This window comes from Ovis canadensis, chromosome 3, assembly GCF_042477335.2.
Source record: "Ovis canadensis isolate MfBH-ARS-UI-01 breed Bighorn chromosome 3, ARS-UI_OviCan_v2, whole genome shotgun sequence".
In the NCBI taxonomy this organism is placed as follows: Eukaryota; Metazoa; Chordata; class Mammalia; order Artiodactyla; family Bovidae; genus Ovis; species Ovis canadensis.
In genome coordinates, this window is record NC_091247.1 from 191492781 (window position 1) to 191781138 (window position 288358).

Here is a 288358-nt window from a genome sequence, read left to right on the forward strand (position 1 = left end):
CCCGATGACCACCACACCACTGACCCTTGGCTGAATCACTTCCCTAATCGTCCCTCATTGACAGTTACTTATGGGGTGTGCCCACTGAGGCACTGACCAATAACTGAGCAGGACAACTAGTGGTTGCTCACTAACAGCTTGCTGCTTGTGGGTGGGGCCCACTGAGGGACTGACCAATGGCTGAGCAGGACAACTAGTGGTTGCTCACTAACAGCTTGCTGCTTGTGGGTGGGGCCCACTGAGGGACTGACCAATGGCTGAGCAGGACAACTAGTGGTTGCTCACTAACAGCTTGCTGCTTGTGGGTGGGGCCCACTGAGGGACTGACCAATAACTGAGCAGGACAACTAGTGGTTGCTCACTAACAGCTTGTTGCTTGTGGGTGGGGCCCACTGAGGGACTGACCAATGGCTGAGCAGGACAACTAGTGGTTGCTCACTAACAGCTTGCTGCTTGTGGGTGGGGCCCACTGAGGGACTGACCAATGGCTGAGCAAGACCTGTTCCCTAATAACGGTGCAGAGTAATGAGGCACAGCAATGGCTACCTTGTGTAAGGGCTGTGCTCATCCTGCTCTGTACCCTATTAATGGTGTCTGAAAAACAAAGCATTATGGGTATGTGTTAATTCATATTCATCTGGTAGTTTCTTTTTATTTTCCTAAGGATGAGGGAGAGGATCTATTGCAGTAGTCAGCAGTTAAAGATACAATACTAGAAGAGAGGAAATCAGTCTTTAATTCAAATTTTCATTTAATCAAGTCAAAACTGAATGATCAGTGGAATTTATTGAATTGGTGAAACAAAATAACCAAAAGATAGTAAATTCTTAGAACTATTATGTTTTGTCCAATTTCACTGAATTATATCTTGATTTCTTTTTTATCATCTATAGTTTTTATCTTAATCAACTCAAACATATCACACAGAAATCTCAAACTGAAGATAACAGGTGCTTTCTTTCAGAGCTGGGTTTTCTGCCCTGGAAAGTAGTTTGCACAACTTAGATGGGATTGAGAAAGACATTGCCCAGAAGAGTCTCCCTGCCCCGACCCCAAATGTGCTTTATGGGGTTCATAAAAATTTCAAATAGTACTGAGCTAGAAGTTGCCCTCACAGCTCTAGTATACTTCTACCACATGAATGTGCCTTTCTGAGTATTAACCAATTATCCCAGGAAGTGAGCGATATGTATAACTACCATTGAGTGTTTTATGCTCATATAATTTTCTAGTAGGTATGATTATTTTTAGTTACTTAGGCCCCAGGTACTGTTATTTGAATCATATCCCACGTGTTTAACATGAAGTGCTGCAATCTAAAATGCACTCATCTCTCAAATATGAGGAAAGTTGGGATAACAGTTGTATTATTATGGGAATTTGATAACAGATTTTTACTAATTCATTTGCATTATACGTAAACTATTTTTAAAACAACACCTGTTCTCTGAACTTCCAGTCACTTAATGAAGTCTGTCCTTTTCTGCTGCACATTGTACAGGTAACATTCTGCAACTGGAGTGATCAAGATACTAGCAAGTCCTGGTGAAAGAGTGAACTTCCCCACAGAAAATATGACTAGCATTTACATTTTTTTATTTGCAATTTTGCTTTTCTCAGTGGCAAAGATCAGGAAAATGGGTTTTTACGTGATTTTAGCCTAGGGCCTTCCTCTGACATTATTCACTCTAATCGAAGGCCTGGGCAATATAAGCTTAAATGTAAGGGATTTGGCCACTTTAATGAACAAGAGGAAAACTCCTAAAAGGAGGTAATCAGGAAAATTGATGATTCAAATGATTTAGAAACAATAGTTGTCAAATTCAAATTATGAGAACCAATTTTTACTTAAAAGCATAATAATCAGCCATAATTAAAATATGCTTGAGCCCTCACTCTATATACATTATTTACACTTCTTGGTTCTCTTCAGGTTTCAGATGTGGGTTAGTGAAGGAAAATGTTAGATGTAAACCCACTTTTCCAATTCCCCAGCCCTCAGCCAGGACTCCATAGTATAGCACAAAACGAAAGCAGAAACCTCCATGGAGAATTGTTTCTCTTAAGCATTTATGATGATGTTGAGCCCTTTGTCTACTTATCTTGATTTTCAGCTTTTATGCTAAGTACACTAAGTATACTAAGCACACTGTACTAAATGGTTCCAATGACAACTGCCTTTCTTTAGCATATCTCAACGTCTGTCGTGTGTCCTTCCATGTTTAGTTGACATTAGTCCTCTCAAGGAGAACAAAGCTAAATAAGGGAAGATGGGTGTCCTTTGGTGTTTTATATTCAAGAGCACAGAATAGTGTTAAAGAAACAATCTGGAAACAATTTTTTTCCTAAAATGTGTATAATTGGCTAGGATATGACTTTTATTCTCTTACTGAAATGAAATGAAAATGTATAGTTTGGAAATAAGGATGAATACATGGCAGCACATTTGACAGGTAATGATGGGCATGTTTGTTACCTAATCTTGAGAACCACAGTTGCCGTTTTAGAGGTATCTGAGAGGTTCCAGACAAAGGGGGATCACCAAATGTCCTCAGGCATTAAGTGTGCTAGACGCCCTAAAATAGGAGAGGAATTTGTAGCAGAAGCTCACGATGAAGAACCACACATTCCGAGCCACCTGAGATCTTGCAATGAGGAGACGCCAGGCGATGAGGAAGAGAGCAGTATTGAAGAGGTAGTGAATATTTCGGAGCCTGGAAACAGACATATATAGTCAAAGTCAACACAGTATCAAATACACAACTATGTTACCTAAGGCATAAATGTATCGTTTCCAGGCTATGACCAGCAAATAATTAAGCGTCCTCAGGTATATGGCACTATCTGATAGTCTTTTGATTTTGATATCTTTCATTTCCACCACATTCCTTCTGAGTAATCATATTTCTACAATATTCCCCTGACTAGTTTCCCTTTCTCATACCTCTCTGCTTTAACCTGTATTATAAACACGGCTAATATAAGCTTTCTTAAATACACTTTGATCATGTTACTGTATATCACAAATCACTGATTCTCGTTTGCTGCTGCTGCTAAGTTGCATCAGTCATGTCTGACTCTGTGCGACCCCATAGACAGCAGCCCACCAGGCTGCTCTGTCCCTGGGATTCTCCAGGCAAGAACACTGGAGTGGGTTGCCATTTCCTTCTCCAATACATGAAAGTGAAAGTGAAGTCGTTCAGTCGTGTCCGACTCTTAGCGACCCCATGAACTGCAGCCTACCAGGCTCCTCCGTCCATGGGGTTCTCTAGGCAAGAGTACTGGAGTGGGTTGCCATTGCCTTCTCCAGATTCGCGTTTACTAGAGGGTAAATTCTAAAGTCTCACCTTGCTTTTCAAGGTTCCTGTCTGTTTGCAATCAACTTTTCCCATCCTGGTCATCTCTGCATTAAAAACCCTTTGCTTCTACCAGAATTATGAAAGACTGCTACAATTCTATGTTCCTTAGGGATTAATTAATTATTGAAAAAAATTTCAGGCAGTCAAAGCTATTGAAGAACAGTTAATTGATTTGCCCATGTTAAATAGTATCCATCAGGTTTCCTGCCTGTTGGGTATTCTTTATATCACATTATGACAGGATATGATAGAAGAAACAAACTTAGATACAAATCTGGCTACTCCGCTTACCATGTACAGCTTGCCCACTCCCTCCTTTGAGCCTAAATAGTTCTTTGATGGAAATGGGATAACAAAAATACTACCTGCCTCATAGAAGTGTGGTGAAGTCTAAATAAACAGTGTATACTAGGATATATAGTATAAAGGCTGGAAAAATATTAACTGCTCTCCTCAAAGTTCATGCCTGGTATAAAATGAGATACACATGCTAAGTACTCAATAAATGCTAACTGTTATACTTACCTTTTTAAGTGTTGCTTTGCTTCTGGGATCCCAGCCATATCCTCTTTCAATAAGTACTTCTTAACTCCTAAAACATAATTTTCAATGTATTCTAACCAGTTCAACTGACGTACATCAAAGTTGAACACCTGAAAGGCAAGAAGAGATTATGGACTGTCAGAATTGCTGAATGATCACTTTGCACATTTGATGAAGTTTCTTTTATATAAATAAGTGACATTCGGTTTGGAAGACTTAGGTGATACCCCTCCAAATGAGATTATTTGAGCTGTTATTTTAAAGGCAGTGATAATATGGATTGCCATGTATAAGAAATATTTAAACATTCAGTTCAATGCAATTGCTCAGTCATGTCCAACTCTTTGCAATCCCATGAACCGTAGCACGCCAGGCCTCCCTGAACATCACCAACTCCCGGAGTTTACCCCAACTCATGTCCATTGAGTCAGTGATGCCAACTAACCATCTCATCCTTTGTTGTTCCCTTCTCCTGCCCTCAATTTCCCAACATCAGGGTCCTTCCAAAAGAGTCAGCTCTTTGCATCAGGTGGCCAAAATATTGGAGTTTCAGCTTCAACATCAGTCCTTCCAATGAAAACCCCGGACTGATTTCCTTTAGGATGGACTGGTTGGATCTCCTTGTAGTCCAAGGGTCTCTCAAGAGTCTTTTCCAACACCACAGCTCAAAAGCATCAATTCTTCAGCACCCAGCTTTCTTTATAGTCCAGCTCTCACAACCAACATGACTACTGGAAAAACCATAGCCTTGACTAGACAGAACTTTGTTGACAAAGTAATTTCTCTGCTTTTTAATGTGCTGTCTAGGTTGGTCATAACTTTCCTTCTAAAGTGTAAGTGTCTTTTAATTTCATGTCTGCAATCACCATCTGCAGTGATTTTGGAGCCCCCCAAAATAAAGTCAGCCACTGTTTCCACATCTGTTTGCCATTAAGTGATGGGACCGGATGCCATGATCTTAGCTTTCTGAATGTTGAGCTTTAAGCCAACTTTTTCACTCTCCTCTTTCACTTTCATCAAGAGGCTTTGTAGTTCCTCTTCACTTTCTGCCATAAGGGTGGTGTCATCTGCATATCTGAGGTTATTGATATTTCTCCTGGCAATCTTGATTCCAGCTTGTGCTTCTTCCAGCCCAGTATTTCTCATGATGTACTATGGCATCTAAGTTAAATAAGCAGGGTGACAATATACAGCCTTGACGTACTCTTTTTCCTATTTGGAACCAGTCTGTTGTTCCATGTCCAGTTCTAACTGTTGCTTCCTGACCTGCATACAGATTTCTCAAGAGGCAGGTTAGGTGGTCTGGTATTCCCATGTCTTTCAGAATTTTTCACAGTTTATTGTGATCCACACAGTCAAGGGCTTTGGCATAGTCAATAAAGCAGAAATAGATGTTTTTTCTGGAACTCTTGCTTTTTTGATGATCCAGCGGATGTTGGCAGTTTGAGCTCTGGTTCCTCTTCCTTTTCTAAAACCACCTTGAACATCTGGAAGTTCATGGTTCATGTATTGCTGAAGCCTGGCTTGGAGAAATTTGAGCATTACTTTACTAGCATGTGAGATGAGTGCAATTGTGTGGTAGTTTGAGCATTCTTTGGCATTGCCTTTCTTTCGGATTAGAATGAAAACTGACCTTTTCCAGTCCTGTGGCCACTGCTGAGTTTTCCAAATTTGCTGGCATATTGAGTGCAGCACTTTCACAGCATCATCTTTCAGGAGTTGAAAGAGCTCAACTGGAATTCCATCACCCCCACTAGCTTTGTTCGTAGTGATGCTTCCTAAGGCCCACTTGACTTCACATACCAGGTTGTCTGGCTCTAGGTGAGTGATCACACCATCATGAATATCTGAGTCTTGATGATCCTTTTTGTATAGTTCTTCTGTGTATTGTTGCCACCTCTTCTTAATATCTTCTGCTTCTGTTAGGTCCATACCATTTCTGTCCTTTATCGAGCCCATCTTTGCATGAAATGTTCCCTTGGTATCTCTAATTTTCTTGAAGACATCTCTAGTCTGTCTCACTCTATTGTTTTCCTCTATTTCTTTGCATTGATCGCTGAGGAAGGCTTTCTTATCTCTCCTTGCTATTCTTTGAAACTCTGCATTCCAATAGGTATATCTTTCCTTTTCTCCTTTTCTTTTTGCTTCTCTTCTTTTCACAGCAATTTTTAAGGCCTCCTCAGACAGCCATTTTGCTTTTCTTTTTCTTGGGGATGGTCTTGATCCTTGTCTCCTGTACAATGTCATGAACCTCCATCCATAGTTCATCAGGCACTCCTGTCTATCAGATTTAGATTTAAACATTGATCAAGGACAAATATTTGGCCTTTAGGCAGTCTTAGAAATTTTAAGGAACTGATATTAATCTGGTGAAACCTAATTTAATTTCAAGTAAAGGAGAATTATTTCTTGAGAGAATAATACATTAGGCACCAAGACAAATTACATATGTTTTTCTTTCCATTAATAAATTTTGCTGTTTTCCCTTGGCCTAGCACCCTTTCCTGAAATATCACTACTTCATTTTGCTGATTAAGATAAACTTTGAGAAGCAATGCCTAAGGACTAACTAATCAGAATTTATATTCTCTATTTGCTTTAGATAGGTTTATCCACTCTGTCTCTTGGTATGCCACTAGATGGAGCCCTTCAGAACCGTTTCGAGTGGAACACGAAGAACACTGGCTATTTCCTCCTCTTAAAGAATGCCTTTTCACGTTGCCACCGAAAATCTTAACAAATTTCCTCCTCAAATGTAGTTACTTAGTAGAATCTTTTAGGGCTTTCGAGGTGGTGATAGGGAACGAAAGAGGATGAGATGGCTGGATGGCACCACCGACTCGATGGACGTGAGTCTGAGTGAACTCCGGGAGTTGGTGATGGACAGGGAGGCCTGGTGTGCTGCAATTCATGGGGTCACAAAGAGTCGGACACGACTGAGTGACTGAACTGAACTGAACTGAGGTGGTGCTAGTGGTAAAGAACCCACCTGCCAAAGCAGGAGACAGAAGAGACACAGGTTCAGTCCTTGGGTTGGGAATATCCCCTGGAGGAGGACACAGCAACCCACTCCAGTATTCTTGCCTAGAGAATCCCATGGACAGAGGAGCCTGGCAGGCTATAGTCCATGGGGTCACAAGCGGTCAGACATGACTTAGCGACTAAACAACAACAAAACCTCCACTAGTACATTTAATATAACAAATATTGTGTCTGACTGCAAGTAATCCTTAGGTTTCCTGGTAGGAAGTAATTTTAGGACTTGCATTTGAATCATGCACTATGAGGCTGGTAGATAGCAGGTGAGGGTATTTATCTAACATTTACTTCTCAACATGACTTGGTTTCTTCTACATGCTGTCAAGTACAAGATAAATGAAGAAACTTACCTTTTTTTTTTTTTAAGGAAATTTAGTGGAAAATGTCAGTCAAGAGACTGAAAACTTTAAAGCTTAATTGAAAACCAAGGATGTGCTCAAGGAACGAATGGAGGAAAAACAAAGCTAGGAACATGTATAAAATACAGTTTTCTATATTTGTGAATTTCAGGACAACCATTTGTGACTGGTTAGAAGCTAATACAGAGAAATAAATAGTACTTATAAAGTAAAAAGTAAAGTGAAGTTGCTCAGTCATGTCCAAATCTTTGCAACCCCATGGACTGTAGCCTACCAGGCTCCTCCGTCTATAGGATTTTCCAGGCAAGAGTACTGGAGTGGGGTGCGTTTTCCTTCTCCAGGAGATCTTCCTGACCCAAGGATCGAACCCAAGGCTTCCGAGTTGCAGGCAGACGCTTTACCATCTGAGCCACCAGGAAGCCCAAATAGTACTTACACTAAACAATTTAAAGTATAGGCCTGTCTTGAGAAATAAATGTCTGAATGGTCAAAGAGAAATCATTATAGGGAGGAAGAATGACAGTCCTACAGAGAGGGGAATGCTGATGGAGATCTAAGGTGGGCTAGAACGCAGAGGTGGAAGGTTAGCTTTAAAAAGGTAGGAAGAAAGGAACTGTAGCTTTGATGATGCAGAATGATTTTGATTTGACAAGAACAGTGGATGAGAGTGTTGCTGAGCCATAAAATTATTGTTTTTCATTGAAGGCATATGTTTGGGAGGGAAAGACAGAGGAACTGAGGATTTGTTGAAAAGAGAAGGAAATGGCAACCCACTCCAGTACTCTTGCCTAGAAAATCCCGTGAATGGAGGAGCCTGGTACAGGCTACTGTCCATGGGGTTGCAAAGAGTCGGGCACAACTGAGTGACTTGACTTCACTTTCACTCACCAAAGGTGAACAAAGGAGTGAAACAGAGTTTATGAGACCTGACTGCAGAATAGCAGGGAGAAGCTGACCAAAGGCTAAGAAACTAGATCTCGTATGTTAAACTTGTGTCCTGCCATTGTGTTGATAGCATTCACTGAGTTTGTTAGCCCAAAAAGAAAAAAAATTCTGTGTATATAAAACTGCCTTTATTCATCAGCTCTCCAAGTCAAATAGTTCTAAATTCCGAGTGGGGAAGGCTTTCCCGTTGCTTGTCAGGAGCGTACTCACTCTCTGGTCTTCGGGACTCAGCGCGGACATCAGCATTTCAGTGTTGTATGTGCTCCATTCCCAGCTCCGGTTGATGAAATACTCCACCATGGAAAGGGTTCTTAAAAGCCGATTCATGAGCTTTGTCATCCTGAGGTAAAGATCACATAGGAGCAAATATCAATGCACCACAGATGGTGGCTTTCCTGCTACTGCATAGGGATATATGACAAATTAGGTCTGAAAAATATAAAAGTTATTTCTTCCCACTTTTCCCTCAGTTCCTCATTAAAATTCTTATTCTTTTTTCTCTTCCACATTAACCCTCTGTTGAAAGAAGGGATGCAGCTGAACCTAAAGGAGCTTGTTATAGCAGGCATTTTAATACCACTAAGCTACTTCTCTGTCTCTTTCCTACCATCTCTTTTTCAAGAGTTGCAAGTATTTTAAAAGCTGAGCAACATATCCACCCCCAATGACATACTCTTCGTTCTTGGAATTCTGAGGTAGACAAGAAGAAAACTTATTTCTCTTCTTTAACGTATGTTCTTGGATTTTTTTTTTTAATTTATTGATTTGCGGTTTCAAACCTGAAACTCTGGGCAGAAGTGGTGACTATATTAGCATCTGGTGAACCAAAAACAGCTCTTAATGCAGATTGAAGGGGAAAATATATTTTATTTGTTAATAATCTACTCAGGCACAGTGCTGATAACATTTAAAAAAATACTGTCTCCACTAATACCTGTAACATCCTTGTTAGGTAGGTTTGTGTTTTTATGAACAGGTAAAGTTAGCTTAGAAAAGATTGAGTAGCCATGATAATATCATGTGCCAAAGCCAAAATTCCACCCAGTTTTGATGGACTTCAAAAAGTCTTTGCTTTCGCAAATGGGACCCCCTGGATCTCATTACTTTAAATGGATCATATCTTTTAACACCGTGGTGAGGACCTGCTATTTGAACTTCCCAATTTTGTAACAATTTACATTTTTAAAAAACATGCTTTCTTAATTTGTAGAGTATGATTCCATGAGGTAGTCAGGGTCTATATTGTTTATCTTCATTTTGCAGAAGGATTAATAGGTACACGGTCACATAGTTGATGCTCAAACCTAGATTTTCTGGCTACAAATCATATCTGGTCTAAAGATCATTTGATTTTTATCTTAACCAGTTAGGCTAATCTTGGTAACAGTGACTACTATAGTTGACCCCATAATGACTTATGATGCTATTTTGGGAATTTGGTCTTATTTCTGGTCAAATCCTCATGTCCATATCCCTAATGACTCATGAGGTACTTCTCTTATTGTATTATGGGAAATTCTTAAGCAAGGCTGTAGAATCATTATTCCCTAATTCAAGCATCATAATAGGGTTCCATTTGCTATTGTTATCTAACATCTTGGCTGTAGACTGAATATTTACATCCCCCTGCAATTCACATGTTGAAACTTATTCCTCCTAATGTGGTATTATTGGAGAAGGAGACTTTAGCAGATGGGGAAAGCTCTTATAAAAGAGACCCCAGAAAGCTCCCTTGGCCCTGCCAGCCTGTGAGGACACAGAGAACATAGGCTGTCAGAAACCAGGAAGTGGGCCCTGTAGATGCTGGATCCACCAGCACCTTGATTGTAGGCTTTCTAGTCTCCAGTTCTATAAGAAATAAATCTATTGTTTAGAAGCCACATAGTCGATGATATTCTGTTACAGCAGTCCAAATTTACAATCTTTATTCATTTTACAACTCTGAAGTAATTGATATGATTTCAATAATTTACTTTTAAAAAATAATCATTGTACAAGTGATTATTCAATGTATACAATGGTGTATCATTGTATGTACAAGACTGTATCAGCAAAATAGTATTTTTTTAGAAAGAAAGAGTACACTTATTATTTTCATGTAGTGAAGATCTTATTAATGCATACAATGTGAAAGCTATAAAGGAAAAATGATTCATGTTATCATATAAAATTTTTCTTTGGTAATAATGGTGATTACTATATTCTATGCACTCTGATGTAAAATCCTGTAAAATAGGTATGATTACAATCTCTTTTCAACAAGTTAGTATTTAGAAAAGTTAAGTAATTTAGGGCTCATATGGATAAATTAGTGAAAGCCAGGATTTAAGTCTGTAAGTCTGACCAAACTCCATGCTCTTAAGACTTGCATTATATGTAGTTTCCCTTGTATTAAAAAAAAACTTCATAACCAGAGCTACAGGATAAGAAACTGACTTCAAGAAAACACATTAATTATATATTTACACATATATACATACACATACCACTTCCATAATAAGTACAACCCAACAGAAAAATAGAAATGTTGTTGATTAGTTGCTACAACATGTCCAACTCTTATGACCCAGTGGAGTGTAGCCTGCTAGGCTCCTCTGTCCATGGGATTTCCCAGGCAAGAATACTGGAGTGGGTTGCCATTCCCTTCCCCAGGAGATCTTCCTGACTCAGGGACTGAACCCACATCTCCTGCATTGGCAGGCAGATTCTTTACCCCTGAGCCATGAGAGAAGCCCCTAAATAAACACACTGAGAGAGAATTCCCCCTTTAAAAACTATATATTTACACATATAAACATATACACACAGCCTCCATAAATTAATAAGTAAAATCAAATAGAAAAATAGAAATATTATTAACCATAAAAAAGAATGAAATAATGCTGTTGCAGCAACTTGAATGGACATAGAGATTATCATACTAAGCAAGTAATTAAGACAGAGAAAGACAAATATCATATGATATAACTTAAATGTAGAATCTAAAAAGAATGATATGAATGAATCTATTGTGAAACAGAAACAGGATCACATAGAAAACAAACTTATGGTTCCCAAAGGGGAAAGCAGGGAGGGATAAACTTAGAATTTGATATTAACAGATACACATTACTATATATAAAATAAGTAATAAGGGCCTGTATATATATATATATATATATATATATATATATATATATATATATGAATCACTGCTGTACATCTGAACATTGTAAATAAATTATATTTCAATAAAAAAATTAAAAAGTAGGTGAGAAATAGAAGCAGGCAACTCATAACAGAGAAAACATGAATGTCCAATAAACAAATGAAAGCCCAGCCCCTCCATCAATCAAGGAAAATGCAAATCAAAGTGACAGAGATGCTATTTCTTGTCATTAGCTTAACAATTCAAAATATTGATTTTTGCAAAGTATTAATGAGAGTGAGAAAGAACAGATTTATACTTTCACATGCTGTTGTGATAGTGTATAAACTGACAGAGGCTGCCTTTAAGGCAACCTGGTAGCAGTCATAATATCCATGTTGAGTGTACCCTCCAGTCTAGCAAGCCTACACCTCAGCATCCTCTACAGACCCAAAGGCACATTCTGTAAGGACGCATGTGCACTGACACTTGTCCCATTGTTCTTAATGGGGGTGAAAAAGATAGCACTAGCAGAATGACTTGGATTTTCATGGAATACAAGTGAAAAAGAAAGTATGTAGGATTGATTTAAACATACATAGAGACACACCTTACCTCAAAGCAAAACCATACATATGGTTGTAAATGCATAAGTGATTACACACAAACACACTTGGGGAAGGAGAGAGTCCAGAAGGATTCTAGCACTTTCTACCATAAAGATTATTCTTAAGATTCCTATAACCAAATGAATAATCATTTCCCATGAATATTACAATTAAACTTCTTACAAACAAAATACATAAAGATTTTTACTGGCCTTGTTCCTCCTGTGTTTTTCTTTTCTACTTACTGAACTTTGCTCTTCATCCAGGTCTCCTTCCAACCCTGATATATTTTAAAGGCTTCAGTGTTGATGGCAGCAGTGTTTGGTTTTCCTTCTTTTCCCATCTTTATTTAATAAGCCCCTTATAAAAATATTTTTCCACAAACATAGTGTCCCCCTTTTCACCTTACTCATGAAGAAACTGACAATGAGTTATGAACTCTAAGGAAGATCTCTGAAAGTGTGGATAAACTCTACATTGCCTAAGCATCACTCATTTGCTCTACTAATAAGAATGGAAATAAACACACTGAGAATATCTCCTTTAAAAGAGGCTAACATCATGCTTCTGACGGCAGGAATTACACACAAAGTATTATTCAAGTGAGACCAGAGTAGAAAGGGCCATGCCCTAAGTCACCCAGCATCAACACCCTGACACTCCACTTTGCTCCCTCTACTCTCTCCACTCATCTCCACGTGGCAGTCAGTCCAGTTCAGATTTCTCCATATCTTTCCTCTGTCTCTTCCTCTGAGCCTACTTAAAATTCTTCCTCTAACTTGCATTTCCTCATCTGTAACACTGGGATGAGAATACCCTCCTTGGGTTGTTGTGAGAATTAAAATGAGCTTGTCATGCATCACCCCTTGTGTGTATGTGAGGCTGTTCCCATTGTAGTACATTGTAAGATTAACTGTCCTGCTAAATCACTGAGTTCACATCCAACTCTTTGTGATCCTATGGATTATTGTAGCCCGTCAAGCTCTCCTGTCCACAGGATTCTCCAGGCAAGAATACTGGAGTGGGTTGCCATACCCTCCTCCAAGGGAAATTCCCGACCCGGGGATTGAATCTAACAATTTACAAACTCCCAGATACAGACTCTCAGTTACTTTTCTTTTTAGGTGATTGATTACCTGCTGAATTCATCAAGCAAGTTCCTTAACATTAAGGTAGGGTCCCCTTGGGGTTCCCACTACTACTGCTTTGATTGTCCCTCTATAGAGATAAAATCATAACTATATAGAGATATAGTTAACTCCCTTAGAGATATAGTCATAACTGTGATTCAGTTGTCACTTTGATCCGTAGGAGATGGGAAGGCAAAGGACTGGAGTCCTTAACTTTCATGCAGAGACCCTCCTAAAGCTATTGTCTCCGTTACTCACCTGGGCTTCCTTCCTGTGAGACGAAGATAGAAGTCATAGATGATGGCAGGGGCCCGGTGACTGACAGCATTCCAGTAATGGGTTGTGATGTTGTTGGTTGTGAAGTCAGCGTTTGGCCTCCTGAAAGCTCTCTCAAATGGGATTTTTTCAAAGGTTGCTAAGACTTGGAGTCCTGGAGAGGGGGTGAGAGTGGGGGAGATTAAGTGCTAAGTCCAGGAGCATTGTAAATGCCACCCATTGTGGTGGATGGTATTTGCAATGGGTCAAAACAATTAATAGTAAGGGTTTGTTGTGTAGAGTCAAGAATAGTACTAAGAATTTTATACCAGGCAAGTGGTCATCTGCAAATTTAAACAATGTAAATTGGTTGAGAATTGAATCCTTCACTTGAAACCTTTACCCTAAAACAACTTCTTGGGAAAATAGTTTTAGTCAATACTAAAATTTCAATTCAATTTCAAGGTTATCTAGTCTATTCAGAAAGCCCAAGACAGAGCCTGGGGGTGTTATTTCTTTGGTTTACTTGCAGAACAATCAGGAAAGTTTCTTAACATTTTACTTAAAGTTTTATAAAGATCTATGTAAAAGAGAGACTATAAAATTAGGATTCCTTCATGTTGGTTCATTTTAAATACCAGTCTTTTACTTGTTTGGTGTTTCTACTATTCTGGCAATATGTCAGACTCAATTGTTTTACTCTTGTCTCCAGAGTTTTCTTAAATAATAATCTTAAAAAGTATATCATTACTTATATAAAACATGGTTTAAAGCTTTTTATGTACATCTGTAAATCAAATACTTCTTTTCAAAAGGTAGTCATTCTTTTGAACTTACTTTTGATTTATGTAGAATTTTCAAAGTTGCCTAAGTTCATTACTCAGTTATGATGAAGTTGTCAATTATGATGATAATATGGTTACTGTCCTCTGTAAAAGATACTACCTGGAAATCTGTATGAAAAATATATACCCCATACAGAAAAGATTATCCAGAAACATCTGATCCTGGGTCTTTTCCTCCCAGAGAGATTCATGTTGACTTTCCTAGTGGGGTGATCATTACATGTTCATACCCCTCATTTACTTCTATGTCTGGCTCCCGCTCCCCATGTGCAATGAATAAATCATTTACCCTCTCTGGGCTTTGTGTGTAAAATAAAGTGAAAACACTAGACTATTTTTTAAAGAATTTAATTTTTACTGTACCATAGTTTCATTTCGAAAATACAAAGTTTTTAATGGTTTTGTGAATGAAAGGCTTTCCTCTAAATTTTATCCTTCTTGTTGAGTGTTAAAGTTAGTACATGGCAAATTGAAAGCTAGATTTCTAATTTTAAGAAATTAGATATGCAACAAAGGTTTACTGTATAGCACAGGGAACTATAGTCAATATCTTGTAATAACTATAATGGAAAATAATTTGAAAATAATATCTGTGTTTATGTATAACTGAATCATCTTGCTGTGTACCGGAAACACTGTAAGTCAGCTATAGTTGAATAATATATATATAAATAAAGAAAAAAGTTAGTAAGTGGCTATGTAACATGGAACAAGCTGCAGTGATTTGATTGTCTGACTTTCACTGATTCAGAAATTTCTGTCAAAGCAAAGTTTAAGAGCAGAATGATATCTATCTATTTACCTATCTATCTGAATCACTTTGCAGTATACATGAAATTAATACAACACTGTAAATAAGTCTACTTCAATTTAAAAACAAGGAAAAGAGAGAAAAAGCAGAATGAGAGTTTTATATGTACCATAATCAAAAGAAGTAAGCACACTAGATTATTTTTAAGATCACTTTCAACTATTACATTGTGTATGTCCATAAAATAGACAGAATTTTCAGCAAGGAAGAAGACTATTTTGAATCCTAGGTATGGATTTACATGTAGCATCTTTTGATTTAAGAATTTAAGTATCTTGGTTACTTCTACTAATGCTCTTTGTATGAATGATACCTTAATTCTGTTACTCAGATAGAGATTTATTTTTATTTCCAGAATTATTTCGCTATATGATCTAAATAACTGGATATGATGGTAATAGATAATTCATTTTACTTTTACTGAAATAATAACTTTGCAAATAGAATAGCACAGTGGAATGCTCTGAATTGGAGATAAGATTCTAACAAATTAAGCACATTTAATTTTTTTCAACATCTAGTAGCTAAACAGCAATTAGATGATCTAAAAGTTTCAGATATTTGTAAGAAAATCAGAAGCAGAGTACAAGATTGGTTAGCTAATTTTCTGTCATATGTAGAATTAATTCTAATTCAATTCAACAGGCTGCTTTCAAGGTTACACTATGGCTGACTGCCTAAATTAATAAAGAGTATCACTGACTCAATGACACCAGTTAGTATCATTGGACTTTTCTAAATCTACTTGGCCATTAATCATGGCACATTCTCAGTGATATGTCCAGGGGGACGAGGGCTGTGTGCGTGAGCACAGTGGCTCAGGAGAAGTATTTTATCACTGATATTGCTTATGATTACTGACTTTGGCTTGACTTCATTTGTTTTTTAAATCTCTATAGCCCTTATTGCAATGGAGCCCTTATTGCTCACAATCATGCCGCTGTTTCACTGGTCCCTTTCTTTGAGATACCACAGTGCATTCTAATTAACTACACATTTACGATTTGCAATTAATTTTCTGGCTTAACCTGTGTTTTGTCTTTTCCCCCATTAGACTCAAAGCTCCATGACATTTTGTTTTTCCCTGTGGCAGATGCTAATTGCGAATGAGCATTCTCTAATGGTTCCTTAGGTACCTTGCTATAGGCACTTACCCATTTTGCCCCAATTACAGGGATTGAGGTTGCCAGATGTACAGTGGTAGACCAATGTCGACTTAGGTCTGAAAAACAAAAGTTAGGTAAATACAAGAAAATGGAGAACTAATGAAAGAAAGATAGAGAAAATAACACTTAAACAATTTTTTTTTTCCAATAATTCCCATCACTAATGCATTCTTAGGTGGCTCAGGTGGCTCAGAATCCTCCTAAGATATGGTAGACCGGGATTCAATCCCTGGGTTGGGAAGATCCCCTGGAGGAGGGCATGGCAATCCCCTCCAGTATTCTTGCCTGGAGAATCCCCATGGACAGAGGAGCCTGGCGGGCTACAGTCCCTGGGGTCACAAAGAGTTGGGCACGACTGAGCGACTAAGCACAGCCTGACGCTCAAGGCACTCCACACACCACTTTCATCTTTTGTTCCTTCTTTGGGTTAAAAACAAAATGGAAAACTAGGAAAAGTGCAAGTGTGTGTGTGTGTGTGTACATGTGTATGAAGAACAAAATCCCATAGGCTGACATATTTATGGAGCAAATGGAGGCAGCATGATGATGACAAAGCAAATTGTATTTCTAATTTCTTGACGTCTTTACTGGGCAAAAATATGGGCTATGATTTTTCCTAAATCCAATGAAGCGCTGTTGGATTGGACAACATCTAAATATCTAACTTCAAGTAATTAATAAAAGTTTTGTTTATTAACAAAGTTAAATATACAAACAACCTATTATTTTTCTTTGTACTAAAAATACCTCTGTCACACACACACGGTGATCTGAACTTTTGACTTTTATTAGGAACTGAGAAATGAAGAAAAATATGCTCTCATTTCATCTACTTTTATCTTCTTTGCCTTAAAAAAGGAAGCTGCATTTTAGGTTGCTGAATAGAAAGAAAAGCTTTTCAATTATTGAGAATTTCATGGTTAAATGATTTGAAGAATTTATTATTTTATGATCAACCAAGTACTAACTGGTATTTATAACACAACTCGATGCCTATATTATGATGTAATTAGAACTCTGTGAAATATTCAAACAGATACCCTCTCACATTTGGGGTCTTCTTCAGTAAAATTCATATATTTTGAATAGGTGCCCAACATAGTTACCCTCCTCCTCATCAAATCTTTGAAAGCCAGTTTAAGTATCCACTCCACACCTGTGAACTGCCGTGTACCATCCTACAGCCAAAGTGAGATTGACCACTGTGTCTGCTGGAATCAAATCTGCCACAGCCATCGGAGTAGCTCTTATGGACCGAAGAAACCCTTTCCCAGCCTGCACAGAAAAAAGGACATAAATTATTGAACCAGGCGTTATGTAACAGCTGGGGCTAAAGTATATATCAGACAGATAGTATCAATGCTGGTAGTAATAATAACTAACACTGATTCACTGCTTGCTAGGTTAATGTGCCAAGACTGACTGCTCTCAGGCCATCCAACCTCCCCATCCAAGTTCAAGTGCCAACATCTCCAAGAACCACCAGTGATCCTCAGGTTCCTCTTCAGAGTGAAATTCCTCAAGCTTGTGAGGAGTTTAATGTATTTAGCTAATTAATAAACACCAAGAATAAAAGAAAAAACAAGAATAAGATTTAATATCTTAAAAATTAATTCATAAGATATTCTAAGAATTAACTTTTCCCAAATTTCCCATTAATTTAACTTACCATTTCTTAAATGTTGTCATTTTTAGCTAGAGTCTACTAGTTTACAAGAAATAGTAGGAACTAGGAGTTTAAGAAACACCTTTTTAAACTGATAAAATCCCACTGCTTAACAAAAACTTTTTATTACTTGTGGAAAAGGCCACCGTTATTTACTTTTTGTTCAGCATCTTTGTTTACCTCACAGATCACTGATGCTATATAGATGCAAGAATTGGGAATTGTTCATGTTGATAAATGCCATGTCAATAAACAAAGGAGCCAGTTTACTGACTTTTTGAAGTAATTGATTATTTACACCCTGCATGTTTCTGACATCAATTTGCAGTGGTCAGCACTTTCTTATATTCCTAATTTCTGTCTTCTTGTAACTGATTAACTTGGACAAGTGTGCTTGCTAAGTCGTTTCAGTCGAGTCCGACTCTTTGCAACCCTATAGACTATAGCCCACCAGGCTCCTCTGTCCATGGGATTCCTCCAGGCAAAAATACTGTAGTGGGTTACCATGCCCTCCTCCTGTCCTTCAGAATATGGAAATCAACTTGGAAAATTTTAGAAAATCTGAATACATGTGCAGCTTTGCTAACAGTGTAATAAAACTCACTCTGGTATCATGTTAAAATAGCTATGTTCTAAGTTACTGAACACTCACTTCCAACTAAGCCTCAAGAGTTGAAGGCAGGTAGGGAACAGAAAGAGAAAGAAATCAGAAAGAAGTTCATTGTCACTATCTTTGACAAGTAGTCATAATTCACTGTCTTTTATTTGTATTTAGTTCATGTTGGATCTAGTTCTGTGAAGAACAGAGGCACAGTCTGAAACATGAGATCCCAAACAAAATTTAAACTCATTTAAAGAGATGAAATCCATTTCAGTGTCCGAAAGAGAAGAGTTGTAGTTCTGAGCCTAAAATGCTTCAGTGTGAACTGGAAAGCTCCGCAGCTCACAGGATCAGTCTTCACTGCAGGGAGATGCACACAAAGGTCTGCTGACCCAGAGGAATGGTTGATATATCTCCTTGTCTGTGAGAGGATTAGTGTTGAAAAGTGTTTCCTATAGTCATCAGTTTTTATATTTGAAAAACTTCCTCCAATTGGTAGTTTTCTTTCTTAGGTATATTGAGAAATAGATATTGATATATTTATGCATTTATATACTTTCTATCCAAATGCACATAAATTTAATAATCTTTGGGGATATGAGTTTTATCACATCCCTAATTCTAGCTATGGTTAAAGAGAGAAAAGAAGGAAATACCCCCATCTTGTGTTAACTAAGCATGGTACTAGAGGCTCAAAATTCTATCCAAAAATAAAATTCCTAAGTGGCAATTGAAGATATCACAGTACTTCTATTTTCCTGATAATGATATTGACAGATAATTAATTTCATTCTGCCTCTATTTTTCAATCAGCAAAACTGAAATAATTTGCATCAATTGTAGTGAGTAAAGGAATGCTTATGGTCTTGCATCAGTAAAGCTAAGCCAATACTAGCATTTCGTTACTGTCCCTCCACTACATTTGAAGTAATTGTTTCCACACCGTTATACATACCGCAATAATGAGCCCACTAGGTCCATTTAAGTTATCAACCCAACCCTAAAAAGAGAAAAGGGAAAAGATCTCTAGTTGGTTCCACATGTCAGAAAATCACAGTACCTTTGGAATATCTGCAGTCTGATCTTAAACTCCAAACAAGAACAATGAAACTCCAGCCGATAAACTGTCTAGTCCACTATTTCCAAAATTGCAAACAGAGATCAGTGAGAAAGCACTGGATATTTTTGCACTTGGTTTGTGGAAGAATTAAAATTCTGCCAGCATTTATTTCATAGCAGGAATCAAGAATAGTTTCAAGCTGTCTATGACATCTTAGGAGCTAAATTGGATCTCATCTTAATATCATAATCTGCTAATCAATTCATTTTCCTCACTTGGGCCTGATTTTAACTTCTCAGGGGAACATTTCAAACGTAGTTTGCATAAAATTGACTCTTACTTGACAATGGTAAGAATCATAGCATCTTTCATTCATTCTATCTCAAGATCAACTTGTATTAGCTTGCTATAGATGGTAGAGAAAATATTGTCTTTAGGAGCAGTTAGAGAAAAACGTCTTTATGAGTTTGTCTCCTAAGCCCAAAGCAAGTCAGTTGACCTCATTATGTCTATCTTTGAAAGTCAAAATGTATAAGATGGGCAAGGAGAGAGAACTTGAAGGGATTAATATTAGTTGAGCCTTTTATTAGGGACCAGGCACTGCAGTAGACATACCACTACACTGTTTCATTTCATCAACCTTCCACAATGGGTGTGGTTAGCCCAGTTTTACATATGAGACAACTAATATGTAAAAGGTTGCATGTCAATAAGTAATGGAGCTTGAATTTATCTGGTACAAAAACTTTACAGAATTGCTTCAAAAAAAGATGGCATAATTCAAAGTACTTTCAAAAAGATACAGAAGTAGACGCAGATAAAAATCATTATTCCTAAACTGAGGACTTTCTCTGAGCTTTGCTGTTCCTATTTACCCTGGCAATTTGTTAATGTTATCAACTTGGCCAGCAGGAACATTCTTGTATATTTAAACTATTGCGGAGAAGCCAAGAAATAAAGTTATTTCCCATGGGAATTTTGAGACTAGAGTTATTGAGAAACTAACTGAAGACTCCACCCAACTCTAGGACGGTCAGTGTAACATCAGAGGAGCCCGCTGGTGAGTAAATCCTGAAACAAACGTGCACTTTGGTCCTTACATTTGCTGTACTCAGCTATCTATACTGGAAAAAAAAAAAAAAAAAAAAAAACAGACATCAGAGAGTAATTGGACAGGAGAGATGCTGGTTCAGAAGCAAAGCATGGAATCCAGGCAAGTGGGCTTACTGGGAAGGGCTCCTGCCAGGTTGCTCCCACGATGGAGGGCCGTATGATGGCAATGTTGAGGTTGCCACCTTCCTGCTGCACCACCACTTCTCCCAAGGCCTTGGTATAGGTGTATGTGTTAGGCCGATCTCCGATCAGCTTGGGTGTGATCTCATCAATAATAGCGTCATCTAACCACCTAAAGGTAGTCAGAGTGAAAAAGAACGTTGTTAGCATGTGTCAGACAACATACCAAAAAGAAACTGTGAGACACGACAAACAGAACTTCCCCGTTCCAGTTTGAGTTCTGAAATTTGGAACCGTCAAAGGACACCAAGGCTTGAGTGTGAACCTATCCACATGATGCAAGATGGATGAGATCTTCCCCACTGCTTAGCCCAACATTACTAGTTGAATCCTATGGCCTTCTGTCTCAATAGATGTATCCAGTTGTTATGCAGTCTGCTGCTTGATTGTGTGTGTGTGCGCATGCACGCTAAGTCACTTCAGTCATGTCCAACTCTTTGTGACCCCATGGACTGCAGCACACTAGGCTCCTCTGTCCATGGGATTCTCCAGACAAGAATACTGGAGTGGGTTGCCATGCCCTCCTCCAGGGGATCTTCCCGACCCAGGGATGGAATCTGTGTCTCATGTCTCCTGCATTGACAGGTGGGTTCTTTACCCCTAGCGCCACCTGGGAAGCTCCCTGCTACTTGATTACATAGAGCTAATTTCTATCTTCAGTTATAGCCTCTCAGAGGGAATGTACCTATCAAGGCACATTCACTGAATGTATTGTGAGTGCCAGTTGGGTGTCCAGCACTGGGCTGGCTGCCTTGGTCATGGGCTTGAGAGGTTGTCATCAGAGGTGTCAGTGGCAGCCCCTCTCATTCACTATTGTCCTATTAGAACCTTGGCACTAATCTTGAAACCTTCAGCTTTGATTTTTGTTTTAAATTCTGCTTAATGCCTTAACTGGAGAAGGCAATGGCACCCCACTCCAGTACTCTTGCTTGGAAAACCCCATGGGTGGAGGAGCCTGGTAGGCTGCAGTCTGTGGGGTCGCGAAGAGTCGGACACGACTGAGCAACTTCACTTTCACTTTTCACTTTCATGCATTGGAGAAGGAAATGGCAACCCACTCCAGTGTTCTTGCCTAGAGAATCCCAGGGACGGGGGAGCCTGGTGAGCTGCTGTCTGTGGGGTCGCACAGAGTCAGGCACGACTGAAGCGACTTAGCAGCAGCAGCAGTAATGCCTTAACAAAGAAAGGCAACTGCATTTATCAGAACTTACAATCTGTCTTAGAACCCACACACTGTATTTTGGAGATCTGGTTAGAGTCTATGCTAATAACTTGTAACCATTTCCAGAGACTTCCAATGAGCTTTAAAGTGCTCTAATAGCTTTAATCGTCTGTCAAGTGGGGTGAGAATAGCACAATGAAGCAACTTTAATACAGTGACTGCTGAACACCTCTACCTGCAAGAAGATCTCTATCATGAATAACTGAGTTACCATGGCACCAACCTAATTTTTTTTTTTAAAAGATGTTAAAATCATTTTGATAATCCCAGAGTCTACCTGGTTTTATCTAAGAGAGCAATGAAATTATTGTTGATTAAATATTGAATGTTTCTCTTAGCTGGCAGATCTATTTGGTGAAACTTTGGATATAATACAGTTTTTAAAAATTAGGTGACATGTTAGTGTGATTTTATAATTAATGTGTTTGGTACATTTATTCCCGTTTTATTGGACCCAACACAATCATATTATTTTGATTGCAAAAAATCTTATTAGAGGTTATTGTTTTCCTCTCATGACAAATTATTGAGTATTTAAGAAGTGCTTAATGCCAAGACATTCAGAAACACAACTCTCAATTTCAATATTGGAGGGGAATGTGAATACTGTCTGTAATGGTCTAGTTTTCCTTGCTTTGCGGCTATTAGTACTGAATATCTTCTAGCTATCAAATGCCTTCTGGTTTACACTGAAAAGAGAAAGGCTGAGAAGGTCTGAGAATTAAAAACAACTCCAAATACTTAGAAAAACAGAAGTTATTTCAATCACATGGTCACTGAGTGTTGGAAGAGAGGGAGGGACAATCTAGGTGCCTCTCTATCTTTCTAATACTGTTACCTTTACCTCATCTTATTTGTGGGTCTGCAGTGGATTAACTGACCTAAGACCATTTTTATTTTCACCTACAAAAACACACAGGTTACAAAAACTAGGTCTGAAGAAATACAGTCCAGTTTTAACAAAGCTGTAAAGAAAACAAGTTTAAGAAAGCATCAGAAGCCAGCAATACCCTCGGATTGTATGTCCCGTGGCTGGTACCACGTGCTATCACTGCTGTTGGTGTGCATGAAAAAGGTAACACTTGGAGGCTTCTCCAAGTTTGGTGAGTTAGCTCATCTTGGAAAATACTAAGAGCACAAGAACACGAAGCAAAAGAAGTTGCAGGGCTCCGTAGATGATCTGCCTTTTCTATTTGTAGCTCCGCCATATTCCACTGTATCATTTTCTCATGTCCTCCACTGGCACTTGTGAAAAATAACAATAATTGCATGTGTTCTAAATTTTCAGGTGATGAGGACAAATAGGAACATTCACAACTACACTTAAAACTATTTGATTAAACAAAATGAGCTAACACATATTTAGTAAAACCTCCAAGAAGCATGTATCTAGAAAGAGGAATAGCAAGAGGAATCACAGTTGGTTTTAAAATGTCTTTTCTAATATAGCCAAACAGATCATATCTCACCCTGCCATTTCTTCAGTTCAAAGAGATTAATGTGACATTCATTGGTTAAGTGATGCCCTTTTCAGGACCTAAAATCAGTTCATGTTCTCCTTTATCAAAATTTGATTTGGAGCTGTTGCTTATCTTTAAACTAGTAAATAAATTGGCATGAAAAAAGGACGCTATATATTTAACTACATCAAACAATTAAAAAATGCACAAAGTTTTCCTTTCAAAAAAAAAAAAAAAGACACTATATAAACCAAAGCACATTTCTGAAACTAAGTCAAAGCACTTTGGGATACTCAAGATGTCTGAACTCATGGGCTCCAAATTCTAAACTTCTACTTATATAGCTTTAAAAGAGGCAAAGTCACACACAGACATACATACATACATAATACAGACAATTTCCTCTAAATATTACTATCTTTTTTGGTTTGAAACTTATTTATTCAACTTTTTATATCATTATTTTCATAATTTTTGTATTTACTGAATGAAATAGCAAGAGGAATATATATTTTCCCTCAATTTTCCTGTGCACCAAACAGGGCCAACCTAGTAGTGTATCAAGAAAAGCTTTCTGGAGAGTAAGTACTGGACATCCTACCCCAAGGTAAGCTTTGCTGTCTTTTCTCTGACCTGGAGTATGTTTGTCCCTTGATTACTGCAATTATCATGCTATATGTTTTTGCTTGGGCTTCCCAGGGTAAAGAGTCCACCTACCAAAGCAAGAAACGAGGATTCAATTCCTAGGTGGGGAATATTCCTTGGAGAAGGAAATGGCGACCCACTCCAGTATTCTTGCCTGGAAAATTCCATGGACAGAGGAACCTGTACATTCCATAGGGTCACAAAGAGTTGGACATAACTGAGCAACTGAACACAAAAGTTCTTGCTCATGTCTGTTTCCCCACTTCACAATGAGTCCAGGAGTGCAAGGATTATATTTTTTTAATCTCTGTGTCCAATCATCTTATTCTCCCCAGAAACCAGCTAACTTTGTGTTCTTTCACAAGACAGTCATGATTGGCCAGTGCTGTCCAAAGTTTGGGAAGCTGAGATGGACAATGGTAGGAGAGAATGGGTGAACTCTGAAGGAGGTGGGGTTGTGGGGAGACTGTGGAATGTTACAGAGGGGATGTCTTTGAGGAAATGAAGGAAAACTGGAACTTAAGGTATCTGGTGGCACTGGTGAAAAGTGCTGAAAAGTGGAAAGGCTAAAGGTTTGCCAACTTCAATTGGGCGGTGACTTCAGAGTAAATTTGACTGGCTTCAAAGTAAAGTTGAACCATTTCTTGGGGAGAAGGGTATATCTGAGCCTAATGCTTGTGGTGACTTGGCCTCTGTATTACCCTATAGACTTTTATTGAGCATATATTCTGGTTCCAGTGACCTGACAACATGGAAATTATTCAGCTTATTTAAGAACAATTTAACCCTGCTCTCATTCATGTTGAAGTCTGGTGCTATTAAAAGTACACAGAATTTCCAGTGGTGTTTTTTTTTTTTTTTTTGGTCAGCTGCTTAGATGCCATCTTAATGCTATACAATCCTGACAATAAAAGCACAAATGCTAAAATTAGCTTTTCCTTTCCCCTAGAATAGAGAAACAGGGGTTTCCCATGTGGCTTGGTGGTAAAGAATATGGCTGCAAATGCAGGAGATGTGGGTTTGATCCCTGGGTTGGGAATATACCCTAGAGGAGGTAATGGTAACCCACTCCAGTATTCCTGCCTGGGAAAGCCCATAGACAGAGGAGCCTGGAGGGCTACAGTCCATGGGGTCACAAAGCGTTAGACAGGGCTTAGCAACTGAATGAAAACAACAACAACAAAAGGTGTATGCAAGCCTATAGGCAAAGCAGTAGCCATGCCCTATTGGTTTTTCTTTCCACAAACACATAGGGGTTTTCTACCTGTATTGCCATTCAGAAAGGCTCGAGTCCCCTTCACCATTCATCTTAGGTGATGGGTCTCCATGCCTCTGGAGACTCCCCATGCTAACATATCCCCTTTGCTCCATAACTATCATGTTCCTAAAGCTCACTTTCATCAAAGTCTTTCCTTGATTAAAACAAAATGAAACAAAGGGCCAAAATCACTCACTCACTCACACACACACACACACACACACACACACACACACACAAAGTCCTCCCTCAACAGATCTCTCTATCTGTAGAATTAAACATAACCCTCTGCATGGTACTCAAAATGTCCACAGTGTGGCTCCATTCTATCTTTCCAGCTTGACCTCTAACAGCTTGCCTACATATAACCTATGTGATGCCAAAATGGACTTACAGCTCTGTCCCAGGCGAGCCCTAGGTTTTCCTCCTTCACTAGCTCTGCTCAGTGTGTGCCTCATCTGACCTGTCCCCACTGTACATATTCTTCCAGGTCTATCTCCCACATCTGTCTTTCTTTAGAGTCCTTCAGCACCAGCAAACCTACTACATCCCAGTTCCTCCACCACACCTCAGGTAATTCTACTCTGTTCTATTTGCATTTGACTGTGAGCTCCTTGAAAGTACAGTCCCTATCTTAAGAAAGCACCATTTAATCACATGGTATTGTGCATATACTAGAAAGACCATAATCATGTGGCCATGGAAAATCTTTTTGTCTCTGCAACTTACTAGCTGAGAGACTTGTGAAGAGTTATTTAATCTTTCTGAGCCTGTGTTCCTTTGTTAATACATTAGCCATAATCGTATACCCTACAATGTTATGTTAAGGAATTAAATGTCTGTGAAAGTGCCTTTGTTCCAAGTAATTGCTGAATGATGATTCATCAAATCATTCCCTTCTTACTGCATATTTACTAGATTGGTTTAAGCATGCTCAATAAAGCACTAAGTAATTATGGATCCATTTTTTCTGGTTCCTAACTCTAGTTATTTCAGGTTTTATACAGATGTAAAAGTTTTTTTCTTCTATACAGCCCCCCTAAGAGGATTTACCTTGGCCTAAAAAGTATGGGAAGCATAAGCCCCAAACTTCTGTCCTTGTTGGTCAGCTATGAGCATTTTTAAAAAATAAATGTTCCACTTAAGCTGTTATTCTGGAAAACTGGAGTTTATTGGTCATCCCTGATCCATTTACACACATGAGTCTCTAAAGGTAAATATTACCAACTATGTAGAAGCTGGAAATATAAAGGCAGAAATTATAAGAATGGTGACATCATTACATCATAAAATGTCTGTGTTGGGATGAAGGGCAGAAGACAAGTGCACAGATAATCAGTTGCTGAACACGAAAGGCCAATTAAAAGCATCAAGTCCTAATTTATTATGAAAATGTGTGTATACTAAAGTTTCCACAATAAGATAATCAAAATTTATCTTTTGGGAATGGTTAGGGACAAAGGTAACTCTAGATTTTCAGAGATGGGCTGAAGAAAGGGAGGGGTTGGACTGTGAGATGGACAGAAGATGGGGTGGGCTGAGAAGGACAGAAGTACGGGGCAGGAATGAGAGGTGCTGGGTTTGGTTCACAGTTCCATTCCCTTTATTAACAGTGCCAAGCAGGATCTCTTTAGCCTGCACAATCGGGAAAGTTCCTGGCAAAAAAGTGCAAACCCTCTTTTATTTATCAGAACTGTAATTCCCATTAAATTGCTTCTCTGGATAAACAAAGGTTCATTTTACTGTTTTATGGGTGATTGTCTTTTCTTTTTTTTTCAGCTTTACTAAGATATAACTGATGAACAACATTTTAAGACAGTGCATATTGTGATGATTTGGTACACACATACATTGTGAAGGGGCTTCCCCGGTGGCTCAGTGGTCTAGAATCCACCTGCAATACAGGAGCTGCAGGAGATGAGGGTTCAGTCCCTGGGTGGCAAAGATCCCCTGGAGTAGGAAATGGCAACCCACTCCAGTATTGCTGCTGCTGCTGCTAAGTCGCTTTAGTCGTGTCCGACTCTGTGCGACCCCAGAGACAGCAGCCCACCAGGCTCCTCCGTCCCTGGGATTCTCCAGGCAAGAACACTGGAGTGGGCTGCCATTTCCTTCTCCAATGCATGAAAGTGAAAAGTGAAAGGGAGGTTGCTCAGTCATGTCCAACTCTTTGCGACCCCATGGACTGCAGCCTACCAGGCTCCTCTGTCCATGGGATTTTCCAAGCAAAAGTACTGGTGTGGGTTACCATTGCCTTCTCTGACCATTCTTGCCTGGAAAATTCCATGGACAGAGGAGCCTGTACAGTCCACGGGGTCACAAAGAATTGAACACGACTGAAGCAACCTAGCATGCATACATACATTGTGAGAGGATTTCCCCTCCCTCATCTAAAATTAATGTATTCATTACTCTTTTATGAGAGATTTTATTTGATCACAAAGCTTCAAGATTTTCTTGCTGTTTAACTCTTTGTTCCTTTTTTTGTAGAAAATGAGGACCACTGAAGTACTCAGAACAATGACAGTGGCTAGACCCGATAGGGTTACTGTTAATAAAAATTTCCAAGGGCAATTTTATTTTAACCAGGGGCCAATTACAAAATAGAGAAGAAATCAGAGAAAAATATTTTCTTAGAACACTAAATCTGGATTTAGGTACAGTAGTATTTATTCAGAATAACTTTAATGCTGTCAATTCAAAACTTCAGAAAAATCTATCTGATATAGAATTGTTGAAACAGTCATGAACAATGGTCTAGTTGGTGAGAGGCTGCTGGGATTTACTCAAATCATTATTCCAAACTTAACACTAATGAACAGGTTCTATTCCAAGTTAAAGAAGAAAAAAAGAACAATCCAAAACACAGATAAGATGGGGGCATATATGTATTTTATATGTAAATACATATATGTATTTTATATGTTTTATTTTATAGTTATACGTCACACTCTCAAATACCAGCTTGCTATGGAATTCTGTCTATTCCTGCTTTGTCTAAACAAACAAGAAACAACACATCTTAGCCAGAGTTGTATGAACAATGATAATCCAGTTCCATCAAAAGCTTTTCATTCATTCAGCGAATATTTGAGTTCCTACTTTGTGCTGGCATTGAAGAACAAGAGGAACAAGAGACAGTCTCTTGTTTGAGAATCTCATTGGCCACTGGAGATACAGACAGATAATCGGACATTTAGAATGACCTGCGCTAAATGTCACGATGAGGATGAGCACAGGGCACTCTGGGAGCATGGGAGTGACCACCTGAACCCATGTGCTCCCAGAGGAAAGCTCTGATGTCTGGATAAGAGCTTACCAGAGGAAGCAGAGGTAGAAGTAGCCTCTAGAGACAGAACCGCCTGAGCCAAGGCAGAGACGTATGAGCGAGAGTGAGCACAAATGAAAGACTGAGATGGGTGGTGCTGGACAGGTGGTTCTGAGTATAAAAATTTAAGATAAATAAACTATGGTAATGATGTTCCCTTTGTTTAAAAAAAGTTAGCTTTAGTTCCTTAACTGCATTGAAATGTATTTTGTTGAGACGAAATATAATTTTTCTCCTAGTTCTGTTTGGCTACATATATGTACGTTTTAAAATAATTGTTCTCCTTGGAGAGCAATACATGACAGACAGACATAAATTTTGCACTAATGTCCATTACAGTTTGGTCATCAATCATGTAGCCGATACCTGCCTTTACCAGTTGACATATGCTGGGGAGTGGAGAATGCCTGTTAATAAATCAACTCTTCCTCTGGGAGGTGAGCTTATTCTTTGAAATGGGGTGTGGGAGGGTTTGAGCATCTGGACACAGTGTGGGAGGGAGAAAGTGGTATGGAATCTCTGAGTGAACTGAATCTCCATTTCCTTCCTTTTTCGCTGGTGACCTCTCAGGAGAATCAAAGGACAGGGAGAAGTCTGCTCCTTTCCTGGGCTTCTGAGTATGTGTGCTTATTTTCTCAGTTGGGTCTGACTCTTTTGCAATATTACGGACAGTAAGTAGCCTGCCAATCTGCTCAGTTCATGGAATTTTCCAGGCAAGAATACTGGAGTGGGTTGCCATTTCCTATTTCATGGGTGTATCACATCCATAAACACCACTTTTACCATAAGACAAAGCTGTAAGAGGATGGCTAAACAGCATACAAATCATTTCCATCCTGAAAACATGCCAAGGCTTTAGACCTTGGCTTTCCTGCACCGACGACTTTGGCATCACAGTGCCTTTTCTCCAACTATCCTGAGAAATTCTGGACTCTGAAAGGTTCCTTTGCACCGGTTAAGCAAATCATCATTTATTAGCAACTTTAAGCAACCTCTGTCTCCTTTAAATGACTTTCATTTTTCTTTCGTCCTGGTTATTTTAAAATGACAGGTAAAAATATCTGTTCTCAGAGCTGTGTGAGATAAAAATGTTTGCCCTGAAGGGAATAAACTCTTGATTTAGCTAAAGCTAAAGAGTATATCTAAAATAGAAATACAGTATTATAAAAAATTAAAATCTGACAAATCCACTGTGAGAGTATATTTTCTCTGCTATAATATGTTTTATGCAGAGTCTTTTAAAAAGCAAACAAAATAAGGCAAATTTGGTAAATGGAACACAAGAATGAAGAGGCAGAACAGAAAAACATACTTATTTTGAGATCAGAGTGATGGCCTAAAAAGAAAATAGTTCCTGTTAGTTGGCCAAAGAGAAAACTGCTAGACTTCTGTCCCTCCTGCATAATAGGATCATAAGGGAAGTGTATCTCAGCTGAACAGATCAAGAAACTGACACTTTCTGCCAGATTTGGAAGAAATTTTTCTTCCCTATTAGTTCTTCTTTATTAACTGTTTGACTAACTGCTATTAAGCACTGTAGTAACTGCTTTGTTTGTATAACTCACATTATCATCACAGCTATAAAGACAGGCACTATTATTAGCCTCATTTCACACATGAAGGAATTAAGGCTCAGAGAGGCCAAAGATTTGCTCAAGGTCACAGAACCTTTGCCAGTCTAATGATAAAACCTTTCTTCTGGATGTTTACATACTATGTATGCAAACTTCCCTTGTGTGCATGCTGAGTCACTTTAGTTGTGTCTGACTCCTTTGCAATCCTATGCACTGTAGCCCATCAGGTTCCTATGTCCATGAGATTCTCCAAGCAAGAATACTGTAATGGATTGCCATGCCCTCCTCCAGGGGATCTTCCTGACCCAGGGATCAAATCCACACCTCTTGTGTCTCCTGTACTAGCGTCACTTGGGAAACCCCGATACTTCCCTTGAAAAAAATAAATCTAGTAGCAAAGCTTAGTTCACTAAGAAGTGAGAAACCACCTCCATGTAAAGTATTCTCAAGAACCTCATGGAATTCTAAGCAACCTAATACAGCTTTTCTATCCCTATTCTCCTCCATCAAGAGGCACTCTACTCTGCACTGGGGACAGAGAATAGCAAGGTCAGGGAGCTGAAGCTGGCACCTTTTCAAAGCATTCTGCTCCCAGGGTATCTCACTGTGTTACCTTATAAATGAACGAAAGTCCATCTCCCTTCACCCCCACCACCCATGTAACCCAACTTACTCCATGGAGTCAATGATTTTTTTTGGCTCCACAGGACATGGATAGACGACTTCATCAATGTGCTTCAGGTTACAATTTGAAAAGGCAGTTGAAATGTGTATGAAGGCTTCCAGCTTCGGCATCTGACTAGCCATGAGCAAAAGCTGCTGGGTGGCAGTGACGTTAAGCTGCACAGCATGTCTGGAGAAGGTTAGGCAAAAGGAAATACAGTGAGGCAAATCACATCCCGTTTTGCTGGAGCTGCACCAACCAGTTACTGCAGTAACTGGCATATCCATCTGATTTTTGTGGCTGCATCGAAGGACCAGGAAGAAAAGTATGAGTCATGGCCATACAGTTATATGATACTTGGAATATGTTATATGTTGATGATGCCTTTTGTGCATATAAATCCTGTGATACATGTTGAGGAGTCATCTGATTCTAAATCAACTGGAAGGAAAGAAAAATCACCATCCTCTGAATTTATAAAGGGACTTCTTAAGCAGCCATTAAAAGAATAAAAGAACATAAATTAGGCATCTACCTTAAGTTAGAAAATTCAAATATACTAGAGGAGATCAACAATTAATATAGAATGATAAATACGTTTCTATTGCAAAGGTATAGGTCAGATATAAAATTGATGTCAATAGAGAACAGATGAAGTTGCCAAGGGGGAGAGAGGTGAGGAAGGGATGAATTGGGAGTTTGGGATTAGCAGATGCCGACTATTATTTATAGGACAGATAAATTACAGGTTTCTAAAATAAAGCACAGGGAACTATATTCAGTATCTTATGATAAACCTTAATGGAAAAGAATATAAAAAAGAATGTATACATATATATGTATATATATATAACTGAATCACTTTGCTGTACAGCAGAAATTAAAACAACATTTTAAATCAACTATACTTCAGTTAAAAAATTGTTAAAACTCCAAATTTTACCTAATAGAACACAAAGCTGCATTAACATAAGGATATGATGACATTGAAGTAATTCTTTTTCTAGAAATATATGTTTCATACAAAATTAGGAAAACAGTTCAGTTCAGTTCAGTCACTCAGTCGTGTCCGACTCTTTGCGACCCCATGAATCACAGCATGCCAGGCCTCCCTGTCCATCACCAACTCCTGGGGTTCACTCAAACTCACATCCATCGAGTCTGTGATGCCATCCAGCTATCTCATCCTCTGTCATCCCCTTTTCCTCCTGCCCCCAATCCCTCCCAGCATCAGAGTCTTTTCCAATGAGTCAACTCTTCACATGAGGTGGCCAAAGTACTGGAGTTTCAGCTTTAGCATCATTCCTTCCAAAGAACACTCAGGGCTGATCTCCTTTAGAATGGACTGGTTGGATCTCTTTGCAGTCCAAGGGACTCTCAAGGGTCTTCTCCAAAACCACAGTTCAAAAGCATCAATTCTTCCGTGCTCAGCTTTCTTCACAGTCCAACTTTCACATCCATACATGACCACTGGAAAAACCATAGCCTTGACCAGATGGACCTTTGTTGGCAAAGTAATGTCTCTGCTTTTTAATGTGCTGTCTAGGTTGGTCATAACTTTCCTTCTAAGGAGTAAGCGTCTTTTAATTTCATGGCTGCAATCACCATCTGCAGTGATTTTGGAGCCCCCCAAAATAAAGTCTGACACTGTTTCCACTGTTTTCCCATCTATTTCCCATGAAGTGATGGGACCGGATGCCATGATCTTCGTTTTCTGAATGTTGAGCTTTAAGCCAAGTTTTCACTCTCCTCTTTCACTTTCATCAAGAGGCTTTTTAGTTCCTCTTCACTTTCTGCCATAAGGGTGGTGTCATCTGCATATCTGAGGTGATTGATATTTCTCCCGGCAATCTTGATTCCAGCTTGTGCTTCTTCCAGCCTAGTGTTTCTCATGATGTACTCTGCATAGAAGTTAAATAAACAGGTTGACAGTATACAGCCTTGATGTACTCCTTTTCCTATTTGGAACCAGTCTGTTGTTCCATGTCCAGTTCTAACTGTTGCTTCCTGACCTGTATATAGGTTTCTCAAGAGGCAGGTCAGGTGGTCTGGTATTCCCATCTCTTGAAGAATTTTCCACAGTTAATTGTGATCCACACGGTCAAAAGTTTTGGCAGAGTCAATAAAGCAGAAATAGACATTTTTCTGGGCACCTACTGACCTGAGGAGTTCCTCTTTCAGTATCCTATCATTTTGCCTTTTCATACTGTTCATGGGGTTCTCAAGGCAAGAATACTGAAGTGGTTTGCCATTCCCTTATCCAGTGGACCACATTCTGTCAAAAAAGATGTCCTTTTCATTATAGAGGACTGGAATGCAATAGTAGGAAGTCAAGAAACACTGGGAGTAACAGGCAAATTTGGCCTTGGAGTATGGAATGAAGCAGGGCAAAGGCTAATAGAGTTTTGTCAAGAGAATGCACTGGTCATAGCAGACACTCTCTTCCAACAACACAAGAGAAGACTCTACACATGGGCATCACCAGATGGTCAACACCGAAATCAGATTGATTATATTCTTTGCAGCCAAAGATGGAGAAGCTCTATACAGTCAGCAAAAACAAGACCAGGAGCTGACTGTGGCTCAGATCATGAGCTCCTTATTGCCAAATTCAGACTTAAATTGAAGAAAGTAGGGAAAGCCAGTAGACCATTTAGGTATGATCTAAATCAAATCCCTTATGATTATACAGTGGAAGTGAGAAATACATTTAAGAGACTAGATCTGATAGATAGAGTGCCTGATGAACTATGGACTGAGGTTCATGACATTGTACAGGAGGCAGGGATCAAGACCACCCCCATGGAAAAGAAATGCAAAAAAGCAAAATGCCTGCCTGGGGAGGCCTTACAAATAGGAAACCTATTACTCTAACTCAATAAAAGAAAAAAATATGTGATCGTGTGTACATATATATATAGAAAAAATTTAAAATGACATTCAATACCCATTTCTAGTTCAATTTTTATAATTTCACTAAAGGAAGAAAATTATTTAAAAATATATATACTTCAATTTGATAGCCTGTGTCATGCTTCATGGTGAAAAGTAAGGAGAACTGGTTTTAAAGGCAGAGTCAAGAAAAATGCTCACAATCACTACTACCTAACACTGCTCTGAAGTTCCAGCCTTATAATTAGAGAGGAAAATATAGTTAATAAATACCATCACTGCAAAGCCAACCACAAAATCACTATCAGATTATATAACTGTATATCTGAGAAAAAACAGAAGCAGCTGGAAAAAACAGGGGTGAACAATAATTCAATAAGGCATTCATGTCTAAAAGTTACATAAAATAATCACTAGCTTTCCTGTATAGAAACAAAAATTAGCATCTACAATGGAAGAACGGCACATATTCAAAAAAGAACATTTAAAAGATATCAAATTAATAAGTAGGCTCTATATAAAGAAAATTATGAAACTTCATTAAGGATCATAAGAGAAAAATTGAATGAAGATGTACATTGTTCTTGGGTAGGAAAAGTCAATGTCTAAATCATGCTATTTTTCTAAATCAATCTACATAGTCAAGGTAATCTCAGTCAAACTCACAACCCTTAAACAAACTTGGCAGATTTATTCTAAGCTTAATCAAGAGGTGAGAATGGTCAGGAAAATTCTTTAAAAAGAGAAAAATGTGTGTATACTTGCCTAATAAAATAAGAATAGTAGTCATTAAAATATTGTGGTACTGGAAAAGAAAGTCTAATTAATGGGATTAAAAAAATGATTCAGAAATAGGCATTTAATATAATATTTTCTTTTAAACAAAAATGAAAATAAATCATTTAATATATGTTGTTTAAAAAATAACTGTTAATATTAAAAAAATACTGTACATCACACACATCACTCTTATTTTTATAGAATTTTCCTATTTTTCTTTAGAGGTAAGTAAATTTTAAATGAGTCAGATTTAAATGTAAACATGAAACAGTTAAAATACTAGAAGAAATTATGAAAACTGTAAATAATAAAAACAGAGCTGAGGACAAATGATAAACTGTTAAAATATTTTGAGCCTAATAAAAGATGAAGAGTTAATATGCTAAATCTTCCAAGAAGTCTTAAAATATACCCCCAAAATTTTTTTCAAGAGAAAAATAGGTGAGGAACACAAACAAACATTTCACAAAAGAATAAACTGTCAATCAGCGTTTAAACATTCTCAACCTTTCTGATTATCAAAAATAAAAAACAAAATATACAATACTATTTCCATTTTCATATTGACAATGGTAAAAAGAATTAAAGAATTATAATAGGGTACTACTGTGTTAGAAATGAGCACTCATATGCCCAAGAACAGTGTAAATTCATACCACCTTTTTGAAAAGCAACTTAGCATCATATGTCAAAATATATAAACTGTTCATAACCTGGACATATCTGGCATGTGTCTAATAATTCCACTTTTGGGAATTTACCCAAAGGGGAAAAAATATATATATACAGATGTTCATCGCAGAGCTGTTTATAACAGTGAAACTTCTAAGAAATGCCCCTCAGTACAGAACTGCTTGAGTGTATTATATACATGTACAATGGGATGCCATGTAGTCACTACAAATTATAATAAATTATCAGTTGACAATGAAAGATATCTAAAAATAAAACTGAACAGATTGCAAAAAACACCATTCCATTTTTTGGAGAAATTGAACATAAGTCTATTATATTACAGATGCATAAAGAAAAGTTGAAATGGATGGTCTTCACAACATTAAATGGTTATCTGTGGATGGTAAGATTCTGGAAAAGATTTACTGCTTTGTTTTCATTGAGAATATCTTTATAAAAATAGAAATAATGAAGAAACTTACACATACGTGTGCACACACACGTTTAATACAAGTCATGAAAGGGGACTGGGACTGTACCTGAGGTGGTCATCAAAGCGCACGGTTGCGGCACAGTGGAAGACGATGTTTGTGTGGGAAAGAAGCTCCTGCATGTCCTCCTTGCTGATGGCAAAGTCATTCTGATTGAGGTCTGCAGAAATAGCTCGGATCTTCTCATGCACATTTGGACAAACTTCTTTGACTTTTTCAAACAGCTAAAACACATAAATCATCAAAGATCATCATCACCAATAATGTTCTTATTTTCACTGACTTATTTCATTTTAATTCACAAAAACTGGTTATTAGTTATAATAATATGACAGCCATCTGCTATATTTTATGGAATTCAAGGTCAGCTTAGAATAATTCTTGCTCCTCTTAATTTGATAAACATTCGGAAAAAGTTCCAGTGACCAGTAAGGAGTGTATTTTGAACTTTTCCTGGGTGAAGGAGTGGTGGTAAGTCATCCATATCTTGCACCATCCTCTCTTCCCTTCCAAGACAGCTTCGTGTTTAAACAGGGTGATTATTTCCATTTCTGCCTGGGAGATACTGTTTTGGGGCAAACTCACCAGCCCTTATATATCTTGACAAATTACCAGCAAAATCACCAGCCTGTAAGATCTCATAAGCGCAGCTTCAAAACAACTTGGTTAATTGGATCAGATTAACAAGAGGACTTAGAAGCACAAAGATAATTAGAAAAAAAACAAATTAAGCAAATTTGTAATGGGTAAAACAAATAAAATTTTTATATAATCTCATTTTAATATATAAATGGCAGTTATTGTCTAGTAAGAGGATTATATGAGCTCGTGTACTTTTTATCAGATTTTAATTGATTTTTTAATATTCTAATTTATTTATAAAGGGAAAAGGAAAGAGTACTGGCAGATATAGCTTTTATTACAATTATTCAGGTAAAACACAGCCTCTATTTTCCCTTCCACACAGAAGTTCTCAGGTTGAATTGGTATTTTCCATTTTCTCAGAAAATAACAATTTTAATGAAATCATCTTGGTTCCAATCTACTTTGATAAAATAAAACTTTATTGTAGTAATGGTTTGGTATGTGAAAAGTAAGGGCAAGAAAAGTAAGGTTAAATGTTTAGAAAGGTTAAGAGCAGAGAAAATTAGGATGTGGTTGAATACTAATATAGTCATGGAGACAGACAATCCTCCTCTCCCTTTTAACTTCAAAAGAATGTTTTCATCTGTTCCTTGATCCTGAGCAGCAGGCTTCTCCTTGCCGCTAGAGATTTACCCCAGGTAAATCTTCTTATTACCTGTTGGGTAATAAGAAGCTGATTTCAGGTATTTACAGAAATCATGTCTCATTTGTATCAGGTAAGACCATGTTCAGAGGACATCCTAGAAATTTAATGAAGCCAACTAAGGAAGGGAATTAAATCCACATACTGACCTGGCAGGATAATATACATCTGTCACCAAGCTACTATTTTCCTGCACTGTAGGGCCAGCCTTTTTAATATTGTATTACTATAATCCTGAAAATAATTCAAAAGTTGGGCCACTCTTCAATGCTTTTTGACATTTAAGATTGATAAAGCATCTTAGGGACATTCTCAACAAAGGTCATTTAAATTCTTTTGAAAGACATTTAACAGCTCTCCAGTCATACTGGATCATAAGCATACTAATATTTGCTTTCAGTCAGACGTTTTCCTTTGTGTCATTGTTGTTGTTGAGTCATTAAGTCATGTCCGACTCTTTGCAACCCCATGGACTACAGCATGCCAGCCTCCTCTCTCTTCCACTATCACCTGGAGTTTGCTTAAATTCATGTCCAATGAGGCCGTGATGCTATCTAACCATCTCATCCTCTGTTGCCCCCTTCTCCTCCTGCTCTCAATCTTTCCCAACCATCAGGGTCTTTTCTGATGAGTCGGCTCTTTGCATCAGGTGGCCAAAATAGCGGACCTTCAGTTTTAGCAACAGTCCTTTCAGTGAATAATCAGGGTTGATTTCCTTTAGGATTGACTAATTTGATCTCCTTCCTGTCCAAGGGACTCTCAAGAGTCTTCTCCAGTATCACAATTTTCTTTTGTAGTTCATGTTAATTATACAACAGACACAGGTTGGATATTTTTGGATAAGTTTATGCCACATTTACACAGTTATCCTCCTTTTAAACAATTGAATTTATAGGAGGCTCTTTCTGAGTTATGATAGGTTTCATTCATAAGAAATCTGTTTGGGGTTCTGTTGAGTCTGACTTTGGCCTGTGAAGACTTCTGGCTGCTTCAGAGCAAGATGTGGAAGATGGACTCAGTGTCTACTCTTTTAGCAATAGGGCTGATCACAGATGATGCAAGCTGCCATGCAAACATTTTCTATTGCCTTTGGCTTTTATGATTTTATTTTTAAGATTTTCTTTGGCTGTGCTGGGTCTTTGTTAGGTGTGCAGGCTATTTCTGGTTGTGGAATGGAGGGGCTTCCCTAGCTGTTGCACCTGGGCTCAGGTTGCCCCACGGTTGTGGGATCTTAATCCCCAACCAGAGATAGAACCCAAGTCCCTGCATTGGAAGGCAGATTCTTAACCACTGGACCACCAGGGAAGTCCTGGGTTTTTATGACTTTAAAAGTCAGAGAATATTATTAAATTGTACTATACTTTCAGACCACCTGTACAATGTTGAATGGCACAAAGATACATTAACAATATTACTGTTTTAGGAGATAATTACTATTTCTCCCAAATAAAGTCCTTTTGAAATAAAGGACTTTTGAAATAAAGTCCCAATCAACATCCTATTTATGGATTTATATTTTCAAATAAAAGGGGATATCTGAATGAACATAATGTAATTTAAAAAGAAGCTTAAGTATTCTGACTGAGGTGGTATTGATTACAATCCATTGATATAAATCAATGAATTGGCTGCATCAACTGAAGCCACAGTAATAATTAGGGTCCTATTTTACTATATTAGCCAGGCCTGGTAATATGAACATTACCAGACGGTCAATACTGAAATCAGATTGATTATGTTCTTTGCAGCCAAAGATGGAAAAGCTCTATAAGTCAGCAAAACCAAGACTGGGAACTGACTATGGCTCAGATCATGAACTCCTTATTGCCAAATTCAGACTTAAGTTGAAGAAAGTAGGGAAGACCACTAGAACATGCTGCTAAGTCACTTCAGTCGTGTCTGACTCTGTGCAACCTCATAGACGGCAGACCACCAGGCTCCCCTGTCCCTGGGATTCTCCAGGCAAGAACACTGGAATGGGTTGCCATTTCCTTTTCCAATGCATGAAAGTGAAAAGGGACAGTGAAGCCACTCAGTCATGTCCAACTTTTAGCAACCCTAAGGACTGCAGCCTACCAGGCTCCTCCGTCCACGGGATTTTCCAGGCAAGAGTACTGGAGTGGGGTGCCATTGCCTTCTCCTGTTACTAGATTACTACCAGTATTACAAAGAATTTAAAATTTTTGTTCTGCAGTTTAGAATATACGTTTCGAACATGCTGGTATGACCTAAATCAAATCCCTTATGATTACACAGTGGAAGTGAGAAAGAGATTCAAAGGATTAGATCTGATAGAGTGCCTGAAGAACTACGGATGGAGGTTCATTACATTTTACAGGAGGCAGTGAGCAAGACCATCCCCAAGAAAAAGAAAGGCAAAAAGGCAAAAGGGTTGTTTGAGGAGGCCTTACAAACAGCTATGAAAAGAAGTGAAAGGCAAAAGAAAAACGTAAAGATATACCCATTTGAATGCAGAGTTCCAAAGAATAACAAAGAGAGATAAGAAAGCCTTCCTCAGTGATCAATGCAAAGAAATAGAGGAAAACAATAGAATGGGAAAGACTAGAGATCTCTTCAAGAAAGTCAGAGATACCTAGGGAACTTTCCATGCAAAGATGGGCTCAATAAAGGACAGAAATGGTATGGACCTAACAGAAGCAGAAGATATTAAAAAGAGGTGGAAAGAATACACAGAACTGTACAAAAAAAGATCTTCATGACCCAGATAATCATGATGGTCTGATCACTCACCTAGAGCCAGATATCCTGGAATGTAAAGTCAAGTGGGCCTTAGAAAGCATCACTACAAACAAAGCTAATGGAGGTGATGGAATTCCAGTTGAGCTATTTCAAATCCTAAAAGATGATGCTGTGAAAGTGCTGCACTTAATTTGCCAGCAAATTTGGAAAACTCAGCAGTGGCCATAGGACTGGAAAAGGTCAGTTTTCATTCCAGCCCCAAAGAAAGGCAATGCCAAAGAATGCTCAAACCACCACACAATTGAACTCATCTCACATGCTAGCAAAGTAATGTTCAAAATTCTCCAAGCCAGGCTTCAACAGTATGTGAACCTTGAACTTCCAGATGTTCAAACTGGATTTAGAAAAGGCAGAGGAGCCAGAGATCAAATTGCCAACATCCACTGGATCATCAAAAAAGTGAGAGACTTCCAGAAAAATATCTACTTCTGCTTTACTGACTATGCCAAAGCCTTTCACTGTGTGGATCACAGCAAACTGTGGAAAATTCTTCAAGAGATGGGAATACCATCCACCTTACCTACCTCCTGAGAAATCTGTATGCAGGTCAAGAAGCAACAGTTAGAACTGGACATAGAACAACAACTGGTTCCAAATCGGAGAAGGAGTACGTCAAAGCTGTATGTTGTCACCCTGCTTATTAAACTTCTATGCAGAGTACATCATGTGAAATGCTGGGCTGGATGAAGCACAAACTGGAATCAAGATTGCTGGGAGAAATATCAATAACCTCAGATATGTAGATATGCAGAAAGTGAAGAAGAACTAAATAGCCTCTTGATGAAACTGAAAGAAGAGAATAAATATGTTGTCTTAAAACTCAACATTCAGAAATCAAAGATCATGTCATCTGGTCCCATCACTTCATGGCAAATAGATGGGGAAACAGTGGAAACAGTGACAGACTTTATTTTGGGGGGCTCCAAAATCACTGCAGATGGTGAATGCGGCCATGAAATTAAAAGATACTTGCTCCTTGGAAAAGCTATGACCAATCAGCATATTCAAAATCAGAGACTTGACTTTGCCAGCAAAGGTCCTTCTACCCAAAGCTATGGTTTTTCCAGTAGTCATGTATGGATGTAAGAGTTGGACTATAAAGAAAGTTGAGCACTGAAAAACTGATGCCCTGGAACTGTGGTGCTGGAGAATACTCTTGAGAGTCCTTTGGACAGCAATGAGATCCAACCAGTCCATCCTAAAGGAAATCAGCCCTGGGATTTCTTTGGAAGGACTGATGCTGAAGCTGAAACTCCAATACTTTGGCCACCTGATGCAAAGAGTTGACTCACTGCAAAAGACCTTGATGCTGGGCAAGATTGAAGGCAGGCGGAGAAAGGCTCGCATAGGATGAGATGGTTGGATGGCATCACCGACTCAATCCAGGAGTTGGTGATGGACAGGAAGGCCTGCCATGCTGCAGTCCATGGGGCTGGTTGGACATGACTGAGCTACTGAACTGAACTGATAATATGAATGGCATGGGCTTCCCTGGTGGCTCAGACTGTAAAAAAACTTTTAATCTGGAATCTCAGCATATGGCTGTAGCTTCTAACAAAACAATACTCATTAAATGTAGGCGAAGCCTAGAGTGGTACAGATTGCAGCCAACTGCCATGCAACAGGTCAGTGCTTTTTAAAATGTTATCCCCAAGTGAACTGCACTGAAATCAGTAGATATGCATCTAAAAATTCCTGGACCCCATGCCATGCTCACAAAGTAAGAAATTACTGGGCCCTGCCCAGGAGTTTGCATTTCACATCAGGTTTCAAAGTTGATTTTAACTGATCCCAAGCTGAGAACTTCCTTAGTGGCATTGTTAACACAAATAACTGATGAACAACTGTGTATGACTCATTTCCCTCTTTAACAGCCCAGGGCAGTTACAAGACATCAGTGGTTTTCAAACTGTAGAGGCAAAAGAAAATTCTAGGGACCAATTAAAAATGATGCCTCTGTTCCTGATCCTGCTCACAGTGCCAACTGTCTCACTGTTTAAACTGTTCACTGAACCCAGGGTAGGCAAGGTGCAAGTTAAGAGACTGGAAGAAGACTCGAGGGGCCAGAGAAACTGCAGGCACATTTATTCTCTCCTGGCTGATGCTGCAGCCATAGCAGTAGACACGCTACATTCTCTCCCGTCGTGGCTGACCCAACACAACAGACACAACCGTGATTCAGCAGTAATGCCGCCATGTTCTAGTGAAATGAAGTGAAGTGTCAGTTGCTCAGTCATGTCCAGCTCTTTGGGACACCATGGACTGTGGCCCACAAGGCTCCTCTGTCCATGGAATTCTCCAAGCAAGAATATTGAAGTGGATTGTCATTTCCTTCTCCAGGGATCTTCCTCATCCAGGAATCAAACCTGGGTCTCCCACATTGCAGCCAGATTCTTTACTGTCTGAGCCCCCAGGGAAGCCACCACATTCGAGGTAGAGCTTATATATGCCTACAGCACAAAGTAGCTCATGATCAAGCGAGTGCCTTGTGTTGCGCATGTGCAGTGTTATAAATGATCTCAGCTGTTCCATAGTCATTATTTACAAAATGTGGGGGGAGAGGGCCTGAACGTGCCATCTTGGCTAATTTGCTCTCTCCCCACAATGCCCTTACTCCACCCCCAGAGATCTTGACTCAGTAAGTTTGGTATGTAACCAAGAGTAGTATTTCTTAACCATCTCCATGGATAGGTCTGATGGTCCAATACCATACTTAGAGAAACACCAACTCCAAAAATTCATGTCCGTTTTAAAATTCTGCACTTAAATTTCACCCTCTGGTTTGTAAACTCCTTGATTCTTCTTTTATCACTTTAAGCTTGACAGCACCCAGTTCATTGAAACAACTCAAATTTTCTTTGTTAAACTGAAAGTAATTACTCTAAGAGCAGGCCTTCCTGATGGCTAGGATGGCAAAGAATTTGCCTGCAATGCCAGAGATCTGGGTTCAGTCTCTGGGTCAAGAAGATCCCCTGGAGAAGGAAATGGCAACCCACTCCAGTATTCTTGCCTGGAGAATTCCATGGACAGAGAAGCCTGGCGGGCCTCAGTCCATGGCATTGCAAAGAGTTGGACATGACTAAGCGACTAACACTTTCACTCTTCACTGTAAGAACAGTAATAGGACCATAAATGAACAGTTTGATTCCTGAAATTGGTTACCAGCTCTTTTGTGTTGGTGGGATAAAAGATAGCAGGTAACTACTGCTAAAAGAAGACTTAAAGTGATCTATGGGTCCTCTGTATTAACTGCCAAGGGTAGGGGATATGGAAAGGCTCAGCACAGACCCTTTTCTTTTGTAATAACGACAAGACTAAAGGACAGACAAAATGATCCAAATGGATCCTCAATAGATATCAGCTCTTCTGAAAGTTATTATTTTTTTTGGAGGGGTAAGGTGAGGGACAAAACATCAATTAAAGGCAAAAAATAGGTGGAATAAAAATGAGCTAAAAAATAAAATTTCAAAAATTTCATTGAAGGCCCACTAATAAAGAACTTAATATAATTATTTTAGATTCTAAGAGTTCATCATCTTCCTTCTCATATATTCTTTATTTAATGGCACAGGACTAAGAAGGTAAAGAGTTGAATAACTACTTGCTATGTTTGAACACTCAAGAATGCTGCTTTTTCATTTTAGTAAACCATGCTCTTGATATAAGATGGAAGACACATTTCTGTGGTCACTGAAAGATAATAGCTGGGAGATGATCTAAACATTTTGAACTGATAATAAAGCAATACATTTTTCTTTCTTTTTTTTTTCATTTCATGTATGATATTTTACCTGTTTCAATGCCATTCTCCCCAATCATCCCACCCTCTCCCTCTCCCACAGAGTCCAAAAGACTGTTCTATACATCTGTGTCTCTTTTGCTGTCTCGCATACAGGGTTATCATTACCATCTTTCTAAATTCCTTATGTATGCGTCAGTATACTGTATTGGTGTTTTTCTTTCTGGCTTACTTCACTCTGGTTCTTAGAAAGTTTAGGAGTGTTTCATTGATTTGACATTACACAGACAAGTATTTCTCTTCCAATTTGTTTTTTAAACATGAGAGACTATTTTGGCAATAGTTACTTATAGCCCAGATGCAAGAGACAAATTTGAAAATGCTAAGAAAAAAATTCACAAAAAGAGATATTTGGGGGTTCAATTAACTGAGGTATGACTTATGTGGCCAAATACTAACACTGCATTTTTATTAAAAACAGGACTTGGGCAAAAATTGAGGGGCATGACATTTATATAATGCTTCTGAAACAATGTAGAAGCCCTGAGCTTGGACTTCTACAGTCAATTTGTTATCCACATAATCTCACTTGGGAGGCATCTAGGAGGTTACTACCTTCTAAAGGCTACTTTAAGTTATCATTCTTTTCTAATCATGAGAGGTTTTGATCTTTATTCAGTTTACTGATTCCTCTCTTCAAATATAACTATTATTTAATCACAATAACCCACCAAAATTTGCTTAATATTTTTATTTTGTAAAAACAAGGGGTGAGTCTCTTAAAATAAAGGGCAATCTCTATGAAATATCTGGTATCCCAATGGAAAGGAGAGCCTGGAACATTTATCATTGAAATTTTAGAGTGCTGAGTTAAAACAAGTCAATGAATTTTATAAGTCAGCTCTTGAGCAAGAAAGACTTATTTTAAAAGGATATATATAATCTAAGTTGAGTACAATTAAATACAAATAAGTACATGTAAATTAAGACAAAAAACCATCATACCTAATGTAAAGATTCACAAAATGTTAGAATTGTGCTAGTTTACTGATAACTTCCATAAGATATAAAGGATTAACCTAGAAGTTTTTACTGCTTTCATAAGAACTACTCTCTAGGACCACAAAGCAGTCTTAAATGTAGTACTATGGTTATCAAATTTTAGCATACAGTAGGGTTGCTTGAGAAGTTGTTTAAAAAGACAAAAACCCAGATGTACTACTCTTAGATATTCTGACTCAGTTCTGAGATGAAGCTTGGGCAGCTGTGCTTTGTACAGGCTCACTAGGGACACTGATCCACACTGAAGATGAGAACCACTGGTGTCTTAGAAAGATCCTAATTTGGATTTGGCTCTTTGGATTCAGGAAGGCCAGAGTTTGAAGCCTAGTTCTGCCATTTCTTAACTGTGTGACTGGGGTAAGTTACTCATTTCTTGGGGTCTCAGGGTCTTAGTGTGCATGTTTATCTAAAATGTCAGTCAAAGGACTGTAACACTCATGATCTCAGAGAACTAATAATTTATATATGCGCTACTATTCTTTTCTACTATTCTTTTTTTTCCAGTTTTATTGAGGAATAACTGGAATACATCACTATATAAGTTTAAGAGGTATAGTATGATGGTTTGATTTACATATATTGTGAAATGATTACAATAGGTTCAATTACTATCCATCTCCTCATAGAGATAACAATAAAAAGAAAGAAAAAATGAACAAAAATATTCTCCTTGTGGTGAGAACCCTTAGAATTTACTGTTAACAATGTCTATATCATACATATTCTGCTGTCATTGAAAACAATTTTGCATTTAGCAAAATTATAATTCACTTAAGAATCTGTAATAAATGCTAGAGGTGACTCAGTTCAACATCTTGTTCCCACATCAAAAGCCACTTTCACAGAGTTCTTTCAGAATAAGTACCTGGTTAGAGGAATTAATTTCCTAGGGGTGGTAGAGCAATGCAGGGGAGAAAAAAATAGGCTTTAGAGATAGGAGAACTGCATTTAAAATATGCTTTGCCACTTCCTTGGTACTTCCTTGGATAGGCGACAACTTTCTTGGATTAATTTCTTATCTGTGTTGCAGCAATAAGGCATACCATGGAGTTTTGTGAAGATTAAATAGGGTAATAAATGTCGGATGCCTAGCATAGTGGCTACCACTTAGTAGGTTTCTAATAATAGGAAAACTTCTCTTCTGTTTCCATCAGAAATACTCCATTTCCAAAATGTGTTAATCAGACAGTATGCATGTGCATTTGTGTGTGTTGGGTCACCCAAGGTTTCTGATTATGCCATGTGATCCATGTATGTCTAAAAACTGAATATATTTCAGAGTCATGCTGAATCCTGTGGCTTGGTAACTTCTGGAGTGAAATCAGCATAGGCAATATGAAGCTTCTATGAAAAAGACAGTATGATTGGAAGAAATTTTAAAAGAAAGAAAGAAGTTGGACATGTGAAATCATACTAGTGATTGAATGAACTAGTGAATGGTATTGTAAAAGAAAACAAGAGATTGAGAAATAAATTACTTCTGTTTCTGGGACCTTAAAGAAGATAAAATTAATTTTAAAAGGATTTTTTTTTCTCAAAGGGAAAGAAATCACCCACAGAAGGGAGGCTTAACACACTTCGACTAATTTGAGTTGAGTAACTGTCAAACAGAGAACCAGTTATACCCTTTCAAAAGTATGTGTCTGTTAATCATGGGGGAATTTTAATTCTTGGAAAGGTTATATTCCCTCTAGTTGTCCCAAATTTATAAAAGCCTCTTGCTTTTTGTGGGATCATTAGTTTCTTAGGAAAAATAAAATATAGTAATGGAACAAAACTGACTTTGGGAATTTAAAATACAAACTTTTTTTTTAAATTGCCTTTGCTTTAAATAGAGATCTAACAGAATCATTAATATCAATCAGAAATTCATGTTCTGGAAGTTGTGAACAAGCAACTTTTACACAGGGTAGCCTGAACCAAATATGAAAATGCTATTCTTCCTTATGAAATTCTATGCAAACTAACAAGGAACTTTTATATTATATGAAATTAACTTTTCTGTTGTAGGAAGGAAGGGTGGAGCCACAGTGTGTGTGCTGTGCTGTGCAAGTTGCTTCAGTCATGTCCGACTCTTTGCAACCCTATGGACTATAGACCACCAGGCTTCTCTGTCCATGGGATTCTCCAGGCAAGAATACTGGAGTGGGTTGCCATGCCGTCCTCCAGGGCAACCCATGGCAACCCATTCCTGACCCCGGGATCAAACTTGCATCTCTTTATCTCCTGTATTGGCAGGTGGGTTCTTTACCACTAGTGCCCCCTGGGAAGCCCACTTTTCTGTTGGGTGCTTCTTAATAGTGATGTTAGAGTGCTGGTCTTTTTTTGCAGATGTTATTTGGTAGAAGTTAATTTCTTTAAATGCATTATTTTTCCCCCGAGGGATCTAATGTCTTCTAAAAACTACCAAACAGTGATAGTTTTGCAAAAGGATTCAATAAACTATTTCATGGAATGTTGCTATCTTCTATTGTCTTAAATCTAATCAGTTCTATGAACCGAGGGCCCCATGTGTGTCCCAGCATAATTCACTATCTAAAGCTCTCCAGGGTATTTCATAGTAGGTTTATCTTAAAGGTACTGCAAGCTTATTGAGTAATTCACATTTTTCCAGAGAAATTGACTTGAAATATCCAGTGCAACCTGCCAAGCTCTGCTTTTGTTTATAAATCCACTTCCCAGTGGTATAATACAGGACAGCCTTTCCCTGTAAAACCCTGAATTTTGCCTAGTCTTCTCATATGCTGCATTCTAAACCTGGCAACATCTCACCATAAACCTTGCCTTACCTAATTACTATAGCTTAAGAGGAAAAGCCCAAGCATTTCTGATATTCTCTCAAACATCTTCTTTTTTTTTAGATTCTGACCTCACTCTTAATTAACTACCTCACTCAATATAAATTCATCTACTTGTGGTTTTATTTTTCAGATATGGATATTGCCTTCTTGATGGTTTTTTTTTTAATTTTTATTTTTGCTTTATTTTACTTTACAATACTGTATTGGTTTTGCCATACATTGACATGAATCTACCACGGGTGTAAGTTATTTAGAGTAGGTTATGACCAACTTCAGATCCTAAATGGATATAAATGGGATATCATTGTTATACAAAGGAACACATCTTTAAGGCACTAAAAAACCTCAAAATGCTCTCAACACTTTGAACTTCACAATTGAATGATTTATTTGCAACCAATTATCTGTTGTAGTGGGAAAGAATCATGTCTTGTTAAACAAAGCCATATTCTAGATAGCAACATAAAATAAATTTCACCACTGAAAATGGTTTTTCCTAGTTGGAAAACTGGTTGGTTCAGGTAAATGGGCACATTTTTCATAATGAGAGACTAAGCAGGCAGCTTGGGCTTCCTGGCAACCCATAAGTGGGTCTGTGGTAAGCATGTTCACATTCAACACTGGAAATTTGGCTTATTTCCTCTAGAAACTCCACAGATTTTGTAAAAGAAATTAGGAGATCTTTCTTAAAAACAATGTTATAGGTTTAGAATCATATTTTTAATCAAAAGTAAATCAACCTAGTTTATTTTGATAAAGTCTCAAAACTAAACATCAACTGAACTTATAGCTGATTCCACAATTTTAGAAATTTGTGATTGCTTTGCTGCCTTATTTATTTACCATCTTAAAAAGTGGGCTTTTTCTCCCACCATAAAAATAAAACATCTTCATTGTGATTGTATTTAGAGAATTATTTTAGAGAATGATTATTGTTCTGATTTTCCACTACAAAAGACAGTACTTTTTTCCCTCACCATGAAATTAAACATGCTCATTATAGTATGAGACTAAAATTAATCCAAGATCCCATCAGCACTTATTTAGGGTCATTACTTGAGATTACACTGGATGTTATTTTGCATTTTTTTGGTTCTGAATGTATTATAAGCACTTTTTCATATTATTTAATATTTTATAAAATATAAACTTTAGTGCCTGCATAACAGTCCAACACATCTGTGTACCTTTCCTCAACTGTGGAACATTCAGACTGGTTCCACGTTTGCTATGTAAATAATACTACAATAAATATATATTTTACAGTCCTTACATATATGTCTGGTTGTTTTTTTAAAGTGCCACCTTATCTTTGTGAGAAAGTCCTCAAGAATCTGCCACTAATTCAGATAGATTTATCTCAATTGATGTGTTCCTTTAGGTGCTCTGAAAATACTCAAGGATCTTAGTCACATGTGAGGAAACTGATCCTCTCTTTTGATTCTTAAGTTCCAGTCCTATATGACCAAATAGTTAAAAATAACCTTCTCTCCAAAGCATTCCCACTTAATTGTCTCCCTGTGAAGGCATGGAAACAGGAAGTGAGAGGTGGTTGCTATCCATACCATAAAAGAAAAGGAATGAAACTGATGAACGAATTTTAACAGATAGAGGAACAGGCTTTTTAATAGATAGGCTCAATCATATTTCCTCTGAATACAATGGGAATCAAAGGCAAACTGGTAACATTTTTATTTATTATAATTAAAGAAAAGTTTCCAAGCCTTGCACACCTGATACCATTAACCTACTTTAAAGCACACTGTATTACTATTAATACAGCTCGGTAAGAATTCCTGCATCACTGTTGTGTGGCAGGAGACAAGTAGTGCTTAAAAGTGATACCAGATCTTTCTTGGGAATAAGGCATGGGTACATTTAAATCACTCTATGTCCAAATGAAGTTCAATGGCACACTCTAGACTGGTCTTGATTCATAGGAGATATTTAATAAAAATTTGTAAAGTCAGAGGCCTTCTGGAAGAAATTCTAATCCATACAGGAAAACTTTTCTGAGTAAAAACCTAGGGTAAGAGTGGTCACACAATAGAAGTAAAAGACTGGTCTGAAGAACTGGAATACATTAAATTCATTCATTGAACAAATTTGGTTGATTACCTGCAGAATGTCAAGTGAAAGTGAAAGTGTTAGTTGCTCAGTTACATCCAACTCTGCTACCCCATGGACTGTGTGGGGTATGGAATTCTCTGTCTATGGAATTCTCCAGGCAAGAATACTGGAGTGAGTTGTCTTCTCCTTGGGGCTCTTCCTGACCCAAAGATCCAATCCAGGTCTCTTGCACCCAGCTGTCTGTGTATATTCCTTTAAATATAACCCTATATTGGAAAGTTGGTTGTGGGGTCCCAAATATTTGGAATAACCAACTTGCACTGTTTCCCTCCAAAGTCTAACCAAATAGAGGAAGATTAGATTTCATATGGAATATTTTCACCTTTTAGTGAAATGCTGCAAAAATGCTAAACTACATCAGTCTCTTTTTATGAAGCCCAGGCCTTCTCCTTCTATCTGACCATACAAGTCAAAATTTGTGGAAGTATAATTAATGCCTTTGCTACAAAACCAGAAATAGAGATGTAAGAAGACATGTCCATATTTCAATATTTCAATTTCTCGAGCATTTTGGTGCTACAGTAATCGTTCACTTTATACTCATTTATACATATCTTCAATAGTGTTACTGTAACAGCAAAGTCTCTTTGAGACAAAGGGAAGATTTTTTTTAGTGACAAAGGAAAAATACCTTTTATTCTGATGTTGAATTTAGGACCCTGTGTGAAGGAAGGCTTAGCAAGGTGGTAGGTAGATGAGACTGCTTATAGGAAACTAACTTTCTATACTGGATTTGATTCTATTAGGGCTATCTTGAAAGATTTGGAGAAAATGTTTTAAAATTGCAACTGGAACACAACTGCTGGACTAGAAATGGAAAATCCTGAGCATTGAGGAATTTAGCGGATGGCTGCTGAATGTAGTTTTCTTGGTTTTAAGATACCACCAAGTTCTCTCTTCCCTGTAGCTCAAATGGTAAAGAATCTGCCTGCAATGCAGGAGACCTGGGTTCGATCCCTGGGTCAAGAAGATCCTCTGGAGAAGGGAATGGCAATCCACTCCAGTATTCTTGCCTAGAGAATCCCATGGACAGAGGAGCCTGGTGGGCTACAGCCCATAGGATCACAAAGAGTCAGACACGACTAAGCGACTGACACTACACTACATTCTCTCTGCATTGGAGATGACAAATTTATGGGTGTCCTTTGACTCAGTTAAAATATAAAGCTGAGGGGCTTCCCTGGTGGTACAGTGGTAAAGAATCTGCCTGTCAGTGCAGGAGATAACAGGTTGGATCCCTGATCCAGAAAGATCGTGCATGCAGTGGAGCAGCTAAGCCCATGAGCCACAACTATTGAGACTTCGCTCTGGAGCCTGGGAGCCACAACTACTGAGCCCACGTGCTGCAGCTCCTGAAGCCTGAATGCCCCGGAGACGTGCTTCACAAGGACAAGCCACTGCAGTGAGAAGCCCGTGCCCTGCAACTTGAGAGCAGCCCCTGCTTGCTGCAACTGGAGACAAGCCCCTGCAGCAGTGAAGACCCAGCACAGCCAATCAATAAATTGATGTTTAAAAATTAAAAAGTACCACAAAGCTGATTACTTTATATTTTACATTAACAAAACACAGAGAAATTTATTTTGCCTTGTCAACCCATATGTCAGCTTGGATCTCCCTATAAACTTAATAAATTATAATTGATTTATGTCCCTAATTTAAGATTCTCTGTGAGATTATTGAGAATTTCCACACGGACAGTGATAGGCTAAGATCTGGAGTTTCTGAACAAATTAGTATATGGCATACTTCAGGCCACACAGGTTGGTTCAGAAATTGATACATAACCTAACCCTGACTGATGAGATGTAAGGCAAATTTTGCTGAGGGTTTCCAGAAAAGAAGTTCCATCAATCTCAAAAGACAGCTTTAGGGAGAGCCAGCTCTCCTCATTCAAAGATTGTCATATATGTACGTGAGTAAAGTATTATTATCCCGTTTTACAGATAAGGAAACTAAGGATCGGTAAAGTGTATATCTTGCACACTGTCCCACGGTTTATCAGTGGTGCTGAGATTCAAACATAGATCAATCTACTTCTGAAGCCCATGATTTTAAGCACCATCCGATAGCAACAGATAGCTCCCAGGTAATACTGATGCTGCTGGTTGGGAGACCACAGTCTGAGAACCACTCTTTATAAAAGTTAACAGCTGACAGTTATAAATAGCCCAATAGCGAAAACAGGGCTAAAGGTTTGCAAATCAGTTTCACAAATGATATTAATAGTATAATCAAGAGTTCCATAACAAAAGTAATGTCTCAGAGTTATCAAATACAGCACATTGAATGTAACAGGAGGTGGAGACTAGGCTGACCACAAGATTCTCTGTCACAACAGTTATCTAGAAATTCATAAGCTGACTACAAAGCTAAATGTGTGAGGAAACAAAGTCCATCAGGGATGTATAGCTGAGCAAAGCTGTATAAGAGAGATCTGTGAGTTTCTTCTAGATTTTGGTTTTATGCCACATCAGCCTTTTTTTTTTTTTTTTAATTTTATTCTTCAGGACCATTAGTTACTACGCAGGCATACTTGCCCTGGAGGCAGGCTGGGGTAGGGTCTCTAAAGTCTAATGCTCTTATTTACTAACTGGGTGACCTTTGGTGAGCTTATTTATTGACTGTGTGACCTTTGGTGGGCTTCTCTGATGGCCCAGATGGTAAAGAATCTGCCTGCAATTCAGGATACTGGGTTCAATCCTTGGATTGGAAGTCACAAAGAATTGGACACGAGTGAGTGACTAGGCACAGATTTTTTGTAATTTAATACTTCTGGTCTCATTTATCTTATCTATCAAATTTGGATATTAATAATTCTCACTTCACAGCATTGTTGAAAAATCAACGAGATAAGACATGAAAGGGGCTTCCCAGGAGGTGCCAGTGGTAAAGAATCTGCCAGCCGATGAAGGAAACAAGAGACATGGGCTGGATCTCTGGGTGGGGAAGATCCCGTGGAGGAGGGTATGGCCGCCCACTCCAGTATTCTTGCCTGGAGAATCCTATGGACTGAGGAGCCTGGTGGGCTGCAGTCCATGGGGTGGCAAGAGTCAGACACGACTAAAGTGGCTGAGCATGCAAGTCGTGAAAAAGCCATTGAGTAATGTCTGCCATATACTAAGTATCCAGTAAGTGTCAGCCATTATTACTTGTCCCACAGCTGAGTTAGGCCATGAGATACAGGAGAGACTTTTGTGCTTCTCTTGATGATGGTTTATACAAAATCTCATGCTGGTACCAGCAGATAAAATATAGTCATCAAGCTTACTGGGTGTATATAATGTGCTGTGCTATCAGACACACATCTCTGTTAGATGTCAGCAGGCCTAAACACTGGAAAGGAGACTTTGTAAAAAATTCTCATCTAAATCTTCCTTTTGTTAACCTTGTACATTCCAGACACATATATTTAACTCCTATGGCAACCCTACGAGGTCATTGTTTTTAAACGTTGCAAGCTGAAGGGTAAGAGGTATAAACTGACAAAGTGTTTCATATCAAAGCTTTCAAATATATAAATTAAGACATGAGGTGATATATTCATAATTTGGGAAGGGAGTGAGAGAGTTTGAGACTCAAATGCTCATTCACACATGTATTTCATTTGCATGTTTTTCCCTTAGAGGAATTTACAGGATAACAGAAGTTGGGTAAGAGAAATGTCAAGTTATCATAGATAAAGTATACAACTTGCAACATTTAGACAACTAAAGCTATTACTGCATGGCTACTTAGTAATCATATCTGTTTATATTTATAATATGATATGATATAATATGTAAATGACTCTCCAAAAATTTTGAGGAAAGCTACCCTCAATTTAGAAGAAAATTAAGGAAGAGTTTGGATAAACTTGTGATAGATTTGAAGCCTGGTGAGTCTACTCGCTTACTCCTTAGAAGAAAAGTTATGACCAACCTAGACAGCATATTAAAAAGCAGAGACATTACTTTGCCAACAAAGGCCCATCTAGTCAAAGCTATGGTTTTTCCAGTAGTCCTGTATGGATGTAACAGTTGGACTATAAAGAAAGCTGAGTGCCAAAGAATTGATGCTTTGAACTGTGGTGTTGGAGAAGACTCTTGAGAGTCCCTTGGACTGCAAGGAGATCCAACCAGTCCATCCTAAAGGAGATCAGTCCTGAATATTCATTGGAAGGACTTATACTGAAGCTGAAACTCCAATACTCTGGCCACCTGATGCAAAGAACTGACTCATTGGAAAATACCCTGATGCTGGGAAAGATTGAAGGTGGGAGAAGGGGATGACAGAGGATGAGATTGTTGGATGGCATCACCGACTCAATGGACATGAGTTTGAGTAAACTCCGGGAGTTGGTGATGGACAGGGAAGCCTGGCATGCTGCAGTCCATGGGGTTGCAAAGAGTCAGACACGACTGAGCGACTGAACTGAACTGAACTGAGTCCACTTGGAGAGTTTTAGCATTTTGATTCTTACTTGGTAATTTGCAGAATATATTTACGTTATCTGCTCATTTGCCCTGGACAGGGTCTAAGCACTCTTTCCCCTCTTAAGGGAAAACACCACAGATTTCTTTTTTTTTTCCTTCAGGAGGTTTATTCAGTTACAGTATATTTTCCATCAAAGCCTCCCTCCCCCGAGGAATCTCAAATTTGACCTCATTTTCTCCTTTATTCCACCAGCATATTCTAATCCAATCAAGAGCTGGTTTCAACATACAGCAAATTAGGGGAAGGGCACACTGGCTCTTTCAAAATGAAGTGAAAAAGCTTTTCAAGGTTCTTTTTTCCAGTTAAACACCTTTCAGAAATGAAAGATGTTTCTTGCATTCTACCATAGATTTCCATGAACTGTTGGTTGCTCTCTTGTTTTGTCTCCTCTCCTCTATCTGCCCAGATATTCTGGGCCCCATCTGCATCTGGGGCTATAAGGGAACATTGCAGTGAGTCACCATCGCCCAAGACTCTTTCCATAAGGCATACCTTACTATCTAGGATCTGGAAAACCCTCTGCTGCAGGGTCTGGCCCTGCTTGGGCCTCACCAGGATGTAAATGACTTTCAGGTCTGGGCTGGTGCGAAATAGCTTCTCCATCAACACTTTGCCCAAGAAGCCTGTGGCCCCAGTAATGAGAATGGACTTGCCACCATAGAAAGCTGCAATCATGGACATGATTCTTCCCTTTTGTCTTCGATAGCTTCAGAAAGAGGTTCCTGAAAAGAAAGAGAAATAACAAAAGATTATATTCTCAGAAGTGCTAAAATGCAGTCATTTAAAATGTTTCTGGCATTTCCAGGAGTTGAAGGCAGAAAAGGGTCAGATGGAGTGATAGTATCATGGTTTATTGGCAACACAATTCATTTCAATCAATATTTATTGAGATTAATCTCTATGCCTGACATCATGCCAGCAACTGTGGGCAAGAAATGAGTAAGATGTGGTTCCTGCTCTCAAGGAATTTCTTGTAGTCTAATGGAGGAGATAGATTCCTAGAAACTATTAAATATTATATGGTAATTCTAAAACCAAAGAAAGCACAAAGAAAGGGTACATAGCAGGATCTAGAAACGTCAGGAAGGCCCCTATAGAAGGTGACACCAGTGGTCAAACTTGAAAAGAGATAAGGATCGGGGTAAGGGCATTCCAGACCAAGAAAAGATCAAAAGCAAAGCTCCAAGGTGTTGTGTAGGATGCTGTATGGAGGAATAATACAAGGAATTCAGTGTAGGAGAATGTAATTCATAAGGCTAGGAGTAGCCCCAAACCTGTAACACCAAAGATGAGAACAGTTATCAAATTTTACAACTTTTGATGTAATTTTTAAATTTGGTTGCAGTTGTATTTTATTTAAACAAAATTTTTTTAAATTTAAATTTATGTTACTTGGAGGCTAATTACTTTACAATATTGTATTGGTTTTGCCATACATCAACATGAATCAGCCATTGGTGTACACGTGTTCTCCATCCTGAACCCCCCTCCTTCCTCCCTCCCGTACCATCCCTCTGGGTCGTCCCAGTGCACCAGCCCCAAGCATCCTGTATCCTGCATCAAACCTAGACTGGTGATTCATTTCTTATATGACATTATACATGTTTCAATGCCATTCTCCCAAATCATCCCACCCTCTCCCTCTCCCACAGTGTCCAAAAGACTGTTCTATACATCTGTATCTCTTTGTTGTCTCGCATACAGGGTTATCATTACCATCTTTCTAAATTCCTTATATATGCATTAGTATACTATATTGGTGTTTTTCTTTCTGGCTTACTTCACTCTGTATAATAGACTCCAGTTTCATCCACCTCATTAGAACTATTTCAAATGTATTCTTTTTAATGGCTGAGTAATACTCCACTGTGTATATGTACCACAGCTTTCTTATCCATTCATCTGCTGATGGACATCTGGGTAGCTTCCATGTCCTGGCTATTATAAACAGTGCTGCGATGAACACTGGGGTACACGTGTCTCTTTCAATTCTGGTTTCCTCAGTGTGTATGCCCAATACAACAACACATTAAGAAGGTCATACACCATGACCAAGCGGGCTTTATCCCAGGGATGCAAGATTATTCAATATCCACAAATCAACCAATGTAATACACCACATTAACAAATTGAAAAATAAAAGCCATATGATTATCTCAATAGATGCAGAGAAAGCCTTTGACAAAATTCAACACCCATTTATGATAAAAACTCTCCAGAAAACAGGAATAGAAGGAACATAACTCAACATAATCAAAGCTATATATACAAACCCACAGCAAACATTATCCTCCATGGTGAAAAACTGAAAGCATTTCCCCTAAAGTCAAGAACAAGACAAGGGTGCCCACTTTCACCACTACTATTCAACATAGTTTTGGAAGTTTTGGCCACAGCAATCAGAGCAGAAAAAGAAATAAAAGGAATCCAAATTGGAAAAAAATAAGTAAAACTCTCACTCTTTTCAGATGACATGATCCTCTAAATTGAAAACCCTAAAGACTCCACCAGAAAATTACTAGAGCTAATCAATGAAACTAGTAAAGTTGCAAGATATAAAATCAACACACACAAATCCCTTGCATTCCTATACACTAAATTTTTTTTATGGGGACCATTTTAAAAGACTTTACTGAATTTATTACAGTATCAATTCTATTTTACAGTTTGGTTTTTTGGCTGCAAGGCATGCGGGATCCTATCTTCCAGACTAGGTATTAAATTCACACCCCCTGCATTGGAAGGTGAAGTCTTAACCACTGGACGCCACGGAAGTCCCTCAGTTGCAGTTGTATTTCAGCTCAGTTCAATTGCTCAGTCGTGTCTGACTCTTTGTGACCCCATGGACTGCAGCACGCCAGGCCTCCCTGTCCATCACCAACTCCTGGAGTTCACTCAAACTCATGTCTATTGAGTCGGTGATGCCATCCAGCCATCTCATCCTCGCTCGTTCCCTTCTCCTCCTGTCCCCAATCCCTCCCAGCATCAGAGTCTTTTCCAATGAGTCAACTCTTCGCATGAGGTGGCCAAAGTACTGGGGTTTCAGCTTTAGCCTCAGTCCTTCCAAAGAACACCCAGGACTGATCTCCTTAAGAATGGACTGGTTGGCTCTCCTTGCAGTCCAAGGGACACTCAAGAGTCTTCTCCAACACCACAGTTCGAAAGCATCAATTCTTTGGCACTCAGCTTTCTTCACAGTCCAACTCTCACATCCATACATGACCACAGGAAAAACCATAGCCTTGACTAGGCGGACCTTAGTCGGCAAAGTAATGTCTCTGCTTTTGAATATACTATCTAGGTTGGTCATAACTTTCCTTGCAAGGAGTAAGCATCTTTTAATTTCATGGCTGCAATCACCATCTGCAGTGATTTGGGAGCCCCCCCCCAAAAAAAAAGTCTGACACTGTTTCCACTGTTTCCCCATCTATTTCCCAGGAAGTGATGGGACCAGATGCCATGATCTTCACTTTCTGAATGTTGAGCTCTAAGCCAAGTTTTTCACTCTCCTCTTTCGCTTTCATCAAGAGGCTGTTTAGTTCCTCTTCACTGTCTGCCATAAAGGTGGTGTCATCTGCATATCTGAGGTTATTGATATTTCTCCTGGCAATTTTGTTTCCAGCTTGTGCTTCTTCCAGCCCAGCATTTCTCATGATGTACTCTGCATAGAAGTTAAATAATCAGGGTGACAGTATATAGTCTTGACGTGCTCCTTTTCCTATTTGGAACCAGTCTGTTCATTTATTTAGAGAAAATCATTTCCAGGAGCAAGTCTGGTGATGGGATGCCAGATGCAGCACTCGGATGCTGTGACTTCTGAGAAAAAGCACTCCACATTATAGAAATGCAACCAGAAGTGTTTGGTCTTTAAGCCTGACCTCAAGATTGTTGATTGACAGCAGTGGAGCTTTGAAGGAAGCACGGCCATACTGTGGGAGCAGACCTTCCTTTCTGTCCTTGACTGTGCTGCCTGCAGCCGATTCTTGGCCATTTGTGTGTATCTGATGGAACACAACTCTAGGGACTGGCCCAGACATCAGGGCTTGTAAAGAAGAACAAAAAACAAGTGAAAAGGTCAACACCCCGCCTCTTTAGCTCTAGCCAAGTTAACTCCAGTGACTCCAGAACAAATAATGACTTTTCATGCTGTTTTTCAGTCACTAAGTCGTGTCTGACTTTGCAACGCCATGAACTGCAGTATGCCAGGCTTCCCTGTCCTTCCCTGTCCTTCATGTCCTTCCCCCTAGGAGTTTGCTTAAACTCAGGTCCATGAGTTGGTGATACCATCCAACCATCTCATCCTCTGTCACTCCCTTCTCCTCATGCTTTCAATTTTTCCCAGCATCAGGGTCTTTTCCAATGAATTGGCTCTTCACATCAGGTGGCCAAAATATTGGAGCTTCATCTTCAGCATTAGTCCTTTCAGTGAATATTCAGGGTTGATTTTCTTTAGGATTGACTGGTTTGATCTTCTTGCTGTTCACGGGATTCTCAAGAGTCTTCTCAAGCACCACAATTTGAAAACATCTAATCTTTGGTGCTCAGCCTTCTTTATGGTCCAAATTGGTATAAATTATTGTTCAATATGGTATAAATTATAGTTGTAATTTATACTTTTGAGTATCTTGAGTCTATGTTCTTGGGCAGAACTCTTTGCCTATGGAGGATTCATTCATTGATGGATTTCAAATAATTCTGTGCACCTGCTATGCCAGACTCTAAGTTAAGATAAACAGTTGGATAAAGCAAATAAATCCTTGCTGTCACTCAAGCAGAGGAGGCCAGGGATATACTGATAAATAAATACACTGACAAGTTAATTACAGACTGTTACAACCATAAATATAATAAGGATCAATGACAAAAGTCACAATCATCAATGTCATTCACTTTAGGGACCACTGTGGATTTCAAATATTAGCTATATTCACTGAGTTATTTAAATTCTGTTTATTAAAGATTGATATGAGAATTATTTTGAAGAACGCATTTGGACCTTGTGCAAAAGAGCAATGAAAGATACTTTTTGTCATGTTACATAAGGTTGCTCATATTACAGTCTATCCAATTATTTTCTCAAGAATGTAGCATGTGAGGAAAGTATTGAATATTCTTGCCTTGCTTGCCTTGAAGCTCAGAAGAGTGATGTCATCAAGTTTGGAAGACAGCACATATTCTAGTTTAGCTTTCAGATTCTAAGCAAGATTGTCTAAAATCAATTCCCAGATCTACCATTTACGAGGTGTGTCATCTCAGGCAAATTATTAATCTCTCAGTGCTGCAGTCTGTTCATCATTAAAATGGGGATAAAGTATCCAGTTACTAGCGCTGTGGTAAGAATTATGTGAATGAATACATGTAAAACACTTAAAAAATATAACTTACCTCTAGTACTGTCTATTAGTATTGTCATTGCTTCCACATTTTTCATCTTAATGAAAGGTTCCTGGCTTTTCCTTTTGACATGTATTTTATATGCCTTCTTTTGGAAATATGAGGAGATAATTTATACTCAGTCATCAAGCCAAATAAAGTGCTTTCCCCAAATGCAACTGTGCTTAATGATAAATCTTTCCAACTCTTTTACATATAAAAATGTTTATGTTATTAGGCTTAAATGAGCATGGTTGGCAGGAAACTGAATTTGGAAAGTGCAACTTCCCAACCTCACTGGTTCTGAAGATGTTATGTACTTGTTTTGTAATAATGTGTGCTTTAGTGGAGTCATATTTTCTAGAAATGTAAAGATACTGTTAAGATTTTTGGTCCCAGACAAGTTTGCAATGTGTGAGGAAAAACTTTAGAGAGCAGGTTGCATATCTCTGATGAACCAATTTCTTGTGGGACAAAGGAAAACTTGATGTGTCCTCAAAGAATGGAATGTGTCTGCTCTGCCCACAGTCCAAGTATTTCTCAAACACAACAAAAACCATAACACAGTATAATGAGTGCTCTGAGAGGAAAACAAAGCATAAGCCAGTATCTCCTGGCACTCCGTACCCAATTGGCAAAAGCAGGTGGCAGGGGAGTAGTGGTCAAGACTCCAATTAAAGCAAGTGATTCTGAAAAATGTCAAATCAAAGCTGCATCAGAGTTGTTTCTTTAAACTTTTGCTTCTGCTCTCAAGCTATTGGTTTGGTTATTGAACCCAGAAACTACCATGTAAAAATTGGCCCTGGAAGCCCCAGTTTACATGTCGTAGATCTGCAAGGTCCAGGAACTGCTAATTCTTGATATAATTCATTTGGACTTCCCTGGTGGCTCAGACAGTAAAGATCCACCTGCAATGTGGGAGACCTGGGTTCGATCACTGGGTTGGGTTGATCCCCTGACGGAGGGCATGGCAATCCACTGTAGTATTCTTGCCTGGAGGATCCCCATGGACAGAGGAGCCTGGTGGGCTACAGTTCAGGGGGTCACAAAGAGTTGGACAGGACTGAATGACTGAGTGCAATATAATTTATTAAAATAATTAGATTGTTTCAGAACTTCCCTGGTGATTCAGGGGCTAAGACTCATGCTCTCAACCAGGTGCCCTCAGGTTCAATCCCTGGTTAGGGAACTAGATCCCATACACTGCAAGAAGGAGTTCACATGACACAGCTAAAAATCCCACATGCTGCAGCTAAGACCCAGCACAGCCAAGTAAACAAATAAGTGCTTCAGAAACACGTATTTTAAAAATAGAGTGCAGAAAGGTCTGTGTACCCTTGTTTCAGCTTCCTCCAATAACATCTTATATCCCCATACACATAATTTAAAAAACAATTAAATTGTTTCAAAAATTAAAATAATTTTACACTCAGAAATGGAAGATATATAACTCCAGAAGGAAGAACATGTTTAGAACATGGCTTACCTTTCATATAGTGTCAGATTGCTAATGCAGAGAACAAAGGCCACTTTCCTATTCCTCATGCTTATAACATAGTTTGTGAGAAGCATAAACTACTTTGGCAATATCTGAACCAGCCTGTATAAAGCAAGGCTGAATGACAAATAGGCTGACAAGGCTGACATGAGAGTCAGTCAATACATTTTTAATGACTGTCTACATGTGCCAGGCACTGTCCAGGCACTGGGACTAATAGTGAACAGGCCTTATGCAGCTTAGATTCTTCCTTCCTATATTCTGGAGCATTTTTTCTCCTTAAGATCACCAGCTCTCCATGGTAATGAGTGGGATTCCATAGTTATCACTCTCCTTTTGTTTTCTAGAAGTGAGGCTGTTCTCATTTCTAGAGAATGTGTGTTACAATATTGAATCACAAACAGTTGTGCCAAGTTAAACATTTTTTGCAGGTTTAAGCATATAGGGACTTTAATTATTCTTTGGGTGGTTCCTCTGGAAAATAAATAACTTAAGATTCAAGAAAGCATTTAAGGTAGACAATCCATATTTCTTGGTAGCCCTTGAAAGGAAAAATTTTTTTAAAAGAAACAGGTGTTTTGCCTCTCAGGAATCATACTTTGTCAAGGTTTTTTGTATTTTTTTGCAGTATTAACATTTTGGGAGAGATAAATATTTGTTGTGCGGGCTCTCCAGGACAATATGGAGTGTTTACCAGCACCATGGCCTCTACTCACTAGAGGGTCATAACATCCTTCTGTCCCCAGCCAGATGTGATAGTCTGACATGTCTCTGCATGTGTGCTCAATCACTTCAGTTATATCCAACTGTTTGTGACCCTATGGTCTGTAGCCCATCAGATTCCTCTGTCCATGCGATTTTTCTGGCAAGAATACTGGAGTGGATTGCCATGCCCTTCTCCAGGGGATTTTCCCGACTCAGGAATTAAACCCGAGTCTTCTGCATTGCAGGCAGATTCTTCACTGATTGAGCCACCAGGGAACCCCAAAATGTCTCTAGACTTTGCTAACTGGGCTCCTGGGGGAAAACCTGCCTCCCCTTTCAGAGAGCCACTGCTTAGTAGTACTTTTAAAATATCTCAGTTTATAATATTCTGTCCACCCTATTAAAAGGTCAAAATTCAAAGCTTAAATTTCTATTTGTGAAGCTAAGTAGAAATATAATCCACTTTTACATTCTATTTTATCTATATTGAATCATTCACAATTAATTACATTTACCCAAGCAAATTACACATGTGGTTAATCTTGACTGAACTTAAAATGAAGATGAAGGAAGGTTACTCCAGATAAAGATCCTCTGCTTTTTATTTAACCAAATTCCCTTCAGTCTCTGTGCTATGAGTGCATGTGTGCTAAGTCGCCTCAGTCATGTCCAACTCTTTGTGACCTTATGGACTATAGCCCGCTAGGCTCCTCTGTCCATGCAATTTCCTAGGCAAGAATACTGGAGTGGGTTCCTGTGCCCTCCTTCAGGGGATCTTCTCCACCTGACAGCTGAACCTGCATCTCTTACCCCTACCTTGCATTGGCAAGTGTGTTCTTTACCACTAGCACCACCTGGGCAGCCCCTCTGTGCTATAAATTAGACTATTAATCCCACCTTTCACACAGATTGAGCCTCTCAACTTCATTCATCTAGACCTATTTGGGAACATTTAAGAAAGAATGACAATCAGACCAGCCTGAGATTGTCTGAGAAACATAAAGCTATTTAGTACTGGTTGCTGAATAGTAATAATTCTATGAACAATCAGATCAGTCTCATCTACTGGTAGTTCTGTTGCCTTTTTTTGAAGATTCAAGTATGTTGTTTAATAGGAGAGATCTCATGTAGGTAAGTGGGGTTTTAGTTGACAACCCATAGGCTGCTGCTGTTGCTGCTGCTGCTGCTGCTGCTGCTGCTGCTGCTGCTAAGTCACTTCAGTCATGTCCAACTCTGTGCGACCCCATAGACGGTAGTCCACCAGGCTCCCCCATCCCTGGGATTCTCCAGGCAAGAACACTGGAGTGTGTTGCCGTTTCCTTCTCCAATGCATGAAGGTGGAAAGTGAAGTCGCTCAGGTGTGTCCGACTCTTAGTGACCCCATGGACTGTAGCCCACCAGGCTCCTCGATCCATGGGATTTTTCAGGCAGGAGTACTAGTTCACTGGGCAAGGCTAGTCCATTGAAAAAAAAAATCTTGTAAAACTCAGTAAATGAAAGTTGATCTGCTTCATCAAAATCAAACACTGAAATTCTTTCAGTAACTATCTGAATTAAGGAAATGCACTTGTAAAATAATATTCAATGAAAACAAAGGAGAACAAGAACTCGTAAAGACATCATAATGTTTATCATAAATCCCTGTTGAAAGATTGAAGGAAATAAATAACAGTGATTGTATAACAGTGTGATGGGATTAATGATAAAGACTTCTGCTTCATGTCTGTAATTTTCCCCATGATTTAAAAGGGCATTTAATGATAAATATTAAATAATAAATACTTTCAAAAAGTGCTTAGGAAGCAATAGCAGCTGGCATTTTTATAGTCTCTTTTTTGTGGGCACTAGAAACACAAAGAAACTTGCAAAGCAAACTTCCTTAGTTTAAGATGTATTTAAAGTGTTTTAAAGGTGTGGCTCAACTGACATTACAGTGTTATGGACTGAAATGTGTCCCCTCCAAATTCATATGTTGAAGCCCCTGTCTTTAATGTCATGGTATTTGGAGACCAGGCCTTTGAGAGGTATTTCAAGTTAAATGAGATCACAAGAATGAGGCGCACATTGGATAGGACTAGTTTCCTGATAAGCAGAGGAGGGGGCACCAGAGAACAGTTTCTTCTGCAACGGCCACAAGGAAAGGCCACATAAGGGCACAGTAAGACGGCAGTTGTCTCCAAGCTAAGAAGAGAGCTCCACTAGAAGCTGAATTTACCGGCACCTTGATCATGGACTTCCAGTCTTCAGAACCATGAGAAATTAACATCTGCGGTTTAAGACATCCAGTCTGTGGTCTTTTCTTAAAGCAGCTTGAGCAGACCAACACACACAAACACGCATGGACAGTGACATAAATATTTTTGGTTAAGTGTGTAAAGTCACACAACAATAATCTATATCTACCTTTTCCATCCTGGAGTAAAACTCTATAATGGAACAAATATATCTGTCACAATGTTCCACCTTTGCGGCACAGAGGTGGGATACTCGTTTTTGATTTTCGTACATTTGTGAAAATATGGACAGATCTTTTATGATAGCCAACAGAGGTCTCAATAATTCAAGCCTTAAAAATCCATATATAAGTCACTGAAAAGTCTCATAGCCTATTTCAATCTCTTCCATCCATGGGCTTCTGTAGCCCAATCTGTAGTCCATCCTGCTGGTCTCTTAATTGATTTTGTATTTATTTGGATCTTGAGTAAATGTATATTCCACCTTATCAGGATTCATAAAATTCTATTCTCGGGAATACATAATTCTTCCCCTACCTCCTCTCAGCTTTATTGACATACAGTTGAAATATAATACTGTGTAAATTTAAGGCATACAAATGTTCTGATCTGATACACTTACAAACGTATCAAATAATTAACCTCATTGTGTTAGCTAACATTTCCAAATCTGTTCTCTTGGCAACTTTTGAATATATAATACAGTACTGTTAACCATAATCACTATCTGCATATTAAATCCCCCCAAAATATTCATCTTATAAGTGAAAGGACAACATAGTATTAAAAGGGCTCTAATTAAATTATAGTCAGAGCCTATCGGGGCTTCCCTGTAGTTCAGCTGGTAAAGAATCTGCCTGCAATGGGGGAGACCTGGGTTGGGAAGATCTCCTGCAGGAGGGCATGGCGACCCACCCCAGTATTCATACCTTGAAAATCCTCATGGATAGAGGTGCCTGGCAGGCTACATTCAGTCCATGGGATGACGTAGAGTAGATACGACTGAGTGACAAAGCACAGCACAGCACAGAGCCCATGGCTTTACATGAGTTACACTGCCCAAGTCCATTCTATTCACACTCACAGAGGCACAAAAGCCAGGGCAAAAAGAAATAGCTATGAAAGGCAATGATTTCCAATTTCTGAGTCAAGGAATATCTTTTACATGAGAAGAGGAAATATACAAATTGCTATGCTTTCTCAACCGCTTAAAAACAGTTTTAAAGAAATCAGTAAATTTCTAACCAAATACAATATATAACAATATATTTTAAAATAATGTAAAGAGAAAAGTGACATCTGGAAGGACTAGGAATGTTTGCATAATCAAATAGTTTCTTACTTGGGTCAGATCTCCTAAGTAAAACAGGGAAGTCATCTAGTCTTAGTTCCTTGGATATCCATCTATGTAAAAGAGGAAGAGAAAAAAGCTCCCTTCCCCCCAGAAAAAAGTATGATTTTATTTTAGTACAAATCAGGAAAATTAAATATGCTGTCTCTATGAAAAAAATCCATATATAAGCCACATATCTGTTTGTCAAGAACTTAGTGAAAGAAAAGTTTTCATCAGAGAGCTCTTTTTTTTATAACTTTGGTTTCCTGAGTATATCCCATTATGTAATTCAGCAATGAACCTAGATACTTTTCACTGTGCGCTTGTTATGTAAAGTTTTTCTGGGAGAACTTTTAAGATCTTGATGGAGGAATTAATAACCCCCAGGGGTGTTGAGGCACAGGCCTAACTAATTCAATTAGCAATGCTCCATCATCAAGAGAAACCAATTTGGAAGCCATCCCAGCTGGGGAAGGATGGTCCAGACTGGCTTAAAAACACAAAACTTAGCAATCACCTCAACACATTCTTCCTAGTTTGCTTCTTCTTAACTCCTTAGGAAGTCTTAAAAAAAAAAAACAAACCTGAAATTTTAACAGATATAAAAAAGCAGAAAGATATAATTTTAAAACATCACTTCATCATAATTGATTCAATAGATGCATGTTGTACCTACTGTGGTGCTATACCCTGTTAAGTGTGGATAATTAATATGCAAACACTCTTGCTAAATGGTAAAGTATTATAAAAGTACATGATATTGTTACTATTGTTTATAGGTAAATAAACATCAGTCAGCATGTGATGATTCCAAAATCATACCAAGAGAATCACAATCAAATGTAAATCTTGATGCTTCCTATTTCCTCTTGAAGTAAAAATTGAGTTGGATTATGAATAAAAGGATGGTTGATCTATTAACCCAATGGAAAAAGGAACCTAACCAAATGAGTAGTAAATCAACACACTTTTTCATGTGCTGCTTAGAATTAAAGACTATTTCTTTTAGGGGATGACATGACATAGATTTTCTATATTTTCTTGGGCTCCAAAATCACTGCAGAAGGTGACTGTAACCATGAAATTAAAAGACGCTTGCTCCTTGGAAGAAAAGCTATGACTAACCTAGATAGCATATTAAAAAGCAGAAACATTACTTTGCCGACAAAAGTCTGTTTAGTCAAAGCTATGGTTTTTCCAGTAGTCATGTATGGATGTGAGAGCTGGACTATAAAGAAAGCTGGGCACTGAAGAATTGATGCTTTGGAACTGTGGTGTTGGAGAAGACTCTTGAGAATCCCTTGGACTGCAAGGAGATCAAACCAGTCAACCCTAAAGGAAATCAGTCCTGAGTGTTCATTGGAAGGACTGATGCTGAAGCTGAAACTCCAATGCTTTGGCCACCTGATGTGAAGAACTGACTCACTGGAAAAGACCCTGATGCTGGGAAAAATTCAAGGCAGGAGAAGGGGACAACAGAGGATGAGACGCTTGGATGGCATCACCAACTCAATGGACATGAGTTTGAGTAAGCTTTGGGAATTGGTGATGAACAGGGAAGCTTGGTGTGCTGCAGTCTGTGGGGTTGCAGAGTTAGACATGACTGAGGGACTGAAGTGAACTGAACTGAAGGTTATAGCTGCCATAGGCAGTGATTACGCTGATGGATCTGGGCAACATAAGCTGAAAACCTTCTGGAAAGAATTCATCATTCTAGATGCCATCAAAAACATTTGTGATTCATGGGAGGAGGTAAAAATCTCAACACTAAAAATAGTTTGGAAGAATCTGATTCCAACCCTAAAGGATAATGAGGAGTTTGAAGCTTCAGTGGAGAAAGGAGCTGCAGATGTGGCAGAAATAGCAAGAGATCTACAGTTAAGAGTGGACCCTGAAGATGGGACTGAATTCAACTACTCTTGAACCTTGTGGTAAATTATATCTTTCTTAAAGGTTAATATAAAGGTTAGTTGATTATATATACATTGATATGATACACAAAATCAGAAATCCTTATTTCTTCACTGAAGCTCCTGATCATAACCTGTGCCAATAAATTGACAGGAAACATCTGAATAAAGGTGATTATCCTATGCATTTTGAAATACACAGCTAGGGCTTCATGAAGAACTAAGTTCCGAAATAAAGCTAACACTTTCTCTTTTACAATTCTCTCCATAGGAATTTATCCCACGTCAGAAGAACAATAAGTCACAAACAGCACTCCTATTTTTCTCTGACAATGTGCAATGAGTTTTATCACAAAGATTTTAGGTACTTGTCTTTAAGAGAATGTACTTAGAGATGTGAAAAAATCATATACTTCATATTTGTACTAAGCCATGGGTAGTAGCTATAAAACATGAGAAGAAAAATACAGGTTTTATACAACAAAGTACAAGCTATCAGACAGACACCATCCATAAAAGCTGCATTTGGGGCAAATTCTTATGCAGACTCTTTGATGTTAACTTGAACAAAGAAATAAAAGCCAGTACCATACTGTCTTTATGACTGTAGCTTTGTAGTCAGGCAGGTTGATTCCTCCAGTTCCATTCTTCTTTCTCAAGATTGCAATACGACCCAGCAATCCCACTGCTGGGTATACACAGCGGGGAACCCAGAATTGAAAGAGACCCGTGTACCCCAATGTTCATCACAGCACTGTTTACAATAGCTGGGACATGGAAGCAACCTAATGTCCTTTGGCAGATGAATGGATAAGAAAGCTGTAGTACATACACACAATGGAATATTATGCAACTATTAAAAAGAAGCATTTGAATCAGTTCTAATGAGGTAGATGAAACTGGAGCCTATTATACAGAGTGAAATAAGTCAGAAAGAAAAACACCAATACAGTATATTAACACATATATATGGAATTTAGAAAGATGGTAATGATGACCCTATATGCCAGATAGCAAAAGAGACACAGATGTAAAGAACAGACTTTTGGACTCTGTGAGAGAAGGCGAGGGTGGGATGATTTGTGAGAATAGCTGAAACATGTATATTATCATATGTGAAACAGATCACCAGTCCAGGTTCAGTGCATGAGACAGGATGCTCAGGGCTGGTGCACTGGGATGACCCTTAGGGATGGGATGGGGAGGGAGGTGGGAGGGGGGTTCAGGATGGAGAACACATGTACACCCAGGGCTGATTCATGTGAATGTATGGCAAAAACCACCATGATATTGTAAAGTAACTAGCCTCCAATTAAATAAATAAATAAAAGAAATTAAAGCACTCTGTTTCCTTCTCCAGTTGCTATGTTATTTAAATCACTGTGGCTCAGATGGTAAAGAATCTGCCTATAATGCAGGAGACCTGGGTTCAATTCCTGGTCAGGAAGATCCCCTAAAGAAAGGAATGGCAACCCACTCCAGTATCTTGCCTGGAGAATCCCGTGGACAGAGGAGCCTGGCAGGCTATAGCCCATGGGGTTGCAAAGAGCTGGACATGATTGACTGAATAACACCAAACTCCTTTATCATGCTGATTAACATATACTATCCAATCAAATAACCTATGTTTCATATGCTTTTCATAGTATGTACAGGACTTGTAAAATCCACTCTGTTCATTTTACCATGGACAGGGATAGAATATTTTTCATATCTTTTAAGCTGCTATTTCATAGACTAACCTCTGCCATCTAGTTCTAAATTAGAACCATTATTTCAGCATTTATAGGCCAATGCAATTTATTATTAACAACTTTGTATCTAGTACACATTAATGTATACTTATCAATCAAAAATGAATTTTTATTTCCTTTTGAATTCTATGTACCCTACTTTAAGTTATGATAATGATGTGGGGCAAAGGGGAAGATACAAGAATTTCTGAGGACTTCCCTGATAGTCTAGTGGTTAAGAATCTGGGCTTCCACTGCAGGAGGCACAGGTCTGATCCCTCGTCAAGGAACTAAGATCCTACATATCTGCCATGCTGCTGCTGCTGCTGCTGCTTAGTCGCTTCAGTCGTGTCCGACTCTGTGCGACCCCATAGATGGCAGCCCACCAGGCTCCTCTGTCCCTGGGATTCTCCAGGCAAGAACACTGGAGTGGGTTGCCATTTCCTTCTCCAATGCATGAAAGTGGAAAGTGAAAGTGAAGTCGCTCAGTCGTGTCTGACTCTTAGTGACCCCATGGACTGCAGCTCACCAGGCTCCTCCATCCATGAGATTTTCCAGACAAGAGTACTGGAGTGGGGTGCCATTGCCTTCTCCATACCTGCCATGAGGCATGACTGAAAAACCCAAACAAAAGAACTCCTGAGTCTGGACTCTGGCCTATCTTCTAAGGGCCTGAATTCAACCAGGAAATGAATTCATATACCATGATGGTAAAAGGCAAAGTCTGGCATAGATATAATACTATATAAAGTATAAGATACTATATGTTATTCATATACGATCATATAAAATATTAAGATTACTTTAGGAAGGAGTTTTTACTTCTTTTGAGGGTGAACAGTAAATCATTTATGTACTGTGGAATTGGTTTTTGAATAAAGTGTGTGATAGGAGATGCAGCAATTCAGAAGGTATTTAAGGTAGTGATGATAATACAGCAAAGGGAAGAGAGAAAGTCTGATATGTACATTAAGAGCACACTAGCATGGCTATAGGAGATAATACCTAAAAAGAATTCAAGGGATCCTTGGCCAAAAGAGTAGCTGACAACAGATTGTGGGAAAATCAGTACCCAGATAAAGAGGTAGGTCTCTACAAGGGCAGAAGACTTTAAACAAGGGACTTATAACCACAAGAGGGTCTGAGAATGGAGTCTGTTTCAATGGTCCAATCTATTTCAGTGGCTGAAGGTAAGGAAGAGTTCAATGAGGGGCAAGACAGTACAGTTCTCACATGGCATTCTTTATTCAAACTGCAGATCCAGTCTTCCCTCCACCCCACCCCCTCTTCCCATTCTGACTCAGTAGATCTGGGTGGGATTCTTCCACTGGTTATATGCAGAAAACTTTAATATAATTAGAGGAGTAATAACATCTAAATAGGTGAGATGTGAGTTTCAGTTTCCACTATTTACTAGCCATGACTTTAAGTAAGTGATTTAGACATCACTAGATGCTGGTTTTTCATTTATAAAATGGGAATATTTTTTTTTGGGGGGGTGGATTTAATTTAAAGAAAGGTTGGACATAACCTGACACATTTTACTGTTGGGTCAATGAGGCTGGAAGGGAAGGGATAAATGGTAGAAACACTGCAAGGATATATATATATATATTTTTATCTTACTAAGTAACCATGTTCTCACTCTCATATTTGTGTACGTGAATTTTCTGCTCTACAGGAACTAGAGTTCTTCTAGGGCAGAAATCTTAGTCATCATTGTGTGCTCCAGATACTATAATTGAATGAATAAATTCAGTCTGCTCTTGACTCCAGCTGCATTTATGTTCATCATTGATTTTATATCATACCCTTGAACTCTTTAAGGACAGTGGCTTCACTGTTTATCTCTAGTGCCTAGTAAACTCAAGGTGCTCAATCAACGTTATTTAAGTGATGAATCAATGAAATTGATGTGTGGAGGATGAAGTGCACACTAATAATGGCTGGACGGTAGTTTAGGTTCTTATGTCTGAAATCCTGGTCTCTGGGGACTCTGCCACACAAAATGCAGGTTGTTCTGCCTGTCACTTTGAGATGAACAGTTCCCAAGAGGCTGTGTGAACCAACTGTCTTGGAATATATTTTTGTGAAATCATTTGAATAAGTTTAGCATTTCAAGTTCAAATTAGGCACCATTTCACATGGACACTAATAAGCTACTTTAAGTCACTAATAAGTGACTAATTAAGTCACTAATAAGCTACTTTAAGCTACTTCAGTTCACTGAACAGGGATTTAAAATTCCATTTAGTGTGTTCATTGGCACATTCTTTCCAGAATTCAGCATTTGTGGGGAAGAAAGTGACCAAAAAGTGACCAAAATGATTTTTTTCTATCATTATAAGTTATGTAATCAATTATTTGTTTATTTTTAGTTCAATCAGAGTTTAAGTGTTCTAGCGAAGAATAAAACATAAGGAATATCTAAATTACATAGGAAATAACAGGCAAGGTGACCCCCTACTATCTCTGCAATAGCTACTTGATCTAAGTTGAGAAATTTATCCATTCATTCAGCTGCTGAATAAGTGTGTACGGTGTTCCGGGTATTGTGCCAGATGTTGGGGATACAAGGACGGACATGATACCCACCTGTTCAGAATACGTCTCTCTTCAAATGAGAGTGTTTTTATTATTGAACTGTTAACAGTCAAAAGTGTCTTTAAGCTCAATGGCTTCCCCAGAACACATCTTAAACTCGGGATGAATTTAGAGACCTCTTAGGATCCTGGAGTTCCTTTCTGGCTGTACAGCTTGGAATGTACAGCTTTTAGGTCCTCCTAAGGTATTCACAGATGTTTTGCCCACAAGTGATAAAGTACCTGCCAACTCTGACATAACTCTCCAGAGAAGGACCTTCTTATGCCAGCATCATCTGAGTTCTCCCACATCTACCTAACACTGACATCAAGGAACCTGCACCAGACAACACTGGTTTCAAACACTTGCAGAGACTGAGTTTCTATTTATTGAGTGTCTGCTATGTGGTCCCCTTGTGACGAATGCCTTTCATGGGTACAACTGAGAAACTGAATATACCAATGGACCATGGCCAGAGTATATTAAAAAAAAAATAGAACTTTGACTCAGAACCTGCAGCAACCTGCCCAGGAGCCCAACCCGTTATCTATAACACAGAACCTGGAAAGTCAGCCAGCTAGAAGTCAGAATTTCAGAAGGTCAAATTGCTATCTCTAGGGACGATCCAGGAAGCTGAACAATAACTTCTCTAACAGTTGGCCCCAAAGAGTCAGGGCTTGATTCATAATCAACAGTTCCTCTAATTTTCTGTCCCTCCTTCCACTTAGCACCAAACAGAGAGAGCCAAATACATAGCATTAATCAATCATGCAGAATGCCCCACTCCTAGCGAGTCGGCCTACAGACTCCCCAATAGCCCCCACCCAGTCAGGGCACAACTGCAGCTTCCCTTTTTCTACTATAATGTCTTCCTGGCTCCTGCACCTGCTTCTGAGTCTATGCCAAAATGCAGGTGACAGTTGTTTACTTTCTAGCTATTGCCAGCTCAGAATAAACAGACTGTGCTTATTCTCATTTGGTAGGCCTTCATTTATTTCCACAAAACTATTCTACTCCCTTTACAGGTAAGGGATCTTTACAGAGATTAACTTCTGAATGGGGGCACATGAGTGGCAGAGCTAGGCTTTGAATCTGGTTTCATTAATTCCATAGTTACTCCATTAACCATTATCCAAATGTAGATAAAAGAAGTTTTTCTTCTATTGTCCTCTGCTAAACCTAATTTGTATTTTGGGATACCTTTTATCTTTCCTTATCGTTTTAAGTCACTTCCTTTAGTGACTCCAAGCAGTTTGACAGTCATCTATGGGTCTGCTGGTATAGCCAAAAATTTCAATTTAGATGCACTGTTAAGAGTTGAAGGAGCTACCTCGGATTAAAATAGTAAACTTAATTCCATATTTCTTTATCATGAATTGAAAGTATGAACAAGTCTAGAGCCCAGCAGGTGAAGAGACTTGAGTTGTTTATAGGGAAAGAATCCTCTGTGTTGTCTCTGACTCATGGGGCCAGTGCTGCCCACGTCTGCTGCATGCCAGTGGCTGAATTAGGACATTTCATTTACAGTAAGTTTCCTACATACGAAACTTCAAGCTGCAAACTTTCAAAGATGCAAATCTGCATTCACATGTCCAATCATGTAAGTTAGTCCATGTGTCTGGTGTACATTGTAATGTGCTACATCCTCTACAGGTGATCATGCTTTTGTGTACTTTACTGTATAGCGCTGTACACAGTACAGTAATGCAGTATCTTTATTTCAAGCCCAGAATGTCATCTATGACAAGAAAAAAAAAGAGCTACTACCCGACATCACTGGATCATTTTTATAAGAGGACAGACAGAATTGAATCCAGCAAGGAAACAGAACTTTTGCCATCAACATCAGGTGTGAATGGAATTGCAGCTTGACCTCCATCTCCTATTGCTGATGATCCTTCAGCTCCACCATCTCGCACCACCTCTCCTTCCTCTAGTTAGTAACTCTTCTTGCCTGTTCACCCAATGCCAGCTCCTGTCTGCCAGCTGTTGTACTGTACTGCTATGCTTTTCAAGGTACTGTCCTGTAAGATAAAATATGTTTTATTTTGTGTTTTTTAATGTATTTGTGTGAAAAGAATTATAAACTTATTACAATACAATATGTAATAGCCAATTGTGTTAGTTGGGTACCTAGGCTAACCTTGTTGGATTTACAAACAAACTGGACTTACGAATGTGCTTTTTGAACGGAACTCATTCCTAGGGGACTTACTGTACAGGGTGTGGGCCTCTATGTAACTTAAAAATAACTTGCTACCTCCATGATGCAGATTTTCAGCATTGGTATATTCACTAATTTAGAGTGCAGGGTAAACTTATTTGTATAATAATGCTCAGAGGTCAAGAAAGGGAGTTGATTAAGGACAATAAATTTTTAAAGAAAATAAGTTTTTTGTTTTAGTTGTTACATTTCGTCATTTGGATTATTTTTTATTTAGTCGTGTCTGACTCTTTTGTGGCCCCATGGACTGTAGCCCACCAGGCTCATCTGTCCATGGGATTTCCCAGGAAATAATACTGGAATAGGTTGCCATTTCCTTCTCCAGGGGATCTCCCTGACTCAGTTCTAAATGAAATAAAGGTGTCAAGGGTAAGGCTTCAAAACTCACAGAATCTTTGCTCTCCGGTTCCACAGAAATCCTGAAGTTTTGTGTCAAAGCCTGTGTGAATCCTTTTGCGTAATGTGAAATACTGTGCATTGAAATGGGTGTGCAAAAAATACATGGAGAGGCAAGGCTCATGCTGAGTGTTCAGACTCAGGATGCTAGGAAGCCAGGTGGCCTCCATGCCTGCCATCCTTCACCGTCATGGAGTGAACAAATGCAAGTGGTTTCTCTGGAGGGACCAAAGCGGGGCTCCTTACCTCTAGGGAACACTGCCCACCATCAGCAACTCTCTCAGGATCAGCCACTCCCTGGAGCAGCTGAGGTACCTCCTGGGGCATGAAAGGTGAGATAGGCAGTGAGCAACACAGGTCCCATTCCTGGGATGTGCAGCAGCAGAAAGCAGACTGTTTGGTTTTTATGTCAATGTTCACACAGGAAGGAAAGGAGGGATTTTATATGTCATAGTTTTTTTTTTGAAAAGCAGCTCAGAATACATCAAAGGGCACACTGTCAGATTGCAGGGCAGTCTGCAAAAAATACCTCAGTATGTGAAAGTAAAAATAAATAAATACATAGGTCTGGAGAGACAAGAGGAAATGGAGAACAGCTGAAAAAAAGAAAAGGAAATGGAGTAAAGACACATACAAATAGAAACCAGAATTCGCAGGCTATGTAGGTAAAATTAATGAAAAATTTCAGAAATTCCTTCCTTTTCTTGAGAAAGTATTTTTAGATTTCTATCAAATTTAAAGAGAAAAGTCATAGCACTACTAAAGGACAAAAATGACAGAGAAGTGGAGGAGCATCTTAGCACATGTTTACACACATATATAAATAGCCATACATTATACATGTACACACACACAGATACACACATCATACAAGTAACATATACTGACCTTAATCTTTCTTTAGTACGAATTTAGAATGACATTTTCAAAACTGTCTTTTAAAAATTCAATAAAATTTCTAGCACTTAAAGAAAATGTATAACTTTTCTCAGTGAATAATTTCACAGTTTAATTACCCTTTTTAATTATATCATCTCCCCCACTCCTCCCACCAAAAAAATTGTATCTGGAATTGGTGTTGGCTCAGATGTGCCTGGAAATATTTTTAACAGATATAGTCTCTTCTCAGGAAAAGCTTACAAAGGAAAAAAAAAAAAAGATAATACTAATAAAATGTAAAGTGATGATATTATACATAGAGATTTACAATTCAAAGTTAGGAGGAGGGGAGAAATTCTGTTATACAGATAATTTCTTTTACAACCACAGGCATGTTTAGTCATGATAACCATCACATCTCACCCCTTCCACATGGCAGGAAGTATATACATTATATAAAGAGAGAGAGGGAAAAAAATATTCTAGAGAGAAGAGAGAGGGCCTGACTGCAATAGTGGGAACTCTCTGGGGAAAAGGAATCTGCATAAAAATCTGTGCTGTGGATAACGAAACAGTGAGATAAGTACAGTGAAGTAAAAAAATTTTTTTTTAGATTTTGTGCTATAGTCTGTGTTAGCTCATGCCTTGAGGAAGTCCCTGCTATATATTTGTTAGTGGTACTCTTTGTAAAGGCAGCCTTGTCTGCCATCAGAAGTGGTAGGGAAAGAGTAGCCACAACAAGTGATGAGCAAACAAGAAGAGGAATGAAGAATTCAGTGAGAGCAGTAATTCAGAATGAGAGGTAATCAGGAGAATATAAGCCTACCAAGCATTCTTGGAAATTTCTCAAAATGCCTGGGATGAGAGGCTAATGTTATTTGTATATTAAAGAAAGGTTGATTCCAACCAGACAGTGGGATAAAAATCAGATTTGTACCAGTTCAGTTCAGTTCAGTCGCTCAGTCGTGTCCGACTCTGCGACCCCATGAATCGCAGCACGCCAGGCCTCTCTGTCCATCACCAACTCCCAGAGTTCACTCAGACTCACATCCATTGAGTCAGTGATGCCATCCAGCCATCTCATCCTCTGTCGTCCCCTTCTCCTCCTGCCCCCAATCCCTCCAAGCATCAGAGTCTTTTCCAATGAGTCAACTCTGCATGAGGTGGCCAAAGTACTGGAGCTTCAGCTTTAGCATCATTCCTTCCAAAGAAATCCCAGGGCTGATCTCCTTCAGAATGGACTGGTTGGATCTCCTTGCAGTCCAAGGGACTCTCGAGAGTCTTCTCCAACACTACAGTTCAAAAGCATCAATTCTTTGGCACTCAGCTTTCTTCACAGAACAACTCTCACATCCATACGTGACTACTGGAAAAACCATAGCCTTGACTAGACGGACCTTTGTTGGCAAAGTAATGTCTCTGCTTTTGAATATGCTCTCTAGGTTGGTCATAACTTTCCTTGCAAGGAGTAAGCATCTTTTAATTTCATGGCTGCAGTCACCATCTGCAGTGATTTTGGAGCTCCCAAAAATAAAGTCTGATACTGTTTCCACTGTTTCCCCATCTATTTCCCATAAAGTGATGATACACAGTGTTAAAGTGATTTTTAGGAGGTGCCCTGGTGAAGCTGGAGTCAGAGGAATATAAACTTTGTCTTCTTGATAGAGGAAGAGCAATTTTGGATGTTACTGGAATGATTGATGATGGCTAGAGAATTAGGGCAAGAGAGAACATGTCAGGTATAGGATAAATGGAATATTGGAAGGAAGACAACTGGATAGTCATTGGGAAGAACTAATATAGTGAGGAAATAATTTCTAAATATTTTTTTTGCTTAAAACCCCCTAGGGCATCCTGCTCAGACTTCTGCACACAGCACCAAGCTGAGGACTCCATGCAGCCGTTAGGCACTAGGAGCTCAGATCTGAAGGGCCAGGCCAAGTCCTCTGCCTGGGCCACCCCATGAGCAAGAGAAACCAGACCAAGCACAAAGGAAAAAAAGAAAAGGAGACATCAGAGAAAAGATCATTTGGCAACACAGCAAGAAGACAGCTATCTATAAGCCCAGGAGAGAAGCCTCAGGAGAAACCAGTGAACTTCTCTGGGTGTTCATCAATGTGGAGAAACTATTCATCTTTAACCTAGATGTTTTATCATCAGTGCTATATAGATGGAGAAGTCTAGAGGCTACTGTAAAAATAAAACTGAAAACCAGAAGCAGGAGGCTTAAGTCCAAAGCCTGAAAACATCAGAGAACTCCTGAATTCAGGGAACATTAAGCAATAGGAGCTCATCAAATGCCTCCATACCTACAGTGAAACCAAGCTCCACCCAAGGACCAAGAAGTTCCATAACAAGACATACCACACAAATTCTCCAGCAACACAGGAACACACTCCTGAACTTCAATATACAGGCAGCACAAAGTTACTCCAAAACCTTTGACGTCTCATAACCCATTACTGATCACTCCACTGCACTCCAGAGAGAAGAAACCCAGCTCTACCCACCAGAACTCCAACACAAGCCTCCCTAGCCAGGAAACCTTGACAAGCCACTGATACAACCCCACCCACAGTGAGGAAGCTCCATAATAAAGAAAAGTCCACAAATTACCAGACTATAAAAAGGCCACCCCAAATGCAGCAATATAATCAAGATGAAGAGACAGAGGAATACTCAGCAGGTAAAGGAACAGGAGGGTTGCCCACCAAACCAAACAAAAGAGGAAGAGGTAGGGAATCTACCTGAAGAAAGAATTCCGAATATTGATAGTGAAAATGATCCAAAATCTTGAAATCAAAATGGAATCACAGATAAATAGCCCAGAGACAAGGATTGAGAAGATGCAAGAAAGGTTTAACAAGGACCTGGAAGAAATAAAAAAGAGTCAATATATAATGAATAACACAATGAATGAGATCAGAAACACTCTGGAAGCAACAAATAGCAGAATAACGGAGGCAGAAGATAGGATTAGTGAAATAGAAGATAGAATGGTAGAAATAAATGAATCAGAGAGGAAACAAGAAAAACGAATTAAAAGAAATGAGGACAATCTCAGAAACCTCCAGGACGATATGAAATGCTCCAACATTCGAATTATAGGAGTCCCAGAAGAAGAAGACAAAAAGAAAGACCATGAGAAAATCCTTGAGGAGATAATAGTTGAAAACTTCCCTAAAATGGGGAAGGAAATAATCACCCAAGTCCAAGAAACACGGAGAGTTCCAAATAGGATAAACCCAAGGCGAAACACCCCAAGACACATATTAATCAAATTAACAAAGATCAAACACAACGAACACATATTAAAAGCAGCAAGGGAAAAACAACAAATAACACATAAGGGGATTCCCATAAGGATAACAGCTGATCTTTCAATAGAAACTCTTCAGGCCAGGAGGGAATGGCAAGACATACTTAAAGTGATGAAAGAAAATAACCTACAGCCCAGATTACTGTACCCAGCAAGGATCTCATTCAAATATGAAGGAGAAATCAAAAGCTTTACAGACAAGCAAAAGCTGAGAAAATTCAGCACCACCAAACCAGCTCTCCAAGAAATTCTAAAGGATACTCTCTAGACAGGAAACACAAAAAGGGTGTATAAACCCGAACCCAAAACAATAAAGTAAATGGTAACAGGATCATACTTATCAATAATTACCTTAAACATAAATGGGTTGAACGCACCAACCAAAAGACAAAGACTGGCTGAATGGATACAAAAACAAGACCCCTCTATACGCTGCTTACAAGAGACCCACCTCAAAACAAGGGACACATACAGACTGAAAGTGAAGGGCTGGAAAAAGATATACCATGCAAATAGAGACCAAAAGAAAGCAGGAGTGGCAATACTCATATCCGATAAAATAGACTTTAAAACAAAGGCTGTGAAAAGAGACAAAGAAGGCCACTACATAATGATCAAAGGATCAATCCAAGAAGAAGATATAACAATTATAAATATATATGCACCCAATATAGGAGCACCGCAATATGTAAGACAAATGCTAACAAGTATGAAAGGGGAAATCAACAGTAACACAATAATAGTGGGAGACTTTAATATCCCACTCACACCTATGGACAGATCAACTAAACAGAAAATCAACAAAGAAATGCAAACTTTAAATGATACATTAGACCAGTTAGACCTAATTGATATCTATAGGACATTTCACCCCAAAAGAATGAATTTCACCTTTTTCTCAAGTGCTCATGGAACCTTCTCCAGGATAGATCACATCCTGGGCCATAAATCTAAACTTGATAAATTCAAAATAATCGAAATCATTCCAAGCATCTTTTCTGACCATAATGCATTAAGATTAGATCTCAATTACAGAAGAAAAACTATTAAAAATTCCAACATATGGAGGTTGAACAACACACTTCTGAATAACCAACAAATCACAGAAGAAATCAAAAAAGAAATCAAAATATGCATAGAAACTAATGAAAATGAAAACATAACAACCCCAAACCTGTGGGACACTATAAAAGCAGTGCTAAGAGGAAAGTTCATAGCAATACAGGCATACCTCGAGAAACAAGAAAAAAGTCAAATAAATAACCTAACTCTACAACTAAAGCAACTAGAAAAGGAAGAGTTGGAGAACCCCAGAGTTAGTAGAAGGAAAGAAATCTTAAAAATTAGGGCAGAAATAAATGCAAAAGAAACAAAAGAGACCATAGCAAAAATCAACAAAGCCAAAAGCTGGTTCTTTGAAAGGATAAATAAAATTGACAAACCATTAGCCAGACTCATCAAGAAGCAAAGAGAGAAAAATCAAATCAATAAAATTAGAAATGAAAATGGAGAGATCACAACAGACAACACAGAAATACAAAGGATCATAAGAGAATACTATGAGCAGTTATATGCCAATAAAATGGACAACGTGGAAGAAATGGACAAATTCTTAGAAAAGTACAATTTTCCAAAACTGAACCAGGAAGAAATAGAAAATCTTAACAGACCCATCACAAGCACGGAAATGGAAACTGTAATCAGAAATCTTCCAGCAAACAAAAGCCCAGGTCCAGACGGCTTCACAGCTGAATTCTACCAAAAATTTCTAGAAGAGCTAACACCTATCCTCCTCAAACTCTTCCAGAAAATTGCAGAGGAAGGTAAACTTCCAAACTCATTCTATGAGGCCACCATCACCCTAATACCAAAACCTAACAAAGATGTCACAAAAAAAGAAAACTACAGGCCAATATCACTGATGAACATAGATGCAAAAATCCTCAACAAAATTCTAGCAATCACAATCCAACAACACATTAAAAAGATCATACACCATAACCAAGTGGGCTTTATCCCAGGGATGCAAGGATTCTTCAATATCCACAAATCAATCAATGTAATTCACATTAACAAATTGAAAAATAAAAACCATATGATTATCTCAATAGATGCAGAGAAGGCCTTTGACAAAATTCAACATCCATTTATGATAAAAACTCTCCAGAAAGCAGGAATAGAAGGAACATATCTCAACATAATAAAAGCTATATATGACAAACCCACAGCAAACATTATCCTCAATGGTGAAAAATTAAAAGCATTTCCCCTAAAGTCAGGAACAAGACAGGGGTGCCCACTTTCACCGCTACTATTCAACATAGTTTTGGAAGTTTTGGCCACAGCAATCAGAGCAGAAAAAGAAATAAAAGGAATACAAATTGGAAAAGAAGAAGTAAAACTCTCACTGTTTGCAGATGACGTGATCCTCTACATGGAAAACCCTAAAGACTCCACAGGAAAATTACTAGAGCTAATCAATGAATATAGTAAAGTTGCAGGATATAAAATCAACACACAGAAATCCCTTGCATTCCTATACACTAATAATGAGAAAGTAGAAAAAGAAATTAAGGAAACAATTCCATTCACCATTGCAACAAAAAGAATAAAATACTTAGGAATATAACTACTTAAAGAAACTAAAAACCTATACATAGAAAACTATAAAACACTGGTGAAAGAAATCAAAGAGGACACTAATAGATGGAGAAATATACCATGTTCATGGATTGTAAGAATCAATATAGTGAAAATGAGTATACTACCCAAAGCAATTTACAAATTCAACACAATCCCTATTGAGCTACCAGCCATATTTTTCACAGAACTAGAACAAATCATTTCAAGATTTGTATGGAAATACAAAAAACCTCGAATAGCCAAAGCAATGTTGAGAAAGAAGAATGGAACTGGAAGAATCAACTTGCCTGACTTCAGGCTCTACTACAAAGCCACAGTCATCAAGACAGTATGGTACTGGCACAAAGACAGACATATAGATCAATGGAACAAAATAGAAAGCCCAGACATAAATCCACAGACATATGGACAGCTTATCTTTGACAAAGGAGACAAGAATATACAATGGAGTAAAGACAATCTCTTTAACAAGTGGTGCTGGGAAAACTGGTCAACCACTTGTAAATGAATGAAACTAGATCACTTTCTAACACCATACACAAAAATAAACTCAAAATGGATTAAAGATCTAAATGTAAGACCAGAAACTAGAAAACTCCTAGAGGAGAACATAGGCAAAACACTCTCCGACATAAATCACAGCAGGATCCTCTATGATCTACCTCCCAGAATTCTGGAAATAAAAGCAAAAATAAACAAATGGGATCTAATTAAAATTAAAAGCTTCTGCACAACAAAGGAAAATATAAGCAAAGTGAAAAGACAGCCTTCTGAATGGGAGAAAATAATAGCAAATGAAGCAACTGACAAACAACTAATCTCAAAAATATACAAGCAACTTATGCAGCTCAATTCCGGAAAAATAAACGACCCAATCAAAAAATGGGCCAAAGAACTAAATAGACATTTCTCCAAAGAAGACATACGGATGGCTAACAAACACATGAAAAGATGTTCAACATCACTCATTATTAGAGAAATGCAAATCAAAACCACAATGAGGTACCATTTCACACCAGTCAGAATGGCTGCGATCCAAAAATCTGCAAGCAATAAATGCTGGAGAGGGTATGGAGAAAAGGGAACCCTCCTACACTGTTGGTGGGAATGCAAACTAGTACAGCCACTTTGGAGAACAGTGTGGAGATTCCTTAAAAAATTGCAAATAGAACTACCTTATGACCCAGCAATCCCACCGCTGGGCATACACACCGAGGAAACCAGAATTGAAAGAGACACATGTACCCCAATGTTCATCACAGCACTGTTTATAATAGCCAGGACATGGAAACAACCTAGATGTCCATCAGCAGATGGATGGATAAGAAAGCTGTGGTACATATACACAATGGAGTATTACTCAGCTGTTAAAAAGAATACATTTGAATCAGTTCTAATGATATGGATGAAACTGGAGCCCATTATACAGAGTGAAGTAAGCCAGAAAGAAAAACACCAATACAGTATACTAACACATATATATGGAATTTAGAAAGATGGCAATGACAACCCTGTATGCAAGACAGCAAAAAAGACACAGATGTGTATAACGGACTTTTGGACTCAGATGGAGTGGGATGATTTGGGAGAATGGCATTGTAACATGTATACTATCATGTAAAAATCGAATCGCCATTCTATGTCCGACGCAGGATACAGCATGCTTGGGGCTGGTGCATGGGGATGACCCAGAGAGACGTTACCGGGAGGGAGGTGGGTGGGGGGTTCATGTTTGGGAACGCATGTACACCCGTGGTTGAATCATGTCAATGTATGGAAAAAAAAAACCCTAAAAGCTGTCTGTCCTTCTTTCATAGCAACAATAAATGAAATAAACAAAATATAATGTGAAACTACTCCATGTCATTAAAAAACAAGTCAATAGGAATATTAGTAACGATGTATTCAGAAGTTTTTTTTTTCCAAAACTTGAGCTTAGAAGTATAAAAGATCTGTTAGATTTTACATGATAAGTACATACTGTTGAAGGATAATATTTCTCTGCCTTTGCTCTTTGAAAAGTTATGCTACCTTTGGTTCTGATGGCTTTTGTGGAAACCTGTGTGTTAACCTTCCAATATCTTTCACCTCCTACTGTCCCAAAACCGCCTTTTGAGGCAGCACCTCTTTCTCCATTGTGGATAGTCTTCAAGGGGCTGTCATTAAAGACCCTCTGCCTCACTGAGCCAAGGAGGAGGATCTTTAATTTTGAGTAAAGGGATACAACATTAAAAAAATATGGAGTTGATTCACCTAGTGCTGGCATGTTGACTAGATAATTTAGTCAATTAATACTTGTTCTCTTGATACAAAAAGCAAAAGCAAGCAAGGCTTTGATAGCTTTCAGGATAATGGAAAAGGGCTTCTTGCCTTTTCCAAGACTGACTTTTAGCCATTCCTTTGATTGTGTGGTTACCTCATTTTCTTTCAATAAATTCTCTGTTTGTTTACATTACTATGGTAGGCAGATCCTCATGATCCCCAATAACCCACTTAGTAATCCACTTCCCTTGGAAACGGGAAGGTCTAGTAATTTGCTTCTAACCAGCAGAATGATGATGGCTTACACTCCCATGTTTATGTTCAGTTCACTACAGTCGCTCAGTCGTGTCCGACTCTTTGCGACACCATGAATCCCAGCATGCCAGGCCTCCCTGTCCATCACCATCTCCCGGAGTTCACTCAGACTCATGTCCATTGAGTCGGTGATGCCATCCAGCCATCTCATCCTTGGTCATCCCCTTCTTCTTCTGCCCCCAATCCCTTCCAGCATCAGTCTTTTCCAATGAGTCAACTCTTCGCATGAGGTAGCCAAAGTACTGGAGCTTCAGCTTTAGCATCATTCCTTCCAAAGAAATCCCAGGGTCGATCTCCTTCAGAATGGACTGGTTGGATCTCCTTGCAGTCCAAGGAGACTTCTCTAACACTACAGTTCAAAAGCATCAATTCTTCAGCGCTCAGCCTTCTTCACAGTCCAACTCTCACATCCATACATGACAGGAAAAACCATAGCCTTGACTAGACGGACCTTAGTCGGCAAAGTAATGTCTCTGCTTTTGAATATGCTCTCTAGGTTGGTCATAACATTTCTTCCAAGGAGTAAGCGTCTTTTAATTTCATGGCTGCAGTCACCATCTGCAGTGATTTTGGAGCCCCCCAAAATAAAATCTGACACTGTTTCTACTGTTTCCCCATCTATTTCCCATGAAGTGACGGGGCCAGATGCCATGATCTTCGTTTTCTGAATGTTGAGCTTCAAGCCAACTTTTTCACTCTCCTCTTTCACTTTTATCAAGAGGCTTTTTAGCTCCTTTTCACTTTCTGCCATAAGGGTGGTGTCATCTGCATATCTGAGATTATTGATATTTCTTCTGGTAATCTTGATTCCAGCTTGTGTTTCTTCCAGTCCAGTGTTTCTCATGATGTACTCTGCATATAAGTTAAATAAGCAGGGTGACAATATACAGCCTTGACATACTCCTTTTCCTATCTGGAACCAGTCTGTTGGTCCATGTCCAGTTCTAACTGTTGCTTCTTAACCTGCATACAGATTTCTCAAGAGGCAGGTCAGGTGGTCTGCTATTCCCATCTCTTTCAGAATTTTCCACAGTTTATTGTGATCCACACAGTCAAAGGCTTTGGCATAGTCAATAAAGCAGAAATAGATGTTTTTCTGGAGCTCTCTTGCTTTTTCCATGATCCAGTGGATGTTGGCAATTTGATCTCTGGTTCCTCTGCCTTTTCTAAAACCAGCTTGAACATCAGGGAGTTCACAGTTCACGTATTGCTGAAGCCTGGCTTGGAGAATTTTGAGCATTACTTTACTAGCATGTGAGATGAGTGCAATTGTGTGGTAGTTTGAGCATTCTTTGGCATTGCCTTTCTTTGGGATTGGAATGAAAACTGACCTTTTCCAGTCCTGTGGCCACTGCTGAGTTTTCCGAATTTGCTGGCATATTGAGGGCAGCACTTTCACAGCATCATCTTTCAGGATTTGAAATAGCTCAACTGGAATTCCATCACCTCCACTAGCTTTGTTTTTAGTGATGCTTTCTAAGGCCCACTTGACTTCACATTCCAGGACGTCTGGCTCTAGATTAGTGATCACATCATCATGATTATCTGGGTCTTGAAGATCTTTTTTGTACAGTTCTTCTGTGTATTCTTGCCACCTCTTCTTAATATCTTCTGGTTCTGTTAGGTCCATACCATTTCTGTCCTTTATTGAGCCCATCTTTGCATGAAATGTTCCCTTGGTATCTCTAATTTTCTTGAAGAGATCTCTAGTCTTTCCCATTCTGTTGATTTCCTCTATTTCTTTGCATTGATTGCTGAAGAAGGCTTTCTTATCTCTCTTTGTTATTCTTCAGAACTCTGCATTCAGATGCTTATATCTTTTCTTTTCTCCTTTGCTTTTCACTTCTCTTCTTTTCACAGCAATTTTTAAGGCCTCCCCAGACAGCCATTTTGCTTTTTTGCATTTCTTTTCCATGGGGATGATCTTGATCCCTGTCTCCTGTACAATGTTACGAACCTTATTCTATAGTTCATCAGGCACTCCATCTATCAGATCTAGGCCCTTAAATCTATTTCTCACTTCCACTGTATAATCATAAGGGATATGATTTAGGTCATACCTGAATGGTCTAGCAGTTTTCCCTACTTTCTTCAATTTGAGTGTGAATTTGGTAACAAGGAGTTCATGATCTGAGCCGCAGTCAGCTCCTGGTCTTGTTTTGGTTGACTGTATAGAGCTTCTCCATCTTTGGCTGCAAAGAATATAATCGATCTGATTTTGGTGTTGACCATCTGGTGATGTCCATGTGTAGAGTCTTCTCTTGTGTTGTTGGAAGAGGGTGTTTGCTATGACCAGTGCATTTTCTTGGCAAAACTCTATTAGTCTTTGCCCTGTTTCATTCCGCATTCCAAGGCCAAATTTGCCTGTTACTCCAGGTGTTTCTTGTCTTCCTGCTTTTGCATTCCAGTCCCCTATAATGAAAAGGATATCTTTTTGGGGTGTTAGTTCTAAAAGGTCTTGTAGGTCTTCATAAAACCGTTCAACTTCAGTTTCTTCAGCATTACTGGTTGGGGCATAGACTCGGATAACTGCGATATTGAATGGTTTGCCTTGGAGATGAACAGAGATCATTCTGTCGTTTTTGAGATTGCATCCAAGTACTGTCTTTTGGACTTTTGTTGACCATGATGGCTGCTCCATTTCTTCTGAGGGATTCCTGCTGCAATGGTCATCTGAGTTAAATTCACCCATTCCAGTCCATTTTAGTTCACTGATTCCTAGAATGTCGACGTTCACCCTTGCCTTATTGTAATTAATGTCCTCAGTTAAGTGAAAAGGGAGATTATCCTTGGTGGGCCTAATTCAATCAGTGATTCCTTTATAAGAATTACTGTCTTCCTAAAGAAAGAGATTCTACTGATTTTGAAAAACAAGTTTCTTGAGTTTTAAAACTGCATGGAAACTATGAGATGATACTTACTTGTTGTTTTAGACTGTTTTATTTTGAGGACTTTGTTACACAAAAATAGAAAACTAACCCAGTTGTCTTAGTTTCTGTTGCTTTCAACCAAAGGACTCTGACTGACAAAACTTGCTAGATCTTGTTAAAACTTCCTTGGCTGCAATCTGTGAAGCATATTTTAATCAATAAGCAACAAAAACAGTTACCTTCCTCTTAGGATTAAATGTCACAAAATATGCTGTTTCTATGTACCTATAGTTTAGCAAAAGTAAAATAGTCTCTGTCTTGCTAGGATCAGCTAAACAACCTATTCTCTAACTTTTTTGTCTCAGAACCTTTTATACCCAAAATTGTTGAATATCCTAAATAGCCTTTATGTCATTATGCTTACCAATACTTCACATATTTGAAAATAAAACTGAGATTTTAAAATATTTTCTTATCATTTAAAACTATAAGCTCATTAAATGTTAACAGAAATAACATTTTTTTTTGAAAAGTGACTGTTTTGAATAGTGACTAATATTTTCAAAAATTAAAAAAATCTATATTGAGAAGGTTGGCACTATTTTACATTTTTAAAAACTTCTTTAATATCTCTTAGTGGAAGCAACTAGACTTCACATCTGTTTCTGTATTCAATCTGCTATATTTTTGTCAAACATATGGAGAAAAACTGGCCTTCCACAGATATGTATTTGGAAAAGGAGGGATATTTTATAAGCCTTTCTAGATAATTATGGATATTCTTTTTTATATTATGCCAAAAACTTGGCAAATTACAGTTTCCATATCAATAACCTCAGATATGCAGATGACACCACCCTTATGGCAGAAAGTGAAGAGGAACTAAAAAGCCTCTTGATGAAAGTAAAAGAGGAGAGTGAAAAAGTTGGCTTGAAGCTCAACATTCAGACAATGAAGATCATGGCATCCGGTCCCATCACTTCATGGGAAATAGGTGGGGAAACAGTGTCAGACTTTATTCTTTTGGGCTCCAAAATCACTGCAGATGGTGATTGCAGCCATGAAATTAAAAGACGCTTACTCCTTGGAAGAAAAGTTATGACCAACCTAGAGAGCATATTCAAAAGCAGAGACATTACTTTGCCGACTAAGGTCCGTCTAGTCAAGGCTATGGTTTTTCCAGTGGTCATGTATGGATGTGAGAGTTGGACTGTGAAGAAGGCTGAGCACCGAAGAATTGATGCTTTTGAACTGTGGTGTTGGAGAAGACTCTTGAGAGTCCCTTGGACTGCAAGGTGATCCAACCAGTCCATTCTGAAGGAGATCAGCCCTGGGATTTCTTTAGAAGGAATGATGCTAAAGCTGAGGCTCCAGTACTTTAGCCACCTCATGCAAAGAGTTGACTCATTGGAAAAGACTCTGATGCTGGGAGGGATTGGGGGCAGGAGGAGAAGGGGATGACCGAGGATGAGATGGCTGGATGGCATCACGGACTCTATGGACGTGAGTCTGAGTGAACTCTGGGAGATGGTGATGGACAGGGAGGCCTGACGTGCTGCGATTCATGGGGTGGCAAAGAGTCGGACACGACTGAGCGACTGAACTGAACTGATACTCAGTGGGGAAGACGGGCTTTAGAATATATTTCATCATGGGTAGAAATGTTTCTAAAAACGATATTGTTGACCTAACTGCAAAGAATGTCAAAACTAAAGTAGCTACAGAAAGAACATTGCTGAGTTTCTGCAAATGAAGAAACAAACCTTAATAGTCTCTGTGTTTATCTTCTGCTCAAGATAAAGACATTCTTTTATGACTTTAACTCTCAAATAGTTCATATGCCAACCAGAGATATTCACTCTTCAGGGAAAATCAAGATTTTCTGCCAGAATGTGATGGAAAGAAATTGGAATAAATCACTATCAAAACAATCAATTTTATAGCAAGTATCTCTGAGGTTTCTGATATTACAATACTTAAAACATAATAACTTGTTTAAAATTTAAATATTTAAAATAAATGTAATCCTGAGAAAGGGTTCCACTTTTCAGAAGAAAAAAAAAACAGATATCACCCCTATATTTTAAAACTAAAAATTCTATTTTTTTAAAATTTGGAAACAAAATAACCAGTATCAAAGTCTGAAAAGTAGAACCTTGACAATATTTTCTGAGGAGAATGTAAATTACGTTGGTAAAGGTAATAAGACTTGTCAAATCCACCCTAAAAAAAAAAAAAAACAACAACAAAAAACAAAATGGAAACCAATTTTATTGACCTTAGCAAAATATACCAGTGAAAAAGTATACCAATTTGCGGCTATTATTCTGTCCTAGTGTTACGTCTTAAATAAAGTAGATGTTAATTGCCCTTGGAAATTAAATGCAACATAAAAATTCTTAGGAAAAGACATTTTTTTCTGTAGTCAAGAAAATGCTGCTCTTTTAGATATTTCCTTGGCTGACACTAAAAGGTCTTATTTCATAGTGTTTTTGAAAAATTGATTGTTTAATAAAGCAATCTGTGCAGATAAAACTGCCTGGAGACAACCAGTCATAATATCCCTGTATAAAAGGCAAAAAAACAAAAAGGATGATGTAGAATGTCTTGGAGCATATGTTATAAATACATAGAGTATCTACTCAACAGAGAATCAATTGTGAAATAATTTCTACTACTTCTTACTCATAATTTAAAATTATACATTCATTGTTCATTAGCCCTGAAAAGATGAAAGGGAGAATGCATGTTATTTATCAGGATTTAAATAGATATTAAGAAACTATCATATCTGAGATAATAGATAGACCATTATCCATTTATATTGACAATGTTTTGTTTCAGAGATCCTCATTATAACATTTCTATTTCTTCTTTAAATTCTCTTCTTAAACTTTTCTATTAGCTTCCTTTTAATACTGCCAATCAAAATGTCTTCAACGTTTAGCAAACAAGAGGCCAAGTCTGTTGACAAACACCAGATGATCAGAATTTATAACGATTACAGCAGAGAAGGTTCTCTGAAGAAACCTGGCTACCTCCACACTCTAAGAGATCTTGCAGTCCTCACCAAGATAGAAAAAATAATTTTTTTATAAAGGAGAAAGTGGTATTTGCTTTAAATTTTATTTTTGAATATTATTTTATAAAGATCTAAGAAAAATAATTTTGAAAAATAAGTCAGCATCTTATGTTCTTTCAAATAAACCACTTCATCATGGTTTTGTATGGAGCTCTGCAAAGTTACCTCTCCCATCTTCCCAAATTTTGCCATTTTTCCTCTAAAATAATTTAGTAGTTCTCTGTATTATTATTCAAAATATCTCTTTAGAAGAATTTAGAGGGTCCACACACTGGCTCCAAACCAGACTGCAACTAAGACTAAAGTGATTTCAAAGTGAAATGAACAAAATGTGAAAATTAGACATGTATCCAAACTCTCTGACAAGATAGGCAAAAAATAAATGTTTATTCCACAGTTTGGTGGTGTTTAGTTGGTGAGTGATGTCTGACTCTTTTGTGACTCCATGAACTGTAGCCCACCAGGTTCCTCTCTCTGTGGGATTTCCCAGGGAAGAATACTGGAGTGGGTTGCCATTTCCTTCTCCAGGGGATCTTCCCAACCCAGGGACAGAACATGTGTGTCCTGTACTGGCAGGTGGATTCTTTACTACTTAGCCACCAGGGAAGTCCAACAAAATCTAAATGATTTTGAATGTATTAGAATTTCATTTTGGAAAAAACTCACCACTTGTGTTCCCAAAATAATTTGGAAAAGTTTAAATCTTTTTCTGGAGCAATATTTGCATATGAACTTTTGCTAATAAACACCTTACAGCTACTTTGGTAAAAAAGATCTTGTTTTGGTACTTTCTAAACCTTCGCTATTAGAAGTGAAAAGAGCCACCATTTAAATCCTGAAGATAGTTACTGAACGTCTTCATAAATAACAAATGAAGCAAGTACAGAGTTGTCTATGGGTTTTGAGAACAGGACTTCTAATTCCTCTTTCTCCAAATTCCTTTACTCTTGTGTCAAAACTCATAGAGGAAACCATACAATAAAATCAGAAGTATCTGTAATACCTGTTAAATTTACTAAACAAGGAGGCCATTAGACTGAGGTGTCTTTAATGGTTTAGTAACCTGCATAAGCAAATCAAAACTTTAGCCTGTAATTTTAGCCTGTGACTTTAGCCTCCAAGTTAAAACAAAACAAAACTGGGGCTTCCCTGGTGGTCCAGTGGCTAAGACTGTGCTCCTAATACAGGGGACCAGGTCGACCCTTGGTTAGGGAACTAGGTCCCTCATGCTGCAACTAAGATCCACCATAGCCTAATTAATTAATTTTTTAAAAAGCAAAACCTAAGGACAATCATGGGCTTCCCAAATGGCCCTAGTGGTAAATAACCCACCTGCCAGTGCAGGAAACATAAGAAATGCGGGTTCAATCCCAAGGTAGGGAAGATCCTCTGAAGAAGGGAATGGCAACCCACTCCAGTATTCTTGCCTGGAGAATCCCATGGACAGAGGAGCTTGGTGGGCTACAGTCCATGGGGTTGCACAGAGTCCAGCAGGACTGACACAACTTAGCACGCACACACAAGGACAACCAATCACAGTCAACTAGGCTTGCTCCAATAATGCAACTGCATAAGCTATAGTCAATCAAATAATATTCTTGCTTTGCTTCCACCTCTTCTCTATCAGTCTTTCCTCTAACCTCTGTTAACAGAAGGTTTCTAATCTCTTATGCTTTGGAGCTGCCTCATTCTAATTGATTTTCATTCACATAAACTCTTGAAAGTCTTAATATGCCTCAGTTTCTCTTTTAACACTTCTCAGTAAAAATATTGTCGAACCAAAGGAATAAATGGGTCACTATTATTTATTGAGACTATTATTCCAGTATGCTAGACAAGAGAATCCCATGGACAGAGGAACTCGGAAGGCCACAGTCCATAAGGTTGCAAACAGTATAACATGACTGAAGTGACTTAGCATGCACAACAGTTGCAGAAAATGTCCCACATGGCATACAATTATTTTATTTAATCCTTACAGTAACTACATGAGGTGACTAATGAAGCCTCTCCTCTCAGGGAGCTTAAGCAACCTATGCCATACTGATGGCGAGATAAGAACAGGACTTTGAACCCAGGAATTCTGTCTCCAGAGCTTGTTTCCTTCTGCACAAAACTAGTGAGAGGCCCTTAAATATATACGCTCAGGGTAAAGAGTGTGCATCTTCACCCCTATAAGTTGTTCAGTTTGAAAATAAGGGAAACTGGAATTATTTTGGGAGTTCACTCAAGCTGAGGCCTTGAGTCCACTCAAGGTGACAACTGCTGAGCAAAGCTGTGGTGGCCCCACTCCAGGGAGAGCATGATTGCTTCCTTAACTCTTGCCGTTTATCTTAAAATTTCCACATCAGCCTTTGTTCTACATTCCTATTAGATAGCCAGAAAGGCCAGAGTCCTATATAAGTTCTCACTGACACTGTTATTATAGACCAGTCTAGAGTCTCTCCATTCACTTTTCCCACTGGGAAAAATTTATGCTAATTGTTTAGAGTAAAACATAACTGGAGCTGTCCTACGGCTCTGAACTTGGACTAACAATAGCAATAACAATAATAGCCAGGACCTTCTGTCCTAAGCCTTCTGGTAAGGGTTTATGTGTATTATCCTACTTATTCCTACAACAATCCTTTGAGGCAAGCATGATTATTACAAATGAGAAAAATGAGGCTCAGAGAGGATAAGCAACTAGTCTGAAAGTGTTTTATTTACAAAGTTAACTGACTACAAGTTAATTAGCATTACTTTTGTATCCATTTACTTCAAAAAAGAACATGAGTCAATTAGGCACAGAGCAGTGGCCTTTCAGTTAGTCTATGCAATCCTAGGTCTTTCATACTATTGTACCAATCTCACTTTGCAATTTATTAATATCTTTTAAAAACACTGCCTAAGTCTAACACATCATTACTTTGGTATTTATACACTTAGAACATGTGCCATGGAGAAGCCAGGTGAAGCAAAAATGTCAGCAAAATATTTATAGAATGAATGTTCCAGTCCAATACTCCCATGCCCAGTGAAATACAACAAGCTGCCTTTTGAACACTTTGAAGTTGCTTATTTAATGAAAACACACACACACATACACACAAAAGCACACAAATCTATTATCAGGCATGAGATGGAATGATTAACCTCTGCTCTGAGTATGCAAATTAAAGTTTTAAATGGATTTTTCCAGGCAAATTCAATAAGATAACCAAATGCACCTGAAATATCATATTCCTCCCTGGAGCTCTCAAGTTCCTTGCTACTGTAGTCTATGTTGGAACCCCATATAAAAACTCTGAGACTGTCAACCTCTACCAGACATGCTGAAGTGACACTTGGTAATGTGCACATTCAGGGCAGAATTGAATTTCAGAGATCACCAACAACCACCTCCACCCAACCCCATTGGTCCCTGGCCTCCACAAAAGTTCAGCATTTCATGTCATGAAGTCATAGCAAAAAGCAATTTTTCTTCATTCAAACATTTAAATAACTCACAACCATTATTTGGCTTATACTTCACAGCCCCAGGTGAACCAAGTACTCATTTTTAAGCAATTTAGAGCATTGCAGATTTATTGATTCTACTTCACAGGAAGTATTTGATTTCTTAGGATAAATGAGTTCTGACGAGCTATAGTGGAGACCATGGAAAAGTGAAAATGAAATAAAGAACCAGTCTGTCACCCCAAGGCTCATTTAGCTTGTCACTCCTACTAATAACTTTAGCAATGTCTAGGACTCTGTTCATTTCTTGTTTTCTTCTTACCTTTTGTCTTTCTTTCTTTCAGGCTTCAGGTTTCTCTTGGACAAAAAGGGAAGGTAAGTGTCAAGCAGGAAATGTAGCAGAAGAATTTAAATCAGGTCTAAGAAGCAATGATAGGGGCATCCACAGCATCCCATGACCCAACAGCCTCTCACCAGTGGAGATCTAAAAGCTCAGGAGAGGAAGGTTCATTGCACTGTTATATCCATGTGACAGAGGTCCAGCTCAGCCCAAGCTGACAGGAGAGCTCTGTGGGTGGGGCCCCCAGGAACTGCTGCAATCACCTGTGTATTGTGAAATGCACATAATGCTTTCTTGTCTTAAAATATTGCCATTGCAGCCTTCCTCAGTGTGCCAGATTTTGAGAAACATTAATTTGGTTATCTCACTGGTGATCAGGAACCAAATATCATGTAGCAATTTATTCACTTATCATTCATCCAACAAAACAAAATTACTGGTGACCTGCTATCTAAAGTACTGCCCTAGGTAGTAGAAAAAAAGAGCTCTAAATGTGAAGAATGTGCCAAAATACATGGACTTCCACAAACATATTAATATATCCTTCCACTGCCCCTTCACTCAACTCCCAGTTGTCTGTGTTTGCTTGGGAAAAAGGAGGGCTAGAGATTTCACAGAAGCAGGAATGTACAAGGATTAGGAGCACTATTCCAAAAGTTATATCACTTAGGTTCCAATTGCAACTCTGACATATTTTAATTAAGTAACTTTGGACATGTTTTGTAACTGCTATGTGCTTTAGTTACTCTGCCTGAAATCCTGGGATGAGGGTGACATTATAATAGTACTTACATCAGAAGATTGCAGTAAGGATTTACATGATTAATTTACATAAACTATCCAGCGTAGTGCCTGGCAAATAGTTCAATACAAATACTACAAATATTCTCATCGTTCTCTGAGTTTGATTGGATTTCCTGGATTTCACTTGGAACAAATCATCAGTGTGGGTACAGTTGTGCTAAAAGACTTCATGCTGATAAAGACCTTGATTCTACTCAACTATCATTATGAATGGTAACAGAGCTTATCTTCCACAGATATAGAACTAGGACAGTATTTCTAGCATTCTAAATTGAGCCATGTGAGTGTGTGTGCTAAGTCGCTTCAATCATGTCCAGCTCTTTATGACCCCATGGACTGCAGCCCAGTAGGCTCCTCTATCTATGGGATTCTCCAGCAAGAATACTGGAGTGGGTTGCCATGCTGCCCTCCAGGGGATCTTCTCAACTCAGAGATCAAACACCCATCTCTATGTCTTCTGCATTGACAGGTTGGTTCTTTACCACTAGTGCCACCTGGGAAGCTCAAATTGGGCCATTGTTTTTTTGAAGACAGTTGCTAAGCCAGGTCCGACACTTTGTGACCCATGAACTGTAGCACATCAGCCTTCCCTGTCCTTCACTATCTCCCTGAATTTGCTAAAATTCACATCCACTGAGTCGGTGATACCATCCAAACATCTCATTCTCTGTCACCCCCTTCTCCTCTTGCCCTCAGTTTTTCCCAGCATCAGGGTCTTTTCCAGTGAGTCAGCTCTTCACATCAGGTGGCCAAAGTATTGGAGCTTCAGCTTCAGCATCAGCCCCTCCAGTGAAAATTCAGGGTTGATTTCCTTCAGGATGGACTGGTTTGATCTTGCAGTCTAAAGGACTCTAGAGTCTTCTCCGATGACACAGTTTGAAAGCATCAATTCTTCAGTGTTCAGCCTTTGTTATGGTCCAACTCTTACATCCATACATGACTCCTGGAAAAACCATAGCTTGGACTATAAGGACTTTTGTTGGCAAAGGGGTATCTCTGCTTTTTAATACGCTGTCTAGGTTTGTCATAGCTATTCTTCCAAGGAGCAAGTGTATTTTAATTTTGTGGCTGCAGTGGCCATCCACATTGATTTTGGAGCCCAAGAAAATAAAATCTGCCACTGTTTCCACATTTTCCCCATCTATTTGTCAGGAAGTGATGGGACCGAATACCATGATCTTTGTTTTTTGAATGCTGAGTTTTAAACCAGCTTTCTCATACTCTCCTCTTTCACCTTCATCAAGAGGTTCTTTAGCTTCTCTTCGTTTTTTTGTTGTAAGGGTGATATCATCTGGATATCTGAGATTGTTGATATTTCTCCCTCCAACCTTTATTCCAGCTTGTGATTCAGACAGCCTGGCATTTCACATGATGTACTCTGCATATAAGTTAAATAAGCAGGGTGAAAATATACAGCCCTGATGTACTCCTTTCCCAATTAGGAACCAGATTGTTGTTCCATGTCTAGTTCTAACTGTTCCTTTTTATCCTGCATACAGGTTTCTCAGGAGGCAGACAATGTGATCTGGTATTTCCATGTCATTAAAAATATTTCACAGTTTGTTGTGACCCACACAGTCAAAGGTTTTAGCACAGTTAATGAAGTAGATGTGTTTTTTTTGGAATTCCACTGCTTTTTCTATGATCCAGTATATTGTGGCAATTTATCTCTGGTTCCTCTGCCTTTTCTAAATCCAGCTTGTACATTTGGAAGTTCTTGGTTCATGCAGTGTTAAAGCCTATCTTGAAGGATTTGGGGCATAATCTTGCTAGCAAGTGAAATGAGTGCAATCTGAACATTCTTTGGCATTGCCTTTCTTTGGAATTGGAATGAAAACTGACTTTTTCCAGTCCTGTGGCCACTGCTGAGTTTTTCCAAATTTTCTGGCAATAATGAGTGAAGCACTTTCAAAAGCATCGTCTTTTAGGATTTGAAGTAGCTCAGTTGGGATTCCATCATATCCACTAGCTTCGTTAGTAATGATACTTCCTAAGGCCCACTTGACTTGACACTCCAAGATGTTTGGCTCTAGGTGAGTGATCACACCATTGGTTATCTGAGTCATTAAGACTTTTTTGTACAGTTCTTCTGTGTATTCTTGCCACCTTTTCTTAATCTCTTCTGCTTCTGTTAGGTAGTTGCCATTTTTGTCCTTTATTGTGCCTATCTTTGCATGAAATGTTCCCTTGGTATCTCTGATTTTCTTAAAGAAATCTCTATTCTTTCCCATTCTATTGTTTTCCTTCATTTCTTTGCATTGTTCACTTAAGGCTTTCTTATCTCTCCTTGCTATTCTCTGGAACTCTGCATTCAGCTGGGTATATCTTTCCCTTTCTCCTTTGCCTTATGCTTCCCTTCTTTTCACAGCTATTTGTAACGCCTCCTCAAACAACCCCTTTGCCTTCTTGCATTTATTTTTCTTGAGGACGGTTTGGGTCACCACTTCCTGTACAATGTTATGAACCTCCATCCAGAGTTCTTCAGGCACTCTATCAGATATAGTCCCTTGAATCTATTTGTCAGCTCTACTGTATAATCATAAGAGATTTGATTTAGGTCGTACCTGAATGGCCTAGTGGGCTTCCCTACTTTCTTTAATTTAAGCCTTAATTTTGCAATAAGGAGCTGATAATCTGAGTGACAGTCAGATCATCATCCATATTAGTGAGTAAATCCAAATGTAGAAAGGTTATGGTCACAAAGACTCCCTTCTTGACCAAACTTTAGTCAGGTTCCTTTGAGCCCTCTTTTTGATAAGGTTTCAACCTTGACCTACTGAATCCATTTTTAGAAAAGAACTCTTCTTAGTCAGTTTATTAAGAATCTTTCCCACTCTAGAAATCCAATCAAGCTCCTCTTCCTCCACCTTGGTATCTAATCAAGTTCCTTTCCTCATCCCCGCCTTAATATCATAAATATCTTAAGGAGCTCCTCTTAGTAATCTGCCATGCTCTTCCTTATCCTGTCAGCTATAAAGTCCTACTCATCCCTGTTTGTACTTGGAGTTGAGTTCAACCTCTCCCACTATCACAATAGTCTGGAATAAAGTTTTCCTTGCCATTTTTAACAAGTATCAGAATAACTTCTGGTTAACAATCATCCTAAAGGAAATAAGTCCTGTGTGTTCATTGGTAGGACTCATGTTGAAGCTGAAACTCCAATACTTTGGCCACCTGATGCAAAGAGCTGACTCATTTGAAAAGACCCTGATGCTGGGAAAGATTGATAGCAGGAGGAGAAGGGGATGACTGAGGATGAGATGGTGGGATGGCATCACCAACTCAATGGACATGGGTTTGGGTGGACTCCAGGAGTTGGTGATGGACAGGGAGGCCTGGCATGCTGCAGTTCATGGGGTCGCAAAGAGTCAGACACAACTGAGCAACTGAACTGAACTGAACAATGGAATGAAATATTACTATGGTTGACTTCTCTATTTTACTGAGCCCATCTTTGCATGAAATGTTCCCTTGGTATCTCTATTTTCTTGAAGAGATCTCTAGTCTCTCAATAAAGGACAGAAGCAGTATGCACCCAACAGAAGCAGAAGATAATAAGAAGAGGTGGCAAGAATACACAGAAGAACTATACAAAAAAGATCTTCACGACTCAGATAATCACGATGGTATGATCACTCACCTAGAGCCAGACATCCTGGAATGTGAAGTCAAGTGGGCCTTAGGAAGCATCACTACAAACAAAGCTAGTGAAGGAAATGGAATTCCAGTTGAGCTATTTCAAATCCTAAAAGATGATGCTATCAAGTGCTGCACTTAATATGCCAGCAAATTTGGAAAACTTAGCAGTGGCCACAGGATTGGAAAAGGTCCGTTTTCATTCCAATCCGAAAGAAAGGAAATGCCAAAGAATGCTCAAACTACTGCACAATTGCACTCTTCTCACATGCTAGTAAAGTAATGCTCAAAGTTTTCCAAGCCAGGCTTCAGCAACACATGAACCATGAACTTCCAGATGTTCAAGCTGGATTTAGAAGAGGCAGAGGAACCAGAGATCAAATTGCCAATATCTGATGGATCATTGAAAAACTGAGAGAGTTCCAGAAAAACACCTACTTCTGCTTTATTGACTATGCCAAAGCCTTTGACTGTGTGGATCACAGCAAACATTGGAAAATTCTTAAAGAGATGGGAATACCAGACCACCTGACCTGCCTCTTAGGAAATCTGTATGCAGGTCAAGAAGCAACAGTTAGAACTGGACATGGAACAACAGACTGGTTCCAAATAGGAAAAGGAGTACATCAAGTCTGTATATTGTCACCCTGCTTATTTAACTTATATGCAGAGTATATCATGAGCAATGCTGGGTCAGATGAAGCATAAGCTGAAATCAAGACTGCTGGGAGAAATAGCAATAAATTCAGATATGCAGATGATACCACCCTTATGGCAGAAAGTGAAGAAGAACTAAAGAGCCTCTTGATGAAAGTGAAAGAGGAGAATGAATAAGTTGGCTTAAAACTCAACATTCAAAAAACTAAGATCATGGCATCCAGTCCCATCACTTTATGGCAAATACAGGGAATCAGTGGAAACAGTGTGAGACTTTATTTTTTGGGGCCCCCAAATCACCGCAGATTGTGACTGCAGCCATGAAATTAAAAGACACTTACTCCTTGGAAGAAAGAAAAGTTATGACCAACCTAGCTAGCATATTGAAAAGCAGAGACATTACTTTGCCAACAAAGGTCCATGTAGTCAAGACTATGATTTTTCTAGTAGTCATGTATGGATGTGAGAGTGGGACTATAAAGAAAGCAGAGTGCTGAAGAATTGATGGTTTTGAACTGTGGTTTGGAGAAGACTCTTGAGAGTTCCTTGGACTTCAAGGAGATCCAACCAGTCAATCCTAAAGGAAATCAGTCCTGAATAATCATTGAAAGGACTAATGTTGAAGCTGAAACTCCTATACTTTGGCCACCTGATGAGAAGAACTGACTTATTGGAAATGACTCTGATGCTGAGAAAGATTGAAGGCAGGAGGAGAAGGGGACGACAGAGGATGAGATTGTTGGATGGCATCACCAACTCAATGGACATGAGTTTGAGTAAACTCTGGGAGTTGGTGACGGACAGGGAGGCCTGGCGTGCTGCAGTCCATGGAATTACAAAGAGTCAGACACAACTGAGCCACTGAACTGAAGTGAACTGAACTGAACTGATGGTTAACTTATGATTCAGTCTCTACACAGGGCATTTGTGAAAAAAATTCTCAAAGACAAAAGAGCCTGTAATGATCAGAGACACGTTTTCTTATGACAGTTGGTTAAAAAAGGTGAAGAGGGGCTGGTCAAAAAGCAAACATAGAAAAGTTAAAATACTTCCCTAAGTATCATCTCTAGTTGTTGTTTTTTTTTTCATCTAAAATAAAAGTTACTATTCACATTAATCCTAAAACAAACTAATTTTCTAACATTAGTGGTAATAATAATGACATAACATTCTTAGGCATACAGCACAATAGTAGGGCTAGAAAGGGGAGAAAACTGGAAGTAGATCATGCAGCAGAAACAAATATTTGAAATAACTTGATAAATTGGAAACTCCCTAAAATAAATTAAATACAAGGGGTATTGATAGTAGTTAAATTTCAGGTCAGCTTGAATATATTTTGAAGAGAAGGAACCAATAATAATTAGGATATTTGCATTTTTCTAATTGAAAACAGTCACTTGCTTTCAAAATATATCAGTCTCCAAAAATCCTAATTAGGAGATAGGACAGAGGATAAAGAGAGGAAATATTGGTGCATGGAGAAAAAAATGTGCACTTATACTAGTCATAAATAGGTAAATAGGTAAATCACCAGTTTCTAAGGGAAGTACTAATAAATAGTAAAAAGTCCTTGACTTTAAGATCAAATTGTAGATTTTTCCATATTATTGTCAAAGTCATCCATTAGATGAATAGAGAAATATAGCAACTCATTTATGAGAACAAACTCTACCTCTCTTTAGGATTCCAATTCCAATATTCACTCAGTCGTGTCTGACTCTGCAGCCCCATGGACTATAGCTTACAAGGCTCCTCTGTCCATGGAATTTTACAGGCAAGAGTACTGGAGTGGGTTGCCATTTCCTTCTCCAGGGGATCTTCCTTAGGATTACTGTAAATTAAAAATCTTTCCTATATACTCAAAAATTATTTACCCATAGGATTCCTATTGCTTTCAATTTATGATAAGAAACAAGTCTAAGCTTTCCACTGTATTCCCCAAAAGAATACTGCTCTTGATCTAACTTTATAACTGACATCCATTAGCAAGGAAAATCTAACAGCGAATGTGAAAAACTGAAGGAAACCTTTAAATAAGAACTGCCAAGGTCAGAGTCCATTAAAAACTAACCTTGGATACCAAAGAGGAGCCCTGGGTTCTAGCCCCAGCTCAGTAACTGATTAGCCCTGTAACCTCAATGAGCTCAGTTTGCTCATTTGTAACACACATGGATGGTCTCTAAATCCCCTTCTAGCACTAAAATTGTCTTGAATCATAATGAGTACCATGGGCTCCCCCGGTGGCTCAGCAGTAAAGAATCTGCCTGCAATGCAGGAGCTGTAAGAGATCGCTGAGCTGAGAATCGATCGTTGGGTTGAGAAGATCCCCTGGAGGAGGTCATGGCGACCTACTCCAGTATTCTTGCCTCCAGAATCCCATGGACAAAGGAGACTCGTGGACTACAGTCTATAGGGTGGCAAAGAGTCAGATACAACTGAAGCAGCTTAGCATGCAAGCATGCAGTAAGGTACCATAATGATAAATGATTTGATCCTAAACACAATCCTTCAAAAGGAAAAAAAAAAAGTTTTCTATATCTGAATAAGAAAAACTAAAGCTTTTAGAAAAAGGGAATCTAAATGATGCTATCATATTCCTCCTTGGGGTCTTTTGAAAATGAAAGGGTTGATTATCTGCACTACAGATATAAGCAACTGCAAAATATTTACATATTTCTAAATAACCCTATTTCAATTTTTAAGAACTTAAATGGGTCTAAACTCTCTTTAGTTGTCCTCTTTTCTTTCTTGTGTACATAGTTGCAACATATATATTAGGAACTATTTTCAAAAAGTATTTTCTCATCTTCATGGTATGAGCTAATTTATAGAGGAGTAGGTACTGTTCTAGGTGCTGAGGTACACAGTGAACTATATAAAGTCTCTGTTTCCATGGATCATACCTTGTATCAAAATTGTCTTGTTGTAATAATACTAGTTGGAGAAGGCAATGGCAACCCACTCCAGTACTCTTGCCTGGAAAATCCTATGGACCGAGGAGCCTGGTAGGCTGCAGTCCATGGGGTTACTAGGAGTCGGACAAGACTGAGCGACTTCACTTTCACTTTTCACTTTCATGCATTGGAGAAGGAAATGGCAACCCACTCCAGTGTTCTTGCCTGGAGAATCCCAGGGACAGGGGAGCCTGGTGGGCTGCTGTCTATGGGGTCGCACAGAGTCAGACACGACTGAAGCAACTTAGCAGCAGCAGCAGTAATACTAGTAGTACATGATTATAGAAAGTATGAAGGAGAAAGTAAATGCCACATAACTTACAGTATTTGGTGTTGTCTCATTTGTTTCCGGAAATTTTTTCCCAATGGATATTTTAACAATTTACAATACCAACTACCATGTAGCTTTTATTTTACATAACAAACATTTATTTAGAATTTACTTTGTGCCAGATACTGTTCACTATTATTAAGTGATTAATAATATTAACCTATTTAATTTTTCATATAAGCCCTGTGCATGCTAAATTGCTTCAGTCATGTCTGACTCTCTGCAACCCTATGATCTGTAGCATACAAGTGTCCTCTGTCCATGGGATTCTCCTAGTAAGAATACTGGAGTGTGTTGTCATTTCTTCCTCCAGGGGACCTTCCCGACCCAGAGATCAAACCCAAGTCTCCTGCAGCAAATGCAATGGCAGGCAGACTCTTTCCTGCTAGTTCCACCTGGGAAGCATTTGGTAGGTAATAGTGGTAACTATCTTGGATATAAATCCATTGTTTCTGAGGAGACATAAGTTGTTTTTCTTACTGTGGTTTTCCTGAATATAACTTTTCTCCCTTACAGCTACTTTTTAACATTTTTCTCTATCCTTGTTTTTCAGCAATTTTCTAGATGTCATTTTTTTTTAATTCATCCTTTTTGAGGATCTGAAAATAGATATGGGCTGGACACAAATTTGAGGGTCAAATGCATGTGGAATAGAATAAACAGATAACTTTGCAAATGATAGTAAAGAATACAGAAGAGAAGAGAGCACCCGAGTAACTCTATGTGTAAAACATAAAAAATGAGTCAGAGAAAAATCAGCTGGAGAAGTAAAAGTAGAAATGAAGAGTAGAGGTCATAATCATGAAGAGGAACTATTAAAGACAGTGGTGATCAGTGGTAAACAGAATAGGCAGGTTAGCCAGAATGAGGACTGGAAAGTGGTTACTAGAATTAGCAATGACTCCTTTTTCTTCAAGAGAATGCATTTGTTTTATTTTTAGGGCAGAGGAAGTAGAAGTCAGGTTTTAAAGTATTTGCCTTATAACAGATTCAGGTTCAGATTCATATCTTGTATTGGTGGTATCTTGATGAGTATGTATTTATTTCCAATAAACAGATTTCTAAACATACTTTGGGAATTTCTAACTATTATATTCTTTAAGTGGTTAACCAAATACCACTAATATAGAGGGTATGTTAACCATAGATTTGTAGTTAAAATACATTTTCTACTTAGATCAAGTGAAGTCTTGATAAGTATTTCAGGTTTCTGTTAGAGCCAGGCACTTTCAAACAAGTAGAAAGATGGTTCTGGGATCACACTGGCAAGTAAACTGTATCTTGGACCTTCTCACGCCCTTTCTGGTGCCCCCTTACTTTCATTTTTATACCTCTAAGTCTTCCCCAATTATCACTCAGACTTTTTTTTATTCTTTATTTCCCTATACATGTGAAGGCCGATTTCCACGCTCTCTAGTTTTCTACTTTTCCTAATAAAATATTGCCCCTATTCATCACTGCATTGCTTATAATAAGGGGAAAAAAACTGTAAAAAAAATCTGTAAAAAAAACTGTAAAACTGTAAAAAATTCTTATAAGGAATAAAGAACAGAAGAATAAAGAAATTAATTTAGCCATGCAATAAAATATTATGAGGATATGTCTGGACTACAGAAAACAATATGGAGGATCCTCAATAAATTAAAAATAGAACTACCATATGATTCAGCAATTCCAGTTCTAGGAATGTATCCAAAGGTAATGACAACACTAACCCCAAAAGATACCTGCACACTATCTTCATAGTAGTGTTATTTACAATAGCCAGGTCATGGAAACAACCTGTGTCTATTGACAGATGAATGATAAATAAAACAATATGGCATGTGTATATAAAATGGAATGTTATTCCATTATTTATTTAATTCCATAAAAATAATGAAGTCTTACCATTTGCAAGAACATGGATGGATCTTGAAGGCATTATGCTAAAGCGAAATCAGATAAAGACAAAATAACGTATGATCTCACTTATGTATAGAAAAAAAGTTAAAAACTCATGGAAAAAGAGATCAGACTTGTGGTTATTAATGGTGAGGACTGGGAATAGGGACATTGGAGGAAGGTATAAATAATGCAAACTTCCAGTTATAAGATAATTAGTTTTAGGGATATAATGTACAATGTAAAGGCTAGAGCTAACATTGGTATACAATATATAAGAACATTCTTAAGAGAGTAAATCTTGAGTTCTTGTCACAAGGTTTTCCCTTCATTCTCTTTCTTTTCTTTATATACGTATCTATATTTTATCTTTATCTACGTATCTATATTAAAAGATGGATGTTAGTGGGACCTATTTTAATAATCATTTCACAATATATGTAAATCAAACCATCATGTTGTACACCTTAAACTTATACAGTCAATTATGTCAATTACTTCTTAATACAACTGGAAAAATGGTTGGGCGTAATTAACACAAAAAAGTCAATGTATTAAGTGAAAAACACATCTGACCTGCATTCTGGTTCATAAAATAAAAACAATCTTATAGCAACAGTAGGATATTTAAGATTGGGTTTACCTGAAACTAACATATGTTCACAAGTACCATGTAAAACAGCCTGGGACAGGGAGTTCCATATTATTCCAAAATATACAACCATTTAAGCAATATGCTGTAGTAATTGGCTACCAAATGGCTATGTATGAATCACTTTTCATTTCTCTGTCCTTTGAGTGATTTATAGGGAATGTCATATCCCAACACAAAGTTTGGATCTTCCATTAGGAAATTTAAAAACAGAATCACACTGGTATTTTTCTTTCACTAGCAAAGTTTAGTAGCTCTTCTGACAAAGGCATAATGTGAAACCCTTGATCAGTGTTCATTATCATTATATGGGCTATATATACTCTTGGTTGATTAATGTGATTTCATCATATGTCATTAAAATAAAAACCTTCTGAACTGTTTTATAATTTTTGATTGAAATTTAAACAGAAAACTGAAGATTTAGTTATGCTTCATTTAAAAAGAAAAACTAACATGAAACTGTTCCTCATAAAAATGACTATAGTTAAATTAATTTGACAATAAGGTAACTAAGAGAGCCAAAGTATATTAAATAGAGAGTTCAAGCTATTCAAAATATTTATGAAACACAACTTTTTGAAATATTGATTTTTCTTGATATACATAGCATTCATGTCTCTATCAAGATGCTGTCAAAGTTAGTTTTCCTCTAACTAACTTGTGTAGCACTTTGTAAATATATCCCATCAGTCTTTAACATCCCTGCAAGTCGAGAAAAAATGTTTCTTCATTCAATATACAGAATGTGCTAGATATTCTAGCACAAGAGATAGAGTCAATTGTTTTATAAGATTGAATTATTCATTTGGAAAATGGAAATAGAATGCAGTTCACACTGTTTCCTCCTTGACATAAAGTTATAGTTTGGGATTGTTATATAAACACAGAAGGCAAAGTGATCCCATAAGTCACTCTGTTATAACTAAAACTATTAAAGGGTTAAATGGAGTTTTTTTTATAATTTTGTTTGTTTATTTTTTTGGCTGGGCTGGATCTTCATTGCTGCACAGGCTTTTCTCTGCTTGCAGCAAACGGGGGCTACTCTCTAGTTGTGGTGTGGAGGCTTCTCACTGTGATGGCTTCTCTTGTTGCAGAGCATGGGCTCTGGGGCACCAGGGCTTCGGTAGTTTTGGCTCCTGGGCTCTAGAGCACAGGTTCAATAGTTGTGGCACACAGGCTTAGTTGCCCTGTGGCATGTGAGATCCTCCTAGATCAGAGATTGAACCCATGTCTCCTACACTAGCAGGCTGATTCTTTAACACTGAGACAGCAGGGCAGCCCCAGGATTTTTGTTAGCATAAAAATCCTGGTGATGCAGTCATCTATAAATATGCATACACACATGCACACACAATCAACTAAATTTACACACACAATATCTTATATTAGTACCATTTTACTGCTGGAGAAAACAGAAGGTTTTAATACTTGACTGGAATACACAGCAAGTCTAAGTTGAAGTACAGATATAGACCAAGTCTTAAAATGTCTGTTTTCCTCAATGCTATCAAAGTGTGCAGAAGAAACAATTTGTGAACACATGGAAGGTTCTTGCTATCTGGAAGATATGTGACAAATGATAGGATTCTTTACTGGTTAGAAGGTATTCCTTTTCTGGTGGAGCTTAACAAAATAAAGTAAAAACCCCCTCCTCCCAAATGGTGTAGTTCAGGAGAGAATGCATTGTTTAGCATTTGTGTGTATTATATTCATTCATTTATTTGATGACTTATCTAAGTGTCAGACCACTTATGGTTCTTGATGATCAAGCCAAAGCCTATCATCATGCAGCTTATTTGGTGGAAAAAATGACTTTGGAACTTGAGTTAATTTTATGCAATATTACTGAACATAAAGAGCCTCCTGATGAAGGTGAAAGAGAAGAGTGAACAAGTTGGCTTATAACGCAACATTCAAAAAATAAAGATCAAGGCATCTGGTCCTATCATTTCATGGCAAATAGATGGGGAAAAAACAGAAACAGTGAGCTCCAAAATCACTGTGGGCAGTGACTGAAGGCATGGTATTAAAAGACAGTTGCTCCTTAGAAGAAAAGCTATGACAAACCTAGACAGCATATTCAAAAGCAGAGGCATTACTTTGCCTACAAAGGTCCATATAGTCAAAGCTATGGTTTTTCCACTAGACATGTAGGATGTGAGATCTGGACAATAAAAAAGGTGGAGTGCTGGGAAGAATTGATGCTTTCGAACTGTGATGCTGGAGAAGACTCTTGAGAGTCCCTTGGACAGCAAGGAGATCCAACTAGTCAATCCTAAAGAAAATCAACTCTGAATATTCACTGGAAGGACTGATTCTGAAGCTGAAGCTCCAATACTTTGCCCACCTGATGCGAAGAGCTGACTCGCTGGAAAAGACCCTGATGATGGAAAAGATTAAGGACAGGAAGAGAAGGGAACAATAGAGGATGAGACGGTAGTATGGAATCATTGACTCAATCAATGGACATGAGTTTGAGCAAACTCTGGAAGATGGTGAAGGACGAAGCTTGATGTGCTGCAGTCCATGGGGTCACAAAGAGTAGGACAGGACTGAGCAACTGAACAATAACAACAACTGAATATGGTGATGCTCCCCAAAGTTAATATAATCTTGTTAGCTAAGTTACCTCAGTCACGTCTCACTCTTTGGGACCTTATCGATTATAGCCTACCAGGCTCCTTTGTCCATGGGATTCTCCAGGTGTGAATACTAGAGGGGGTTGCCATTTATTCCTCCAAGTGATCTTCCCAACCCAGGGATTGAATCCATGTCTCCGGCAGATCCTGCACTGCAGGCAGATTCTTTATCATGGAGCAATCATTAACTGAAGGATATTATCTAGAATAATAGTATATTTAATTTAATTCTAATCTCCACTATTGTGACCATTATCAAGATCTAGATGTTCCACTCTAAAAGAGATGAGATAAACTAGACCACTCTATGGAGCTGATCAGACTGTGTCATGAGAGTAATAGTAAAAAGAACTCAAGAGCTATTTCAGGGAGCAAATGACTTAGGAGTGACATGATTGATGTGAAACACTGAAAGGACCCGACCTGTGAAAAGGAAATTAAATGCATTCTTTCTTGCTTTAAGAAATTAAACTATAATGAATGGGTGAAAGCTATAGATAGATACAGTTCAGTTTAACCTAAGAAATCCTATTTTAATCAGAGCTTCTAAAGATAGAGTGGGTTGCCCTAGGAGTTTGGAGAAGGCAATGGCAACCCACTCCAGTACTCTTGCCTGGAAAATCCCATGGACGGAGGAGGCTGGTGGGCTGCAGTCCATGGGGTCGCGAAGAGCCAGACACGACTGAGTGACTTCACTTTCACTTTTCGCTTTCATGCATTGGAGAAGGAAATGGCAACCCACTCCAGTGTTCTTGCCTGAAGAATCCCAGGGACAGGGGAGCCTAGTGGGCTGCCGTCTACGGGGTCGCACAGAGTTGGACACGACTGAAGCAACTTAGCAGCAGCAGCAGCCCTAGGAGTTAGCAGATGTATCCAAGCAGAGGCTGAAAAAACCAGTTAGCTAGTATATCGTCAAAGACACTCAATTATCCACTGAAAGGCTGAGCATGGTGACCTTATTATTTCTTCCAGACATGAAAGTGTATTAATCTATGATGCAAGTTAGAGCAATGTTGGGACAACATGGAATTTCTTTATCTTTTCAAAGTGTCTGATTCTATCAATTAACTTTCTGGACAATCTTAATCAGCATTAACTTTCAGCGAAAGATCTTAAGTGTACTTGTTAAAATATATACTTTCTTCATGTCGTAGTATAGTTTGTGTTTTCTTGTGGCTCACTCATTGCTCTATTAGATTCATTCCCTTGGGCTGCTGCAACAAAGTACTACAAGCTGGGTGGCTTGGAACAAGAGAAGATGCCTCATAGTTCTGGAGGCCAGAAGTTCAAAACCAAGGTGTTGATAAGGCCACACTACCCCTGAGATGACAGAGCATGAATTGTCCCAGGCCTCTTTCTTAGCTTCTGGTGGTTTCTTGGATTGTGACTATATAGCTCCAATCTTCATGTGCTTTTATCCCTCTGGGTCTCAGTGTCCAAAGCTTCCTCTTTTTATAAAGACTCTGGTCACCCTGGATGATGGGCCTGCCTTTCTTCAGTATGGTTTCATCTTAACTAACTACATCTGCAGCAACCCTATTTTCCAATGTGGTCACATTCTGAGGCTCTGGGGTTAGGACATCAACATATGAATTTGCAGGGGAGAAGAAGGAACACAGTTCAACTCAGAACACTCACACAACTCCATCCTTTCCAATTTAATTTTCTAACTCTATGATTGGAAAGTTATATAGGAGTTATTAACAGTTCTCTAGGGATTCATGTGACAGCTGGATTTATTATTGTTATAGGTTCCCTTGTTCATGATGGCATGACTACTGCAAAAGGAGAGGAAAGCCTGGATTCTCTTTCTTGGTCATCCACTCACTAGAAATGTCACCATTTCTCTGAATATAGTTTTCTCAATGTGTAGATATACTAACCTTGCAATAAAATACATGACATGGCTGTTATCAGTCAAATACAGTGATGGGCATGCATTTGGTAAATGTGAAGCACTTGGGAAAAGTCTTAGAGGATGGAAGGGGCTTATCCAGTTCTTTGCCAGGATTATTTAAGAGTATCTGTAGGAAGAATGTGACTCTACAGAGCTAAAGATTAGTCCCATCAACACCAGTCTGCTTCATATACGGATACAAATGTGTGTATAACCAATATAGACATGAAAGTAGTGAATGACTTTCCATACTTAGATGAATGATACATTTTTAGTTTATTTTTCAATTTATATAAATTAAAAATTAATCTATGGTGTCAACAATAGAACAGTGGTTTCCTGGTGTCAAGGTTAGAGGAAGGGATGGACATTTAAAAAGGAATGATGAACCATTCTACGTTTGTGGAATTGTTCTAGGTATTGACTGGTTATTTTATCAGTGTATATGATAGCTGGAATTCATTCATTTTAGACGTAGCTTATCATGTATAAGTCATTCCTCAATAAAGTTGACAAAGAAAAAAATACTAGCACATTTGAAGTCGACTTTCCACCTCTGCTGAACTGTGGTTGGTGGGCTGGTGTCTTTTGTCATTATTCTTTGTGTTTAAAGGGATTTGCAAACTTTTACAGTGGTGTCCATAAAAGGTTACCAGTACTGTGTCTTGGGAGACTGGTGAGCTTTTTTTTTTTTTCTAATTTGAATACACATTGTTATAAGAGTAAATCAAATTTGGGCTGGCTAGCATAATACTCTACTAACTGGCATCAAAACTGAATATTTAATAAAAAGCCTAGCTAGCCACAGAAAAGTCAGCAATTCTTGTTGTCATAGCTGATGCGCCCAGGCTCTACCATTTTTTATTTATATACCTACAAGGACAAACAACTACCAGAGGCAGAAATGACCACACATAGCATAAGCTCTACTTGACCACATGCACCACTGGGGTGAGGGCGTAAAGAGCTTGGGCTTTGAAATCAGTCCTGGAACAAACTAACAGGTGCCTTCTGCAGACAACTCTTTGTATTTCTTCATCCTTGATTACAAGGAAATGTAATTTTTTCTGATTATCTGTCTCACAAAAATATTTATAAACTGCCTACCATATATTAACAATTGTTTTGATGCTGATGAGATGAAGCAAGAGAAGTTTAGGAACAACAAGAAATTAAGTGACTTGCCAATGTCACAAAATTAGTATATGTGAATGAGGAGGTAGGGACAGGGTTGAGTTTGACATTAGTTTGTCTGATTGAATTCATCATTTTTTCTTTTACACTTTACTGTATGTGTGTGTGTTCTTTGTTGAGGAAAAGTCCTGATATGTTAAAAAAAAAAAAAACTAGTGGCAAGGAGGTAGTCTTATACTATTCATTTCTACCCAGTCTGCCTAGCAACACTAACTTCTATATTTTCCACTAGCAGGATTAAAAGGTCATTGGCAGTGATGCCTTCTTCCCAGTCTGAGCTGGTGACATCACTGCTCCCACCCCTAGACCAATTTAGCCTTTGTAAACTACTAAAAGGGAGAAGGCAATGGCACCCCACTCCAGTACTCTTGCCTGGAAATTCCCATGGACAGAGGAGGCTGGTGGGCTGCAGTCTATGGGGTCATGAAGAGTCGGACACAACTGAGCGACTTCCCTTTCACTTTTCACTTTCATGCATTGGAGAAGGAGATGGCAACCCACTCCAGTGTTCTTGCCTGGAGAATCCCAGGGATGGGGGAGCCTGGTGGGCTGCCATCTATGGGGTCACACAGAGTCAGACACAACTGAAGTGACTTAGCAGCAGTAGCAAACTACTAAAAAATCTATTCCTCCTAAAGGAAGGCATCACTTGATGAAATGTACAGGTTCAGTTTCAAATGAACTAGAACACAGGCTAGTCCGATTCTCAAAACAAATGCAGTGATGATTGATCTACTCTACTCCATCCTGATGGCTCTACTCCATCCCTGAAGGCTCAGACAGTAAAGAGTCAGCCTGCAGTTCAGAAGACCTGGGTTCAATCCTTGGGTTGGGAAGATCCCCTGGAGAAAGGAATGGCTATCCACTCTAGTATTCTTGCCGAGAAAATGCCATGGACAGAGGAGACTGGCAAGCTATAGACCATGAGGTCCCACAGAGTCAGACACAACTGAGAGACTGTGTTTCACTTTTCATTTTAACCTCATCTATGGGAAAAAAGAAGAAAGGCAGTGAGAGAAGGCTTTTTAGGAACATACTTGTAACATCAAAAGCATTTCTAAAGACAAAAATCTTTGCTGAAAACACTGATACCAGAGGAAAACATTTTGTTATTCATTAAACTATATGTTCTCTAAGGTTTCTTTTAAATTAGAAAGTTTATACAATCTTATACCCTTTCAGAAAATGAGATTTTTCTTGGATCTTCTTTTTCTTGTGCAGATCTTTGATTTTAGTTCAGGTCCAAGTTACCCCCTGTCTGAATTTTTGCTCCTTGGAAGAAAAGTTATGACCAACCTAGATAGTATATTCAAAAGCAGAGACATTACTTTGCCGACTAAGGTCCGTCTAGTCAAGGCTATGGTTTTTCCTGTGGTCATGTATGGATGTGAGAGTTGGACTGTGAAGAAGGCTGAGCGCCGAAGAATTGATGCTTTTGAACTATGGTGTTGGAGAAGGCTCTTGAGAGTCCCTTGGACTGCAAGGAGATCCAACCAGTCCATTCTGAAGGAGATCAACCCTGGGATTTCTTTGGAGGGAATGATGCTGAAGCTGAAGCTCCAGTACTTTGGCCACCTCATGCGAAGAGTTGACTCATTGGAAAACACTCTGATGCTGGGAGAGATTGGGGGCAGGAGGAGAAGGGGACGACCGAGGATGAGATGGCTGGATGGCACCACGGACTCTATGGACGTGAGTCTGAGTGAACTCCGGGAGTTGGTGATGGACAGGGAGGCCTGGCATGCTGCGATTCATGGGGTCACAAAGAGTTGGACACGACTGAGCAACTGAACTGAACTGAACTGAACTGGACTGAATTTTTGCAACAGCCTTCTAGCTCATCTTCTAGGTAGATCTGTTCTCCTTTAGAGAGTCCTGTGTGTATCCTCTCCAGACTAAACTACCTAAACCAGAGTGCTTTTCCCACAGTCGTTTCTATTTTGTCACAGCAACGGTATATTTTGTTATTGGAACATTCTCCCATGATGTTGCTCATTTTTCTTCCATGACCTGGAAATTAAATCCCACTCATAAGTAAGTCCCATGTTTCAGATAAGCACTCCAAAGCACACAATCATCATTTCCTTTTCAGAACAGGTAGTGCAGCTGTTTTAAGCATGTCTCACTTTAGCATTCATTTATTCTCTAATTGGCTCATATTTATAAGTCTGTCTTTTGAGCCACAATGTCCAAAAAAATTTCTGTTTCTTCTCTCCAGCATTTTGCTCAAGACCACAGTTCTTCATAAATTCTTACTGTGTGTGTGTGTGGTCAGTCACATTCAACTCTCTTCGACTCCATTCATGGTAGCCAACCATGCTCCTCTGTCCATGGAATTCTCCAGGCAAGAATGCTGGAGTTGGTGGTCATGCCCTCCTCCAGGGGATCTTCCTGACCCAGGGATCAAACCTGTATCTCTTATGTCTCCTGCACTGGCAGGCAGGTTCTCTACCACTAGCGTCACCTGAGAGGCGCTACCTGAAAACCAGACAACTGCATCTCTTCTTACAAAATTGGCCATAATGAACCTGTTAGTAAAAATGGATGGCAGGAGCATGATTGAGGAGTAAAAAAAGGCAAAAACTGCCATATTTGCATGGCGACACACCCTATCCTATCAGTCAGTTCAGTTCAGTTGCTCAGTCGTATCCAACTCTTAGCAACCTCATGAACTGCAGGACACCAGGCCTCCCTGTCCATCATCAACTTCTGGAGCTTACCCAAACTCATGTTCATTGAGTTAGTGATGCCATCCAGCCATCTCATCCTCAGTCATCCCCTTCTCCTCCCATCTTCAATCTTTCCCAGTGTCAGGGTCTTTCCAATGAGTCAGTTCTCTGCATCAGGTGGCCAAAGTATTGGAGTTTCAGCTTCAGCATCTCCTTCCAATGAATATTCAGGACTGATCTCCTTTAGGATGGACTGGCTAGATCTCCTTGCAGTCCAAGGGACTCTCAAGAGTCTTCTCCAACACCACACTTCAAAAACATCAATTCTTTTTTTTTTTTAATGTTCTGGAAAGTTTATTTTCACTTATTATTTGTTAAATGCTGGACTATATTAGGAAAATGTTTTCAGAAATCAAGTATATAGATCAGTGTTTCCTACAGGTAAAATGCTAAAATAAGCTGCCTATAATAGGTACAAATTATATTTTTCAGTTTTGTAGAATATTACAAATTAACAAAACAAAAAATGTTCAATTTATGCAACAAATATGTTCACACAAATATGGTAGGACTTTAAAAAGAATCAATGTTTGACAGAAGATCTGTTTCATTTACACTGCATATACTGTATTATCCTTTCATAGCATTAGGTGCCTTATACTTTAAATCTGTGACAAACCATGGTGAATTTTTAAAGGGGAAGTATTACTGTAAAATGAAGAATTATGTATTTCTAAAGGCTGTAATGCTGTAAATTTAATTGATAAAGCTCTGCTTATTTAGAGTTTTGAAGAAATATCCTCTCTTCAATTAAACATTTTCATAATGGAATGATATAAATTGAAGTGGTAAAGTATTATTAAAATAAAATGTTTATATATATATGTGTGTGTGTATGTGTGTGTGTGTGTGTGTATTACAGATCTACCAATTGGTTTCTGATTTTTTCATATATAAATACATGAAATTGTTCTAGAACTGGATGCCTCTTTTAAAAATAATTTTAGTTTTCCTAAATTTTTATGGTTAAAAAGCAAAGAAAGGAGGCAAGAAGAAATTCTACTTTAAAAATTACAGTTGAACTTTTCCTCTACCAAGATTAAATTAAATATGAAATACTTCTGATTTAACTCTTAGACTTACATCCTTATTGTGCAGCTGCTCCTGGACTTTTTTTTTCTTTAGTTTTTTATTTTTTTAATTTTAAAATCTTTAATTCTTACATGTGTTCCCAAACATGAACCCCCCACCCACCTCCCTCCCCATAACATCTCTCTGGGTCATCCCCATGCACCAGCCCCAAGCATGCTGTATCCTGCGTCAGACATAGACTGGCGATTCGATTCTTACATGATAGTATACATGTTACAATGCCATTCTCCCAAATCATCCCACCCTCTCCCTCTCCCTCTGAGTCCAAAAGTCCATTATACACATCTGTGTCTTTTTTGCTGTCTTGCATACAGGGTCGTCATTGCCATCTTCCTAAATTCCATATATATGTGTTAGTATACTGTATTGGTGTTTTTCTTTCTGGTATACTTCACTCTGTATAATCGGCTCCAGTTTCATCCATCTCATCAGAACTGATTCAAATGAATTCTTTTTAATGGCTGAGTAATACTCCATTGCGTATATGTACCACAGCTTTCTTATCCATTCATCTGCTGATGGACATCTAGGTTGTTTCCATGTCCTGGCTATTATAAACAGTGCTGCAATGAACATTGGGGTACATGTGTCTCTTTCAATTCTGGTTTCCTCGGTGTGTATGCCCAGCAGTGGGATTGCTGGGTCATACGGTAGTTCTATTTGCAATTTTTTAAGGAATCTCCACACTGTTCTCCATAGTGGCTGTACTAGTTTGCATTCCCACCAACAGTGTAGGAGGGTTCCCTTTTCTCCACACCCTCTCCAGCATTTATTGCTTGTAGACTTTTGGATAGCAGCCATTCTGACTGGTGTGAAGTGGTACCTCATTGTGGTTTTGATTTGCATTTCTCTAATAATGAGTGATGTTGAGCATCTTATCAATTCTTTAGCACTCTGCTTTCTTTATAGTCCAACTCTCAAATCCATACATGACTACAGGAAAAACCACAGCTTGGACTAGATGGGCCTTTGTTGGCAAAGTAGTGTCTCTGCTTTTTAATATGTTGTTGAGGTTGGTCATAACTTTTCTCCCAAGGAGTAAGTGTCTTTTAGTTTCATGGCTGCAGTCACCATCTGCAGTGATTTTGGAGCCCCCCAAAATAAAGTCTCTCACCGTTTCCATTGTTTTTCCACTTATTTACCATGAAGTGATGGGACACGATGCCGTGATCTTAGTTTTCTGAATGTTGAGTTTTAAGCCAGCTTTTTCACTCTCCTCTTTCACTTTCATCAAGAGACTCTAGTTTTTCTTTGCTTTCTGCTAAAAGTGTGGTGTCATCTGCATATCTGAGGTTATTGATATTTCTCCCGGCAATCTTGATTCCAGCTTGGGCTTCATCCAGCCCAGCATTTCTCATGATGTACTCTGTACATAAGTTAAATAAGCAGGGTGACAATATACAGCCTTGACATACTCCTTTTCCTATCTGGAACCAGTCTGTTGTTCGATGTCCAGTTCTAACTGCTGCTTCTTGACCTGCATACAGATTTCTCAAGAGGCAGGTAAGGTGGTCTGGCATTCCCATCTCCTGAAGAATTTTCCACACACTGTTGTGATCCAAACAGTCAAAGTCTTTGGCATAGTCAATAAAGCAGAAATAGATGTTTTTCTGGAACTCTCTTGGTTTTTCGATGATCCAGTGGATGTTGGCAGTTTGATCTCTGGTTCCTCTGCCTTTTCTAAATCCAGCTTGAACATCTGGAAGTTCAGAGTTAGTGTACTGTTGAAGCCTGGCTTGGAGAATTTTGAGCATTACTTTGCTAGTGTGTGTGATGAGTGCAATTGTGCAGTAGTTTGAACATTCTTTGGCATTGCCTTTCTGTTGGATTGGAATGAAAACGGACCTTTTCCAGTCCTGTGGCCACTGCTGAGTTCTCCAAATTTGCTAGCAAATTGAGTGCTGCACTTTCATAGCATCATCTTTTAAGATTTGAAATAGCTCAACTGGAATTCATCACCTCCACTAGCTTTGTTTGTAGTGATGCTTCCTAAGGCCCATTCGACTTCACATTCCAGGATGTCTGGCTCTAGGTGAGTGATCATTGTGATTATCTGGGTCATGAAGATCTTTTTTGTGTAGTTCTTCTTTGTACTCCTGCCACCTCATCTCAAAATCTTTTGCTTCTGTTAGGTTCATACCATTTCTGTCCTTTATTGTGCCCATGTTTGCATGAAATATTCCCTTAGTATCTCTAGTTTTCTTGAAGAGATCTCTAGTCTTTCCCATTCTATTGTTTTCCTCTATTTCTGTGCATCGGCAACTGAGGTCAGCTTTCTTATCTCTCCTTTCTATTCTTTGAGACTCTGCATTCAGATGGGTATATCTTTCTTTTTATCCTTTGCCTTTAGCTTCTCTCTTTTCACAGCTATTTGTCAGACCTCCTCAGACAACCATTTGCCTTTTTGCATTTATTTTTCTTGGGGATGGTCTTGATCATGGCCCCCTGTAGAATGTCACAAATCTCCATCCATAGTTCTTCAGGCACTCTGTCTATCAGATCTAATCCCTTGAATCTATTTGTCACTTCCACTGTATAACTGTATGGGATTTGATTTAGGTCATATCTGAATCGTCTAGTGGTTTTCCCTACTTTCTTCAATTTAAGTCTGAATTTGGCAATAAGGAGTTTATGATCTGAGTCACAGTCAGCTCCTAGTCTTGTTTTTGCTGACTGTATAGAGCTTCTCCATCTTTGGCTGCAAAGAATATAATCAATAGCGGCAGTGGCTGCATGGCACAGGACCAACTTTGAGGAGATACCCTATATCCAAGGGCAAAGGAGAAGCCCCAGGAAGACAGTAGGAGGGGCAAAATTGCATTTAGAATCAAGTCCCATATCCACTAGAGAATCTCAGAGGGCTCAAACAAACCTTGTGTGCACCAGGACCCAGAGACCCCAAAGAGACTGAGACAGAACTGTTTCTGAGTATCTCCTGTGGAAGTACAACTCAGCAGTGGACAGCTGCAGGGGCAGGGGCTCTGGGCGCAGCAGACCTGGGAAAGGCATAAGCCCTCTTGGAGGAGGTCGCCATTAACCCCACCATAGAGCCACCAGAACTTACACAGGACTGGATAAACAGACTCTTGGATGGCACAAACAAAACCTTGTGCACACCAGGACCCAGGAGAAAGGAGCAGTGACCCCACAAGAGACTGACCCAGACTTGCCCAGGAGTGTCCAGGAGTCTCTGGCAGAGGCACAGGTTGGTGGTGGCCTGCTGCAGGGCTGGGGGCACTGAGTGCAGCAGTGTGTGCGTGGGACCTTTTGAAGGAGGTTGCCATTATCTTCATTACCTCCACCATAGTTTAGCATCAAGTCAAATAACAGGGAGGGAATACAGCCCTGCCCATCAACAGAAAATTGGATTATAGATTTACTGAGCATGGCCCTACCCATCAGAACAAGACCCAGTTTTCCCCTCAATCTCTCCCATAAGGAAGCTTCCATAAGCCTCTTATTCTTCTCCACTAGAGGGCAGACAGAATGAAAACCACAATCACAGAAAACTAACCAATCTGATCACATGGACCACAGTCTTGTCTAACTTAATGAAACTATGAGCCATGCCATGTAGGGCCACCCAGGACAGATAGGACATGGTGGAGAGTTCTGACAAAACATGGTCCACTGTTGAAGGGAATGGCAAACCATCCTATCAAGGATGACAAAAAGTTAGAGGAAATGTTGTTTGACTCCTGGTTTCTAATAAATCCTAAATTCCCTATTTCAATGGACAAAGTAGCAGGGTTCAAGCCCCCACATCACTGAGGTTTGGGCAAAAGACTGCCCTGTCTAGTTTGTGGCTATTCAGTGCTAAGAAGCTGAGTGAGAGTAGATGGCAGGATCCCTGGGTCAGGAAGATTCCCTGGAGAAGGGCATGGCAACCCACTCCAGTATTCTTGCTTGGAGAACCTCATGGACAGAGGAGGCTGGTGGGCTACAGTCCATAGGGTCACAAAGAAACAAGCATAACTGAAGCAATTTAACATACATGCACAGTGTAACATTTATCTTAAGATCGAATAGAATTTTATTTGCAAAGAATCTTATGAAATGCCAGGTGGAAACAGAATCATCTCCTTCTCATTAGATGGGCTTCTTTAAAAAAAAAAATCTCTAGCTAGCTAGCTATCATCCATTCATTCATCCATCAAAATGGCCTCAGCCCACTAAGCTACGATACAATTGAAACATTACCTGTGCACATCTTTCAAACAAGGAGAAAGAAAAAGAAGCAGAGAGACACTAGAACAAATCAAAGTGACAAGTGGACCCAAGCCATAATGAAAATATCTGTGTGATTCAGGACGGACCAATGCAAGAGTCCCCTCATCCTAGGTAAACAGGATGAGTGCCCTGCGTTGGAGGTGCTAGCTTTGCTGCCTCAAGGGTGCCCCCTGCTGGCTGTTACTCAGGGGTTCCCACACAGCACTACTTTTATATGAATCCCCACATCCCCACAGTAACAGCTGGAATCCTGTTATCTGAGAGAATGAGAAAGTGGTGATGTATTAGCACATGCATGTGTGTGTACTCAGTCGCTTCAGTCATGTCTGACTCTTTATGACTTGATGGACTGTAGCCCATCAGGCTCCTCTGTCCACGGGATTCTCCAGGAAAGAATACTGGAGTGGGTTGTCATGCCCTCCTCCAGGGGATCTTCCTGACCCAGGGATTGAACCCATGTCTCATGTTTCCTGAATTGGCAGGAGGATTCTTTACCTCTAGTGCCACCTGGGAAGCCCATATTAGCACATATCTACACCTAATTTCTGTTAAGCTTCCAAGCAGGGAGTGGAAGTGGGAAGTGAGGAGCAATGTGATACAGAGGAATTCTAATATCCTTGTCCAGTTGTGAGAGTCAGGTGCTATAGCTGAAAATACCCTACTATTCTGAGCCAAATGTTTCCATAATTCTTTGGTCTGGCACACAAGGTTACTTAAAAATCAAATGAAACCTGACTTTTCTGCCTTCTCTCTTTTTTCTCCTCCTACACTAACTTTTTACAGCAACCAAACAAACTTTGATTCTTTAAACTTTCTTTCCTTCTCAGAGGCACCCTCTCTCCTCTTTTATGCCTGTATACTTGGCCTTCTTTAGAACCTCCCCAGATGGCCCTGATGAGCATGGAAGTTTGCAAACTACTGGCCTACTCAAGGCCCAAATCAAGTCTGACTTCATCCATGACACCTGCCTGGGCTACTCTGGGATCCTGGCACATCTCCTCCCTCTTCCCATCCCCTCAGCTACAGTTTATGTCAGTCCTTGGCACATAATCATTGATTGCCTCATGTCATTTCATCTTATAATCTCCTTTTATTCTTACTTAGCACCTTCACTGTTCTTTCCCTTCCTTCAATGTCTGTGTGTCTTAATCCCCCAATTAGAGGTGAAAACAATGAGAGTTGAATCCCACTGTGTTTTCCTTTTAGTTAGGGATCGAGAAATATGTTAACTGCCTGAGAGAGGTCAGAGACACCAAAGCAAAGCCAAACCATTATTTAATCCACACAGCCAAAGACAAGATTTGCAGGAGAGTTGCATGCCCCACGGTGCCCTGTGGTTCAGCTCTCAGGGTCCAAGCCCTCATGCCAAGTTGCACACAAACCAGAGTTTAGGAAATTCAGCACAGTTTCTCAATCAGTCTTAGTTGTGATGAGGCAAGAATCTGCATTAGGTAAACTTAGGTGTCACTTTTTGAACATTGTGTCTTAATGTTCTGAGTATCAAACCTTATAGAAACATTGCAACAACCTGAAAGAGTTCAAGTAATCTATAAAAGCTGCTAAGATCCAAGACTCAAACTGTGTTGAAAGAAAGACAACCTCGTCCAGTTCTGTACAAGGGTGACGACCACTAGATCCTTTAGTGATCCACTCCCAGGTTTTGGGAAACAAGTCAGACAAACAGGTGGTGTGGGATTGTTCTCATTGGGTAAAAATGTGCTTTTGTGAAACATGCTTCCCAGTGATGCCTCCCAGTATAAACTTAAAGGAAGCACTATCATTTATAACACTGCATCTTTATTAGGCTTCTACTTTCAGGATGTGCTATCATTAAGACACCATCCTTGGCTCTAATCAAAGTAAAGGGAATTTATTTTTTTTAAACAAGCTTTTTATAATGGACATTTGGTAAGCACAAGTCGGTAAAACAGAATACAGGTTTCTTTTTAAGACAAATCAAAATAAGAATCAAGAAGTTCTGGACCTCTAAGTCTCTGTTTGCAACCTCCTTTAGTGTTCAGCTATGGTATAGCTGCTCTTTCCTAGAGACTAAGACTTATGAGAATACCATGGGTCTCTGAGGCCCTTGAAGACTTAACGATGCTTTGTGTTCTGCCTTCTATATGAGATCCTTTGTGTTTGGCCAGTATTATTATTTCATTCAGATTTAAAGAATCATATGGGGCTTCTTCATTTCATTGATCCCCCTTTTTTTCAGAGCCTTCCCTGTACCTTTTGGTATCACTTGGCTACTCTTTCTCTATGTACTTACCAAAATAGTGAGAGTTTAAAATATGGTATAGATTTTGGTATCTACATTTCATTCATCTTTTTTCCCCTCGTCTAGTCATTCAATAAAGGCAATGGCAACCCACTCCAGTACTCTTGCCTGGGAAATCCCATGGATGAGGAGCCTGGTAGGCTGCAGTCCATGGGGTCACGAAGAGTTGGACACGACTGAGCAACTTCACTTTCACTTTTCACTTTCCTGCATTGGAGAAGGAAATGGCAACCCACTCCAGTATGCTTGCCTGGAAAATCCCAGGGACGGGAGCCTGGTGGGCCACCATCTATGGGGTCGCACAGAGTCGTACATGACTGACGTGACTTAGGAGGACGATTCATTCAATAAACACTAAGTATCAAACCTTGTAGAAACATTGCAACAACCTGAAAGAGTTCAAGTAAGCCATAAAAGCTGCTCAGATCCAAGACTCAAAATGTGTAGAAAGAAAAACACCTTGGTCCAATTTGGCATAAGGGTGAGGACTACTACAAAGTGAAAATTTATTCCTTTCAGATCAGCAAAATAACTAGGTTAAAAAAGGCAAAAATCAGAGCAGAAATAAATAAAAAGAAACGAAGGAGACTATAGCAAAAATCAACAAAACTAAAAGCTGGTTCTTTGAGAAAATAAATAAAATAGACAAGACATTAGCCAGACTCATCAAGAAAAAAAAAAGGGAGAAGAATCAAATCAATAAAATTATAAATGAAAATGGAGAAATCACAACAGACAACACAGAAATACAAAAGATCACAAGAGACTGCTATGAGCAATAAAATGCCAATAAAATGGGCAACCTGGAAGAAGTAGACAAATCCTTAGAAAACTATAACCTTCCAAAACTGAACCAGGAAGAAATAGAAAATCTTAACAGTGCTTAACATCACAAGCATGGAAATCAAAACTGTAATAAAAAAATCTCCCAACAAACAAAAGCCTAGGACCAGATGGCTTCACAGGTGAATTCTACCAAAAATTTAGAGAAGAGCTAACACCTATCCTATTCAAACTCTTTCAGAAAGTTTCAGAGGAAGGTAAACTCCCAAACTCATTCTGTGAGGCCACCAGCACCCTATACCAAAACCAGAAAAAGATGCCACAAAAAAAAAACTACAGGCCAATATCACTGACAAACATAAATGAAAAAATACTCAACAAAATTCTAGCAAACAGAATCCAACAACATATTAAAAAGATCATATATCATGACCAAGTGGGTTTTATCCCAGAGATGCAAGCATTCTTCAATATTTGCAAATCAATCAATGTGATGCACCATATTAACAAATTGAAAGATAAAAACCATAAGATTTTCTCAATAGATGCAGAGAAAGCCTTCAAGAAAATTCAACACCCAATTACGATCAAAACTGTCCAGAAAACAGGCATAGAAGGAACATACCTCAATGTAATAAAAAACATATAGGACAAACCCACAGCAAACATTATTCTCAATGGCAAAAAACTAAAAGCATTTCCTTTAAAATTAGGAATAAGACAAGGGTGCCCACTTTCACCACTATTAGTCAACATAGTTTTGGTAGTCCTAGCCACAGCAATAAGAGAAGGAAAATAAATAAAAGGAATCCAGACTAGAAAAAAAGAAGTAAAACTTTCATGGTTTGCAGATGAGATGATCCTCTATATAGAAAACCCTAAAGATGTCACCAGAAAAATCACTAGAGCTAATCAACAAATATAGTACAGTTGCAGGATATGAAATTGATACACAGAAATCCCTTGAATTCCTACACACTAACAATGAAAAAAAGAAAGAGAAATTAAGGAAACAATCCCATTCACCATTGAAATGAAAAGAATAAAATATTTAGAAATAAATTTACCTAAAGAAACAAAAGACCTATATATAGAAAACTATAAAACACTGATGAATGAAATCAAAGATGACACAAATAGATGGAGAAATATACCATGTTCATGGATTGGAAGAATCAATATAGTGAAAATGAGTATACTACCCCAAAGCAATCTATAGATTCAATGCAATCCCTATTAAGCTACCAATGGTATTTTTCACAGAACTAGAATAATTACACAATGTGTATGGGAAGAAAAAAAAATACCTTGAATAGGCAAAGCAATATTGAGAAAGAAGAATGGAAATGGAGGAATCAATCTTCCTGACTTCAAACTATACTGTAAAGCTACAGTCATCAAGACAGTATGGCAAAGGCATCAAGACAGTATGGCAAAGGCATAAAGACAGAAATATAGATCAATGGAACAAAATAGAAAGCCCAGAGATAAATCCACACACCTATGGACACCTTATCTTCGACAAGGGAGGCAAGAATATACCATGGAGAAAAGACAATCTCTTTAACAAATGGTGCTAGGAAAACTGGTCAACACCTATAAAGAATGAAACTAGAACACTTTCTAACACCATACATAAAAATAAACTCAAAATGGATTAAAGGTCTAAATATAAGACCAGAAACTATAAAACTCCTAGAGGAGAACATAGGCATAACACTTTCTGACATAAATCACAGCAAGATCCTACATGACCTACCTCAGAGAGTAATGGAAATAAAAACAGAAAACAAATAGGACCTAATTAAACTTAAAAGCATTTGCACAATGAAGGAAACTATAAGCAAGGTGAAAAGGCAGCCTTCAGAATGGGAGAAAATAATAGCAAATTAAACAACTGACAAAGAATTAATCTCCAAAATACACAAGCAGCTCATGCAGCTCAATACCAGGAAAACAAACAACCCAGTCAAAAAGCGGGCCAAAGAATTAAACAGACATTTCTCCAAAGAAGCATACAGATGGCTAATAAACACATGAAAAGATGCTCAACATCACTCCTTCTTAGAGAAACCCAAATCAAAACCATAATGAGGTACCATCTCACATCTGTCAGAATGTCTGCTATCAAAAAGGCCTACAAACAATAAATGCTGGACAGGGTGTAGAGAAAAGGAACCTTCTTACACCACTGGTAGAAATGCAAACTGGTATAGCCACTATGGAAAACACCGTGGAGATTCCTTAAAAAACCTGAAATAGAAGTGCCATATGACCCAGCAATCCCACTGCTGGGCATACACACCGAAGAAACCAGAACTGAAAGAGACACATGTACCCCAATGTTCACTGTTTACATTAGCTAGGACATGGAAGCAACCCAGATGTCCATTGGCAGACAAGTGGATAAGGAAGTTGTGGCACATATACACAATGGAATGTTACTCAGCTATAAAAAATGCATTTGAGTCAGTTCTAATGAGGTGGATGAAACTGGAGCCTATTATACAGACTGAAGTAAGTCAGAAAGAGAAACACCAATATAGTATATTAAGGCAAATACATGGAATTTAGAAAGACAATAAAGACAATGCTATATGCAAGGCAGCAAAAGAGACAGAGATGTAAAGAAGACTTTTGGACTAAGTGGGAAAAGGCAAGGGTGGGATGACATGAGAGAATAGCACTGAAACATTTATATTACCATATGTAAAATAGATGATGAGTGCAAGTTCAATACATGAAACAGATCATTCAAAGCCAGTGCTCTGAGACTACCAAGAGGGATGGGGTGGGGAGGGAGGTAGGGGGGGATTCAGGATGTAGGGGACACATGTGTACCAGTGGCTGATTCATGTCAATGTATGGCAAAAACACCACAGTATTATAAAGCAATTATCTGCCAATTAAAATATATAGATTAATTAACACCCCTCCCCCCAAAACAGGCAAAGATTTGTATAGCACATCGGTGCACTGAACATTACCAGGCCTGTTCTGTGCTGAGAAAAGAGAAAATAAAATTTTCTTCCAATTTTACAGATCTCTCTCCACTACCCCTGAAATCTGTGTAATGATATAATGATTCAGGTCTAGGAGAGGACACAGGAGCATTTCCTGAAGGTAGTAAAATGCATAAACTTTTACTACCCAATCCCAGGTACCCATATTTATAATTAATATAATATTATAAAGGAGTCATTGGCATGATTCTGTCAAGAAAAAAAAAAAGAGAGACTTTGTAAAAGCCCACAGCAGCTATATAGCTACACAAGCTCACCCCAGGACCATTGCACAGACTGTTCCTTCCATGGAGAACACAGTTCACAAAGCTGGTTCCTGTCCTACCCGTCAGGTGTCAGATTAAATGCCACATGCCCAGAGAAACCCTCTGGAACGCCCCATGTAATAGTAATGAGTATGTTTCCTTGTCTTGGATTCATGTAAATTTCTTTCACAAAACTTATGATAATTTTCAGCTGTTTCAGTTTGTATATACTTTGTCAGATATTCCATTAGAATATCAGGTCTTCACTGTCTCTCCAGTGCCAACATAGTCCTAGCTTAGAGGAGACACTTAGGAAAAAAATGAGGGAGAAAAGCAAAAGACCTAGTTTTTATATGAAGAACAAATTCATTTCTTTTTTTATACAGAGATGTTTCCCATTTGCTTCTATGCCCAAGAAACAAGTTGCTGTGAGTTGACTACACTGTTTGTCAAGTCACTGATTACAAAATTCAGCTGGGCCTTACCACTCTAGATCCTATTAAAAGATTATATTTTACCTTTGATGTATTTTCTAACTCAAAGTCTTCTGAAATTTGTAAGGTGCTGATGGTGATCAAGACTCCACCCAGTTATAACCTTTATTCCTGCATTGACACAGTTTTCATGAAAGTTAAAAATATATATATTGTGGGAACTGCAATGACTTTAGTAATCTCAGAGGTGGATGGTCATATAAACCTAATGCAATTGCCATAACTTAGAGATTGTCACGGGGCCCAAGGGTTAAGTCTGCAGACACTTCCCACAAAAGGAGCTTCCATTCACACTAGGAGCTTCACTCTTGGGTGATATCCTCATGGCAACACAAAAACCAAGGAAACTTCCTGCCTAGGTAATAATTCTTTGCAAAAGAGGATAGATGTACAGCATAAATTACTTTCCTGAAAAAATGATAAAGGTGAAACAATTGTAAAAGAGTAACTATACTTCCATTTATTTTTCTGTGGTTCAAAGAGGAGATTTCTCCTCTTTTTTGGAGCTGCCTAGGAAGTGGTAGCCATCTCCTGCTTGGCATCATTGCCGCTCTCAGTCCCCTCCTGAAGCCCAAAATCAGAGTCAAAAAGAGGACCAAGGAGTTCATCCAGCACCAGTCAGACCGATAATATCAAAATTAAACAGAACCATCAGAAACCCAGAGGCACTGAAACAAGGTGGGCAGGAGGTTCAAGGGCCAAAGACCTTGATGTCCAACATGGTTAGGGGAGCAATAAGAAAACAAAGTGCTTGTGGCCCAGTGGCCTCCGGAAGTTCCTGGTCCACCACCTCAAGGAGCTTGAAGTACTGCTGATGTGTAATGTCTTCCAGTGCCGGGACTGCTCACAACATCTCCTCCAAGAACTCCAAAGCCATTGTGGAAAGAGCAGCCCTACTGGCCATCAGAGTCAGCAATCCCAACGCCAGGCTGCACAGCAAAGAAAATGAAGAGAGGGCTCCTGAGCAATTTTGTTTACGTTAATAAAACCATAAAACTCGGCAAAAAAAAGGTGATTCCTGGCTTGTCAGAAGAGAATGTCATACAAACCAAAGGCCACAGCTTTAGATCAAAACTTCAGCAACATTAAATTTTGTTAAGTATTTCTCTTATCTGTGGAGTACTGAATATCACATATCAGTTCTTTCTTCAAAAGTCATCTTTGAAATCAATTACAGAGTCATTCCTACTATCTGTCCCCATGAATTCTCAGGGTCTAATGTATAATTTAATCCAAAGAGCATCCACTTTCTGGGAAAATATTACTGAGATTTCTTTCTTTTATGCTTTTCAGATTTTCCATGAAGATTTATCTAGAATGGATTTGGGATCATTGTTTCACTAGAAGGTTATGGATAGCTCATGTCAGAACTTGGTTTTTGATTGTAAGAAAATAAATGAGGGCTTTCCTCATAGTTCAGTTCCTCAAGAATCCACCTGCAATGCAGGACCCCGGTTAGATTCCTGGGTTGGGAAGATCCGCTGGAGGGATAGGCTACCCACTCCAGTATTCTTGGGCTTCCCTTGTGGCTCAGCTAGGAGCTGCCTGCAATGCAGGAGACCTGGATTCAATCCCTGGGTTGGGAAGATCCCCTGGAGAAGGGAAGGGCTACCCACTCCAGTATTCTAGCCTGGAGAATTCCATGGGCAGTCCGTGTGGTCGCAAAAAGAGTCAGCCAAGACTGAGCGACTTTCACTTTCAAAATAAATGAAGTTCTCAAGAGTACTGACCACCAATATATTTATCAGCTAAACAAATAAATGTTCATTTGAGAATACAAATAGCTCCCTGAATGGTCTCAAATCTGTGTGCACCAAAATGTCTTTATCATCTGTGTGCACCAAAATGCCCACCCATCTTTTACTTGGAGAAAATAAACTGTAACAATGAGATGATTTTCAGAAGGCACCATATATAGACTTTGGACCAGATAAGCCTGTTTGCTATTTGATTTGGAGTTTGTAGTACTTACCTGGGGGAGACCCTAGGCCCTTTGCAGTTTTCATTTTTCATATAGAAACTGATGACCTCATTCATACACACAGCTTCAACCACGACCTATATGGTCTTAAATCTTTATATTATCTATAACCAGACTTCTCTGCCGAGCACTAGACTCATCTCTAATTGGGTTTTACACAGTTCACCTCCGATGGTTCAATGGCACCAAAACCACAAAAGATGAAAGAGATGAATTGATTCTCAAACCTGATTAACAGCACCACCACCACTTCATAACTCAAGCCAGAATGTGAGAATTATCTCTATGTCACTTACTCCCCACAAAACATCAATCTATGAATCCTGGAGATTTTGCCTCAATTAACCTCTTTCATGTATGTCCCTGCTACATTCTCAGTGCAGCTGTTTGGGACCTTAGTGTGTGCTGTGCTCAGTTACCCAGTCATATCTGACTCTTTTTGTGACCCCATGGACTGTTACCTCACCAGGCTCCTCTGTCCATGGGATTTCCCAGGCAAGAATACTGGAGTGGGATGCCATTTCCTTCTCTAGGGTATTCTCCTGACCCAGGGATCGAACCTGTATCTCCTGCATTGACAGGTGGATTCTTTAATACTGAGCCATCAGGGAAGCCCAATTTGAATTTAACTAACAACTAAAGATGTTGAGAATTATTCATGTGTTTATTGGCTATTAACATCAAGCTTTCATGTTAGATGTGTGTGTGTATGTTCAGTTCTGTCTGACTCTTTCTGGTTCTATGGACTGTACCCGGCCAGGCTCCTCTTTCCATGGGATTCTCCAGGCAAGAATACTAGAGTGGTTTGCCCTCCTCCAGGGGATATTCTACACCCAGGGATTGAACCCATGTTTCCTGCAGGTGGATTCTTTACCACTGAGCCATCTGTAAAGCCCCTTGGGACCTCAATGGTCCCCTCCAATTCCCTGTCACCTTTTCTGTTAATCTGGGACATTGTGCCTCTACCTAGCTTCCAGTGGGATCTTTGCATATATTACCAGGTCACTCTCATTGAATCTTCTTCAGTTTTTATATCCTGTTAATCTGATTCACAATGAAATTTGAATTCTCAATTGTGGTATATAACACACTTATAGCACTATAAGTGAGCTGATCCTGGCATGCTATTCTATTTTCAACTTCTACCATTTGTCCTAACATACCAGACACTTCAGTCATACACATTATTTTTGGCTTCCTTAACAGGCCCAGCTCAACCCCTCAGATTGGGTCAATGGTGTTTCCTGGAACTTCAGTGTATTTACCAGGGGACTTTTCAATACCAAATCTGTCTTTCCCTTAGAATTTAATTTAAGTACCTTGAGAAAGAGGATATGATTTTATCTTTGTATCTCTAGTGTTTGCTACTCAGAATAATTGTTTGACGAGTAGATGGGTGAATACATAGGTCAAAGAGAAAGGAAAGGGAGGGTGTTATGAACTTCAAATTATTCTGAAAGATCAGGAAAGGTGAGGAGCATAAAGAGGTAGGAAAGAAAACAGTGGCTGTAATACAGTCCATCTCTTTAGATTTCAAAATCACTCAGCTTTTATAACCAAGTAGGTAGAAGTACAGCACTGATTGCATCTTTATTTCACAAAGACACTTAACATTTTTATGCTTCAGGTTTTTTTTTAATCTTCAAAAGAGGACATATTACTACAAAGCACTAATATGCTAAAACCTGTATCAAAGCTATGGGTAGATATTGATGATAATACTTAAAGGAAAGGTGCTATGATATTCAAGTGTAAAAGAATAATGGAAGAGAATCTAAATTGTCTTTACACAATGCTATTTCAAAACAGTAAGCATAAATTACTGCAGATGGTGACTGCAGCCATGAAATTAAAAGACACTTGCTCCTTGGAAGAAAAGCTATGACCAACCTGCTGCTGCTAAGTCACTTCATTTGTCTCCGACTGTGTGTAACCCCATAGACGGCAGCCCATCAGGCTCCCCAGTCTCTGGAATTCTCCAGGCAAGAACACTGGAGTGCATTGCCATTTCCTTCTCCAATGCATGAAAGTGAAAAGTGAAAGTGAAGTCGCTCAGTCGTGTCCAATTCTTCGCGACCCCGTGGACTGCAGCCTACCAGGCTCCTCCATCCATGGGATTTTCCAGGCAAGAGCACTGGAGTGGGGTACCATCGCCTTATCCATGACCAGCCTAGACAGCATATTAAAAAGCATAGACATTACTTTGCCAACAAAGGTCCATCTAGTCAAAGCTATGGTTTTTCCAGTAGTTATGTATGGATGTAAGGGTTGGACTGTAAAGAAAGCTGAGCACCAAAGAATTGATGCTTTTGAACTGTGGTGTTGGAGAAGACTCTTGAGAGTCCTTTGGATTGCAAGAAGATCCAATTAGTCAATCCTAAAGGAAATCAGTCCTGAATATTCATTGGAAGGACTGATGCTGAAGCTGAAGCACCTGATGTGAACAACTGACTCATTGGGAAAGACCCTGATGCTGGGAAAGATTGAAGGCAGGAGGAGAAAGGGATGACAGAGGATAAGATGGTTGGATGGCATCACTGACTCGATGGACATGAGTTTGAGCAAGCTCCGGGAGTTAGTGATGGACAGAGAAGCCTGGTGTGCTGCAGTCCATGGGGTTGCAAAGAGTCGAACATGACTGAGCGACTGAACTGAACTAAACTGAAACATAAATAGGAAACTCTCTAAACATTATTTTTTCTTCTATTTCTTTTAAAGTTTGTTATTTTGAAAGTACATAGATGTTCACAGCTACAAAGAAGCAGCAATGTAACATCTATTTGAAGTACATTTAATGTCACCATTGTGGTTTTTCAGTCACCCAGTCGTGTCTGACTGTTTGCAACCCCCTGGACTGCAGCACGCCAGGCCTCCCTGTCCCTCACCATCTAAGTTCATACCCATTGCATTGGTGACATCATCCAGCCATCTCATCCTCTGACACCTTCTTCTCCTTCTGCTCTCAATCTTTCCCAGCATCAGGGACTTTTCCAATGAGTTGGCTGTTTGCATCAAGTGACCAAAATACTGGAGCTTCAGCTTCAGCATCAGTCCTCCCAATGAGTAGTCAGGGTTGATTTCCCTTAAGATTGACAGGTTTGAACTCCCTGCTGTCCAAGGGACTCTCGGGAGTCTCCTCCAGCACCACAGTTCAAAGGCATCAATTCTTTAGTGCTCTGCCTTCCTTAGTTCTCTGCCTTCTTTACGGTTCAGCTCTCATAACCACGTGACCACTGGGAAGACCATATCCTTGACAATAGGGACCAGCAGGGTAATACTGGCTGAGTAATGTCTCTGTTTTTCAACACAGTTGTGCAGTGTTCTTGCCTGGAGAATCCCAGGGACGGCAGAGCCTGGTGGGGTCCCTGCCATCTATGGTGTCGCACAGAGTCGGACACGACTGAAGCGACTTAGCAGCAGCATGCTGAATCAATTACTTCATATATGTACAAACAAGGGAGATGAATTTGGGGCTTGTAAAAATTAGCTTGCATTAAGTCTGAGATTTTATTTTGTTTCAAATTCACCAACTCTGTTTGCCATCATCAACAGAGCCTTACGATTGAATATATCAGTTTAAATGAACACCCATAGACTTTTAGAAGAAGTTGATGTCCACACCACTAGTTTGAGTTATAATTAAACCATAAGGCTGGGAACTACATGTCATAATTTCAAACACAGATATTTTAAAATGCACTTAGGGGAGAGGAGAGGAGAGGGTGGGATGTATGGAAAGAGCAACATGGAAACTTATATTACCATGTGTAAAATAGATAGCCAATGGGAATTTACTGTATGGCTCAGGAAACTCAAACAGGGGCTCTGTATCAATCTAGAGGGATGGGATGGGGCAGGAGATGGGAGGGAGGTTAAAAAGGGAGGGGATATATGTATACCTATGGCTGACTCATGCTGAGGGTTGACAGAAAACAACAAAATTCTGTAAAGCAATTATCTTTCAATAAAAAAATAAAGAGAAAAAATGAATAAAATGCAGCTAATTAAAAGAAAACTTTTAGATTTAGAAGATTCCTGAGTCTATGTTTTCTTTAATTGGTATATTCCTCTACAGTATCAGACATTCAAGGGATGCTCAATAAATGCTTAGGCAAATCATTAAACCTTCTAAGTCTCATTTTTACTCATCAAAGAGATGGGATTAATATTCACATCAAAAGTTGTTGGAGGATTACATGAGATTATGCTTTGTACTCTGTCCGGTACATAGTAACCATTCAATCAAAGGTTGCTATTATTATGTGTATATCTGATCCTGGTTAAAGGGCTATTTTATCTTCAACACAGTCATAAAAATCTAAGACTGTGCATCTCATATTTCAGTTCCATAAATGGGCTAATAGTTGAGGTAGTTAGCTAGTGTTAGTTGCTCAGTCATGCCTGACTCTTTGCGACCCTATGGACTGCAGCCCACCAAGCTTCTCTGTCCATGATATTTTCCAGGCAAGGATACTGGAGTGGGTTGCCATGAGTAACAAAACACAAAGCCAGGTTCAGAGACAAACTGGAAACTCTAAACAAATCTAGCCAGCCAATAAGGAAACACTGCAGGCCACGTAGCATATGAAACAAATTCTTGCCCTTGGGAATATTTTTTTGTCTACCATGCAGGATAAGGTTAGTACGGAATAACAGTTCACATTATAGGTCCAAGGCAAATAAATGTTGTTTCACGTGAGTTTTTCTCTCCATCAAGTATTTTCATCAGCTCTCCCACCTGTGACTCCAAGTATATCAAGAATCACTGACCTAGACTATTGCAAGCATAAAAGGTAGTTTATTCTTCTTATAAGCAAATTTAAAAATAAACTTTTAAGAGGTTTTCTCCCAATTCTCCTCATTTTTTCCAGATGTATTCTGAATATTTTCTCTGTGTGTATTCTTTTGATCTCTCCTCAGCAGAGACACAGAACTGTTGTCCACAGTCATTCAGAACTGATCTCAACTTTGCTACTGTCCTATCCGTCCATTAAACCATCATTTATAGCAATTTTCTCTGCTGTGGCCAATATGCCACCTTATTCATATTATGTTCCTTTTAAATGACGAAATGGAAGAATAAGGTCAGTGTCCTGGATAGAAGATGAGACTTTATAAACAATAGAAGATTCACTATCATCCAGTTTAGAAAAATAATTGAAAGTGATTGTGGATATTGAACGAACAGTAACATTTTCTTAAAATGCTATGAGTTAAAATAGTTTATCTCCACAAAAGATGGAATTTATTGATCTGAAGAAATCATCAAAAAGGTAAGTTGAATCACAGGCTAAAAAATCAAGAAGGACTGGGTTTGTCAGAAAGCTTACCAAATTTTCTAATATCAAAGAATGTTTTCAGGGAAAATATCATGAACAGAAGAAAAGAACAAGAATTCGTAGATTTTTTTTTCTCCCAACAGTGATCACAAGATAGAGACATAAAACCCTGACATTATGGAAGCCAGAAGGGCTTGTACTGTTGTGGGACAGGATTCTGCTTAGATGTCACTGCCTCACTTTGTATGATCCATTTCACAAGTATTCACTGCATGTTGCACTAATTCCGTGTTCACTAAACAATCTTTGTTTGGACCCAACATAACAGTCTGCTTCATGTTTGAATACAGATATCTTTTATGTCTTACCCCGCCCTCTTCCCCTTCTGTCTCTCAGCTGGGCATGCTGATAAGAAAGCCTAGGTGCTTCGTCACCAACAGTAAGTGTAAATCATGTGCTGAAACCCTCACTCCAGCCTCAGCCCCTAACCACCACAAAAACGCTGGGCTCCCTCCTATCACAGTTCCTTCAAAACACTTCAGATCAGCTTGAGAGACCTGCACTGCTCTCTCCAGAAAGCCTCATTATGGGAATAATAAACCTTTCCATACATTCTTGGTGTGTGTGTATGTGTGTGTGTGTGATGATTAGTCTGGAAATCCAAATCAAATTTTGAGTGGGGATCCATCTCAACTCTTTGGACTGGCCATAGCATCCAGTCACCAAGATACTGGAAGGAGGTTTCCTTGCAGTGAAGACATAAAAATTTTAGTTCCTAGGAAAAACTCTTCATCCAACAGAAACATAATAAACAGGGATTCTAGTTCACAGATCAATTTCTTATGAGTTCATATACTGGAAATTCATTCCATTGAATCTAATCAATGTTAAAATGATATTACAACTCAGTTTCAGAAACTGAGAAGCTGAAGATTAGTCTTTGGAATCTGGTAACCCCTCCAACAAATCACTACAATATAATTTCTCTTTTTATTTTATTTATTATATGGAAACACGATTTTATTCCTCTAAGAAATAAAGCACATTTCATTTGAAGGAACAATTCTATTTTATGGGAGGAAAACTTAAATGCCTGCAGGGGGCAGTAGGTAACTTAAATGGAGCAGGCAAAAGAGAATAGACCTAAGCTTTGTGTTAAAGCCCAGAACAATCTGGCTCTATTACATTTCCTATTAAAGCTCTTTACTGTGCTTTAACAAGGCATTGCAGTCAGATTTTGACCCCGTACTGTAACTGCTCATGTGAAAAGTTGCATAATAGAAATATTAGCATTTTAATCCCTTTGTTGTCAAACAGAAATAAAAACAAAAAGCTTTTGGTATCTACAATGTATGCACCAACTTACAGGAATGTATATAAATGGGAGAAAAATGCCACGGAAGGAACCAAGGCCTTTATTTCAACTCTCTCTTGCTTTGCATTTCCACTTTCATTTTTACTTTATTCTGACCAGACCCTTATATTTCACTAATTGTTATAAAATCTGATAAAAATGGACTTCACTCCTGAAGTATATCCAGAGGGTAATTTCAGTATTTCCAGGTGTTTTTGAAAATATCAAAGTCAAAATTTCATGGACTATTTTATGGTAACTTTGAGTGATTTGATAAAAATGTAACAACTATTTGCTGAACTAGAAATCTGCAAAAACAGCTTAAAAAAAAAAAAAGAATTCTGGGATTCTAGAGTTATTCAGAGCTAGGTTCAAATAATTAGTAACTAACTGTGGGACCGGGGAAAGTTCATCAACCTCATCTGTCCTGTGGAGAATCTTGTGAGGATTAAATGAGATTGCATATATAAAGCACCCACCATACAGCCCAGGACAGGAAATGCTTCATAAATGATCAATTCCTTTCATTTCCAAGTTCGTCTATGTGAGTCCTTTTGAGTTCTGGTACTCTGAAATCTTGTAGGGGCTTCATAAGCCTAACGGTTCATATTTACACAGAATATTCAAATCTTCATAATCATAAAGAATAGCTTAACTGATTTAACTTGTAGAAGCACAATGATGAAACAGCAGTAGGAATTACAGTAGTGTGTTGACGCACCCATATTTGAATTTGATGTAACGAAGAAGGTGAAAGAATCAATGATGGTTATTTCTCACTTACGGCTACCCACTGAACTACTGCTTTTCTTCTCTTGCTTTCTGACAAACCACAGAAAATCTACCTGCTTAGAGGCTGTGAAGACAAAGTTTTAATCAACCTACACAAATAGCTAAGCAAGGAGTACTCTCTATATGGGAATTCATTGCCTGTCCTCAAAAAGCATCATCAACGCACTGATTCTACAGAAGTAAACTCTGATGCTAGTCTTGCCTGGGAAATCCCATGGGTGGAGGAGCCTGGTAGGCTGCAGTCCACGGGGTGGCGAAGAGTCAGACAGGACTGAGCGACTTCCCCTTCTCTTTTCCCTTTCATGTGCTGGAGAAGGAAATGGCAACCCACTCCAGTGTTCTTGCCTGGAGAATCCCAGGGACGGGGGAGCCTGGTGGGCTGCCATCTATGAGGTCGCACAGAGTCGGACACGACTGAAGTGACTTAGCAGCAGCAGCAGCAGCAGTGAATGAGACTGAAAGCAATCAAGCTTTCTGCTTTCAACATCCTAAAGGAGCTTTTCAAATTAATCTCCTTGAAAGCCTGAAACAAAGCCATTTACAAACACAGGGTAAATTCAAAAGCTTGTTAATACAATGTTAGGGGTAAATATGTAAATATATCAAAGGTCAAGTTTTAGTTCCCATAGCAATTGTAACTTAGCCACCTAATACATGTACCAACCCAGAGCATCCACAACCAGAGGAAACATTTCTTCAGTGGCTCTAGGCCTTTCTGTCTTTGAAAACTTTTGGCTATTATGTTGCATTTGTTTTGGAGTGTTCATTCACATTAAGATTTCAAAAGCATCACATTTAAGTCCTACTATTGAATGTTCTTCAAAAAACCTTGGCCTCATTTTTCAGTGGTGATGGCTTCAGCCACATTCATCCTGAAATTGTTGTCCATTTCAGCCAGGAGCATTATAAATCCATCCCTATACTTTTATGGAGAAATATTTATGATAAACCATCCTTGGAAGGCTGTTTTTATGCTATAGCATAAGTCAGAAAGGCTTCACTGGTGGCTCAGCAGTAAGGAATCCACCTGCAATGTAGGAGATGTGGGTTCAACTCCAGGGTCAGGAAGCTCCCTGGAGAAGGAAATGGCATCCACTCTAGTATTCTTCCCTGGAAAATCCTATGGACAAAAGAGACTGGTGGACTTCAGTCTACGAGACTGCAAAAGAGTCAGACACAACTTAGTGGCTAAGCAAAAACAACAATACATCAGAAAATTTAAGAGTGTTCACCACGCAGCAAGGCGTTTCCTAGGTAGCAGTGTAAAGAATCCTCTGGCCATTGCAGGACATGCCAGAGACACAGGTTTGGTCCACTGGTCAGAAAGAGCCCCTGGATTAGGAAATGTCAACCCACTCCAGTATTCTTACCTGGAAAATTTCCATGGACCGATGAACCTGGCTGGCTTCAGTCCATGGGGGTCACAAAGATTCGGACATGACTGAGCTACTGAGCGAGGGCACGCGCACGTGCATGCACAAACACACACACACCATATAGTAAAAGAACTCAAAGTGGGATATAACTAAAACTTAAGGGCTAAAACCAGTAAGCCTCAAACAAAGCTGAGGGATGCATTTTTATGGAAACTACCAAAATAAAACAGCAGTGTAAACATCGGATAAATTTTTAAAGCAGGGGTATAAATAATTTTTTATTATACCCACAGCAGGAAAATAAAGACATCAAATACAGTTTCATAGTCAGATGAGAATTAGTCTGAAATTGTCTTCATTGTATTCAAAGCTCAGTGTAACAACTCAACATTATGCCAGAATCAGGATGGGAGACTGAATGGCTAGTTTATACAGTCAGAGTAAAGTGAGTGATTCTAGAATATCTAGAATAGGGGCCAATAGGGGCCAAGATCCCCTGGAGGAGGACATGGAAACTCACTCCAGAATTCTTGCCTGGAGAATCCCATGGACAGAAGAGCCTGGAGTGCTACAGTCCATAGGGTCACAAAAAGTCAGACATGACTGAAGTGACCTGGCATGCATGTAGGCCAAATATAGCCTGATGTCTATTTTTGTAAAGTTTTATGGAAGTACAGTCAAGCCTGTACTTTTACATATCATCTATGGCTGATTTCACACTACAGTGACAGGCACATGGAGTGATTATGACAGATACCATTGAGTTAGCAAAGCCTAAAATACTTATGGGCTTCCCTTGTGGCTCAGATGGTTAAGAATCTGCCTGCAATGCAGCTGACCAGGGTTTGATCCCTGAAGAAGGGAATGCATGTGTGCATGCTAACTTGCTTCAGTCCTGTCCATCTCTTTGCAACCCTGTGTACTGTAGCTGGGCAGACTCCCCTGTCCATGGGGCTCTCTAGGCAAGAATACTGAAGTGGGTTGCCATGCCGTCCTCCAGGGAATCTTCCCAATCCAGGGATCAAACCTGCATCTCTCTGTCTCCTGCATTGGCAGCTGAGTTATGTACCACTAGTGCCACCTGGGAAACCAAGAGAAGGGAATACTTACACTTAAAATGCTTATAATATGGACTTCTATAGAAAATTCAGCCAAAAAACTTAAATAAAAGCAGATGTAAAGATCCATTGTCTGGATAAACAACAAGGCCCTACTGTGTAGCACAGGAAACTATATTCAATATGTTCTGATAGACCATAATGGAAAAGAATATGAAAAAGAATGTGTGTATATGAATAACTAAATCATGTTGCTGTATAGCAAAGATTAATATGAAATTGTAAATCAACAATAATGCAACAAAATAATGGAAAAAATTGCATTCCCTGAAATATACAACTCTCTGTATTTTGGCTGAGAAGTTCACAAACACACACACACCCACACAATGTATAGACTAGAAATGACCATTTATTTTGTCCACTTTCTGAAAATAAAGTTACCAAATTCCAACTAAAATGTGGATATATCATCCCTTAAGAATCCTGAGAAAAGTTGATACGAGTGCCTCTTTTTCATAATCTAGCCATTGATATAAAATCTATGTTTTGCTGGATTTAAACATTTAGTGTTCAAATGTCTTGCACTTGAAATCCAAATAGTAAAAACTATATTTATATTTTTTACTTCAGGGGTATCTTTATTGAAAGTCAAGTAGAAACAGAATTTTTATGAAAAATAATTATATAATACCCCAGGCAAAAATTTTTATCATTTAATAGCTAAGTTTTAGAGAAGTGAGAGGAAGAATGGACAAAATAGTTATATTCAGTATAGCATGAAAAAATGCTAGAAGGAACTTAGTGACATGCAAAACTGATCTTGTAAAAAAATGGGTAAGAAATAAACAGTTTTATTAGCTGGAGGAAATGTGTGAATATTTGCGGAAGTTTCAGTAAGAGGAATTTAGACAAACTACTATTAAAAAAAAAAAACAGAGCCCTAAGAACAATCAAGCTATAAAACACTCTGGCAGGAAGGCTGGTAATATTCTGAATAATGAAAGCAATTATGGCAAATGGCAAAACGATTGCATATTTTTCAGAAAAAAATTAACCCTGTAATTATAAAATGGTTGATTTACCTTCAAATATTAAAAAAAGAAATACTCAAGTGACTCATACACAAATCAATTTCCAACTCCTTAGATGATCAGGAGGTACAAAATAACAACAAACATGGCTTTAGCTTTCTGACAAACACAGTTAGACAAATCTCATTTCTTTCTATGATACAGTGGCAAGAATGGTAGATGGAGTCAACTGAGGTCTTTCACTCAGTTGCTTATGACATGTATATTGTAAGAAAGGCAAAAATGGTTTAGAAAAACACAGACTCTCCAGGAACTGTAATATGGAAGCCATTAGCTCCTGGTGACTATTATGCATTTGAAATATGGCTAGTCTGAATTGAGACATGTTGTTAAGTGTAAATATATAACAGATTTTGAAGATTTAGTATAAAAACCATAAAATATCTCATTAATAATCACATTTTAAATACATATTGAAATGATAATGTCTTATATATTCTGGGTTGAATAAAATACATTATAAAACTAATTTTGCCAGTTTTAAAATACTTAAGTGTGACTATTAGCAAACTTAAAAGTACACATAGTTTGCATCTGTCGTTCAAATGTAGTTCAACCATATAGCCCTGTCTGAAATATGAACCCTAAACCCAGTATGGAGAATCTTTTGTCCTGTGTGAGCATCACTTTATCCTATGTAACAGAGGGTGAGAAGACTGGGAGATTGGTGGGCAGGATGGGGCAGAGGAGTTCCTTGTTGGGCTACTGGGCTACCCTCTACTGCAGGGTAGTCCAGCATTTCTAGGCTCCACCACTCATGCTTCCCCAGCTCTAGTCAAAACAGCCCAAGCCATCCTTCTCATGGTTTCAAATATCCTCAGTTCAGTTCAGTCACTCAATCATGTCCGATTCTGTGACCCCATGGACGGCAGCACACCAGGCTTCCTTGTCGATCACCAACTCCCGGAGCTTGCACAAACTCATGTTGGGTCAGTGATGCCATCCAACCATCTCTTTCTCTGTCATCCCCTTCTCCTTCTGCCTTCAATCTTTCCCAGAATCAGGGTCTTTTCAAATGAGTCAGTTCTTCCCATCAGGTGGCCAGAAAATATTGGAGCTTCAGCTTCAACATCAGTCCTTCCAATGAATATTCAGGACTAATTTCCTATAGGATTGACTGATCTCCTTGCAGTCCGAGGGACTCAAGAGTCTTCTCCAACACCACAGTTCAAAAGCATCAATTCTTTGGTACTCAGCTTTCTTTATGGTCCAACTCTCACATCCATACATGACCACTGGAAAAATCATAGCTTTGACTAGATGGACATTTACTTCTGATTTTATGTCTCTGCTTTTCAATATGCTGTCTAGGTTGGTCATAGGTTTTCTTGCAAGGAGCAAGTGTCTTGTAATTTCATGGCTGCAATCACCATCTGCAGTGATTTTGGAGCCCAGAAAAATAAAGTCTGTCACTGTTTCCATTGTTTCCCCATCTATTTGCCATGAAGTGATGGAACTGGATACCATGATCTTAGTTATTTTGAATGTTAAATTTTAAGCCAGCTTTTTCACTCTCCTCCTTCACTTTTATCAAGACACTCTTTAGTTCCTCTTCACTTTCTGCCATAAAGGTGGTCTCATCTGCATAGCTGAGATTATTGATATTTCTCCTCGCAATCTTGATTCCAGCTTGTGCTTCATCCAGCCCTGCATTTCACATAATATTCTCTGAATATAAGTTAAATAAGCAAGATGACAATGTACAGCCTTGATGTACTCCTTTCCCAATTTGGAATCAGTCCTTTGCTCCATGTCCAGTTCTAACTGTTCCTTCTTGACCTGCATACAGATTTCTCAGGAGGCAGGTAAGGTGGTCTGGTATTCCCATCTCTTGAAGAATTTTCCAAACTTTGTTGTGATCCAAACAGCCAAAGGCTTTGGCATAGTCGATAAAGTAGAAATAGATGTGATTTTTTGGAACTCTTGCTTTTTCAATGATCCAACGGATTTTGTCAATTTGATCTCTGGTTCCTCTGCCTTTTCTAAATCCAGCTTGAACATCTGAAAGTTCTCAGTTCACATACTGTTGAAGCCTCACTTGGGAGAATTTTGAGCATTAACTTTGCTAGCATGTGAGATGAGTGCAATGATGCAGTAGTTTGAACATTCTTTTGCATTGCCTTTCCTTGGGCTTGGAATGAAACTGAGCTTTTCCAGTCCTGTGGCCACTGCTGAGTTTCCAAATTTGCTGGCATAATGAGTGAGGCACTTTCATAGCATCATCTTTTAGGATTTGAAATAGCTCCACTGGAATTCCATCACCTCCACTGGATTTGCTTGTAGTGATGCTTCCTAAGGCCCACTTGACTTCACATTCCAGGATGTTTGGTTTTAAGTGAGTGATCACACCATCGTGGTTATTTGGATCATGAAGATCTTTTTTTGTATAGCTTTTCTGTGTATTCTTGCCACCTCTTCTTAATATCTTCTGCTTCAGTTAGGTCCATACCGTTTCTGTCCGTTATTGTGCCCATCTTTGCATGATGTGTTCCCTTGGTATTTCTAACTTTCTTGATGAGATCTCAAGTCTTTCCCATTCTATTGTTTTCCTCTATTTCTTTGCATTGATCACTGGGAAAGGCTTTCTTTTCTCTCCATGCTATTCTTTGGAACTCTGCATTCAGATGGGTATATCTTTCCTTTTCTCCTTTGCCTTTTGCTTCTCTTTTCTCAGCTATTTGTAAGGCCTCCTCTGACAAACATTTTGCCTTTTTGCATTTCTTTTTCTTTGGGATGGTCTTGCCCCTAAGATGATTAAAAGCCAGTGGGCTAGGAAATTGTTCACAGGGTCTTTTTCAGTACTAAATTTTTATGTCTGCAGTGTGATTTTTATAAAACTCCTTTTTTGTTTGTTTAGTTTTATGAAAATTTCTTTTTGTTAACATATGAACGCAGTGTTTAATGACAGCCCACATGAGGGATGAACACACAACCATTTTTAGTGTTTACCCTGTATAATTTTCTTAGTTTGTATGAGGTTTATTCATCTAATATTCTAGCACTTAACACCTGCTACTTTTTATTTCATTTGTGTACATGTCTTGTGCTCCAAATAGGATCAGAAGCTCTGATGGCAGGAAGTTTCTTATATAACCTTTCTCTCCCAGAGCAAATGAATAATAGATATCATGAAGCAAATGGATCCAGAAGTCAGGATAGCTTTCTGGATTGAGTTTGAATCTGCTGTTATTTAACATTTTCAGCAGTGACTATGATGGTCATTCATTTGATCTTAACCATACACTGCCATATACAATATAAAAAGTCATAGATTTAAATTTGACTGTCCAAATTAAACACATTCTTTTAGAACAGAAGATATGTGCTATTAATACTATGGCAATATTTTAAAATAACTTTATGGTATCATATTCATTTTCTAATTTAGAAATTGAAAGAACCCTTAAAAGTAGACATTATCATCTCCATTTTACTGAAGAGTAAATTGAGGTTTAAGGAGATTGAAAACCTGATGGCCGAATGATCAGAATTTGAAGACGCAACTTAACTTCAGGTCATCTGATGCTGGGCTGATGGTTTTTGTGTCACCCTACAACACTGTAACATACTTTCCTTTGTATCTGTCCTAGTCTGGCTTTCCACAGAAGTTAATCCTGAGAAAAAGATTTGAGTAGAAGTTTGGGCATGTGCAGGGGACACTTGAGGAGCAGGGATGTGAAAAGCACCCAGTGAAGAGTGAAATTAAGTCACTATATTCCCAGTCAGTGAGGTGGTAAAGAATCCATCTGCCAGTGCAGGAAACTCAGGTATCATGGATTCAGTCCTTGGGTCAGGAAGACCCCCTAGAGGAGGGCATGGCAACCCATTCCAGTATTCTTGCCTGCAGAATCCCATGGACAGAGGAGCCTAGCAGGCCACAGTCCATGGAGTCTCAAAGTGTCAGACATGACCGAGCAAGCACACACTTATGAAAAGAGGCCTCAGTTTCTCAGCAAACCCTGGAAGTGAAGATATTTGGAGCATTAGGAGATAGGGCCTTAACAGAGGTGATTAAGCTAAAATAAGCATGCTTGAGTGGGCTCTAATCCAATTGGTCATTTCCTAGTGAAAAGAAGGAACCTGGACACACAAAGAGACATCAGGGACGTGCACATAAAAGAAAGATCATTTGAAGACACAACAAGAATGCAACCAAGCCAAGGAGAGAGGGCCCCAGAAGAAACCAGACCTGCCAACACATTGACCTTGGACTTTTACCCTCCAGAACTATGAGAAAATAAAGGTCTATCACTTAAGCCACCCAGTTCATGATAATTTGTTATTGGAGCAATAGCAAATGAATACATCATGCTTAAGAAGCTTTCTCCCAGGGAGTTAATAAGCTGGAGTACTTGTACTAGAGGTTCACACTCTGTACTCATGGTTCTCATATGGTCTCCTTGTCAACTCAAGATCCCTAGCTAGGGGCTCTGACCCATGAATCACCTGGACTGTCCTCATCATCTTTCTGTTTTTGCCCCTCATTCACCTGTTCTGCTATGTTCCAGTATTGCTCGCAGCCACACATAGAAAATACATCCCATTTCCATCTGAATAAGACACTGGAAGATTGGCCTTTCCAGGTTGGACTCAGGTGGATGAATATTTTGGAAATAGCTTTAGAATTCAAAAAGAATTGGAAACACTGAAAGAAAGTATACAAAGTGAACTTTAATAGCAAACACACATAGAACGCATGAAACATTTCAGAGAGACAAGAGCCATCAGTAATAGCTAAAGATTTTGAATACAGACTGAATTCTAATGCAGAATATAGCATAATGACACATTATCAGTGTCATTGTTTTAAATAAAGAGAATATGGCTGACAGAGCAAATGAGATACAGATGTGAACACACATTTTAATTCATTGCACCAGTGGCATTTGATGATATTATTGTGTGTCCAGAGGACAAGAGGATATGTTAGAAGAAGAAATTAATTTTCCATCATACATCTGGCTAAAAATTTTATCTTATTTAGGAGCCTATGAAATGGAAATATTGAAAAGAGACAAGAGGTGAATAATAAAGATAGTTTAGCATTTATTTTCAAATCTTTGAGGAAAAGCTTATGAAACTTGGAAAATGAAGATCAGTAACAATATTGAAGTTTCTGAAGTGGTATCTACTGGACCCAGTTCAGCTGTTATCTATTCCTACTGAGAATTTAAAAGAGAAGAAATGGGTATTAAAAGCAGAAAGAGAGATTTAACTGAGCCATACAAACTTTGAGAGTCAGAGCAAAATAATAGAAAATGCCACAAATGCCAAATGTTAAAAAATATTTCCTCCTCAGGGACTTTTAAGAACAAGGATGATAGCTCAACTTTTATAATGGATCTCAGGAACCAGGCCACACAGTTTGTCATGATGAGAACAAATATTTTGGAAGAAGTACAGTTCTTAGACACTTGAGTGGTATTTAAGAATTCAGTGACAACTTAACTTGCCTACAACTTCTTTATTTAAAGCCTGATCTAATCTTTCTTAGAACTGCAGGTTCAAATTGATTTCTGTGGCCTGGATAGACACTTATCCTAGTGGAGTTATATAAGGTTTTTTTTATAGAGGAGAGAGGTGAGCTTCTTGGAGATTTTTCTATCTTTGTGTTGAATTTTTTTTTTTTTTGAGGTAAAATTCACATAACATAAAACAAACCTTTTTAATGTGAACAGTTCAGTGGCATTTAATACATTCAGAATGGTACACAACCATCACCTTGATAAAGTTCCAAATTTGTGTGGATATTTGCAGTTAAGGCAGTCTTTTGTGTATTTCTTTTTGAGGTTTCATAATACAATAACATGGTACAGAACCTAGCAATCTGAGGAGTTTTAGTAAATTTTCATCTGGAATTAAAACAGTCAGTTAATACATGAATGATACCTGTTTGTGCTTGATAAATAAAAAATAAGTTAGATTGCTAGTGGTTAACATAAAACGCTAATTGGAGTGTTCTGCTAATTAGCTTCTGGAGAAATATAAAAATCTACTGTACTCCAAAAGGCACATTTCAACTAAATTTTGATTACTGTAGCTATAGAAAAATCAATCTTTAATGGGTAATTTTGTGAATGAATTTCAGAAAAACTAATAAAAAAACTCTATATCCCTCTGCATGCATGCTCAGTCACTTCAGTCGTGTCTGACTATTTGCAATTCCCTGGACTGTAGTCCACCAAGCCCTTCAGGCCATGGGATTCTCCAGGCAAGAATACTGGAGTGGGTTGCCATTTCCTTCTCCAGAGGGTCTTCCCAACTCAGGGATGGAACCAGCATCTTTTACGTTTCCTATATCCCCCTCTAAGTTTGCCAACTGTTACATGATATAGTTGAAAAATGTTAAGCACTGGCAAGGTAAACACTGCTCATTGAGGCAAGTAAAAACATGCAATTACATATTTTATAGATAAGTACATAAGAAGTAATGAACATTTAAGAGTAATAAATAGGCTTTGATGATGTAAAAACATATATGCTTAGAAAAGAGCAAAAGGAGCTGTCTTCCCATTCTGACACCAATAAGATAGAGAGAAGATATATCACAAGCTGATGTTTTATCTGCACACAGAAGGATTAGGGTATGAGAGAGTCAAATGCTCTCTCAAGAAATCCAGAGATTTCTGGCCCTTTGTATTTTGTGAGTGGTTTTTACAGATAGATAATGATAGATAGATAGATAGATAGACACACTGAATAGAATATGTAAGCTTAGGAAAAGATATTCAGTTTGAAGAGAGAAAAGATTCTCCAGGCCATGTATCTCTCTCCTAGAAGTTCTCCACAGGGTCTAAAACACTTAGAAGACAATGAAATTTGGGGTTAAACTGTATATATGTGCTCTAGAAGTGGTCACATATCAACTGGTTATGGCCTCTCTCCAATTTAAGAAACTAATTCAGTAGGACCAGGAGTGACTAGACAAATCAAGATGGAGGAATTTCCTCAAGACCAAGGATGTGACGTTAAAGACTTCATTGGAAGAGGGTAGTTTGGCAGACCTGACCCAGAGCAGCATGAGGGCACTGGAAACCCATCCTGAAAGAAAAACTCAGGAGCATTATGAATAGGTTTGACTGTCTTTATGAGCTAATCTATAACTGGTGGTCCTGGGCTCTCACAGAGATGCCTTCTGAATACAATTATTATTCATTGTGTGCATGCTAAGTCGCTTCAGTCATGTCCAGCTCTTGGCAACCCTATGGACTATAGCCTGCCAGACTCCTTTGTTCATAGGATTCTCAAGGCACAGTACTGGAGTGGGTTGCCATGCCCTCCTCCAGGGAATCTTCCCAACCTAGGGATCAAACCCATGTCTTCTGCAGCTCTTGCATTGCAGGCAGATTTTTACCACTGAGCCACTGAGGAAGCCCTAATTATTCGTTATTACTCTGCAAAACATTTAGGGTTCAATGAACAACATTTCCTGTATTTGGAAGTGATAGCTCTTTTCTTTGAGAAAAGTGATATTTCAGCTTCACATTCACATCCTCTTATTTCCCCAGCAATGCATCTGCCTTTGGGTTAGCTGTACCTATTACCTTTTCACCAGTAATGCTGACCTTTTAAAGGCAGTTTTTGTTGTTTGATTCTTCAGAAGCTTTTCTTGACTGATCTTGTAAAGTACTGAATTGTCCCCAAATTCCTCTTAAAGAGAATTTTCCATTGAAATATGGGATAAACAGCAACATCTTTAATATTAACATTCCTTAGCCCACCTACTTTGAAAGGCATGATTTTTTATCACCCATTTTTCTGTTCTTGGCCGTCGCCATAGCAAAGTTTTAAATTTTATGTGGAAAAGAACCCATTTCATTCCCATCAGCAATGTTCCTGGCTGCAAAACTCCATGTCTGATTGAGGCAACTGTAGTTGACAATTGACTACTTGCTTAGGATGACAGATAACCAACACAGAGGAGTCAGAGGGGCCAGGAGAGGTTTTGTTCTCTGTAGCCCTCAGTTTTCCCACTCAAAACAGGACAATGTTTCTGAAATTAGACCATACCAGTTGGAATGGCCATGGGTTGCTTCTCAGGGATCTAGTGTATACAGGTATCACTCTGGTGTCATGAAGAGTGAGCAAGGGATTCTTAGTCTGATATGCTTTGGTGTGAATCTCAGCTCAGAAAAGCACCAATCACTTCAGTTCTGTCTTCTGCTAAGTGGAGATCATGTCTGGCTTGAAGCTTCATTGTGAGGGCTGAAAAGGATGAACATAAAGATCCTGGTACAGGGTGAGTATGCAGCAGGTGGCTATAGAGGCATTAGCCTCTGAACTACCAAGCCCAGTGCTCCACACACAAAAGAAGTATAAAAAAATCAATGTCGGTTTCCTTCCCATTTCCTTTTCTCATTATATATCTCAGCTACAACCTGAATTTTGGCATCAGGTTTCAGATGCAATACAGTTAAGATATTGTCATGGACTGAATTGTGTCTTCCCCCTTTGCCAAATTGTGATGTTAAAACTCTAACCCCCAGCACCTCAGATGTACCTGTATTTGGAGACATCTTTAACTAGGTGACTAAATTAAAATTGCGTTATTTAGGGTGGGTCTTAATTTACTCTGACTGATGTCCCTATAAGAAAAGGACATTTAAATATCGGAGGGGTGTGTGCACACCTGTGTGTGTGTGGGTGTGTGTGTACAAGTGTGCACATGCAGAACAAAGACAATGTCAGGACACAGTGAGGAGGCCACCTCTGCAAGCCAAGGACAGAGGCCTCAGAGGAAACCAAACCTGCCGGCAACCTGACCATGGATTTCCAGCCTCCAGAACTATGAGAAATTAAATGTCTCTCATTTAAACCACCTGGTTTTGCTGTTTTATTATCGTATCCCTAGCAAAATAGCCAGAGGTGAATATATTTTTGAATATGCGCATTTGGTGATATGTACACGCCCTACCATTCTAATGGCAGAAAGCAAAGAACTAAAGAACCTCTTGATGAGGGGGAAGGAGGAGAGTGAAAAGTTGACTTAAAATTCAATATTAAAAAAACTAAAACCATGGCATCTGGTCCCATCACTTCATGGTAAATAGAAGGGGAAAATGTGGAAGTAGTGACAATTTCCTCTTCTTGGGGTCTACAATCACTGCAGATGATGACTGCAGCCTTGAAATTAGAAGATGATGAAAGTTATGACAAACCTGAACAGTGTGTTAAAAAGCAAAGACATTACTTTGCCAACAAAGGTCCATATAGTCAAGGCTATGGTCTTTCCAGTAGTTATCTGCGGTTGTGAGAGCTGGACCATAAAGAAGGCAGAGCACCAAAGAATTGATGCTTTCGAACTGTGGTGCTGGAGAAGAATCTTAAAGATCCCTTAGATAGCAAGGATATCAAACGAGTCAATCTCAAAGGAAACCAACACCGAATACTCATTGGAAGCATGAATACTAATGCTGAAGCTGAAGTTCTAATACTTTGGCCACTTGATGCGAATAGCCGACTCATTGGAAAAGACACTGATGATGAGAAAGATTGACGGCAGGAGGAGAAAAGGGCAACGGAGAATGAGATGGTTGGATAGTATCACTGATGCAATGGACATCAACTGTGGCAAACTCAGGGAGATGATGAGGGAGCAAAGCTTGGCATGTTGCAGTCCCTGGGGTCATGAAGAGTTGGACATGACTGAACAACACAGTCCTTAATTTTTTAAAAAATAGAAAGAAAGAGAAGAGGAAGGAAGAAAAGGAAGAAGGAAGAAAGGAGGGAAGGGAGGGGAGGAGGAGAATTCCTGGCATATTTTAAGAACAAAAAAAGAGTGACAGAATTGGACATTAATGTTATTAAGAATTCTTTTTATCGTTATTTTTATTGTTATAATTATTAGGACAGACTTAGGCCACTGTTTCTGAGGGTCATTAATTTTATACTGATCACCAGATTAAAAAACATTCGTTTAGCCTCCAAGTTGCAGACCCTGAGCAATGTGTCTCATAGATGTAATGGACATCACTTGAAATTTTGGAGGCAACATGCAGATTAACCACTGTTCTTGCATTGCCACATAGCCCTTTTACATCAGCAGTATAGATAAACTCAATTTTCCTTACTTCTTCTTGCATGGTTCTTATTCATAAAGGTAATTGGTTTCCTGGACAGAAATACGGTTGTTGAATTTTTCTGACTTACATTACAATTGCTATTTAACAATAAAGTTAATGATTACACATAATCTGGGGGAAATTCTGCAACAGAGCTACAAGGTGAGCATACTTATACCTTCCAAAGTCCAGAGCAAGCGCCCACTTGAGGTTTTGTCCAGCACTGAGATCTACGAGTCAGTGAATTTGATGCTAGGTCAGCTGCTGTGTCACAGTAATGCCATTTCAATGCTTTATTTAACCCAATCTCCATTTTTATCATTTTCAAATACTTTGCTATTTATCCAACTGTAGGAGAAAACCCTAGAATAGCCCTTCCTATGTGAGTCACAGAAACAATTGATTCTATCCCGGTTTGTGTCTGAAAAGATGCCACCATGAAGTTAAGAGGACCCCTGGTCTAGGTCTCAGTGGCATCATTCTCCCATTCATGTTTCTCCACAGAAGCCTTTGTACAATAAGATGCTCTAGTAAAAGCAAAAACAGAAGCAGAAAAGAACCTCCCTTAAGAATCTCTAATCTAGACCACAACCCCAGCTAGCTCTGTTATTTGCTCTGCGGATTCCTTGAAATTTATGCAGCTCATCTCCACCTGTATTGTTACCGTGAACTCAATGCACCTCCCCCCCCCCAAAAAAAAAGAAGGGCTAAAATAAGACTGATGAAATTTGCATCAAATATCTGAAGGTCTGAGTGCCCAGTGAAGGCAGTCAAACTTTATATCTAAATGCTCTGACTTCATTCACTGTTACACCAAACATAAACGTCCTCAGGCTTTTAGCGTGGGTTATTTTTCAACTGATGGCAGATGGGCTCTCAATAAGGTTCACCATTGCTTCATTTTATGAAGTAAGCCCTATGTGTAGGTTTAGCTTGCCTAAGTAAGTTGATGGATGATAGGAGCGCAGCATGGTTAAACACAATTCACTAGGCATCGGTTAAAGAATAATTTAACCTATAGTTTCTGCCCCTTCCACAACCAAAACTATTACTTTTTCTCTGAAAAAGTATTTGATTGAGTTATGTAGAACTTCCCTTTTGCCATTTTCTGTGCATTGACATAGGTAAAAGCCCAAGTGAACACGGAGTGGTTAAGGCAGAATCAGAACAGCCTAAATGATTACATATGACCATTTATAATTGAGGGCAAGGGCCAAACTTCTGTATTTTATATACATAACATCTGTAGCATTATTTCCTCAGTTTTGTGACTATATATTTAAGATTTTCTGTTCAATTATAACAATTGTTAATGTTGTGATAGTTTTAGCTATAGTTCTTATTTCATTTTTCTCTAGATGATCTTTGAATTGCTTTATCTATACTTCAATTTTTTTTTCTGAAATTACCTTCTCTTTTCTAGGTAAAAGAAAGTAATGTAAACTAAATAAAAAATATTCAAAATGTTGTCTTTGCCATTGGCAAATTAAATGTCTGTTTTGTGGTTCTTACCCAAACACAGCTAGAATTCTGATAACTGGTATATCAGAGCATTTAAGCTGCAGGCCAATGGCCCCAATGAGATGATGCACACGGTAGCAAACTGGCTGAGGGGGAAAAAAAAATGCACACCTTGATTCATTAGCAATTTTCATTTACCACTTTTGAAATTATTGAAAAATAAACAGGCTTGGTAGTTCAGTGGTAAAGAATCCACCTGCAGTGCAGGAGGCCACTTGCAATGCAGGAGACGTGGTTTCGATCCCTGAGTGGGAAAGATTCTCTGGAGAAGGAAATGGCAACCCAATCCAGCATTCTTGCCTGGGAAATCCCATGGACAGAGGAACCTGGTGAGGTATAGTCCATGGGATCACAAGAGTCAGACACAATTCAGAGACTAAACCACCACCACAATCTATTAGGAATTAAATTTCACTTTAACAAAGTTGGTAAACATTTTCCCAAAATTTTCATATGGGGAAAGAACAATTTGGGGAGCTTAAAATTAAATTTGATAATGAAGATCATAAAAATGGCCTACAGTTAGTGCTTTTGAAAACTTAAGCAACATGTATATACTTTTACAAAACTAAAAAGTATAATATTTAAATTTAATATCCTTAAATTTCACAAACTGAAGTCATCTAATTTTTACTCATCATATTGATTTGGGTATTTTGTTTTAGTTTTCAATTTTTTACTCCACCATTTTTATAAGAGGAATTTTGTTGTTGTTCATCTGCTAAGTCGTATCCGACTCTTTGCAACCCAGTGCACTGCAGCATGACACGCTTCCCTGACATTCACTATCTCCTGGAGTTTGCTTAGATTCATGTCCACTGAGTCAGTGATAATATCTGACCATCTCATCCTCTGATGCCCTCATCTCCTTTTGCCTTCAATCTTTCCCAGCATCAGGGTCTTTTTCAATGAGTCGGCTCTTTGCATCAGGTAGCCAAAGTATTGGAATAATACTATATATAACATATTATATATATTATTATATATACTAAGAGGAATATTATGTTATTATTATTGAATTACTTTCATTTCATTTCTTTCTGAGCCTGGTCTTCAGGAATCAGCTTCTGTAGCATCTAGACATGCACAAATTTAGTATCCCTAAGGGTCCTCATCCATCAGCAGACATACCATTCCCTACTCCTACAATGAGTTGACCAGGAACATCATTGAGGAAACTTGACACTTGCTAACAGTTAAAGGTTCCCTATAGTCCCTCACAGCATCATAAATCTTAGTAATTTCTGTCAACAGAGGCAGGTTCATCTAATTACACACTCTCTTCTTTTATGGAGAAAGAACCAAAGTTCAACAACTCCCAACTGGTCTCTGGTTTCAAGCCAGGGTAAACCATACAGAAAAGACTTCCCTTGACATCTATGTTTACTTTTAAGTGACACATTATCACAAACTCACCCTCTGGCATTTTCTGGAACTTTGAGTGCAAAACCTATTTATAATTAATTGACGGGGATATGCACATTTACTTTGACTACACTTTTTATTTTTGACGCACCATTTCTCTAAGAATGTCATATCAGTAACTGATAATGAGGGATCTGTATTTCCCCATAATTCCCATCACTATCTTTAAAGTTCTCATTTCCTACATGAGGTCTTACATTTGGTCCCCAGATACCATTCCCAGTCATTGGTCAAAGCAGCAAGTTACATTCACATACTTATCCAAAGAAGGCATCTTTATTGAGTAAGGTAAAATGTCAACATAGAAGAAAAAAGTGACCAAATAAAGCATCAAACTGTGTCAGAATAATGCATCAACTGGCTTTGATCATAGTATTTATAGGACAACTCTGGACAGTTCACTTAATTAGAGCAGGAAGAGTAAATTACCTCTGGGAGAAAGTGAGTAGGAAAAGAAAGAAAAGTAATGTAGGTGACTAGGTAGTAACAGAAGAATAGAACATACAAATAAGGAAGAGTGGGGAAAGTTCATTTATTGGTGACAGGGGTGTTTGAGCATATGCAGAACCTGAGAGGAATTAGACAGAAAAGAGAAAGAATGAAAATAAATGTAGGTGAGGTTTTAGAGAAGCTGAGAGGGCATAAAATCAGTAGAAAAGACAGAGTGATCAACACTGAACATAGCAAGGTCATTTCATCCTCTGAAAATGGGGGAAAGAGGTATGGGAGAGGGGAGGTAGATAAATGTAGGTCAGAACGGAACCTGAGTGAGATCTTTGGTTACTTATTTTTTCCTCTAAGGAGTATAGGGCAAGATCATATTTTGCCAATTAAAGAGCTAAGGGAAAGTGTTCCTGGAAAGGGATAAATATTCATAATCATTGCTCTAGGTAAGAAAGAAAACAGACCAGAAACCAGTGAAGAAACTGAAGCTGCAGAGTGTCAAGCAGAGGTTAAAGATAGATTTATACTATCTACCACTTCATACAAATCCTTACATGGTTTTCTCCAGCAACACCTGAGTGCCTGAAGTTGGAGCAGGAAAAATAGATTGTTGGCAACATGCATATTTGGGGGTATAAACAATGGACTTGGGGAAAACAAATGGAAAAGGTCAGCAGCTGGCAGATAAGTAAAGTAGCGGACCTGGTGCTCAGAGTAGGAAGTAAAACCAGGAGGAAGCTCATGATGAGTAGGAGAAAGTATATGTGTGTGTGCATGCGTGGGGGGGTGGGGGGGGGTGGGGGCGGGGAGGGGGAGGGAGATGGGCAGAAAGGAGGCAAATGATTGGCGGTCCTGCCAAACTGAAACAGTAGCTCTGGTGGGAGAAAGAAAATGAGAGAGCTGGAATCAAGAATGTCACTGTCCCAGTGTGAACTGTTAGATTTAGAGATTTCAGATTCAGCAGTCTGGAGCAACATGCAAAGGTTAGACTAGGAAGTAGGTTTCTAAAAACAAGGTGCTTTATTTAGTGTTTGATATGAAAGTTGACAGAAGTTTTAAAGGAATGGACATTTGTGAGCTGCGTGTCTGACAGATATTGAAGAATGATCTGGAGGTGAAAAGTAATGGCAACAAGGACTGGCAGAAATTGCAGAAATTGCACAAGAGGAGACGTTTGCCTTTGGGGAGAAAACAAAGACCTGCCTGAGCAACATGGAAAGGTAGGATGACACTTGGCCCAACTCACATGGGAGGCTAATGTGAAACAATGGAAAAATCCTTCATGGAGTATAAAATGTAATTTAAATTAAGGGTGTTATTATTACTATTTGTGTACAAAGTTATATATAGACATGGATATTGGAATCTATCCACATGCATACAAATTTATGTCTTGTATGCTATCAATACTACTTACTATTAACATTTTAGCAACTCTTATAATATCCTGCACTTTATCTTAACAGTTCTTCAAATACGCACATTTCAGTATTTTCTCACCACAATCCTGGGAGGTAAATAGTAGATACAATTATCCATGGATGTGAAAACTGAAGAGACAGCAAGTGATTTGGCAAAAGTCAAGTTGTTTTTTTTTTTTTTTTTTTTAATAAAAGAAAGTGAAGTTGTCTAACTCCCAAAGGTAATGAGAGAAAAAAAAAAAAATCTTTACCAGGTGTTCATTTGCTTCCTGCTTTCCCTATACAATAACATCTAGGATACATGCATACCCGATGCCTCTCTGTTCTCTATTTTTTCTTAGCCACCACATATCAGTATATTAGAACTTTAAAGGCTCAAGTGTACTGAATTTGCAAGGTGAGTCTATCTTCAACAGCCAATTTCCTTTCTGAGACTTCACGTATTTACCTGTTGATACAATTATTTTCCAAACTCTCTCTTGAGAGTGAAGAAAAACCCACAATTCTATGCCTTAGACACTGTTCATCAAAAATGAATATAGAATAATTTTGTACCGATTTTCAGGAAAGTAGGATGCTACTCTCAACACAGATATCTACTGTATCTAAACCATGAGTGTTTCAATACCAAAGGCTTCTTTTTACTCACTCTCAAAATAGATTTTTGAGTTGGAATTGGCTCTCTTAAATGATTATGCTTCAACAATAACTGTATTTTTGTGTTAATGTTTGCCTAACGACTATTTTAAACTTTGTAGATATTAGTTTCCTTATCTGCAAAATGTGTAACCTCCATGATTGACTGGATATGGATTTTATAAAGTATATTGCATAGTACCTCAACTTGTTAAACATTCAGGAAAATAAGAGTGATTTTAATCAGCCATGATTTACTAGCATGCAATTCACTCGGAGCATTCCCTTCCTTTGTGTGAACTGTATCATTGCATTGACACCAATAGGAGGAAACAGACTAATTGTAACCTTGAGTCAGACAGATTTGACAGACAGAGTGCCTGAAGAACTGTGGACGGAGATCCATGACATTGTATAGGAGGCAGTGATTAAGATGATCCTCAAGAAAAAGAAATGCAAAAAGGCAAAATGCTTGTCAGAGGAGGCCTTACAAATAGCTGAGAAAAGAAGAGAAGCAAAAGGCAAAGTAGAAAAGGAAAGATATACCCATCTGAATGCAGAGTTCCAAAGAATAGCAAGGAGAAAAGAAAGCCTTCCTCGGTGATCAATGCAAAGAAATAGAAGAAAAGAATAGAATGGGAAAGACTTGAGATCTCTTCAAGAAAATTAGAGATGCCAAGTGAACATTTCATGTATGATGGGCACAATAATGGACAGAAACGGTGTGGATCTAACAGAAGCAGATATTAAGAAGAGGTGGCAAGAATACAGAGAAGAACTATACAAAAAAGATCTTCATGATCCAGATAATCACAATAGTGTGATCACTCACCTAAAACCAGACATCCTGGAAGGCAAAAGTCAAGTGGGCCTTAGGAAGCATCACTACAAAAAAAGCTAGTGGAGGTAGTGGAATTCTAGCTGAGCTATTTCAAATCCTAAAAGATGATGCTGTGAAAATGCTACATTGAATATGCCAACAAATTTGGAAAACTCAGCAGTGGCCACAGGACCGGAAAAGGTCAGTTTTTGTTCCAATCCCAAAGAAAAGGAAATGCAAAAGAATGCTCAAACTATCACACAACTGCACTCATCTCACATGCTAGCAGAGTAATGCTCAAAATTCTCCAAGCAAGGCTTCAACGGTACGTGAACCATGAACTTCCAACTTCCAGTTCAAGTTGGACTTAGAAAAGGCAAAGGAACCAGAGATCAAATTGCCAACATCCACTGGATCATTGAAAAAGCAAGAGAGTTCCAGAAAAATATCTATTTCTGCTTTATTGACTATGCCAAAGCCTTTGACTATTTGGATCACAAAATGTGGAAAATTCTTCAAAAGATGGGAACACCAGACCACCTGACCTGCCTCCTGAGAAATCTGTATGCAGGTCAGGAAGCAACAGTTAGAACTGGACATGGAACAACAGACTGGTTCCACACTGGGAAAGGAGGCTGTCAAGGCTGTACATTGTCACACGGCCTAATCAACTTATATGTAGAGTACGTTATGTGAAATGCCAGGTTGGATGAAGCACAAGCTGGAATCAAGATTACCAGGAGAAATATCAATAACCTCAGATGACATGCAGATGACATCACCCTTATAGAAGAAAGTGAAGAGGAACTAAAAAGCCTTTTGATGAAAGTAAAAGAGGAGAGTGAAAAAGTTGTCTTAAAAGTCAGCATTCAAAAAACAAGGATCATGGCATCCAGTCCCATCACTTCATGGGAAATAGATGGGAAAACAGTGGAAACAGTGGCAGACTTTATTTTTTGGGCTCCAAAATCACTGCAGATGCTGACTGCAGCTGTGAATTTAAAAAATGCTTGCTCCTTGGAAGGAAAGCTATAACCAACCTAGACAGCATATTAAAAAGCAGACATTACTTTGCCAACAAAGGTCCATCTAGTCAAAGCCACGGTTTTTCCAGTAGTCATGTATGGATGTGAGAGTTGGACTATAAAGAAAGCTGAGCACCTAAGAATTATTGTTTTTGAACTGTGGTGTTGGAGAAGACTCTTGAGAGTCCCTTGGACAGCAAGGAGATCCAACCAGTCCATCCTAAAGGAGATCAGTTCTGAGTGTTCATTGGAAGGACTGATGTTGCAGCTGAAACTCCAATTCTTTGGGCACCTGATGCGAAGAGCTGACTCATTTGAAAAGACTCTGATGCTGGGCAAGATTGAAGGTGGGAGAAGAGGGGACAACAAAGGATGAGAAGGTTGGATGGCATCACCGACTCAGTGGGCATGAGTTTGAGTGAACTCCGGGAGTTGGTGATGGACAGGGAGATCTGACGTGCTGCAGTCTATGGGGTCGCAAAGAGTCAGACACGACTGAGCGACTGAACTGAACTGAACTGTATGAATGTGAGAGTTGGACCATAAAGCAATCTGAGTGTCGAAGAATTGATTCTTTTTTTTTTTAAATTAATTAATTTATTTTTTAATTTTAAAATCTTTAATTCTTACATGTGTTCCCAAACATGACCCCCCCTCCCACCTCCCTCCCCACAACATCTCTCTGGGTCATCCCCATGCACCAGCCCCAAGCATGCTGCACCCTGCGTCAGACATGGACTGGCGATTCAATTCTTACATGATAGTATACATGTTAGAATTCCCATTCTCCCAAATCATCCCACCCTCTCCCTCTCCCTCTGAGTCCAAAAGTCCATTATACACATCTGTGTCTTTTTTCCTGTCTTGCATACAGGGTCGTCATTGCCACCTTCCTAAATTCCATATATATGTGTTAGTATACTGTATTGGTGTTTTTCTTTCTGGCTTACTTCACTCTGTATAATTGGCTCCAGTTTCATCCATCTCATCAGAACTGATTCAAATGAATTCTTTTTAACGGCTGAGTAATACTCCATTGTGTATATGTACCACAGCTTTCTTATCCATTCATCTGCTGATGGACATCTAGGTTGTTTCCATGTCCTGGCTATTATAAACAGTGCTGCAATGAACATTGGGGTACATGTGTCTCTTTCAATTCTGGTTTCCTCGGTGTGTATGCCCAGCAGTGGGATTGCTGGGTCATAAGGTAGTTCTATTTGCAATTTTTAAAGGAATCTCCAGAATTGATTCTTTTGAACTGTGGTGTTGGAAAAGACTCTTCAGAGTCCCTTGGACTGCAAGGATATCAAACCAGTCAATCCTAAAGGAAATCAGTCCTGAATATTCATTGGAAGGATTGATGCTGAAGCTGAAGCTCCAATATTATCTGGCCACCTGATGGAAAGAACTGATCCCTTGGAAAAGACCCTGATGCTGGGAAAGACTGAAGGCAGGAGGAGAAGGGGACAACAGAGGATGAGACAGTTGGATGACATCACCAAGTCTATGGACATGAGTTTGAGCAAGCTCTAGTAGCTGGTGATGGACAGGGAAGCCTGGCATGCAGCAGTCCATGGGGTCGCAGAGATGGACGTGACTGAGTGACTGAACTGAACTGACTAAACCTTGAGTCTTAAATCACAGTCTCACTGAGAAAGAAGTTTACAAACTGATTACTTAAAAAGCAAAACAGATAGGGAAGGATGTCTTTAAACAAGACATAAAAGTCTAGGACAAAGAGAAAACACCTGGTAAATTTACCAACATGAAGAGTTCTTCAAAACACACCAGAAAGAAAGTAAGAAGACAAATCACATGGCAGGACTTACATCAATCCAACCCCATGAATCATGGTTAATAGACAAATGATGCCAGGCAATGATCAGTAAACAGTTTTGTAAGGAACTGTAGCTGGTATACTGCTTTTACTCAGGACATATTTTCTTCTTCCTTTTCAAATAGAAACGTTCTGTTTTTGTTACTTCTCTAGTATTCCTCAGTTAGCTCCTCCTTTGGGCTTCCATGCAGGGCCACCCTTAGAAACCCCTGCTCCTTTCACCTCCCTGAGGACCAGTCTGGTGACTGTAATGTTGAGGGTCCTCAGATGATGTGTGGCATTACACTCTGAGGGAGGTAGAAACTATGCCTGAGGATGCCAACGGCTGGGAAGGGGAGGGAGTGGGTGGTTTGAGGAAAAGAGGTAGAGAAAGCTAGTTTCAACCCAGGAACTTTGATGTTAAAATTCCCTTTGGAGTAGTTACATGCCTGTCTAGATGAAAGCACTAGAAACAAGCAAACTGGTAGTGGTAGCCATCCTGAAAGTGAATACAGTGGTACTTTGACAGACTAATTGCTTAACCTATATTTATAGGCCTATATCTAAGGAAGGAAAAGAGGCTTAAATAGAGGCATTATGCAATGCCTATTGTTCTTACCAAATAAAACCTGGTGCAATAAATGCCAAACAAGTAAAATAGGTTTACTAATGAGGACACTATTTCTGTGGCACCTTATCCTGTATTAACTGCTGCCTTTAGATTGTTCGATTTTTTATTTCTCAGTGTGTATGAGTGCTGAGTCACTTAGTCATGGCCGACTCTTGGTGTCTCGATGGATTATGGCCCACCAGGCTCTTCTGTCCATGGGATTTCCCAGGCACAAATACTGGAGTGGGTTGCCATTTCCTGCTCCAGGGGATCTTCCTGATCCAGGAGTTAAAACTGAACCTCATACGTCTCCTTCATTGGCAGGCGGATTCTTTACTTGTGTCTATTATTAGGTTGAAGATGAGAAATTGCCAACAGTCAACCATCGTGACCTACAAACGGCCATTGTGCACAGTTCAGCCTGCATTTTATCTGCATTTTAAAGATGAAGAAACAGAGCACTTAAGTAACCTTCCAGAAAGAGTCAAGCCTGGGCCCTGATCACTGAGCTTCTGTTTCTATAATCATTGTGAGCCACTGAAACGCACTGCCTCTCCATCACCCTGAATTAAAATGATAGAAATGGTTTCTTTCGACCTAAAAATTCTATCCATGAATCTGTGCTACATCATTCCCAGTCTCCATACACCAGTCTCTTCATGCCTTGCAATTTCTTTTGAAATGAATCAATGCTCAGCTAGTCACTCAACTGGAAATCTCATAATAGAATTTTCTTTCTTCTTTAAATTTCTTTACCACTGGTGACTACAGGCATGAAATGAAAAGACACCGGCTCCTTGGGAGAAAAGCTATGACAAACCTAGACAGTATAAAAAAATAAGAGATCACCTCGCCAACAAAGGCCCATATAGTCAAAGTTATGGTTTTCCAGTGGTCATGTACAGATATAAGAGCTGGACCATAAAGAAGACAGAGTGCCAAAGAATTGATGCTTTTGAACTGTGGTGCCGGAAAACACTCTTGAGAGTCCCCTGAATATCAAGGAGATCAACCCTGAACATTCATTGGAAGCACTGGTGCTTAAGCTAAAGTTCTAATACTTTGCCCACCTGATGCAAAGAGCTGACTCATTGGAAAAGACCCTGATGCTGGGCAAAATTGAGGGCAGGAGGAGAAGGGGTTGACAGAGGATGAGATGGTTGGATGGCATCACTGACTCAAGGGACATGAGTTTGAGCAGACTCTGGGAGGTAGTGGAGGACTGGGAAGCCTGGCATGCTGTAGTCCATAGGGTCGCAAAGAGTCAGACACGACTGAGCAACTGAACGACAACAACAAACCAGAACCCAAATGATATTTATTAAGCCTACCTCAGCAGGAGCCACAGAACCCTAGGGTTTGAGAGCTTGGAGGAACTTTGGAGATAATCCAGTCATTTTCTAATACAGACATAGACACTGAGTGAGCAGGGGGCAGAATCAGGATGATAGTTTAGACTCCTGAGCCCTGGTCTGCTCTTCTCTTCCTTCTCTTCTCACATTGGACTCATATGTTATAAACCAGGGGTCCCCAACCCCTCAGTCATGGACTGGTAACCGTCTATAGTCTGTTAGGAACTGGGTTGCACAGCAGAGGTGAGGGGAAGGCAAGCAAGAAAAGCTCCATCTGTACTTAGAACTGCTCCCCATCACACACATTACTGCCTGAGGTCCACCTCCTGTCAGATCATTCTTACAGGAGCATGAACCCTACTGTGAACTACACATGTAAGGGGTCTAGGTTGCATGCTTCTTATGAGAACTGAGTGCCTGATGATCTGATTTTGCATTATGGTGAGTTGTATAATTATTTCACTATATATCACAATGTAATAATACAATTAAAGTGCACAAGAAATGAGTTGGCTTCCCTGATGGCTCAGTGGTAAAGAATCTGCCAGCGATGCAGGAGGTGCAAGAGATGCATGTTCAATCCCTTGGTCAGGAAGATCCCCTGGAGAAAGAAATGGCAACTCGCTCCAGTATTATTGCCTGAAAAACCCCATGGAGAGAGGAGTCTAGAAGGCAACAGTGCAAGGTGTTGCAAAGAGTTGGAAATGACTGAATGACTGAGCACACCTCCATAATAATAGAGTTAAAGTGCACAATGAATGTAATGTGCAGGAATCATCCTGAAGCCATCCCATATCCCCAGTCTGTGGAAAAACTGTCTTCCACAAAACTGGTCCCTCATACGAGAAAAGTTGGGAGCCACTACTGTAGATAATACCTCTTTGTTTTGCAGGGCCCATGTAATTCTCTAACTCTCCCACATGACAATAGCTCAACTCATTGGGCCAATCACTCTTCTAAACGGTTTACCTGTATTAACCTATGAGTCAGTACAATTTAACAATACTTACTATTAAAAACCTCATTTTACAAGTAGGAAACCAAGGCACAGAAAAATTAAAGTGATTTACCCTAGTTCACATAGTTTGTAGACTAGTGCCAGAGGCCATGCCCCCTTCACCCAACTATATGCCTTTGTCCTGTCCAAAGCACAGACTGACTTCTTTTGGGAAGCGGTTCCCAATTGCTGCCTCACTGTTGGAGATAGAGACCTGCCAAACTCTCTGAGCCTCCAGGAAACATCAGCTTATATGGAATTGGCTATTTATTTGTCTGTTTTGTCTACTGATTTGCAAACAACTTAAAAATGCTGATTGAATTCATGAAAGAATGACAGGCCAACTAAATCTCTCTCTCTTTAATTTCTCCTTACTTCATCTATCTTCCATATAGAAGTGAACCGGAGAAACTAGTGAGACATTAGTGTATAGGTTCCATGGAGGCTCGTAATCCCTTTGTTTATCTGCCTTAAAAACCAAAGATAAGCCTTTTGATTGTTGTTCCCCATGTTTGGTGATGAACTCATCATGCTATTAAGACAGCAATTTTCTTCATTCTTAGTCACTATATCTAGGGCCCAATTTGTTTTAAATTTTATATTTGACTTATTTTTTCTTAATATATACATTTGATTGAAGTATAGTTGACATAATATTTCAGGTGATTCAGTTATACATACACACATATATTATTTTTCAGATTATTTTGCATTATTGATTATTGCAAGATATGGACTATAGTTCCTGGTGCTATACAGTAAATTTTTGCTGCTTGTTGCATATCTATTTTTTAAAAAATAAGAAATCTAGCATTCTATCCATACTAAGTCAAACAAGTATAATCAAAATGTCATAAATTTCTTAGACAAAAACTCATAAGATTTCTAAAATATATATATATACACACACGCGCACACACATGCAAGCTTTTCTACTATACTTGAGAAAGAACATAAAAAAAAATAGAGATGATGAAATTGGAAAACATACACCAAATGAAATGAGGGCACTGAATATGAAATAGAAAAAGTGAAACAAACTACACAAAAGTAAAAGATCATCACATAGTCCAGTTGTTTTTAAACATGGCTGCTCATTAGAAACATATCTGGAGCTCTGGAGAAAAAATAGCAATACCTGGGCATTTTTATTTTGCAAAAAATGTCAAGATAATTCTGATACACATCTGGATTTTAAAAAGTAATTGCAAGTTTTCTATTAAATTGTAATTTTGGAGATATAGAATTCTATTATTTTTCCATTGACCAATCATGATACAACAGGATTAAGTGAATAATAGTTACATGATCACAATAGTAAAAGATGTTTATCAGTTTTCACAATCGGTAGCCAGACAAAAAATAAAGCCATAATGGGAACACTGTTAACCTAACAATATGAAACACACACAATTTGGGGGGTTAAGCTGAGTGATGCAGTAAGTGGAAATGCATACATGTACATGTTTTCCCTACCCAGCCAGTTGGTGCATTGAATCCATCTACATTTAATGTAATTATCGATATGTATGATTCTATTTCCACTTTCTTAATTCTTTTGGGGTTATTTTGTATGGATCTTTTCCTTCTCTTGTACTTCCTGCCTACAGAAGTTCCTTTAGCATTTGCTGTAAAGCTGGTTTGGTGGCACTGAATTCTCTTTAACATTTGCTTGTCTGGAAAGCTTTCGATATCTCTATCAAATCTGAATGAGAGTGTTGCTGGTAGAGTATTCTTAGTTGTAGGTTCTTCCCTTTCATCACTTTAAATATATCATGCCATTCCCTTCTGGCTTATAGAGCTTCTGTTGAGAAATCAGCTGATAACCTGATGGGAGTTCCCGTATATATTATCTGTTGTTTTTCTCTTGTCACTTTTAATATTAATCTTTGTCTTTAATTTTTGTCAGTTTAATTACTATGTGTCTTGTTGTGTTCCTCCTTGGGTTTATCCTCCCTGGGACTCTCTGCACTTCCTAGACTTGGTTGACAACAATTTCCTTTCCATGTTAGGGAAGTTTTCAGCTATTATGCTTTCAAATATTTTCTCAGGTTCTCTCTTCTTCTGGGAAGCCTATTATATGAATGTTGGTGCATTTAACATTGTCCCAGAGGTCTCTTAGGCTGTCTTTTTTTTTTTTTCTATATTCTGTTCTGTGGCAGTGATTTCCACCATTCTATTCTTCATGTCACTCATCCATTTTCTGCCTCAGTTATTCTGCTATTGATTCCTTCTAGTATATTATTCATCTCTGTTTGTTTATTCTTTATTTCTTCTAGGTCTTTGGTAAACATTTCTTGCATCTTCTCCATTCTGTTTCTGACATCCTGGATCATCTTCACTACCATTATTCTGAGTTCTTTTTTCTGAAAGGTGCCTATCACCACTTCATTTCATTGTTTTTCTGGGGTTTTATACTGTCCCTTCATCTGGGACATATCTCCCTGCTTTTTCATCTTGATTAACTTTCTCTAATGTGGTTTTTAGATGGAGAAACAGTGGAAACAGTGTCAGACTTTATTTTTGGGGGGCTCCAAAATCACTGCAGATGGTGATTGCAGCCACGAAATTAAAAGATGCTTACTCCTTGGAAGACAAGTTATGACCAACCTAGATAGCATATTCAAAAGCAGAGACATTACTTTGCCAACTAAGGTCCGTCTAGTCAAGGCTATGGTTTTTCCAGTGGTCATGTATGGATGTGAGAATTGTACTGTGAAGAAGGCTGAGTGCTGAAGAACTGATGCTTTTGAACTGTGGTGTTGGAGAAGACTCTTGAAAGTCCCTTGGACTGCAAGGAGATCCAACCAGTCCATTCTGAAGGAGATCAGCCCTGGGATTTCTTTGGATGGAATGATACTAAAGGTGAAACTCCAGTACTTTGGCCACCTCATGCGAAGAGTTGACTCATTAGAAAAGACTTTGATCCTGGGAGGGATTAGGGGCAGGAGGAAAAGGGGACGACCAAGGATGAAATGGCTGGAAGGCATCACTGACTTGATGGACGTGAGTCTGAGTGAACTCTGGGAGTTGGTGATGGACAGGGAGGCCTGGCATGCTGCGATTCATGGGGTGGCAAAGAGTCGGACACGACTGAGCAACTGAACTGACTGAACTGAATGTGGCTTTTGTTCTAGCTGTGAGATTGTGGTTCTTGCTTCTTCAGTCTCCTCTCTAGTGGATGAGGCTAAGAGGCTTCTGTAAGCTTCCTGGTGGGAGGGACTGGGTGGTGAAAACTGGGTTTTGCTCCAGCGGGCAAAGCCTTGCTCACTAAAGCTTTAATGAGAGTATAAAAGGCAAGTGACAGATTGGAAGAAGGTATTCAAATTACATATTTGAAAATTCAGTGGAACAAAAGGCAAGTGACAGGTTTGAAGAAGGTATTCAAATTACATACATCTAATAAAGGAATTGCACCCAAGATAGATAAAGTATATGCACAAATCATGAAAAAAATTACCCAATAAATAATAAACCTGATAAACAAATGGGCAAAAACTTGGGCACATCTCAAGAAAAGATATCCAAATGGCCAATGTACAAAATGGTGCTCCACTGTCAGTCACCAGAAAAATATAAGCAAAAGTACTATGTCATACAACTACTCCCCCACTGAAATGGATAAAATGAAAAAAACAGGCAAAGGACACATGAAGAAATGTCAATTTGTATTGACAAATGGAACAAGTAGAACCTCTTGACTACTGCTTCTGGGAGTATACACTGTAAAACCACTTTGGTAAACTCTTTGGCAGTTTTTATTAAAGCTCTCTACTTACATCAGTTCCATATAGAGGTATTCCCATCTGCAATTTGTACATTTGTTCAGCAAAAGACATTCATAAGAAAGCTCTTAGTAGCACTATTCCCAAGAACTCTATAGTGGAAACTACCCAACTTGTCATCAACAGTAGAAGATAAATTAAATGTGGTATATTCACATTCAGAATAATAGACAGCAATGTGAATGAATATACAAAGCCCTGAATGAATCTTAAAAACATAACGTTGAGTGAATAAGCTGGACACAAAATAACGCACACTGTATTTTACTTATACATAAAACTCCAAACCTAGCAAAACTAATCTATCTTTGAATCTTGCTAATCAATGACTTGGGCTTCCCTGGTGACTCAGTTGGTAAAGAATCCACCTGCAAAGCAGGAGAGGTGGATTCGATTCCTGGATCAGGAAGATGCCTTGGAGAAGGAAATGGCAACCCACTCCAGTATTCTTGCCTAGGGAATCATATGGACAGAGGAGCCTGGCAGGCCACCGTCCATGGAGTCACAAGAGCTGGACACAACTTAGTGACCAAACCACCACCATTCACCAGCCAATGACTTAGAGGTCAGTGTAATGGTTACTTTGGGGGGCAATAGGTGATGACAGGATGGCAGTGTGTGGAAAGCTGGTAATGTTTTTCTTTATAATCTGGAAGCTGAAATCTGAGAGCTACTTGCTGTATTTATGACACATTCACTCTTTCACATATAAGTTATACCTCATAAAAAAATTAAAAACACATGAAAGAAGAGAATAGTTATTACCTATGTTCATTGTTAATCCATATCTAAAATGCATAGCTTTGAAGTGTTCATTTCTTCTTTTTCTGTTTTTGGTTTTGGTTTCGGTTTCATGTTGTTTGTTCTTGTTTGCTTTTGGTGGAGGTTTTGTTTTGTTTGAGTAACACTGAAGTGCCTTGTAGACAGAGCTTTATCACATTCCACTGTGGTAAAGAAGAATCAAGTACTAGTTTCCTGGGTGTTATGGGTTGAATTGTGTCCTCCAAAATTCAAACGTTAAAATCCTCAACTGTAGTATCTCAGAATGTGACATAAGTTAGAAATAGGATTATCATAGAGGTAACTTATTAGGATGAAACTGTACTGAAGTAGAATGGGTCCCTAATCCAATATGACTGGTATCCTAATGAAAAAGGAAGTTTGGACACACAGACATACCTGAGAGAAGGGGATGTGAAGATATAGAGAGAAGATGGCATCTACAAGCTGAGAAGGGCTTAAAATAGTTGCTTTTCTCATAGTCTTGGGAAGGAACCAACCTTTCAACTCCTTGCTTTTTTGAGGCTCCAGATTTCTGAGATGCAGGAAGGATGGGTGATGCTCAAAGTGCTTCTGCGTTAGGGAGGCCTACCACCCACACCTACTTCAACTAGCATCTCACACACTTTGCAAGGCTGCTCTAGGGAATGGAGACCAGCAGAAGGTTTAGGCAAGGGAAAGACATGATCCTTTTTCTGTTTTGGAACAATGGAACATTCTGGATTGTGTGATACACTGAAAATGGATCAAGAAAACCTAAGCATCCAGAACAGCTCTATGGTCCTTGTGAGAAATCCTCAGAAGGGATCTTTCCTGAGTCTGGAGGTCTTCAAGGAGGTAAAATGGTCATTTGATTGTTCCTAAGGCAGTGGTTCCCCATCTTGCTTTGATTATGACCCCTTTGAAAATCTGTTGAAAACTATAAATGCCCCCATCAGACAAATACCCTCATCCAGATTTAAGAGTATGGTGATGATGGTTTAGCTGCTAAGCTGTGTCCGACTCTTGTAACCCCATGGTCTGTAGCCTGCCAGCTCCTCTGTGCATGGGATTCTCCAGGCAACAATACTGGAGTGGGTCACCATTTCCTTCTCCAGGGGATCTTCCCAACCCAGGAATTGAACCCAGGTCTCCTGCACTGCAGCCAGATTCTTTACCAACTGAACTATGAGAGAAATACTTAAGAGTATAGGTGAGGATTTTTTCAAACAGAGGATTGGCTTTTGATCTCACTTGTAGAAATAAAGTTGGATGGCTGAAGATAATGGGGTGTCCACGTGTCATCACACAGGAAGTCAGTGTCTAACTACTGGCCCTCCACCAAGACTCAAAGGTATCATTCTGAAATTATAACTTGCCCACATTGGTTGTTTCTGCTCTTCCATTTTTCTTTTCCACTATGATTAGCAGTTAACTACTTAAAACACAAAGAGATTGTGTTATCCATCTTAAAGGGCAGAAAGGAAAGGAGGAAGCATGAAGACTGATCTCCATCCATGGCAGTTTGGGGAAAGAGTGAGTGACTAAGAGGAAGGTGACACAGGCTAGTTAATCCTCAGGATTTTTGGTGGATACAGGAGAACACTGTTCCTTGGGGAGAATTTTCATTATCTTTCCTGTGGACTTTAATTCATTTTAATTGCATTTCCATTTTAATACCATCACTCTCTTCTTGGTGTTAACTGCTCAGGGTCATGGGAAGCTAAATCATTTGCTGAAGCTGGTTAGGAGGGGAAAGAACAGGAAATAAATATCTTATATCTTATATTTTATAAAAATATCTTATATTTTTACACTGAGGGTCTTTGCTGAAAGATTTCACAAACTCCAAAGTTTTAACTGGCTAAAAAATGTTCAATGAATAGAGGGCACTAAAGCTTAATGGCAGGTACTATAACTTGCTTACCACTATATTTGCAGTGCCTAAGCTGGTTTTAGAAAAGGCAGAGGAACCAGAGATCATATTGCCAACATCCACTGGATCATGGAAAAAGAAAGAGAGTTCCAGAAAAAGTCTATTTCTGCTTTATTGACTATGCCAAAGCCTTTGACGGTGTGGATCACAAGAAACTGTGGAAAATTCTGAAAGAGATGGGAATACCAGACCACCTGACCTGCCTCTTGAGAAGCCTATATGCAGGCCAGGAAGCAACAGTTAGAACTGGACATGGAACAACAGACTGGTTCCAATTACAAAAGGACTACATCAAGGCAGTATATTGTCACCCTGCTTATTTAACTTATATGCAGAGTATATCATGAGAAACTCTGGACTGGAAGAAACACAAGCTGGAATCAAGATTGCCGGGAGAAATATCAATAACCTCAGATATGCAGATGACACCACCCCTATGGCAGAAAGTGAAGAGGAGCTAAAAAGCCTCTTGATGAAAGTGAAAGAGGAGAGTGAAAAAGTTGGCTTAAAGCTCAACATTCAGAAAACGAAGATCATGGCATCCAGTCCCATCACTTCATGGGAAATAGATGGGAAAACAGTGGAAACAGTGTCAGACTTTGTTTTGGGGGGCTTCAAAATCACTGCAGATGGTGACTGCAGCCATGAAATTAAAAGATGCTTACTCCTTGGAAGAAAAGTTATGACCAACCTAGACAGTATATTCAAAAGCAGAGACATTACTTTGCCGACTAAGGTCCATCTAGTCAAGGCTATGGTTTTTCCTGTGGTCATTTATGGATGTGAGAGTTGGACTGTGAAGAAGGCTGAGTGCTGAAGAATTGATGCTTTTGAACTGTGGTGTTGGAGAAGACTCTTGAGAGTCTCTTGGACTGCAAGGTGATCCAACCAGTCCATTCTGAAGGAGATCAGCCCTGGGATTTCTTGGGAAGGAATGGTGCTAAAGCTGAAACTCCAGTACTTTGGCCACTTCATGCGAAGAGTTGACTCACTGGAAAAGACTCTGATGCTGGGAGAGATTGGGGGCAGGAGGAGAAGGGGACAACCCAGGATGAGATGGCTGGATGGCATCACTGACTCAATGGACGTGAGTCTGAGTGAACTCCAGGAGTTGGTGATGGACAGGGAAGCCTGGCATGCTGCAATTCATGGGGTCATAAAGAGTCGGACACAACTGAACGACTGAACTGTACTGAATACCCAATCTGACACGTGGTAGATGCTCAGTAAACTGAATGAATGAATAAATAGAATAATCATGGAATTTGCAGTCATAAGATCTGGATAATATTCTACACTTATTCATTAAATAGGTATGTGACAAGTCACTTCAGGTCTTCTGGACTGTCTTGTTCATTATAGAATGACAAATTTAGATCAAATATAGATACGGTACTTGAACATTCTACAAGTTAGAATATGAATTGAGTTAGTTAAGGCAAAGCCGTTTGCTCACCATTATGTATGTAAGATTAGATGGCATATGTGCTAACATATAGTATGTCTAAGAGTTCAGGGGAAGGCTAATTCGAGAAAGTTTCACTGTCCTAAAAGAAACTGAGACCTAAATTTACCTAAAGTGCAATCCTGTGATCAGCAGCGCACTCAGTGGCACTTGCATAACCACTGCTTCAGGCAGGACTGGACCAAAATAGTAAGAAGAAAAGAAAGAAGTAACGTCAAAATTCTAGTAAGGAGAGAGGTTTGACAAGTCCAGGTTACTGAGAAAGAAGGAAACTGCTCAGTTCAAGAACTATTAACTCTTTCAAACTCTCCTGCAGCTTGGAGAAGTTTTGTAAGCAGATTTTAATGTTCTCAAAGCATTTTGGTGAGAGAATAAGAGTCCATCCTTCAGAAGACACAGTTATCTTCAGAACAGATATGTCCTGAAGGTCTTGTGTAAATAAAACACAATGGAAGTGAGTCAACTCAGAAAGAGACAACAGTTATGGCATAATAGAATTAAAAATGCACAGACATAAAGTTGATTTCACTAATATTTATCAGGGTGTCTTATGTACATTTATGTTTCATGTGGAATTAAGTGGACAATTTCTCTTTTTAGACAAATAGTTCCATTTTTATTAAATGAGTATTATCTATCTCTAAAATACTTTTATTATTGGATAAAGTTATGCTATTACCAACACACTATTTAGTATTAAATGTTCTTTCTTGAAAACAATAGTGAAAAAACTTTAATATGTGCACACATAGTGAATTGTTATACAGAGCTTCTTTCGTTCAGGTTATAAAATTCTTCTGGGCAGATTATTCCAGTTTCTTAATAATATAGGAGAATCTAATTCTGTTTGAAATGCTTTAGTGGTTTTAAATATATTGGGACCAGACACATAATTTAATGGCCTTCCTAATTTCCAACTATCTTGCCTTCAAAAATACTGGGAACTTGCACTGACTTTTGTGGAATGTGACCTGTGATAAATGAAGCACCATTTTTCTGAAATGATCTAAAATGTGGAGCATTTTCACAATGACTTTTTTTCTCATTTCTTGGCTCAGAAAATATTATTCTTGCCTCCTGTGGTCATCCTGTTATTCACCAGCGAATGTTATTGACCCAGCATCTCCACTGAGGTGAATGGGTGGGTAAGTGGATAGGACAGGTCAGAGTTTTGCCTTTTCTACAGATTCACAAGGCAGAGCTTCTTGTCCTTCCCTCAAGTGTGTGCTTCAACAACTGGGGGCCATCTCTGGAGGAGCTTGTGAAGTTAAAATGCATTAGAAAGCATGTCCAAAAGCCAGAGGAGATGCATTGCCAGCTGCTGCTAGAAAGGGCTTTTGCTGGACTTCAGAGGTAAAGGATACGAATTATCTAGGGGTTCTAAAATAAACCATGACTAAAACAATAGAGATATGCTATTCTCAGTGTCTGTTGATTAAAGTAAGATGATTTTTTCACTGTCTAATCACATTGTTGGTTCCACAAAGAAATATATATTATTTTTGCTTTGATACAGTGTTGACTTAAGTGGAAAAATTGGCTGTTGAATGAAGATCTCACCTGAAACCAATCCTTTTTTTAAAGACATGTCTCTGAATTAGCCATGCAAAGTACCCTGATGAATGTGGCTGGCAGGAAGCCCCGTATTTCATCCTATTTGATTGATTCCCCTGGAATACTGACCTCTGGATAGACTCTGTGACCACAGTGACAGACCTAAGTACATGCCTCCATCTCCAACTTCCGTTTCTAAGTCCCACAGAAGCAACTGGACCAGCTGTACTCACATCTGTACCTGTGCTGTGATGGTTATGTATGAAGGTACCTGGGGAGTCTTGTACCAAAAATCCTTACTCAATAAGTGCAGGGTAGGGATAATGAAAGGTATAGTTGTCATCCCAAACTTAAGACAGTCACCCTGAAACCATCACTCTTCACAAAAAGGATGCATTAATAAAATACAGATTTGCTTTACTGAAATAAAAATCAAAGGTGACTACTCACAAGAAACCCATGCTTAGCAGCAGCAGACTTCAACAACTAAGTAATACGGGGGTTAATTACCCCCTAAACTTCTTGGACCCTGGGTATGTTTATCTGACAGCCCATCCTTTACATATGAGTTTAAATGTCTGAGTAACTTTCAAGAGCTATCACCTCAAAACTACCTTCTGCTCTTTACATTGGCAGGCAACACTAACTATCCTGTTGTTCAGTCACTTAGTTGTGTCTGACTCTTTGTGACCCCATGAACTGCAGCAGGCCAGGCTTCCCTGTCCTTCACTATCTCCCAGAGTTTGCTCAAATTTATGTCCACTGAGTTAGTAATGCTATCTAACCATCTCCACCTCTGCTGCCCTCTTCTTTTGCCCCAATCTTTCCCAGAATCAGGGCTAGTTATCCACAATAAATGACATTGTCACGACTCCAATGACAGTAATGTTTGAGGAGCTTCTAATCCATCAATTTACCTATCTGTATTTCCAGCTTTGACATAGACTGAAATGTTTGAATCCTCCGAAAATGTATATGTTGAAATCTAGTCTCTAACCTTATGGTATTTGAAGGTGGGGGTCTCTGGGAAGTCATTAGGTCTTGAACGGAGAACTCTGGTGAATGAGACTGCTGCTGCTGCTAAGTCACTTCAGTCGTATCCGACTCTGTGCAATCCCATAGACAGCAGCCTACCAGGCTCCCCCATCCCTGGGATTCTCCAGGCTAGAGTACTGGAGTGGGGTGCCATTGCCTTCTCCGGGTGAATGATACTAGTGCCCTTATGAAAGAGACTCCTAAGAACTCCCTTGTGAAGTTCCATAATGTGAAGTTACGAAGGAAAGAAGGACATTTGTGAACCAGGAAGTGGTCCTCACCAGGCATCACATCTGCTGGTGCCTTCATCTTGGACCACAGCCTCCAGAACTGTAAGAAATACAGGTTTTTGTTGTTATTTATAAGCAACCCATTCTACGGTACTTTATTATAGCAGCCTGAACTGCTGCTGCTGCTACTACGTCGCCTCAGTCATGTCTGACTCTGTGTGACCCCACAGACGGCAGCCCGCCAGGCTCCCCCATCCCTGGGATTCTCCAGGCAAGAATACTGGAGTGGGTTGCCATTTCCTTCTACAATGCAAGAAAGTGAAAAGTGAAAGTGAAGTCGCTCAGTCGTGTCCGACTCTTAGCGACCCCATGGACTGCAGCCCACCAGGCTCCTCCATCCATGGGATTTTCCAGGCAAGAGTACTGGAGTGGAGTGCCATTGCCTTCTCTGAGCCTGAGCTGACTACCCCCTAATATATAAAAGAAGTCTATTAAAATTTTGACAGCCAATGAGTTAATAGCCTAGAGTAAGGACTGACAAATATTTTACGTAAAGGGTCGGATGGTAAATATATTAGGCTTTGCAGATCACAGCTACTTATAATGTGGAAAGCACCAAAGCAGCTGCAATAGGATAATAGGCACTGGCTGATTTCCAATAAAACTTTATTGATGCATATAACATGTGAACTTATGAAATCTTTCATGTGCCATGGAACATTATTCTTGCTTTTCTAAAAGCCATTTAAAAATATAAACACAATTCTTAGCTCAATAGATATAGTAAAATAGGCAGGAGCCAAAATTGGCCCTCGAGTCACTGTTTGCGGACCCCTTGGCTAGAGCACTGAGTGGATGAAGCCCTGGCCAGAGTCCATAGCTGTGTGAACTTGTTTCTTCTGTTCTGCTCTGCTGGTTGTTCTTTGGTCATAAATTGCACTTCTGCCTCCAGCCCACCACCAGGCAAATACACTGGGAAGCAGGAACAAAGATGAACGAGATTCACTGCAAAATCAGTTTCTGCAGACATCCTATGTGTTCACACTGTGTGCCCTGTTGGAGATATACTACAAACATCAACTAAGGCTCAGAACTACCATGGGACACAAGAGGCCCTTCCCCACTGTTTATGCATCAGCTTCCTCATGGGTACATCTAAACTTGACAGAATGTACCCTCAAGAGGTCCGGCATAGCCTTGCCAGGAAAGCAGAAGTTAAATTTTTTAAAACCGTTTTTAGTCACACTGCAGATCTTGCTTGTGAATATCATTTTATCACTGATTCATACAGTGGAATTGTTTTCATCATCAATTTTGAGCTTATTAACAGAGCCAATTCAATTCTGGTCTTCTGCTTTCTTCCAGCTAAGTTGCATGAAAGAGATAAGAGAAGTTGATGGTTAATAGAAAGCTGTGGATGTTAAGAGGTTTAATCTATTAATATAGGGCAGCATTTCCCAAAGCGTGTTAGGCTAATGCTGACTCTGTCAGATGTTCTGCCAAAAAAAGCATTTCAAGGTCAAGTAAGTTTAGGAAATGTGGCATAAAATACCTCTTCTTTCTTGATGATTCTTAAAGTGCATTATTAGTGTATTAAAGGCTCCGAGGACTCCTGCAATAAAACTGCTTAATTGGGTTAAATTGTTCCTTACACTTACATGATCAGGAAGCGTTTCTTTTTCTTTACCTGACTATTATTAACATCCCAAGAAACTAATGATCCATAGACTACATTTCTGGGAAACATTGATACAAAAAAAGGTGGAAGAATGGAAAGCTTCTAAGCAAGCGAGTATGTTATGCTATAGAGCAACCACTTTCATAAGGATCAGGCCTTTCTATCTGGGTTTTTGTCATTTTAGACTATCCCATATGCTATACATGTATTCAAGTCAGAAAAGCAAGAGTCATATTTGTTGTGGTGGTAACCTCTTAGAAAATTATAAAGTGTGTGCACATTTCATAAAAAATCTCAATATTACAAAGGATAATATGAAAAGCGTATTATTTTCTTCTCTCTCACCCCATTTCCAACAGCCTGGCATATTTTTCAGAGGTACCAGGCAGTATTATCAGTTTCCATGTCATTTTTCAGTTCTTCTGTGAAAACTCTAAATTCTATGCATCAGGGACAATAGTTTTGAGTTATAAAAACTCAGTAGTATCTACTGAAGGAATTTCTTCTCACACTTCTTTCCTCCCCCACCTTTCATAGGGTCTTTCACCAAGGTCTATCAATTCGACTTGTGAAATGCACTTCAAGCGTGTACACTTCTCTCCATTTCCCCTACTGTGCCCACTTCTCTCCATTTTCCCTATCGGCACAGTCTCTGGCTGTGTCCTAACTGTATTCTACTTTTCATTCTTGATCCTGCTAGTCCATTCTCCTTATTTCAGCTACAAAGATATCCTTAAAATGTAAACTACCCTCTGGCTTCAAAGTCTTCAAAGGCTTCTCATTAAAATAAAATTCACAGTCTTTATCAAGATCTGTGATGATCTGCATGATCAGGCTCCTGCCTACCCACCCCCCACAACACACACACACACACACACACACACACACACACACACACACACTCACACACTCATGTCCAGCCTCTCGGAAACTCCCTTTTCCAACACACGTGCCTTCTTTTTATCCCTTGAACACTTCCAAGCTTTTCTTCTCTTTACAGATTTCCTACTTGCTATTTCCTCTACCTACATTGCTTTTCCCTCCTTTTCTCTTTTTTGCCAAGTGAATCCTTGTGCCTCCTTCAAATATCAATTTGAAACTTTCCTTTTCAGAGACCTTCACAGAGCACCAAATCTGAATCAGCCCGTTTTTTCCACAGCCCCTCGCTCTTCTCCATACTACTTCTAACAATGTGTTATTATGTATTTCTTTTTTAATGTCTGTAAGATCCAGAAGATCTTATACATGTGCTTTATTCCACACTAAACGCAGGAAAATTGTCATCCGTGTCTGGTCACAGAATGGGCTTAATAACTACATATTAAATGATTAAAACTAGCCAGTGGAAAGTGCTTTTTATCTCCTGCCTTTTCCTTATGTGAAACTTTACACCCTTTCAGATTTCCATTTTTTGCACACTTATCGTCCAAAAGCCTCATTCATTCATCTCTATTAGAAGGGGAACTTAAAGGACCAACTCATGTAACTCTTAAACTTCACCAACCAGTTTGGTTTACTTTACTCTCTTCTTAGGAACTTATTGTACTTATTTTCTGTACCGTTCATTTGGTGCCTAATCTCATATTGACTTGTAACAACTTATCAGGTGTGTTAATAAACAACTTATATTTACATATGCGATCTTGCCAATAATATCATAAATCTATGGAGTACAGGACTTGGTTACTTAATACTCTAAAGTTCACAGCATGCCTCTGCACAGAGTAGCTGAATGAAAGAAAGAGTCCCCATCCACCTTCTTTTAATGCCTCAACTTTAAGACTTTAATATGGAAGTCTGACCCATTTCCTTTCGGTTTATTTTCTTTCTCAACCCTGTGTGTTGCCATTTCCTTTCTTTCAGAAAGGACCCATTTCCTTTCAGTCTATTTCTTCCTCAACCAGTGTGTTGCCATCATGCTGGGAATGAAAGCTGTGGTAAGGGTAAGTTCTGAGGTCAGCTAACTTTCAGATTGTATCAGAGAATCTACCAGTCACATAGGATTGCTGAGACAGTGCTGTTATTCAGGAAGTAACAGAATAGGCTTATGAACCTGGGCTCAGCACTGGCTGCAGAATTTGCAATGTCTAGTATAAGATGGGAGAAGGCAATGGCACCCCACTCCAGTACTCTTGCCTGGAAAATCCCATGGACAGAGGAGTCTGGAAGGCTGCAGTCCATGGGGTCGCTGAGGATTGGACACGACTGAGTGACTTCACTTTCACTTTCATGCATTGGAGAAGGAAATGGCAACCCACTCCAGTGTTCTTGCCTGAGAATCCCAGTGACGGGGGAGCCTGGTGGACTGCCATCTATGGGGTTGCACAGAGTCGGACACAACTGAAGTGACTTAGCAGCAGCAGCAGCAGTATAAGATGAAAATTTGAAGCTCCTGTTTAAAAATTACTAAGACAGCTGACAGTGACAGCAGAACATTAAACCAAGTATGGGGCCCTTCTAGGTACTGGACCCTGTGAGCTGGCCTAGCCTGAGGTCTCTGGACCTCTATCATCTGGATGACTGGGTATCCAAGAGGCTGTGAGCTCCTGAAATTGTAGATAAAATTCTATGCTAATACGCATGTTTGTTTTTCATATTTTGTAGCTTTTATCAGATCCTTAAGTGCTCTGTTAAGAAAATAAAATAAAGCATTAAGAATTCCTCTTCAAGAGTAATGAATGTCCTCAAAGAGACCAAACACAATGTCACAAGAGACTGGCAGAGGCGGCATGCTGGTGTCAGTGTACACCAATGTTCCTTCAGAGGTTGTGCTTGTTCACGCGCACATTTTCACAGGCACACAAGTATTAACACAAAGAGTTCTTAGGGCTGCCCAGATGTTGCCAGAAAGAAGTAACATCTGATTGCATTTTCAGACGATAGTAAAGCAAACGATGAGACATTCAAGGTGATGTTGAGACGTTCAAGATGACTTTCTTCACAAACCCCAAAGTGATACCCGTGACTCTGATATGAGGTATTTTATTTATTTTACCACCTTAACAGAAGCTTCTCCCTCTTCTGCAATTAGACATCACACTCCCTCTTTTAAGGAGAAATGTCTCATTGTAAGATTTACCAACTCATGCTGATTTATATCAATTTTATAGATAACTATAACTCAGAAATAGGAGTAAGGTAGGAATTTGTTAACAGAACAGGTGTAGAAGATGCCCTCAGAAAAGGGAAAAGAGTACTCTAAAGACCTGTACCCTGAGAAATACAACAGAAGAAATGCTGTGAGTCTTGAGTCTGGCTGGTAAAAACTGATCCCATCTCCTAGAAGACTCTCACACAAATAGCCCTTAAAATGGATTTTGCTTTAAGACCTGCTCCTTCCGTTTGAGTGACTGACTTAAAACTGTATTTAGTCTCCTTGCCCTTTTCCATTAAATACGCATCTCAGCCAAATCTCCAACTCATATGAATAGGGATACTGAGATATGGGTAATTGAAACCTCAGGGTAGTTCTCAAATTTTCATTTGCACAGCATGTCAAACACTTCTTGATGCAGCCTCTAACAAGTAGGAAAACACGATTCACTTGAGATTTTGGTCATTCTGCAGTCCCCACTCTCGTCCGTGTTCATGTCACAATAGGGCAATACATAATTCAACCAGCCGCCAAAGCTCTGGCAGGTCCAGAAAGAGTCTTTTTCGCTCACACCTAGTAGCCCATCCATGGAAGAATAAGTGTTCATAATTCTACCCATCCCGAGAGGTGAAAGAGTAGGAGGCTGGCAGGTGGGATGTTTTTCTAGGGTTTCTAGGAGGAAGATGGTCATTTAGTCTTTTAATTGCATGGAATTGCCCCGCGGGTTATCGTACTCGCCAAGGGTGAGTGAGCAGCTTCCCTCAAGCCCATCCGCACCAGTAGTAATCTTCTGGTACCCGCTTACCTGCTCTCTCCAAGACGCCCAGGCCCAGCAAAAAGAGGTGGAACACGGCTGATGGTGTAAGACGCCGCCCAGGCCCATTGCAGTCTAGGGGTCGGTAAGCAGCGAGGCCCGAGTAGGAGGATGCATGCGGCCACAGCCCGGGGTAGGGCTCGGAGTCTCGCGCCCCGACTTGTCTAGCGCGCAGAGGGCAGCCGCCACGCCCCACGTGGCCTGCTCTCTCCAGGAACAGCCCGGGGGGCAGAGGAGGCCTCCGCGAGACCTGGTCGGTGCCTCTGCCCCATGGGCCCGCGGCCACGGAGCGACTCCAGCGTTAACCCAACCGTGCCCTTCCCGTCGCGCGCCCTTCCCGCCCCCGCGCGCCCCACCTCGGCTAGTGATGCCGGCGCCCAGCGCGCTAACCCGCCGACGATTGACTGCGGACTGCGAGGGCAGCTCCAGGGCAGAGCCGCGGAAATCCCACTGCTCCCGCCTGGCCCTGCGCCCACCCTTCCTCGGGGCCTCGAGGCCGCCCCGCCTTCGCTTTCGACCCCGCCGCGCCCTGCCTGCGGGCCACCCCGGCCGGCTCTCGCCGGCAGAGGCGTGGGCGCTCGCGTGGCCGGACTGCGACCCCGAGTACCTGCTCCTCCGGGCTGCGGGGGTGCTCAACTAGTGGACCTCGAAATCCCAGTCCTTCCCCGGGGCTCCGGGAAGTGCTCCAGTCTCAAGGAAGCTGCTCTCGTCTTTTGGCTCCCAAACGTGACACTCTATATATCCGGCTCGGAGACTGGGTGTGGGGCGGGAGGAAACCACCCTCCCTCCGACCTTCCCCGCGGCCACCGCGGCCTCGGCGTCGGGCGCGGAGCCGTCTGCTGCTTCTACCCGGGGCGGGAGGAGGGCGAGGGGCTGGCGAGGGCCCTACAGGCCTCCAGGCGACCTCATGGTGGGCAGGGCGGCAGTGCGCGCGGGCCCGCCCCGCAGCTTCCATTCATTCAGCGCCGAGCAGATCCGCTTGCTATTACTCCCTGGTAGGATTTTTTTTCCCCTCATTTTTTTCTCTTTTTAAAATCGGTGGGTGAGGGGGGAGAGGGAGCAGGAAAGGCGCCCCTCTCTGGTCTGGAAGAGAAGGGGAGCTCCCACATCTTAAAAGAAAGGGGGTGGGGGGTGGGAGGTGGGAGAAAGGGGAGGAGGAGAGACAGAGCCGGAAGGGAGAGACGGAGACAGAAGGAGACAGAGGGTCAGAGGTTCTATTGTGAACGCTTGGAGGACGCACCTTTCCCCCAGCCACCCTAGCAGAAGAGGCAGCCAAAAATCCGAGTGTACTCAGCTTGTCCGTACTGCACGCCCAGTGGGAGGGATGCTCTCTTATCGGCTCCAAACTCTGCGGAGGCTCCTGGCAATGACCGACCAGCGCAGTGTCCTTTTAAAAATCCAGGAGGGGCTGGACTCACGGAGCCCCTCGTGCTGGGCGGAGGCAAGAGGTTTACTCTTGCTCGGGGTGCGGAGGGTAGAAAGCAGGCTCTATCTGCGTCAGGTGGGAGTAGGTAGGTGGATAGGAGACTAGAGAGGATCAGAGATGTGGCTGCTAAAATGCAGCCGGTCAGCTTTGCTCTGCAGCACTTCTTAAGATTAAGAAAAGAGAATGAGAGAGGTTTTGTTCGTAAGCCTAGTAGCTTGGGGGAGGGGGCGGCGGGAGATTTGGTTTGGTCTCTGATACGTTTTGAAAGGAAAAACTGAAGCCTTCATCAGGGAAGACTTTTAAGGGGACAGACAGGCACATGAGTGGGCTGTCACAGTTCTGAGCCAGGACGTGCTCAAAAAAAGCAGTCAACGCCCAAGCTCATTTCTTGGACAATGTGAAGATAATAAGAAAAGCCAAAAAAGGAATATTGTCCTATAAGTTGTCTTCATTTTCCTCATTACAACAATCGGCATGCAAATAAATAAAATTTAAGTCATGCAAGTTGAAGTTAAAATGAACCACTTTTTGCATTCTTAAAAAAGATCACACTCATTTTGAATTCTCTTCTATTGGACGCTCTACAGTTAAATGTATTAAGCAAAATGTAGCCTAAAGACCCTGTGACTAATTTTCTCCGGTGGTTGCCTGAAAGCAAGGAGACAGAAAAAGTTCAGTTCAGTTCAGTCGCTCAGTCGTGTCTGACTCTTTGCCACCCCATGAATCGCAGCATACCAGGCCTCCCTGTCCATCACCATCTCCCGGAGTTCACTCAGACTCGCGTCCATCGAGTCAGTGATGCCATCCAGCCATCTCATCCTCTGTCGTCCCCTTCTCCTCCTGCCCCCAATCCCTCCCAGCATCAGAGTCTTTTCCAATGAGTCAACTCTTCGCATGAGGTGGCCAAAGTACTGGAGTTTCAGCTTTAACATCATTCTTTCCAAAGAAATCCCAGGGCTGATCTCCTTCAGAATGGACTGGTTGGATCTCCTTGCGGTCCAAGGGACTTTCAAGAATCTTCTCCAACACCACAGTTCAAAAGCATCAATTCTTCGGTGCTCAGCCTTCTTCACAGTCCAACTCTCACATCCATACCTGACCACAGGAAAAACCATAGCCTTAGGACCACATAAATATACTTTGTTACCACCTCCTCCCCACCACCCCCCCACCCTGGGAAAATAACTCTAAATGTGTTGGCAAAACAGCTGCTATGACAGCACTTGAAACGATACTGTCAATTGGTGGTGAGAGGTGTTGAAATCATTCATCACATAGCAGATAAAGGTAAACTGTTACAACTCTGAAAAACAATTTGCAAGAAGTTTCCAAGGGGAGTCCTTCAAACTTTTTTTTATTGCTCTGAATCTTTTGAAATGGGATTCTCATTCTTTAGAACATAACCAAAGAAAATAATCACAAAAAGGAAAATGCCATATGGACAAAATTACATGTTTATTATAGCATTATTTATAAGTAGAAGTAAAATAACATACTTTCAATGGAGTGTTGACAAAACATTAGTTGTTATTGTTCAGTTACCAAGTCGCATCCAACTTTTGTGATCCCATGAACTGCAGCACTCCAGGCCTCCATGTCCCTCATCATCTTCTGGAGTTTGCCCAACTTGATGTCCGTTGAATCAGTGATGCCATCCAACCATCTTATCCTCTATCTGCCTTCAGTCTTTCCCAGCATCAGGGTCTTTTCCAATGAGTTGGCTTTTTGTATCAGGTGGCCAAAGTAGTGGAGCTTCATTCAGCATCAGTTCTTCCAGTGAGTATTCAGGGCTGATTTCCTTTAGGATTGACTGGTTTGATCTCCTTGCTGTCCAAGGGACTCTCAAGAGTCTTCTCCAACACCACAGTTCAAAAGTATCTATTCTTTGGTACTTAACCTTTTTTATGGCCCAACTCTCACATCTGTACTTGACATTAGCATAGGTTATTAAACCATAATTTTACTTTCACTATTTAAAATGATTTTTTTATGGATAATGTATTCATTTGCTGGGACTGCCTTAATAAAGCACATGGAGGGGTGAATTAAACAGAAATTATCTCACAGTTCTGGAGTCTGGAAGTTTAAGATCAAAGTGTTGACAGGATTCTTTTTCTGAAAGCTGTGGGGGAGAATCAGTTTTGTGCCACCTACCTAGCTTCCAGTTTTTGCTGACAATTTTTCTGCTTTTCTTGACTTCTAGAAGTATAACCCTGGTCATTACCTCCATCTTCACTTTGTATTCTCTATGTGCATGTATATGTCTGTGTCCAAATTTTCTTTTTCTATAAAGACACCAGTCATATTAGACTAGGTCTCATCCTAATGGCCTCATCTAAACTTATTACATTTGCAACACTATTCCCATCACGCAAAATGCCTGGCTGGATGATGCACAAGATTACCTGGAGAAATGACAATAACCTCAGCCATGCAAATGACATCACCTTTATGGCGAAAAGCAAAGAGGAACTAAAGAGCCACTTGATGAAGGTGAAAGAAGAGAGTGAAAACCCTGACTTAAAACTCAGCATTCAAAAAACAAAGATCTTGGCTTCTGGTCCCATGACTTCATGGCAAATAGATGGAGAAACAATGGAAACAGTGATAGACTTTATTTCCTTCGGCTCCAAAATCACTGCAGATGGTGACTGCAGCCACGAAATTAAAAGACACTTGCTCCTTGGAAGAAAAGCTATGACCAACCTAGACAGCATAGTAAAAATTGGAGACATCACTTTGCTGACAGAGGTCCATCTAGTCAAATCTATGGTTTTTCCAGTAGTCAGGTATGGATGTGAGAGTTGGACCATAAAGAAGGCTGAATGCAAAGAATTGATTCTTTTCAGCTGTCATGCCGGAGAAAACTCTTGAGAGTTCCTTGGACTGCAAGGAGATCAAATCAGTCTATCCTATAGAAAATCAGTCCTGAATATTCATTACAAGGACTGATGCTGAAGCTTAAGCACCAATACTTTGGCCACCTGATATGAAGATCTGACTCATTATAAAAGACCCTGATGCTGGGAAAGATTGAAGGCAGGAGGAGAAGGGGACACCAGAGGACAAGATGGTTCAATGGCATCACTGACTCAACGAACATAAGTTTGAACAAGCTGTAGGAGATGATGAAGGAGAGGGAAGCCTGGCGTGCTGCAGACGATGGGTTGCAAAGAGTATGACACAACTTAACAACAACAAATTTCCAAATAAAGTCACATTCTGAGGTACTGAGGGTTAGGACTCCAACACATGAATTTGGGAGAAATGTAGAGAAAGACATAAATCAACCCATAAGCATATAACAGCGAGAAGAAACCATGTAGTCATTATTGCCTCCAAGCACATACTACTCACCCTGCAACAGACCAATAAATCGAAAAAGTGAATTGGTAGGGAAGGTAATAGCAATTTTATTCAGAAAGCTGGCAGACCAAGAATATGGAGGACTCATGTTCCAAAGAGCCAACTTGTGTGAGTTAGAATTCAGGCCTCTTTTATACTAAATGAGGAGAGAGTAAAGTCAAACATTTCCTGGCTCCAGTCAGCCTCAGAAGGCGATGTGTTTTTTCCTTCCTGCAGTCATTCAAAAGTGGGCCTGGTAAGGATGTTTCCTGCGAGGTAAGCAAAGTTATTTTAGCTTAGTGCTCATTACCTGAGAGTCAGGGTTTCCAGAGTGGGGCTATTATGTATAATTTAAGTTTATAGGCAACACCTTTTTAGTGATTAACTTTTAACAGAATACAAAGATTCTTCCCTATTACATAGTAGGTTGAATTGTGGCTCCTAAAATATATGTCCTGGTGCAGATATCTGAAACCTATGACTGTTACCTGCTTTGGACGGAAGAGTCTTTGCATATGCAATGAAATTAAAAGGCTTCAGAAAAGGTCGTACTGGGTTGTCCAGATGGGCCCTAAATCCAATGGCAATTGCCTTTATAAACAAAAGGCAGAGGGACATTTGAAACACATAGAGTGATAGCATGCTTAGTTGCTCAGTCATGTCTGACTTTTTGTGATCCCAAGGACAGTAGCCCACTAGACTCTTTTTTTCATGAGATTCTCCAGGCAAGAATACTGGAGTGGGTAGGCATTCCCTTCTCCAGGCTATCTTTCTGATTCAGGGATTGAATCTGGGTCTCCTGCATTGCTGGCAGATTCTTTACCATATGAGCCACATGTTGGATAAAGTGATTTGAAGACAAGACAGAAATTGGAGCAATGTGGGGGGCAAGGAAAGAAAGCCAAGGAATGTAGACAGCTTCTAGAAGCCAGAAGACAAGGAAGGATTCTCCCCTAGAACCTCCACAAGGAGCAAGGCCCTCACCTTGAGATCAGACTTCCATCCTCCAGAGCTGTGACAGTATAAAACTTTGTTGCTTAAGCTACCCAGTAATTTATTACTACAGCTCTAGAAAATAAATTCAGGCAATTTGGGGTGGAAACTTGCTTATTTACTTTTTTGTTTTTTTCTTGTGAGAGATATCTATGATTCAAGACCATTTCAAGTGAGTATTTTACTAGAAATCTTAAAATTCTCATCCACTTTTGAAGTCATGGACAGAAGACTTGCTAGATATTTTATCATCTTGCTCTCCAATGGGCACAAGTGCTGATAAGTCTGCAAAGGATTTTGATTTTATGAGATGGGTTCTGCATCCTCACACATGCTGTACACACAACTCTTGTCAAGACAATTCAGCTCCATGCTGATTTGGTTAGAGAGTAGTCTCCAGGGTTGTATCTTAAAACCGTGACTGCTCATGGTCAATGTTGAGAAATAGATTATTAAAATAACTAGCTTCTGTTTTCAGTCTTCTCTCCCTAACTGCTGCTTAATGACTTACCATTTTATTCAACCCCATAAAATAAATGTTTTTCTCTTAATCTGCCTGGAGCTTTTTAATTTCATATGCAAAATAGTTTTAAAATATGACAGATCTAAAATAATATGTCTAAGCATTCTAATGACACCTCAGAGTTGGAGACTGTAAATTTACCCAAGTATTCCCAAAGTGGTATAATTGCTAAATGCTGCTGAAACAAACAAACCATGTTTCTGTTAATCAAGAGTATCATGGAAACTGATACATTGATTTTGATGTACAGTCAAATCATAAAAATATAATGTTCTACAACTAGAAAGCTCATCCTTTGGGCCCACTCTTTTATTTTAGAGTATGGAAGACTGGACTTATGTCTTGAATAAGGTCACTTAATTAGTTTTCTGTTGCTGTATAACCAATTATTGTAACCTTAGTGTTTTAAAACAATGCCTATTTATAGTTATCAAAATCCCAAATGGCACTCATTCTAACATAGATAACAGGCTTTTTGTTCAGTATTAAGAAGGCAGAAATCATAATGTCAACCTGGGCTTTAATCTCATACGGATTTTATAGAATTTTTTCTTGTTTTCTTTTCCTTTATGGAGATATATAGGTCCTTAAAAGTTATGTAACTCCTTTATTGACCATTGTGAAAGTGTAACAGGTGGAGACTAAACTCATACATTCTGACTCTAAATATGGGTGTATTCAAGTGTTTTCTCAAACCCTGAGTCATAACATCCAGAGTTTTCTGAGAATGATGCCATTGAGAGAATTTTGGAGAACTGTTATAGAGCACAATAGGGTTACAGCTGAATTAGCTAAAAGCATATCTTCTCTACTGACTATTATGAAGACATTAAAAAGAATAAATTCAAGCTATGCCAGTTGAATTGCACAAATTTCCAGGAGGTTTGGTTTATGAAGAAAGTAATATGCTGAAAACATGTATAATGTGATTTTGTTCATATTGAATCAATGTCAAATAACTGAATATGTATGTGTATATATATATGGACTTCCCTGGTGGCTCAGATGGTAAAGCGTCTGTCTACAATGCAGGGGACCCGGGTTCGAGCCCTGGGTTGGGAAGATCCCCTGGAGAAGGAAATGGCAACCCACTCCAGTACTATTGCCTGGAAAATCCCATGGACAGAGGAGCCTGGTAGGCTACAGTCTATGGGGTTGCAAAGAGTCGGACACGACTGAGCGACTTCACTGCTATGTGTATATGTATAGATTTATAGGTCTATGAAAGCTTGGGAAAAAAGGATTCATGTATCCTTCAAAGGATACATACTAGGTTATTAACATGTTACCTTGGTTGGGGAAGGAGAAGCACTAATGCATGAAGGGGAAATATGAGAGTGGAGTACCAGGCAAAGATGGAAAAAGAAAAAGAAAGATTAAGACATCATATGCTCGTGTCTATGTCTTTATTTAAATTATATTAAAATGTTTACTTTATAAAATGCTATGAGTAACCACACCATTTCAACAAAGAAAAAGCTGAACAAAGTAAAAAATAATTCTTTTTAGATTTGGCAGAGAAATGAAGTCACAGGGCAAACTACTGCCACCAAAAGTGGAGAAACAAATGAGTGGGTACAGGAAATCACAACTGACAGAAAGAGAAACTGACCTGTAGCAGAAACCTTCCCCTTATCAGTGCCAGTAGGAATGCCTGACCTGCAGCAGATGAATTGCTGGAGGCTCAGTGTGGACAACGCTGAGAGTTACAGTCACCAGGGAGACACAATAATCAGGCAGGAGGGGACACGCTTTTGTGAGTTTTACTTCTAGCATCTCGCAAGTTCTCAAGTGAATAATCCCCTGGTATTTCCACAGTGGGAGGGGGGAAAGAACCATTTTTTAAAAGCCAGAATATTCTGCTCTTCTTAACAAGGTTGCCATGAAGAAAAATTATTTTGCTAGAGCCTAAACTGTAGAGATTTTATCAGAACCCAACATAACTGCAGAAAGGGAAACACCTGACTCCAGCCCCCTCCCCTGTCTCATTCCATCTAATGTGGGAAAAACTGAGAAGAATCTGTGAAGTTCACAGCCCAGGGGCACAGACTTACCAAAAGATTGAGACATAACCATAGGATTATACAATGCTTCCCGTCTTCATATATAACCATTACATTACTAAATGCCTATTTATTGTGATTACTTTTACCCAGCACTCAGATCAGCTTTCAACAACCATCACCACAACAAATATTACAAGGTATACTAGAGGTAAAAAAAGGCAGTGTGAAGACACTGAACAAGTATCAAAATCAGTCAGATATGGCAGGAATGTTGGAATTATAAGACCAAGAATTTCTTTAAAACTATCATTAGATGCTGAAGACTTTGGTGGAAAGAATAGATAATATGCAAGAACAGATGAATAATATAACAGAGAGATGTAAATTCTAAGAAAGAATAAAAAGTAAATGCAAGAGATGGAAAATATTGTAGCAGAAATGAAGAATGTCTTCTGGGCTCATTGATAGACCAGATATCACTGAGGAAAGAATCTCTGAACTTGAGGATATGACAATCAGTTCAGTTTAGTTCCGTTCAGTCTCTCAGTCATGTCGAACTCTTTGCAACCCATGAATCGCAGCATGCCAGGCCTCCCTGTCCATCACCAACTCCGAGAGTTCACTCAGACTCACGTCCATTGAGTCAGTGATGCCATCCAGCCATCTCATCCTGGGTTGTCCCCTTCTCCTCCTGCCCCCAATCCCTCCCAGCATCAGAGTCTTTTCCAATGAGTCAACACTTTGCATGAGGTGGCCAAAGTACTGGAGTTTCAGCTTTAGCATCATTCCTTCCAAAGAAATCCCAGGGCTGATCTCCTTCAGAATGGACTGGTTGGATCACCTTGCAGTCCAAGGGACTCTCAAGAGTCTTCTCCAACACCACAGTTCAAAAGCATCAATTCTTCGGCACTCAGCCTTCTTCACAGTCCAACTCTCACATCCATACATGACCACTGGAAAAACCATAGCCTCGACTAGATGGACCTTTGTTGGCAAAGTAATGTCTCTGCTTTTGAATACGCTATCTAGCTTTGTCATAACTTTTCTTCCAAGGAGTAAGCGTCTTTTAATTTCATGGTTGCAGTCACCATCTGCAGTGATTTTGGAGCCCCCCCAAAATAAAGTCTGATGCTGTTTCTACTATTTCCCCATCTATTTCCCATGAAGTGATGGGACCGGATGCCATGATCTTCGTTTTCTGAATGTTGAGCTTTAAGCCAACTTTTTCACTCTCCTCTTTCACTTTCATCAAGAGGCTTTTTAGTTCCTCTTCACTTTTTGCCATAGGGGTGGTATCATCTGCATATCTGAGGTTATTGATGTTTCTCCCAGCAATTTTGATTTCAGCTTGTGCTTCTTCCAGCCCAGCATTTCTCATGATGTACTCTGCATATAAGTTAAATAATCATGGTGACAATATACAGCTGTGATGTACTCCTTTTCCTATTTGGAACCAATCTGTTGTTCCATGTACGGTTCTAACTGTTGCTTCCTGACCTGCATACAAATTTCTCTAGAGGCAGGTCAGGTGGTCTGGTATTCCTATCTCTTTCAGAATTTTCCACAGTTTCTTGTGATCCACACAGTCAAAGGCTTTGGCATAGTCAATAAAGCAGAAATAGATGTTTTTCTGGAACTCTCTTGCTTTTTCCATGATCCAGCGGATGTTGGCAATTTGATCTCTGGTTCCTCTGCCTTTTCTAAAACCAGCTTGAACATCTGGAATTTCACAGTTCATGTATTGCTGAAGCCTGGCTTGGAGAATTTTGAGCATTACTTTACTAGCATGTGAGATGAGTGCAATTGTGTGGTAGTTTGAGCATTCTTTCCAAAGCTGAAGAGTAAAAAGAAAAAAAGAAAAAAGCAAGAAAAATATCCAAAGACTATGGGACAACTACAAAATATATGTGCATAATGAGAATACCAGAAGAAAATGAAAGAGAGAAACAAACCAATATTTGAAGCAATAATTATTGAGAATAAATCCAAATCAATTTTAGACACCACACCACACATCCAGAAATCTCAGAAAAACTAGGCAGGATAAATGCAAAAGCAAACAAAAATAAAAAACAAAACCCAAAACCCCACCAATCTACAAATGTATACCTAAGGTTTTCATATTCAAATGTTAGAAAATCAAAGGTAAAGAAAAAAAAGATCTTGAAGAAAGTCAGAGGAATAAAACACCTTATCTATAGAGAAACAAAAATAAGAATTCTTAAATTCACCCAATTTCTCCTCAGATAATACTCAAAGAATAGCGTGAAATGTAATGTTTACTGTTGAGAGAAAAAAGATCATCAACCTAGAATTCTGTGCCACATAAAATTATATTTCAAAAGTAAAAGAGAAAAGAAGACTTTCTCAGATTAATAAAATTTGAAGAAATTTGTTGCCATTAGAACTACTTAGCAAAAAATATTAAAAGAAGTTCTTCAGAGAGAAAGAAAATGAAACTGGTCAGAAGTTTGGATCTTTGTAGAGAAAAGAAGAGTACCAGTGAATAAAAAATTAGAAGTAAAATATATAGAAGAGCCATATAAAATGCTTGATTAAAACCACCAAAAAACAGAAAAAGTGCAAAACACGAAAATGAGAACAAAGAATAAGGGCAAAAAAATAAAAAATAAAAACCAATCACAAATATGGGAGATATTTATACAGCCATATCAGTAGTCCTCTTAAATGTCAGTGATATAAATATGTAATGAAAAGATTATAAGAATGGATCAAAAAAAAAAAAAAAAACAAAAACAAGACCCAACCATGTGTTGTCTACAGGATTTAGATAATTTAAATATAGAGACACATAGAGATGAAATGCAAAAGTAGGAAGTCAAGAGATACCTAGAGTAACAGGCAAATTTGGCCTTAGAGTATAAAATGAAGCAAGGCAAAGGCTAACACAGTTTTGCCAAGAGAACGCACTGGTCATAGCAAACACCCTCTTCTGACAACACAAGAGATGACTCTACACATGGACATCACCAGATGGTCAATACAGAAATCAGACTGATTTTATTCTTTGCAGCCAAAGTTGGAGAAGCTGTACACAGTCAACAAAAGTAAGATCAGGAGCTGACTGTGGCTCAGATCATGAACTCCTTATTGCCAAATTTAGACTTAAATTGAAGAAAATAGGGTAAACCACCAGACCATTCAGGTATGACCTAAATCAAATCCCTTATGATTATACAGTGGAAGTGACAAATAGATTCAAGGGATTAGATCTGATTGATAGACAGAGTGCCTGAAGAACTATGGATTGAGGTTCGTGACATTGTACAGGAGGCAGTGATCAAGTCCATCCCCAAGAAAAAGAGATGGTAAAAGGCAAAATAGTTGTCTGACGAGGCCTCACAAATAGCTGTGAAAAGAAGGGAAACAAAAGGCAAAGGAGAAAAGGAAAGATATACCCATTTGAATGCAGAGCTCTAAAGAATAACAAGGAGAGATAAGAAAGTCTTCCTCAGTGACCAGTGCAAATAAATAGAGGAAAACAATAGAATGGGAAAGACCAGAAATCTCTTCAAAAAAAATTAGAGATACTAAGGGAATGTTTCGTACAAAGATGGGCACAATAAAGGACAGAAATGGTATGAACCTAAGAGAAGCAGAAGATATTGAGAAGGGATGGCAAGAATACAAAGAAGAACTATACCAAAAAGATCTTGATGACCCAGATAACCACGATGGTGTGATCACTCACTCACCTAGAGCCAGACATCCTGGAATGTGAAGTCAAGTGGGCCTTAGGAAGTATCACTATGAGCAAAGCTAGTGGGGGTGATGGAATTCCAGTTGAGCTATTTCGAATCCTAAAAGATGACCCTGTGAAAGTGCTGCACTGAATATGCCAGCAAATCTGGAAAACTTAACACTGGCCACAGGACTGGAAAAGGTCAGTTTTCATTCCAATCCCAAAGAAAGGCAATGCCAAAGAATGCTCATACTACCACACAATTGCACTCATGTCACATGCTAGTAAAGTAATGCTCAAAATTCCCTAAGCCAGGCTTCAACAGTACACGAATTGCGAGCTTCCAGATGTTCAAGTTGGACGTAGAAAAGTTAGAGGATCCAGAGATCATCAAAGATGCATGAGAGTTCCAGAAAAACATCTAAGTCTGCTTTATTGACTATACCAAAGCCTTTGACTATGTGGATCACAGCAAAGCGTGGAAAATCCTTCAAGAGATGGAAATACCGGACCACCTTACCTGCCTCCTGAGAAATCTGTATGCAAGTCAAGAACCAACAGTTAGAACTGGATGTGGAACAACAGACTGGTTTCAAATTGGGAAAGGAGTATGTCAAGGCTGTATATTGTTACCCTACTTATTTAACTTATATGCAGAGTACATCATGTGAAATGCCAGGCTGGATGAAGTGCAAGCTAGAATCAAGATTGCTGGGACATATGTCAATAATCTCAGATACACAGATGATACAACTCTTATGGCAGAAAGTGAAGAAGAACTAAAGAGCCTCTTGATGAAAGTGAAAGAGGAGAGTGAAAAATTTGGCTTAAAACTCAACATTCATAAAACTAAGATCATGGCATCTGGTCCCATCACTTCATGGCAAATACATGGGCTCCAAAATCACTGCAGATGGTGACTGCAGCCATGAAAATGAAAAGACACTTGCTCCTTGGAAGGACAGCTATGACTGACCTAGATAGCATATTAAAAAGCAGAGATATTATTTTACCAACAAAGGTCCATTCTGTCAAAGCTATGGTTTCCCAGTGGTCATGTATGGATGTGAGGGTTAGACTACAGAGAAAGCTGAACACCAAAGAATTGATGCTTTAGAGGTGTGGTGTTGGAGAAGACTCTTGAGAATCCCTTGAATGGCAAGGAGATCCAACCAGTCCATCCTAAAGGAAGTCAGTTCTGAACATTCATGGAAGGACTAATGCTGAAGCTGTAACTCTAATAATTCAACCACCTCATGCAGAGAGCTGACTCATTGGAAAAGACCCTGATGCTAGAAAAGATTGAAGGCAAGAGGAGAAGGGGATGACAGAGGATGAAATGGTTGGATGGCATCACTCACTCGATGGACATGAATTTGAGCAAGCTCCGGGAGTTGGTAATGGACAGGAAAGCCTAGCGTGCTACAGTCCACGGGGTCCCAAAGAGTCAGACATGATTGAGCCACTCAACTGAACTGTACTGAAAGATGAAAAGGAAAGGGATGGAGAAAGATATACAATGATAATACTAAACAAAATAAAGCAGAATTATCAATGTTAATTGCAGACAGATCAGACTTTAGAGCAAAGGAAGTTATTAGGGATAAAGAGGGAACATTAATGAAGTTAAAGGCAAAGAGATGAATAACCTAAGAAGACATAATAATCTTTAACCCCTAAGGGGGTCACCCCCTAAGAAGACATAGTAATCTAACAAGAGGATATCAAAATACATGAGGCAGAACTTGATAGTACTGCAAGGAGAAATATATCAGTATGTTATAGTTGGAGATTTTAACATCCCTCTATCAGAAATGGACAGATACAGCAGGCAAAAGATCAGTAAGGAAATAGCTGAATTTGACAACAGCATCAATCAGCTGAATGTAATTATCTACATCCAACAATGGCAGAATATATATTCTTCTTAAGTTTACATGTAAAACCAAAAGAGTTTGGGAAGCAAACTTGACCATAAAACACATTCTAACAAATTTAAAAGAATAGAAAGCATACAATTTCTGTTCTCATACAGCAGTTGAGTCAGTTAGAAATCAATAACAGAAATAGCTGAGAAATCACCAAATACTTGGAAATTAGACAACCCACATCTAAATAACACATAGCGCAGAGGAGATTTTATCTAAATGAAAATACAACTTAAAATTTGTGGGATGCAGCAAAAGTAGAGCTTAGGGAAAATTTTAAAGCATTAAATATATATTTTTAGAATATAAGAAAGCTCTAAAATCAGTTATCTAGGCTTCTACATTAGGAAACTAGAAAAAAGAGAGTACATTAAATTTAATTAAGTGGAAGAAAGGGACTAATAGCAATTAAAGCAGAAATCAATGAAATTGCAAACAGGAAATCAATAGGAAAAATCATAAAAATTGGAAAGATTAATAAAATTGAAAGAATAGCCAGGCTAAGAAAAAAGAGAGACAACACAAATTACTAATATTGGAAATTAAGAATAGGACATCACAATAGATCTCTTGGATATAAAAACAAAAATAAAGGGATATTATGAACAGCTCTATGCACACAAATTTAATAATGTAATTTATTCCTATGGACCAATTCTTTGAAAGGCAATATTAGTCAAAACTAGCAAAAGGAGAAATAGTCAATCTTAATATACCTGTAACTAGTAAAGATATCAAATCAATAATTAATGATCTTCCAAAACAAAAATCACCAGTAAGATGTGTTCACTAGTTGGTAGAATTCCAAATATTTAAGAGAGAAAGTGTACCAATTCTTTACATCTTCCAGAAGATAAAAGTAGAGAAAACACTTCCTTAATCATTCTGAGACCAGCATTACTCTAATACTCTAATAATAATAAAAAGCAGGCAACCATATTAGAAAAAGAAAACAAGCCCACAGACCAATACCTCTCATGAATGGATGCAAGAATCCCCAACAAAGTATCAATAAGTTTAATCCAACAATTTATAAAAAAGAATTATACACCACGGCCAAGCAGGATTTATCCCAGGTGTGAAAGCCTGGTTTAACATGCAAAAATCAATTATTGTAGTTCATCGTGTGCGTGCTTGTGTGCTAAGTCACTTCAGTTGTGTCCGATTCTTTGTGACCCCATGGGTTGTAGCCCACCAGGCTCTTTGTTCCATGGGATTCTCCAGGAAGAATACAATAAAAGGAAATAAAATGTAACAGACTAAAAACAAATAAAGCTGTCTTCACAGAATAAATGATTGTCTAGGTAGAAAATCCAAAAGAATCATCAAAAACCTCCCGGAATTAATAAATAACTATAGCAAAGTTGCAGTATACAAGATAAATGTACAAAAGTCAATCCCTTTCCTATATACCAGCAATGAACAAATGGAATTTGAAGCTAAAAAACATTTAACCATTTATATTAGCATCCTCCTCAAATTAAATACATAAGTAGGTATAAATTTAATAAAAATATGTATAAGATTTATATAAGGAAAACTACAAAACTCTGATGAAAGAAATTGAAAAATAACTAACTAGAAAAATTTTCTATATCCATGACTATGATCATTCAATATTGTCAAGATGTCTGTTTTATCCAACTTGATTGTACATTCAATGCAATATAAATCAAAATCTCAACAAGGTATTTTTGTGGGTATCAACAAACTGATTCCAAGGAGTATATGAAGAGGCAAAAAACTAAGAATAAGTAACTTAATATTAATAAGAATAAAGTTGGAGGCTTGACATTATTCAACTTCAAAATTGACTATGATGTCACAGTTATCAAGACAGTGTGATACTGAACAGAGAGATCAATGGAACAGAATAGAGCCCAGAAAGAGACCCACATAAACATACAGTATAATCAACTGATTTTTGACAAAGGAGCAGAGGAAATACAATGGCACCAAGATAATATTTTTACCAAATGTTGCTGGGATAACTGGACAATTAGAAAGCAATCCAGACAAAGATACTATTCACTTCACAGAAATTAACTTAAAATGGATTATGGACCTTAATGTAAAACTCAAAACTATGAAACTTCTAGAAGATAAGTAGGAGAAAAACATGGATGGCCTTAGGTTTGGCAATGACTTTTAGGTACAACACCAAAGGCACAATTCATTAAAGAAATAATTGGTAAGATGGACTTCATTAAATTGGAGCTTCTACCCTGCAGAAGACAATGTCGAGATGAGAAGGTAATACATAGACTGGGAGAAATATTTATGAAAGACGCATCTGATAAAAGACCGTTATCCAAAATGTACAAAGAACTAAACAGTAACAAAATGAACAACCTAATTAAAAAATGAGCAAAAGACCCAAACAGACATCTCACCAAAGCATACATCCAGATATTAATAGTACATAAACATGTGAAAAGATGTTCAACATCGCACGTCATTAAAGAATTTTCAAGTTAAACAATGAGATATCATGACATACCAATTAGAATGGCCAAAATTCAGAATGCTAACTACACCAAATGCTGGTAAATGTGGAGCAACAGAAGCCCTCATTAATTGCAGAGGACATGGCACATCCACTTTGGAAGACAGTTTGGCAGTTTCTTTTGAACTGTGGTGTTGGAGAACACTCTTCAGAGTCCCTTGGACTGCAAGGAGATTGAACCAGTCCACTCTAAAGATCAGCCCTGGGATTTCTTTGAAAGGAATAATGCTAAAGCTGAAACTCCAGTACTTTGGCCACCTCATGCGAAGAGTTGACTCATTGGAAAAGACTCTGATACTGGGAGGGATGGGGGCAGGAGGAAAAGGGGACGACAGAGGATGAGATGGCTGGATGGCATCACCAACTCGATGGACGTGAGTCTGAGTGAACTCCTGGAGTTGGTGATGGATAAGAAGGCCTGGCGTGCTGCGATTTATGGGGTCGCAAAGAGTCGGACATGACTGAGCGACTGAACTGAACTGAACTGAAGAAAGCTAAAGGAGACCCAACCAGTCCATTCTGAAAGAGATCAGCCCTGGGATTTCTTTGGAGGGAATGATGCTAAAGGTGAAACTCCAGTACTTTGGCCACCTCATGTGAAGAGTTGACTCATTGGAAAAGACTCTGAAAGTGAAAAGACAGCCTTCAGAATGGGAGAAAATAATAGCAAATGAAGCAACTGACAAACAACTAGTTTCAAAAATATACAAGCAACTTCTGCAGCTAAATTCCAGAAAAATAAATGACCCAATCAAAAAATGGGCCAAAGAGCTAAATAAACATTTCTCTAAAGAAGACATATGGATGGCTAACAAACACATGAAAAGATGCTCAACATCACTCATTATCAGAGAAATGCAAATCAAAACCACAATGAGGTACCATTTCACACCAGTCAGAATGGCTGCTATCCAAAAGTCTACAAGCATTAAATGCTGGAGAGGGTGTGGAGAAAAGGAACCCTCTTACACTGTTGGTGGGAATGCAAACTAATACAGCCACTATGGAGAACAGTGTGGAGATTTCTTGAAAAACTGCAAATAGAACTGCCTTGTGACCCAGCAATCCCACTGCTGGGCATACACACTGAGGAAACCAGAACTGAAAGAGACACGTGTACCCCAGTGTTCATCACAGCACTGTTTATAATAGCCAGGACATAGCAACTTAGATGCCCATCAGCAGATGAATGGATAAGAAAGCTGTGGTATATAACACAATGGAGTATTACTCAGCCATTAAAAAGAATACATTTGAATCAGTTCTAATGAGGTGGATGAAACTGGAGCCGATTATACAGAGTGAAGTAAGCCAGAAAGAAAAACACCAATGCAGTATACTAACACATATATATGGAATTTAGAAAGATGGCAATGATAACCCTGTATGCGAGACAGCAAAAGAGACACAGATGTATAGAACAGACTTTTGGACTCTGTGGGAGAGGGAGAGGGTGGGATGATTTGGGAGAATGGCATTGAAACTTATATACTATCATGTAAGAAATGAATCACCAGTCTATGTTTGATACAGGATACAGGATGCTTGGGGCTGGTGCACTGGGATGACCCAGAGAGATGATATGCGGAGGGTGGTGGGAGGGGGGTTCAGAGTTGGGAACTCATGTACACCTGTGGCAGATTCATGTCAATGTATGGCAAAACCAATACAGTATTTTAAAGTAATAAAAAAAAAATTTTTTTTTAAAGGAGAAGACTCTGATGCTGGGAGGGATTGGGGGTGAAAGAAGGGGATGACAGAGAATGAGATGGCTGTATGGCATCACTGACTCAATGGACATGAGTTTGAGTGAACTCTGGGAGTTGGTGATAGACAGAGAGGCCTGGTGTGCTGCGATTCATGCGGTGGCAAAGAGTTGGACACGACTGAGTGACTGAACTGAACTGAACTGAAGAAAGCTAAATACACATTTACCATGCAATCCAGGAATCATGCTCCTCAATTTTTAACCAGGGAGCTGAAAACTGATATCCACATAAAATCTGAAGATGGATGTTTATAGCAGCTTTATTCATATTTGCCAAAACCTGGAGTTAATCAAAATGTTCTTCAATTGGTGAAAAGATAAACTTGCACATCCCACCATACAATGAATATTATTTGCATGCTAAATCGCTTCAGTCATGTCCAATTCTTTGTGATCCCACGGACTGTAGCCCGCTAGGCTCCTCTCTTCATGGGAGTGTCCAGGCAAAGATACTGGAGTGGGTTGCCATTTCCTCCTTCAGGGGATCTTCCTGACCCAGGGATCGAACCACAGTCTCTTATGTCTCCTGCATTGCCAAGCAGGATCTTTACTACTAACGATACGTGGGTTGCCCTGAATATTAATTAGTGATAAAAATAAATGAGATATTCAATCAGTTCGGTTCAGTTGCTCAGTCATGTCCGACTCTTTGCAACCCCATGAACTGCAGCACGCCAGGCCTCCCTGTCCAACACCAACTCCCGGAGTCCACCGAAACCCATGTCCATTGAGTTGGTGATGCCATCCAACCATCTCATCCTAATCATCCCCCTCTCCTCCTGCCCTCTTTCTCAGCATCAGGGTCTTTTCAAATGAGACAGCTCTTTGCATCAGGTGGTCAGAGTATTGGAGTTTCAGCTTCAACATCAGTCCCTCCAGTGAAAACCCAGGACTAATCTCCTTTAGGATGGACTGGTTGGATCTCCTTGCAGTCCAAGGGATTCTCAAGAGTCTTCAACACCACAGTTCAAAAGCATCAATTCTTCAGCGCTCAGCCTTCTTTTTAGTCCAACTCTCACATCCATACCTGACTACTGGAAAAACCATAGCCTTGACTAGACGGACTTTTGTTGCAAAGTAATGTCTCTGCTTTTTAATATGCTGTCTAGGTTGGTCATAACTTTCTTTCCAAGGAGTAAGCGTCTTTTAATTTCATGGCTGCAATCACCATCTGCAGTGATTTTGGAGCCCAGAAAAATAAAGTCTGACACTGTTTCCCCATCTATTTCCCATGAAGTGATGGGACCAGATGCCATGATCTTAGTTTTCTGAATGTTGAGCTTTAAGCCAACTTTTTCACTCTCCTCTTTCACTCTTATCAGGAGGCTCTTTAGTTCTTCTTCACTTTCTGCTTATCATAAGGGTGGTGTCATCTGCATATCTGAGGTTATTGATATTTCTCCTGGCAATCTTGATTCCAGCTTGTGCTTCTTCCAGCCCAGCGTTTCTCATGATGTACTCTGCATGTAAGCTGAATAAGCAGGGTGACAATATACAGCCTTGACACACTCCTTTTCCTATTTGGAACCAGTCTGTTGTTCCATGTCCAGTTCTAATTGTTGCTTCCTGATCTGCATACAGGTTTCTCAAGAAGCAGGTCAGGTGGTCTGGTATTCCCATCTCTTTCAGAATTTTCCACAGTTTATTTTGATCCAAACAGTCAAAGGCTTTGGCATTAGGCCAGTAAAAAATGCAGATGAATCCAAAATGAATATTACTACCTGAAAAAAAAATCTGAAAAAGCTACATTCTCTATGATTTCAAGTATACAACAATCTGGAAAAGGTAAACCTGAGAAGAGTAAAAAGTTCAGTGATGAGATGCTTTAAATTCTGAGAGAATGACCTTGTAATAGTAGCTAGAATCAGATGGTTATGGGGCCACTGAAGAAATTTGCCTTACATGTCATGGGACAAAAGAATGTGAAAATTACTACCCCCCAAAGAACAAATAATTATGTACATGCTGCTTTGTATCTGTGCAACCTTAAATCAATGATGCTTCCATGTGATAATGCTGAACAAAAGTATAGCTCTTACCAGTAGGACAGATCTCTTCAAATATTGCATGATTGTTCTGTAGGGTTTTATTTTGTTCCCATTGTTTGTCTGGATCTGCTAGCAAGGCTTATGGCCAGTTCTGTAATTAAAGAGTCAGAGAGTAACAGAGGGAAAAAATGAATGAGAAGGGGAAAGATATAAAGAGAAAATCATACATATAGCTCTGCTTATAATATTAAAGAAACCTGTTGCAAGAGTCAAGTGGAGTTTGACTGAATATTGACTAGCTTTTATTGTCTAGACATTTAAATCACAAATCAAGCTAATGCCCTATTATATATCTTCTAATCTTCTACTCAACAAATATAACTTCGAATAAAAAAATAATGACAAATCTGTAAATCCAGAACTTTTATATGACTAAAAGTTGCCAAAGTAACAAGATAACTCAATATAATTGCATATACATGAATGCACACTTGATGGACGGACAATGGTAAGATGAATAAAAAAATAAAGATGCACATAATTCAAAAATTCTTTATCATTTATTCCCAGAAATGATTTTTCTTGCCTGAGTTTAAACAAATCACTAATTATATTATTAACACCAAGTCAGTCAGTCAGTCAGTTCAGTCGCTCAGTTGTGTCCAACTCTGCGATCCCATGAATCGCAGCGTGCCAGGCCTCCCTGTCCATTACCAACTCCTGGAGTTCACCCAAACTCATGTCCATTGAGTCGGTGATGCCATCTAACCTTCTCATCCTCTGTCGTCCCCTTCTCGTCCTGCCCCCAGTCCCTTCCAGCATCAGGGTCTTTTCCAATGAGTCAACTTTTCGCATGAAGTGGCCGAAGTATTGGAGCTTCAGCCTCAGCATCGGTCCTTCCAATGAACAGCCAGGACTGATCTCCTTTAGGATGGACTGGTTGGATCTCCTTGCAGTCCAAGGCACTCTCAAGAGTCTTCTTCAACACCACATTCCAAAAGGATCAATTCTTTGGTGCTCAGCTTTCTTCACAGTCCAACTCTCACATCCATACATGACCACTGGAAAAACCATAGCCTTGACTAGATGGACATTTGTTGGCAAAGTAATGTCTCTGCTTTTCAATATGCTATCTAGGTTGGTCATAACTTTCCTTCCAAGGAGTAAGCATCTTTTAATTTCATGGATGCAATCACCTTCTGCAGTGATTTTGGAGCCCCAGAAAATAAAAGTCTGACACTGTTTCCACTGTTTCCCCATCTATTTCCCATGAAGTAATGGGACCAGATGCCATGATCTTCGTTTTCTGAATGTTGAGCTTTAAGCCAACTTTTTCACTCTCCTCTTTCACTTTCATCAAGGCTTTTAGTTCCTCTTCACTTTTTGCCATAAGGGTGGTGTCATCTGCATATCTGAGGTTATTGATATTTCTCTCGGCTATCTTGATTCCAGCTTGTGTTTCTTCCAGCCCAGCGTTACTCATGATGTACTCTGCATAGAAATTAAATAAGCAGAGTGACAATATACAGCCTTGACATTCTCCTTATTAATACCAAGACAATAGTATAAATTGCATTCAATTTTAGATTCAGTTCAGTTCAGTCACTCAGTCGTGTCCAACTCTTTGCCTCCCCATGAATCACAGCACACCAGGCTTCCCTGTTCATCACCAACACCCGGAGTTCACTCAGATTCACATGCATCGAGTCTGTGATGCCATCCAGCCATCTCATCCTCTGTCATCCCCTTCTCCTCCTGCCCTCAATCCCTCCCAGCATCAGAGTCTTTTCCAATGAGTCAACTCTTCGCATGAGGTGGCCAAAGTACTGGAGCTTCAGCTTTAGCATCATTCCTTCCAAAGAAATCCCGGGGCTGATCTCCTTCAGAATGAACTAGTTGGATCTCCTTGCAGTCCAAGGGACTCTTAAGAGTCTTCTCCAACACCACAGTTCAAAAGCATCAATTCTTCGGCACTCAGCCTTCTTCACAGTCCAACTCTCACATCCATACTTGACCACTGGAAAAACCATAGCCTTGACTAGACGGACCTTAGTCGGCAAAGTAATGTCTTTGCTTTTGAATATGCTTAGAATCAATTAATAAAGTGAACTTATATCTAAAAGGGATAAAGTTTGTGTTTATCTTTTAATGAGAATTAAATGCAAAGTTTGATAATAAGGAAAGTATTTTAATACTGTTTACTAAAGCATCTAAATGAACTTTTACAAAAAAGTCAAACTACAAGTTAAATTATTGAATATCAAAGTTTTAAATAAAAATGAAATTTCTTTGAAAAAATTTAATGCATCATATTAAGAACTTTTATATAAATAAATTTATCAGTATTTTCAATTCTAGTGTTCAAGATTCCTCTAGTTTCCAATTCAAAAATAAATTAATAAAACTGATAGTGTGTTATGTAGTATCACATTGAGATCTAGATATACACAAGTTAGAGAGTAATATGAATTGTTTACTATGGCAAAATGGTCTTGAGCCGTGAAAAGCAACTATTGCAAATTTGGAATCACTAATATGGAATCAGACTGGAACACAAAGAGAAACAAGACACTTGACTTTCAGCACCACTAAGGAAAAGCACTTTATCATGCAGGAGTTTATTGTATTCATAGTATCTGAGGGGCAGGATTCAATGTTAATTATTTTGATTCTTTTTTTATTTAGCCTTTTCCTTTGTTGCTTATGTGCTTCTGCCACTCAAACCCTCTTCATACTCCAAAGTAGCGCCTCTCTCTGACACTAACAATGGCACAACCTCAAACCTTCCTGGCATTATTCATTCAGATGCAGTTACACTGTGTTTTGAGGATACATGGCAAGAGAGACAGCATTTCCTAGGACATAATTGGTATTAATCATGAAAGTGGATGTTTGGGATGGTGTATCACATTGCCACTGTCTCCCATGATAGAAACATTCTTGCATACGTGTGTGTGTGTGTGTGTGTGTGTGCGTTTGTGTGTGAGAGAGAGAGATGTGGAAACTTCTGGAGGGCTAATCCAGGGGTGATTACTTGACTTTAGTGAGGTCAATTAGATTTTCCTTTCCAGGGATTTGGAATTATTGACCCAAAAGACACAGGCTCTGAAAGTTTCTAGAAGCTCAGTAACTCTAGACAGCATTCTAGAAAATCCATGAATTTCTGCTACTGGGTCCCCAGAATTTCCTAAGATCCTGTCCTTTCCAAGGCATTTTCACTGTTTCTTGGATTCTAATAAATATCCCAGTCTTCCAATAAAGTTATTTATTGTTGTTATTTTGCTCAAGTAGACTCCATGGACTTTTATTTAAAAACAAAAGAAAATAAACAACAACAACAACAACAACAACAAAAATCCCTTAACTATAAATGTAATTTATCAGTTGGTAATTTTCTGCAGTGGCTACTCTTGTATTTTGTTAGTGCTTTTTGAAGGCTAAACCAAAGAATAAATATAGAAGGAAGATGAATTGAGAGGATAATAATTTTGATGATATGTCTGATTGCCATTTTTACTTTGTTAAATAAAGAAAATTTGAAGCTCTTCTTTTACTGAGTAAAGGAGAAACTCTTCTCAGTTGATACACTTAGATCCTTAAGAAAAAAGGATACCACTCAATTAAATCTGGAAAGTTAAAGAAGAAGCTTAAAAATTGGATAACTTTTCCTTCTCCTCTTTTTGTCACTACAGTGAGATTTCTGGCTATGACAGAAGAGTAGCATAGTTTGTGTTTTTAAATAAGAAGCTCTGAGTGTCTTCAAACAAGAAGGCACATCTCCCATAAAGACTGTGTGTGTGTGTGTGCTCAGTTGCTCAGTCATGTCCAACTCTTTGTGACTCTATGGACTGTAGTCTGCCAGGCTCCTCTGTCCATGGAATTTTCCAGGTAAAGAAAACTGGAGTGGATTGCCATTTCCTCCTCCAGGGGATCTTCCTAACCCAGAAATTGAACCCGAGTCTCCTGTATTGTAGGCAGATTCCTTGTCACTAAGCCAATTGGAGAAATCCATTAAACCTTAGGTTAACAGGCTCCAGATTATTAGAATTAAGTCAAGTTAAAGCACAGTATTAAATCTTTGCTCTTTGGTAGTCCTGTACTCTCATTCTTGGAAGATTTGGGATGTCTAGAGGGAAGGGAAGATGTCACACGTCAAGCATTTACCAGAGGGAAGCAGAGTGAATACTCCCTGTGAGCAGTTCTTAGAAGGCTAGAGCCTTGGGAATTCCCTGGCAGTCTAGCGGTTAGCACTCTGAGCTCTCACTGTCAAGGGTCCCTGGTCACTCCCTGATCAAGGAACTAAAAATTCCTCAAGTTGTGAAGAGAGGCAAAATAGATAAATAAATAAAATACAAAACAAAGCACTGTATTATCTTCTTTCAGTGTTAATGTGGAATTCATCATTTATGAAAATATGAACAAAAAAGTGTTTACAATTTAATATGATCTTCTGGATTCAATATAATAAGAGAAGTAAACAATTCTAGATTCTTTCTTTAATCACATTTTAAGTGAGGATGATATTGCTAACTTTATAAGTGTGCAGTGAGAAGTGAATGAGAAAAATGTGTAACAGTGAAGAGAATAGTGCATAAACCATAGTAGCTTCTCAATGAAAATTGCCCTTTCTTTTCTTTCTAGCCAATTGAAAATTGTATAAAATGAATTGCATATATATCAGTTAGAAGAATTACTTTAGAATCAGAAAGAGCATATCTTATAGAAAAAAAAAATTAAAGGAGATGCTTATTATCAACCAGGAAAATTAGACTCTGGAAATAAAGGACATTCACAGCAATTGACTTTGTTAACTGCTGTTTCTTCACTTTGAAAGACATTCTTTTACTGTTGATTAGTGGCCTTATTAGGAACTACATCAGAGTAGGATGATTTTTTTCCCCCTACAAGTAACCTTAAAAACTAAATATCCAGTGTAGACACAAGTGCTTATTTCCCCAGATTCACTGGGGAATGTATTAATATTCCTGGCAGTCCTGTATACAGCTGCTAAATAAACCAAATTGAGAAAGTTTAACCCTAAGCTGAATCAAGCAATTTGTTGGCCTTGATGTGTGTCTGTACTGTGCTAAGTTGCTTCAGTCGTGTCTGACTCTTTGTGACCTCATGGACTGAAACCCGCCAAGCTCCTCTGTCCAAGGGATTCTCCAGGCAAGATACTGGAGTGGGTTGCTGTGCCCTCCTCCAGGGGATCTTGTTGACCCAGGACTTTGGTGTACATTTGGCAATTGGTTAACTTTAGTTGTGATGTGTGTCAGAAGCTACACAATGTCTAAGAAGGGAGAAAAGGGCAGATACAAGTCAATTTTTATAAAAGCAAATAGTGTAGTTTTGACAGCCATTTACATAATGTTAACTCTATTCCTGGCTATAAGGACGTTGCACATTTAATTCATTTAATCCTCATCACAACCTCATGTAGAAGTACCAAGATTAACTCCATTTTTCAGATTAGAAAAACAAGGCACAGAGAACTGACTTGGCCAGGTCACTGTTGAATGAGTTTTGTTGGGGCTCCTCCCTATGCTCCCCATTGTCAGTCTGCAGGATCTGATTCCTGTGCTGGCTTGTGACTCAGTGTTGCTCCAGAATTTGCCTATGTCCTAACCTTCTTAGCTATGAGCTTCTGGTTTCTGTCACAACCTTGCCGTCAGACTTTGGTCTTCTGGCTCTCCCAAGAGAAAGGGGCCTTACTTCACCTATAGTTTTTTTAGGTTACACGGAAAAAACCTACACATGTTAATGACATGTCAGGGGCTTGTAGGGATTACCCCCAAAATATTGTTCAATCGCTCAGTCATCACCAACTCTTTGTGACCCCATGCACCAAAACCCATTTTGGCCGCTGTTGGTTTAGGATGAGTCCCAGGGATTCCTTGGCCAGACAATGCGGCCAGCCAGTTTCAGGGAGAAGTATCAATAGCTTATTGCTAAACAAGATATAACAGCTCCCCACATGCTTTGGTCATTTTATTGTTTCCTCAGAACAGGCATCCATTAATCCCTGCTACTTTCTTTTGGATACACTTACTTCTGGTAGATTACACTAAGGGCATTTTATCAACTTCCCATACAAAGGGACCATAAGAGTGGATTTGGGAACAAAGCACCTCTCTTGTAGTTGACTTCCCTTGGGCACCAACTCCTGGTTCCTTCAGTAATGACTAGAGGGACAGGCTTTGCAACTTTACAAAGACACACCAATGAGTGTTTTTCTCTGAGGGGAACTCTGAGTATTAGAGGTTCATAGACCCCTGCACAAGGCAGGTCTCCACAGCCTCACATTGCCCAGCTGACTTTTCCAAGAAAAAGGACTGAGTTTGGTGCCTGGTCACATAGTGTCTATCATTCCAGTGGAGTTTTGGAAACTCTCCTGGTGATTGTAACCATCCTGTGATGTTATTTCCATTTATACCTCTTACCTGAACCCTGAATTTCCTGTGTCCACACCAACCCCATCATCATCTCCCCCCAGACTTACTCTTCCTCCTGTATGAATTATCTAGGTGAATGGCATTGCCATCTTTCTAGCAGAGAGGGGAGAGCTTTTAGGATAGTTATTGTCAATGCTTATTCAAGGTTCCCTCCTTCTAGATGTCTGTGAACCTAGGCCCTTCTGCTGTCCCACACTCTCTGCTCCGGAGTTCATGTCACCATCCTTTTACCTGTAACTAAAATAGCCTCTTAAATCCTTTGGTCTTCGCTCTCCAACAGATGTTTTCTCTCAAACAAAAATGTTATCCCATCAATCTGCTAGTGAAAATGGTTGATGCTTCACTAGAATTTTAGTTATTTTAAGCTTGTACTTAACAGTTCCTCAAGATCTGCCTTGCCCAGCTTCTCTGACCCTTCACCTGCCCTTCTCCCTCCTGCTCTCTTTGTTCCAGCCCCGCGGAGTCGTCTTCTTGTTTGGTGTGAAGATAGCATTCCATGACTGCCCCCAGGGTCTTCACAAGGCTTCTTTCCCTTCTGGAATGTATCCCCTAACTTTTCCATCTCTGTTATCTTCTCATGACAGGGTAAGGCACTCCTCTGAAGCAGAAAATCTAAGGAGGTGCCAGTAAGTGCAGTGATCAAGAAAAATAATGTTGAAAAATAATTTAAAAATCTACATTAAACAAAAAAATTCAAACTTGAAATAAAGACAGAAATTGATCCTGCATTTCTGTGCCCCTGCCTTACCTCACCTAAAGGGCAGCCTCTGCTCCAATACAACTTTATACAAACAAGCAGTCAACCTGCAGGCTACAGTTTGCTAATTCAACTTTTAAAGTATTGCATTAAAATATTATTTCTATTGATTATTGAGTATTTTGCCCTCTCTCCTTTTAAATTTTGTGCTTGAGGCTGGTACCTCTCTGTTCCACCCTAAGCCTGTCCCTGTGGTAGACTCTACTTCTCATCAAGATTCAGCACAAGCACACTTCAGTTAGGAAACCTGTCCCCTCCCAATCTAATGTGTGTGCCCACCTCCAGGTTCCTAGAACATAGCTCTATCAGCACACTTTCTACACTCTGTATAATCATTAGCTTACCTGTCTGTTTAAATGGTATGCTCTTTAAATGCATAATCAGCCATAATCACCTCCCCGGTTTAACAATAATAACAGCTATTTTCTGTTGTTGTTGAACACCTTATATCTGTCATACATTAGACACTTTAAAATTTCCTGTCTAATCCTTATAATGCATAGAGTAAGATTCTTACCCTTTTTCAGTAATTTTGGAAATAAAACACAAAGGGATTAACTAATATACAGCTAATAAATGATGGAGCCAGCTTCCAGACTCTCTGGCTCAAGATCACATATATTTCCTATAAAACAATTTTACTCAGTGTATCTATTCAGAAGGGTAACAGCTTAAAGTTTCTACTGATGATGAAGGCTTGCAGATACATCTCAAGGTCTGTGTCCTCAAAATTATACCCCAGAAAATTTTGCACCATAATGGAGCTGATGGTAAGAGTTAGATGGTATTGCTGCCAGGTGGAGGCAGTCCTCCTCAACCTGAGATGCCAAGCCCCTAAAGCAAGTTGTCAGATGGTAGAGGGTACTTTGAAGGCACATGGGAGCAGAAACTACAATGTGTGAGCAGGAAATACAGGTTTGCCCAGCGAGCACCAACCTCAGAGGCTTTTACTTTATTTTGTTTTCTCATCAAAATCAAATATTTATGTTTGAAAAATTTGGAAAATACATTTTGCAAAGGAAACCCTCAAATTAACCCCACCACCCTGAGATAAATTCTGTGAACATGTACTCCATGCCTGTCTCAACATCCCTCTGTCACTAAGTTTGGCATTGCTGTCCCAGTACCCTTCACCCCATCACCAGGAGACCTTGCTTCTACTTCTCACCTGTGCCATCCCAGCTTGACTTCCACTTGTATGATAGCAGACAGCAGCCCCTTTCTGTCCTGGGCACACTTCTAGGCTCTCTTTCTGCCAGCTTCCGTTAAATAAGATGCAACAAGGATTTTGATGCAATCCCAGGGATTGGGGCCTGCCAGGGTTCTCTGTCCATAAGGTTCTCCAGGCAAGAATACTGGAGTGGGTTGCCATTCCCTTCTCCTGGAGATCTTTTCGACCCAGGGTTCAAACCCAGGTCCTCCACACTGCAGGCATACTCTTTATTGTCTGAGCCACTAGGGAAAACTCTGATGCACAGCCACATGTTATTCTTTGTGAGTACTGTGGTATGAAACAGGCACTATTGATAGAATTTAATGTGTTAAAGTTTCATATAGTTCAGGCAATTTCGCCATGTTGAAAAGCACTCAGTGAGCCCACTGGGGATACAGGGGTGGCTCAGATATTAAGCTTTGAGCAGTCCCTCCTGCTCTCCCCTTCCTGAGCTTGTAAGGTCGTAGGCCCCGCTCTCAGCCTGCTCTTAGCCTGCATGAGTTCAGAGCCCTCGCTCACAGTCTCCATGTCCTCCCTCTACCTCCTGCCCACAGGTTTGCCCTTCTGCCACCTCTCAGTTTTCTGTCACCTATCTTTTTCCCCTCATTTTTGATGTTTTAAAATTTCCTTCCTATGATACCACCTCTGCACATCTCTGCCCAGATAATGCTTTCCATTGTCTCCTCCTTCCTTGTTCCGCAGTCCATCAGCTCTTGGTCTATTCCCCAGCTTCTAATTCTTCTGTAGGCCTCCAGCTAGCCTGACTGAATCTAGGCCATTTATGTCTTTAGTACCCTCCTGATAGTACACATCTTCATTTGTAAAGCAACTCAAATAGATTTCTGCCGCTTTCAAAACTAACTAAGCCTGCTCCTCAAGCACATTTAAAATTCAACCTAGACAACTTTAACCTTCTTACATAATCATCTTTTTATGGAGGTGAGTTTTCTTTGTACTCCTCATACTCCTATTTGTTACTGGTGAGGTTGGTTGAGTTTCTTATAACCCATACTTTCATGCTATCTGAATTGTGAACACAAACTAGATGACATGTCTAACTTCTAAATATATCACAGCTTTTGAATGAATAATAATATCTAACCCTTAAAAAACCCAGCTGTGTGCTACATCATTGTAAGTGCTTTATCTGTCTATCTATCTATCTATCTATCCATATGTTCATTCATTTCACACAAGTAACCCAGGAGGTAGGCACTAATATTGTCCCTACTTTATAGCTGAAATGATTAAGATATTAACTGGAGTAAATTGCATTTAGGAAAAGTATTCAGAATTGATGGCAGTAGAGAATAGTAGTAGCTCCTTAACCTGAAATTGTGTACGTGTGTGTCACTGTGAACAAAACTGTATCTGTGTATCCATGGCTTTGACATATTTGTTCTCTTGGAAAATGGTGTAACAATTTTTCTTATTTCACAGAAGATGAGAAACACAGGTAGTCTAAAAGAGTAATTAATTTAGAATCAATTTATTTTTTTTTAAGTCTCTTAAATACCTTCTTCAACTGATGTTTGGACTTCCCTGGTAGCTCAGATGGTAAAGAACTTGCCTGCAATACAGGAGACATGAGTTTGATCCCTGTGGTGGGGAGATCCCCTGGAGAAGGGAATGGTGACCCACTCCAGTATTCTAGCCTGGAGAATTCCATGGACAGAGGAGCCTGGTGGGCTGCAGTCTATGGGGTGGCAAAGATTTGGGTACAACTGAGACTTACACTGATGCTTAACTATGATACATTTTACATTTGAGACTTCACTGTAACAAAATAATGAAAACGCTTACTAAACCTTCTCTTGCTATGAGAGTTTTGGCATGAGTTCAGGGAAAACTTGGGTTTCAGATTTCAATATCTTGAGGAAGGCTTATGACCAACCTAGAGAGCATATTCAAAAGCAGAGACATTGCTTTGCCGACTAAGGTCCATCTAGTCAAGGCTATGGTTTTTCCAGTGGTCATGTACGGATGTGAGAGTTGGACTGTGAAGAAGGCTGAACACCAAAGAATTGATGCTTTTGAACTGTGGTGTTGGAGAAGACTCTTGGGATTCCCTTGGACTGCAAGGAGGTCCAACCAGTCCATTCTGAAGGAGACCAGCCCCGGGATTTCTTTGGAAGGAATGATACTAAAGCTGAAACTCCAGTACTTTGGCCACCTCATGCGAAGAGTTGACTCATTGGAAAAGACTTTGATGCTGGGAGGGATTGGGGGCAGGAGGAGAAGGGGATGACAGAGGATGAGATGGCTGGATGGCATCACAGACTCGATGGACGTGAGTCTGAGTGAACTCCGGGAGTTGGTGATGAACAGGGAGGCCTGGCGTGCTGCGGTTCATGGTGTTGCAAAGAGTCGGGCACGACTGAGCAACTGAACTGAACTGAACTGAGCTAGTCTGATGTTTATTTCCCTTTCTAGCTGCATTATACTATATTTTGTGATTTTTTTTCCTCTCGAGGGTTAATTGTTTTCCCTGGTTGATAAAAGGAAGATGCGTAAACACTCCAATACCAAGAACTCTATTCATTCAACATAAATCAGGAATTATTCATGTCAACAAGCTTAGGAGATTATTTAGCAAGTTCTTTGACAAGCCTTTCAATCTATTTTAAGGTAATGTTATAAATGTAGGACTCAATACTTGCTTGTTGAGTGAATGAATTGAAATTAAAGTCAGCTAATTTAATGTCAATAGCCTGATTTGGCACACAAACCTACAAAGAACTTGCAATAGCAGGGTTTTACCCTTTAAAATTGATTTCTTAGGCTTTATTTTGAAGTTATCAAGACAGTTCTATTATAGGCAGCCTTCTGAGAAAACTGACACATTAAAGCAAGTGACTTGTTATAACCAAGAAATAAACGAGCATTGTTAGGTTTTCAAAAAGGGAGAGAGTGGCATTAAATCACACTGCATGCTGAAAAGATTTGGAGGGAGAAAAATAACTCTATCTTATAAAACATGGCAACTGTGTTCTTCACTAGACTGCTTTGAATAAAAACAGGAAGCTTGTTGTGTTAAGGTTTATGGCTTGGCAGTTATGTGCAAGGGCATGATGTGAAATAAAACATGGATATTTTCAGTTAAAACTTTTCTAAAGGAGCCATGATGCAATTGGGAAATTTCACTAACACTGACTCAGCATCTTTTGATCTGTGTGTTTCCTAGTCTCTGGTCCTATTTCGAGACAGAATACTCAGCTTTATTATACTCCATGTCACTCCTTTCAGGCTCTCTCCCATTTGCCACAAACTGGTCAAGAGGCTTGGTGAGCTCCCAGGAGCTGCAGGCCTCAGACTAGGCTCAGGTACCGAGCAGAGCTCCTGTGCCTCCCTCTTTTCACTCCTGAGTTTTTTTTTTTAGTAGTGATGACTTCATTCAAAAGTACCTGAACTGATAAATGGTAATGGAGAATTATTTAGAGGCCAGGGCTAACCACTAGATAACTCCTTCATTCCTCAGTGTTGGTCAAATTTTTAAATTATATAATGTTTATATATGAAAAGAAGGGAATGAGGTCTATTCTGCCTTCAAAAAACCTGTAGTCTAAAGGCAAAAGTTGACCCCTGTATTATGACTATAGTACAGAATCCATAAATAAAATTCTAAGGGAGATTTGACAAGTGTAGAGGAGGGCACATCCCCAGTGAAGTGTGTGGAGTTAAGAGGAGTGTCTGGTATGGAAAAGATTCTTGGCCATGGGTTGATAGGCATTTCCCTGATGGAATGAGACTTGGTGTAAGAACTGCCCATATAGTCATGTGTTTCAGAAACTAATTAGAGATTATGGATTGTGTGTAAAAAACCATAGACTGTTACCTGTTGCTGCAATGCCAATGTGGGAAGGCGTACAGAAGTTATGAAGCAGAGACCTGCTCACATAGAGTCTCTTGGATGTTGTGCTAAGGGGCCTAGCTCTTTTTCTACAGGAGGATGAAGTTTTGAGGCAGAAAATAACTTGAGTAAGTTTCATTTTTGTTAAACTGCAGTGGTAGCTATATGTGGGATAATTTTGAGAGGATCAAGTCTGAAATCAAGAAACCAATTGGAGACCTGGAATCATCTGGAGACCTTATGAAAAAATCACAGTTTCAGTTTTGTTATACTCCTAAGAAAACATTGCAGGGAGAGTGTAGGACATGGGCTCTGGAACCAGGTGGCCGGGTCTGGCCCACCACTATGTGACCTCAGGCAAGTTACTCACACAAAAAGCTGCCTAAGGATGTTTATAGCAGCTTCATTCACAACTACAAAAACTGTACAATTAAGGTGTCCTTCAATAGGTGAATATATACACAAACTGCTATAAACATACAGCAGAATATTATTTAGTTCTAAAAAGAAATGTGCTATCAAGTCATAAAAAGGTATAAAGAAAAAGAAGCCAATCTGAAGTTTCCAAACTATCTAACGCCAACTACATGGCATTCCAGCAAAGGCAAATCACTGGAGACAGGGAAGAGTTCAATGGTTGTCAGAGGATAAAGGGAGAAGAAGGTTTGACTAGGTGGAGCACAGAGGGTCATCAGAGGGTCATCAGAGCACAGAGGGTACTCTGGGCAGTGAAATTCTAGGAGGCTATAGTGGTGGATACATGCCATTATACATTTGTCAAACCCACAGAATGCACAACACCAAGAGTGAAACCCAATGTAAACTATGAGCTTTAGTTAATAATAATGTATAGGCGTACTGCAGAGATTTTGTGGATTCTGTTCTGGACCACCACAATAAAGCAAATTTAAAAAAAGTGTCACACAAATTTTTTGGTTTTCCAGTTTATCTACAAAGTTGTGTCTACAGTATACCATAGTCTATTAAGTGTTCAATAGCATTATGTGTAAAACATCAAGAAACAAAGCCAATGTGCACACCTTAATTAGAAGTACTTTATTGCTAAAAAATACTAACCATCATCTGAACCTTTAGTAAATCAATATTTTTGCTTATAGAAGGTTTTAGCTCAGCGATGATGGCTGCTGATGGATCAGGGTGGCGGATGGCAAAAGCAGGCTAGTTGGTGGGGTCTTTTCAAAATTAGAGAACAGTGAAATTTTCCACATTTATTCCTTTCACAAATGATTTTTCTGTAGCTTGCAATGCTATTTGATAGCATTTTACCCACACTAGAACTTCTTCCAAATTTGGAGACAAGCCTCCCAAACCCTACCTCTGCTTTATTAACTCAGTTTATGTGATATTCTCGATTCTTTGTGGTCATTTCAACAATCTTCACAGTGTCTTTACCAGGAGTAGATCCCATCCCAAGAAACCACTTTCTTTGCTCATTCATAAGAGGCCACCCCTCATCAATTAGTTTTATCATGAGATTGAAGTAATTCAGTTGCATCTTTAGGCACCTCTTCTAATTCTAGTTCTCTCAATATTTTCATCATATCTGCAGTGACTTCCTCCAATGAAGTCATGAAATTCTTCAAAGTTGTCCATGAAGTTTGGAATCAGTTTCTTCTAAACTTCTGTGGATGTTGATATTTTGACTCTTGCTATAAATCACAAGTGGTAAATCATAAATCATGATCATAAAACATGGTAAATCTGTTACAGAAGGACCCTTTAGAGGAATAACTGTCTACTGCAGATTTAGCTTTATGAAACATATTCCTTAAAGAATAAGACTTGAAAGCCAAAACTATTCCTTGATCCATGAGCTTCAGAATAGATGTTGCATTAGCAGCCATGAAAATGGCATGAATCGCATTTTACATCTCCATCAGAGTTCTCATGTGACCAGGTGCACTGTCATTGACCAGAACTATTTTGAAAAGAATCTTTTTTCCCAAGTAGTGGGTCTCAACGGTGGCTTTAAAATCTTCATAATCCTTGTTGTAAATAGATGTGCTGTCATCCAGGTTTTGAGGCTCCCTTTATGGAGCACAAGCAGGTAGATTTAGTATAACTGTAAAGTGCCCTAGGATTTTCAGAATGGTAAATGAGCACTGGTTTGAACTTAAAGTCACCAACCACTTTAGCCTCTAACAAGATAGTCAGTTTGTCCTTCAAAGCTTTGAAGCCAGGCACTGATTTCTCCTCTCTACTATGAAAGTCCTAGATGGCATTTTCTTCCAATAGAAGGTTGTTTCACCTACATTGAAAATTTGCCATTTAATGTAGTCACTTTCAGTAATTATCTGAATAGATCTTACGGATAATGCTGTAGCTTCTACATCAGCAGGTGCTGTTTCATCTTGCACTTTTGTGTTTATGGAGATATTTTCTTTTTAAAGCCTTATGAATCAAACTCTCCTAGCTTCCAACTTTTCTTTGGCAGCTTCTTCACCTCTCTCAGCCTTTGTAGAATTAAATAGAGTTAGGACCATGCTCTGGGTCAGGCTTTGGCTTAAGGGAATGGGGTAGTTTGTCCAATCGTCTATACAGACCACTACAACTTTCTGCATATCAGCAGTAAGGCTGTTTCTTATCATTTGTGTTTGCCAGAGTAGCATGTTTTCTCTCCTTTAAGAAATTTTCTTTTGCATTTATAAGTTGGCCAACTGTTTTGTGCAAGAGACCTAGGTTTTGGTCTGTCTTGGCTTTTGACATGCCTTTCTCACTGAGCTTAATCATTTCTAGCATTTGATTTAAAGTGAGAGAGACACATGTGATTCTTTCTTTCACTTTAACATCTAGAGGTCATTGCAGGGTTGTTAACTGGCCTAATTTCAATATTGTTGTGTCTCAGGGAATAAGGGGGCCCGAGGAGAGGGAGAAGGACAGAGAACGCTTGGTCAATGGAGCAATCGAACACATACAGCTTTTATTGATTAAGTGCACTGTCTCATGCAGATGCAATTTATGGCCTCCACAAACAGTTGCAATAGTAACATAAAAGATCACTGTTTTCAGACAATTGTGACAAGAAATAATAACTAAAAAATTTGGAATACTAGTACTTTGGCCACCTCATGCAAAGCGTTGACTCATTGGAAAAGACTCTGATGCTGGGAGGGACTGGGGGCAGGAGGAGAAGGGGACGACAGAGCATGAGATGGCTGGATGGCATCACTGACTCGATAGACATGAATCTGAGTGAACTCTGGGTGTTGGTGATGGACAGGGAGGCCAGGTGTGCTGCGATTCATGGGATTGCAAAGAGTCGGACATGACTGAGCGACTGAACTGACCTGAACTGATGAGAATTACCAAAATGTGGCACAGAGACACAAAGTGAGACAATGCTGATGGGAAAATGACATCAACAAACTTGCTTAATGCAGGGTTGTCATAAACCTTCCCTGGAGGCTCAGATCGTAAAGATTCTGCCTGTAATGCGGGAGACCTGGCTTTCATCCCTGAGTTGGGAAGATCCCCTGGAGAAGGGAACAGCTCCCCACTCTAGCATTCTGGCCTGGAGAATTCCATGGACAGAGGAGCATGGTGGGCTGCAGTCCATGGGGTCACAAAGAGCTGGACATCACTGAGCGACTTTCACTTTCAGTATAAAAACAGTATATGTGAAGCATAGTAGAGTGAAGCACAGTAAAACAAAGTGTGCTTGTATCAATATTGGCTCATCAGTTGTAACAAATGTACTATACTAATGCAAGTTGTTACAAATAAAGTCAGTTCTGAGTTAGAGGGAGATGAGAAGTAAATGCAAGCTCTTATTTTTTGCTCAATTTTTTCTTCAAATCATCTAAATCATCTGAAAAGATAAAGTCCATTAATTTAAAGAAACCATATTTTTAAAAATTTTAAATACATATCTAGGAATTGCCCAGATTTCCATGTGACGTTTTATTCACTGGCACAGCCTAAATAAAGAGTTTTGGTGTCTAGATATTTTACAATGCCATCCTTAAGGATTCTGAGATGTTTATGGGAGAAAATATTAAATAAGATTTGTAGATATCACCTTGGTCCACAGGTCAGGACTAAGACTAGCTAGGCACACATATTTAGTGACCATATATAATTCCAAGCTTTAGTTCACTGAGCTCCTGGAGTTTGTGGTGGTGAAGTCAGAATCTTTAATTCTGCTTCTATCATTTCTGCGTTTGGTTAAAAGATAAATTTGTATATACATAGATACTCTACTTCTTCTCACCAAGTTAGAGGGAGCTAGGCAGGATAGAAGAGAATTTTAGGCATCAGACTGAACTAATGCTGAACCATGAAAGGGACATGTAAAGTTTAAGACTAGAGAAAATCATGCATTTTGTTGTTGTTGTTCATTATCATATCTTTTAACTTTAAAACAAAAATCCGTGTATACATGAACTTTCAATGTTATAATATGGACCATATGGAAATGTTTACAAATTCTGTAATGATTCAGGGCATGAGCTTTGAAATTAGACCTTGTTTCTAATCCCCCCTCTGCCACTGGCTACTGATCTCAGGCAAACTGCTTAATATCCTTAAAGCTTCAGGTTCTTTCACTCAGAGAAAATCCATAGCTGTATTTACCTAAGGGGATCATTGTGAGAAGTAAATGTGCTCTCCCCTCCCCCACCCCCCCACACACCTTTACTGAGATATTATCGACAAGTAAAATGTTAATACAAAGTGTACAATGTGATGATTTAATATACATATACATTGTGAAAGGATTCCTACCATTGAGTTAATTAACACATTTATCACCACATATTCACCTTTTTTGGATGGGAATACTTCAATTTTATTCTCTTAGCAAATTTCAGTTATATAATAGAGTATTATAAACTAGAGTCACCACGTTATACATTATATTCTAAGGCTTTATACATCTTACAATGGAAAGTTCATACCCCTTGACTAGTCTCTGTGTGTCCCACACCCCCTGGCCCCTGGCAACAATCATTCTCCTGTGTCTATAACTTTGACTTTCTTTTATTCCACATAAATGTGATATCATAGGAGTTCTTGTTTTTCTGTGTTTGCCTTATTTCACTTCAAAATGGTGTCTAGGTTCATTCTGCTGCTGCTGCTGCCAAGTTGCTTCAGTCGTGTCTTACTCTGTGTGACCCCATAGATGGCAGCCCACCAGGCTCCCCCATCCCTGGGATTCTCCAGGCAAAAACACTGGAGAGGGTTGCCATTTCCTTCTCCAATGCATGAAAGTGAAAAGTGAAAGTGAAGTCGCTCAGTTGTGTCCAACTCTTAGTGATCCCAGGGATTGCAGCCTCCCAGGCTCTTCTGTCCATGGGAGTTTCCAGGCAAGAGTACTGGAGTGGGTTGCCATTACCTTCTCCCTAAGTTCATTCATGTTGTGACAAAAAACAGAATTTCCAAGGCTGAGTCATATTCCATTATACACATATACCTCAGTTTCTTTTACTTTTCATCTGTCAGCTTACACATATGTCGTTGCCCATATCTTGGCTACTGTGAATAATGCTACACTGAACATAGGGGTGAAGATATGTCTTTAAGATAGTGGTTTTATTATTTTCAGATATATATCCAGGAACAGAATTGCTAAATCATATGCTAGTCCTATTTTTAACTTCTTGAGACAACTCCATACTGTTTTCTATAGTGACTGTGGCAATTTATATTTCTACCAATAGTACAAAAGGATTCCATTTTCTCTACAACTTTCGCAACAGTTGTTATCATTTGACTTTTTGATAATAACCATCCTAACAGATGTCCAGTGATATTTTGTGGTTTTGATTTTCATTTTGCTAATGATTAGTAATGTTGAGTATCTTTTCCTTTGTCTATTGGCCATCTGTATGGTTTCTTTGGAAAATGCTTATTCAGGTCCTCTGCCCACTTTTTAATTTAATAAAAAGTTGCTTGTTTTTATTTTGTTTTGTCTGATTTTGAGTTATGAGAATTCTTTGTATATTTTTTATATTAACCCCTTATTCAGACATAATGTTTGCAAATATCTTTTCCTGTTCAGAAAGTTGGTTTTTCATTTTGTTGTTGGTTCCCTTCTCCACACAAAATATTTTTAAGATTTATTAAGTCCCATTTGTTTATTTTTGATTTTGTTTCTTGCCTGAGGGTACAGATACAAAACAATATTCTTAAGACTCAGTATTAAAGATCATACTACCTAGATTTAATTTTGGGAGTTTTACAGTTTCAGGCCTCATACCTAAATCTTTGAGTTTGTTTTTAAAATGCTGTGAGAAGATGTTCTAGTTTCATTTGTTTACAAGATGCTATTCAGTTTTCCCAACATTACTCTTAAGAGCCTGCCTTTTGCCTATTGTATATTCTTGCCTTTTTTTTTTTTTGGTTATAGGTTAATGGATCATATATGTCTTGGTTTATTTTCTGGATTCTCTATTCTGTTACATTGATCCATTGATCCATATGTCTGTTTTTGTGTCTGTACCATACTGCTTTGATTACTATACTTTTGCAATGTAGTCTTAAGTTAGGAAGTATGACACTTTTTGCTTCCCTTTGCCCCCCCCCCCACCAATATTTTTATGGCTATTTGGGGTTTTTGCGGTTCCATACAAATTTAAGATTATTTTTTCTAGTTTTATGAGAAATGTCATGGGTATTTTATAGGGATTGCATCAGATTTCTTTGGATAGTATGGACATTTTAACAATATTAATTCTAATTTTTGAACACAGGTAATCTTTCCATTTATTTTATTTTATTCAACTTCCTTCATCAACACTTCACAAGTTGCAGAGTACAGATCTTTCACCTCTTTGATTATATTTATTCCTCAATATTTTATTCTTTTTGATTCAATTTTAAAAGGGATTTTTAAGAATTTTTATTTGTGATGTTTCATCATTATTGTATAGTCATATAACAGAATTTTGTAAGTTGATTTTTTATCCTATGATTTCACTGAACTCATTTATTAGTTCTAGTAGTTTTTGGTGGAAAATCTAGGGTTTTTTTCTATATAGTATCGTGTTGTCTATACACAGTGGTAGTTTGACTTTTCCCCTTCTAATCTGGATGCTATTTATTTACTTATCTAATTGCTCTGCCTAGGAATACTAATTCTATGTTAAAATGAAGCAATAAGAATGGACATCCCTGTCTTGTGTCTTATCTTAGAGGAATAACTTTTAACTTTTCATCATTGAGTACAGCATTAGCTGTAGGTTTGTCACAAAATGCCTTTATTACTTTGAGTTTTGTTCCCTCTATACCAACTTTTTTGAAAGTTTTAATCATGAATGGTTGTTGAATTTTGTCAAATGCTTTTTTGCATCTATTGAAATGATAATTTGATTTTTACTCTTTGCTTTGATAATGTGGTATATAACATTGATGGTTTTGTGGATATTGAACCAGCCTTGTACCTTAGGAATAAATTCCACTTGATCATGTTGTATAATTCCTTTTATGTATTGTTGAGTTCAGTTTTCTAATATTTTATTAAATAGTTTTACATCTATGTTCATCAGTGATATTGACCTATAATTTTCTTTTCTTATAGTATCTTTTTCTGGTTTTGTTATACAGGTAATACTGGTCTCGTAGGATTGGTATTACCTCCTCTTCAGTTTTTTCAAATAGTTATGAGAAAGATTGGGGGGTAAAGCATCTGCCTGCAATGCAGGAGACCTGGGTTCAATCCCTGGGTCAGGAAGATCCCCTGAAGAAGGAAATGGCCACCCACTCCAGTACTCTTGCCTGGAAAATCTCATGGACAGAGAAGCCTGGTAGACTATAGTCCATGGGATTGCAAAGAGTCAGACACGACTGAGCGACTTCACTTTCACTTATGAGAAAGATAGGTATTAACTCTTTTTAAATGTTTGTTAGAATTTCCATGTGAAAACATCTGACCCTGGAATTTTGTTTTGGGAAGTTTAATTTCAATGCTAGTAAGTGATCTGTTCAGATTTTCTACTTTTTTTTCCTGATTCTGTCTTGAAAGACTGTGTATTTTAGGAATTTATCCATTTCATCTAGGTTGTCCTGTTTGTTGGCACATAACTATGCAAATTATGATTGTATCTCTATTATATTGGTTATAACTTTTACTGTTAAATTTCTTATTTTATTTATTTGGACCTTTTCTTTTTTTCTTGATGAGTCTAACTGAAAATTTTTCTTTTTTTTTTTTCATCTTTTCAAGTTGTCTCTCTCTCTCTCTCTGTTTTTGGTGGTATGTTGTTTTGTTTCCATATTTGTGTCTTTCTTTAGTTTTTTTCTTGTAATTCTAGTTTTAAGTGATTGAGGTCAGAAAAGATACTTTATATAATTTTAGTCTTCCTGAAATTATTGAGACTTATTTTGTGGTCTAGCATGTGATCTATACTGAAGGAAGTTTTATGTGCACCTGAAAAGAATGCATTCTGCTGCTTTTGGATGGAATATTCTGTAGTTATCTATTAAGTTCATCTGACTTAATATGTTATTTAAGGATACTGTTTCCATATTGATATACTGCCTGGATGATATATTTGTGAACATACATAGATAATTAAAGTCCCCTACTGTTATTGCTTTATGGTCAATCTCTCCCTTTATGTCTGTTAATTTTTGTTACATATGTTTGGTTCTCCTATATTAGGTACATATATATTTACAACTTATATCTATTTCTCAAATTGATCGCTTTATCATTATATAATGCTTTTATTTGTCTTTTGTTGTAGACTTTATTTTAAAGTTTATTTTGTCTGATATGAATATTGGTATCCTAGTTTTCCTGTCATTTCAATTTGCATGAATTATCTTTTTTCATCCCCTCATTTTCAGTCTGTGTGTGTCTTTAGCTCTGAAGTGAGTCTCTTGTAGGAGTATATATATGGGTTTTATATCTGTATCCATTCAGCTATTCTTTTTCTTTTAGTCAGAGTATTTAGACCATTGACATTGAAAGTGATTATTGATAGTTATGTACTTATTCCAGTTTTGTTACTTGCTTTCTGGCTATTTTTGTAGTTCTTATTTGTTCTTTTCTTCATTTCTTAGTCTGTTCTTTGTGGTGTTATGATTTTCCTTGACATTATATTTGGATTCCTTTCTCTTTATATGTATGTGTGTGTGTATCTATTGTAGGTTTTGATTTGTGGTTGTGAAAGTGAAATTTGCTCAGTCATGTCCAACTCTTTTTGACCACATGGACTGTAGCCCACCAGGCTCCTCTGTCCATGGAATTCTCCAGACAAGAATACTGGAGTGTATAGCCATTCCCTTCCCCAGGGATCGTCCAGACCCAGAGATAAAACCCAAATCTCCTGCACTGCAGGCAGATTCTTTACTGTCTGAACACCATTTGTGGTTACCATGAGGATATATAGTCATTTAAGGTCAAACACATTCAAAAAACTCTACACTTTTTACTCCTCCCCTCCTCATATTTTATGCTTTGATATTTTATGCCTTTATTGTAACTGTTGATTGAAGTTACAGCTGATTTTATAATTTTTTGCTTAATCTTCACACTATATTTTTGCATTTTTGATCCACTGTCTTTACTATATATTTACCATTATCAGAGATATTTTTTCTTTATATATTTTCTTATTTCTTGTTACAGCATTTTTTTTAACTTAAAAAATCCTTTAACATTTTTTGTAAGTCTGGTTTAGTGGTGCTGAATTTTTTAAGTTTTTGCTTATCTGGAAAAAACTTTATCTCTCCTTCAGTTCTGAATGATAACCTTTCTGGATAGAATATTCATCATTGCAATCTTTTCCTTTTAGCATTCTATATATATCATGTCACTCCCTTCTGGCTTACAGAATTTCTGCTGAAAAATCAGCTTATGTCTCGATGGGTGAGGAGTTCCCTTGTATACGACTGTTTTTTTCTTGCTGACTGTATAATTCTAACTTTGTCATTTTAATTATGATATGTCTTGGGGTGGGTCTCATCTTGTTTGGAATTCTTTGTTTGCTCTACCTGAATATCTGCTTCCTTCTTCAGGTTAGGCAAGTTTTCAGTTACAATTTAATCAATACATTTTCTTACCCCATTTCTCTTTCTTCTCTGTCTCTTCCCCTAGAATGTGAATTTTGTTATGCATGATATTTTCCCTGATGTACCTTAAGCTATCTTTTATTAAACAATTTTCTTTTTCTTTTTGCTGTTTTAATTGAGTGATTTCCACAATTCTCTTACCAGTTGCTTATGCATTCTTCTGTATAACCTAATCTGCTCTAAATTCCTTCTAGTATACTTTTAGTATTAGTTACCATCTCTTCAGCTCTGATTACTTATTTTTTAAAATCTTTTCTAGTTCTTTGTCAAAGTTCTCACAGTGTTCTTGTATTATTTTCCTGAGCTCATTGAGCATTTTTATGACTATTGCTTTGAATTCTTTATTCATAAGTTACTTATTTCCACTTCATTAGGGTTTATTTCTAGGCCTTTATCTTGTTTTTTAATGTAGAACATATTCCTTTTCTCATTTTAGAGCCCAGGCCACTGTCAATCAACTGTCTCTGTGCTGGGACTTGCAACAAGTAGGTCCTTGTGAGTGGTCTTCAAGAGCACAGTCTCAGTTTCCTACAAGCCTCCATTAAGCCCCACTGGTTTTCAAACCAGCCAAGAGGTTTGTTTCTCAGTGCTGAAAATCAGGGCTATTGTGACCCATGCTGGGCTAGAACCCCTTGCTCCTTAGGAAGGATACCTGAGCCTGTGATATCCCCCTCTTCTTCTGGGTTACTCACCAGGGATATAGGACTTGATTAGATTACTTCTCTTCCCCTCTTAACAGTCTCCATATGGTTCTTTCTTTATCGTGTTGGTTGGAGAAGAGCCATTCTGCTAGTTTTCATATCATTCTCAGGGACAGTTGCTCTATGTAAGTTGTAGTTTTGATGTCTTCATGGAGGAAGGTGAGTTCAGGATCTTTGTACTCTGCCATTTTGATCCCCTCAATACTTGAAGTTTGTAATTTTTGAATCCATTAATCTATTTCATCCACTTCCCACCCTACATCTCTGGCAAACCCCAGTCTGTTCTCTGTATTTATGATATTTTTTTTCTTTTTCCTTTCCTTTCTTTCTTGATCCCAGATATAAGTGAGATTTTACAGTATTTGCTTTTCTCTGTCTGACTTATTGGGTTTCCCAGATGGTTTAGTGGTAAAGAATCTGCCTGCAATGCAGGAGACATAGAAGACGTGGGTTTGATACCTGGGTTGGGAAGATCCCCTGGAGAAGGACATGGCAACCCACTTCAGCATTTGTGCCTGGAATATCCCATGGACAGAGGAGCCTGGTGGGCTATAGTCAGTGCAGTAGCGAAGACTTGGATATCACTGAACACTCACACATGCACACATACATGCATATCTGACTTATTTCATTCAGCATAATGCCCTCAAGGTCCAGCCATGTTTTTATTGTCAAGATTTTATTCTTTTTGATAGCTTAATAATACTCCTTTGTATATATGTACACCACATCTTCTTTATCCCGCATCTGCTCTAAATTTGTTAATGGACATTTAGGCTATTTCCATATCTTGGTTGTTGTAAACAATGATGCAATGAACTTAGGGGTATATATATCTTTTTGAGTTAGTGTTTTCATTTCTTTCAGACAGACACCCAGAAGTGGAATTGCTGGATCATATGGTAGTTCTTGTTTTGATTTTTTGAGGAATGTCCATAATGATTTCCATAGTAGCTGCACCAATTACCATTCCCACCAGCAATGCACAAGGGTTCCCTTTTCTCCACATTCTCTCCAGCACTTGCTATTGCCTATCGTTTTGATAATAACCATTCTGATGGGAATGAGATGATATCTCATTGTAGTTTTGATTTGCATTTCTGTGATGATTGGTGACATCGGATATCTTTTCATGTACCTGTTGACCATCTACATATCTTCTTTGGAAATTTATATACCCACTTTTTAAATCAGGTTATTTTTTGTTTGTTTTGAACTGTATTAGTTATTTATATATTTTGGGTATTAGCCTCTTATCATATATTGATATAATTTGCAAATAGTTTCTCCCATTTAGTAGTTTTCTTGTCATTTTGCATATGACCCCCTTTGCTGTGCAGATACTTTTTAGTTTGATATAGTTTCACTTGTTTGTTTTTGCTTTTGTTGCCTTGCTTTTGAAGTCACATCAAGAAAATCATCAATAGAACCAATGCCAAGGATCTCACTACCTGTTTTTTCTAGGAGTTTTATGATTTCAGGTCTTACATTCAAATCTTTATATTCATGTCTTGATAAATTGACTCCTTTACATTTTATATAAAGACCCGTTAGTCTTCAGAGCCAGATGTTTTGGGTGCACATGCTTTGAGTAGGAGCCTTAAAAGTTGGGCATTAAGATGTAAGATGTGTGGTCCAAACCCTACCCATGTCAGGTATAAGCTGGAAGTTAGGCAATACCTTTCCATTGTACAGTGCTATGTGGGTGCTGGATTTATGGTAAGAATGTGTCTCAGCCTTTCCTGTTCATTTTGATGTGGGAATTTTCTTAGTCACCTGATGTGTATGAGCAGCATCTAGTTTCTGGAATTCTCTCATATGTAATTGCTTCATATACAGGTGTACCTTTGGTGGATTCATGGGAGAAGGGAAATTCAGGAGCCTGCCATGTAACCATCTTGGCGTGTAATCCCTGGAGTAAATGTGGCATTTCTAAAATGTTTACTCCAGTGCCTGTCATATAATAAGTACATAAAAAATACTGTTAAAATACTGTTAAATAATACATTATTTATTTATCACCATTCTCTATCACTAATATCTTGAATGTACTTAAAATCACTTTTGAATGCTATATTTCTACCCTTGGGCTATACAGAAGCAGAGGGAAAGATACATCAACTTTTAGGGAAAATATTTAAATGTGACTTCAGCTAGTTCTGTATGCACTGGTTTCTTCACCTATGAAGGAAGTATGGAAACACAGGTTCTTTTTAAATTTGAAGACAAAGCAAAATTTGTATAACTTTATTCACTAATGATTCAGTACTTTAGAATCTAAAGAGGCCTGGCTAATATATTAGGGTGCTCCAACTTCTTTCTATTATTGGAGGATGGGTGAATTTTTAATGTGTCAGAACAAGGAAGGAAGTTCTAGTTTGAGGAAAAGCTGATCACATGATATTGTACTGAAGTTAGTATAATATTATCCTTAGTCTTATAAATATTACTGTGGACCCAGTTATCCCAGGAGCAACATAAATTCTGTCACATAACATGATGTCTTTTGAATTTTCCAGCTTTAAACCTGTGAAGCATGCTAAGAGAGTTGCAGGTTGCCCAGTGATAGAAAACATTTCATGTAGAATCTTAGGCCTTTTGATCTCAGAGGGAGAGCAGTGAGCAGTCCCTGAGAGAAATTTTAGTTCCCTTCCTAGGAATTCAACCTGGGTAACCTGGATGAAAATGAAGAGTCCTCGCAACTAGACCACCAGGGGCTAGAGGTTAGAGTCAAAGTGGCCCTGGCTTTTACCCCTGTTTGAAAGCAAGAATGTTTCAAAGGAGGGAAAAAAATATAGAAACAAGCACAAAATTTATTATTAGATATGAAGCACAATGTAGGGGAGAGCATATACAGGAAAACATTTTGTTATCTAACTCAGAAGTGGAGAAGAAATACACACCCAGAAAGAAATGTGGGCATCTTGGATGAGGAGGAGCAGAAACTAGGCAGAGACAAATAGCCAGAGAGGAGTGTAGGCATCCTAAATGAGGAGCACAGTAAGAGGGTTTGTAAATCCCTTATATAAGACAGTCCTTTCAGGGCTTTGTTTAGCTTTGGCCAATTATCTTGTTTCTTTCTTCCTGATGGTCCATGGACGCTCCCCAAGATGTATGCACGTGCAACCTTTTCCTAAGGTGTATTCCACCACAGAGGCCTATGGGTGTATGTGCACAGATTATGGGATGGGGCACCCTCCCTTTCCAATCCCTTCAAATATTCATTGGAAGGACTGATGCTGAAGCTGAAATTCTAATACTTTGGCCCCTGATGCCAAGAACTGACTCATTGGAAAAGACCCTGATGCTGGGAAAGATTGAAGGCAGAAGGGGACGACGGAAGATGAGAAGATGGTTGGATGGCATCACCAACTCAGTGGACATGGGTTTGAATAAGCTCCAGGATTTGATGATGGACAGGGAGGCCTGGCGTGCTGCAGTCCATGGGGTCATAGAGTCGGACACGATTGAGTGACTGAACTGAACTGATCCCACCACAGAGGCCTATGGATGAGTGTCCACAGATTATGGGATGTTGCCCCCCTCCCTTTTCGATCCCCAAGAAACCTTCCTGTGCATGTGCAGACAGGGCACCTTATTTCATTGTTTTGGCAGAGCTCAGGTTTACCACTAAATTTGGATTATTTGAGTGAGAATAAAGTTTGAATTTTACTCCACTTGACAAATACCAGGTGTCTGGCCCAGAGGCCCACTGTATCCTACCTCACTTAGAACAAATAAGGACTGAGAAAAAGAGAAAGTCCAATTATTTGCCAAATCTTAAGTCAGATGCAACCATAATACTCTTGGACAAGGATTATTCAGTAAATTGTTCAACTTGGTTGTGAATTAACTTCATTGGAAACACAATTTGAAACAAAGAGTCAAATCATGTCTGATTCTTTGTGATCTCATGGATTATAGCCCACCAGGATCCTCATCTATGGAATTCTTCAGGAAAGAATACTGGAGTGAGTTGCCATTCCCTTCTCCATGGGATCTCCCTGACCCATGGATTGAACCTGGGTCTCTTGCATTGCAGGCAGATTCTTTACCATCTGAGCCACCCAGGGAAGCCCATATTGGAAACTCAGCTAAATCTAGAAGGAATCAGTAGCAGAATGTCTGAAGCACCACCCAAACACCAGTAGCACCCTGTGCAGAATGCCTCACCCAAACAACAAATAAGACAAAAGTACAAACCCAATTATCAGCAGATAGGATTACTACTTCACTCAGCCTTATCAGATGAAAAACAAAACAAAGCAAAACTCAGCAAAGCTTCCCTGATGGCTCAGAGGGTAAAGCATCTGCCTGCAATGCAGGAGACCTGGGTTTGATCCCTGGGTTGGGAAGATCCCCTGGAGAAGGAAATGGCAACCCACTCCAGTATTCTTGTCTGGAGAATCCCATGGACAGAGGAGCCTGGTGGGCTACGCCCCATGGGGTCACAAAGAGTCGGACACAACTGAGCGAATTCACTTTCATACAAAGCTTACACAAACCATTGGACCAGTCTTAGGAGGGCAAAAACCAAAAGGAAGAAAGAATTTAACCTTGAAGCCTGAAAAAAGGAGACCTCAAACACAATAAGCTTAAAAAAAAATAATGAAAGGCAGAGAAATACTGCACAAATGAAGGAAAAAACTAGAAACATAGAAGTCCAAATAATTGAAGAGGAAATAGGCAAACTACCTGAAAAAGAATTCAGAATAATGATAGTAAAGATGATCAAAAACCTTGAAAACAGAATGGAAAAAATGCAAGAATAAATTAACAAAGACTTAGCAGAATTAAAGAATAAACATACAGAGACAACAACACAATTACTGAAATTAAAAATACTCTAAAAGTACATATAAACAAAAATTTTCCTTTCTTTGCTTTTTAAAAATTTGATAATATATATATTTAAGAAAAATGTTACTATTTTAACTATTTTAAATGTGCAAGTGTTACTGAGAAGTTTCACATTGTTGCATAATCATCACCATTGTCCACCTTCAGAATTTTTACATCCTCTCAAACTGAAGCTCTGTTGTTGTTCAGTCCCTCATGTCTGACTCTTTGCAACTCCATGGACTGAAACATGCCAGGCTTTCCTGTTCTTCTCCATCTCCTGGAGTTTGTTCAAACTCATGTCAATTGAGTTGGTGATGCCATCCAACCATCTCATCCTCTTGTCTACTTCTCCTTCTGCCTTCAATATTTCCATCACGGTCTTTTCCAATGAGTTGGCTCTTCGAAACTCTGTACACATTGAATAACAATTTCTTATGTCCCCTGACCCCTGGTAATCACTGCTTCATTTTCTGTCTCTATGAATTTATTTGTTCTAGGTACTTCTTATAAGTGGAATCATACATTATTTGTTCTTTTTGTCTGGCTTATTTCACAGAGCATAATGTTTTCAAGGTTCATATGTTGTAGCAGGCATCAAAGTATTTTTCTTTTTTTCTTTTCTTTCTTAATAGACTCTATTTTTAGGGTGGTTTATGATCACAGAAGAAGTTAGGGCAAAGTATTGAATTCTCATATTCCTCCTGTGCTCCTCTTCTCACCCTATCCTACTGCCAATATCCTGCACAAGAGTGGCACATTTGTTACAACTGATGAACTTACAGTGACGCATCATTATCACCATATCATTATCATCATTACTCCAGGGTTCACTCTTGCTGTGCATTTCATGTGTTTTGTCAAGGTAGAAACCTAAATGCAGGTCAGGAAGCAACAGTTAGAACTGGACATGGAACAACAGACTGGTTCCAAATCGGAAGAGGAGTACGTCAAGGCTATATATTGTCACTCTGCTTATTTAACTTCTATGCAGAGTACATCATGAGAAAAGCGGGCCTGGAAGAAGCACAAGCTGGAATCAAGACTGCCAGGAGAAATATCAATCACCTCAGATATGGATGTGACACCACCCTTATGGCAGAAAGTGAAGAGGAACTAAAAAGCCTCTTGATGCAAGTGAAAGTGGAGAGTGAAAAAGTTGGCTTCAAGCTCAACATTCAGAAAACGAAGATCATGGCATCTGGTCCCATCACTTCATGGGAAATAGATGGGGAAACAGTGTCAGACTTTATTTTTTTGGGGGGGGGGTGCTCTGAAATCACTGCAGAAGGTGATTGCAGCCATGAAATTAACAGACACTTACTTCTTGGAAGGAAAGTTATGACCAACCTAGATAGCATATTGAAAAGCAGAGGCATTACTTTGCCAACAAATGTCCATCTAGTCAAAGCTATGGTTTTTCCAGTGGTCATGTATGCATGTGAGAGTTGGACTGTGAAGAAAGCTGAGCACCAAAGAATTGATGCTTTTGAATTGTGTTGGAGAAGACTCTTGAGAGTCCCTTGGACTGCAAGGAAATTCAACCAGTCCATTCTGAAGGAGATCAGTTCTGGGTTTTCATTGGAAGGACTGATGCTGAAGCTGAAACTCCAATACTTTTCTTTACATGTGAAGAGTTGACTCATTGGAAAAGACCTTGATGCTGGGAGGGATTGGGGGAAGGGGGAGAAGGGTACAACAGATGAGATGGCTGGATGGTATCACCGACTTGATGGACATGAGTTTGGGTAAACTTGGGGAGTTGGTGATCACAGGGAGCCCTGGCATGCTGTGATTCATGGGGTCACAAAAGAGTCAGACACGACTGAGTGACTGAACTGAACTGAACTGAATGATATATATCCATCATTATAATATCCAACAGAATAGTTTCATAGCCATAAAAATACTATTTGCTCTGTTTATTCATCCCTCTGTCCCCTGACCTCTGTCAACCACAGAATTTTTTAATCTACATAATTTTGACTTTTTATATATACACTTGGAATTAGATAGTAAACAACAGTTTTTCACTTATGAATCTGATTTTAAGGTTCCTCCATGTCTTTCTATGCCTTGATAGCTGGTTTCTTTGCTGGTGCCAAATAATATTTTACTGTCTTAATACTGCAGTACATAGTGATTTCTTCCAAATTTTGGCAAATAAAAATAAAGCTTCTGTAAATATTCCTTTTTGTGTGTATTTAGGCTTGTGTGTATTTAGGTTTTTTTGTGTGTATTTAGGCTTGCAGCTCATTTGGGTAAATACCAAGGAGCATGATTGCTAGATTGCAAAGTAAGTATATGTTTAATTTTGTAAGAAGCTATTAATTTGTTTTCTAAAATGGCTGTGCCATTTTTCACTCCAATCAGCAATGAATGAGAGTTCCAATTTCTCTGTATCCTCACCAGTTAAAAGTGTTTTGGGGGTGTGGGGGCATTCTTTGTCCTGAGTTAATCTCAGTCTTGGGCTGAACTAGGTCTCTGCATCTCCATAGCTGTAGATTTCACATATCCTATACACCTTCTTAGAACTGAAGTACTGGGGCTAATTAAGGTTTGTTATCTGAAGGAATGACAAAGAAACCCTTCTCTGCAAATTTCCACATTAGCTGGTTTTCCCCTCCACCACCACAAGAAGAAATTCTCTTGAATTTTCCCCAATCTTCTGTGAATATCCCATAGGTTTTGTGGAGGAAATGTCTGCAAAATAGATCAAGCCCTGAGCCTTTGGAGTGGGAGCACTGACTCCAAGACCCCAGACTACCAGAGAACTGCTAATCTTAAAGAGTATCAAATAATGAGAACTTCCACAAAGGAAACCACTTGAATAGAAGACCTACCACCACCCAAACACCAGTAGCACCCCATGCAGAATGCCTCACTCAAACAACAAACAAAACAAAAGTACAAACCCAATCATCAGCAGATAGGATCACCACCCCACTCAGCCCTGTCCATCAGAAGAAAAACAAAACAAAACTCAGCACAAATCTCACCTTATACGAAGCTTACACAAACCACTGGACTAACCTTAGGAGGGCAAAAACCAAAAGGAAGAAAGAATTCAACCTTGAAGCCTGGGAAAAGGAGACCTCAAACACAATAAGCTTAAAAGAAATAATAAAGGGCAGAGAAATACTGCACAAATGAAGGAAAAAACTAGAAACACAGAAGTCCAAATAATTGAAGAGGAAATAGGCAAACTACATGAAAAAGCATTCAGAATAATGATACTAAAGATGATCAAAAACCTTGAAAACAGAATGGAGAAAATGCAAGAAAATTAACAAAGACCTAGCAGAATTAAAGAATAAACATACAGAGACAAACAACACAATTACTGAAATTGAAAATACTCTAGAAGGAATCAGTAGCAGAATGTCTGAAGCAGAAGAATGGATCAGTGAGCTGGAAGATAAAATGGTGGAAATAATTGCTAAAGAGCAGAATAAAGTAAAGAGAATGAAAAGAAGTGAGGATAGTTTCAGAGACCTCTGGGACAATATTAAATGCACCATTGAATTTTAGAGATTGAATTGTAGAGATTCCAGAAGAAGAGAAAAAGAAAGGGTATGAGAACATTTTTGAAGAGATTATAGTTGAAAATTTCCCCTATATGGAAAAGGAAATAATCAATCAAGTACAAGAAGCACAAAGAGTCTCATGCAAGATAAATCTTAGGAGAAACGTGCCAAGACACATACTAATCAAACTATCAAAGATTAAACACAAAGAAAGAATAGTAAAAGCAGTAAGGTAAAAGCAACAAGTAACATACAAGGGAAAACCTGTACATTTAACAGTTGATCTTTCAGCAGAAACTCTGCAGGCCAGAAGGGAATGGTAGGTTATATTTAAAGTACTGAAAGGGAAAAATCTAAAACCAGTATTTTTCTACAAAGATCTCAATCAAAATTGATGGAGAAATCAACAGCTTTTCAGACAAGCAAAAGTTAAGAGAATTTAGTACCACCGAATTAGCTTTACAACAAATGTTAAAGGGGCTTATATAGTCAGGAAATACAAGAGAAAAAAAGCTCTGTAAACAAACCCCAAGCAATTAAGAAAATGGCAATAGGAACACATATATCAATAATTCCTTTAAATGTAAATGGATTAAATGCTCCAGCCAAAAGGCACAGACTGGCTGAATGGATACAAAAACAAGACCCATATATATGCTGTCTACAAGAAACCCACTTCAGACCTAAAGACACATATAGACTGAGAGTGAAAGGATGGAAAATATATTCAATGCAAAGGGAAAGCAAAAGAAAGTTGGAGTGCTAATCCTCTACTTTGGAAGTTTAATCTTCCAAGACTGAACCAGGAAGAAATAGAAATTATGAACAACCCAATGACAAGAACTGAAGTCAAGTCTGTTATAAAAAATCTCCCAACAAACAAAAGCCCAGGACCAGATGGCTTCACAGGTGAATTCTATCAAACATTTAGAGAAGAGCTAATGCCTATCCTTCTGAAACTGTTTCAAAAAATTGCAGGGGAAGGAACACTTCCAAACTCATTCTATAAGGCCACCATCACTCTGATATCAAAACCAGACAAAGACAACACAAAAAAGAAAACTACAGACCAGCATCACTGATGAACATAGATGCAAAAATCCTTTATAAAATTTTAGCAAACAGAATTCAACAACACATTAAAAAGTTCTTGTACCATGATCAAGATGGGTTTATTCCAGGGATGCAAGGATTCTTCAATATAAGCAAATCAATCAATGTGATGCACCATATTAACAAATTGAGAGATAAAAACCATATGATAATTTTGGTGGATGCAAAAGAAGCCTTTGACAAAATTCAGCACCCATTTATGATTAAAACTCTTCAAAAAATGGGCATAGAAGGAACCTACCTCAACATAGAAAAGGCCATATATGATAAGCCCACAGCAAACATTATTCTCAATGGTGAAAAACTGAAAACATTTCTCCTAAGATCAGGAACAAGACAAAGGTATCCACTTTCACCACTACTACTCAACGTAGTTTTGGGAGTCCTAGCTACAGCAGTCAGAGAAGAAATAGAAAGAATCCATATCAGAAAAGAAGTAAAGCTTCCAGTGTTTGCAGATGACACGATACTATACACAGAAAACTCTAAAGATACTATCAGAAAATTACTAGAGCTAATCAGTGATTTGGCAAAGTTGCAGGATACAAAATCAATACACATAAAACACTTGCATTTCCATATACTAGCAATGAAAAATCAGAAAGAGAAATTAAGGAGTCAATCCCAATCACCATTGCAACAAAAAGAATAAAATATCTAGGAATAAACTTACCCAAGGGGACAAAATAACTGTATACAGAAAATTATAAGACACTGATGAAAGATGACATAAACAGTTGGAGAGATATTCTATGTTCCTGGGTAGAAAGAATCAATATTGTGAAAATGATTATAATATCAAATGCAATCTACAGATTCAATGCAATCCCTATCAAATTACCAGTGGCATTTTTCACAGAAGTAGAACAAAAAATTTCACAATGCATATGGAAACAAAAGGCTCCAGAGCAAAGCAGTCTTGAGAAAGGAAAATGGAACTGGAGGAATCCATCTTCCTGACTTCAGATTATACTACAAAGCTACAGTCATCAAGACAATATGGCACTGGCACAAAAACAGAAATATAGGCCAATGGAACAAGATAGAAAACCCAGAAATAAACCCATGCTCCTATGAGTGCCTTATTTTTGACAAAGGAGGAAAGAACATACAATGGGGCAAAGACAGCCTCTTCAATAAGTGGTGCTAGGAAAACCAGACAGCTACATGTAAAAGAATGAAATTAGAACACTTCCTAACACCATACACAAGGGTAAACTCAAAATGGATTAAAAACCTAAATGCAAGACCAGAAACTATAAAACTCTTAGAGGAAAACATAGGCAGAACATTCAATGACATAAGTCAAAGCAAGATCCTCTATGACCCACCTCCTAGAGTAATGGAAATAAAAGCAAATATAAACAAGTGGGACCTTATTAAACTTAAAAACTTTTGCACAGCAAAGAAAACTACAAGGAAAATGAAAGACAACTCTCAGAATGGGAGAAAATAGTAGCAAATGAAACAGCTGACAAAAGATTAATTTCCAAAATATATAAGCAGCTCATATGACTCAATATAAGAAAAACAAACAACCCAATCAAAAAGTGGAAAAAAGACCTATACAGACATTTCTCCACAGTTGGTTAACAAACACATGAAAAGATGCTTTACATTGCTCACTACTAGAGAAATGCAAATCAAAACTACAATGAGATTTCATGTCACAACGGTCAGAATGGCCAATATCAAAAATCTACAGACAATAAATGCTGCAGAGGATGTGGAGAAAAGGTAACCCTCTTTGCATTGTTGGTGGGAATGTACATTGATAAAGCCACATGGAAGATGGTATGGAGATTCCTTAAAAAACTAGGAATAAAACCACCATATGACCCAGCAATCCCACTCCTAGGCATATACACTGAGGAATCCAAAACTGAAAAAGACATGAGTATCCCATTGCAGCACTATTTACAATAGCTAGAACGTAGAAGCAACCTAGATGTCCATCAACAGATGAATGGATAAAGAAGTTGTGGTACATATACACAATGGAATACTACTCAGTTATAAACATGAACACATTTGAGTCAGTTCTAATGAACTGGATGAACCTAGAGCCTATTATAAAAAGTGAAGTAAGTCAGAAAGTGAAAGATAAATATCGTATACTAACATATATACAGAATCTAGAAAGATGGTACTGAAGAATTTATTTGCAGGGCAGCAATGGAGAAGCAGGCATAGAGAACAAGCTTATGGACATGGGAAAAGGGGAGGAGAGGGTGAGATGTATGGAGAGAGTGACATGGAAACTTGGCAAAAAAATTATGCTATAGTGAAATCAAACTTTTGGATACAATCAGTTCAGTTCAGTCGCTCAGTCGTGTCCGATCCTTTGCCACCCCATGAATTGCAGCATGCCAGGCCTCCCTGTCCATCACCAACTCCCAGAGTTCACTCAAACTCACGTCCATTGAGGAGGTGATACCATCCAGCCATCTCATCCTCTGTCGTCCCCTTCTTCTCCTGCCCCAATCCCTCCCAGCATCAGAGTCTTTTCCAATGAGTTAACTCTTCACATGAGGTGGCCAAAGTACTGGATTTTCAGCTTTAGCATCATTCCTTCCAAAGAAATCCCAGGACTGATCTTCAGAATGGATTGGTTGGCTCTCCTTGCAGTCTAAGGGACTCTCAAGAGTCTTCTCCAACACCACAGTTCAAAAGCATCAATTCTTCAGCGCTCACCCATCTTCACAGTCCAACTCTCACATCCATACATGACCACAGGAAAAACCATAGCCTTGACTAGATGGACCTTAGTCAGCAAAGTAATGTCTCTGCTTTTGAATATACTATCTAGGTTGGTAATATCTTTTCTTCCAAGGAATAAGCTTCTTTTAATTTCATGGCTGCAGTCACCATCTGCAGTGATTTTGGAACCCCCCAAAATAAAGTCTGACACTGTTTCCACTGTTTCCCCATCTATTTGCCATGAAGTGATGGGACCGGACCATGATCTTTGTTTTCTGAGTGTTGAGCTTTAAGCCAACTTTTTCACTATCCACTTTCACTTTCCTCAGGAGGCTTTTTAGTTCCTCTTCACTTTCTGCCATAAGGGTGGTGTCATCTGCATATCTGAGGTGATTGATATTTCTCCTGGCAATCTTGATTCCAGCTTGTGTTTCTTCCAGTCCAGCGTTTCTCATGATGTACTCTGCATATAAATTAAATAAGCAGGGTGACAATATACAGCCTTGATGTACTCCTTTTCCTATTTGTAACCAGTCTGTTGTTCCATGTCCAGTTCTAAGTGTTGCTTCCTGACCTGCATACAGATTTCTCAAGAGGCAGGTCAAGTGGTCTAGTATTCCCATCTCTGTCAGAATTTTCCACAGTTTATTTTGATCCACACAGTCAAAGGCTTTGGCATAGTCAATAAAGCAGAAATAGATATTTTTCTGGAACTCTCTTGCTTTTTCCATGATCCAGCAGATGTCAGTCATGTCCAGCTCTGTGCGACCCCATAGACAGCAGCCCACCAGTTTCCTCCGTCCCTGGGATTCTCCAGGCAAGAATATCGGAGTGGTCAACCTAGACAGCATATTAAAAAGCAGAGACATTACTTTGCCAACAAACGTCCATCTTATCAAAGCTATGGTTTTTCTAATAATCATGTGTAAATGTGAGAGCTGGAGTATTAAGAAAGCAGAGCACTGAAGACGATGCTCTTGAACTGTGGTATTGGAGAAGACTCTTGAGAGTTCCTTGCACTGCAAGGAGATCAAACCAGTCCATCCTAAAAGAGATCAGTCCTGAGTGTTCATTGGAAGGACTGATGCTGAAGCTGAAGCTCCAATACTTTGGCCACCTGATGTGAAGAACCGACTCATTTGAAAAGACCCTGATGCTGGGAAAGATTGAAGGCAGGAGGAGAAGGGGAAGACAGAGGATGAGATGGTTGGATGGCTTCACTGACTCCATGGACATGAGTATGGGTAAACCCCAGGAGTTGGAGCTGGACAGGGAGGCCTGGCGTGCTACAGTCCATGAGGTAGCAAAGAGTTGGACACAACTGAGTGACTGAACTGACTGAAAGCAGAAGCGGTACAAATAATTGTATTTTTTAAGCAGCAAATAAACTAGCTTTCCATTTTATACTCACAGAAATAGGTAGAAGGTTCTTGTGGAGATTTATAATCTTAATACATGAAATAAGAAAGTTCTTTAAGATTTCTAAGCTTTAACTGGGGTAACCTATCAACAGGTAGACATAGAGATTGGATTGTTTGCTTATGATCTAAATATGAAACATATTTTTAATATCTGGAATCAGAAGAATTTAATTATATTGCTTAAGCATACTTACATTTTTAGTTTTAGAAAATAGTAAGAATTTTCCACTTATAATTAAAATAGACCTTATATAAAATATAATTAAATCTTATTAAAAAAACTCAATCTTGTAAGATCTTTGACTATTTTGTCTGTGGCGAAAGGTTTATCTTCAATAATTGCTTGAGGGCCTTATGGTGTTATTATTAACTTCAACTCTTAAAGAATATATGTGTAATATAATAGCACCCCACTCCAGTACTCTTGCTTGGAAAATCCCATGGATGGAGGAGCCTGGTGGGCTGCAGTCCATGGGGTCGCTGAGAGTCGGACACTACTGAGGGACTTCGCTTTCATTTTTCACTTTCATGCATTGGAGAAGGAAATGGCAACCCACTCCAGTGTTCTTGCCTGGAGAATCCCAGGGACAGGGGAGCCTGGTGGGCTGCCGTCTATGGGGTTGCACAGAGTTGGACACGACTGAAGTGATTTAGCAGCAGTGTCATATAATCTATATTACAGAAAAAGATGAAAATATGAACCAATTAAACTGAATATAAATCTGGTACCAAAAATTAACAAAGATGGCCCACAATGGGATATCTTACTTATGAGTGTAAATGTATAGGGTTAAATGCTCAGCAAATGAAGGTAAAGTAAAGGAATAGTCCATCATGATCAAGTAGACTTTATTCTAGAAATGGTTCAATGTAAGAAAATCATTACTATGATATCTCACATTTGTAGGTCAACTCACAAAACCATCTTTTTTGTAGATGCTTAAAAAGTATGACAAAAATTCAAACTCCATTCTTTGTTTAAAAACTTTTAAATAGTAAACAGAATTTAAAGTTAATTTCCTTAATCCAAAAAAGAATATTTGCTATAGGTCAATAACTAAAATAATATTTAATGAAAAGAATAAAATACTTAGGAATATATCTACCTAAAGAAACTAAAGACCTATATATAGAAAACTATAAAACAATGATGAAAGAAATCAAAGAGGACACTAATAGATGGAGAAATATACCATGTTCATGGATTGGAAGAATCAATATAGTGAAAATGAGTATACTACCCAAAGCAATTTACAAATTCAATGCAATCCCTATCAAGCTATCAGCCACATTTTTCACAGAACTAGAACAAATAATTTCAAGATTTGTATGGAAATACAAAAAACCTTGAATAGCCAAAGCAATCTTGAGAAAGAAGAATGGAACTGGAGGAATCAACTTGCCTGACTTCAGGCTCTACTACAAAGCCACAGTCATCAAGACAGTATGGTACTGGCACAAAGACAGACATATAGATCAATGGAACAAAATAGAAAGCCCAGAGATAAATCCACACACATATGGACACCTTATCTTTGACAAAGGAGGCACGAATATACAATGGAGTAAAGACAATCTCTTTAACAAGTGGTGCTGGGAAAACTGGTCAACCACTTGTAAAAGAATGAAACTAGATCACTTCCTAACACCGCACACAAAAATAAACTCAAAATGGATTAAAGATCTAAATGTAAGATCAGAAACTATAAAACTCCTAGAGGAGAACATAGGCAAAACACTCTCCGACATAAATCACAGCAGGATCCTCTATGATCCACCTCCCAGAATTCTGGAAATAAAAGCAAAAATAAACAAATGGGATCTAATTAAAATTAAAAGCTTCTGCACAACAAAGGAAAATATAAGCAAGGTGAAAAGACAGCCTTCTGAATGGGAGAAAATAATAGCAAATGAAGCAACTGACAAACAACTAATCTCAAAAATATACAAGCCACTTATGCAGCTCAATTCCAGAAAAATAAACGACCCAATCAAAAAATGGGCCAAAGAACTAAATAGACATTTCTCCAAAGAAGACATACGGATGGCTAACAAACACATGAAAAGATGCTCAACATCACTCATTATTAGAGAAATGCAAATCAAAACCACAATGAGGTACCACTTCACACCAGTCAGAATGGCTGCGATCCAAAAATCTGCAAGCAATAAATGCTGGAGAGGGTGTGGAGAAAAGGGAACCCTCCTACACTGTTGGTGGGAATGCAAACTAGTACAGCCACTATGGAGAACAGTGTGGAGATTCCTTAAAAAATTGCAAATAGAACTACCTTATGACCCAGCAATCCCACTTCTGGGCATACACACCGAGGAAACCAGAATTGAAAGAGACACATGTACCCCAATGTTCATCGCAGCACTGTTTATAATAGCCAGGACATGGAAACAGCCTAGATGTCCATCAGCAGATGAATGGATAAGAAAGCTGTGGTACATATACACAATGGAGTATTACTCAGCCATTAAAAAGAATTCATTTGAATCAGTTCTGATGAGATGGATGAAACTGGAGCCGATTATACAGAGTGAAGTAAGCCAGAAAGAAAAACACCAATACAGTATACTAACACATATATATGGAATTTAGGAAGATGGCAATGACGACCCTGTATGCAAGACAGGGAAAGAGACACAGATGTGTATAACGGACGTTTGGACTCAGAGGGAGAGGGAGAGGGTGGGATGATTTGGGAGAATGACAGTCTAACATGTATACTATCATGTAAGAATTGAATCGCCAGTCTATGTCTGACGCAGGATGCAGCATGCTTGGGGCTGGTGCATGGGGATGACCCAGAGAGATATTATGGGGAGGGAGGTGGGAGGGGGGTTCATGTTTGGGAATGCATGTAAGAATTAAAGATTTTAAAATTTAAAAAATAAAAAACTAAAAAAAAAAAAAAAAGATTGAATTACTACACATAGCCTGGAGGAAGAAATGGCAACTCACTCCAGTATTCTTGCTGGAATAATCCCATGGACAATGGAGTCTGGCAGGCTACAGTCTGTGGGGTCACAAAGAGCTAGACCCTACTGAGCAACTGAGTTTGCACATTACAAACAGCCTTATTAAAACCAAGGAATAATTAAGAATGAAAATTACTTTAATTAAAACTCTACTTAATTTTAGCAAAAAGGAAGTTGGTTAGAAAATTCTTTGGAGGCTTGCAGATTTGTTGACAGGCTGGAGGACCAGAATTAGAAACAACAGGATTAGACAAAGCCCCAAAGTTGCGGAAGCAGAGATACCAGGCAGGTATCTGGTCCAAAGTAGTCCTAGTGTAATTCATCTACAAAGGCTGCCTTGGTCACTGTGATTATCATCTCTAACAGTGAGCACACTGCCAAGTGATAGGCTCAAGATGCAAAGCCCTGGAGAGGGTCAGTCACCGTGCTCTAAGTTGGTGGGAGGACTTCTCCCACCAACATTGCAATGTTGCATACACTTGGAGTGCTCTCTAAATCGAGGTGGGATGCTAATAGGAAGAGAATATTAGAATGTTGGACAACTTTACATAACACATACTTACTACCTTACTATCATTGCCATTATTTATTAACATTGTTTGCAGATTAAATTGTTTTAGGTCTAGAACATCCATAGTAGGCAACTGAAGTTAATAGCAAAAGATAATAGCTTTGTGGGGAATTTGGATTTAAAAACTTACACACAAAAACATAACTTGCTTATGAAATATCATAACCAATTAGAGAACACAATGAAAGGAACTATTATGTTCACAGTAGCAAAAATATAAAAATTATAGAAATTAACATAGAATAATAATTATTTAAAAATGTTGCACCCCACTCCAGAAAATTTATAAATACTCTGAGACTTCCCAGTGGGTAATTCTATTGAAGTTTTTTGTTTGTTTGTTTTTGTTTTGTTTTTCTTTTTTAGTTTTTTATTTTTTAATTTTAAAATCTTTAATTCTTACATGTGTTCCCAAACATGAACCCCCCCTCCCACCTCCCTCCCCATAACATCTCTGTGGGTCATCCCCATGCACCAGCCCCAAGCATGCTGTATCCTGCATCTGACATAGACTGGCGATTCAATTCTTACATGATAGTATACATGTTAGAATGCCATTCTCCCAAATCATCCCACCCTCTCCCTCTCCCTCTGAGTCCAAAAGTCCGTTATACACAGCTGTGTCTTTTTTCCTGTCTTGCATACAGGGTCGTCATTGCCATCTTTCTAAATTCCATATGTATGTGTTAGTATACTGTATTGGTGTTTTTCTTTCTGGCTTACTTCACTCTGTATAATCGGCTCCAGTTTCATCCCTCTCATCAGAACTGATTCAAATGAATTCTTTTTAACAGCTGAGTAATACTCCATTGTGTATATGTACCACAGCTTTCTTAAGGAAAAATAATTGTATTTCCTTCTTCAGTAACTCAATTATTTTCTTATAGCATATGTGCACTTGTTAGGCATGGCACAACTTCTCAGATCCTGGAATGAAACTGAATACTTTCACTCTCATTTCTTGTTTCGTATTGATTTTATCTTGGTCCTTTTTCCCCCACAGAAACATCCATCCAAAATCCTAGTTTCAAAATAGAAATGATGTCTTTAAAACAAACAAAACAATTCAGTGTTGAAATCACGAACTACCTTGAGCAAGCATTCCACGTAGTGTCCAACAGATGTTTCTGTGTTCAGTTCAGTTCAGTTCAGTTCAGTCACTCAGTCATGTCCGACTCTTTGCCACCCCATGAATCGCAGCACGCCAGGCCTCCCTGTCTATCACCATCTCCCGGAGTTCAGTCATACTCATGTCCATCAAGTCAGTGATGCCATCTGGCCATCTCATCCTCTGTCATCCCCTTCTCCTCCTGCCCCCAATCCCTCCCAGCATCAAAGTCTTTTCTAATGAGTCAACTCTTCGCATGAGGTGGCCAAAGTACTGGAGTTTCAGCTTTAGCATCATTCCTTCCCAAGAAATCCCGGGGCTGATCTCCTTCAGAATGGACTGGTTGGATCTTGCAGTCCAAGGGACTCTCAGGAGTCTTCTCCAACACCACAGTTCAAATGCATCAATTCTTTGGCGTTCAGCCTTCTTCACAGTCCAACTCTCACATCCATACATGACCACAGGAAAAACCATAGCCTTGACTAGATGGACCTTAGTCGGCAAAGTAATGTCTCTGTTATGGAAGTCTTTCTTAGTCTTTTATGCCTTTGAGGAATCCTTGCAGTAATGATCAGATCTCAGGAACACCTGCATAAAAACTGTATGTACAGTTCATGGTACATTAATGTGATTAGTAAGTTGTAGATATAAGAAGTCAATTAAAATTGTTAATGCTCTATTGAGTAAAGAATGTTGTTTTTCTCATGATCTCTTTCTTCTGGCTGAAGATTTAGTTTACTCTTTTGGTGTGACTTTCCCCTCTGCACAAAGAACATCAGCTTTAATGAATGTCAGTAATATAGATAGTGAAAACGTCATTTTTTTCTTCTTGATTTTTTTACCCACCCAAGTAGGGTAAGATTTATAAAACATTTTTAGCATGCAACATACTAATAAGGTATGGTATCTGGCATATGTTGTTGTTGTTTAGTCGCTAAGCCATGTCTGACTCTTTGTGGCCCCATGGACTATAGCCCGCCAGGCTCCTCTGTCCATGGAATTTCCCAGGCAAGAATATTGGAGAGGGCTGCCATTCCCTTCTCCAGGGGATCTTCCCAACCCAGGGATTGAATCTGTGTCTCCTGCATTGGGAGGAGGATTCTTTACCATACTGAGCCACCTGGCAAACCCCATCTGCTATATGTAATAAATGGTATATGTAAAAGTTTTTTTTTCTTTTTGTATTAAAAAAAAATGACATTTTAGCCAAACATTCTTGAAAAAGAACTAGGTAACAAAGCCTTGCTTACATTTCCCATGATTAATCTCTCTCTCTTTTTTTATTTTTATAAAGTAAAAGTTCACAAGGAAAATCTAATAATTCTGTGGTAAGTTACTGCCTTAAGCCAAACTGAAATTGCAATTTTATAAAGATGGTTCTGCTAGATTTCTTTTAAACAATGATTACTAATTTATTTTGACTAATGCTATTTAGAGCATTGGATAAGGAAATGGCAACCCTCTCCAGTATTCTTGCCTGGAGAATCCCATGGACAAAGGAGCATGGTGGGCTACAGTCCATTGGGTCACAGAGTCGGATGCGACTGAGCAACTAACAGACACACATTTACAGCATTAAAGTTTATTGACAATGTCAAACAGTAAAACTACTAAAGCCATAAGCTAAACCTATGTGAGTGAAAGTATATATAACTCAAGACAGAATTTTATACTATTTTTACACTGAAAGACAATTTCCTACATGATCAAGCACATAAACCTAGGTGTTTCAAAATTATTATACTAGCACTTTTAATCTTTTTAATAGAAATCAATTCAGTTCAGTTGCTCAGTCATGTCCGACTATTTGTGACCTCATAACTGCAGCACACCATGTTTCCCTGTCCTTCAAGCCTCCTGGAGTTTGCTCAAACTCATGTGCATTGAGTCAGTGATGCCATCCAACCATCTCATCTGCGGTCACACCATTCTTATCCTGCTTCAATCTTTCCCAGCATCAGGGTCTTTTCTAGTGAGTTGGCTCTTTGCGTCAGGTGGCCAAAGTATTGGAGCTGCAGCTTCAGCATCAGTCCTTCCAATGAGTATTCAGGGTTGACTTCCTTTAGGATTGACTGGTTTGATCTCCTTACAGTCCAAGGAACTCTTGAGAGTCTTCTCAAACACCACAGTTTGAAAGCATCAATTCTTTGGCACTCAGCCTTCTCTGGGGTCTAACTCTCACATCCATACATGACTGAATGGATACTGGAAAAATCACAGCTTTGACTAGATGGGCCTTTGTTGGCAAAGTAATGTCTCTGCTTTTTAACTTTGTCATAGCTTTCCTTCTTGGAGCAAGCATCTTTTAATTTCATGGCTGCAGTTACTGTCCGCAGTAATGTTGGAGCCCAGGAGAATAAACTCTGTCACTGTTTCCATTGTTTCCCCATCTATTTGCCATGAAGTGATGGGACCAGTTGCTATGATCTTCTTTCTTTGAATGTTGAGTTTTAAGTCAGCATTTTCACTCTCCACTTTCACTTTCATCAAGAGGCTTTTTAGTTTCTCTTCACTTTCTGCCATAAGGGTGGTGTCATCCGCGTATCTGAGATTATTGATATTTCTCCCAGAAATCTTGATTTCAGTTTGTGCTTCATCTAGCCCAGCATTTCTCATGATGTACTCTGCATGTAAGCTGAATAAGCAGGGTGACAATATACAGCCTTGATGTACTCCTTTCCCAATTTTGAACCAGTTCATTGTTCCATGTCCAGTTCTAACTGTTGCTTCTTGACCTGCATACAGGTTTCTCAGGAGGCAGGTCAGGTGGTCTGGTATTCCCATCTCTTGAAGAATTTCCCACAGTTTATTGTGATCCACATATTCCAAGGATTTAGCATAGTCAATGAAGTAGAAGGAGATATTTTTATGGAGTTCTCTAACTTTTTCTATGATCCAATGGATGTCAGCAACTTGATCTCTTGACTCCTCTGCCTTTTCAAAATCCAGTTGTACATCTGGAAGTTCTCTCTTCACGTACTGTTGAAGCCTAGCTGGAGGATTTTGAGCATAACTTTGCTAGCATGTGGAATGAGTGCAATTGTGTGGTAGTTTGATCATTCTTTGGCATTGCCTTTCTTTTGGATTGGAATGAATACTGACCTTTTCCAGTCCTGTGGCCACTGCTGAATTTTCCAAATTTGTGGACATATTGAGTGCAGCACCTTCACAGCATCATCATTCAGGAATTGAAATACCTCAGTTGGAATTCCATCACCTGCAGTAGATTTCTTTGTAGTGATGCTTCCCAAGGCCCATTTGACGTCACACTCCAGGATGTCTGGCTCAAGGTGAGTGATCACATCATCACAGTTATCTGGGTCCTCAAGATCTTTTTTGTATAGTTCTTCTGTGTATTCTTGCCACCTTTTCTTAATATCTCTGTTTCTGTTAGGTCCATACCATTTCTGTCCTTTACTGTGCCCATAATGGCATGAAATATTCCCTTGGTATCTCGAATTTTCCTGACAAGAGCTCTAGTCTTCCCCATTGTGTTGGTTTCCTCTCTTTCTTTGCACTGTTCACTTAGGAAGAATTCTTATCGCTCCTGCTATTCTTTGGAACTCTGAATTCAGATGGGTATATCATTCCTTTTCACCTCTGCTTTTCTTGTCTTCTTTTCTCAGCTCTTTGTAAGTTTCTAAGTAGTGAACATGGAACAACAGACTGGTTCCAAATAGGAAAATGAGTATGTCAAGGCTGTATATTGTCACCCTGCTTATTTAACTTATATGCAGAGTACATCATGAGAAATGCTAGGCTAGAAGAAACACAAGCTGGAATCAAAATTGCCGGGAGAAATATCAATCACCTCAGATATGCAGATGACACCACCCTTATGGCAGAAAGTGAAGAGGAACTAAAGAGCCTCTTGATGAAAGTGAAAGTGGAGAGTAAAAAAGGTGGCTTGAAGCTCAACATTCAGAAAACGAAGATTATGGCATCCGGTCCCATCACTTCATGGGAAATAGATGGGGAAACAGTGGAAACAGTGTCAGACTTTATTTTTTTGGGCTCCAAAATCACTGCAGATGGTGATTGCAGCCATGAAATTAAAAGATGCTTACTCCTTGGAAGGAAAGTTATGACCAATCTAGATAGCACATTAAAAAGCAGAGACATTACTTTGTCAACAAAGGTCCATCTAATCAAGTCTATGGTTTGTCCAGTGGTCATGTATGGATGTGAGAGTTGGACTGTGAAGAAAGCTGAGTGCCGAAGAATCGACGCTTTTGAACTGTGGTGTTGGAGAAGACTCTTGAGAGTCCCTTGGACTGCAAGGAGATCCAACCAGTCCATCCTAAAGGAGATCAGTCCTGGGTATTCTTTGGAAGCAATGATGCTCAAGCTGAAACTCCAGTACTTTGGCCACCTCATGCAAAGAGTTGACTCATTAGAAAAGACCCTGATGCTGGGAGGGATTGGGGGCAGAATGAGAAGGGGAAGACAGAGGATGAGATGGCTGGATGGCAACACCGACTCAATGGACATGAGTTTGAGTGAACTCTGGGAGTTGGTGATGGACAGGGAGGTCTGGTGTGCTGTGATTCATGGGGTTGCAAAGAGCTGGACACGACTGAGCAACTGAACTGAACTGAAGTAGTGAAAGTGAAAGTTGCTGAGTTATGTCCACCTCTTTGCAACCCCATGGACTGTATAGTCCATGGAATTCTCCAGGCCAGAATACTGGAGTGTGTAGTCATTCCCTTCTCCAGGGGATCTTCCCAACACAGGGATGGAACCCAGGTCTCCTGTATTGCAGGCAGATTCTTTATCATCTCAGTCACCAGGGACGTCCAAGAATACTGGAGCGGGTATCCTATCCCTTCTCCAGAGGATGTTCCTAAACCAGGAATCGAATTGTGGTCTCCTGCATTAAAGCCAGATTCTTTACCAGCTGAGCCTGGTAAGAACCTGGTAGCCAGGGAAGAACCATGGAAGCCAGGGAAGCTCCCTTGTAGCCCTGAGCTACTAGGTAGTTTTTATAGAAATGTGTATACATAAAGGTACTATTCTTGACATTAAAAGTGAAGAATGAAATTCACCTGTTTATTGTCAAAACTAACCTTGATTTTTACTACACGAATACTCAGTTCTTGGTTACACTTGAGATAAGTATGCACACACATTTCATTTTTAACTGAAATGAAATTTCTATTTTTATTCTAATTCTTAATGGAACAAGAAAAGGTTTGATCATACATGTTAAGAAACTAAAAACTGTAGCAAAGCATACATTGCTTTCCTATGATTTGTGTGATATCTTTGTACACAAAAATCCAGACTATGTCCAGAAGCAGATTGATAAACTTCATATTAAATGTAGCTCATAAAGGTATTTTTAATTATGTCACAGTCACATTTTCCGGCTGTACAGAAGATTCAGAGAAAAGAGTTGAAAATTTCATTCTCTTCTAATCTTCAGTTGTTCTGGCTGGTTTTCAACAATACTTGAAACTTGATATCTTTTCTTACTTTCAAGTCCAAGCAGCAGTGGAAATATGTAAAGATTTCATTTTGCAACATGATTTTCTCAAAGACATATTTTTTTTAAGTCCAAGAATTGTGTCACGTTAAGTTAAAACATTTTCTCCAGGCTTTGCAGGGACTTGTTCAACTGGTTGTCATGATAAAAATGTTTTCCAGTGAGCTTTGTTTCTGGAGCTATTCCCCATCTAGCAGGCATGCTCCAATATACTACTAGCTTCCAGAAATTGCTTCTGAAATGCATCTTTTAAGTCAAACAACTTACTAGGAGCACTTCATAATTTAAGCCAATGGATTTCTGTGTGTGGCAGATGTTTATGTGTTCTTAGTTTAGATTTTCATACTGTTTTTTTTTTTTTCCTCAAGGAAACTGATCTTTCTTTAATGAGTCTAACCATTTAGTATCTTCCAGATAATTTTTCATTTCATTTCGAAGAATATTTGACACTAGAATCCCTCTATGAATAAAAGAAATGGGACAAAGTTCACATTTCCCCCTATTTCACAAGAGAGGTGAAACCTTTAATGAACATAATTGTCAAATACCAGCAGAATATTTCTTAGCTAGGTATGATGACAAAAAATGAAATATATTTAAGGCTTTGATTGTTTGGGGCAGCTCTTGGAGCAGATATAATTTCTTGAATTTCGCCAGCATATGTAATTTTTACAAATGTTATATACAATGACTTTTATTGATTAAGTCTGTTGATAACAAATTGGATAATGAAGCTGTTGTTCTTTAGTCTATTACAGAAGATCTTTTGAGATTCACTTGACAGGTTATCAAAAAGTTGACTCATACTACTGGAAAACTGAACCTTTTAAATTTCTCACACTGTATCTTATCCAAGAATTTTACTCACTGTAATTTTGCACACTGATATTATTCTTGACCATCATGTGAATTTTCCTTCTTGTGGCAACAAATTCTATTATGAAATAAGTTGATTCATGAACATTTCACTGATTTTTCTCCAGCTATATCAAGGCATGATTGACAAATAAAAATTATGTATGTTTATAAGAAAGCCCTCCTCAGTGATCAATGCAAAGAAATAGAGGAAAACAATAGAATGGGAAAGACTAGAGGTCTCTTCAAGAAAATTAGAGATACCAAGGGAACATTTCATTCAAAGATGGGCTCAGTAAAGGACAGAAATGGTATGGACCTAACAGAAGCAGAAGATATTAAGAAGAGGTGGCAAAAATACACAGAAGAACTGTAAAAAAAAGATCTTCACAATCCAGATAATCACAGTGGTGTGTTCACTCATCTAGAGCTAGACATCCTGGAATGTGAAGTCAAGTGGGCCTTAGGAAGCATCACACGAACAAAGCTAGTGGAGGTGATAGAATTCCAGTTGAGCTATTTCAAATCCTAAAAGATGATGCTGTGAAAGTGCTGCACTCAATATGCCATCAAATTTGGAAAACTGAGCAGTGGCCACAGGACTGGAAAAGGTCAGTTTTCATTCCAATCCCAAAAAACGGCAGTGCCAAGGAATGCTCAAACTACGGCACAACTGCACTCATCTCACACGCTAGTAAAGTAATGCTCAAAATTTTCCAAGCCAGGCTTCAGCAATACATGAACGATGAACTTATTGATGTTCAAGCTAGTTTTAGAAAAGGCAGAGGAACCAGAGATCAAATTGCCAACATCTACTGGATCATCGAAAAAGCAAGAGAGTTCCAGAAAAACATCTATTTCTGCTTTATTGACTATGCCAAAGCCTTTGACTGTGTGGATCACAATAAACTGTGGAAAACTCTGAGAGAGATGGGAATACCAGACCACCTGACCTGCCTCTTGAGAAACCTATATGCAGGTCAGGAAGCAACAGTTAGAACTGGACATGGAACAACAGACTTGTTCCAAATAGGGAAAGGAGTACGACAAGGCTGTATATTGTCACACTGCTTATTTAACTTATATGCTGAGTACATCATGAGAAACACTGGGCTGGAAGAAGCACAAGATGGAATCAAGATTGCCAGGAAAAATATTAATAACCTCAGATATGCAGATGACACCACCCTTATGGCAGAAAGTGAAGAGGAACTATAAAAAGCCTCTTGATAAAAATAAAAGAGGACAGTGAAAAAGGTGGCTTAAAGCTCAACATTCAGAAGATGAAGATCATGGCATCTGGTCCCATCACTTCCTGGGAAATAGATGGGGAAACAGTGGAAACAGTGTCAGACTTTATTTTTTTGGGCTCCAAAATCACTGCAGATGGTGATTGCAGCCATGAAATTAAAAGATGCTTACTCCTTGGAAGAAAAGTTATGACCAACCTAGACAACATATTAGAAAGCAGAGACATTACTTTGCCAACAAAGGTCCATCTAGTCAAGGCTATGATTTTTCCTGTGGTCATGTACGGATGTGAGAGTTGGACTGTGAAGAAAGCTGAGTGCCAAAGAACTGACGCTTTTGAATTGTGTTGGAGAAGACTCTTGAGAATCCCTTGGACTGCAAGGAGATCCAACCAGTCCAACCTAATGGAGACCAGTCCTAGGTGGTTCATTGGAAGGACTGATGGTGAAGCTGAAACTCCAATCCTTTGGCCACCTGATGTGAAGAGTTGACTCACTGGAAAAGACCCTGATGCTGGGAGGGATTAGGGGTAGGAGGAGAAGGGGACAACAGAAGATGAGATGGCTGGATGGCATCACTAACTCAATGCAAATGAATTTGGGTAAACTCCGGGAGTTGGTGATGGACAGGGAGGCTTGGCATGCTACAATTCATGGGGTCGCAAAGAGTTGGACACGATTGAGTGACCGAACTGAACTGAAGGTAAACAGTGTATTATTTTTATGTATGTGTACATTGAAAGATTATCATAAAGAAGCCAATTAGCATATTTATACAATTAATATCTTTACTTGTGGTGAGAATTCTTGAGATCTATTCTAGTGAATTTAAAGTATGTAATAACATTATCATTAACCATAACATTATCGATAACGTGGTATATATTATGCCTCAGAAAACTATTCATCTTGACTGAAAATTTAAATAATAGTGTCTTCTCTTTACTTCCAACTCGATTCAGAGGTGGAGCCTCTGGTAAACACTATTCTACTCTGTGCTAGTTAAATTTGACTTTCCATTTTTCAAAACGCTTCCACAATAATGAGTTAAGGTGATATTTTTCTTCCTGTGTCTGAAAGACACTTACCTCAATATCTTCCAGGGTCATCCATCTATATTGTTGCAAACGGTAAGATTTTCTCCTTTTTAAAAGCTGAGTAATATCTTATTTTGTGTGTGTGTGTGTATCACATTTTATCCATCCATGACAATTAAGTCATTCCCATATCTTATTTGTTGTGAATAATTCTGCATTAAACATGATCTACATTTTTACTCCCATCCCTCATATTTTGTGTTCTTGATGTTATATTTTATGTCTTCATGTCCAGTCCTTAACTGTTTCGTACAGTCATAGCTGACTTTACAGCTTTTGTTTTTTAAATTTGTACTAGCTATTCAAGTGGTAAATCCTCAGCCTCTACTATATATTTGCCTTTACTAGTGGAATTTTTCCTTTCCTATAAGTTCGTACATTTTTTGTAGCCTTTTTCTTTTTCACTTAAAGAAGATTTTTGAACACTTCTTAAAAGTCAGTGTATTTATTTATTTATTTTTGTCTGAGAATCTCTTTATCTCATTTTCATTTCTAAAGGCTAACCATGCTGGGTAGAACTTACAAGAGTATAGGTATTTCCCTTTCAGCATTTTAAATAAACTATGCCATTCTTTTCTGACATGTAAAATTTCTTCAGAGAAATCAACTGATAGCCTAATGTGGGTTCCCTTGTATGTGAATCTTTGTTTTTCTCTCTAACTTTAAAATTCTGTCTTTAACTTTTACACTTTTAGTATTAGAATGTGTCTTAATATGGCTCTCTTTGGGTTCATCTTGTTTGGGACTCTCTGTGCTTCCTGTATCTGGAAATCTGCTTCTTTCTTCAGCTTTGAGGATTTTTAAGTCATGCTTTTGTTAAATAAGTCTTCAACCCCTTTCTTTCTCTTTCCTTCTGGAACCCTTAAAGTAAATGTTAGTATGATTGATGTTGTATAGGTCCCTTTAACTATCCTCATTTTTCAAATTCTTTTTTCTTTTTATTGTTCTGATTAGTTGATTTCCATTATTTTACCTTCTAGATTACTTGCACATTTTTCTCTATCACCTACTCTTTTCTTAGTTCTAATATATTTTTCATTTCAGTTATTGTATTCTTCAGCTTTGAATGTTTCTTTTTTAATATTTTCTAGTCATTTAAAAGAATTCTCACTGTATTTATATATACTTTCCCCAATTTCAGTTAGCATATGTATTACTAATGGTTTGAACTTTCAGCTGGTAAATTTTTTATCTGTTTCACTAGGTTTCTTAACGTTTTTTTCCTTATTGTTTTGTTTGAAACATGTTCCTCAGTCTTGTCATTCTGTTCAACTTTGTCTTTATTAAATTAGGTGAAGCAGTTACCTATCTTGTCTTTGTCTGGGAGCATCTGTGTGTGGCCTTCAAGTATCTAAGGGCTTTGATAGGAGAGGTGGATCTGAAGTGATCCAGGGTCATGCCTTCCCCTGAGATATGCTGGCAGCCTCCACCATGGTGGAAGGTAGGATTAGAGATGGAGGAGCTAGAGTCAGAACCAGGTATGACTTAGGGTTTCTCCTGTGCTTATTAACAGTCAGGGCTGGGATCAAGGCCCAGATCTGTTCCAGCAGATGCCTTGAAGGAATCAGTTTACTCCTGTGTTTGCAATGGCTATCTTTGCTTTGGTAAGGTAGTGGTGGAGGTCTGACAGCTTGGGGCTACATTTCTGTTCTGGTCTCACTTTTTCCCTGTTGAGGGTACACTGGTTAGAGGTTTGGTCAGGCCAAGAGGAACTAGTGGTTCACTAATAACTTTGTTATGTCCTTCTGGCAATGCCAGTCCCTGTCTTTACAGCTAATTTCACTCCTTCTGTATGTGGGCAGAGACATGCGTGTTGGCAGTGCCTTCTTCTACCCTTGTCAGAGGCAGGGTCAGGACTGAGCTAAGTGCATTCTTCTAAGTGTGGGCAACAGCAGCCTGTGCCCCAGTAGAGAGCAGCACTAGCTCAGTGGGGGCTGGAGCTAGTGTCTAGTGTGGGCTGGAGCTAGTGTCTAGTGTGGGCTGGGATGCAAACTGGATGTTCCTGGCCAAAGCCCCAAGCAGTTTTCAATCCATGCTGTGACCAGGAGTAAACAGGTGTGTGTATTCACTCTTTAAGGGCAAAACCTTGGTTTCCTCCAGTAAGTCCCACTGGTTTTCAAAGGGAAATAATCTTCCTGGTGTCAGACTCCAGGGCCAGGGTGACCAATATAAGTTTCAAATTTTTCACTCTCCTGGGAAGATCACAGAGCCTGTGAAGTCCCCCTGCTCTTCTGTGTCCCCTTCTAGGGGTGCAGATCCTGACAAGATCACCTCTCCTTCCTTCTTGTCTTTACAGCCTTGGTCGTGTGCGCATGCTCAGGTGTGTCTGACCCTATGGACTGTAGCCCACCAGGCTCCTTTGTCCATGGGATTTTCCAGGCAAGAATACTGAAGTGGGTTGCCATATCTTTCTCCAGGGGATCTTCCTGACTCAGGGATCAAACCTGTGTCTCTTGCTTTGGCAGGTGAATTCTTTACTGCTGAGCCACAAGAGAAGCCCGCCTTGGTTGTACAGGAGCCTTTCTGCTGGTCCAAGTTGTTTTCAGTGAGAATTGCTCCATGTGTAGTTGTATTTTTGGTGTGTTCATCCGAGGAGTTGAGCTCACTGTCCTCCTAATCCACCAAAATATTTCTTTTGTTTGTCTGAAGATTACAATAGTCATTTAAAATAATCAGCATCTTTACGTGTCTGATGTTTATGATGTACAGATGAGAGCCTTTTTGATAAAAATTAACCTTTTTAGTTATAATTTACATGCAATAAAATCCGGTGATTTTTAACATGAAATTTGATGAATTTTAACAAATATACACAACAGTGTAATAACAACTACAACTAATTATGATGTATAAAATGTTTCTATTGTCCTCCAAATTTTTCTCATGCTTGTTTGTAGTAAATCTTTTCCCCTCATTCCAGGACCTTGGCCATCACTGATCTATTTTCTGTCACTCTAGATTTATCTTTCCACCATTTCATATATAAGTGGAATTATATAATGTGCAGTCTTTTATGTCTGGCTTCTGTCACCTCAGGTGAGTTTTGTCAGTTCAGTTCAGTTCAGTCGCTCAGTCATGTCCGACTCTTTGCCACCCCATGAATCGCAGCACGCCAGGCCTCCCTGTCCATCACCATCTCCCAGAGTTCACTCAGGTTCACGTTCATCGAGTCAGTGATGCCATCCAGCCATCTCATCCTCTGTCGTCCCCTTCTCCTCCTGCCCCCAATCCCTCCCAGCATCAGAGTCTTTTCCAATGAGTAAACTCTTTGCATGAGGTGGCCAAAGTACTGGAGTTTAAGCTTTAGCATCATTCCTTCCAAAGAAATCCCAGGGCTGATCTCCTTCAGAATGGACTGGTTGGATCTCCTTGCAGTCCAAGGGACTCTCAAGAGTCTTCTCCAACACCACATTTCAAAAGCATCAATTCTTCAGTGCTCAGCTTTCTTCACAGTCCAACTCTCACATCTATACATGACTACTAGAGAAACCATAGCCTTGACTAGACGGACCTTTGTTGGCAAAGTAATGTCCCTACTTTTGAATACGCTATCTAGGTTGGTCATAACTTTTCTTCCAAGGAATAAGCGTCTTTTAATTTCATAGCTGCAGTCACCATCTGCAGTGATTTTGGAGCCCCAAAAAATAAAAAGTCTGACACTGTTTCCACTGTTTCCCCATCCATTTGCCATGAAGTGATGGGGCCAGATGCCATGATCTTCGTTTTCTGAATGTTGAGCTTTAGGCCAACTTTTTCACTTTCCTCTTTCACTTTCATCAAGAGGCTTTTTAGTTCCTCTTCACTTTCTGCCATAAGAGTGGTGTCATCTGCATATCTGAGGTTATTGATATTTCTCCCGGCAATCTTGATTCCATCTTGTGTTTCTTCCAGTCCAGCGTTTCTCATGATGTACTCTGCATATAAGTTAAATAAGCAGGGTGACAATATACAGCCTCGACGTACTCCTTTTCTTATTTGGAACCAGTCTGTTGTTCCATGTCCAGTTCTAACTGTTGCATCCTGACCTGCATACAGATTTCTCAAGAGGCAGGTTAGGTGGTCTGGTATTCCCATTTCTTTCTTAGGATAAGGCTTTTGAGAATGATCCATGTTGTTGTGCATATATTAGTACATTTCTTTTTATGGTGGGGTTTCATTTTATGAATATACCATACTTTACTTATCCATTTAATAGTTGATTGGCATTTGGACTGTTTAGAGTTTTTTTTTTTTTTTTTCTTCTCCATGTGCCACTTATATTTTGTGGACATGTCCATTTTTTCCCTCCTGGTAAATACTTAGGTATAAATTTCTGTGTTTTATTGGAGTTTCACATATACACTATAAAAGCTTCTAGACTATGTTTTACAGTGTCACTATCATTTTGCATTTCCATCAGCAATGTGTGAGTAGTTGCTCCACATTCTTGTCAACACTTGGTGTTGTCAGTCTATTTAGTTTTTGACATTTTAATGATACCTCATTGTGGTTCTAATTTCCCAAAAAATGATGCTGATTTTTTAAAAATAGACATTTGTTTGCTACATCTTCATGTCTTTGATGAAGTATCTGTTTAAATATTTGCCTATCAAAAATTGAGTTTTTTATCTTTATTATTGTCTTTTTGTTATTGAATGATGTGTTCTTTATTTTTTTGTATACTAGTCCAATTTCAGATGAGAGCATTGCATTATTTTCTCTCAATCTGGGACTGTCTCATCATTTCTGCAATATTTGAAGAGCATGGTTTTTAATTTAAATAAAGTACATTTTATCAATTTTTTCTTTTATGTGTGTGTGTATGTGTGTGTGATTTATTTAAGAAGTCCATTCCAAGATTGATCTGGCCTATTCCAAGTTCACAAAGATTTTTCCCCTGTGTCTCTTTCTAGCAGTTTTGTAGTACTAGCTCTCACATGAGCTGTGAGCATTTGTGCTCAGTTGCTTCAGTTCTGTCTGACTCTTTGCAACCCTATGGACTATAGCCTGCCAGGCTTCTCTGTCCATGGGATTCTCCAGTCAAGAATACTGGAGTGGTTTGCTGTGCCCTCCTCCAGGGGATCTTCCCAGTCCAGGGATCGAACCCTCATCTCCTGCTTTACAGACTGATTCTTTACTGCTGAGCTACTGGGGAAGCCCACGTAAGTTGTGTGATCTAAATCAAATTGCTTTTTGAATTTGGTACAAGGTTAGGTTGAGATTCATTTGGTTAAATGGATGTACCAATCCTTTTTAATCTGCTGAAAAGATTATTTTTTTCCTCATTGAATACCTTGATACTTCTGTTGAAAATCTGTTTGTTCTGTGCGTGTGGTTTCATCTGTGGACTCTGTTGTATTACATGATTTACATCTATATGGCAGATTTCACTTTGTTATTTATTGTAGCTTTATGGTAAATATTAAAGTTAGCTAATGTGAATTTTCTAATTTTGTTGGATTATTTCTACCAAAAAGCCCTTGGAAATTTTGTTTGGAATTCTGTTACATATACAGACTAATTTAGGAAGAACTGATTTCTTACACTATTAAAGCTTTTAATCCATGTATATAGCATATCCTTACATTTTTGAAGGCTTCTTTAATTCCTGTCAGCAATGCCAATCTTCAGTATGCAAGTCTTACACATACAGTTGACTGTTGAACAATGGGGAAATAAGGGATGCTGCACCCTACCCCAACATGGGTAGAAAACCCAAGTATAACTTAGCAGTTGGCCCTTCACATCCTCAGTTCTGCCTGCATGGATTCAATCAACCATGGATCACATAGTACTGAAATATTTATTTATAGTCTGTATATAAATGGATCCATGTAGTTCAAATACATGCTCAAGGCTCAACTGTATTTTCTTTAATTTTTTATCTATTTTTATAGTGTTTGTGGAGAAGGAAACGGCAATCCACTCCAGGACTATTGCCTGGAAAATCCCATGGACAGAGGAGCCTGGTAGGCTACAGTCCATGGCGTCACAAAGAGTCGGACATGACTGAGCGACTTCACTCTCACTTAGGTTACATTTGGACTTCCCTGGTGGCTCAGATGGTAAAGCATCTGTCTACAATGCGGAAGACCCAGGTTCGATCCCTGGGTTGGGAAAATCTCCTGGAGAAGGAAATGGCAATCCACTCCAGGACTATTGCCAGGAAAATCCCATGGACAGAGGAGCCTGGTAGGCTACAGTCCACGGGTCACAAAGAGTTGGACACAACTGAGCGACTTCACTCACTCACTTCACTTTACAGTGTTTGATAATGTTACAAATAATATTGCTTTTAAATTTCAGTTTCCTAATGTTGATTTTTAGATTTATGTATATCAACTTTGTATCCATTGACTTTAGTAAACTCACTTATTACTGCAAGCAGCTTTTTCTCAGATTTCTCAGCACTTTTGTACATGGGTGATCATGTCATCTGTAAATAAGAATAAGAGATTAAAAGAAATAAAAGGAAGAAGCAAACATAAAACATTATAGAGCAACAAAAAGTTTACAAGCCTAATAAACATTATTGAAACACTTTAAAGAAAATTGAAAAAAAAAACTCCCATAATTAATTGGAAAAAACATGAATATAAACATTTTAATAAAAAAGATAATAAATATGAAAGATGATAAAGAGATTCAACTTCCAAATTGGCACTATGCAAGAAGAAGCAAAACAAACAAATGGAATAGAAAAAAAAGACTTACATAGCTTACATGCTCCACTTTACTTATTTCTACTTAATTTATGTTCTTGGGCTTCTTTGGATGGCTCAGCAGTAAAGAACCCATCTGCAATGCAGGAGATGTGGGTTCCATCCCTGGGTCAGGAAAATACTCTGCAGGAGGAAATGGCAATCCATTCCAATATACTTACCTAAAAACCCCATGGTCAGAGGAGCTTGGCGGGCTACAGTCCAAAGGGTGGCAAATAGTCAGACATGACTGAGTGAGCACAGTTTATATTCTTACATCGTGTGTAAAAGATTTTTTTCAGAAGGAACTCCGTCTACTGTTTAAGTATAGCTTTGGAATTTGATTTACTTAGTGTAAATTATTGGAGAAGGAAATGGCAACCCACTCCAGTGTTCTTGCCTGGAGAATCCCAGGGACAGTGGAGCCTGGTGGGCTGCTGTCTATGGGGTCGCACAGAGTCGGACACGACGACTGAAGTAACTTAGCAGCAGCAGCAGCAGTGTAAATTATTGCTCAATTTTTCACTAGCTGTGACTTAGGAAAGTCACATTATTTATTTCATCTGGGTCACTCAGTTATCTCATTTATAAAGTGGAGATAATAATAGTACTTATTACGTAGGTCTGCTCTGATGTTTAATTAAGATAGTCCCCATAAAGAGATTAGTATCATGCCTGGCACAAAGCAAGCAATCAATAAATGCTATCTATTTCTATTACTGGCTATTTCTTGATCTCTTGTGCTTCAGTTAGGAATGTTCCTAAACAGGCAATAAATCCTGACTCAAATGGATTATAACAACAACAACAACAAAAGGTTAGATCTTGAAAAAAGACCAGGGAATGAGTTTAATCAGGACTAAACTATGTGCTCAGGACGTATTTTCTTTCTTTCCCTCTCTCCCTCTTTTTCTCAACTTCCCAAATCGAATTTATTGGTATTGGTTCCATCCTTAAGCAAGAGCTCCCCTTGTGGTTATAACATGGCTATGAGTAACTTTCAGACCTTCATTTTTTTATTCTAGTGGAAATAAAGCAATAAAAGGCTTTTTTTTAAAAAGCAAATTCAAATATTGCACATAAATAATGGCTTCATTATGAGTTGACCAATTTATGTCACAGGTCTGTTCCTGAACCAGTCACTATGGCTGAAATGTTACCCTCATTGGAGGATGAGGATGGAGTCATTTTCTTTCAAAGCATTTTGGTTGCCTGAGGGCTAGTTGCTAGTTGCATGATACTTTTATTAAAAGAAAGGGAAGTAGATGTCAGGAATCAAAAGCAGCAAATATCTGTGACAAATACTATCTCATTCAGGTTGTCTTTTCTAAATAGTGATCATGGTGTTTCTGTACCATGTGGAGAACTATTCTTCATTTAGTTTATTGGGAAATTCCTCTATTTTCTTTGGGTGGAATATACATTTTGTCTTTTGCTTATCTGTTCCCTCTTCCTTTCTCTCCCTCTGTGTGTCTCTCTTTCCCTCTCTCTTTGGTAAAGTTTTTATGTACCAGCACATGCTGACTTTTTACCTATCTTCAAATGGACGCTAGTCACTTGCTATAATTAATTATTTAATTAATTGAAATAACAAAAATTGCAGTTAGGAGTGGTTGCGGATTCCCGCAACATCTTTTAAGTCACAAGCTCTGTTGCAGTGTGGCTGTAAAGGCTTCCTTTCCCTCTTTCACCGCACTTCACCTCCAGAGGTCTCCCTTGGTTATAACAGTACATTGGGAATTTCCCCCCTTCCATCTTTCCCCTTCCCGTCTGTTTTCTTCTCTCTCACACACCCAGATGCCCTTCTCTTCCCCACATTTACCTTCCCTTCACTCCTCACTGGTGGCTCAGATGGTAAAGAATCTGCCTGCAGTACAAGAGACTCAGGTTCGATCCCTGGATCGGGAAGATTCCCAGGAGAAGGAAAGAGCAACCCACTCCAGTGCTCTTGCCTGGAGAATTCCATGGACAGAGGAGCCTGGCGGGCTACCCTCCATGGGGTTGCAAACAGTCGGACATGACTGAGTGACTTTCAGTTTCACTCCTCACAGCATCCACTTGGTGGGTCAGCTTGATCTGTCGTACTGCACCTCCCTGCATTCTGAGATGTCCTCCTGGGTCTCTCTAAGGCCGTACTTCCTTTCTTATGGACTTCCATTAAAGACAAATTTCAGTTGAGTGAGTTTGACGATCTAACTGCCTTTCCGTAGTGATTCATGACTCAGGCAGCATTCCTTCTAGCAATCAGAAAGGAGCTCTGAGGAGCTGTACAAAACGGGAGGTTTTCATAGGCAAGAACAAGGCGTGACAAGCAGGTTATTAGCAAAGGAAAAAATGTTTTAGGCAAAGTCACTTTTCCTTAAATCAGGGAAGGCAGGTGTCTTATTAACTAGTGTTGATCAGGAAATTCCTGGCAGGCTGGTTTAAAATTCCACTCTGGAGGAGGCTGAAACTCCAATAAGGTTAGGTATTAAGTCTTAGTTTTGCTGTTGTGGTGTTTAACACAGGTGACTACATTTTGGGCTTGTTGTTTCTTTTTTCATTTTTTTAACATTCTTTGTACTCATAGACCTGAATATTCTAATCAAAGGAACGTTTAGGGTGTTGGTGACATGACATTGGTTATCCTGATCTAAACACTAGGAAGCAGGGCTTGACTTTCTGAGTTCTCTTCTCTCCTCTTAGTCTAGACACCAAGTATATGGCAGATATGCCTCTTAAATGTGGCTTGTGGTTGTATCTTTTTCTGTGTTTCACTGAAGATAGATTACTTCCCGTCTACCTTTTTTGTTTTTGGTGGGGTGTGAAGGAGTGGAAAAGAGTAAAAATGTTGCTACTCTCTCTTCTTTAGCCAAAATTCATTCTCAGAATAATTTTAAACTATTTGATATTTTCAATTGAACATCCTTCAGAAATATCAAAATTAGCATGTTAAAAAGTGAAAACATATTCCTTGTACCACAATTATTTACATTTTAAGTTTTTCCTACCTCAGGAAGAGGCACCATCATACCCAGTTGCTTTGACTCTGGAACTGTGGATATTTTCTGGACATCTCCCTCTCTTTCACCTGAAACATGAAATGGCTGCCCAGTTTTGTATGTTTTATTCCTTTTATACCTCTCAAATCCATCTCCCTTTCTTGGTTCCATTGACCACTATCTGAGTTCTAGATACCATTGATTCTTATCTATTCTGCCTCAACAACCTTCAATCTGGTCTCCTTGTTTTTAGACTTATTCTCTTAGGAATATTGAAGCCAGGTGGAATGAGGTGGCTTATCCAATAGCCATTTAAGATGATTTTCAACCGATTCCAATGGCTTGCTCCAAGCATGTATGTAAAGTCAGGATATGTGACTTCAGTCATTCGTTTCCAAGAGGTCTCCAATTGGTAATTACTTTTCTTCTTTAAGATTGACCTTGATGTTGTTTGGACCTTTTTTACTGCTGTGTTATGGTGCTAGAGAACAGGGATGGGTGATGAGGGTGGTATGGAGAATAAACTTTCTCTTCCAAATCTGTCCTTAACCAGCTCTCAGATGAATCATCACCCAGTCTATGAGTGACTGAGTGAAGTCGCTCAGTCATGTCCGACTCTTTGCGACCCCATGGACTGTAGTCTACCAGGCTCCTCCATCCATGGGATTTTCCAGGCAAGAATACTAGAGTGGGTTGCCATTTCCTTCTCCAGGAGGTCTTTCTGACCCAGGGATTGAACCCGGGCCTCCCACATCGTAGGCAGATGCCTTACCATCTGAGCCACCAGGGAAGTCCAACCAGTCTCTGGTGCTGGGTTAATCTTTGTGTAAAGATAAAGGCTACACTTGTGCTCCTGAGAAGAATGATCTTTTTAACAATGTTTTTAGCAATAAAGAACAAACAGTTCTCATTTTTCCAGTGAATCTGTCTGTGTTTTAGCAATGGCAGTGGGAGGGTGGAGTCTTGGTTTAAATTTTTATGAGTTCCGCCAGCACAGCTGAAGGAAACAGGGAAAAACAGTTTCAGTCTGTACATCAGCAGCTCAGTGAAAATTATTAGTAGATGACACCTAGTGGTGCCTTGTGGAAATGCACTGAAGCTAATAAAGAGCACATGAATGTTAACAGCCTTCACTATATCAGGAACTTGTAACCAAATATAACTCAGGCTCAATAAGACAGCAAAGTACAACCCACTCCTGACATGAAGTCTAACTGTATTGGTTGCTGCTGCTGCTGCTAAGTCGCTTCAGTCGTGTCCGACTCTGTTCGACCCCACAGACGGCAGCCCACCAGGCTCCCCCGTCCCTGGGGTTCTCCAGGCAAGAACACTGGAGTGGGTTGCCATTTCCTTCTCCAATGCGTGAAAGTGAAAAGTGAAAGTGAAATCGCTCAGTCGTGCCCCACTCTTAGCGACCCCATGGACTGCAGCCTACCAGGCTCCTCCGTCCATGGGATTTTCCAGGCAAGAGTACTGGAGCGGGTTGCCGCTGTATTGGTTAGTATAGACTAACTGCTGTAGTCAATAAGCTTCAGATTTTTACTGACTTAATGTAATAGCAGTTTATCTTACACCATCAAATAGTGCAGCTGTTCAGTGGGTGAGCTTCCATATAATGACACAAAAAGTGACTCGGTCACATGGAAAGAAATACTTTGTGCTTGGATAGGAAAATTCAACAACAGAAGGATATCGCTTCCCAAAACAAAACAAAATAAATAAATTAAAACACATTGTATGTTGAAATAGGCATGACTGTATAAGACCTTTAAGATTCATTAGGTTAAGCATATAAGAGCTATGTATGTCACGGTATATAAATTATACATCAATTTAGAAAATAACAGCAATAAATCAGTAGAAAGTTAGAAAAGCAACAATAAAAGGGAGAGGGAATAGCTAGGACATGAGAGCAGCCTAGATGTCCGTCACAGATGAATGGATGGTGAAGCTATGGTACATGTATACAATGGGGTATTACTCAGTCATAAAAAGGAAGTATTGACTCTAATGTGGTGGAATGAGGTGTTCTAATGAGGTGGAAGAATCTAGAGCTTATTATACAGAGTGAAGTACGAGAAAAACAAATATTGTATATTAACACATGTTTTTGGAATCTAGAAAGATGGTACTGATGAATCTATTTATAGGGCAGCAAAGGCATTTCCAGCACAGACCACAGACTTGTGGACACAGTAGGGGAAGGAGAGGTGGGACAAATTCAGAGAGTAGCATGGAAATACAATCATTACCATATGTAAAATAGCCAGTGGGAATTGCTGTATGACGCAGGAATTTGCTATATTCAGCTCAAACTGATTAACTCTGTGATAACCTAGAAGGGTGAATGGATGGGAGATGGGAGGGAGGTTTAAGAGGCAGACATGTGTATACCTATGGCTGATTTGTGTTGATGTAAGGCAGAAACCAATGCAATAATGTAAAGCAACTGTCCTCCAATTAAAAATAAATAAATTTGAAAAAAGTAAAAGGGAGAGGGGAGACACCTTACATTAAAACTCATAAAATCTCAATTACTAAAACAGAGTGGTGATACAGTTTAAAACTCACAAATTTAAAAAAGAGAGTGGTGTGGATATATGTGTAGATTAATAGAATAGAAAACCCAGAAGTATACCCAAGTGCATACAGATACTTCATAAAAGATAAAGCATCCATCAGAAATCGAATAAACTAATCAGTAAATGTTTTGGAGATAAATGTAAATATATATATATTCTTGTTTGGAGAAAGAATGGAAGGAAAGTAGGAAGGGTAAAGTTAATTCATGAACTTTATTTCTTGAAGAAAGACAACCTCGGGCACTGCATTAGTCAGGATTCTCAGAGAAACAGAATTAGTAGGATATGTGTACGTGTATGAGTGTGTGTGTGTTTGCTTATGGATATATGCATTCATTTATTTATTATGAGGAACATAACACGCACTTATAGAGGCAGGTGTCTCGAGATCTTCACGGTGGGCTGGCACTTACGGTGAGCTCCAGCCCTCATCTCGACAGCCAGGAGAGAGATGGTTCACTTCCGGTACAAAGGCCAGGAGCCTTGAGACCCAGGAAGAGCTGATGTGTCACTTCAAGTCTGAGGGCAGGAAAGAGTTGATGCTCCAATTCAAAGCCAATCAGGCAGGAGAAATTGCCTTTAGCCTTTTGGTTCCATTCATGCCTCAGATTGGATGAGGCCCAGCCACATTACCGTGTCCCAGGCGGCGCTGGTGGTAAAGAATTGCTTTGCTAATGCAGGAGATGTAAGAGATATGGGTTTGATTCCTGGGTTGGGAAGATGCCCTGGAGAAGGAAATGGGAACCCACTCCAGTATTCTTGCCTGGAGAATCCCATGGACAGAGAAGCCTGGTGGGCTACAGTTCATAGGATTGCAAAGAGTCGGACACGACTGAAAGCAGTTTAGCAACGCACACACCTACATTAGGAAGAGCAATCTACTATTCTCAGTCAACCAGCTTAAATGTTAACCTCATTCAGCACACTCTCAGAGACACATCCAGAATAATGTTTGACCAAATATCTGGGCACTTCGTGACCCTCAGTTAGATTGACATATAAAATTAACCATCACAGGTTTCCTAAAAGATTTACATTCTCTGATGGCTTATTCACCTTTCCTGAAATCTTGATGTCACTTGTGACATTCTGTTTAAAATGGATCACAAAAGAGATATTACTGAAGAGCTATTCAACTTTATTTCCAAAATCTATATAGAATTTCCTGTTCCTGGCAGTCCTCTACTTCTTACTGATTATGGGTGTGCTTCAATCTACAACAAAATATTTTTTTTAATGAATAGATAAATTATGGTTCTTTTAATATGGTGGAAAGGCATTGGATCATGCCACCTCTTGGTGTCCAATAAATTAAAATGGTCACTTGCCACTGGTTTTTACTTATAATATGGCAATCTTTGGCTGCTCAGTGTTAAAAAATCCACTTGCTGTGTAGGAGATGTGGATTCAATCCCTGGGTTGGGAAGATCCCCTGGATAAGGAAATGGCAACCCATTCCAGTATTCTTGTTTGGGAAATCCCATGGGCAGAAGAGCCTGGCAGGCTACAGTCCATGGGGTCACAAAAGAGTTTGACATGACTTAGCAACTAAACAATAGCAATGTCAATCACTGCCCCTAACAAACCGGGGACACACCTTCTCTTTCTCTGCTCTTTTTCTTAAATGGTTCTGACCCAATATTTTGGGTAATCATTTGTGGTTGACACTACTTTGCTATTTGCATGCTACGTCAGTGAATGTAACTTAAATCACTTAAAGCTGTCTGAAAGAGTAGAATAGTAATAATATTAAGTATAACATAACACTCATGTTGGATCCTGTATGGTCCAGAATTGTCCAAGTTATCTCACTATTTGAAAGAATTATAACATGGCAAAATTTGGAGAAAAACCTTTCTGAGTGTCCCAATCAGTGTCACTTTTAATCACAAGAGCATCTTTCTGCAGAGCTTTTCAGTCCTGGGGACATGAAGCACTGAAGTGCTAACAAAGATCACCTTTGTATGGTTGAACTAATTGTCATCAATAGCTTGCATGAATTTTCTTATTTTGCATCTTTTTTTTTTTTTTGAGCACTTCAAAACCATATCCTTTGATTATCTCAACTGAATCAAGCTATGAGAGTTTTTCCGGTTTGGGGCAAAAATAATCAATAGTCAACCTTCAGTGTTCAGTTAAGCTACTTTCCATTCTTTATGTATTATAATGGTACTACTGAGACAGGCTGGGACCCTTTGCTGCAGTGCTTCAATGCTTGCACCTGGAGAAACATCTTCTCAAGCAACAAAATGCAGAGAAACCATAAGGGATTAAAAATTACTGCGTGAGTCTTCAGTTGGGGCAAATTTTGGACAAGAAGGTGCAAAAAGACCAACTCCCTCACCTATGGGGGCAAAAACGGTGTTGAGAACAAAAGCAGGGTACTGCACATGCCGCCTGCACACACCACCACCAAAGAGGCCAAACACCTGAGCACCCCTCCAGCCCAACCCCTCACTCCATATAAGCAACCAACTCACCAATTTCCAACCAGGGAACAAACAAGGGAAACGTACTTGTTTTCCCTCCCTCCTGTGGCCACAGGAGCCCCAGTATAACTTCGTCTGAATTTCTTGGCAGGCCTTTTTTATCAATTTCTAGTAACTGGGGAAGGCCAAGAACATTGGTTGGGATCAAGACTTTATTAAATGAATGTATCAAGAATTAATCTTTTAAGTGATAAATGTTCTTGTAATGTTGTCTCAGTTACCACGAATATGAGCCTATTGTACCAGAAATATTCTCTGTTCCTCTGTTCTTCCCTCATACAAATCATGTGTGTCTCTGTGTGTAACCAGAAGAATTCACCTTTGTCTTTTCGCTTGTGACAGTTTCCTCTGCCTTCTCCTCCTCCCACAAAAAACTGAAAAAAATGTATCTGAATCCTTACAAGAATACTGAAACTGAAGTCCCTGTTGGGTTTAGCAAGGGAGCACCTGTGGAAAGGTAATGTGGTTCCTGTTTTTCTGAGAGGCCCTCAGGTGAATGACCACAGAACTGAACTCTGCTCTGCTTGGTAAGGGAGCTTGATATTGACAGTGAAGATCGTTAGGTAGTATTTTTTAGGCAATAAAAGAAAACATTTCCTTCCTCACTATAGGTCTATGCTGTTGTGTCATTGGAAATCCATATTTCCACTAGATGGGAGTGTTTATGTCAGATTTAAGAAGCTCAATAAAGAAGTGGGAGTATCTGCTTGTCACACTTCTCTAGTGCATATTCTAAGCCTCCAGAACAGAATAGTGCTCAAGGAATGGCAGGTGTTACAACACTTTTTGATACATGAATGAACACCTGACTTCGTAGACTGATTCATATCTAATGAAAATTACATATATATATATATATTTTTTCATGCTTAACTGTGTCTGACTTTTGCAACCTCATGAACCCAAAAGAAAAATGGGCACAGGATATGAATAAACTATTCCCAAAAGAAACTCCAAATGGCTAACAAATATATCAAGTAAACAATTTATAACCAGGGAAATAAACAGAGCTTTACAACCAGATTGTAGCTTGCTAGGCTCCTCTGTCCATGGGATTCTCCAGGCAAGAACACTGGAGTGGGCTGTCATTTCCTTCTTCAGGGGATCTTCCTGACCCAGGAATCAAACCCAGGTCTCCTGCATTGCAGGCAGTTTCTTTACTGACTGATCTATGAGGGAAGCCCTACATATACATTTACATATACATATACATATACGTATACATATATTTTCATGCTTAAATGCATCCATGTAAATGTTCCAATAAATGAGACAAAATTAACGTCATGCTATGAATTCTGTTCTCCTTGCCCTTTTCTGAAGCTTTAGTTTGCCTCTGGCAAAGTGAATAGATCTTCCCCTTCACCCTTCCCCAAAATGAAGTTTATGATTAAAGAGAATTTCTCATTTGCTCATGCTGATGTTGACATAAGGACACTACTGTTAGAATATATTTATAGATGTTCTAAAAACCTGTGTCACAGTACTGATCAAAGAGATGGATTCTGTGAGTTGTCCTTTTCTGATAGGCAAAAACATTTCATCATTGCCCTTGATTACAATTAGTAGAATATGATGACAACAAGACCAAATTAATCCAATTTATGACTGCTTTAAAATAATCTATAGACAATGTGCCTCTTTATTACCAGCCTTCTGACTGATTTACTGTTGTTTTGTGAAAATTTCTATTTCTAAGACCTGTGATAGTTACTAACTCTTCTTATAGATGACTCTGGAGAAATAATACACTTTAAAATCATATATTTTTACTTAAATAATGGTCTCAAACTCCTAGTCCACCAATATGCCCCCTAAGGATAATATTAGTTGATTATTTTCTTCTTCAATCAATAATAGTAGTCAAGGAAATAATTTATGTAAATTTCAGTTACCTAGAATAAATGTGAAACCATCAGAATATAGAGATATAGAAAGGGTACTGTATAACGTGCTGCTTATTTTGAAACAATTTTGTAGAGGATGTGGAATATTTAGAAGGGAGTTATGGATTTTTCTTATGGGAAACATAAGGAAAGGTAGAGAATGTTGTACATAAGACCACATAAACATTATGTTGTTCATCAATCAGAATAAGGATTCTTGGAAATAGTATTTTTTGATCATCAAAGAATTTGAAGATATCATTATGACTCAGTTTTAATAAAAATTCTTATATACAAACAACAGAAACATATTTTGGCTGGGTAATTTAAGCAGAAACATATTCTATTTTGGTGAAGGATGGATGTTGTATTTGAATTTGGAGAGGATAATTACAATGTCCAAAATTGGCATTTTAGACATTTTTAGACGGGAGCCTGGCATGCTGCAGTCCATGGGGTCACAGAGTCAGACATGACTGACTGACTGAACTGAACTGAACTAAACAGAAAATTGACATACTTTTTATAAATATGAATAAGGAAAAGAACCCAGAAGAAAAATGGGCACAGGATGTAAATAAACTATTCCGAAAAGAAACTCAAATGGCTAACAAATATAACAATTTATAACCAGGGAAATTAACAGAGCTTTACAACCAGATTATAAAAGGTAATAAAGTAGAATGATATCAAGTGCTGGTAAGAACATAGAGAAACAGGAATCTCTATGCACAGATGAGACCAAAGACTGATACAGTCTTAAAAGCACATTTCCTAATTTACTATGATCCTTTAATCCTGTTATAGCATAAAATTCAGGAGAGCAAATACATCTGTCCATGAAGAGATATGCATGAGGATGTTTTTTGAAGTACTGTTTATGGCAGTGTAAAATTGAAGGTAACCTAATATGACCAAGCTAGATAGCATATTGAAAAGCAGAGACATTACTTTGCCAACAAAGGTCCGTCAAGTCAAGGCTATGGTTTTTCCTGTGGTCATGTATAGATGTGAGAGTTGGACTGTGAAGAAAGCTGAGCGCCGAAGAAATGATGCTTCTAAACTGTGGTGTTGGAGAAGACTCCTGAGAATCCCTTGGACTGCAAGGAGATCTAACCAGTCCATTCTGAAGGAGATCAGTCCTGGGTGTTCTTTGGAGGGAATGATGCTAAAGCTGAAGCTCCAGTACTTTGGCCACCTCATGCAAAGAGTTGACTCATTGGAAAAGACTCTGATGCTGGGAGGGATTGGGGGCAGGAGGAGAAGGGCATGACAGAGGATGAGATGGCTGGATGGCATCACCGACTCGATGGATGTCAGTTTGAGTGAGCTCCGGGAGTTAGTGATGGACAGGGAGGCCTGGCGTGCTGCGATTCATGGGGTTGCAAAGAGTCAGACATGACTGAGCAACTGAACTGAACTGAACTTTCCATTATAAGAGAAGGGATAAATAAAATCAAAGAAGACTACTATGTATTATAGTATAGCTGAGGCCATGAATTATAGGTTTATACAAAAACATAGAGAGACTGCATGGTAATCAGAGATAATTAATTAAAAAATCCAATAGAATGGCACTCAGCTTAACTAATGTAAATTAAAAAAACACATAATGCCCCAAAGAATCATATAACTTTAATATATATCCTTGTACATATACCAAGAACAGTAGAGTAAGTAAATTTATTTAGTGATGGTATGGGGAGAATGAAAGAATCAAAGAAATGCAACAATGTCATAAAACAGAAGAATGGTGTTATAGGATGACAGTATAATATTATAATTGAATTACTTTTTGTTTTACTTGAAGTCCAAAATAATTTTAAAAAGAAAATTAATCAAAAGATATTGGATAATTTATAAATTCCTAGAAGAAATAGAGGACCACACTTAGTGGTTATATGATTTGGAAAAATACCCCAAATCATGTCACAAAACTGGTTCAAAGAAGCTGCAGCCATGTCCACTGTGTATAGGATATTTTGACTCGTTTTAATCCTCTGGCACTGGATACAGGATGCTTCCACCAGGACCACTGCAATGTCAGCCCATGAACTGTCTTCCTGTTCATGAAAATCCTTTTCATTGCTCAAGTAGCTTTCAGTTCAATGTAGGGGTGAGAGTGTCAATTTGTGATGTTTATTTCACATATCATAAAATAAATGAAGTTGTCTACATAGATTTATTCTAGAATACTAAGCTCAATTTGCAATCAGTCATTGAACCATGGAACTGGAACAAGAAAAGGGGATGTCTTTATCTACTTTGCTGATGGAGGTCATGTGAACAATGGTGAAGAGATCTTTCCAATATTTCTCTTGATGTTTCAAAAAGAATATGTTGATATCAGGAATAAAAGTGAGATGAAGAGGTGGCTTGTGAATCTGTGCCTTTACCAAATTATATTAATATTATAATGTGTATTTGACCTTGGAAATAAATAATGACATTGAAGTTGGCACAGAAGACATGGTTGTCCCCTCTCCTTTGCTGTAATATGTCATGACATAATAATCTTTAAATTATTTATAAGTTGATATTTCAGTTTTCTTAAATTAGCTGTTGTGTTCATTTGTCCTGCCATGTGCAGACATCGTGTAATCTGGCAGGGTGGTACCTTAATTTAAAGAGATGGGGGAAAAGTCACACTAGGGACATGGCAGGCAGGCCAGATGGTGTGAGAATAGAGTGGCATTTAAGGAGTTACAGGAAGGAAAGAAGTTGGGGGAGAAAGAATTGTACTTGAGAGTGATTGTCTTTCAGTCTAATCAGAATTATCCAGGGGCTTATTGTCCTTTTGTTGTTGTTTTTCAGTTGCGAAGGCATTTCTGACTATTTGCAGCTCCATGGACTACAACACACCAGGCTTCCCTGTCCTCACTATCTCCCAGAGTTTGCTCAGACTCACGTCCATTGAGTCAGTGATGCTATCTAATTATCTTATCCTCTGCCTCCCCCTTCTCCTTTTGTCCTCAGTCTTTTCTAGCATCAGGGTCTTTTCTAAAGAGTCACCTCTTGGCATCAGGTGGCCGAAGTATTGGAGCTTCAGTCCTTCCAATGAATATTCAGGGTTGATCTCCTTTAGAAGTGACTGGTTTGACCTTCTTGCCACCCAAAGGACTCTCAAGAGTCTTCTCCAGCCACAATTCAAAAGCATCAGTTCTTTAGCACTCATCCTTCTTTATGGTCCAACTCTCCCATCCATGCATGACTACTGGAAAAACCTTACCTTTATCTATACAGATCTTTGTTGGCAAAGTGATGTCTCTGCTTTTTAATATGCTGTCTAGGTTGGTCATAGCTTTTCCTCCAAGGAGCAAGTGGCTTTTAATTTCATGGTCACTATCTGCAGTGAATTTAGAGTCTAAGAAAATAAAATCTGTCACCACTTCCACTTTTCCCCTCTGTTTTCCATGAAGTGATGGGACCAGATGCCATGATTTTAGTTTTCTGAATGTTGAGTTTCAAGTCAGCTTTTTCACTCTCCTCCTTTATCCTCATTTAGAGGCTTTTATTTATTTATTTATTTTTAGTGTCGTCCTATTATTTTTGTTTACTTTTTAAAAATTTTTTATTTTTACTTTATTTTACTTTACACTATTGTATTGGTTTTACCATACATTGACATGAATCCACCACAGGTGTACATGCATTCCCAAACATGAACCCCCCTCCCACCTCCCTCCCCAAAACATCTCTCTGGGTCATCCCTGTGCACCAGCCCCAAGCATCCTGTGTCCTGCATCGGACATAGACTGGTGATTTGTTTCTTACATGATAGTATACATGTTTCAATGCCATTCTCCCAAATCATCCCAACCTCTCCCTCTCCCTCTGAGTCCAAAAGTTCGCTCTACATATCTGTGTCTCTTTTGCTATCTTGCATACAGGGTCATCATTGCCATCTTTCTAAATTCCATATATATGTGTTAGTATACTGTATTGGTGTTTTTCTTTCTGGCCACTTCACTCTGTATAATTGGCTCCAGTTTCATCCATCTCATTAGAACTGATTCAAATGTATTCTTTTTAATGGCTGAGTAATACTCCATTATGTATATGTACCACAGCTTTCTTATCCATTCATCTGCTGATGGACAGTTAGGTTGTTTCCATGTCCTGGCTATGAGAAAGTAGAAAAAGAAATTAAGGAAACAATTCCATTCACCATTGCAATGAAAAGAATAAAATACTTAGGAATATATCTACCTAAAGAAACTAAAGACCTATATATATAAAACTATAAAACACTGATGAAAGAAATCAAAGAGGACACTAATAGATGGAGAAATATACCATTTTCATGGATTGGAAGAATCAATATAGCAAAAATGAGTATACTACCCAAAGCAATTTACAAATTCAATGCAATCCCTATCAAGCTACCAGTGATATATTCCACAGAGGTAGAGGCTTTTAAGTTCATCTTCACTTTCTGCCATTAGAGTGGTATCATCTGATATCTGAGGTTGTTAATATTTCTTTTCTCCTAGCAATCTTGATTCTAGTTTGTGATTCATCTAGCCTGGCATTTCACATGATGTACCCTACATACAAGTTAAATAAAACAGGGCAACGATATACAGCCTTATCATACTCCTTTCCCAATTTGGAACTAGTTGGTTGTTCCATGCCTGGTTCTAACAGCTTTTTGACCCACATACAGGTTTCTCAAGAGATAGCTAAGATGGTTTGGTACTCCCATCTCTGTAAGAAATTTCCAGTTTGTTGTGATCCACACAATCAAAGACTTTAGTATAGTCAATGAACAAAAGTAGATTTTTTAAAAAAAATTCTCTTGCTTTCTCTATGATCCCATGAATGTTGACAATTTGATCTCGGGTTCCTCTGACTTTCTAAATCCAGCCTGCACATATTGTCTTTACTTCCAACATTTTCTATTAATAGCTTACATCACATTATGGCCACAGTATAATTTTTACTCTCTCTACAAAGAAGGCCTCAAAGGGAAAGAGGTAAAATAATAATAAAATGTGTTTGAAATCACTATAAAAATTCTGTTAATGAAGTAGACAGCATGATTTCAAGTGGTTAGCTGTTTTTATTTAAATACATTGTCCCAGTGATACCAACCAGGGTTCTTGGCCTTCTCCAATCAATAGAAATTTGCTAAAGGCTAGGCAAGAAATTCAGGCAAGGCTTTATTTGGGATCCTGCACTGGCTGTGGGAGGGAGGAAAAAATAAGTAATCGGTTCCCTTCCTGGCTCCCTTCCTGGCTCCCTGAGGTGGGGTGAGCTCGTTCCTTGCCTGAGGTGAGGATAAGGGCATGTCCAGGGGTCAGACTGGAGGGGAGACTTAGGTGTCTTGCTCACTTCTTTGTGATCTTGAGTGCAAGGGACATGTTCAGTACCCTGGTTTTGCTCTGGAACCCAGTTTTTGCTCCCATGTTTAAGAAATGGCAGTTAGATTTTTTTTTTTTGGTCCAGAATTTGCCCCCAATATGGTGCATAGTTATTTTTAGTCCCATATAGTTTCGAGGAGAAGTGTATCTGTGTCCAGGTGCAAACTCTATAGCACTGCAGCAAAAGGTTCTAGGCCTGGCTCACTGATGCCTCATTATCATTTCCCCTTTTATTCTTATGAAATATTTCATTACCATTCTTCATAGATGAGTCATTTGCATTGAGGAGCTTCCCTGGTGGCTCAGTGGTAAAGAATCTGCCTTCAATGCAGGAAATGTGGGTTCAGTCTCTGGGTTGGGAAGACCCCTTGGAGGAGGGCATGGCAACCCACTCTAGTATGCTTGCCAGGAGAATCCCATGGACAGAGGAGCATGGCGGACTACAGTCCATAGGGTCGAAAAGAATCAGACATGACTGAAGCAACTTAGCAAATATGCATTTGCACTGAATGTTCTATGTGTGGTGTTTGTGTGTGTGCATATGTGAGGAAGTTAGTGTATGTTCACCCAGGGGACTGGCAATAACCAGAATTAATCCAGATGTCTCAAACAAAAGACTTTAGTAAGCAGGTAGACTGGGCAGGACAAACAAGGCGTGGGGTGGCATACAAATGAACAACAATAAGAAGCTATTATTCCTTAAGAGGTGAAGAAGAAATAATATTGACTGGAGCCTGGTGGGAGCTATATCTGAGAGGGACACAGTTGCCACCAGAGATATTGGTGCCAAGTGCCAGGGAATAAATGCCACAATATTTCTCTTCTCTACCTTCCAGTCATCTGCTGTTTTCTCCCCTTAGCCAAGTCTTACCAAAAGCCAGTCATGAGGGGAGCTTCAGCGATGTGATTTATAAGGGTAAGCTTCCCTGACATAAGAAATGTAGGGGGTGAAGACTGCATATGAATGAAGAAATGGTCAGAGGCTGCTGCACTCCTTGGTTCTGCCATGTAGCATCCATTTTTCCCTTTTTAGATGAAAAAAATTATCATCCCAAACACTGAGGAGACACAGGCAAATGATGTCATTCAGTCATAACCATAATGTTCAACACTACCACAACCTCTCATTCTTACTCAGTATCAAGAAAAGGGGAGAAAAATAATTGACCAGCACAAAATATGAATACTTGTTACAGTTCTTGACTCTATCTGGTTATCAGGCCAAAGATTATCATCATAAAGTTCTCTTCCACTATTTCCCTTACCTTCTGCTAGATATGAGTTGGATGGGCATGACATCACAAATCTTCATTCCTTAAACATCTGCGATCATAGTTCAGCCCTTATTGGGTTTTTACAGTTTCCTATTGAGGAAATGGCTTCATTCAGGTAGTTTAATTGGGGAGTGGTCAAAGGAAGCAACAGTGAGAAATAGGGGAGTTAACAGGGAAGGTATGAAGGCAATGTAGAGTGGGCATGCATTATCAAATTAGCTGCTTCCCTGGTGGCTCAGAGGTTAAAGTGCCTGCCTCTAATGTGGGAGACCTGGGTTCACCCTGGATAGGGAAGATCCCCTGGAGAAGGAAATGACAACCCACTCCAGTATTGTTGCCTTGGGAATCCCATAGACAGAGGAGCCTTGTGGGCTACAGTCCATGGGGTTGCAAAGAGTCAGACACAACGGAGCGACTTAACTTTCACTTAACTTTCATGAATGACTAGTGCTCAGGCTTACAAGTCCATCTGAGGAGGCTTTAGAAAACTGACTTTCCAGGGTTTAAATTGGCAAGAATGTATTCTTTGGTGCTTGTACCTAGTTGGTCAAATGATAGTCACATATGTATTAACCTTTATTAGTTGATATGCATGAGTACTGAGTGGATACCCAAAGGTAACCCATGCCTTGTGTCTAAAGAAAAAACAACTAATCTCAAAAATATATGAGCAACTTATGCAGCTCAATGCCAGAAAAACAAATGACCGAATCAAAAAATGGGCCAAAGAACTAAATAGACATTTCTCCAAAGAAGACATACGAATGGCTAACAAACACATGAAAAGATGCTCAACATCACTCATTATTAGAGAAATGCAAATCAAAATCACAATGAGGTACCACTTCACACCAGTCAGAATGTCTGCAATCCAAAAGTCTGCAAGCAATAAATGCTGGAGAGGGTGTGGAGAAAAGGGAACCCTCCTACACTGTTGGTGGGAATGCAAACTAGTACAGCCACTATGGAGCACAGTGTGGAAATTCCTTTAAAAATTGCAAATAGAACTGCCTTATGACCCAGCAATCCCACTGCTGGGCATACACACTGAGGAAACCAGAATAGAAAGAGACACATGTACCCCAATGTTCATTGCAGCACTGTTTATAATAGCCAGAACATGGAAACAGCCTAGATGTCCATATATATATGGAATTTAGAAAGATGGCAATGACGACCCTGTATGCAAGACAGCAAAAAAGACACAGATGTGTAGAGTGGACTTTTGGACTCAGAGGGAGAGGGAGAGGGTGGGATGATTTGGGAGAATGGCATTGAAACATGTATACTATCATGTAAGAAACTAATCCCCAGTCTATGTCCAATGCAGGATACAGGATCCTTGGGGCTGGTGCACGGGGATGACCCAGAGAGATGTTTTGAGGAGGGAGGTGGGAGGGGGTTTCATGTTTGGGAACACATGTACACCTGTGGTGGATTCATGTCAATGTATGGCAAAACCAATACAGTATTGTAAAGTAAAATAAAGTAAAAATAAAAATTTTTAAAAAAATAAAGAAAAAACAAACAAAAAATGCAGAACCAGAAGCAAAATGTACAGAGCAAAGGCATGAAGTAAGTTTGCAGGAGCATAAAGCAGGTCCATGCCTCGTAGAAGTAGTCACAAGAGCAGGAGCTAGAGTAAGTGCTCTATGTAATGTTAAATAAGGTAATATAACTATCAATAGCTGAGATACTAAAGTAATGACTAACAGTGTTGGGGAATGGATTCCAGGAAGCCATTAGAAGGGCATTTATCCTTAAGATGATTTTGAAAGATAATTATCATGCTTGGAGGGCATTTTCAAGGGATCTGCTTCTACAGAGGCCCACAGGAGTGACACTATGTAATCTCTGAGAGCATAAACACAAGGGCATATCTTTCTAACATCTTACACCTAACTGTTCATTTCATTTAATCATCTTTTAATTATATTTTCAATTCAGTTCAGTTGCTCAGTCATGTCCAACTCTTTGCGACCCCATGAACCACAGCACGCCAGGCCTCCTTGTCCATCTGCAACTCCAGGAGTTTACTCAAACCTATGTCCATTGAGATGATGATTCCATCCAACCATCTCATCCTCTGTTGTCCCCTTCTCCTCTTGCCTTCAATCTTTCCCAGCATTAGGGTCTTTTCCAAAGAGTCAGTTCTTCACATCAAGTGGCCAAAGTATTGGTATTTCAGCTTCAGCATCAGTTCTTCTAGTGAATATTCAGGACTGATTTCCTTAAGGATGGACTGGTTGGATCTCCTTGTAGTCCAAGGGACACTCAAGAGTCTTCTCCAACACCACAGTTCAAAAGTAGCGATTCTTAGGCACTCAGTTTTCTTTACAGTCCAGCTCTCACATCCATTATGACTATTGGAAAAACCATAGCTTTGACTAGATGGAACTTTGTTGACCAAGCAATGTCTCTGCTTTTGGATATGCTGTCTAGGATGGTCATAACTTTTCTTCCAAGGAGCAAGCATCTTTTAGTTTCAAGGCTGCAGTCACCATCAGCAGTGATTTTGGAGCCCCTCAAAAAAAAAGTCTGTCACTGTTTCCACTGTTTACCCATGTATTTGCCATGAAGCGATGAGACTGGATGCCATGATGTTAGTTTTCTGAGTGTTGAGTGTTAAGCCAACTTTTTCACTCTCTTCTTTTACTTTCATTAAGAGGCTATTTAGTTCTTCTTCACTTTCTGCCATAAGAGTGGTGTTATCTGCATATCTGAGGTTATTGATATTTCTCCCGGCAATCTTGATTCCAGTTTGTGCTTCATCCAGCCCAGTGTTTCTCATGATGTATTCCTCATATAAGTTAAATAAGCAGAGTGACAATATACAGCCTTGACGTACTCCTTTCCTGATTTGGAACCAGTCTGTTGTTCCATATCCATTTCTAACTGTTGCTTCTTGACTTGCATACAGGTTTCTCAAGAGGCAGGTCAGGTGGTCTGATATTCTTATCTCTAAGGATTTTCCACATTTGTTGTAATCCACACAGTGAAAGGCTTTAGCATAGTCAAGAAAGCAGAAGTAGATATTTTTCTTGAAGTCTCTTGCTTTTTTGGTGATTCAACGGATGTTGGCCATTTGAACTCTGGTTCTTCTGCCTTTTCTAAATCCAGCTAGAACATCTGGAAGTTCACAGTTTATGCACTGTTGAAACCAGGCTTGGAGAATTTTGAACATTACTTTGCTAGTGTGTAAGATGAGTGCAATTGTGTGGTAGTTTCGGCATTCTTTGACGTTGCCTTTCTTTGGGATTGGAATAAAAACTGACCTTTTCCAGTCCTGAGGCCACTGCTGAATATTCCAAATTTGCTGGCATATTGAGGGCAGCAGTTTTACAGCATCATCTTTTAGGATTTGAAATAGCTTAACTGGAATTCCATCACCTCCACTAGCTTTGCTCAGAGTGATGCTTCCTAAGGCCCCCTTGTCTTCACATTCCAGGATGTCTGGTTCTAGGTGAGTGATCACACCATTGTGATTATCTGGGTTGTGAAGATATTTTTCTGTACAGTTCTTCTGTGTATTCTTTCCACCTCTTCTTAATATCTTCTGCTTCTGTTAGGTCCACACCATTTCTGTCCTTTATTGAGCCCATCTTTGCATGAAATGTTTCCTTGGTATCTCTGATTTTCTTGAAGAGATCTCTAGTCTTTCCCATTCTATTGTTTCCCTCTATTTCTTTGCACTGATCCCCGAGAAAGGCTTTCTTATCTTTCCTTGCTAGTCTCTGGAACTCTGCATTTAGTTGGGTATATCTTTCCTTTTTCCCTTTGCCTTTCACTTGTCTTCTTTTCGCAGTTATTTGTAAGCCCTCCTCAGAAAACCATTTTGCTTTTTGCATTTCTTTTTCTTGGGGATGGTCTTGATCCCTTCCTCCTGTACAATGTCACAAATGTTCATCCATAGTTCTTCAGGCACTCTATCTGTAAGATCGAATCCCTTGAATCTATTTGTCACTTTTACCATATAATCATAAGGGATTTCATTAAGTTATACCTGAATGGTCTAGTGGTTTTCCCTACTTTCTTCAATTTAAGTTTAAACCCGGCAATAAGAATTTCATGATCTGAGCCACAGTCAGCTCCCTGTCTTGTTTGTGCTAATTGTATAGAGCTTCTCCATCTTTGGCTGCAAAGAATATAATCAATCTGATTTTCATATTGACCATCTTGTAACATCCATGTGTAGAGTCTTCTCTTGTGTTGTTAGAAGGTGTTTGCTATAACCAGTGCATTCTCTTGGCATCACTATATTAGCCTTTGCCTTGCTTCATCCTGTACTTCAGGCCAAATTTGCCTGTTACTCCAGGTGTTTCTTGACTTCCTACTTTTGCATTCCAGTCCCCTATAATGAAAAGGACATCTTTTTTGGGTGTTAGTTCTAGAAGGTCTTTTAGGTCTCCACAGAACCGTTCAACTTCATCTTCTTCAGCATTCCTGGTCCTTGTGTGCACCAGGACCCAGAGGCCCCACAGAGACTGAGGCAGAGCTGGGTTTGAGTGTCTCCTATGTAGGTACGGGTCAGCAGTGGACTGCCATGGGGGCAGGGGCTCTGAGTGCAGCAGATCTGGGTATGGCTGGGTGCAGCAGACTTGGGTATGGCATATGCCCCCTTGGAGGAGATTGCCATTAACCCCACCATAGAGCTGCCAGAACCTACACAGGATGGGGGAAATAGACTCTTGGAGGGCACAAGCAGAACCTTGTGCACACCAGGACCCAGGAAAAAGGAGCTGTGACCCCACAAGGGACTGACCCAGACTTGCCTGTGAGTGTCCAAGAGTCTCTGGTGGAGGGTGAGTCAGTGATGGCCTGCTGCAGGCCTGCTGATTCTGTAGCAATGCCTGCATAGACCTTTTGAAGGAGGTCTCCATTATCTTCATTACCTCTGCCATAGTTTCAGTTCAGTTCAGTTCAGTTGCTCAGTCGTGTCCGACTCCTTGCAACCCCATGAATTGCAGCATGCCAGGCCTCCCTGTCCATCACCAACTCCCGGAGTTCACTCAGACTCACATCCATTGAGTCAGTGATGCCATCCAGCCATCTCATCCTCTGTCGTCCACTTCTCCTCCTGCCCTCAATCCTTCCCAGCATCAGAGTCTTTTCCAATGAGTCAACTCTTCGCATGAGGTGGCCAAAGTACTGGAGTTTCAGCTTTAGCATCAGTCCTTCCAAAGAAATCCCAGGGCTGATCTCCTTCAGAATGGACTGGTTGGATGCCCTTGCAGTCCAAGGGACTCTCAAGAGTCTTCTCCAACACCACAGTTCAAACACATCAACTCTTCGGCACTCAGCCTTCTTCACAGCCCAACTCTCACCTCCATACATGACCACTGGAAACACCATAGCCTTGACTAGACGGACCTTTCTTGGCAAAGTAATGTGTCTGCTTTTGAATATGCTATCTAGGTAGGTCATAACTTTTCTTCCAAGGAGTAAGCATCTTTTAATTTCATGGCTGCAATCACCATCTGCAGTGATTTTGGAGCCCCCAAAGATGAAGTCTGACACTGTTTCCACTCCTTCCCCATCTATTTCCCATGAAGTGATGGGACCAGATGCCATGATCTTAGTTTTCTGAATGTTGAGCTTTAAGCCAACTTTTTCACTCTCCTCTTTCACTTTTATCAAGAGGCTTTTTAGTTCCTCTTCACTTTCTGCCATAAGGGTGGTGTCATCTGCATATCTGAGGTGATTGATATTTCTCCTGGCAATCTTGATTCCAGCTTGTGTTTCTTCCAGCCCAGCGTTTCTCATGATGTACACCCTGCATATAAGTCAAATAAGCAGGGTGACAATATACAGCCTTGATGTACTCCTTTTCCTATTTGGAACCATAGTTTGGCCCCAGGTAAATAACAGGGAAGAACACAGCTTCACCCATCAAAAGAAAATTGGATTAAAGATTTATTGAGTGTGGCCTAACCCATCAGAACAAGAGCCAGTTTCCCCCTCAGTCAGTCTCTCCCATCAGGAAGCTTCCATAAGCCTCTTATACTTCTCCATCAGAGGGTAGACAGACTGAAAACCACAATCACAGAGAACTAACCAATCTGATCACATGGACCACAGCCTTGTCTAACTCAGTGAAACCATGAGCCATGCCAGGTAGGGCCACCCAAGATGGAAGGGTCATGGTGGAGAGTTCTGATAAAATGTGGTCCACTGGAGAAGGGAATGGCAAACCACTTCAATGTTCTTGCCTTGAGAGCCCCATTGAACAGTATGAAAAGGCAAAACAATAGAAAACTGAAAGATGAACTCCCCAGGTCAGTAGGTGCCCAATATGCTACTGGAGAGCAGCATAGAAATAACTCCAGAAAGATTGAAGAAATGGAGCCAAAGCAAAAACAATTCCCAGTTGAAAATGTGACTGGTGATAGAAGTAAAGTCTGATGCTGCATAGGACTATTGCATAGGAACCTGGAACGTTAGGTCTATGAATCAAAGCAAATTGGAAGTGGTCAAACAGGAGATGGCAAGAGTGAATGTCGACATTTTAGGAATCAGCAAACTAAAATGAACCGGGATGGGTGAATTTAACTCAGATGACCATTACATCTACTACTGTGGGCAAGAATCCCTTAGAAGAAATGGAGTATCCATCATAGTCAACAAAAGAGTCCAAAATGCAGTACTTGGATGCAATCTCAAAAACAATAGAATGATCTCTGTTCATTTTCAAGGCAAACCATTCAATATCACGGTAAACCAAGTGTGTGCCCTGACCAGTAATGCTGAAGAAGCTGAAGTGAAACTGTTCTATGAAGACCTACAAGATCTTCTAGAACTAACACCCCACTCTTTCCCCACCCCCACCCCAAAATTGTGGGGATTAGATTACTCTTTTGCTTACCCCTTTACTATAACTGTGGCTCAGAGGGTAAAGCATCTGAGTGCAGTGCAGGTAGACCTGGGTTTGATCCCTGGGTCAGAAAGATCCTCTGGAGAAGGAAATGGCAACACACTCCAGTACCTTTGCCTGGAAAATCCCATGGACAGAGGAGCCCGGTAGGCTACAGTCCATGGGGTTGCAGAGTCAGACATGACTGAGCTATTTCACTTTCAATCACTTTACTATAACTGACTATAGGAAACTTCCCACTTATAATATGTAAGCAGTATTCATTGCTCATACAGCATCATTAAGTATTGAAATTTTTTGCTTTTCATTTTCTCCCCTTAAAATATAGTTTGCTTGGTCAAGTAGATTTTGAATTGGTCAGAATTATTTGAACTGGGAATGCTGGATAGCTTTTTAAAGACTCTATTACTCTCTGTTAACTAGTAGTCTTGTCGTGGCTTACCCATAGGAATGGAATATTCTGCACTTTGAAAAATTAAAATTTCATGTTTGTAAGCTTTTTAAAGCATTATAATAATAGAAATTATTTTGGATGCTTGTAAGGAGGGTAAAAAAGCATACCTGTAAACATATTTATATTACATATAATAGGTTAGATATCACTTGCCCTGAATTCTGTAAAACTATAATCTACTTCAGTCTTTCTCAGATCCATTTATGGTATGTAACAATTTCATTGTAGTTTGAAACACCTTTTAATCATTTCCAAGTTTGTCAGCTAGTGATCGATGGTTTACTCATTGTGGCCATTATGATCACTGACAGGTATCATAGTTTATGTCAAAATGCATTATAAATTCATCTTTAGAGCTTTGAAAACTTACAGTCTCTGCAAGTAAATCTGTAATATAAGGCTGTATTTTCTAGACATACTTTCACCTAAGTTGAAGGCAGTCTCTGTGTTTTCTGGTGCTGTAGCCCAAGTATCAATGAATTTATTAAATGCCATAAATGAAAATATTTAAAAAATATTATTCTACCAGCAATAGACAAGTAAAATTTGACATTAAAAGCACATTTCTGCTGCTAAGTCGCTTCAGTCGTGTCTGACTCTGTGCGACCCCATAGACGGCAGCCCACCAGGCTCCCCCGTCCCTGGGATTCTCCAAGCAAGAACACTGGAATGGGTTGCCATTTCCTTCTCCAATGCATGGATGTGAAAAGTGAAAGTGAAGTCGCTCAGTTGTGTCCGACGCTTAGCGACCCCATGGACTGCAGCCTACCAGGCTCCTCCATCCATGGGATTTTCCAGGCAAGAGTACTGGAGTGGGGTGCCATTGCCTTCTCTGAAAAGCACATTACCCTCCAATAAAAAATACTTAAACATAAACTTAATAAAATATGTACAAGATCTACAAGAGAAAAAAAAACATAAAATTCCAATGAAAGACAAAGGAAGAACTAAATAAGAGGAGAGATATTTCATATTCATAATTAGGAAGGCTAAGTATTGTCAAGATGTCAGTTCTTTCCAATTGATCTACAGATGCAATGCAATTTCAATTTAAAAAGTAGCAAAGTATTTGTGGGTATTAAAGAAAAAAAACTAATTCCAAAGAGTATATGGAGAAACAAATGACCCACAATAGTTAACCCAATATTGGAGAAGAATAAAGCTGGAAGACTAACATTATCCAATTTTAAGACTATGAAGCTACAGTAATAAAGACAGCATAGTATTGAAGAAAGAACAGACAAATATATCAATGGAATAGAATAGAGAGGCCAGAAATAGACTCACATAAATATACTTAACTGACAAAGCAGCAAAATTGATACAGTGGAGCAAAGATAGTCATTTCAACAAATGGTGCTGGAAAAACTGGACATTCACATACAAAAAAGGTAAATCTGTTTTAGACAAATGAAAATTTATAAGAAAAGGACATAAAAGAAATGCTAAAAAGAGATCTTCAAGTTGAAATGAAAAGATGCTAAGTATTAATAACAGTACAAAAACATGAAAGTATAAAAATCATCGATAAAGGTAAATAGACAAATTCATAATACTCTAATACTATCATGGTAGTTCATAAATCACTTTTATTTCTGGTATAAAATTAAAAAAACAAAAATATTAAAAACAATTATGGCTAAAATAACTTGTTAATAGAGACCCAGTTTAAAAAGATAAAAAGTATGCATCAATCATATTAAGTGTGGGAGTGGGAAAGAAATATAAGTGTAGAGTTTTGGTATAAGAGTAAAGTTAAGTTGCCTAAGAAAGACAATTATAAGATGTTTTATAAAAACTTAACAATAACTACAAAGAAGAAACCACCAGTAGATATGCAAAAGATAAAGAACAAGGAATCAAAGTATCAGTTCCGTTCAGTTCAGTTCAGTCGCTCAGTCCTGTCCGACTCTTTGCAACCCCATGAATCACAGCACGACAGGCCTCCCAGTCCATCACCAACTCCCGGAGTTCACTCAGACTCACATCCATCGAGTCAATGATGCCATCCAGCCATCTCATCCTCTCGTCCCCTTCTCCTCCTGCCCCCAATCCCTCCCAGCATCAGAGTCTTTTCCAATGAGTCAACTCTTCGCATGAGGTGGCCAAAGTACTGGAGCTTCAGCTTTAGCATCAGTCCTTCCAAAGAAATCCCAGGGTTGATCTCCTTCAGAATGGACTGTTGGATCTCCTTGCAGTCCAAGGGACTCTCAAGAGTCTTCTCCAGCACCACAGTTCAAAAGCATCAATTCGTTGGCGCTCAGCCTTCTTCACAATCCAACTCTCACATCCATACATGACCACAGGACTGCCACAAACAAGCCAACCAATTACCAAGGTATATTGCAAGAGAGAAAGATAGGAACAGAAAAACTACAGGACAGACAGGAAACAATTTAAAAAAAAAGATGGCAACTGTAAATCTTTACTTATCAGTTATAACTTTAAATGTATGTGAATTAAATTCTCTACCTAGGGACAATGTGGTTGAATGAATAAAAAACAAGATCCTACTATACATTGTCTACAGGAGACTTTGGCTTTAAGGATTTAAATACACTAAAAGTGAAGTGGTGGAAAAACATATCCCACTTAATAATCAAAAGAGCACATGGATGAGTATACTTACATCAGACAAGGAGACTTTCAGTAAAAATCCATTGCAAGACACAAAGAAGGTCATTACATAATGATAGATAAATCAATTCATCAAGAGTATATAACCATTTTAGGGGCTTCCCTGGTGGCTCAATGTTAGAAGTCCACTTGCCAGTGCAGGTGACATAGGCTCGATCCCTGGTCCAGGAAGATCCCACTTGCCATGGAGCAAAACTAAGGCCGTAAACCATGACTACTGAGCCTGTGCTCTAGAGCCTGGGATCTGCAACTACTGAACCTATGTGCCACAACTGCTGAAGCCTGCATGCCCTAAAATCCATGATCTGAAATGAGAGAAACCACTGCAGAGAGAATCCCAGCACTGCAGTGAATGTAGCCCATGCTCATCACAACTAGAGAAAAGGCTCTGTAGCGATAAAGACGCAGCACAGCTAAAAATAAATAAATAAATGAATTTATATAAAAAGAATATATAACTGTTGTAAAAATATATGCATACAACATTGGAGCACCTAAATAAAGAAAATATAAAGAAAAAAAAGAGAGAAATAGACAACAGTAGACTTGAATAGGAGAAGGCAATGGCACCCCACTCCAGTACTCTTGCCTGGAAAATCCCATGGATGGAGGAGCCTGGTAGGCTGCAGTCCATGGGGTTGCTAAGAGTTGGACATGACAGAGCGACTTCACTTTCACTTTTCCTTTCAAGCATTGGAGAAGGAAATGGCAACCCACTCCAGTGTTCTTGCCTGGAGAATTCCAGGGACGGGGGAGCCTGGTGGGCTGCCATCTAGGGGTCTCACAAAGTTGGACACGACTGAAGCAACTTAGCAGCAGCAGCAGCAACAGCAGACCTGAATAACATTGTAGACCAAGTTTATCTAACAGACATACATAAAACATTTCATCCAACAGCAGCAGAATACACATTCTCCTTAAGGGTATGTGAAATATTTTCCAGAGTAGCTTATGTGCTGAATTTCAAAACTAGTGGTAACAAATTTAAGAATATTGAATTCATATTGAGTGTCTTTTCATGGCATAATAGTAAAACTAGAAATAAATTATAGGAGGAAAATGGAAAAATAACAAATATGTGAAATCAAATAACGCACTTATGAATAACCAATGAACCAAGAGGAAATCAAAAATATTTTGAGACAAATGTAAATTTAAATGCAACACACCAAAACTTATGGGATGCTGTAAAACATTGAAAAGTTTATACCTAGAAATGCCAACAAAAAGAAAAAAGAAAAGCCTCAAAGAAATAACCTATCTTTATACTATTTTTTAATCTAAAGTTATCATGGGGAAAGAAAAACAAGATACAAAGTTAGCAGAAAGAAGGAAATAATAAATATTAGAGCAGAAATAAATAGAGGCTAGAAAGACAATGGGAAATATGAATGAAACTAAGAGCTGGTTTTATGAAAAGATAAACAAGATTGGCAAATATTTAGGTAAACTAAGAGAAAAAGGAGGGTACAAATATATAGGCTTATAAAGTGAGAGAAGAGACAACTGACACCACAGAAAGATAAAATATGAACAATTTTATGCCAACAAATATTTTATGCTTAACAGAAGCAGAAAAAACATTTGATAAATTCAAAATTTTTCATGATCCCAAACTATTAAAATTTAGTTATAGGAGAAATATACCTCAACATAATTGTTGTTCAGTTGCTCATTCATGTCTGACTCTGTGACCCCATGGGTTGCAGCATGCCAAGCTTCCCTGTCCTTTACCATCACCAGGAGTTTTCTCAAACTCATGTCTATTGAGTCGGTGATGCCATCCAACCATCTTGTCCTCTGTCGTCCCGTTCTCCTCCTGCCTTCAGTCTTTCCCAGCATCAGAGTCTTTTCTAATGAGACAACTCTTCACATCAGGTGGCCAAAGGATTGGAGCTTCAGCTTCAGAATCAGTCTTTCTAATGAATATTCAGGATTGTTTTCCTTTAGGATTAGCAGAAGGAATATACCTTAATTAATAAATGCTGCATATAACAAGTCACAGCTAATAACATATTGAATGTGAAAAACTGAAAGCTTTTACTCTAAGATCAGGAACAAGACTAGAGTGCCCATTTTCACTAGTTCTATTCAGCATAGTATTGGAAGTCCTAGTCAGAGAAATTAGTCAAGAAAGGAAAAAAAGGCATCCAAATTGGAGAGGAAGTTAAATTGTATCTGTGGAAAACATGATCTTATATATAGAAGACCTTGAAGAAGGGAAGAAAGAAAAAAAGAAGAAAAGAAAGAAAGAAAACCACCAAAAATTGCCAGAACACTAGTTAAATTTAGTGCAGTTTCAAGATACAGAATAAACATGCAAAAAAATTAGTTGCATTCTATACACTAGCAACAAGCTATTGAAAAAAGAAAATTAAATTTCATTTGCATTAAAGAGAATAAGATACTTATGAATAAATTTAACCAGGGAGGTGAAAAATCTATATGCTGAAAACTGAAAGACATTGACAGAAAGACATTGAAAAAGACACAAATAAATGGAAAGATATTTCATGCTACTGGATGCAGAGGTGCCTGGCAAGGCTGCAGTCCACGGGGTTGGACAAAACTGAAGTGACTTAGCATGCATGCACAGTACTACACATCCAAGTTTGTAAATCTGCAGATGCAGAATTATAGGTACAAATGGTCAACTATAAAGTTACACATGCATTTTCAACTTTGTGGGGGTGATAACCCTCACAAGTTCAAGGACAAACTGTACTCTATTGCATACTTGAAATTTGCTAAAAGAGTAGATCTTAAGTGTTCTCACTACCAAGGTGGAAAGATAACTATATGAGACAATGCATACATTTTCTAAATGGATTTTGGTAATCATTTCACAATATATACATATATTAAATCATCAGGTTGTATACCTTTAAAAATCATGGTGTATAACCTAAATGTTTATCAAAAAATTTTAGATACAGACCCTGCATCCTTCACAAAAATTAACTCAAAATGTATCATAGGACTAAATGTAACGTGCAAAATTTATAAAACTCTTAGAAGATCACATAGGAGAAAACCTAGATGACCTTGCATATAGAAATGACTTCTTAGATATAACAGCAAAAACCATGAAAGAAATAATAAGCGGGTCTTTATTAAAATTTAAAAACTTTTCTGTGAAAGACAATGTCAAGGGAATGAGAAGACAAGTCACAGACTGGGAAGAAATATTTGCAAAAGACATATCTGATAGAAGACTGCTATCCAAAATATACAAAGAACTCCTAGTTCAGTAATAAGAAATTGAACAACTCAATTTAAAAAATGGGCAAAAGATTTGAACTGACACCTCATCAAAGAACATACACAGATAACAAATAAGCTTATAAAAAGATGTTCAACATCATATGTCACCAGGGAAAAGCAAAGTAAAGCAATAAGCTGTCACTACATGACTATTAAAATGACCAAAATTCAAAATACTGATACCACAAAATACCAACAGAGATGAGGAACAATAGGAATTCTCACTCATTGCTGGTAGAAATGCAAAATGATTCAGTCACTTTAGAAGACAAGCACTTTCTTACAAAACTAAACCTATGCTTACCACGCAATTCAGCAACTGCACTCCTTGGTATTTATCCAAAGGAGTTGAAAACCTATTTCCACACAACAACCTGCACAGTGATGTTTATAGAAGCTTTATTCATAATTCATAATTGCCCAAACTTGGAAGCAACAGTAGTTGAATGGATAAAGAAACTGTAGTTATACATTACTATTAGACACTGGAATATTCAGTTCAGTTCAGTTCAGTCACTCAGTTGTGTCCAACTGTTTGTGACCCCATGAACTGCAGCACACCAGACCTCCCTGTCCATCACCAACTCCTGGAGTTCACCCAAACTCATGTCCATTGAGTCGGTGATGCCATCCAACCATCTTATCCTCTGTCATCCCCTTCTCCTCCTGCCCTCAATGTTTCACAGCATCAAGGTCTTTTCAAATGAGTCAGCTCTTTGCATCAGGTAGCCAAAGTCTTGGAGTTTCAGCTTCAACATCAGTCCTTCCAATGAACACTCAGGACTGATCTCCTTTAGGATGGACTTGATTGGATCTCCTTGCAGTCCCAGGGACTCTCAAGAGTCTTCTGCAACACCACAGTTCAAAAGCATCAATTCTTTGGTGCTCAGCTTACTTTATAGTCCAACTCTCACATCCATACATGACCACTGGAAAAACCATAACCTTGACTAGATGGACCTTTGTTGGCAAAGTAATGTCTCTGCCTTTTAATATGCTGTCTAGGTTGGTCATAACTTTCCTTTCAATAAGCAAACATCTTTTAATTTCATGGCTGAAATCACCATCTGCAGTGGTTTTGGAACCCCCCAAAATAAAGTCAGCCATTGTTTCCCCATCTATTTGCCATGAAGTGATGGGACTGGATGTCATGATCTTAGTTTTCTGAATGTTGAGCTTTAAGCCAACTTTTTCACTCTCCTCTTTCACTTTCAAGAGGCTCTTTAGTTCTTCTTATATTATTTAGTGCTAATAAGAAATGGGCTATAGAGATATAAAAGACTAGGAGGAAACTTAAGTACATATTACTAAGCAAAATTTGCCAAATCTGTAAAGTCTACATACTGTGTGATTCCAACTACATGGCATTTTGGAAAAGGCAAAACTGTAGAGCCTGAAAAGATCAGTGGTTGCCAGAGTGGGAGGAATAGGCAGAGTACAGAGGATTTTTGAGAGTGAAATTATTATGTATGATACTACAATGATGACACTACTATAATGGATACATGTCATCATACACTTATCAAAACCCATAGAATATACAATATTATGAGTGAACCTTAATGTAAACTATGAACTTTTTTGTTGTTCAGTCATTTAAGTTGCCTTTGACTCTTTGCAACCTCATGAACTGCAGCAAGCTAGTTTCCTCTGTCCTCCACTATTAACCAGAATTTGCTCAAGTTCATATCCATTGAGTTGGAGATGCCATCTAGCCATCTCATTTTCTACCCCTGCCTTTTCTTTTTGCCTTCAATCTTTCCGAATATCAGGGTCTTTTCCAATGAGTTGGCTGTTTGCATCAGTAGCCAAAGTATAGGTGCTTCAGCTTCAGCATCAGTCTTCCCAATGAATATTCAGGCTTGATTTCCTTCAGGATTGACTGATTTGATCTTCTTGCTGTCTAAGGGACTCTCAAGAGTTTTCTCCAGCACCACAATTTGAAAGCATTAATTCTTTGGTGCCCAGCTTTCTTTATGGTCCAGCTCTCACATCCATATGTGGCTACTGAAAAAAACCACAGTATGACTATACGAACATTTGTCAGTAAACCTATATCTTTGCCTTTGAATATGCTGTCAAGGTTTAGCTTTCCTTCAATGGAGCAAGCATTTTTTTTTTTTTTTTTTTTAGTTTCATGGCTTCAGTCACTATGATTTTGGGCCCAAGAAAATAAAATCTGTCACTGCTTCCACTTTTCCCCCTTCTATTTGGCATGAAGTGATGGTACTGGATGGCCATGATCTTTGTTTTTTTTTTTTTAATATTGAATTTGAAGCCAGCTTTAGATGATAGCAAGGCATCAATGTAGTGTGTGTATGTATGTAGTGTATGTCAATGTAGTGTAATGGTATATGTAACAAATATACCACTGTGATGTAGGATGTTAATAGTGGAGGAGTTTGTGTATCTGTGGGAGCAGAGGATATATGGGAACTTGGTAATTCTCTCTCAATTTTTCTGTGAACCTAAAATTTCTCATAAATTTTAATTTTGTTTGTTAAAAATAAAACTATTATTGTGATTAAAACAATATTTTTCCCAAGGAGCAGTCACCAGATATCTTGATTGTTTCCATATCTCAGTGTTTCATTACTTTCCTAGTACCATCATGGCTGCCTAATGAATTTTAATAGGAAAGAGTATGATATAGTTGAAGAGAGGAGAAAAAAATTTACTTAGCTAAAAGTTTTTAACTAAATCTCTTCATTTCAACTGTAAACTACTCCTTAAAGGAAAGTCAAGGTTTTCTATACCATTTATTTTGTTCTGATGCTACTTACATAAGGTGGTATCTGCCCATTTCTTAAAGCATTTGGTGGAAATATTGAATAAAATACAAAATATGTGATTTGGCTAAAATGTTCCTTCACTTTTTAAGTAAAAATAAAAGACACATTTTTCACTTTCACCAAAAACTATTGAACAATATATTCTCTGTTTTGCTTCACTACTTTCTGCCTTTTTTCAGGCTACTTTATAATCCCATCTTCCCAAAGCTTTTTTTTTTTTTTTTAATCTTTTTGAGCAAAGAAAGAATTGTTTCAGGTGCCTTTTACAATCTTCCAGGGAATTGAAATTTTTGTCATTAAAATAATTTGGAAACACTGTAATAAGTTGACATATGAAGGTATAATGTCTGGTGAATACAGTAGATGTATCAGAACTTCCCAGCAAGCAGTGACAGTTTTTGCCTGGTGGTCAAAGAAGCATGCAGTCTTGCATTATTCTGATGGAACGTCATGTGTTTTCAGTTGACTAATCCCAGATGCTTTCTGCGCTGCCTTCAGATGATCTTATTGGGAGCAGTACTTGCTGGAATTAATTGTTTGATTTTCCTGATGGAGCTCATAATAGAAGACTCCCTTCCAGTCCCACCATATATACAACATTACCTCCTCTGATTGAAGACTGGCCTTTGGTGTTATTGGTAGTGCTTCCTTTTACTTGCCCCTATGATCTCTTCTTTCCCATGCTATTGTACAGTATTTGCTTTTCATTGCCTGTCAAAATTTGCTTTAAAAATGGAAAGTTTTCATTATGTTTAAGTAGAGAATTGCACGCAGAAGTACAGTTAAGAAAGATTTTTTCACTTATGTGGAACCCAAACATCAAAGCAATTAACATAAGCAATCTGGTACAAATGATTTTCAATGCTTGATTGGGATATTTTAAGTATGTTGGCTGTCTCCTGTGTGGTATAACTTTGATTGTTCTCAATTAATAAATTAATGTCTTGATTTGATCGCTATCAAATACAACTGGTCTACACATAGGGTATCCATCCAGTGAGAAATCTCCAACAGGAAACTTTACAAACCACTTTTGACACATTTGATCAATCACAGCACTTTCTCCATACACTGCATGAATATACATATATATATATATATAATTTTAGTTGTGTTTTTACCTTTCTTGAAATAGTAAAGTGGAAAATGTAGCTTTTCCCCATCTTTAAAAATATTTATTTAATTTTGACATGCACTGGCTCTTTGCTGTGCGTGGACTTTCCCTAGTTGTGGTGAGTTGGGGTTACTCTTTGTTATGACCCGTGGGCTCTAGAGAACAGGCTCAGTAGCTGTCACGCATGGCCTTAGTTGCCCTGAGGCATGTGGACACTTCAGAGAAGAAAGGATCAAACATGTGTCTCCTGCACTGACAAGTGGATTCCCAACCACTGGACTATCAGGAAAGTCCTTTCTTCTTCCATCTTCAATATTAAAATGGCTACATAAAAATAATTTTGGTACGTTTTTTTGAATGCATGCTGATATTATGGCTGTCACAATACACTCTAACAAAGTGAAATTGAAGACAACTAAGAGCTACTAGATCCATCTTGTAGCAAAATTCAAAAGGATTTTTGGCCAACCCAATACTATCTGAGATAGCAAAATGTTAACAGCTTACACCATGTTATCATTAAAAAGTTCAACAATATCAATTATATATTAGGAAAATTAATCTCAGATTTAAAATGTGAGACTCAGTGTCTCCAAACTATTTTTAATAAAAGCCCAAACCAAATTATACATCTCCCTTTTCCCCATGTTTGAAACTAATTTGGGGCTATGGTAAGAGAAATATATTTTGTCTTATTTGTGATCTTATTTTCTCACTACACATGTGGTGGGCTATTCTACTTATAGACAAATATTTGAAAGATGGCTATTAGGGGTCACTTGAAGGCTAAGAAGGATGTAGCAGTTGCTATCATTTATCTATATTCTCTTTTATTAATAGGATCTTAAATGATTCTCTTGTTAGAACATCTTTATCACTGGCTTTAGACATAACCAGAGATTTCTATTATACATGTTTTTTATATTAAAAAAAAACATATTTAAGTTACTTTAGGATCATGACCTGCCATTAGTACATTTGCATAGAGTTAGACTGACTTGTGATCTTAGCCATCGAGTTACTTTCAGAAATTGAAGAGAAACATCAAAAATGTCTTTTATTTTCCCCTGCCCATAGCTCCTTGTCAGAGGACCTGTGTCACATAATTCCAGCTGCCTCGGACCCTGCTCCCACAACCCCCACAGAAAGTTTATTGAAAAAATTGTAAGCCTGATGCCAAGGAACTAAACTAAATGCTTTGGCTTATCCAATCAATTTTTTTCTTGAAAATTTCAATTATGTTCAAATCATGATTGGACTTGAACTGTTCAAGTTAAGTACTTGAACTGGCAGGTGATAAAAAGTTTGGCAAGTGAACATGTTTGGGTTCAGTGAAAGTAAGCCAAAAAGGCTGGTCAGCAGGGAAAAAGGAGAATGAAAAACCAAGCAAAGAGAAAGTGAGATGAGGGACCGTGTAGTCACTGACAGAGAGAGACAGAGAGGGGCAAATTACCTTGATTTTTTTGGGTCTTGTGTTAATGGTCCAAGTCTGAGATGAATGAAAATGATATCTGATAGTTGAGTTTTGTGATGTATCCATATTTCCTTCCAAACAAGTTCCACTGTTTGGTAACATTTCTCTAAGCCAAAAATAAATGTCTGAGCAGCTATGTGTGTGTGTGTGTGTAGGGCTTCCCAGGTAGTGCTAGTGGTAAAGAACCTACCTGCCAATGCAGGAGATACAAAAGACATGG

The 288358-nt window shown here is 38.9% G+C and overlaps 1 protein-coding gene and 1 pseudogene across 2 annotated transcripts; one reads left to right on the forward strand and one right to left on the reverse strand.

The window, feature by feature from the left end:
- Nucleotides 1-767: 767 nt before the first annotated feature.
- FAR2 (fatty acyl-CoA reductase 2) lies at nt 768-177214 on the reverse strand. 2 transcript variants are annotated; one of them, XM_069585454.1, is made up of 12 exons: nt 176737-177214; nt 54539-54768; nt 35842-36017; nt 30965-31144; nt 20742-20919; nt 19410-19454; nt 17344-17462; nt 16176-16243; nt 13369-13540; nt 8456-8585; nt 3885-4012; nt 768-2714 (listed from the first exon to the last, which is right to left on the reverse strand). In XM_069585454.1, the coding sequence occupies exons 2-12, from the start codon at nt 54725-54727 to the stop codon at nt 2552-2554; spliced, it is 1548 nt and encodes a 515-aa protein (XP_069441555.1). In that variant the 5' UTR covers nt 54728-54768; nt 176737-177214; the 3' UTR covers nt 768-2551. The 2 variants fall into 2 exon arrangements, with proteins under 2 accessions (XP_069441555.1, XP_069441556.1); XM_069585455.1 differs by having other exon boundaries at nt 176121-176753.
- LOC138436392 (large ribosomal subunit protein eL32-like) lies at nt 124327-125697 on the forward strand (annotated as a pseudogene).
- Nucleotides 177215-288358: the final 111144 nt, after the last annotated feature.

What these genes read in the sequence shown, in the direction of transcription:
- FAR2 (XM_069585454.1), bottom strand. Translation starts at nt 54,727, where the DNA reads ATGTCCATGATTGCAGCTTTCTATGGTGGCAAGTCCATTCTCATTACT. An exon ending in TCCAGATCCTAGATAGTAAG is followed by an intron (nt 36,018 to 54,538) that starts GTATGCCTTATG and finishes TATGTGTTTTAG; the next exon opens with CTGTTTGAAAAAGTCAAAGA. An exon ending in GCAAAGCAACACTTAAAAAG is followed by an intron (nt 2,715 to 3,884) that starts GTAAGTATAACA and finishes GTCTGTTTCCAG; the next exon opens with GCTCCGAAATATTCACTACC.